This window comes from Dendropsophus ebraccatus, chromosome 11 (assembly GCF_027789765.1).
Source record: "Dendropsophus ebraccatus isolate aDenEbr1 chromosome 11, aDenEbr1.pat, whole genome shotgun sequence".
Classification (NCBI taxonomy): domain Eukaryota; kingdom Metazoa; phylum Chordata; class Amphibia; order Anura; family Hylidae; genus Dendropsophus; species Dendropsophus ebraccatus.
Window position 1 is genome coordinate 13,547,233 of NC_091464.1, and position 248,388 is coordinate 13,795,620.

The window sequence follows — 248,388 nt, forward strand, 5'->3', positions numbered from 1 at the left end:
AGGACATCACACACAGATCATTAGCAGCACACTATACATTACATAGGACATCACACACACAGATCATTAGCAGCACACTATACATACCATAGGACATCACACACACAGATCATTAGCAGCACACTATACATTACATAGGACATCACACACACAGATCATTAGCAGCACACTATACATACCATAGGACATCACACACACAGATCATTAGCAGCACACTATACATACCATAGGACATCACATACACAGATCATTAGCAGCACACTATACATTACATAGGACATCACACATACACAGATCATTAGCAGCACACTATACATTACATAGGACATCACACACACACAGATCATTAGCAGCACACTATACATTACATAGGACATCACACATACACAGATCATTAGCAGCACACTATACATTACATAGGACATCACACATACCTTTGCACATTGAACTCTTCACACACATAGTGGAATAACTTTTTGTAGCTGGGTGCAGTCTAGAAAGGGTTAAATCATCAGGCAGAGGTCCTATGCTAATAACCCCCCCCCCCCCCCACCCCCTCCTCCCGACTGAAGCTGCAGAGGCTCCTGAGCTAAGGTGGAAAGGATGAGAAAGTATAGACTGTGGGGAGTGAAGCTGCCATCACCCCCCACTTCACAATTACATACACCCCAACACTGTACTGCTGATCCCCCACAGTGACCCCCCTCTCCCCCTGCAGACAGCGGCAGCACTTAGAGGGCGGCTCTCTTCAGCTGTGTGCAGGCCGGGTCGGGGGAGGAGACGCCTCACACAGGAGCTGCTGCCTGTGCTGGATGCTCTGCAGAGCCGCAGGGGGATCGTTGGGGAGTCCCTGCTGCCTCCTCTATCCTCTTCAGTTTACTCCCAGGCCACAAAGGAGCCCCCAGGAGCCAGGTGCTGTGTGTGGGGGCGCATCAGAGCCTGCTGCCCTGTGCAGAACGTCACTGATGCTGTGTGTGGTGAGGGAGGGATGGCGCCCCCTAGCTGTCAGCGCCCCGTGCAGTAGCCCGGCCTGCACGGTGCTAGAAACGACCCTGCCCTCATATATTAGTTTGGCCCCTCTGTGCCTCCATATATTATATGAACTCTCTATGCCCTCATACAGTAGTTAGGTCCCCCTGTTCCCCAGTATAGTAGTTAGGTCCCTCTGTAACCCACAGAAAAGTTAGGCTCCTCTGTGCCGCCATTTTCACTGTGAATGCATGTGAGTCACTAACCTGCAGAGGAGATAGCACCAGAATGCATTCTGGGAAGAAAGCAGCTTGGCAGTGTAATGCTCCGGACAATGCTCTGCTGGGCCATTTGAAGAAGGGAAACTGATAGCATGGATATGCATATATCCGTGCCGTCAGTTTCCAGATGCCGATCATATCAGCAGTGTATACTTACCATCAGCCCTTCTATTTCTAGGAACACTGTTTGCCAATATTCAGCCTATGTAAAAGACTCTTAAAGAGGTATTGGAGATAAAAGTATCCACAGAATAGGGGACAAGTAAGAGATTGCAGAGTCGGATCTCCCACCAATTTACTTCTGTGGCACCTTTGTTTTGAATAGAGCGGCGGGTACTGTACATGACTCACACCTCTATTCATTCCTATGGAGCTGCTGGAAAGAACTGAGTGCTGTACTGTTGTGGCTGACTCACATATTTTAATCAAAAAGCATGCTAAGAATCTCAGATATGTAAGTATGTGATACAATACAAACTAGTTATAGTATTACATGAATTACATATGCACACACCTAAGCCTCTGTGCTGTTCTAGTTATCACAATAAGGCAACGATAGCACAATGTTAGAGGCTGAAGAATTGTGCACGCCAAGATTCATTGCTATTGAGAAAAAAATGGGAGAGTAAGTGTAGTGCCATGGAAAGCAGTGCCATTTAGAGGCCGCTTTGAGTAAGGAGCCCACCTATGATCGAGGATGAAGCAAGGGGAGGGATGGAGGCTTAGAGGGCTCACAGTGACTGCTTTGGAAGTAGATAGAATATCTTTGGGACTCTGCAAAAAGTATAGTTAAAAAAAACCCTTTAAGTCTCAGCCTTAAAGAAGACCAGTCAAAATTAATCTGCTAAAGGCAGGGGGCAGAGGAACATAATAAAGAATGTATACTTACCCATCCTCATGTTAGTGCTGCTACACTGCTCCTGCCACTTCAAAACATGGGCTCAGGAATGCCCGCTCAGACAGTCAGTGACTGAGGAGAGGCAACCACTGCAGTCACTGATTGGCTGAGCGGGTACTTTCACCCAGATTGTGACATACTAGGAAGCTGGGTGAAAGTGGAGCTGGTAATGCGGTGCTGTGGGGACACAGGGATGGGTAAGTATACACTCTTTATTATGTTCCTGTACCCCCCCCCCCCCCCCCTGCCTTTAGCAGAGTTCTCATTTTGGCCGTACTTCTTTAATCACTTTACAGCATAAGTCTCTGTTGCTTGTCATTTAAAGTAACATGAGGAGGGAAGTCATTAGGTTTGTCGTAATGTAACTGCTCGTTGGCACCAATGCCAGGAGCATACTCTTTCATTTGGCAGCCTAAGAATCACATTAGACACTTGGCTTCTAGTCCAATATTATCTAGCTCTACCGTCAGGAATAAAGGACTAGATTTTGTATTAATCTTACGCTGTTATTATTTATTATATCACAAATGTGAATGTGTTGTTTGATTTGCTCATTGCAGTGATATGTGATATGTTCAATGGGGTTATCCTGGGACTATTTTTTTTTCTATAAATGAGTACGGGTGGTGACCCACAAAACTTCATTAGGGCATCATAGGAAGCAAAAAAACAAATGCACCAGTGCTTGGTCAGGATGGCGGCAGTGGGGGACTGTGATGACCTGGCTTGCTGACTATGCACATGTTGCCTATTGTATCTTGCACTGGAACTGTCTGTTCTTTGGAGTGACTTGGAGCAACCTGATATCTTCTAGCCACAGAACTCCAGCTTCCGCATCCAGAAGTGGGATAAAGAGTGAAGACCTAAGAGAGTACTTAGACACTGGTCAATGCTGTGGCCCAAAGTCAAACCAGTTTGATGGCACAGCAGGTCCGTATCTGCTGCCCTTTAAAATGTCTGTCTGTCTGACCATCCCATGTGGTTTGTCACCATCTGGCTCGGTTCATTCCAGGACATCTCTGGTTTTGAAGATATTTACTAATGTTGTTTTCCTGGATCCTAGGTAAGAGGATTTTGTGCGGTTTAGTGTTGAGCAGCAATGGAAGTATAACACCATGTAGTGCAGATCTCTGTTAGCAGAAAGTCTTGTAGTTCTCACTTAACTATCAGGTTAAATGGGGATGGGCCAATCAAAAACAAGCAAATGTTAGTGGTGAGGGTGCTGAAGCCATGAGGACCCAAAACTTGTGGCTGGAAGATGTGATTATGGTGGTGTGGGCTAGATAAAGACAATAATGGAAATTAAATGTCTCCAGAGAAGACATCACCTAAAGTCACTGGATGTAACTGCACTGTAATCATTTATGGAGTTTGCTATCTACCACTGTATGATCAATGTGAGATGAAATGTTGGTCTCTATGTAGGGTGTTTTATTGAGAAACAGTATGGTGGACACAGTCTCTGTGCCAGTAAAGTGTAATCATGGTTTGGTGTTAATAGTTTTTTTTCTTTTCCCTCCTTGTGTATGTTCCTGACTGCAAGTGACAACTACACACATCTCCTAAGAAACAGAAAAAAAAACATCTAAAGAAGATGTAGCAATACAACTGAACCAGTCCAATTGTTGGGGCCAGCTGCTGTGGACATCCCAGTGAGTTGGCGGGTTTCCTCTCTCTATGTCTCTTGCCTGTGTCCTTCACTGTAAGACTCCCCGGATTTTTACAGTGGTACCACAGCCTCTCCCGTTCCTAGACCTTTGGCTTTTGTGTCACCTTCTGACCATTTCCCAGGTCCCTGCTTAGGTCTTCTTCTTTTCAATAGTTTTGAGGGAACCTATCAAAATGTTCGGGTTCGAAATTGAATGCTTAGCGTTTGATTTCCAGTGGCTGCAGAAGTTGTATCCTGTCGTAGGGAGTCCCGGAAAACGTGGATACAGCCTATGACCTATGGCTGCATCCATGTGTTCTTCAACTTCTGCAGCCATTGGGAATCAAACGCTGAGCATTCAGTTTCGGGTAATGTTGCCGAACCCGAACATTTTGATTCATCTAACACTACTCTTCAACTCTTTTTTAAGGTTACACAGTCATACAGAAGCAAGAGCTGCTGGGAACTGTAGTTCAATTGTGAGCCTCTGCTTGGCATTACAGGATAGGGGGAAAGTAAGATGTCCGACCTCTGTTCTCCGCTAATCTCCATATTGTTGGGCCCCGGCTTCTGTGTTATGAATAGAGCCGCGGGTCAGTCATGCAGGCCATGGCTCTATTTATTCCTATGGAGTGACGGAAAGAGACAAGTACGCCGGAAGAGTGCTGTACTCTACTTTCAGTGGGCTCCATACGAATTAATAGAGACGGGGGTTGCGTGGCGGACCTGCTGCACTATTCTTAACACAGCAGCCAGGGCCCATTTCGGAGATCAACAGGACAAATTCAATTTTCCACTATTCACATGATAGGGGAAAAGTAGGAGGTTGTGGGGGGATCCGACCTCCGTACCCCCTGTACAGAGGTCGGATCCCCCCACAACCTTCTACTTTTCCCCTATTATGTGAATAGTGGAAAAGTGGATTTTTCCTGGACATCCTCTTTAAGTAGTTAACCAGACTGTACCCGCCAAAATAAAATGACAAAGGCTGAACCTTTGCTTTTCAAAAATCGGAATATTCTAGCAAAAAGGTATCTAACTGCTATTTGTTAGGTACTGCTTAAAAAGTATATGAATATCATTGTGGTGAGCCGTGTAGTAGTTTTGCTGTATTCTGTGTCATTAGCGTGGTGTCCCACAACAGGTGTTTCTTGTCTTTACACCCCTCGCAAAAGTCTGTACTTTAAAGTAAAAGTGGTAATGAAGTTACATAGTTAATACGGTTGAAAAAAGACACATGTCCATCAAGTTCAACCAAGGAGGGGATGGATAAGTTGTATCTACGTTTTGCCACTAGATGTCACTAGTATGTATACTGTGTACCTAAGTATTGCACAGCTGTAGGTAACTAAAGGGTTATTGTTTGTAGAATCTGTGCACCAATGGGAGCTCTTTCTCTTATCTACCTATCTTTATCCTTCTCTTTCTCTTGCACTCTCTTTTCACCCACTCACAGCACATGATACAGACGCTGTAGGATGAAGTCCCATGGGGAGGGGAAGTGTAGCCACACCTTAGTGAGTCTTACTCTGGCTTTGGTATAGGACGGGAGCAAGTCAGAACGGGCCCTGCAGTAGCCAAGTAGGGCCCCAGGGCCCTTATGCCAGGTCCCCTGTGGAGTTTTTGGGTCGGTCTCTGTAGTGAATGGACGCACATGAGATACCTTAGCACTTTTTTCTTGACAGCAGCACTTCCACACACTATGCAGTGCTGAACGCACACTTAGAAAAGACAAGTCAGGAATCATCCCAACCCACGCCGAGAAGCAGTCTCAAAGTGCAGGACAGAAAGAGGAACTGATCTGGATAGAGCAAAGTTACTAGAAGCCTACATACTCTATCCCGCAGCGGGGGTGTCATCAGAGAACTCTGACCACTCTGCTCATCCTAGGTAACAAGGTCTGAGGCTTGTGTCACCCTCTAGGACAGGTTGTTTGACACTGGTGGGCAATCAGTGGTGCAAAGACTAAAGAGTCAAAACATGGGCACAAGTATTCTCTCAAGTATTCTACTTGTGTCTACTGGTGTCACAACAGCATAACATCTGGCTGAGCTATATTCCGACCAACCAACACAGGAGTGGCGTCACACGTTACCATCTAGCAAGTGACCGGTCGAGCATACACCACATTAACATCTAGTCCAACAGGTGTGTGTGTTGTTGTTTGTGTGTATACTACAGACTCTTGTCATTACAGTAACATTAGTCACATTATGTCATGTCACTGCACTTTTCCGTGATTTTTCGCCAGCTTTGTTCCTCTCTTCCCCCTTACTCTCCTCTTCCGCCATCCACAGGTGTTCCATGTAGGACCCTTACTGGTGGAGCTTGACTCTTTGCACTGATCCGGCTGACTCCAGTGCATGGGCCGCTATAGACAATGACATGCACAGGTGCAAAGCGGAGGGCTGAAGATCCATATGAGGATAATAAATGGTTCGCCTGCTGTCTGTCAATGTCATGCGTTCTAGAGATCTCGTATCATCTCTTACCCACAAATTATCACTTAGTTTCCTAGCAACCAGCCGGCACGGAGAGGTTGGGGTGAGGGGGATTAAGAGGGGATTCATATGATTGATGAAAAGGAATGTACTAATGAGATTCTAATCTACAGATTTACCTATCCGGGCTATAACATTTATACCGCTCTATGGCCTTTGCCATTCTTTTAAAATTTGATATGTAGATTACCTCGAAATAAAAAAAATCTGGTTTATTTATATGCGTATCACACCTTTTCCTCTATTTCGGATATGTATATATATAACGCGTCCATGTGATATAGAGAAAGATATAACAAGTTACATCCGTATCTTTACTGTATTGTCCAGAATCCCAGCCACAGGTTGGCATCAGATGCTTTATGTGCAGGGACAGTTATGCAGTGGTGAGCGCTTGCCACTGGTTGGCACTGCCCCCTACCTTTACCCTGCGTTTGTGTGTATGATTGCAAATCAGTGGGCTTGGAGATGGGAAGCGCCCCTCCTCCCATCCTGCTCCCCCCCCCTCCATCTCTGCTTCTGCATCCCACTCACATCTTCCAGCGAGGAGAGAGGGAGAATACAGTCTGCAGTGCCAAGGAAAAAGGGCAGTGTGGGTGTCACAGGAGGACTGGACTTGGCATCACCAGATAGAAGGTTGGATGGTGAAAAGCATTTACCCATCCACCCAGACACTGGACAGATCCTTCCTATGTGGAGAGCAAAGGCAAAGAGCGACCGCAGGAGGAAGAATCCTCAAGGTAAATATCCGAAATATTGAATAACTTCCCAATATAAATCTCCATTCATGTCCTATCTGTCAGTCCCCATTCCCTCCATTCCCCTGCTGTCATGCTGTACAGTATATCCTTCATGTGTCTGCGCTTCAATACAATGTCGGAAAGCAAAGTATTAGCCTCGATATACAAAAACTAGTTATCACTGAAGGGTTAATGGAGCCATGTTTTTTTTATTTTATTTTTTTATACTATTATTTAATTTCATTATTTTCTGACCTGGTCGGTGATGTTGCTGCCACTGATTTCCTATAGAAATTGTAATTCCTTATTCCGAGCAGCTGGAAGCTCCATCCGAAATGTGCATTAAACTGTAAATCGATGGATGGTCCCAGATTATAGCGTATAAAATTCTACCCTGACGGCAGCTATGGCTACTAATATCTCCATGAGTACCCTCGTAATATGGTTATTGTACTTAGACGTCCCTTGCTGTAGTCTCCGTTTTTCAGTTTTTACTGTAATAACGATTAAAGTCGGCGAATTCCATATTGGTATAACTGTGAAAGATGAATTCTTATGGAAATTTTCTTGCATTTTTCACGGTTATTTATTCCATCCAAACCTTTGCTCCTGCCTACGCGTGACTGTCAGTACTGTATGTATGTGACATGATGTGATGCCACATGTTGCAGGCCTCATTCATTCCTGACTCAGTAGTGCAGGGGGGCTGTAGGAATGGAGAAGCGCTCTGAGAATATTTCATAGGATTGCCCTATATATATATATATATATATATATATATATATATATATATATATATATACCATCATACAGAACTTCATATAAAGATGATGATCTGTATGATTGTATGTGCATCTAAAACATACAATTTCCTTCTTGAGCTGTAAATTTGGATTCTCGTCTTGTCGTGTTTTATCTGGACATTCCGTCCATGTGAAAGCTCATTCGGACCCAATTTCTGTATTGAATGAAACCCCTGTGTCCCTTTACAGGACGTGTCTCCATAGTCTGTGTATCCAACCCAAGGATATGTATGTTCCCACAGAGGTCTGGTGTGCTGGCTTTATGCCTCGGCAGGCCACATTTGATGCTTGTTTCTATGGAAACGGCACATTTTCTATCTTGGATTTGTGTGACAGGTCTGATGGCTTCTCGCTTCAGTGTGAGAAGCGTTCAGCACAAGATGGAGCCCGGCTCCTCTTACATTCTCCTGTGCCTTATCCTCCCATTAAGGTGTCTGTCTCCGCTCTTCATCTGCTTTTATTGCCTTTACCTCGGCTCTGGCTTATTCCATCCAGAACGCACATTATCTAAGGGGTCATTTTACAAACGTTAAGTGAAAAAACAACAGCACTAAAGAAAGCAATAGGAGGCACTGCAGCGGTGAATACAGGGAGCTATGGAGTCACTGTATACAATTATGACTGCAATGTGGCAGGTGGATTGCAGGGGGAAAAAACACACATTTTATTCTCTTTTTTTATTGAATTTTTTTTTAAATCCCTTGAAATAATTGGATACAAGCAACAAATGTCTGTTTGTGTGGGCTCTGACGGAAGTTGTGCACAGGGGGGCTGTGACTCATTCTACACAGTAAAGCATTCTCAGCAGATATAGGGGTCGGTATGGATGAAGCCTTTGCTTAGTATGGCAGTTGGTTTACCAACAGTAATCTAATATTTCTCTCTTTAACAAGGTAGTACTTGGCTTAAATCGTACTGGTCACGTAATTTTTACTGTATACTCGCTTTTTTAACGTTTTCTATGTTTAAATCAATGTTATATATATAAGGCCAACGGTGCTCCATCCCTCCGTGCTGATATTTGGTCTTTCCTCTGTTCAAAAATGGAGACCAAACACATGGAAGTCCCCGTCCTCTGTGCGATCACACATCGAAAGACACCTGTACATCATGCTGGTTGTACAGTATATTAGCTGAGGGCAATTACCTTATGCTAATTATATTATTAACCTATACTAATTCTATTATCAGCTCTGCAGCTTAACGGGAGACATTGTTCTCTGTTATGTAACAGTTCAGTCAGTGTAATGTCACTGTGTGGTTACAGAGGCTTTGGTGCTGTGTGACAGGAGAGCTGACCATACAATGCGAGCACATCCCAGGATTCTCTGCTACTTAATGTGGACATATAGCAGCTGTGCACATGCACAGTGAAGGGAGAAACCTAGTGGTCATATGTATAACCTTGATTTAAATATAAAAAACTTAAAAAAAAAAAAAAAAGAGCATATTGTAAAACTACTTGCAATCACAACCCTGTTGATTTATTTTTTTTTAAGTGACAGTGCCTCTTTAAAGCTGTAGATAATAGATATAAAGTGCACAGCATCATTTACAGCAGCATCCAGCCCACAAGCAGCCATTTTCATAAAAACAAAGTTTTGTTCACCTGTTCACACTTGCATGTGTTGCTCCACATTTGTCTGTATGGAGTAGACGCAGAATACACAGCCAATATTCTGCTATGGAGGTTCTCTCATGTAGAATGTATTGTATGAAGGTAGCAATGCCTGGAACACTTACATGAAATATGGCATCAACGATTTGGTGTGTAAAGGTTGTCCTTAAATATTAGGCCATCCAGCAATATAGAAGAACACTGGAGGGAAACCGATGCCAGAACCGATTGCACTGTAGTAGTATTAATATTTGTTCCTGTCATGTGTCATGTCGTTCTCATCCAGACACTGAATAGGAGAACATGTCTTCTGCCATTTTTCTATCCAGCTCTGAACTTTTAAAGGGGTACTCCGGCGAAAAACTTTTTCTTTCATATGAACTGGTGTCAGAAAGGTTTATAGATTTGTAATTTACTTCTATGTAAAAATCTCCAGTCTTCCAGTACTTACCAGCTTCTGTATGTCCTGCAGGAAGTGGTGTATTCTTTCCAGTCTGACATAGTGCTCTCTGCTGCCACCTCTGTCCATATCAGGAACTGTCCAGAGCAGTAACAAATCCCCATAGAAACCCTCGTTTTCTGTGGACAGTTCCTGACATGGACAGAGGTGGCAGCAGAGAGCACTGTGTGAGACTGGAAAAAACACACCACTTCCTGCAGGACATAAAGCAACTGATAAGTACTGGAAGACTGGAGATTTTTAAATAGAAGTAAATTACAAATGTATATAAATTTCTGAAACCAGTTGATTTGAAGGAAAAAGATTTTCCCAACTGCTGTGAAGCCCCGCCCAGGTGACAGTGTCCACCAATGAAATGAAGCGAGTGGGGGGGGCAGTATCACTTTAAATATATCTAAGGCTATATTCCCACAATGTAAAATGAAAGGGCAAATTGCATAATAACGGCCGTCATTTTGACAGTGTAAGAACATAGCTCAATGTATGACTATCGGTGCTTGTAATGAACAGGCTTAGACTATGTGCACACACCGTCTTCTTTCAGCCATTTGACAGCCATCCAGTAACGGAATCTAATAGGTCCTTTTTGGGCGGTAGCCCCGGGCCCTGAGCTCTTGGGGGGCCCATGGACACCCCCAAAAAATTATACTTTTAATGGTGTATTGCATACAGTTCTGCCATGATTTGCTAACAATTGCTGCTTTTTTACTGCAATTTTGCACAAATCAGGGCATCATGACAATAACTATCCTGTACTATATGCACAATGCTAGTGCTGCTATAGTCACAGCGGGGTGCAGGGGGCCCAGGTTTGGTGAACAGCAGGGGCCTATGGTAAAGGTAATCCGCCCCTGCAGCTTTAAGGATAGTCGACATTTCAAGGCCAAATAACGGCTGTCATTCATAATCAAATGGGGGAAAAAAGGAGTGTGAACATAGCCTAAGGCTATGACAAAACGACATTCGTTTTTATTGGATGGCCATCATGGTGCGTGAACATAGCCTTATGTATGCAATCTAAAAGGCATACAATGAGCACTGTCTTGCTAATGAAAAATTGTTAATTGTTGCATAAAAATGCGGATACAGGTGCAGGTACAGGACTCCAATAAACAGGTCCAGCTTTTCAGCTGGTGGAGTTTCCTAAACATTGCATGTTTTTATGCCTAAACACCACAGTACATATCATGGGGGCCCTAATATATATATATATATATATATATATATATATATATATATATACATACATACACATGGTGGTCCAAAAGTTGCCCCTAGCAACCAATCAGATTTCACCTTTCATTTTCAATAGAGCTTGTGAGGAATGAGAGGTGGAATCTGATTGGTTGCTAGGGGCAACTGAGCCAGTTTCACTTTACACCATGTTTGATAAATCTCCCCATTCAGCTTTGAAAGGGTTATCCAGCGCTACAAAAACATGGCCACTTTCCCCCCTCTCTTGTCTCCAGATTGGGTGGGGTTTCAAACTCAGTTCCATTGAAGTAAATGGAGCTTAATTGCAAACCACTCCTGACCTGGAGACAAGAGAGGGGGAAAGTGGCCATGTTTTTGTAGCACTGGATAACCCCTTTAATGTGACACTATGTCATTTCACTTCATCTATCCTTTGAGTCTATTAAAGCCATATGGTAAAAGTTGGTGCATATGGCCATGTGGTTTCTATACTTTTATTATCCATCCATAGGGGCCATAGGTCCATATGCTGGGCAGATTAGTGCTGATGTTTAGATGCAGAGTAATATCATTCATCCGTATCTGACATTTGCACATATGTCCCAGATGTCTTACATGACAATTCATTCAGCCCTCAATTTCCAAATATCTGAAGAATAAAAGATGCTTATAGCTGAATAAGACCTGTACCTCTAGTAACAGAATGATAACCAGTAGTTTTAGTCACGACGTACATTATGTGATTATCTAACAAATCATTATGTCCTTACAGCCTGTACTATAGTCCATCATTTATTCCTGAACGCACAGTTCTGTAGACTATTGGGCTTAAAGGGGTAGTGCCACCACCATTCCCCCACTCTACCCATCCTGGCTGGCCCCCATCCCCACACACTACCCATCCTGGCTGGCCCCATGCTCACAAACTACCCATCCTGGCTGCCCCTGATCCCAACACACTACCCATTATGGCTGGCCCCCATCCTTACACACTACCCATCCTGGCTGCCCCCATGCTCACAAATACCCATCCTGGCTTCCCCCCATCTCCATACACTACCCATTCTGGCTGCCCCCCATCCCCACACAATACCCATCCTGGCTGACCCCCATCCCCACACACTACCTATCCTGGCTGGCCCCCATCCTTACAAACTACCCATCCTGGCTGACCCCCATCCCCACACACTACCTATCCTGTCTGGCCCCCATCCTAACACACTACCCATCCTGGCTGCACACATCCCCACACACTACCCATTCTGGCTGCCCCCATCCCCACACACTACCCATCCTGGCTGCCCCCCATCCCCACACACTACCTATCCTGGCTGGCCCCCATCCTTACAAACTACCCATCCTGGCTGCCCCCCATCCCCACACACTACCCATGCTGGCTGTGCCCCATCCCCACACACTACCCATCCTGGCTGCCCCAACATCCCCACATACTACCCATCCTGGCTGACCCCCATCCCAACACATTACCCATCCTGGCTGCCCCCCCATACCAACACACTACCCATCCTGGCTGCCCCCCATCCCAACACACTACCCATTATGGCTGGCCCCCATCCTTACACACTACCCATCCTGGCTGCCCCCATGCTCACAAACTACCCATCCTGGCTGCCCCCCATCCCCATACACTACCCATCCTGGCTGCCTCCATCCCCACATACTACCCATTCTGGCTGCCCCCATCCCTACACACTACCCATCCTGGCTGGCCCCCATCCCCACATACTACCCATTCTGGCTGCCCCCATCCCCACACACTACCCATCCTGGCTGACCCCCATCCCAACACACTACACATCCTGGCTGCCCCCCCATACCAACACACTACCCATCCTGGCTGCCCCCCATCCCAACACACTACCCATTATGGCTGGCCCCCATCCTTACACACTACCCATCCTGGCTGCCCCCATGCTCACAAACTACCCATCCTGGCTGCCCCCCATACACTACCCATCCTGGCTGCCCCCCATCCCCATAAACTACCCATTCTGGCTGCCCCCCATGCCCACACACTACCCATCCTGGCTGCCCCCCATCCCCACACACTACCCACCTGCCCCCCATCCCCACAGACAGTATCCAACCTAACCCCCCAATGGTCCTCCAGGTCTTAAGGATACCCGATGCCACGAGCGCCAGGTGACGTCACTGGCACTTGCGTTCCGAGGCAGGGCAGGAGCGTGGCGGCACTGCTGCCATGGCTCACATATCCAATAGATGAGTGTGGTATGTGGCACGGGCTGCGGCTGCATGGATCTCAGCGTTGGTGGGCCGCGGGTGGCAGGACATCTGATCAGGCACCTGGTACTTGGGTGGATGGACAAAACATATCACCTATGCGGCGAGGCCCGGGGCAGTGAAGGGACCCACTAGGCGGAGGGTCAGAGTCCAAACCTGGAGGGCCCTTCTGCTGGTCTGGGCCCCTGTGCAGCTGAACTGGCTGCACATGTGATATGTCCACTACTGCTATTAAAGTTATATAAAGCTGGGTTCACACTGAGTTTTTGCAATCAGGTTTTCTCACCCATTTTATGCAAAAAACGGATGAAAAAAGGAATACATTTGCGTGCATCAGTTTTTCCTTTGACTTCCATTATAAAAAAAAATTGATCAAAATGCACCTGTTTTTTTTTTTTTTTACCTACACAAAATCGTGGTTGAATCATGATGCATTTTGATCTTTTTTTTATCCTTTTTTTTATCCTTTTTTTTAATAATGGAAGTCAATGGAAAAAAATGGATCGCTATGCTTGTACACAATAAAACAAATGCATTCTATTTTGTTTATAAATCAACTTTCAATGAGGGGTAGCAGTAAGGGGCCACACAGGGGGCCTGCAATAAAGACCCCACTGCTGTTCTTTATATACAACCAAGACCAGGCCCACTCTGTATACAGACCCCAGGGCAGAACCCAAATATATACAGACCTCTGTACACCCAGCAGCTGATGAAGACCAGAGGTTTGTTTTCACCCATGTAATAAGCCAGTATTCGCCCACCTCAGTATATAACGCTTGGGGGCATTCATACGTTCTTTAATTTTGGTCCATGTACATTTCTAATGGACTATGGAACTCCCAATACAGTTAAAATTTTTGTGCTACTGTACTGACACAGCAGTCCGTGCATGTATGATATGCTGGGAGCTTCAAAACTGTATATCTTTGCACTACTGTACTGAAACAGTGTCAGTACAATAGTACAAAGATTTTAACAGCTTTGGAGCTCCCATCATCATCATCATACGTGCATGGACGGAATGTGTGATAGCCCCTTAGTAAATGTTTAAACTAACTGGAATATCTCATAGTGACCCGAGTTAGAGGTCTAGAGATTCCTTCAGGCACATAGATACTCACCAGTGGCGTAGCTACCATAGAGGCAGGGTAGGCAGCTGCTATGGGGCTCGTGCAGGAGGGGGGTCCGGGGGGAGAAGGTAAGAGCATATGTCCTTCTGCTTAACCCCTTATGTACTGCAGTGTGTAAGTGACCCAATGTTTACTTTCATGCAACACAAAAAAAGGGTTACCAAGCAAAAGACAGAGATCTCTTCTTCACTGCACTGATAACTTCGGACCTCTGTTCTCCAGCTGCGCAATCAAGTAGGAAAATGTGCAGAGCTCCATGCAGAGGTCAGGGGTTATCAGCAATAAAGCAAAGATCTCTTTGTCTTCTGAACATTGGGTCACTTACACACTACAGTACATAAGGGGATAAGCAGAAGGTAGTCTGCTCCTGCACCTATGTATTTAACCATAAGGGCTCCTAATGGGCCCTTATAGGTAAAAACAGTGGACTGTCATAGCAAGCAGCCATTGGCTCTCTGCTCTGCAGTAACTCTTGTGGCTGATATATATATTTAGAGAGAGAGAGAGAGAGCAGGGCCCCTTAAATTTTTTTGCTGTGGGGCCCCGTGAATCCTAGCTACGCCCCTGATACTCACCACTCCTGGTACAGACTCATCTCCACCCCTGGCATAATAAATTATTGTAATGAACTCAATACACTTTTCTTAAAGGGAATGTATCGCCTATTTTTTTCTTTTACTTATTAGAGTTAGATACTGAAACATGTTCTTTTTTTCTGGAATCTGACCATAAAATTTTATACATTGTTATAGGGGCTGCCATCTTGCCCGAGCTGTTTTTACTGCATTTAGTGATATGCTTTACAGCCAGACTCATGGACATAGACAACAACAGACAGGACCTGTCCACATTTAATTAAAGGGGTACTCTGGTCATTTACATTTTTGATACAGTGCTGGAGCTGCATAGAAAAGAAACATCCTATTGTTACCCAACCACGCTGCCCTCCTGTGGTGTCTTTGGGTCCCCACTGAACGCACCAGCTATGTTGATGTAGAAAATAGTGGTTGGAGCATTCAGCAGGGGACCTGAAGATGCCGCAGTAGGACCCCGCGGGAGTGTGGGTGGGTAAGAATAGAATGTTTATTATTTTTTATGCAGCCCCAGTGTTATATAAAAAGAAAATAAATGGTCAAAACCCCTTTAATGTGAAACATTACCAAGCAAATTCTACCTTTGGACCTTTGGAGACGTCATTCCACAGGGAGCTGCTTGTATCACAGGTGTCACATGTTGCTGTAAAGCTATACAGATCACTTTCTGGCAGCCTCCTCTTATCACCATAGACAGAAAGGCTCAGCTTGGTTTTAGACCTAGTGGCGAAAATGAAAACTACAACATTTTATTTTTGCTTTTTACTCCTTGGGTTCTTGGGTTTTGTTTTTTTGCAGGATGAGCACTAGAGATGAGCGAACCGGGATCGGTTTCGAGTCGATCCGAACCCGAACTTTCAGCATTTGATTAGCTGGGGCTGCTGAACTTGGATAAAGCTCTATGGTTGTCTGGAAAACATGGATACAGCCAATGACTATATCCATGTTTTCTACATAGCCTTAGGGCTTTATCCAAGTTCAGCAGCCACCGCTAATCAAATGCCGAAAGTTCGGGTTCGGATCGACTCGAGCATGCTCCAGGTTCGCTCATCTCTTGTGAGTAACTGTCAGTCAACCCCCTTAATGCTGTTATTGCTTTTGACCACAGCATTTAGGGGGTTAAATGATCAACATCAACGAGAACACTTATGTCGTGATCAGCAGCGGTTGTCTGCTAGAGATAGCAGCCGCTGTGTGTGGAGCTGTCCAGCTCCTGAGTCCGCTCCATACCCCCCTTTTCCCCTGCCTGTCACGCTAATGTATGTGTGGCAGTGTGGAAGGGGTTAATCTTCTCCTTCCAGATGCAGCTGCTGATGGAAAATCAGGTAGCTGTGAAAACATCCTGAGCGTTGGCGAGTTCTGTGCACCATCTCTATTCTTCTCAATAGGACTTGTGCACGGATCTCGCCAACGCTTAGGATGAACTTCCGTCCGCAGCTGCATCTGCACAGGGAAGTTTAAAAGCTGTCACTTTGACAGGTACGCTTGCAGAGGCTGGGCTGGATTTTGTTGCCCATAAGCAGAAAATTACTTACCCATTAAATCCGCTGCTATTCCAGATTATCCACATCAGGTCCGGGCCTCAGTGTCTCATATCATACATGTAAGCACTGGTGCCTAGGTCAGTGACTGGCTATAGCGGGCACCTGAATGATATCTGTGACGCCATCAGTCAGTGGCAGATTAAATGTACCCTAGGCCCTGGACACTCCACCCAAAAACAATACACTTTACCTTGGCTATTGTAGACATTCACTATAGTACACTATTTTTCTTTTTTTTTGTTCTTCAAGGCTATGTTCACACTACGTTAAATAACGGCCGTTGTTTTCACCGGCCGGATTTTTTGCGTCCAAAACTACGGCCGTAGAATTACGATCGTACGGGATAGTCGTGAAACAACGGCCACTGTTTTATTTTGATTCCTAGCATGTTTATAAGCGGGATGAAACAGGTCATTTACTTTAAATACCACCCCCAGCCCGAGAAACCACTCAGAAATTTTTTTACATTAAAATCAAGTTTAATTCGGCAGATACGTTCGCGGCTGCATTGAAATCCACGGCCGTTGTTGCAGTATTACCGTCCGGAAATAATTGACATGTTCATTCGGGGATGTATAAACAACGGCCGTTATCTGATACGTAGTGTGCATTCAACGGCCGTAGTTACATTGCATAACGGCCGTTATTTTACGTAGTGTGAACATAGCGCAATACTGTTTAAACAGGGCCCCTCTATGGGAGTATCCCATTCTGTGTACTTCCAGCGTTAGCAGTCCTTAGATGTTCCCAGCCTAATCTACCTACAGTATCCATTACACGATACCGACATTGGTATCCCCAACTTGTTGAGGGGTGATAGGGGTCAAAGCCCAAGGGGCAAAAAGATGAGCAGCTCTACAGCTCTGATGTCTCTTCCCATCTCCTAAGGTTTTACAAGAGACGCTGGGCTCGTATTCTCTCCATTCTCTCTTTCTTTCTTTAACTATTTTTAAAAATCTACTTTGAGGCAATAAAAAGACAATGGGGGAGATTTATCAAACATGGTGTAAAGTGAAACTGGCTCAGTTGCCCCTAGCAACCAATCAGATTCCACCTTTCATCCCTCACAGACTCTTTGGAAAATGAAAGGTGGAATCTGATTGGTTGCTAGGGGCAACTGAGCCAGTTTCACTTTACACCATGTTTGATAAATCTCCTCCAATATGTATAAGGATCTGGTTTTAATTAATAAAATATATGTGATTAAAAAAAAATATTTTTTTTTGTATTTTATTTTACATGAACAAGTTCTTAGGGTCATTTTACACAGAAAGATTATCTGACAGATTATCTGCCAAAAATTTGAAGCCAAAGCCAAGAATGGATTGGAAAAGAGGAAAAATCTCAGGCTTTCCTTTATGACCTGTTCCCTGTTTATAGTCTGTTTCTGGCTTTGGCTTTAAATCTTTGGCAGATAATCTGTCAGATAATCTTTCTGTGTAAATGGACCCTAAGTGCGACTATTAGATCAAAGCGTAATTCCCACTGACAAACAGTTCTGTGATTCAAGTATCTAATTATAAAACCAAAGATACTTTTATCTGTTTAGTGAGTAAAGTTATTAGAACCAACAAAAACCAGCAGAACAGAAAAGCATAATACCAGGTAGCACCAGACATAATACTGGACAGATTCTTAGGGCCCTATTACACAGAGCTATAATCTTCCTAGTCAGGCCGTGTAATAAAGACAACGATCAGCCAGTGCTACTGTCTGCCCCCCGGAACCGTCCTGACTTCTGCCTGGTCCCGCAGCAGCTGTAAGTACTGCAGAGGAAGGTATCGGGGAGCAGACAGAAGCACCAGGGAGCATGGTCATGTAAAGTATGAACTTACTGGGCAAGAGCCACACTGACATTGCTAACTATGTCCATGTAACCCTTGCTGCACGATGGTCGAGCCGTGTAATAGGCTCAGTAAGCGAGCGCCGATCTCGCTGATCAGCACTCTAATACAGCCCTCTGTTTACATTATCCAAAAATGTAAGTGATAGAACAAAAAGTTCCATGATTGTTTTGTCTGCTCTGAGACCCTTCCTCCCCTTATCCCACTGTCCCCTTATACCGCTTCACTCAGAATTGTCACATATACAACAACAGATTCTACTGTAATGTGCAGGAAATAAAGCCATAAAAAACAGTAGAAATGTTCTGACTGAAAATGAGCGAATTTACAGTAGGAACGAATCAAAGTGCGTTTACAAAGGTCATTGCTTTCTGCACGAATAACTAAGGGTCCTATTAGACAAAGCGATTTTCAACAATTAACTGTAAGAAATCGCTAAAAAGATTGTTCACCATTAACCTGAAATCGATCGCCGTATTACACAGAGTGATAGTCGTTACTACGATCGTTTACTCCTCCTGATCCCAGCAAATGAAGGGATAATGTGGAATTACATTAAACAATTAGTGAACGAATGCGGAATTACAGCAAACGATTAGCAAACGATTAACAATGATTTTGGTGTCAGCACCAAACCAACAATGAACGATTTCTCGTTGGATGTTTGTTGCCTGCATTTACACAAAGCAATTATTATGTGTTTTGAGCGGTTTTGGTGCTTTTTGTGCAGGCTCACCCCCTCTGGATGCAGAAAATGAGCTAAACAGCGTTCACTCTGACACTGCCCCTTACTCCTGGCCCCCACCGTCTTCTCTTCAATGGGCTGGGTTAGCTATTATAGCCCTGCCTACTGAGGAGAGGGAGGGCACCTGACCCACTGACTTCAGCTTCAGTGTGCCTGCTTCCAATAACAGTGTGCACCCTTTGGCTGCACACAAACAAGAGCAGGGTAGTGATGTAAACCCAGGAATCATGTAGCTCACATTCCCCTCCATCTCCTGACCCCTTAGCCACCAGCCACTGCAGCAAACTGCTCCCCCCCCCCCCCGCCAGACATCATCCACCACCGCCCGCAGCACTCCCCCAACTAACTCACCCACCCCAGACATCATCCTCCGCCGCCAGCAGCATCCCCTGACTAGCCCTCCACCCGGACATCATCCATTGACTGCCCTCCTGGACATAATCCACTGCCGCCGGCAGCATCGCCTGACTGCCCCCCTCCCTGACATCATCCACCACCGCCTGCAGCATCCCCTGACACCCCCCCCCCTTCTGGACATCAACTCCCTGCTGCCTGCAGCATCCATTGACTGCGCCCCTTCCCAGACATCATCCACCGCCGCTCGCAGCATCCCCTGACTGCCCCCCCCATGGACATCATCCGCCACCGCCCGCAGCATCCCCTGACGCCTCCCCTTCCCAGACATCACACATTGCCACCTGCAGCATCCCCTGACTGCCCCCCACCCCCGCTGGGGCATCATCCACCTCTGCCCGCAGCATCCCCAGACTGCCCCCCCTCCTGGACATCATACACTGCCACCTGCAGCATCCCCTGACTGCCCACCCCTCCAGGACATCATCCACTGTTGCCCACAGCACTTTCCCGACTGACCCCCCCCTGCCTCACCCCTGCTATCTCACTACCTTACCTCTGCTGCTTCACTGACTCATCTCTGCTACTTCACTGACTTACTCCTGCTACCTCACTATCTCACCTCTATCACCTCAACTCTTCTGTATCATATGGGTATCAGCTCTGCTACATCATGGACCTATCAGGGAGAAGCACTGCATGATAGAAGTGTAGTTTCCCAACTGGCACCATCTTGGATATAGACCATCTTTTAGTAAAACTTGTAACTCAGGAACAGCGGCAGCTAGAAAGACAGGAGACAGCTCAAATACTCGGGGGGACTTGGTGAGTAAGACCAGCTAGGTTTGGAAACTTTTCATTTTTAGCTCTTCGGGGGAATACCCCTTTAATTAGACTAGAAAAAACAAAAACTGAGCCAAAAACTTTAAAGAAAGAAAAAGGGGGAACCTAAAACAATAAGTCAGGTCAGATATATCTTGAAAGTTACTTGGCCCTGATGATGCTGCACTTGTACATGAAATTACAGTCAACACGGCTGTGACCCAAACAAAAACCAGGAGATCTCAAGGCTTCCTCATTTTCTTTACAGCATGACCGGATGTATCTGTTGAGCCCAAATGATAAAGCTAATGAGACTCATCCGAGACAGGGAGCATCATGTGGATCTAGAACCACTTCTCATTTGGTGATTCTGGAACATCATTTACAATAGCAGAGCTGTGGTGACCATGTGGCTAGGACCCTGGTTGAAGGATAAAGATGGAGATCTGTGTCAAGAAAAAGGGAACCAAGAGGCTGCAGTTAAAGACAAAGGCTGACCGCTTGGGGCCAGCCACACTTCTGAACAAACTGGTGACTTAAAGGAGAAGTCTGTCGAAAATTTTTATTAAAGTATCACTTTAGGCTTCACTTCCTGAATAAAATGGTGATGTCACGACTTCCAGAGGGCTGTGGCTGCTGGAGAGGATGATGGCAGGGGGACACTGAGGGACACAGGGCACTGGAGGGACACTGAGCATCCCCCTGCCATCATCCTCTCCAGCAGCCACAGCCAGCACAGCTCTGGGAGTCGGGTCGTGACATCACCATGTTATCCAGGAAGTGACATCACCATGTTATCCAGGAAGTGACATCCCCATCTTATCCAGGAAGTGAAGCCTTGATGCAGTAGTAAGTACAGGGAAAAAAACACTTTATGAGCATTTTCTGTAATAAGTGTATATTAGTGATTTGTATAACTTTTGGGGGCAATACAATACTTTAATAAAAAAATTTCACCGGACGTCTCCTTAAAGGGGACTATAAGGTGGAGAACAAGTTGCAGTTCTCATGGTAACAATATAGGTTGTTGATCTGCTTGTCTGTGCTTCAGAGGAGATGGGCTGCTGAATGGTGATCAGTAGGGAAAGAAGGCAAATGGTGCCACAGGTGCCAAAACAGTGGGAGAGCAGCGATTCCCTCAAACTGTCGACAAGACAGCAGGGAAAGCAGCGACGGACCACCCGTGAGCACTGGCATCAGGAGGAGGAGGGATGGCTGAGTCGGGTGAGAAGGTTTGATGAACAGTCTGTCAACCTCCAGGCATCAAGGAAGACAGCAGGAGGTCGGCAAAAGGAAGAGACAAAGCGCAAACCAGCGAGAAAAGTCATTGCATTAGTATTTCATCTGTATCAGAAGTTAGGCTACTTTGTAAATACGTAGAAGATCATCATAATGCCTTGCCATTACCCAAGCGCTACCATCCCTCTAAGGTTACGTTCACACGTACCGGATCCGCAGCGGATCTCTCGCTGCGGATCCCTGCCCAGTAAACTCTATGGGCAGACAAACTCGCAGCAGGATGGACGAGGATGGACTCGCAGCGCGCCCTGTTAACCCCCCTGCCGCTGGAGCCTATACTTCACCTGGTCCCAGCTCTGGCTTGCTTCTGGGGTTCCCGACACACTAATTGGCTGAGCGGGACATGAAGACACCGGGAGCCCCGAAGCAAGCCGGACGAGGTTAAGTATAGGCTCCGGCGGTGGGGGGGTTAACGGGACGGGCTGTGGACAAACTCGCAGCGAGATGTCCATCCTGCTGCAAGCTTGTCTGCCCATAGAGTTTACTGGGCAGGGATCCGCAGAGTGAAATCCGCTGCGGATCCGGTATGTGTGTATGTACCCTAAACAAATAAAAGAAGAGCAAGGGAGGTAGGGTTGGATGGTTCTTCCTGGGAGTAGTTTCCAAGGACAGGATCCAGCTTTTCCCAAGACCTGGGGAGGAGCAGCACAGAGCAGCAGTCAGTTAGAAGGCAGCAGGCTCCTGAGCGGATTGCAGGGATAACAAATCAATTCACTTTACTACTGTAAATTCGCTTATCTGTAGTATTAAAGGGGTACTCCGGCAAAAAACTTTTTCTTTCAAATCATATCATATCAATATGAATTTGTAATTTGCTTCTATTTAAAAAAAATCTCCAGTCTTCCAGTACTTCCAGCTGCTGTGTGTCCTGCAGTAAGTGGTGTTTTCTCTCCAGTCTGACACAGTGCTCTCTGCTGCCACCTCTGTCCATGTCAGGAACTGTCTGGAGCAGGAGAGGTTTTCTGGTTCAATGTTTTTATTAGTTTTTTTAAGAACATATTACAAAAGAGAAAGTCTATAGGCACTGACTTTAGTGCCAACAGTATGGTTAACATGGTTTAGAAACAACAGTAATAACATTAGGTATATTACATAAATATAAAATTGTGGTAACATACATTCAGCATGGTAGAATTGCATTAGGTGTAGCACCTCCTAAGCAAATTAGTGTAAAGTATACTGGTTTGTTAGTAAAGATAATATACAAGGTAAAGAGAGAAAACAGTTCCTGACAGGGACAGAGGTGGCAGCAGAGAGCAGTTTGTCAGACTGGAAAGAATACACCACTTCCTGCAGGACATACAGCAGCTGATAAGCACTGGAAGAATTTTTTTTTAATAGAAGCAAATTACAAATATATAACTAGGTGATTTGGAAGGGAGTACCCCTTTAAGGTTATATTGCTATGCTGGTACTTTGCAATACATTGGAGGGTGTTGGGTTGCAGTTTGGACACTTAGGGGGAGATTTATCAAACATGGTGTAAAGTGAAACTGGCCCAGTTGTCCCTAGCAACCAATCAGATTCCACCTTTCATTTTCCAAAGAGTCTGTGAGGAATGAAAGGTGGAATCTGATTGGTTGCTAGGGGCGACTGAGCCAGTTTCACTTTACACCATGTTTGATAAATCTCCCCCATTATCTTCACACTAGCCGCTGTGTATTATAGGAACTAAGTTGTTGGTAACCTGGGAGCCATAAATATCATATAAATTTACCGTACAGCCTTTATAACACTACTGTAGTGAAAAGTCTTGGCACTGGCTGTAATGTATTGTTATAAATATCTAAAGCGCCCCGGCCGTGAGAATGATGCCCTACAGTGCTATCTACAATATGGTGATAAAAGTTCATTCTAAAAGTCACTCATCACAATTCAGTCGAGCAGAACAGGGAGCGAGGTAGTCAGGAACGCCATGCATCATATCACCGTTATGAGGAAATCTGACTAAAGCGAGGGCTCCGGCTGTACATCACAGCGGCCTGGCAAACCGAATCACCCAGCCTGGTCCTGTATATATCTGTATATAGCTGATGGGATGAGAACGAGAGAAAAATACTAATGGATCACTGTCTGAACACTGTTTCACTAATGTAGTGGTCCAGGATTTAGGGCCGTATTCCACGGAAAGATTATCGGCCGATATCGGCCGCTACGGACGATAATCGTCCCGTGGAATAGAGTGCAAGGATCAGCCGACATCGTTCATGTCGGCTGATCGTTGCAGTAGCTTGTTTTTCAACATGTTGAAAAACAAGCGACTGATATAGCAGCGATCTGCTGCCGTCGCTCCGTTGAATCGGAGCGTCGGCAGCAGACGCTGCTGTATCCTATGGGCTGCCTGGACGATCAGCGATCACCCGGGCAGCCCCCCGCAGCTCCCTGCCGCCCCTTCCGCACTCACCCGCTCGCTGCTGCCGCGTTGAATAGCGGCAGCAGAGAGCAGGGAAAGAGGAGCAAACGAGCGCTGAGAGCGCTTGTTTGCTCCTCTAGACGACCCGTGAAATAGGGCCATAAGGGCCCTATTCCACCGGACGATTATCGATCAGATTATCGTTAAATAGTTCAAATCTAAACGATAATCGTTCGGTTGAAATGCAGTTAACGATTAACGACCGAACGAGAAATATAAGACCTGGACCTATTTTTATCGTTGCTCATTCGACGTCGTTCTGTCGTTCGCAGTAGATACAAACCCAATAGCGAAGAAATAGCGAAGAAAAAACGATAGCAAATACGATCATAAGTAACAATTATCGTTCCATGGAAATGAGTGAACGTTTTCAGGTCTTTCGCAATAGCGGTCGTTTGAGATCCTTAATCGTTATTTATTTCCTTACCGCCAGCTCTATAGATGGTTTCTTCATCTCACCTGTCAATAACAATTATTGGCAATGCGTATAAAGGTATTATGGCATTGCTTCCCTATTCCTTATAGTCTGTTTCTCAGGTTATACAACTCTATCTAAATCACTATCAAAGTAACAGATATGGGGGACCTCAAGCCTCCAGCTGTTGCAAAACTACAATTCCCATCATACCTGGTCAGCCAAAGGCTGTCCAGGCATGAAAAGAGTTGTAGTTGTGCAACAGATAGAGGGCTAGGTCACCATCCCTGGTTGGTTTAAAAGAAAAAAGATGGGTAAAATAAAATCAAGCATTATCCACATGTTCCTTGATATCTGTCCTGGTCAACAATTTAAAATTAATTAATCGGGCAATGGGAGTCAAAGAAGCGATTGGAAGAGGGGAGAGGAAGAGGGGAGACATGGATTAGTCAGGCAGCAAAGTTGAGGATAAACTGGAGGGGAGCGAGAGTGTTAGATGGAAGACAAGAGAGGAGGATGTTACAGTAGGTCCAAGTGTGGTGAGGTACAGGTATAGGTGTTGTGTCAGCTCAGCCAAAGATGGTATTGTCATGGCGCCAGTGCTTGTCCAGCACACAGGTGTGATGTTAGTACCTGCTTTGTTAATGTGACCTGCCGGGTTGTAGTGGATGGGTCCCCTGGGCTCTTGTCACAGTAGTCCTGAGTGGCAATTGACCCACCCGGACTATCGGTACCGCCACCCACAGTCCAGGGAAAAATATGTATGGGTGCTGGTGCGTATGAATGATAACAGAGTCCCACAGATATACACAATAGTATCATACACTTTAGTAGAATAGACAAAGTTGAGAGTAGAGAAGAAGACTTGGTCGAAGGAGCCCCAACCCAGTGTGCTCTGCCGGAACTGTTGAAGAAAAACTTTGGAGTGAGAAGTTTACTTGTACCCGTGTATAGACTATGTCTGACCACCTTCTGCCCTACAGTGTCGAGCTACCTATCCTAATAGGATGATACAAGCCTAAGTCGTGGTTATCTGGGTGTAGCTAAGCTTCCAAGCCTTCCCAGTTACCAGCACTGCGAGATAGGATACATAGACCTTTCTTGGTAGCTTTTTCCTATCCAGGCTAGTTCATGTGTATCAGGATACTGCCCTGCTTCTTTTAAACTGGTTCACGGCGTGGGTTAGGGTGTTCCTGGACTCTTCTCCCTTTAGTGTTTAGCACTGCATAGTAGGTACAGTAGAAGTAGCAGTAAAAGAACTAATTGTCTCTAGCTGCATTTGTACACTACTGTGTCTCAGACTAGGCTACACCGGTCCCTGGCGAGGGTCCTGGCATAAGTCGGGGCCCTGGCTTTGCTTCAGCAGGGACTGTCTTGTTTGTGTCTGTCCTCTACAAGAATCTGACTAAGACTGAACTGAACTTCTTCCCACCAGTGTCTCCTCCTACAGGGGCCTAAAGAGATCTTCCCTGTGAGTGGTAGGGATAAATGTCTGCAAAAGAAAGAAGATAAGAGATTGGTTAGAAGTAGAGAGCACCTCATTTTGGTCCACAACAACACATGGTACATACAAAACACTAACCCATTACCTTCCTCAGCAATACACATAGACATATAAGAATTACTGTAGTGATAAAACTGTAAAGTACCCTTCATCACCACTTAACCAGCACATCCTGGAAATGCTTTTGAGGTGGCGTACACAGAGGCGTGTTCAGGGGCATATACAGAGGCATGTACGGAGGCATGTTCAGGGGCATATACAGAGGCGTGTTTAGGGGCACATACAGAGGCATGTACAGAAACGTGTACAGAGACGTGTACAGGGGTGTTCAAAGACGCATGTACCATGGTGTGCACAGAGGCATGTATAGGGGCATGTACAGAATAATTTAATGGAGCGTGCACAGAGGTGTGTACAGGGGTGTTCACAGACGCATGTACCATGGTGTGCACAGAGGCATGTACAGGGGCATGCACAGAGGTTTGTACAGGGGAGTGCACAGGGGCCATGAACCCACAAGATCATACAGATGTGGGTCGCAGAAGTGAGACTTACATTTTCAGGCTATGTTCACACTACGTAAAACTAGGGCCATAGTCCTCGCCGCAAAACAGACAACATATCAGACAACGGCTGCTGTTTATATGGCCCCGTGAAAAATGAACATTTCCGTCTGGTAATTCTCCAACAACGGCTGATTTCAATGCGGCCGCGCACAGAATACTTATTTCGGCCGAATTAAACTTGATTTTGAAATTAAAAATTTTCTGTGTGCTTTATTGGGCTGGGCGCAGAATTCCAAATGACCTGTTTCAGCCCGCTTAGAAACAGGCTAGGAAGCAAAATTAAACAACGGCCGTAGTTTCACGACTAGCCCATATGGCCATATTTCTACGGCCGTAGTTTCACGACTAGCCCATATGGCCATATTTCTACGGCCGTAGTTTCAGGTGCACACGTCCGGCTGGGTGAAAACAATGGCCGTTAATTTACGTAGTGTGAAGATAGCCTCAGACATTTATGGGATATCCTGTGAAAACTTCCCACTAGCACCCAGAGTTTCCCACAATGCTGAGAACCTCCCTGTCTGTGATGGCTATGTATAAGCCATTCATGGCACCAGCTACATTTTCACTAAGAGTTGTCACAGACCACCTGGCCATCAATACAGAATGTTTCTTCTGGTGCGGATTTAGCAGATGGAGCCTTTATGTGTACCGATAATTCATCTGAAAGCATTTAGCATCACTATAAAGACGTCCCATCAGGCAGAATATTTATAGCACCTCTTTCTGTATTTTCTGTATTTCTATTCTATAACTCCATCAGAAGGTCTGTATACTATATTGGAGGTACAGTACGGACCTCTATCCCAGCTCTGTACAGCTTAGTGTTTAATAGGCAGTTTTGCTATATATTCGCTTCACCTATGTTTCACGTTTTCTATGGTTAAATCAGCATTATGCATACGGCCGTCCTGTGCTCCATGCTCCCTGGTACTAATATTTGGTCTTTTCTTTGGTCAAAAAAGGGACCAAACACAGGAAGTCCCCGTACACTTACACAAGGAAAGACACCTGGGAGTGATAATTCGCCCGATCGTACGATTAACGATTTCGAAATAACGATTTGTTTTTGATAACGATCAGCGTTTAGACGGAACGATATATTGTATGGCAAAATCGTATTGCGCTCGTTTTGTGATCGCTTAAGCCTATCTCAAACAAAGGTTAAATCGGTGAAAGACTGTTTACACAAAACGATCTGCGAATTTTTTGCGAATGACCAACAACGATTTGAAAACATGTTCAAATATCAAAATGAACAATTTCTCGCTCGTCGCTTGATAGTTCGCTATGTTTACACGGAACGATTATCGCTCAAATGCGATCGTTATCGTGCAAGTTCCAACGACAATCGTTCCGTGTAAATGCAGCATAACTTTTGCTAATTGTATTCTCAGCTCTGCAGCTTACCAGGAGACAATGCTCTTTGTTATGTGACAATTCAGTCAGTATAATGTCACTGTGTGGGTTACAGAGGTTTTGGTGCTGTGTGACAGGAGAGCTGACCATACAATGTGAGCACCCCCAGTCTCTGCTACTGCATGTGGATGTGCAGCAGTTGTACACATGTGCAGTAAAGGGAGACACCTAGTGGCCATATGTATAACACTGATTTAAACAGAAAAAAAAAAGTTTATTGTAAAACTGCTTGTAATCACATATTCTGCTGATTTCTTAAAAATTAAAATAGAATTTTAACAGTGCCTGTTGACATGCTCCTTTAAAGGGAACCTGTCAGCCCCCGTATCGGGGCAGAGCCCCGTCGACCCCCCGCTAGAGACCCTTATACTTACCCCGGTGCACTAAGTCCCGATCCTGGAGCCCCTCCCGCCGCCAAGATATTACTGTCGGAAGCCCGGCGCTCACGCGTCAGAGATGAGTCTGATGCTCATAGAGAATGACGGCTCTATGGTGACAGGTTAAGGCCTTCAAGGTGACACGGAACAGGCCTCATTTTTGTGGGGTGGGGTTTGGATGGACTTGCTCATTAGAATATCAGAGACTGCAATGTTCAATCCATATATATTTGAGACCATAATATTGAATACATATATATTTGCCAAACAAAGAAATGTCTAAGGTGTCTTTATTATAGATTGTAGATTTCTTCAAAGAGCATCTATCAGCAAGTTAGACAAATCCAACCTGCTGATAGCGCCCTAGTGGGCACGGGGTGCTGAGGATGACGGTATGTCTCTTACCTTCCTCCTCAGCGCCGCTCCTGTGCTGTTAGTCGGCCTGGTAAGTTGTTAGCAGCACTAGGGGCATGGCTACCACCCCTTCAAGCACCAATCCGATCCGACCTGCCCCTATAGCCCCGCCCCTAATGATTATCAATAGATGGATCTAATGCTGGGGGGGGGATTGTAGCCACGCCCCCATTGCTCCCAGTGTCGTAATTATTGAGCGGCCGGGGGAATGGATGGCACTACCGCCACACTCTCTCCCCAGCTGGATCTTTGTATCACAGCAGGATCAGCTGCTGCAATCAATAACATTTGACGTGCCTGATAACATGTCAGACATTATATATGATGACAGGAACCCTTTAGGTAGCTGTGTACAGAATGTCGTGTTTCCACAATAGCTGTCGCACAGGAGACTACTAAGGGCTACATTACACGGCCTGACGCCGGACCAGAATCCCTAGACCAGTCCTCCTTTCCGTAGCGTATTACAGGGCTCAGTAGCCTCAGATCATTGGCGCTTTCGTTCTATCACTCGTGGCTGCACATCCATTATCACGCAGGGACATGTGCATCTGACCAGCAATGATTTTTTTGACAGGTTGAAATCAAGCGATCAGCCGAGGAACCGGCGGTTGCTCATTTATTAGCTGATCGCTAGGCCTGTTACACAGGGAGATTATCAGTCCCCAATCTACTAATATCCAATAAATCTTTCAGTTACTTAGCAATGGCGGATTACAGTATAATATCATCAGTATTGTCAATGGGTTGTGTTTAATATTGCAATAAAGCCTCATTTAACCATTCTGCTGTTTCTTCTTTATCCCTCTTAGAAATATAACATTACATTGACAACCGGCCAGGTTGCGGTTATGGTGCGTTTACACAGAGAGATTTATCTGACAGATTTTATAAGCCAAAGCCAGGAATAGATTTGAAAAGGGGACAAATCTCAGGCTTTCCTTTATGACCTGCACCCTGTTTATAGTCTGTCCCTGGCTTTGGCTTCAAAGATCTATCAGATAAATCTCTCTGTGTAAACGCCCCATTAGAGATGAGCGAATTTACATTGCTTTGTTAGCTCGGCAATCGGCTTATCACCCTTTGCTGCTTCGGGTGCCTGGAAAAGCTGGATCCAGTCATTGGACACTGGGCAGCTGATGAGGTGACCGCTGAACTAACGGAGCACTTTGCTTTGTTTGTACTGTAAATTCGTTCATCTCTAGTTGTGGCCCCTGCACAGTTTAACAATGGACAGCGTACAAAGAATGGTAATGTTTTTAACCCCTTCACGTCATCAATACGCAGATATACGTTCCTGCTTGTTCCTGACTTCAGGAACTTTTGATGTGTGCAGAACCTCTGCAGCGATCATGGCATTTAAGGTACTCAGTGACAGGACAAGCTCCTGTCACTGACTGATTAGACCCCCGCAGCCATGCTGTGGAGGTCCCAATCACTTGTTCAAACGGGCAGGGGTAAGCCTCTTACCTCTGTCATGTCGGATCGGCCATCTATGGATAGAGTCTGCTCTCAGCCAGGCTCTTTGCATAGATCGCCAATAACACTAATCTATGCTATGCTATGGCATAGCATAGATCAGTATATCCAATCTAATGATTGCATGTTTTAAAGTGTTTAAAAAAAAAATTAATAAAAGTTTTTAAAAGTATAAAAAAAAAACCTATAAACCCCCTCCCAATAAATGTTTAAAATACTCCCTTGCCCATAATAAAAATAAAAAAATTAAATAAATAAATAAATAAACATATTACATATCACATGTGAAATTGTCCGATCTATTAAAATAAACATTATTGTTCCCGCACGGTGAACGGCATAAACGGGGGGGGGGGGGGGGAAATCACCAGCATTGCAGATTTTTTAAAAGTTATATATCAGAAAAAAAATTAATAAAAAGCGATTAAAACTTTTGTGTTACATCAATATGGTATTAATAAAAACTATAGATCATGGCCCAAAATATCTGTGCATCAATAGGCTCAGTCTTGAAGGGGTTAATATCCAGAAATAAGAATCCAACAGAGAAGCGGCAACTCACTGTTCAAGTGCAACTTTATTTCAAGCAAACACCGTACAGCGGTTAACAGGCAAGGCGATCACATAGCAAGTGTGTCCTACTGAGGCTACGGCTGTTTCACGCTTCCGCGATTCAACCGGCCTCGTAATAACATACGGAAGTGTGAAACGGCCGAAGCCTCAGTGGGGCACACTTGCTATGTGATAGTCTTGCCTTGCTATGTGATAAAGTTGCATTTGGATGGTGAGGTGCCGCTTCTCCATTCTGGATCGTGAATAGTCTTTCTGGCGTTGCACCACATGTAGTGCTAAAAGTTGAAAACCTCGCACATGTGAAGACGGCTTGCCTGCAGCCCCTGCGGCTTCATGTGGAGAGACAGTGCCAAACTTCTCCTATGCTCTTTAGGAACCAGTTATTATTATATTCATACATTTCTAGGAGGGATTATAAAGCAATGACCCAACAAGAAGGGATGCCCCAGAACTGGTATCTTATGGGTAATGTAAGCATCTCCTAAAACAGATATGTTAGGAATAGTAAAGGGCATTTTACACGGACTGATTATCCTCAAGGAGTGTTGTTGCTAGAAACGCTCCTTTGGGTGATAACCGGTCCATGTAAAAGTGACAGCGATCAGCGCAGGAGCAGGAAAACACCTGATCCTCGGGTGATTGTATCTTTAGAGTAGGCTTCAAAATTTATTGTTGTAGACACACACATTCCTATGTAAACAGTGGATATGTAGCCAATAACCATAAAGGGAAACTGACAGCACAGATATACATATATTCATGCTATTAGTTTCCAGATCACACAGCAGTGCATACTTACCTAGTAGTGTCGTGCTGTAGAATCCTGTTCTCCCGTCCAGCCGCTGTATCTTCCGGCAGCCGCCTCCTTCAAAATGACAGCCCAATTAGGAGAGAACAAAGCGGATAGAGAAGGAGACACAGCGAATAGACGGGAGAGTGGGATCACAGCAGCAACCTAGGTAAGTATGTACTGCTGTGTGACCTGGAAACTGACAGCACGCATATATGTATATCTGTGCTGCCAATTTCCATGACTGCATGAACAATACAAGGGTCGTAAAGCCCGGACCCTCGATTTATTGTGCTGTGTACACTAGTGGCGTTCTCGATGATAGGCTCCCCATTGCGTCCTTGTGCTGCCCCATGTTCCTAACAGGTCCTCTCAGTTAGAAGTCATTGAAATCCACCAATTGAATCATGTATGTCTAGTAACAGCTAAATATTTCCTTTTTTTTTTGAGCTGCCCTATTAGTTGTATCATCATATAGCCCTTCCTTTTATATTTTAGTAGCTCAGTCTTCTTTGCATTTCGCTATGCTGAGACAATCTCATTTTCTTCGCGTAGGGTATGATTATTTTCTATGGCTTTTTCGTGAGGCTTTCTGCTCTGGTCTCACGTCTTCTGACTGTGATAGTCCTTCCCCCTCATTGCTGGGTATTAAGTGCTGATGCTGACACTGCAGGGGTTATAAATTACATCCGCTCTCTGCTCCAGTCTCGGGAAGGAGGTGGCTTCCCATGCAGATCCCGCTTTCTTCTTCCTACAAGACAATACAGTTGTAAGGGCTTCGACACCGGCTCGGAAACAGACCAGCCAGGCAGATTATACGGTCTGGACTGCGGTAGGCTTCGGAGGTGTTGCCCTTTACAGGAAATATACAAAGGATTAGCGGAGCCTTTGTTTTGCGTTCATGTACTGGTGTGTTATTTCATGATCTTTCACATATATAGTTGAGAAATTGTTAGCGAGAAAACGAAAATGCTTAAAATCATAGATTACTGCAATTTCCTGCCCACATTTTCTAAACCCACTGATCTACTTTGCCGGCCTCCTCCAAATTATTACCTGTTCACTAAACGAATTCATCCTCCTCTTCATCTGTAATTCCCGGTCTTTATAATACAATCCCCTGTTCTTCTCTTTGTCTGGCTCCACTATTAAGTATACACTTTGCATTTTTTATGTGATGGGACGAGCAAAGTTGTCAGTGCGGCTATGTGGAGCTGAGCTTTCCGGTAGTAGTTGCTGTATAGTCTAGAGCAGTGATGGGGAACCTTCTGCTCTCCAGCTGTTGCAAAACTACAATTCCCATCATGCCTGGACAGCCAAAGCTTCACTTTGGCTGTCCAGGCATGATGGGAATTGTAGTTTTGCAACAACTGGAGGGCCAAAGGTTCCCCATCCCTGCTCTAGAGGCTGAGGAACCGCTTCAGGTAGACGGTAAATCTTTATTGTGGGCAGGGGCGTAACTAGAAATGGCTGGGCCCCATAGCAAACTTTTTATTGCCCCCCCCCCCCCCCCCCCCGACTGACCACTAAACGGCCAAATGAAGTCATAACTACATAACTGCTAGCTCTGGTCAGGAGTGCTTGCAGTTAAAGGGACATTTGCAAAACCCAGGAGACCAGCAGGGCCACCCGGTGCTGCAAATGATGACGGCTCAGGGGGCCCAGTGTATTGCAGGAGCAGGCCATGGGGCCCCCTGATGCGGCGGGCCCCATAGCAGCCGCTATGGCTGCTATAGTGGTAGTAACGCCCCTGATTGTGGGGGAATATGGGCTATATGGCATTATAGGCTCATCCAGGGTAAGAAAAACATGTCCGCTTTCATCCAGAAACGGCACCACTCTTGTTTGCAGTTTGGGTGAGGAGTTTAAAGGGAATCTGTCAGCTGCAGTTCATGTTCCAAATTGCTGACACTGTAAGATGCTGTTGGGTCAAGGAGACACAAGGTACCTTTCCTATATCTGTCTGTGCTTCCAGAATGTAGAGAATTTATTTTATTCTCTAGTTCCAAGCTCCTGAATAGCTATAAGCTGGAATTCCTCCTCCCTGCTTGATTGACACCCGGAAGCTGAGTCCCAAGCACGGTCAGGTATGGGAGGGGGAGTGAGGGGGTGTTGCAGTTTGCTGCACTTAAGGAGCTTGGTTTGGCCTCTTATTATATAATAAAAGCATTTTTTTTATGTTCTGGAATCACAGACAGATATATGAGCGGTACCATGTGTCTCCCTGATCTAACAGCATCTAACAGTGTCAGCAGTTTGAAACATAAAGTGAAATTGACACATCCCAATTAAAGGAAAAGTCCGGCAGGGACAGTTTTTCTTTCAAACTTGTCAGGTAAGTGGTGGGTGAAAAAAATAATGTGCACTTACCTCCTCGGCTCCACCTCTGGTGCCTGCAGTCCGCCACTCCGGTCCATGGCTGTTTCCACATCCCAGGTCCTGTTTCTACACCAGGAAACGGCTAGGAACCAGGGACCAAGAAGGCAGGCACCAGCGATGGATTCAAGGAGGTAAGTTCACCCACCCCCTCTATGGCATGTTGGTTTTTTTATTTTTTTTCTTCAAACTCCTTTAATTTTCCTTCTCCTTTAACTGGAAAACAACACCCCAACTGGGGACAAGGGAGGTATTGTTTTTGAAAGAAAGCGGTCATGTTTTTCTAATCCTTGATAATCCCTTTAACCGCTGCATAAAGTTAATGTTCTCCCCTAATTAATCTAAGTAGGTTCAGAACGCTGTGCTGACTTATTTCTTAATACATCTCTATAGTGGTAGGCAGGGCCGTATTTACCACTAGGCACCCGTGGTCCGGTGCCTAGGGCAGCACCTTGCAGGGGGGCAGCACCAGAGAGCAGGGGGACAGAAAAAACTAATTTTTTTGTTTTTATTTTTTTAGTTTCCCTCCTCCCGTTCAGACTTGCCAGTAAATCTGTTGTCTTTTCCAGGGGGGTGGGGGGTATGGTGGTATTGGTCAGGTCTGGTATCGCCAATAGGTGCGTGAAGATGGGGCGTCCTCAGGTTTAGTGCCTAGGGCAGCAGCAGCTGCTAATACAGCCCTGGTGGTAGGAAAAATGTTTTTCTGATACACAGCTCCAAATCCCCTACATAAATGTAGATGTAAAGCATAGTGCTCTAGCTATCAACAGCAATGCCAACTAAGGTGTACTTCATACTGTTATATATGCAAAGGCTCCATAAACCTATATGCAATAAGCTCCCATACACTATCTAGTGATAAATGGATGTGTCCTAAAGCCTCATGTAGTATACCTGCCACATCAGGTAACTTTCAAGGATAAGCTGTTATGGGTACATCATGAGTTATTTCTGACCATTATATAACTTCTATATTGCATTTGGCATCAGCTTTCCCCTCTGAAGGGCCACAAGTCGAAGTTTTAATTGTCCCTAAAGTGGGTGGAGATTAGTAACATGACACAGACTGACAGAAGGGGATTCCACCCCACCATCTCTCTACGCTTAGTCGACTACGCTTTTGAGTCCTGCACAAAAGCAGTGTACGCCCGGCAAATGAGCAGAACGTAGTCACATAATGACTCCGTCCTGCTCATTTAAGTCAATGTGGCCGTCATGTGGCCGTCGACCGCACGCCGGACTGCACGTCAGCATCCTTTTTACACTGATTCCTGACGTGTGGCCCGACGTGCGGCTAAAAACAAGATGTGAACATACCCTTACATACCCCTAGAAGCAGAGGCAGCATGGAAGACATTGCAGAGTAGTACTGAGCAGTGTAAGCTGTGAATCAAACACTAGGATTTAGTCCCAAAGCTAAGAACACTTGAAGATGAACCATGGTAATACCAGGTGCAGTATAACCCAAAACAGCACCCCTATGCAGGTATAATAGCATCTACCCTGTACAGTGTAATATGATGTAGGTACAAGGCTAAGAAAAGAAAATCAACCAATTAAAGTGCATACAAAACTCGACAATAATCTCAGATGTGAGTATAAATGTGAAAAATAAATATCTATAATGGTGCCAGTAGTGCAATAAATAACTCAAATATGCAACTCAAAAAATGAAGAGCTATGGCGAAGAGTTAGCAGCATATCACCACTAGAGATGATGGAACAGCGCTAATGTTCAGGTTCGTACGAACTCAAACCATCGGTATTTGACTCCCGCAGTCTTCCCGTTCCGTGGGGAAGGTGGAGACAGCCCGAGTCCCGCCTGGAAAACAGGAATACAGCTTAGGTCATAGACTGTTTTCCTGTTTTCCAGGTGGAACGCGGGCTGTCTCCACCTTCCCCACAGAACGGGAAGACTGCGGGATTCAAATACCGATGGTTCGAGTTCGTACGAACCTGAACATTAGCGCTGTTCGATCATCTCTAATCACCATTATGAAGACATGACAGGGAAACGACGGGGTGCCGTCCACGCTATATCTGGATAGAGGTGTTGGGTTATACCACGCCTGGGATGACCATGGTTAATTTTTAAGTGTTTTTAGCTTTGGGACTATTAATTTAGGAATGTTTTTGTACCTGCTTTATTAAAGTACTTTTATTTCACTGATATTTTGGTGTGCCAGTCTGCCTATTTAGTATATTTGTTCTCTTTGGTGATCTTTATAGTTGTGGTTCTCCATAATGCTGCACATTACTAAAATAGCTTTTTAAAAGTTCTCCATGTCATCTTTTCATTAAAAAAAAAAATCCTTTTTTTAAATTGGTGAATAGTGTCAATGAGGCGGGTTTGTCAGCCAGTGAGTCCCCTCTCCCCGCCACAGTCCATGTCCCCTAGTGATGTCACCAGAGGAGGCTGCTCCAACAGCAGCGCTGCTGTTATGTTACATATCAGCCCGCGCTCACGCCTCCCTGCAGATGGGAGCGAGATTGGCGCTCGTTTGCAGTACCTTTACATGGCACAATTAATCAAGTGGTCGGGCTGCACAAACTTTTCTTAAAGGGGTAGTGCACCAAAAAAAAATTTCTTTCAAATCAACTGCTGCCATGAAGTGCCAGAGATTTGTAATTTACTTCTATTAAAAAATCTCAAGCCTTCCAGTACTTATCAGCTGCTGTATGCCCAGCAGGAAGTGGTATTATTTCCATTCTGGAGAGCAGGAGAGGTTTTCTATGGGGATTTGCTCCTTCTCTGGACAGTTCCTGACATGGACAGAGGAGGCAACAGAGAGCTATGTGTCAGACAGGAAAGAAAACACCACTTCCTGCTGGACACACAGCAGCTGATAAGTACTGGAAGGCTTGAGATTTTTTAATAGAAGTAAATTACAAATCTCTGGCACTTCATGGCAGCAGTTGATTTGAAAGAAAAAAAATTTGGGTGCACTACCCCTTTAAATCGTTCGTGCAGCCTTGGAAGCTGACAAAACAGATATGCATATATCTGTGCTGTCAGTTTCCAGATCACAGATGCAGTGTACACCTACTATCAGTGCTGCTGTGTGATCTGGCACTATGAGCTTCTGGCCGTCGCTGTAACTTGAGGCTGGGGCTTGAAGACGCAGCGGATGCCTGGGCGGGGGCCTGAAGACACAGCGGCTGTTGGGGCAAAGGGGCTGAAGACACAGCGGCTGGCGGGGCGGGGGCCTGAAGACACAGCGGCTGTTGGGGCAAAGGGGCTGAAGACACAGCGGCTGGCGGGGCGGGGGCCTGAAGACACAGCGGCTGGCGGGGCAGGGGCCTGAAGACACAGCGGCTGGCAGGGCGGGGGCCATAAGACACAGCGGCTGTCGGGGCAGGGGCATGAAGACACAGCGGCTGGCGGGGCGGGGGCCTGAAGACACATCGGCTATCGGGGCGGGGGCCATAAGACACAGCGGCTGTCGGGGCAGGGGCCTGAAGACACAGCGGCTGGCGGGCTGGGGGCCTGAAGACACAGTGGCTGTGGTTTAAAGAGGATGATGTGTGGCCAATAACCATAGATTTACGCTGCCGTTGGAGCAGCCCCTCCGGCAATGTCACTAGGGGACGTGGATTGCGGCACCAGACCGAGGCGGGGAGAGGGGACTTAACGGCCAAAAAGTCCATCCTCGGTGACACTGTCCACCAATGAAATATATCAGTAAAAAACACAAAAAGACAACATGGACAACTTTTATAAAGGTATTTTTGTAATGTTCAGCATACAATCTTGTCGATGGTGCGGAGAACCGAAACTATAGAGAAGGGGTTGTCAGTATCACTTTAAGTACATTTAGAACAGCTGCTAAAATCATTAAAACTCTCTCATAGCCATATTCAGATCTCACAGGCTCCTTCTCTATCCTTTTGAGGCCAGCTCGGTATCTGGCCAAACTGAACATGTCTAATACTTGGTGGTCCGTCACCATGGTGACAAGTGAGAGGCTCTCTGGAAAGAAAGGGCCGTGGAAGAAAAGGCTCAGCCTGTGGGGGCGATGCACAGGGAGGAGGAGATGGAGAATAGAAGAAAAAAAAACACTAGGGATGGAGGGAGATAGAAAAACAGAAGCGGCATAAAAGGAAAGAGGTGTGTGAAAGGGAGAGAGGCAGGTGGGGAAATAAAAAGTCATGATTGTGAAGAGAAGAGGGGGCCATAGAGGATGATGAGAACATTCAATGTGCTCAATCTGATTCCTGCAGTTTGAATTCTAACAATAATCCCTTGTCTCCACAGATCCTATCAAGTGTTGGAGGAGCTAGATGATGTGTTTGCTCTCAAGAGGAAGAGCCCGGCATCTTGGTGTGATGATGATAAAAGGGTGGTCGTAGCCGAAGCTCAAGTATCCCCGATGCATCTGCTGCCTCATTTTCTCTAAACACTTCTAATTTGTAAACTTGATCTATGTGGAAAATGAATTTTGATTATCCCTCTCCTGGCTGCAGGATGAGACTTCTTGTGGTCAAATTAACCCTCTTTTGGGCATCTTCAGCTCTAGCAGGCATCCCGGCTGTGCCTTGGAAGGTGCAATGTCCATCCGAGTGTGTCTGTCAGATATGTCCTTGGTACACTCCAAGGTCAGCCTACAGAGAGGCCAATACTGTGGACTGCAATGACCTTTTTGTCCCAGCTGTCCCAAATGCTTTACCAGCTGGAACTCATACACTCCTCCTCCAGAGCAACAACATTGCACGTCTAGAGCAAGAAGAATTAGGTTACCTGGAGAACCTGACAGAACTAGACTTGTCTCAGAACAGTTTCTCCCATATTAGAGACTTTAATGCCAGACACCTACCGAACCTTGTAAGCCTCCACCTCGAAGAGAATCAGTTAGAAAACTTGCCAGACCATAGCTTTTCTGGACTTGAGAGCCTCGAAGAATTGTACCTAAACCACAATCAGCTGAGTGACATATCTCCCCAAGCGTTCTCTGGTCTACGGCGTTTACTTCGTCTTCATCTCAACTCAAACTTACTGACAAGACTCAACAACCAGTGGTTTAAAGAGATGCCATCCCTTGAGGTTTTGATGGTTGGTGGCAATAAGGTCAGTTCAGTGCTAGACATGAACTTTAAAGCTCTTTCCAATTTACGGAGTCTTGTTCTGGCAGGCATGGGGCTGAAGGACATATCAGACTTTGCATTAGAAGGATTACTTAACTTGGAAAGTCTTTCTTTGTATGATAATAAACTAATCAGAGTACCTAAAGGTGCTCTGCAAAGGGTGCCAAGCCTGAAGTTTTTGGATTTGAACAAAAATCCACTTAGTAGAATCCAGCAAAAAGACTTTGAAAATATGGCCGAGTTGAAGGAACTTGGATTAAACAGCATGGAAGAGCTGGTATCTATTGATGAATTGGCATTAGTCAACCTGCCCGAACTGACCAAGTTAGAAGTCACCAACAATCCCAAACTTTCTTTTATCCATCCCAGGGCCTTCCAGAAACTTCCACGCATGGAAACACTTATGCTGAATAACAATGCTCTAAGCTCTTTACATAGAGAAACTGTAGAGTCACTGCCAAACTTGCAGGAAATTGCTATGCATGGAAATCCTCTGAGATGCGACTGTGTTATCCGTTGGGTCAATGCCACAGCCTCACATGTGCGCTTTATGGAACCTCAATCCACACTATGTGCTGAGCCACCAGAATTAAGACGCACACAGTTAAGACTGGTCCCTTTTCGTGAGATGAGTGACCGGTGTCTTCCCCTTATTCCAATACCAAGCTTCTCACCTCGTGTTCGGGCATCTACTGGACAAAGCATAACCTTGCACTGCCGAGCCCTTGCTGAGCCAGAGCCACAAATATACTGGGTCACCCCATCTGGAGAGAAGCTAGGAGTGTCAGCAAACTGGGGTGGTTACAAAGTACAACAGGAAGGGACACTAGAAATACAGGTGGTGTCATCAGCCCATGCTGGGGTATATACCTGTGTCGCACAAAATCTGGTAGGAGCAGATTACAAAAGTGTTCACCTAATGGTCAATCAACTATACCCAGCTAGAGATGATCCGGTCCAACTTCACGTAGGAGAAGTGGGTGAGCGTCATTTATTGCTATCTTGGGTTCCACCTCTTAATGCACTTGGATGCAGCCTTCGTTGGAGTTGCCTAACACCTGGTGCCAGTGTTGAACGTGCAAGGCTTCCTGTTGGTCTGAATTCATACAATGTCACAAGACTACTTCCAGGAGAGGAATGCAGAGTATGCCTACGAGTCTCCATTCTTGGGGGGAGAGTGCGAACGGCTTGTGCTAGTGCCAGGACTAGGGAGACTGGCACAGGTTACAAACATAGAGGACAAAAAGCACTAACTGCACTAGCTTTCTGCTCATTGCTGGTTGTGATTGGGTTACTTGCCCGTTATCGCCCAGGTGGCAGGTCAGACCCTTCATCACCATGGTCTCTCTCTGGCAGAGTAATCTACCCTCCAGTTATACACCAATGGAACCAGAACAAAAAAGAAGAGCATTTGTCAGGCATCAGTGTGCCAGCTACTCCTTTGTGCTAATGAACTTTTGCCTAAGTTGTTTCAGAGACTTTCCCAGATAGACTTTGGAGAGTAGTGCCTTGGAAGGGATCCAAAAGTGATAGAATGCCTTAAAGAACACAGGCAGACTGGCAAAGATACAAAGTCAACATGTGGGCACAGAGATTTTTGTAGAAACAAATGCAGACTAATACACGAGAACATTTAACGGAAGTCGGAAAACCCAGATGAAGGTAGAGTCCATGTACACCTGCAAAGAACAAAAAAAAATGAAAACACTGAAAACTAACGCAAACAGTTTACAAGCATGGAAGGACACGCTCAGTAGATACAAAGATCTCACTCTTACAGCTAAAACACACATCGCATTTTTGTAAAGAGAACAGAAGCCTAACGTCATGTTAAATCACAAAGTGATACAAAAGGTGTATAGTTATGTATATGCTACACAATGCTGTGAATCTATTGCTGTGCAGTTTCCTCCCCTTGAACTTCCAGCACATTTCTTGGACTCCTGAAGCATTAGGGTCACAATACACTGGGTTATCATTTTGCTAATTTTCTATGACTGGTTAGTACAATCTCAGTATAGCCCATGCAGAACTACTACTGAAAAGTGATCAAAGAAAACGACATTTAAAAAGCAAGGCAGTGTCCCACCCTTCGTCTCCGGCTCATTCCAAGAAATGCGGAAGGTTTGGGGTCTACTTGACTTTGACCGTCAATGGATCAGAAAGGAATCTTGGACTTTGTAGTAAAAGGCATCAAGACTTCTCTTTAAATCCTTTCCCAACTAATATGTACAATCGTGATTGTTATAATAAAGCTCTAAGCAGCAAAAATAACTGAAATGCTGGGTCTGACATGTCTGTGTGCTAAAAATCTATTGTGTAAAATTCAGTTTTGATGGAAAACTTTAACCAAGTACTTAGGTGCCCACTGATGAACCTTGTTTCCTGGAGACTACACTAAGCTCTGCAGTAGAGATGAGCGGAGGTGGAGTATGCTCGAATCCGATCGTGCAGCATTTGATTATCGGTGGATGAAGAAGTTGGATGCCACCCTAGGGAGACCGGGAAAACATCGATACAACCTATGGCCTATGGCTGTATCCATGGTTTCCCGAACTCTTTAGGGTTGTATCTAACGTCTTCAGCCACCGGTATGCAAATGCCGCACATTTGGATTTCATGCTCATCTCAACTCTGCAGGGTCCAATTTTCAGTTTTGAACCTGCTAAGCCACTATTTTATTATTCATGGAAGGAAGATGACCATTGTGAAATTCACAATAAAATAGTCCAAGGCAGAAGCAACAAAAAATAAGAAAGATCTTTATTCACATCACCCTGACACATATCGTAGCAAAATCTTTTTTACGCTTGTTTGAAAGTGCTTTCTTGGACTTTCTTTTTTGTGAATTTCTGAGGACTTTGGACCTACATTACGTTATTACTTTTGTGCACCTTCATTCTATGTATCAGGATCTCTGAAGTATGGAGTCCAAGACACACTGGCCTCTCTGCCTGTCAGTCATCCCTCTGAGCGCGCTGACAGGCAGAGAGCCGACGGGCTGCCCAGATGACTACCTGCCCGCCTCTGGCTGCCGCGTGTCTGGGGAATCGCTCAGCCCTTGCCAAACCCGAACATATTGTCAGTTCTGCACAACACTAATAAAAAGATTTCATACAAAGAAACCGCTGGTAATCTGAGATCACAGATTTAAAAGAAAAGTCCTGTGTAAAAGTTGTAAATGTCCTGTGTCATATGTAAATCCAACCTATGTAGGAATCACAGCAGTCCTCAGTAGCTAAGTAGTCCCGGCTAGCAGGGAACATACTGTGTAATCACACCTCGCTGGGAGCACGGCACATAGGAGCCAGTAGCGTCACAGAGGGGCCGTCCCTGAGCACCGACGCTCCCAGCGAGGTGCGATTACACGGGATGTTCCCCGCCATTCATGACCACTTCAGTGGCGTAACTAGAAATGGCTGGGCCCCATAGCAAACTTTTGATTGGGCCCCCTCCCGACTGACCACTAAGCTGTGAGGTGTAAAGAGACATTTGCAGATCCCGGGTGGCCTGCTTGGCTAACTCGTGCTGCAAATAACAGCAGCTCAGGGGGCCCAGTCTATTGCAGGAGCAGGCCACAGGGCCCCCGGATGCGGTGGGTTCCATAGCAGCTGCTATGGCTGCTACAGTGGTAGTTACACCTCTGGACCACTGAGGACTGCCCTGATGCCTACATACAGGGGCGTAGCTAATGTCTCTTGGGCCCTGGTGCAAGAGGTCAACTTGGGCCCCCCCCTTACCACATACTGACTAACACAACCGCTGCTACTGAATAAAATCCTCTGTACATAGACCAATATCACCTCATCCAGTCATATAGAGGTGGCCCCAGCTCTACACAGGCTCTATACACCATATACATTACAGTGCAAATATATCAGGTGACTCACAGGGGACGTCTTCTCTGATCGGAGTTCTTCCCTTTTCATCTTCTCCATCCGTCCTGGGCCATTATGAGAACTTTTTGGAGCCACGAATCCACAGAATCTGCCAGACAAACATATTAGGCTCCTCACACTGACACCATCCTCATCTCTCTACAAACTGCTCATCTGTATTGGCCCCTTTACACCCTCATTTAGTGGGTAGCCTGACTCTATGTGACTCCCTTATAGTACATATCCCCCTATTGTATACACCCCCTGTGTAGTCCACCTTATAGATGGCCCCCCAATGTTTCCCCCTTATAGATGGCCCCCTGTGTTGTCCCTATTATAGATGCCCCCCATGTTATCCCCCATATAGATTGCCCCCATGTTATCAACCATATAGATGCCCCCCATTTTATCCCCCTTACAGATGCCCCCCATGTTGCCCCTCCATCATCATACTACTACCCCTTTCATCCTCCTGCCCCTCCATCATCATACTACTACCCCTTTCATCCTCCTGCCCCTCCATCATCATACTACAACCACCTCCACCATAATACTACTACCCCTTCATCCTCCTGCCCTTTCATCATCATACCACTTCACCCCTCATCATCCTCTTGTTCCATCATCATCATACCACTACATCCTCATCATCCTCTTGTTCCTTCATCATCATACCACTACACCCCTCATCATCCTCTTGTTTCATCATCATCATACCACTACACCCCCCATCATCCTCTTGTTCCATCATCATCATACCACTACATCCTCATCATCTTCTTGTTCCATCATCATACCACTACACCCCTCATCATCCTCTTGTTCCTTCATAATCCTCTTGTTCCATCATCATACCACTACACCCCCCATCATCCTCTTGTTCCATCATCATCATACCACTACATCCTCATCACCCTCTTGTTCCTTCATCATACCACTACACCCCCCATCATCCTCTTGTTCCATCATCATCATACCACTACATCCTCATCATCCTCTTGTTCCTTCATCATCATACCACTACACCCCTCATCATCCTCTTGTTCCATCATCATGCCACTACATTCCCATTATCCTCTTGTTCCATCATCATCATCATACCACTACATCCTCATCATCTTCTTGTTCCATCATCATACCACTACACCCCTCATCATCCTCTTGTTCCATCATCATCATACCACTACACCCCCATCATCCTCTTGTTCCATCATCATCATCATACCACTACATCCTCATCATCTTCTTGTTCCATCATACCACTACACCCCTCATCATCCTCTTGTTCCATCATCATCATACCACTACACCCCCATCATCCTCTTGTTCCATCATCATCATCATACCACTACATCCTCATCATCTTCTTGTTCCATCATCATACCACTACACCCCTCATCATCTTCTTGTTCCATCATACCACTACACCCCTCATCATCCTCTTGTTCCATCATCATCATACCACTACACCCCCATCATCCTCTTGTTCCATCATCATACCACTACACCCCTCATCATCCTCTTGTTCCATCATCATCATACCACTACACCCCCATCATCCTCTTGTTCCATCATCATACCACTACACCCCTCATCATCCTCTTGTTCCATCATCATACCACTACACCCCCATCATCCTCTTGTTCCATCATCATCATGCCACTACACCCCTCATTATCCTCTTGTTCCTTCATCATCATCATCATCATACCACTACACCCCTCATCTTCCTCTTGTTCCATCATCATCATCATACTACTACACCCCCATCATCCTCTTGTTCCTTCATCATCATACCACTACACCCCTCATCATCCTCTTGTTCCATCATCATCATACCACTACACCCCCATCATCCTCTTGTTCCATCATCATACCACTACACCCCCATCATCCCCTTAAAAACAAAAAAATCTATACTCACCTGCATGATTTCTGTAGCCCCCAGGCCACACGCGCTGGCGGGCTTCCCCCGGCAGGAGGCGGGGCTTAGCGCGGAGGGGGCGGAGCTTCGCGGGACCTGTTTTTTTCTTAACGCGATGCTCCCTGCGCTGGAAGTACTTCCCCCCCCCCCCCCCCCCCCCCCCCGCCGCACACAGAGCTCCCTGGGGGCCGCAAGACAGCCGGGGGCCCCTGCCTCTTGTGATCGCAAGCAAAACATTGCTTGCGGTCACAAGAGGGAGTGGGAGGCGGGCAGTGGTAAGTGGGGGCCTCGCGGGCCCCCCCTTGGTAGCGGCCCGGTCGCGGCGGCGACCCCTGCGACCGCGGTCGCTACGCCACTGCCTACATAGGTATCATTTACATACAATGCAGGAGATTTACAAAGTGTGTTTTTGGGCCATATAAATAATGCTGATAAAGATTAGGTATATGGTTGGGAACAGTGCTGGGGGCCATATTGCGTTGTATTTTTAGCTGGAGGCACATTTTTCTAGTGATTGGTCTGCCTTACAGCAGCCACATTGGTGGTCACCATTGCTTGTTGTGAGTTATATATAGAGGTTACATTCCATGGCAGTCATGCCTGTGATAGTAATGAAGTGACACTTGGGAGGCGCCCCCTATAGAAAAGGACATGTAAGGTTGCTATGAGGCTCAGCAAGCGGGGACAATTTCAGGATCATTTATTGGTCACTTTCATGGATAGCTAATATCATATAATATTTATAAAGCACTTAAAGGAGTACTTCAGTAAAAAAAAAAAAAAAAACATTTTCTTTCAAATGAACTGGTTTCATAAAGTTCTAGTTATAGATTTGTAATTTACTTATATTTAAAAAAAATCTTGTCTTCAAGTACTTATCACCTGCTGTTTGTCCTGCAGGAAGTGGTGTTTTCTTTTCAGTCTAACACAGTGCTCTCTGCTGCCACCTCTGTCCATGTCAGGAACTGTCCAGAGCAGTAGCAAATTCTCATAGAAAACCTCTCCTGCTTTGAACAGTTCCTGATAGCAGCAGCTGATAAGTACTGGAAAACTGGAGATTTTTAAATAAAGGTACATTACAAATCTATATAACTTTCTGAAACCAGTTTATTTAAAAGAAAAAGATTTTTGCCGGAGTACCCCTTTAATTTACCAAAAATGACTCCTTACTAGAGATGAGTGCAGCTCGAGCATGCAGCATTGGGAGAAGTTGCATGCAGCCCTAAGGCAGCCTGGAAAACATGGTTTTGCTATGGCAGTGAAAATAATAAAGAAGCATACTCACCCAGCTTCTCCCCCGCTACAATTTTCCAAAATATCCAGTCTTCTGTTTTCCCTTTGCTCCTTTTTCCTTTGACTTTCCATGTGCACAGGAACCACTCCATCAGATTAATGGGCACGGCCTGTCACATAAGAAGAGAACTGGATGCTCTGGACAATGGCAGTGACAGGGGATCAGGCTGGGTAAAGGAATCGTGGGACAGGTAAGTATACATTACTGTCATGTACCCCGCAGCCCGGACAGCATGGCTAATAAATTTTTCCCGGACAATCACTTTAATACTGTCAGGAAGGCTGAACTCTATCTCACTGCTTCCGCTAGTATGTAAATAATTCATCCTGGTGCCATCTCCTCCCTAGGCTGCATATATACAACCAGCCGTTGCTGAAATGTAAAAATTAAACCTCAGACCAAGCCAGCTTCCTTCATTACTCCACAATACTGTTCTGATGCTGAAACGCCTATTGTAGGAACCCTCGTTGGCACATGCACACTGACCAGTCTATGCAGCAAGATGCCATGCACTGTACTGTACATGTCCTGACGCATTCCTATAACAGGTAGCATTAACATTTTCACAATTTTATACTATAGTGTAATGCACAGAATGAAAACAGCCGCATTGCTGCACCAGAATACGGAACATGAAGATATTACCAGGGAATGTGAAGCCTATTTCCTGCCATTTACAGTCATCCAATGCTGCTACTTTAGGGCTCACATGGAAAAAGATTTAGGCTAACAGTCGCAGTTTTGTGTTCTTAAAACCACAAAGTCTCACGGCCACGGCGGTCACATGATCTTTGTCTCCTGCAGGCGGGAGAGCACAGGCAGTGGGAGACAGAGTGGATTGCAGAGAGGAAAGTTTTATCCACTTCCTGGATGTCAATCAACAACCAGTGCGGCAGAACTGCACAGACACAGTAATACATTGTGTAGAGACCTCTGTATAGCTTTCAATTTATTTTTTGATAGAAATAATAATCTTCCCTATCTGGAGTTCCCCTTTAATGACTATTTTAGGTAAAAGTCCAGCTGGGCTCACACAATATTATTATTTTTTTTTACTAAATCCAGGAATGGAACGTTTCTAGTGAGAAACTATGATGAAATTATTTGCACCTTTTTCCATATAGTAAAAATAATACATACCAACCCAGTCTCACACTATCTATGTACCTACAGACAGTGGCGTAGCTATAGGGGTCGCAGGGGTCGCCATGGCGACCGGGCCCCTACGCCAGGGGGGCCCGCACGGCCCCCCTTGCCACTTCCTCCTGTGCTCCCCCAATCTGGCCCGGTCCCCCCCGTGCAGTTAAATGGCCGCGGCCGCCGGACCTCTTTAAGTTCAGTGAGCTTCCGGGATGCCGGCCCTGTCCGGAAGCTCACTGATACAGGACCGCGGCGCCCGGACTTCTCCTCGCTCCTCCTCGGCAGCTGACATGTGACGTCATCACGTCACATGGCAGCCGCCGTGCAGTAGAGAGGAGAAATCCGGGCGCCACGGTGCTGTATCAGTGAGCTTCCGGCCAGGGCCGGCATCCCGGAAGGTCACTGAAGAGAAGCTGCCAGGCCTGAGGGGGATCAAGGATCCAGGTGGTGAGTTTATTTTGTTTTTTTCATTTTTCACATAAATGTTGCAATGTGGGGGGCTGCACAAGGGGTCTATACTGGGGGGGGGGGGGGGGGCTGCACAAGGGGTTTTTACTGTGAGAGGGGGCTGCACAAGGGGTTTTTACTATGAGGGGGGCTGCACAAGGGGTTTTTACTATGAGGGGGGCTGCACAAGGGGGTTTTACTATGAGGGGGGCTGCACAAGGGGTTTTTACTATGAGGGGGGCTGCACAGGGGTCTATACAATGGGGGGGGCTGCACAGGGGGGTCTATACAATGGGGGGGTCTGCACAGGGGGTCTATACTGTCAGGGGGTTCTGCACAGGGGGTGTACACTATGAGGGGGGCTGCACAGGGGGTGTATACTATGAGGGGGGCTGCACAAGGGGTCTATACTATGGAAGGGGGCTACACAGGGGGTCTATACTATGAGAGGGTTACACAGGGGGTCTGTACTGTGGGGATCTACACAGGGGGTCTATACTGTGGGGGGCTACACAGGGGATCTATACTGTGGGGGGCTACACAGGGGGTCTATACTGTGGGGGGCTACACAGGGGATCTATACTGTGGGGGGCTACACAGGGGGTCTATACTGTGGGGGGGGCTACACAGGGGTCTATATCTACATTATCTGTACTCAGAGATATCCCTGTGTTATCAGTGGTGTTCCATAGGACTGCAGGTGACATCTACTTTATTATCTGTACTCAGAGATATCACTGTTATCTGTGGTGTTACATAGGACTGCAGGTGACTACTACATTATTTGTACTCAGAGATATCACTGTGTTATCTGTGGTGTTACATAGGACTGCAGGTGACATCTACTACATCGGTGATTTTCAACCAGTGTGCCGCGACACATGGTCGGGTGTGCCGCAGGGAAAGTTCCCCAAACTATGGTGCCCCTGTGAAACAGGAGAAAACAATGGGGGAGAGAAACCTGGGGATGGGGGAGAAACAGGGGAGAGAAGCAGGGGGGAGAGAAACATGGGGATGGGGGAGAGAAACAGCGGAGAGAAGCAGGGGGAGAGAAGTTTGGTGGAGAGAAGCAGGGGGGAGAGAAGTATGGTGGAGAGAAGCATGGGGGAGAGAAGCATGGGGGAGAAAAGCACAGGAGAGAAGCATGGGGAAGAGAAGCACAGGAGAGAAGCAGGGGGGAGAAGTATGGTGGAGAGAAGCACAGGAGAGAAGCACGGGGGAGAGAAGCACAGGAGAGAAGCATGGGGGAGAGAAGCACAGGAGAGAAGCATGGGGGAGAGAAGCACAGGAGAGAAGCAGGGGGGAAAAGTATGGTGGAGAGAAGCACAGGAGAGAAGTAGGAGGGAGAAGTATGGTGGAGAGAAGCACAGGAGAGAAGCACAGGGGGGAGAAGAAAACAGGCCCAGGTTTCACAGTGAGTGAGTATAAATACATTGAGAATCTATATTATTAACTATATGTATAATATGTACTGTTTTAGTGTCATTTTGTGCCATTTTGGTTGGTGGTGTGCCCCGGGATTTTTTAAGTATAAAAAGTGTGCCGCGGCTCAAAAAAGGTTGAAAATCACTGTACTACATTATGTGTACTCAGAGATATCACTGTGTTATCTGTGGTGTTACATAGGACTGCAGGTGACTACTACATTATGTGTACTCAGAGATACCACTGTGTTATCTGTGGTGTTACATAGGACTGCAGGTGACTACTACATTATCTGTACTCAGAGATATCACTGTGTTATCTGTGGTGTTACATAGGACTGCAGGTGACTACTACATTATCTGTACTCAGAGATATCACTGTGTTATCTGTGGTGTTACATAGGACTGCAGGGGACATCTACTACATTATCTGTACTCAGAGATATCACTGTGTTGTCTGTGGTGTTACATAGGACTGCAGGTGACATCAGGTGACTTCTCCAGGTTGCAGAAGTTCAAACTTCATCGTGCCCATCATATCCAACTGGCAGTTCATGATGAGAGTTGTAGTTATTCAGCTGGAGAGTCAAAGATTGGAATACAATGATTAGACAATGACACAGTACAGTCCATTAATTATAGGGGGCAGTAGTGCAGTACATGAGGTGGAGGCAGTGACAGGGCATTAGAACATGGTGGCACATTAGAGTAATTGGATATAACGTTAGATAGGACTTTGCCTGATCGGGTGAGATGGGGGGGGCCCCAAGCTAACATTTTGCACCAGGGCCCATCAGCCTTTAGCTACGCCCCTGGGTACAGAATCATACTCTCTTAGTGTAGCATATGTGGCCAGCCACGTTTACCTTGCACGTCGCTGCTGCTTGTGAAGAAGGTCATACAGTATTAATGTCTTTACAAACACAATGTACAATACAAGAAATAAATGCAAGAGATGTACAAGAGCACAGGAAGACTAGACTGTCATTCCGATTATTAGCGGATCCCTCCTAGTACACACAGTGATTCCAATAAGATCTTACATAACGGATATTTCTTGACGTTACACAACAACAGCACAAACTGTGCCTCATTTCATTCCAAGATCATTGGCATTTATAAGGTTTAGCAGCTAGAACAGAGCCCACTCTTGTGGCAAGGTTTAATTTGGATTTTAAAGAGGACCAGAGACTAAGGGCAACTGTAGCATGCTTGAGGCCGATCGTTCGGTGTTTGATTAGCAGTGGCTGAAGAAGTTGGATGCAGCCCTAGGGAGTCCTGGTGCAGCCTATGGTCTATGGTTGTATCCATGCTTTCCTGGACTCCCTAGGGCTGCATCCAACTTCTTCAGCCATTGCTAATCAAAGGCCGAACGATCGGCCTCAAGCATGCTGCAGTTGCCCTTAGTCTCTGGTCCTCTTTAAAATCCAAATTAAACCTTGCCACAAGAGTGGGCTGTGTTGCACTCGTCTCTAAAGAGGACCTGTCACTAGGTAAAAGTAACGTGGGGGTCTGATCTCAGGAATGGGGAGGGGGATTGCTAAGAGCATGAGGTGAGACTCTTGGTTCCAAAATAACACTGCTGGGGTAAGTGTAAGGCAAAAAAAAAAACAATACTTACCTACCCCCAGTTCCCCCTATCCCACAATGTTCCTGTCTTCTTTCTGTTTCCAAGACGAGATCTTGAAGCTTGGTCCTGCTTCAAATTATCTTCTTAGAAGTAGAAAGACAGGAGCATCAGGGGTTATCCAGGATTAGAAAAAGCACAGTTACTTTCTTGCAGAAACAGTGCCTCCCCTGTCCTCAGGTTGTAGGTGGTATTGCAATTTAGCTCCATTCTCTTCAATGGACCCGAGCTGCAAAACCACAAGAGTGGTGCTGTTTCTAGGAGAAGACGGACATGTTTTTTTTTAAACCTGGACAACCAACTTCATGTTGTAATGCAGTCTCATAACCTAAGACCTATACTTTCTATAGTACAAGTCAAACACAGGATGGACTGGAATATCACGCATGAACACCAAGGGTAGGTAAGTATAGCTTTCATCTATTATTTTTTCCAATTTTTATGTTTATATATATATATATATATATATATATATAGATATATACACAGTGTATATATACATACTTACATACATACATATATCCCCTCTACACCAAAAAAAGACATGCTGGATTAAAAAAACAAAAAAACAAAACAATGCTTTATTGACTATACCATAAATACATACATGAAGTTAATAATAGCTAGAGGATCAGCAATACAGACCCCGGAGGCCGGTGAGTAAATAAGTTGCAAATAAAAATGCTAAAAAATACCAGCGTAATCACATGTACACTGGGTAATGAAAATAAATACAAACAGTGATCCAGCCACAGTAGTCCTGGGAGGATCAGTAAGAGAGAAATCAGTATACAATATGTAAGATATATATATATATATATATATATATATATATATATATACACACATACATACATATATATATTTTTATAGTAGCCCTATATGACCCTATATACCCGACAGTTCTGCACTGTGTATGTAAATTGTAGCTTATGCACATTAGAAATAAACTAAAAGCTTCAAACATCCGTCCTGTATACAGTACCTGTAGCGTATAGTTGAGGGGGTCCTGTATACCTGTAGCGTATAGTTGAGGGGGTCCTGTATACCTGTAGTGTGTAGTTGTGGGGGTCTGTATACCTGTAGTGTATAGTGGAGGGGGTCCTGTATACCTGTAGTGTGTAGTTGAAGGGGCTGTATACCTGTAGTGTATAGTTGAGGGAGGTCCTGTATACCAGTAGTGTATAATTGGTGGGGGGGCTGTATAGCTGTATTGTATAGTTTGGGAATTACTGTATATCTGCAGTGTATAGCTGGTAGAGGTCCTGTATACCTGTACTGTATTAGTTGGGGGTTCTGTATACCTGTAATATATAGTTGGTGAAGGTGCTGTATACCTGTAATGTATAGTTGGTGGAGGACTTCTATACCTTTAGTTTATAGTTTGAGGGTCCTGGATACCTGTAATGTATAGTTGGTGGAGGTCTTGTATACCTGTAGTATATCATTCTGGGGTCCTGTATACATGTAGTGTATAGTTTGGGGGTCCTGTGTACCTGTAGTTTATAGTTGGTAGAGGTCTTGTATACTTGTAAAGTTTGGGGGTCCTGTATAGCTGTAGTATATACCTGAAGTATATAATTCGGGGGTCCTGTTTACCTATAGTGTATAGTTTTGGGGTCCTGTATACCTGTAGTGTATAATTTGGGGTCCTGTATACCTGTAGTATCTAGTTGATGGAGGTTCTGTATACCTGTAGTGTATACTTTTGGGGTCCTGTATACCTGTAGTGCATAGTTGGTGGAGATCCTGTATACCTGTAGTGTATAGTTTTGGGTCCTGTATACCTGTAGTATATAGTTGGTGCGGGTGCTGTATACCTGTAGTATATAGTTGGTGGAGGTCCTGTATACCTGTAGTGTATAGTTTGGGGTCCTGTATACCTGTAGTATATAGTCGGTGGAGGTCCTGTATACCTGTAGTATAGAGTTGGTGGAGGTCCTGTATACCTGTAGCGTATAGTTTGGGGTCCTGTATACTTGTAGTATATAGGTGGTGGAGGTCCTGTGCACCTGTAGTGTATAGTTTTGGGGTCTTGTATACCTGTAGTGTCCTGTATATCTGCAGGGTCGTATTTACCATTAGGCACTTGTGGTCTGCCTAAAGCAGCACCTTGCATGGAGGCAGCACCAGGGAGCAGGGGGAAGGAAACAACTTTTAATTTTTTTTTTATTTTTCTAGTCTTCCACCTCCTGTTCAGACTTGCCAGAAAATCTAGTGTCTTTTCGAAGGGGGGTATGGTAGTATTGGTCAGGTCTGGTGTGGTACTGTTATCCAGTCACGGTATGGTGGTATTGGTCAGGTCTGGTATGGTGGTGTTATCCAGTCACAGTGTGGTGGTATTGGTCAGGTCTGGTGTGGCAATGTTATTAAGTCACAGTATGGTGGTATTGGTCAGGTCTGGTATGACAGTGTTATCCAGCACAGGATGGCGGTATTGGTCAGGTCTGGTATGGCGGTGTTATCCAGTCACAGTGTAGCGGTATTGGTCAGGTCTGGTATGGCAGTGTTATCCAGTCACAGTGTGGTGGTATTGGTCAGGTCTGATATGATGGTGTTATCCAGTCACAGTATGGCGGTATTGGTCAGGTGTGGTTCGGCGGTGTTATCCAGTCACAGTGTGGTGGTATTGGTCAGGTGTGGTATGGCAGTGTTAGCCAGTCACAGTAGTGGTGGTTTTCTAGTCTTCCACCGCCTGTTCAGACTTGCCAGAAAATCTAGTGTCTTTTCGAAGGGGGGTATGGTAGTATTGGTCAGGTCTGGTGTGGTAGTGTTATCCAGTCACAGTATGGTGGTATTGGTCAGGTCTGGAGTGGCAGTGTTATCCAGTCACAGTATGGTAGTATTGGTCAGGTGTGGTATGGCAGTGTTATCCAGTCACAGTATGGTGGTATTGGTCAGGTCTGGTGGTGTTATCCAGTCACAGTATGGTGGTATTGGTCAGGTGTGGTATGGCAGTGTTATCCAGTCACAGTATGGTGGTATTGGTCAGGTCTGGCGGTGTTATCCAGTCACAGTGTAGCGGTATTGGTCAGGTCTGGTATGGCGGTGTTATCCAGTCACAGTATGGCAGTATTGGTCAGGTCTGGTATGGCTGTGTTATCCAGTCACAGTGTGGCGGTATTGGTCAGGTCTGATATGGCGGTGTTATCCAGTCACAGTATGGCGGTATTGGTCAGGTCTGATATGGTGGTGTTTAACCCCTTAAGGTCAAAGCCTATTTTTGTTTTTGCGCTTTTACTTATTCCATTTTAAGTTTAAAAGTCCATAGCGCTTGCATTTTTTCACCTAGAGACGTATATGAGCGCTTATGTTTTGCGAAACCAATTGTACTTTGCAATGACAGGCATTATTTTTCCATAACATATGCTGCGAAACCGGAACCGGATCATTTGCGGTCAAATTGAAAAAAAAAACTAATTTGTTTTGATTTCGGGGAGTTTTGCATTTACGCCGTCCGTCCTATGGTAAAACTGACTTGTTATGCATGTTCCTCAAGTCGTTACGATTACTATGATATATAATATGTATAACTTATATTGTATCGGATGGCCTGTAAAAAATTCAAACCATTGTTAACAAATATACGTTCCTTAAAATCGCTCCATTCCCAGGCTTATAGCGCTTTTATCCTTTGGTCTATGGGGCTGTGTGAGGTGTCAGTTTTTGCGCCATGATGTGATCTTTCTATCGGTACCTTGATTGCGCATATATGACTTTTTGATCGTTTTTTATTACATTTTTTCTGGATTTGATGCGACCAAAAATGCGCAATTTTGCACTTTGGAATTTTTTTGCGCTGACGCCGTTTACCGTGTGAGATCAGGAATGTGATTAATTAATAGTTCGGCCGATTACGCACGCGGCGATACTAAATATGTTTATTTATTTATTAATTTATATTTATAAAATGGGAAAAGGGGGGTGATTTGGACTTTTATTAGGGGAGGGGATTTTTTATTAATAAAAACACTTTTTTACTTTTTTTTTTACTGTAACTAGAAGCCCCCCTGGGGGACTTGTATATAGACAGCACTGATCTCTCATAGAGATCAATGCTGTGTATATACACAGCAAAGATCGATTAGATCGGTCATAGATTACTATGGCCTGCTGCAGGCCATAGCAATCTATTGCCGAGCCGGGATCAGCGTCATTCCGACGCTAAGGCCCGGCACGGGCAGAAGAACGGATCTCCCCCCCGCGATCGCATCGCGGGGGGGAGATCCGTCCCACTAGACACCAGGGCAGTGTGAACACAGCATCTAAGTGCAGCTGTCATGTTTGACAGCTGCACTTAGAGGCTTAATTAGCCGGCGCGGCAACGGGACCCGCGCCGGCTAATAGAGGCACTGCCCGGCTGCACGTGTCAGCCGGGACCAGCGCCGTTCAGAGCGGGGTCCCGGCGGGACCCCGCTCTGAACACCCCGAGCGGCACCATGACGTATCAGATACGTCATGGGTCGCTAAGGCTAGGTTCACACTGCGTTTTCAGCATCCGTTTAACGCATCCGTTTTTTGCAAAAAACGCATGAAAAACGGATTGCAAAAACGGATTCATTTGTGTGCATCCGTTTTTTCATTGACTTCCATTATAAAAAAAAACGGATCCGTTTTTTTTGGCGGACCAAAAAATGTTGCTGACCCTATTTTTCTGGACGTTAAAAAAAACGGATCCGTTAAACGGATGCTGAAAACGCAGTGTGAACCTAGCCTAAGGGGTTAAAAGGGGTCTACCAGTTATTACTGTGGATGTTGTGAGGCAGCTTCCCTAGCAACCACAACTCCCTGTGAAAATGAAAGCAGTAATCCTATTGGTTGCTAAGGCTCCAACTGCCTTGTCTGCTGGCAAGCTGCTGCAGCTAATCACCTGTGTTTGCAGTGAGATTTTCCCATTCATCTCTATGGGGCGGTCTTCCCCCTCCCCCACATCTGGCGGGGACAGGACCTTCGCTAAAACCTTCCCGGGCACCCATGTATCTGTGGGCCAATTTTGGGGTCAAACGGTTCAGGCGTTTGGAAGTCTATATGGGACAGACAGATTTTCATTTTTATGATATAGAATATATATATATATATATATATATATATATATATATATATATAATACTATATCAGGCCCAGAACAAGAGAGGTATCAGGCCCAGAACAAGAGAGGTTCCAAATATACCCAACACACATTTCATGTTGCCGCTTTGTTAAGGGTGATAAAAAGACTAACATGGTCTTATCTGAAATACTGCTAACCCCCTTATTCCTCCACAGGTGCTCACAATACTCCCTATTACTAAGCTACGATGAACAACCCCCCTCACCTAAACTTCTGCCGGAAGTGAGGTTCTGGTATGTGACCCCATAGATGATGTGATTGGTTAAGTCACAGATATACTTATTGGAATGGTTATATTAATGCAGCATCGTGAACCCATTACTATTAGTTAAATGTTACTGAATATGTTTGTGTAGAAAAATCATCCTACTGTCACCCCACCTTACTCTCACTTCATTACATGAGTGGACAGTGTCACCTGGGCGGAGCTTCACGAGTCCTGCACTCACTGACTGTAGACTTGCTTTTTCACTTTGTTAGTCTTCATACAGGGAGGAAAACAGGTGGAATAGGTGCAGGCGTGTGGCCTGGAGAAAGGCCGGATCAGGTCTGAACCCTTCTTCCGGCCAGGTCAACTTGCCGGAAGAAGGGTTCAGATCTGAAACAGGCTGTCACCAGGCTACACGCCTGCACCTATTCCCCTCTCTGTCCAATAAAGTGAAGCAGAAAGTCTACATCGTTGAGTGCAGGACTCGTTCCATTTTACTGAATTCTGTGTTTCTCTCCTTTGCACCACCGTAAATATCTGCTAGTATGCGGTCTCCTCATTCTACGTTTTCACATCCGTCGACGCATCTCGGACAATGTTAATTGGCTGTGTCTATTGTATTGTTGATTCCCGTTAATATACCTCTAGTGAGGAACATTTCACAGAATTCCCCTCCACTCAGGATTTTCCAATTCATACAAAAGATACAAAAAGCACTTCAACTTTGTAAAATACTTTATTTTTCAGAGCAATAAGAAAAAAACCCAAAACAAAACGTCATCACAGTCTTAAAGTGACTATATTTCACGGCTGTCAAATGCAGATTATTTGCTACCAAAGCATCACAGAGTGCAAACAGGTCTCGTTCTCACTCGCACGCATTAATAACAACAATTGAAAAGAATAAGGACTAGGTTTGTATGGAGAGAATCACAGGTTCGGGGTTAGAGCACATACCTTTTCGGGGGTCTTCTTAATTTGCTTACATCAGCACATTCAAATAATCTAACCAAAGTATGCTAAACGTCCAAGGCACAAAATAAAATGCAATAGTCAAGATATGCAGGTGAGCAAACCAGTGCTAACGCTTGTGGAATAAGACCATGGCGATCAGTCAAAGGGTTATAAAAGTGATAAGGTCGTGTTCACACTGTGCATCTCTCCTGAGGTTATAACATGCATCTTCTGTTAAGACTGGGTAACTCATTGAGAGGCATGAGAGTTCATCAATCAGAACAGAAAAACCTTTAGGCTATGCTCACACACACACGGTCAAAATGGTGTTTTAAAATAAGGGCCAATATTTGCTGTTAAATGCTGGCTGCTCAATAAAAAACGACCATCATTTTGATGGCGTGTGAACATCGCCTAAAAACGCGACAAGAATTGCGCAGTGTTTTTGCCTATCTACATGGCTGGGGTTGGTGTAAAAATTACAAGCTTTACTCAACCCACCCGCATTGACGTTCCCAGCCCTTCGCTGGTCACCACTTCTCCCTGGTTCCTTATAAAAGGATATGTCTGCACAATCCTCAGTCCAATATATTACAGACAAATTATACCAAATGCACTAAAACAATAAAGGATAGTGATCCGACCATCACCGCGCTCTGCAGTCAACCACTCATAGGCACAAGCCTAACCGTACCAGCGGGTATACTTGGTTGAAAAAGGTCCATTGACCAATATGTCCGTACTGGTCTCCAGGAACCATGTATCAATCTACGGATTCATTTACTTGTGAACCGATGACTGTATGAGCTTCATGACAAGATTTGGGAATAAGAGAAAACCTCTTGTATTAGGAAGCTGAACTAAAACAAACAGGATTTAGAAGCAACCTTTGAGTGTGGTTTATATCATTTGTGCGGCTGTGTCAGCACAGTAGCGCGAAGATTTGAACTGATTCAGAGCTCCCGGCGTTTTGAGGATGTGTGAACGGCCCCTAAGGTAGAACCCCTCTGCGATTACTGATTGGGTGTGCAGGGCTGTTACATAAGATAGGAATGAGTGGTGACCAGCACTGCGGAGGATCAGTGTAGTGGAGAATCATTTCCACACCATCCCCAGCCATGTATATATTTTTTATTCCCATATCACGCTCTAAAATATTATATATATATATATATATATATATAGACTATAGAACCCAGGCATAGAAAGCTGTGTTATGCCGCACACAGTCTGAAATAATTGAATGATTAAGGTTACATGTATATTGTGAGAAGCATAGAACTCCCTCCCCCATACCATTCATTTATAAATTACAATACTAGTAAGTGAATCAACTATAAGAAACTGTAAGATATAGGAGAGATTATGTATGAGTAAAAGGCTTCACCAGCTGTGGCCGTTTCAAGCCACAAGGCGAAGGCAAACTATCACTAACACAGTCCCTACAGGTACGTATAGAGTAAGGATGGGGAACCTTCAGCCCTCCAGCTGTTGCAAAACTACAATTCCCATCATGCCTGGACAGCCAAAGCGAAGCTGATGGGAATTGTAGTTTTGCAACAGCTGGAGGGCCGAAGGTTCCCCATCCCTGGTATAGAGTATTATAGTACAGATAACAGGTTTTTGCTGCACATCACTATTACCACCTATAGATGCAGTAAGGATCGGTCCACATGCGATGCAAAATGTTCAGTTGCGATGTCAATGCAGATATGCGATGAGCATGCGGACACTAGATTGAAGGTCTATAATGTAACATGTGGATGAGACTTATCTGCTCCTATAATCCATATTTTGGGAATATTCACCCACCTGTGGCCATGCTGGCAGAAGCAGCTAAAAGTGAAGTAACCCCTTTAAGTCTAGCAGAACTGTTCATATAACTTTGCTTCACTATTAAGATATAACTCAACTGAGTTAAAAGCAGAAAAGGCTTGAATTCAATTTTCAATAAAAAAAAAAAAAAAAAACGCACACACAAGATCTGGTACTCCTACCACCATACAGCACCTTCAAGGGTAAGGTCTGTCTATGGTTTCGGCACCCAAGTGCAGGTGTCATTAATAGATGTACTACACTAGCTTCATGGAGGTAGCCATTTGCAGAAGTGCACATGAAAATTAGGCTTACTTTGGGCTTTTTTGGTTATTTTCACTCTAAAGCCGCATGTAAGGGAAGGCTTTGGCAAGATGGACATCTATACAACTGAAAAACACTTAAAGAGTATTGCCCTCCGAGGACACGGGCCTGCCTAGGGGCAGGGGAAACTAAATGTTCTTAAAAAGTTCTTCATATTATGAAGGAGTCAAAGATAACTAAGATGATCACAAAAAAAAAAAAAAAAAAAGCGGAACCTTGGAAAATGTTGACTATAGTTGCACTGTGACAGACTGCTAGAATACTGGGCAGAAGGGGCTCGAACAAGGACTGCAGGCACATGGAACCAAGCCTGAAGCTCGGTTATAAATAGACATATTTCTTCCATATATATATATTCTTTTATAAATACTCTCTACAAAAGTCTTCCTTTCTGCTTCTGGTGGTGACTAAGCAGGGTTGTGCAAGGAGACAATACTTTAGTATATCATGGCAGTGATAAAGCATGGTCAGATGTGGAGAGTGGAGCGCGGCAAAGCACCCCACCGCTCCAGGTAAACAATACAATCTTTCACAAGGTTTCTACGCAGGTCTCCTTCAAACAAAAAAAGTGCTTAAGAGAGAAAACACGTGGCTGGAGGCCTACAGATCTGCGGTGCTCCTCCCATACTACGCCACGTAGGTTTTTACTACCATCTGTATTGGTTTCTGACACACTGGACATCCCTTTCGAGACTTCTTCAGATTGCATGCGCAGAGGAAACAGGTTACCAAGTGGGCCGTGCGCCCGTGGACTACGTTGCCGTTCCGTGGGCGTCTGTTGCACAGCTTGCAAGGTTCTAATAAGGGGCGACTGGAATCCAGCGAGGCTTCCTCCGAACCGAGAAGAGTGTCTGTGCTTTCGGAGAGACTTCTGAGGTTTGATGCCAAATCTAAGGGCTCTAAGAAAGGAACTTGCGATTTGTTATCATTGCTTCTCACTCGCACCATAGGGGCAGAGACTGTCCTGCGGCAGTCAGGGATGTCAATGCCTTTGTTCATTTCTAGAGGACTGGTTTTAACCGGCAGACTGGGCGTGGAAAGTGTATGGGTGAGAGGCGGACAGTCGGCATACCAGTCCTTGCGTAGCGCCCAGCAGCGGAAGCAGTAGCGTTTTGAAGGAGAATTATACTTATGGCAATTGTTGCACTGCCAGCAGTCCTGAAGAGAGACAGACAGGAGATGTCATAGAAATTCATTGAAGAGAGTAAAGGGGGGGGGGGGGGGGGGGATTTCCAGAGATGAATCATTAATTTTAATGTAAGCAAATATGCAGCGAACTAATGTAAATGTGCCGAACCTCAGAGGCGATGTCCGTGTCCGTATCACTCAGGCTTTGTGTGTCCTCTAAATCATCATAAATCGTCAGCTCGATCACCTGAGAAGAAAGCAGTACAGATTGGCTTTAACGTTAACCTATATAACAGTATATAACATTACACGGCTGTACTTGCCATGTTTTACACATTCCCTTTAAGGTGTTGTTGGCACTAGGTGAATCATCTCTATTTCTGGCCTACATGATATAAAAGTGGATTTTAATAAACTGGAACTTGTTATATAACATGTTGTCTAAATAGATACTTGTTGGACCTCATTAAAAACTTCTTGGACGGTCATAAAAAAAAACTCTGTATATTTCGACAGAGGCCTCAATATATCATGTATTTGAAAATTTATTTACAAAAATTGTGTTTAATTGGAAATAATAACGTTGGCCACTAGGTGTCACTGTTTCTGCTCCTTTGTCTGTTGTAAATAAATGTTTGTCTACCACAACAGTATTCAGTGCTCTGTGCTGTCAATCAATCAGAGTGCAGTCAGCCAAGCAGCAGATTAGGTGAACAGCTTTCAAAGACCACTGAAAAAGTCTTATTTATTTTTTAAATTTTTCTCCTGTAAGTAGCATGCCGCTTGGCTCACAGCACTGTTATCGACAGCACAGGAGAGCGCAGATCTCTGAATGGCCCGCCCTCACTACTTCTGTCCAAGTGCTGCAGTTGTCGTAGACAAGCATGTATTGACTACAGGCAGAGGAGCAGAAACAGCGACACCTAGTGGCCAATGGTATAACTTTCAATTACACACAGAAAAAAGTTTTTTTTAACAAAATTTTGAAACCATTCTGCATATTTTCATTTTGATAGAGGCATCAATCTAACATATCTGTTTTTGTTTTTGACAGTGACATTTTAAAGGAGGAGGGGGGAAATAATTTTTCTAGTATAAAAATGTAAGTGGTTCAAAGAAAAATCCTTGATTATAAATATAGAAGTAAAAAGGCTTACCTTCTTCCCTTCTCCGTCTCTCACATCTTCCCCCTCACTGTCTTGAGAGTCCAGACTTTCTACTTTCACCTCCACATTAATTTGATCTGACCGACTGTCATTTAAGAACCACAAGTCATCAGTGGTATCAGAAACGAGTGCTGTGTCTATGTCCTGCAATGTGGAAGAGAAGAGTCTGGACATAGAGAAACTTTCACAGTACAGTACAAAATTTGAACACAATTTTCTAGGAAATAAGAAGAAACATTGACGATTTAGAAAACTCCCTCCACAATAAGAGTTCCCTCTACTGAGGCTGCCTTATGTAACGCAGGACCGAGAAGAGAAGAGGATCCTCATCTGTGAATCCAAAAGATTTAAAAAAATAAAAAAAATTAACTAAACATAGCTGCTTTCTTACAAAAATGGATCTAATAGCTTCTATTTACTTCAATAGAAATGATTTACAATATCACACACAAGCTAAAGACTGCTTGGTACTGCTCCTGGGAGAAATCAGCCATGTTTATTTAAAATACTGGATAACCCCTTTAAGTCTCTTATTGGGGTTAAAACATACAGTCACTGCTAAGTCGTCTAAATGTTTGTGGGCAGACAAAGCTGCAGCTGAACATGGACGCTTACAAGACAGGTACACTATAAATGACAATGTATATCTACAGAGTACACGTACATACAGTAATCAACCAACATACCTGGTTAGAAGGGATGTCTGTGGATCCATTGCTAAGAGGATTATAGTTTGTCCTAAGATTCCCTAAAAACCACCAGGGTAGACCAGCACCATCCCATTCTTCGAAGGACAGGTCCAACCCATCTTGCTTTAGCATGGCTGAATTTTCACCATCTATAAAAGACAAATGAAAACGGAACTTTTAGGAACTAACTTACCACACCGATCCTGGTTATTTGTTAGCTTATCCTATGGGTATTCCTGTATAACTAACCGTGTGAGAGCAGCTGATGACTGGAGGAAGATGTAACCGCCCTGTCCGTCATCTCTTCTTTACCAAATTCATCGTAACGCTAAAAAAAGAATGGAGGGAAAGAAAAAGGCCACTGCATCAATACCAGTATAACACCCCAATTGTGGAGAGATGCGGCAACCTCATACCGGCCACCTACATAACACCGCTCTGGGTTTAAGGAGGAAGAAGAACTGTTCCTCACAACCATCTCTTCTATATATTTATGTATTTTATCTCCATCACAATATTGTTATATTTACCATACAACTAAATAAGTGACGAATAACGCTCAATTCTCATTACATGATTAGAAATCACATATTTTCTAGTTCTGGGGGTAGGTTACTTGATAGTATAAATAAGGGTCTATAATCTATAGCAGGGATGGGGAACCTTTGGCCCTCCAGCTGTGGCAAAACTACAATTCCCATCATGCCTGGACAGCCAAAGCTTCGCTTTGGCTGTCCAGGCATGATGGGAATTGTAGTTTTGCCACAGCTGGAGGGCCAAAGGTTCCCCATCCCTGGCCTATATAAATGCATCCCATCTCTGTGTAACTGAGCACACAGATTCTATCTAGAAGCAGCCGTTCCCCCGAGGTGGCCGGTAACAATTGCCGCATCTTTTCACAGCTCAGAATGAGAGACTGTGAGAGTAAAGGGAACAGAGAAGGGTAACTCTGTCCCTGCTCCGTGGACTCCAGATGAACCTGAGTGGTTTGTAAAAGCGGTCTGGAGATCCGACGCTGGCAGGTACAGAGAAGGGGGGCTCTGTACAAGGTCAACAAACACCGGGTTTTACCTTCTGCCGCTCCAAACCGCCCGTATCCTGCGTTTGGTCTCTTGAGGGACTTTGAGCAGCATCTGTAAATCGGATGAAAAAAGAAATCCCTTCCCCAGTAATATATGTGCTTTCAATCCAGGTTTTGTTAGTTTGGCTATGAGAAAGGCACACAGGGAGCCCCCAATAGGAAGATTATAGTCAGCGGGGCGTGTGTACTTTACCTAGGTGGCAAACAAGCTATATGAGATCCTGAGAGAGTCAGCTGTGCTGGAATAACAGCAAAAAGCGTAAAGAAATACATATAGGAATATCATAATGGTCCTAAAGGAAACAAATAGGAACTAGAATAATACCATCACAACAAATAAGTACAGCAAGCACCAAGGTATAAGTAGTCAATGGTAATGGCTCCCTGAAGGACCACTGACCCTTCACACTAGACTATTTCCAGCATGGCCTACCTATGTCCATAGAATGGGATCATTTCTAGCAGAAAACAATAGTACAAGCGATTATAAGAGACACTGTAGTAGTTGTTACTAGGCAAAAGAGCTTCCTTCTGTACCGACAAGGCTGTCCCCCCTCCTTATCTGTTGCAGAGAAGCAAAGTGAAGACAGGTTTGCTGTGTCCATTATAACACGTGGAGGGAGAAGGGGCTGAGGGTGATGACTGAGCTGGGATAGGAGAGAAGCAGCCTGTGCAGGAGCCAGTACAGCACAACATCCTGCAATATTACCTCACCAAGTTCCAAGACCAGCACTGAGCTGTTTGACCTGTGAATCCAGCATTTTCTGTGGCCAGACAGTCTCCAAACTGCAGGGCTAGTTCTCTTCTCTTGCTGTTCATTCATCTGCCTCTGCCCTTCCATAGGATATAATGGACACAGCAAACCTATTCTCAGCCTGCTTCTATGTAATGTAGACAACTTTGCCTGATAATGAGCAGATAAGCCTGTTTTTCTTCCCCCCCCCCCCCCCCCCCCAACGACTTAACAGTACAGAAGGAAGCTATTTTGCCTAATAAAACCTATTGAAGAGTTTCTCATAATCGCTTGTACTATTGATTTCTGCAAAGTTGTTTAAATGACAGTAACACTAAAGAGGCACTGTCACAAACACTTTTCTAAAGAAATCAACAGAGGTTGTGATCGCAAGCAGTTTTGTAATATACTGTTAATTTATTTTTTAAGTATTTTGTTTAAATTAACATTATACATACAGCCACTAGGTGTCTCCCTTCCTGCACTTCCTGTGCTCCATGCTCCCTCCGTGCTGATATTTGGTCTTTTCTCTGTTAAAAAAAAAAAAAAAAGAGACCAAACACAGGAAGTCCCGTCCTCTGTGCGTTCACATAAGGAAAGACACCTTTCCACCATGCAGGTTGTATATCAGCCGAGGACAATTACCTTAGGCTAATTGTATTATCAGCTCTACAGCTTACCAGGAGACAATGCTCTGTGTTATGTATCAATTCAGTCAGTATAATGTTACTGTGTGGTTACACGGGTTTTGGTGCTGTGTGACAGGAGAGCTGACCATACAATGCGAGCACATGCAGAATTCTCTGCTACTGAATGTTGACATGCAGCAGCTGTACAGATGCGCAGTGAAGAAAGACACCTAGTAGCTAAATGTAAAATTGATTTAAACATAGAAAACTTAAAATAAAAAAACAGTAAAAGCAAAACTGTTTGCTATCACAACCCCTGTTGATTTCTTTAAAAAAAAAAATTAATTGTATGGACTTAGTTACAGATGCTTATTCTCCAATTGTTCCATACAACATATACAGAGCACTAGATGTTCTCAAAATGCTTTTTTTTTTATAAATGTAACGTCTATCCATCATCCTTTATACATCAAGACAGTGTGAATAAGGTGCAAGTCCCTCTGCATCACAGACTTCCATTCTAGTTATTTCTCTGTATGATGCTGCTGGAATTAGAGGCGCAGGGTGCAGATCACGTCTCGCTGATCATGGGTGTTATGCCTAAACCAGGAATAAGAACCTTCTACCCTCCAGCTGCTGCAAAACTACAATTCCCATCATGCACGGACAGCCAAAGCTAAAGCTCTATACCAGGCATGATGGGACTTGTAGTTTTGCAACAGCTGGAGGGCGGACAGTTGCCCATCCCCTGGCCTTAATATTTATATGAAGCATTTTGAAAGCTTCGGTCTAGTGTATATGCCGTATGGAACTTGTCTGCTGTGGGGGAGGGGACCCAGAACATAAAGAACACTGTGCACTGTCATTTAGCAAATCTGGGGCTAGATATAAAATTTGCAGGTGCCAAAACACAGTTCTCTGTGGGATCTAAGACCATGGTGACACAAAGCTGACAAGACAAGCTTGCAGGTCTGACTGCTGTTAGTTTCCATGGCCGACCAGCAGAAGTTTGTGAGCAGTTACATATATATGTATGGAGGAAACAAGCAAAAGATCTCAAAACCAGTATAACAACAGTAAAGTATTTGCAAAGACTGTCTCTGTTTAGACTAGTAACATGGCTTGTTATTAAAGGGGTACTCTGGCGGAAATAAAGGGTTTTTAAACCAAATGGTTTCAGAAAGTTATATAGATATGTAATTTACCTTTTAATTTAAAATCTCCAGTCTTCCAGTACTTATCAGCTGCTAAATGTCCTGCACTGTGTCTCCAGTCTGACACAGTGCACTCTGCTGCCACCTCTGTCCATGTCAGGAACTGTTCAGTGAAGGAGTCGGTTTTTATGGGGATTTGTTACTGCTCTGGACAGTTCCTGACATGGACAGAGGTGGCAGCAGAGAGCACTGTGTCAGATTGGAAAGAATACACCACTCCCTGCAGGACATATAGCAGCTGATAAGTACTGGAGGACTGGAGAAATAAATTACAAATCTATATAACTTTCTGACACCAGTTGATCTGAAAACATTTTTTTTCCACACAGTTCCCCTTTAACAGAGCCATGAAAGCGTTCAATTTTCCATTTTGTTTTCCCCACAGAAAAGTCTACAAGATGGTTGCTATAAGAAGGCAACTTAGAAAACCTGACAGAACAGAACTTCATAGTATGAACAGAGGCTTGCTCTGCTTTTCTGGTAGATTTAGAGTGCGTTCCCACGTACGGGATCCGCAGGAGATTTGATGCTGTGTTATTTTGTTACATCGATATCAAATCTGCTGCAGATCCTGCACGTGTAAACGCACCCTTAAAATTCTTTTAGTGATGACCGTTTCATTGTTTGTTTTACCAACAAGTCATAATCTGTACTAAAGGTGTGGAGAACCAAGAGGACATTCTCAGAAAACTACAGCTGGCAGCGTCTCCAGTGCTACAAAAACATGTCTGCTTTTTTCCAGAGACAGCACTACTCTTGTCTCCAGGTCAGGTGTGGTTTGCAATTCAGCTCCATTCACTTCAATGGAATGGAAGTCATAGAACCTGCACCCAAACTGAAGACAAGAGCGGTGCTGTCTCTGGAAGAAAGTGGCCATGTTTTTGTAGTGCTGGAGAACCCCTTTAATGTCTGCTACTGCACAGAACAATCCAGTGCCCAATATGAAAATGAGCTTGTAGATGGGTGGTCTCTATTAGAGATGAGTGAACCAAGAGTGTGCCGCATTGGATTACCAGTGGTTGTGGAAGTTGGATGCAGCCCTATGACTGTATCCCTGTTTTCCAGGACTCCCTAGTGCCGCAACAAACTTTTGATTCACGGTTAATCAAATGCTGCACGCTGAGGTTCGGACAATCTCTATCGCTCATCTCTAGCCCCTATCCTCTCGCCCCTGGTGAACCACATTTAAAAGGGTTATCCAGGCTAAGAAAAACATGGCCAGAAACACGAGTAAAGTCTAAGGCAAGAGTGTTAAACTCGCAACCTGCCTGCTGTTGCAAAACTACAATTCCCATCATGCCTGGACAGCCAAACCCAAAGCTTTAGCTGTCCAGGCATGATGGGAATTGCAGTTTTGCAACAGCTGGAGGGCCACAGTTTTACACCTCTGGTCTAGAGGCCCTATAACACTGAGTGATAACCGTTTACCATCATAGAGACAATGATCATCGGCCAAATGTGTCTTTGGGTCAGAACCTAAAATCATCGTCGCTGACCGCACATGGGGTCCCATGGCTAACTATTGAATACACTGCTATACATCACCTCTCCACGCTCACGGTCTGCCCTCTGCTTGTTTCCCTGCACTGCGTGCTGTAGCATCAAAGCGGTCATCAAAGCCTGTCCGCCACGGCGGTCCCAGACAATGATTGGCTGAGTGGCTTGTCAGCTCAGAGACAGCTTTAAAGCTGCAGGGCGGTGCCAGGAAGCAAGCAGAGGGCAGGAGAAGACCGGGAGCATGGAGAGGTGATGTGTAACAGTATAGGGCAAGGGCTGCATGGACATCACTAACTATATATATATATATATATTATATATACATACACACACACACAAAGTCCTTGTTGAACGATCATCGAGCTGTGTAATAGGCTGTTTACATTATTGATCAGCTTCATCGTCCCGTCTAATAGGATCCTGAGCCTGAAGTGTATGAAGACCTTTAGACCATCAGGGACAGTGTTAAAGGGGTTATCCAGCGCTACAAAAACATGGCCACTTTTCCCCCTACTGTTGTCTCCAGTTCAGGTGCAGTTTGCAATTAAGCTCCATTTACTTCAATGGAACTGAGTTTCAAAACCCCACCCAAACTGGAGACAACAGTAGGGGGGAAGTGGCCATGTTTTTGTAGTGCTGGATAACCCCTTTAAGATTCACACCCAGTGGATGAATAAGAGGCGGTGAAAATCCCCTTGACAGTCTAATGCCTATAAACTGGTCATCGCTGCCCAATGGTCAGAGTCGTGTAGTGGTAGATGCTGCAAGCTGGAATCTTCAGAAGACATCACAAAAGATATCGTGCATGATACCTATTGTGGAGCAGGTGGAGTGATATGAATAGAAGCCTATAAAAGAAGTCCTTATAGCTGGCCACACACATATACAGGTACACATCTAATGCTACATACAGATTGCAGGGTTACCTGACATCAAGCAGAGAAAACAGTATTGTACACAGTGACCCTGATCTTAATGTAGTCCTTTCAACACACAAAGCAGACGTATTTACCTATGCAAGGAACTCGATGAAGATTCTTCTTTAACATCTCATACAACGGACTGCAGAGGGAGAGAACGGACACTGTTACTAGATTTCAGAACTGAGCATCCATGAGCTGGCAAAGGCAAGTATATAACATATACCATATAAGTCAGAGACATGGCAGGACAAAGCAGCGCTGCAATAAAGGGACTGAAACTCTGCAAATATGAGAAGGGGTCACGATGAGTACATGGAAAGCTCCTCACCTGGGGTCCTTCACAGAGAAGGTGCTGATGCCCAGTAATTTCCCCAGCTCATCCGTGCCGCAGTGAACAATGTGTTGTTGCTGCTTGTCATATAACTGCTTCACCATGATGTACTGTCCCAAGAAATGCATAACCTATGGAGGGACATAAATCAACATAAATATGGAAAACATACTGCATAGATATGCTTACTGCTACACATGCTTTCACAGGGTGACTGGAATAAACGTGGGGGGTGTTGGGGGTTATAGTCCTCAGGGCAGCAAGTGACAGATCAGTGACATAGAACTCACACTATATATCGTATATCAGTTACGGTAGCTTTTACATACAGGATAGCAGCGTCAGGCTTCATCACACAGAATAACCTACAGAATCTGCACACAGCGGATAGAGATAGTGAGTGTGATCAGGGGAGGTTTATAACTCTGCAGAACTCCCAGACTATTGCTGTTTCTTGGTCTCTTCAGCAGTATCCGGTGCTTGGGGAGACAATCAGGGGAACAGGGGGGATAGATGTGGGTGAGGAGTGGAAGGGATCGCAGCTGCCTGAAGAGACCTGACAGGTGACAATGTAATCATATAAGGGAACTATCAGACTAAGCGATTTTTACCGATTAACGAACGCAAACTAGAGCTTCCTGAAATCGTTCCCCATATTACACAGAGCGAAAGTCGTTACTACGATCGTTTACTCCATCAGATCCCAACAAATGAAGGAACGATGTGGAGTTACACTGAGAGTTCAATGAACGATTAACAATGATTTTAGGTTCAGCTCAAAAGATACGATCAATGACACACAAACGATTTTTCAGTCGTTGCCTCCATGTACACAAAACGATTATTGTTTAAATTTTAACAATACAAGGATTTTACGCACGATAATCATCCTGTGTAATAGAGCCCTTACTCACAAAGTCAGCAACACAGAACAAACCAGTGCATAAAATTTTTGAATTTTTGGTTGTTAGACTAGTGGTAATATGCATGGATGTAGGTGAGCTGGGATGAAACAGATGACACCTCAGGAATATTGGGGGTTAGCAGTATACCAGGAGTCAACTCCATTCTCAGGGTGGTTTAACCCCTTAGATGCAACAGTCACTGTTGACCAAGGCAGTTGAGAGACTTAAAGAGGAAGTCCCATAATAAAACTTAAAAATCAGTATACTTACCTGTTCCCGTGCCCCCCTTTGTGCCACTCTTTGGTGTCTCCGACAGCCCCCCAATGTTTTTTGTCAGGCATCCAGGTATGTCACGTACCAGTCTCCTGCTGCTGAAAAGTCACGGATTGAGCCAGTGAATGCAGTGGTGCCCCGCCCCAGTCACCGATTGGCTAAGCGGAAGTATGTGGCAAGAGCTGCTGAAGGCTGGTGGCTGGCAGAGATCACAGCCACGGGCAGCTGCAAACTAGCACCAATAAGCAAGGTTATCGCTAATTTGCAGAGCCTTTAGACAGCATGCGAAGTCAAGCGGCCGGGCTGCACAAACAATCCATGCATCATTGATGCAGTCATGAAAACAGCAAATATACATGAATCAGTGCCGTCTCTTTCCACATCACACAGCAGTGCATACTTACCGCTGCTGCTCTGATCCGGCATACTGTTCCTCTGATTCTCCCATCCTGCCACTGTTTCTTCAGGCCCCGCCTCCTTTAGAATGATTGACAACTAAAGGAGACGTGCCTTGAAGACACAGGGGCTGGATGGAAGAGCCAGAGAATAGGATGCTAGATTGCAACAGCGGAAAGGGCCCTATTCCATGGGACGCTTATCGTTCGGATAATCGTTAAATCGTTCAGAACAAAGCAATAATTGTTCAGTTGAATAGCCGCTAGCGATTAAATGACGAACGAGAAATCGTTGATCGCTTAAGACCCGGACCTATATTTATCGTTGCTGGTTCGCAAATCGTTTGCATGGAATAAGACGTTGTTCGATCGTTCGCAGTATCGACGAACGCAATAGCTGCTACGAGGCGACCGCAAGAACGATCATAAGTAACGATCATTGTTCCGTGTAAATGGGTGATTGATTTCAGGTCGTTCGCAATAGCGGTCGTTTGAGATCGTTTATCGTTAACGATTATACGAACATTAATCGTCTCGTGGAATAGGGCCCTAAGTATAGTATGCACTGCTCTCTGATATGGAAACTGACAGCACAGATATATACACATCTATGCTGACATTATAGTCATCGGTCTCATCCTGTTTACACAAGAAGATATGCGGCCAATGCCGATAAATTTTCAAGCAGGTTCTAAAAAGACGATCAGCCGAACATCGCAGGTTTTTCCCATTCTTAGCTGAACGCTGTCCCTGCGCAGGCCAATTCAGCCCAAACAAGCATTTCTTACAACGCTCCTGTCCCATAATTGACCCCCATAAACGTCCCTCTCAAAATGGTGGCAGTAAAAAATTTCCACTCTCCCGAAAACCCATAAACCCTGGTATAGCGCCATCAGTGGAGAAATAAATAAAAACATTATAGACCTTGGAATGCGAATGTGGCGACACAAAAGCAGTTTTTTTTTTTTAATGCAATGTATACCTCAACCAATGTGGTCCTAATAACCCAGAATATTGTGATCGGTTATGTGCTCCAGAACACGAGGCCAACACTTCCTATACCGCATTTATAAGCGATGAACGTGACTCCCGTCCGGCCAGGGGTTAGACATTGCTTTATGGCCCTTATTTCTCCCCGCCACCAATTGCAGCTAAATAAGTTATTAAAATGCATAAGTGTTTCCTATAAGTCACGGAGCTGCCGAAGGCGCTGACATACTGGTAATGAAGGCGCACTATATTTAAGACCTCGCTGACAGAACCGCTCTGTCCACAACCTTAACTTGCTTATTTATTCTTCTTTCTTTTAGATATTCTAACCATTTTTTTTTTTCATTTTAATCTTCCACAAACTTTGCATTAAGACCCCAGTCAGAGGCGTCCAGGATAAATCACGCAGATTAGTTGTCACCGCAATAAATCTGCCACTGTTTGCCTTCCCTGTCAAGGATTAGAATGGCTGATTGTATGGAGATTGCTTTTTCCATACAAAGTGCTAATCGAGTACGTCTCATCCAAAGGCATGTAAGGTCAAAGCCACTGGCGGAGCGGAGCGCCACTCCTAGTACCAGTCAGGAGAACTCCACCAATGTACCCTGATGTATGATCAATGCTGAACACAACCTGTGGCCTATTCCAACAACTTGCATCTGTCACCACTCATAGGGAGCCATTGCTCTACAGATTGGGTGAGGGCCCAGACAGTCAATTGGGCAGTGTTTAATCCACATTAGCTGCAGCTCCATTTATTTTCTACGACGCTGCCGGAGTCAAGCACAGCACTCGTCTCTCTCCGGCAGCTCCATAGAGAATAAATGGAGCTGCGGGTCACACGGCAACTTGCAGCTCCATTTCTAAAACAAAGGTGCTGTCACTTTCTGCAGAGACAGCACCGCTCTTATCTCCAGTTTGGGTGCAGGTTTTGCAACTCAGTTCCATTGAAGTGAATGGAGCTAAATTGGAAACCACACCTGACCTGGGGACAAAAGTTGAGTTGTCTCTGGAGGAAATTGGCCATGTTTTTCTAACTCTGAAAAACCCCTTTAAGGCTCCGTTCACACGGAGTAAAACTGGTCTGATGGCCAAAGAGAATGAATGGGGGCTGAAATCTCAGTCACCGGACCGGCTCAAGAAGCGGGACCCGGCGCGATCAGGTAAGTATAGGGGGCTCTAGCGGGGGGTCGGGAGCCTGTCACCCCTGCATGGGGGAGTTAACAGGTTCCCTTTAAATTTTGTTTCTCCATGCTGCAGAGTATGGACCCTGTTCAGACCTGCAGCCAGACCCCCCACCACTGAAAACTTTTGACAAGCCTGGAAGATCAAAACCTCTGTAACCACACAGTGACATTATACTGACTGAACTGTTACATAACAAAGAGCATTGTCTCCGGGTAAGCTGCAGAGCTGAGAATAGAATTAGCAAAGGTTACTAATATAATTATTCTAATGTAATCACCCTCAGCTGATATACAACCAGCATGATGGACAGGGGTCTCTCCTTGTGTGAGCGGCAGAGGACAGGGACTTCCTGTGTTTGGTCTCTTTTTATGAAAAGAAAAAAGACCAAATATCAGCACGGAGGAAGCATGGAGCACAGGAAGTGCAGGAAGGGAGACGCCTAGTGGCCGTATGTATAACATTGATTTAAACATGGGGGGGGGGGAAAAAAAAAAAAAAAAAAAAAGGTGAGTATATTATAAAACTGCTTGTGATCACAACTAGAGATGAGCGAATCTCTAAAAGTTTCCCATGACTGGATCCATCTTTTCCCAGCACCTGGGCAGGAGAGGCAGGGAGCAGTGCAGACTTCAAAGCCCGCAGCCGAATGAGCATTGTGTATAGGAACGAAGCGTTTCCCAGCAGCTTGTCAGTACACATACAGGCCAGAAGTGTCACAGGTGGCTGAGCAGAGCAAGAAACATGGTGTAAAGGCAGCAGGACACCTAAATATAAACACTATTATTATTTTCCCTACACAGTCATCAGCCGTCGACACGTAGTGATGAGCGGGTAGCGGACAATATTTTTTTTTAACGCTGATGTACGGCTCCTCAGCTGATCAATGTCTTTATTACACAGAGCGATAGTCTGCAGAACCATCCTGATTTGGCAGATTATCACTCCGTGTAACAGGGCCTTAGGCGTACGTGTTCTACTATGTACAATAAAAGCGGCAGGGTTGACAGGTTCTCAGCCATTTCTATTTACCGGAGGTGGAACTGGGCTGTTTTCTTCTCAGGAGAGAATGGAACGGGAGCAGGTCTTTATACGCACATGTGACAATCTGTTCAGAATAACCTCAGTTTATACAGGAATCAGTTTTCAAGGTTGTATCATCTGAACAGTTCAACTCAATTCACCCACTGGAATAGTTTTCATGGCATGTAAGGGAGGACAACACACTGTCCTTAAAGTGTTTTTCCACAGCAGCCTACGTACGCCTCCACATTTCAAAATATAAAATGAAACTTCTTTCAAAAGAAAAAAGAAAAACAGAGAGACTGTGCCATAGAGTGCAGTGACTGTCATACACGCTCCAAGTAAACCCAAATGGGGGGAATTTATCATGGGAGGTGTAAATGTGTGTATATGTGTACATTAGAGATGAGCGACCTGGGTTCGGGTTTGAGTCGATCCGAACCCGAACGTTCGGCCTTTGATTAGCTGGGGCTGCTGAACTTGGATAAAGCTCTAAGGTTGTCTGGAAAACATGGATACAGCCAATGACTATATCCATGTTTTCCACATAGCCTTAGGACTTTATCTAACTTCAGCAGCCACCGCTAATCAAATGCCGAAAGCTCGGGTTCGGATGGACTCGAGCATGCTCCAGGTTCGCTCATCTCTAGTGTACATGCATACCCTGCAACGGATTTAACAAAAAGGTGCATGGACCTTCATAAATTCAAAGGGAATGTGTCACCTAAATTTTCTTCGGTCAGATACTAAGAGTTGTTCTTTTACTCTAATCTGTTTCTATGTTCTGACTGTATTATTTCATTATTTTCACATTCTAATAGGGGGGGGCATCTTGCCTGTGCTGTTTTTAACAGCATTTAGTGACATGTTTTATAGCGAGTCTCATGGACATAGACGACAATAGACAGTCTGTCCCCTTGGTATGAATGTGAAACATTACTGAGCGCGCTCTGTGACCTGTGAAGAGGTCATTCCACAGGGAGCTGCTATTGTCTCCTCTATCTACTGGTGTCACATGTTAGAATGGAATAACGATTTTCTGCATGATAATCGTCTCGTGTAATAGGACCCTAATGGTGCGTTTAATTTTCGAGATAACGACTGCATTTGAACGATAATCATCTCGTGTAAACACAGCGAACGATCAAGCAACGAGCGAGAAATCGTTCATTTTGATCTTTTAACATGTTCTCAAATCGTCGTTGGTTGTTGGCTAAATATTCACAAATCGCTACATGTAAACGGTCTTTCACCGATTCACTCTGTGTGTGTGAAATAGACTTAAAAGGACAACTCCCACGGGACCCCCCCCAACAAAAAAAAAAAACAAAAAACACAGACACCATACTCACCATCCCTCCGGTGACGATCGCCACTCGATTGGCCCGCCGTCTGCCTCTCCGTCACCGCCGTCCAGCGATGTCTCTCACTTCCGGGTCCAGTGGATGGAAAAGGCTGCCAGTGTGCAATCAGGGCTGAGCAAGCTGGAAGCCATGCGATGCGCTCCTGTTCACTTTCCATGAAGACGCCGAGGAGACAGAAGACTCGGACCGTGGGGGGGTCCGAAAGTGGGGGAAGGGGGCCAGAACGGGTACTTAACCACATTACAAAGTTATATAACTATGTAATGTGTGTTAAATAAGCAAAAAAAAAATTTGGGGTGGCGTGGTGTGGTAGTGCGGCGGTAAAGAATTATTCCCAGAATAACACACATTACAAAGTTATACAACTTTGTAATGTATGTTATGTCTATGAATGGCCCCCTTCCCCGTGTCCCACCACCCCCCACCCATGTACCCGGAAGTGTGGTGCGCTATACATACCTGTCACGTGCCGACCCCTGTCTCCGATCTTCAGTCAGTGACGTCTTCTTCGGACGGCCGGCGAACAGCTCCGACTGTCCCGAATGCCGGCCACCCTCTGCAGCATCATCCGATGCTCAGCTGCGATTGGCTGAGCACAGTTATGCTCAGCCAATCGCGGCTGAGCACAGTTATTACGCGGCAGAGGGGGGCGGCGGCAGCGATTCAGCCGGCCGGCCGAAGATGACGTTTGGCACAAGATGGAGGACATGAGCGACATGGATCAGGTAATGTATAATGCACCAACACTTCCAGGTACACGGGTGGGGGGTGGTGGGACACGGGGAAGGGGGCGATTCACAGACATAACATACATTACAAAGTTGTATAACTTTGTAATGTGTTATTCTGTGAATAATTCTTTACCGCCGCACTACCCCTTTAACACAATCTGCAGTTGATAAAAGGACACTTTTTACTTGAACAAGCACCATGACGTATGATATGAAATAAGGTATGAAAAACGCTAAATTTACCCTTTACACCTGTGTAGAGATGTCAGAATGCACAAAGGGGGGTGACAGTTAACCTATTCTCTGCCAGCTGTTTTCCTATATACTTTGTACTCTTCCTACTTCATTCAGGTTATTTCCTGGTCTTTTTAGCTATATGCCAATATACATGTACAGTTTTCTTCCTTCTACTCTGTAGCTGTCTTTAATTGTCATAATCACGCTTTGCCTCTGCTATTTTTTATTTTTGCATTAGGCATTTTGAAAAATACAAAATTCACTGGTCAAAGTGTGCGCTTTACTTTATTTTACATATGACACGTGTGATCTGTGCAGTCTCGCCTTCCCTGTGCTGTGTTGTGTGTTCTGTGCTGTGGTATATGTATTTAAATAATGTTTCTTTTTTTATATAAAATTTATGAATTTTTTCTAAAAAATTACTTTGTGGCTCAAATGTTTTTTGTTTAGAATTTTGGAGTTTGTTAAAGGGGTAGTGCGGCGGTAAAATATTATTCACAGAATAACACACATTACAAAGTTATACAACTTTGTAATGTATGTTATGTCTGTGAATGGCCCCCTTCCCCGTGTCCCCCCCCCCCCACCCGTGTACCCGGAAGTGTAGTGCATTATACATACCTGATCCGAGCCGACACACGTCCGTCATCTTGTGCCAAACGTCATCTTCGGCAGGCCGGCCCGAACACCTCCGATCAGCCGCTGAGCCGCGATTGGCCGAGCACAGTTATGCTCAGCCAATCGCGGCTGAGCAGCTGATGACGCGGCAGAGGGCGGACGGCACTCGGGAAGATCGAAGGTGTTCGGGCCGGCCGGCCGAAGATGACGTTTGGCACAAGATGGCGGACGGGCGCGACACGGATCAGGTAATGTATAATGCACTACACTTCCGGGTACACATGCGGGGGTGGGACACGGGGAAGGGGGCCATTCCCAGACATAACATACATTACAAAGTTGTATAACTTTGTAATGTGTGTTATTCTGTGAATAATTTTTTACCGCCGCACTACCCCTTTAAGGAAGGAATGTAGACTCTTCTGGACATTTCATGATGAAAACATAAGCAGAAATATAAAATGTAAAGGCTCTGCAAACAAGCTCTGATCTTGTGTAAAAGGGTCCTGACAGAGCGTTCCTATTATAGCAGATATAGTGGAGGTGGAGGGAGAGATAGGCTCACCTGTTTTAATGTAAATGTGTCTCCCTTTGCCCCTGCTGTGTGTAAAAGCTTCAGTAGAGCTTGCTGTGGTCGTACCTAGAACACAGAGAAGTGGGGAGAGGAACACACAGGGTTACAGAACAAAACTTCCTAAAATAATCACTATATGTCGACACATAATAGAATATTAGATTTAAGTGAATAACCAGCATTTTTTTTTTAAAAACAATTTCACTAAAGGAGAGCAAGACCCCCCCCCCCTCCCCCCCAGCGTGACGATCTCCCTTCTGTGACGCAGCTCCATTAGAAGAGGGGGAGGGTTCATCACACTGGGGGCCGGCTTCCAGTGCTTTAGACCGGGCAGGCACCATGTGCAAAAACCAGCCATGTTTCAAGAAAGGACAGCACCACTGGCATCCCAGAGCTGGCGCAAGTCTATTCATGTAAAACCTGATGGTACATTCGCTTTAAGCAACATGTACCCACAGAGCATTCCTCTGAGCAGCTTGTTTTGGTAGTGGATAATAGTCCAGTGTAACTATAATATGCATGGTGTAATATCTAGCTAATATCCAGTGTAACCGCCATGTGCTGCCCAGACAGCAGCCTGACAGGCTGGGAGTGACAGGCTGTACCTGGAGCCATACTGACTGCAGTGCATTCCCCAGCTGCTAGAGCGTGCATGGTGGAGGATCCATAGAGGAACACAGAAACTGAGGTGGTCCCACAAATGCTCAATTATGTTCAAGTCAGTAAATAGTGGTCCAGGTTAATGCTGCATTTACACAGAACGATTATCTTTCGAATTTTCTCGATAACGATCGCATTTGAGCGATAATCGTTCCATGTAAACACAATGAACGATCAAGCGACGAACGAGAAATCGCTTATTATGATCTTTCAACATCTTTTCAAATCGTCATTCGTTGTTCGCTAAAAATTCGCAGATCGCTTTGTGTAAACAGTCTTTCAAAGATTCACCCTGAAATATGGGCTAACATAAAAACGATCGCAATAACGATTTCTTACAAACTTTCTAACCATTAATTTGTCAAATTGCTGATTGTTAGAAAAACCAAATCGTCGCTTCAAAATCGTTACACGAAATCTTGGCCATGTGCTTCCAATCCATGTCGGACCTTACAAGCCGTGTGACATGTCCCATCCCATCCACCCCAGGGAGGACAATCAGCATGTATGGGTCTACATGATCTGCAAGGATGGATTCATACCCATATTGGCTGAGAGTGCCTCCATACTGTTGAACAGGCCCAGAGAATCTTGGATCTAAAATGGCTTTTAGAAAAACATGTAACTCAGGATCGGCAGCAGCTAGAAAGATGGGAGATGGCTCAAAATACTCTGGGGGGCTTGGCGACTAAGGCCAGCTAGGTTTGGGAGCATTACATTCATTTTTTTTTAGCTCTTGGGGGTAAGCTGTTTAGGAACTGTAAATTTTTTTTTCATTATTAGATTTTTATTGTGAAAACAAAGTGGGTGGACAATAAAGAATAAGCCAGAGTACACAACACAGTCAAAAAAGATACAACGTTTGGTTACAGTATCTGGAATGTTGCGAAACAGTGAGATCAAAGTGTATAAAGGGAATGTCCACTAAACAGAAATAAACGGAACATCAGTAGTAGCGCATAACAAAGGATGGAACTGTAAATTTAACTTTATCTTGATATAGACTACGACTACTCCTACTGCATTTTCGTAAAACTGACAGACAATGGCAGGATAACCCTTTAAGACAGACAGTGATGCGATCTGTTGTGACCTACCGCGTTCCCCTCCTGGAGGCTGTGACTTGAGGGGTTTAGCCCCAGCAGCTGCTGCGAGGAGGTAGAGGATGACATTTTGGCAGTGTCAAAGCTGTCTGTGAAGGTGTTACCTACAGAGGGAAGAGAAAGAGAATAAAAAACAATAGAAAGCTCTGATTCTGGAACATCCCTGTAAATGTAGAATCCACAGGGACCACCAAACGGATGGCTTCATTCATTTACAGTGTTCTCATGTAATAAGAATAGAATTACATCCAGGGGTGTCTCTGGGAATGAACCACTGCGCTCTCTCTCTCTCATATATATATATATATATATATATATATATATATATATATATATATATATATATATATACACACACACAAACTGCTCTCTGAACCCCAATGCTCAGCAACAGATTCCCTATGGATACAGCCTATGGTTGTATCCATGTTCTCCAGTTCTCCCTAGGGCGGCATCCAACTTCTGCAGCTACAAGGAATCAAATGCCAAGTGTTGGGGTTCAGAGAGGGACCTGAACAGTTGACAGGTCTGCTCCACACTAGAGCTACATGGGGCTGTGTGGTTTGTGGACAGAGAGATCTCAGATGACTTAAAATTTATTTTTGAAATCAAGATTTACAGATTTGTCGGGTGATTTTTATTAGTGGTCAGGTGGGGACCAATTGAAGGAAGGGCAGACACCGCTAAGGCACACTATAGAGAATGTGCTCCAAATGATGCAGACCCAAAGTCAGAGCAGAAGACAGAGTATAAAGAAAAAAAAAAAGTGCTATGTATAACAGACCCAATAATAGTTAAAGGGGTTCTCTGGTGTTTGAAAAACATGGCCACTCTCTTCCAGAGACAGCACTGCTCTTGTCTACAGTTTGGGTGCAGGTTTTGTAAAACAGTTCCATTGAAGTGTATGGGGCTTAAAGTGACTGTACCACCAGCCCCAGGCTGAAGCACTGGAGGCGGCCGACCCACCCTTAGTGGGAGGAAACCCCGGCCCCTCTATGATAGGGTTCCATTGATTCTAATGGAGTCACGTCATGGAGGGGCTGGAGTTTCTTCCTACTAAGGGTGGGTCCGCCGCCTCCAGTGCTTCAGCCCGGGCCTGGTGGTACCGTCACTTTAATTGCAAACCACATCTGTACTGGAGACAAGAGTGGTGCTGTCTCTGGAAGAAAGCGGCCATGTTTTTCTCAGCCTGGAGATCCACTTTAAAACTTTCTGTTTTTATACTCAGTTCCCACGTAGACAATGTCTTGAGGGGTCTCTGTACCTGCACGTAGCCGCCCCCAAACCAGCAGGACTGAGTTGTAGACGCTGTGTCTCTTTTGCGGGTCAGCCTTGGTGACGGTATATTGAAGAAAAACTACATTCATTGCTACAGCACGGCGGGGAGTCAGTCTGGCATGGCCTATAGCGTAAGAGGCGCCGCGGGCCTGGGGCACGGACGCTCTAGGCCACACTAGGGTGACTGCCTGTCGTGCTGCAATAAAAGTAGTTATTCTTCAAAGCAGCGGGAGAAAGGCCGACCCAAAGAAGACACAGCGCGAGGACCTCTACAATGCAGCACTGTCAGTATGCCGCTACAGGGTCACTTTATACTGATCAGTGAGCCGGCAGGGGATCAGGGGAAGGAGAGGGTCCTTCCTTTTATATCTGTGGCCAAACGTGGATCCGTGCTGACGACTCCATAGAATGCAATGGGTCCTTTATCTGTTCCCAATTCAGGATCCTGAATTACAGACAAAACAAAACAAAAACCTAAATACAACTGCATTATAAGCATGTGGCGTAAGGGCTGGGACCAGCTGGGCTGCCGCTCTTCTCTCTGATCCCTCAATAGTGGGGGAGAGAAGAGCCAAGCCTGGCGGCAGCTTATCCCTCTGGGAACAAAGGGCCGGCAGCTGGAATCCCTCACACAGAGGAACATGTGACTCACTGGTCCCATAGCAACCAATGACATTGCGGCCGTCATTTAGATGACGAGTGAAAGCGATGACGTCATAGGTTGCTGTGGGCAACAACCAGTCAGGCAACACACACAGTACACAGCAGGAGCTGTGAGGACACGGGTGTCTGTGGCTCCAGGCCCGCCGGGGGAACATGTGACCACGTCCCCGCACCATGATGTATAATATTATAGTACCACGGCCGCTAATGACGAGTATTACAGTGATCGCTTATTGCACTACTTACACTATACTCGCCTTACGGCATCTCGTATCACCGGCATTCTGGCCTATCCCCGGCCACGACTAAGGACGGTTAGGCGCCATAACCCGGGAAATCCCCACTTCCGGTGTCGCCTTCCACTTCCGGCGGCATTATACAGGGACGTCCGGTATTGTTTCTCTTCACTGGACCGGACATGCGCAGTACAACAGCGTCGATTCCCCCCATGCTGTCTGTTCTGCGCATGCCCGGGCCTGTGAAGACGTCAGAGCCGCGTGACGCTACAGAAAAGACCGCCCAATGCCTCGCTAACGTATATTAGTATATAATAAGAGTATGCTCCCGGGGTTAGCGCGCCGTGGCAGACGCCTGTCGCATCTATACTGGGACGGATGACATCCAGCTTGATCAGGACACATAGTTTAATATGTAAAAATGTAGGTGGTTGAGCAACGAGCCCGGATAGCTCAGTCGGTAGAGCATCAGACTTTTAATCTGAGGGTCCAGGGTTCAAGTCCCTGTTCGGGCGGCTCGTTGAATTTTTTTTTTCCCGATCTTATAATGTATGTGGGTGATCCTGTGTGTGACTCATTTTATATCACAGTACACAGGATTGTGTGTGAGTCAGTGTATGTGTCAGAACTATGTTGTACACCGTGTATCAAGGTGGTATATACTGAGCTATGGTTCGCATAGTCATAGTAACATCAGAGATGGGGGAAAAAAAAAAGAGACAGAGTGCCGCCCGAACAGGGACTTGAACCCTGGACCCTCAGATTAAAAGTCTGATGCTCTACCGACTGAGCTATCCGGGCACTCATAGGAGCTAGTGAGGATTTTCCCAGGGTAGTGTGTGACAGGACTGGGGTATGGGTGCAGTGTGAGGCTTTATATGCGTCTCCATTCACTGCAGATAACGCTAAGCAGGGTGGGCTATTGCACCATGAACACCAACGAATCCCATTGATGTTAATGGGGTCCATCAGCTTTCTGGCTGGTTTCCATTCATGAAGCAGGATTTGAGCCGACAAAAAATACTTATCTTCAAAGAAAACAGCAATCGACATAATCTGTAACTGGATTATCACTGTGCTCGGCTTGGCACTGTATCAGTGATCGCAATTTACATCAACCTGATTCTTAATGGTGCTCTGTCCCCACATAAAGTCCCCTGGGTATATTCCACATAAAGATAATAAAGGAGGACCTCACCAACTCTTCTTAGAAGTACGGTCCTCTGCACAAAACCACCCACCACACCAGGCGGTCTACTGCACAAAACCACCTACCACACCAGGCGGTCCACTGCACAAAACCACCCACCACACCAGGCGGTCCACTGCACAAAACCACCCACCACACCAGGCGGTCCTCTGCACAAAACCACCCACCACACCAGGCGGTCCACTGCACAAAACCACCCTCCACACCAGGCGGTCCTCTGCACAAAACCACCCTCCACACCAGGCGGTCCACTGCACAAAACCATCCACCACACCAGGCGGTCCACTGAACAAAACCACCTACCACACCAGGCGGTCCACTGCACAAAACCATCCACCACACCAGGCGGTCCTCTGCACAAAACCATCCACCACACCAGGCGGTCCACTGAACAAAACCACCTACCACACCAGGCGGTCCACTGCACAAAACCATCCACCACACCAGGCGGTCCTCTGCACAAAACCACCCTCCACACCAGGCGGTCCACTGCTCAAAACCACCCACCACACCAGGCGGTCCTCTGCACAAAACCATCCACCACACCAGGCGGTCCTCTGCACAAAACCACCCTCCACACCAGGCGGTCCTCTGCACAAAACCATCCACCACACCAGGCGGTCCACTGAACAAAACCATCCACCACACCAGGCGGTCCACTGCACAAAACCACCTACCACACCAGGCGGTCCACTGCACACAACCATCCACCACACCAGGCGGTCCACTGAACAAAACCATCCACCACACCAGGCGGTCCACTGAACAAAACCACCTACCACACCAGGCGGTCCACTGCACAAAACCACCCACCACACCAGGCGGTCCACTGCTCAAAACCACCCACCACACCAGGCGGTCCTCTGCACAAAACCACCCTCCACACCAGGCGGTCCTCTGCACAAAACCATCCACCACACCAGGCGGTCCACTGAACAAAACCACCTACCACACCAGGCGGTCCACTGCACAAAACCACCCACCACACCAGGCGGTCCACTGCACAAAACCACCCACCACACCAGGCGGTCCACTGCACAAAACCACCCACCACACCAGGCGGTCCACTGCACAAAACCACCCTCCACACCAGGCGGTCCACTGCACAAAACCACCTGCCACACCAGGCGGTCCACTGCACAAAACCACCTACCACACCAGGCGGTCCACTGCACAAAACCACCTACCACACCAGGCGGTCCACTGCACAAAACCATCCACCACACCAGGCGGTCCACTGCACAAAACCACCCTCCACACCAGGCGGTCCTCTGCACAAAACCACCCACCACACCAGGCGGTCCACTACACAAAACAACCCGCCACACCAGGCGGTCCACTGCACAAAACCACCCGCCACACCAGGTGGTCCACTACACAAAACCACCCGCCACACCAGGCGGTCCACTGTACAAAACCACCCGCCACACCAGGCGGTCCACTACACCAAACGTCTCACTACACGAAACGGCTCACTAGAAGAAATGGTCCACTAAACTAAAGGGCCCACTGCACGAAACGTCTTAGTACACGAAATGGCCCACTACACGAAATGGCTGACTACACAAAACAAATACTGCCTGCAGCGTTTATATGTCCGCTCAGGCCCTGCTACCTAAAAGGCTTATCCAGAAAGCAGAAGGTCCTAGCTGTTCTGCTCTCTGGGTCTCTGCTTCCGTCCCCTGGAGATACCTGCAGAGAGGGGGATGGGTGCTTGCTGCGGGCCATGTTACCTTATGTTACCAATGTCACGGCAACATCAGTCAGCTATTGGACATTGCATGCGGGAAAAACAAACAAAATGCAAGATGCCAGAGGGGGAACTGGAGCGCCAGAGAGCAAAACAGGTATAACCAGAGTTACATAAACAACATAGCTCATGGGCTTCGTGTTTGCACAAATCCCATTAAAGTTAGTGGGAGCTCCGCAAATTGCACCAGATGCGGCTGTTTTTGGCTTGTCCACGACCTCCTGCATCTTTAGCCTTTCCTCAATAGCATAATTCACCCCGAGGTCCCACTCAATGTCCTGTCACTCATGGACTGTGCAATCCAGACAGGACCAGCAACCACACAAGCTCTCTAATGAGACAATCTGATTGACAAACAAAAAGCCAATGGCTCCTCCACCTGTCAATATCTCTTGTGGCCACAGGCAACGCTATGACCAGAGTCAGGCCTATTTTCCACTTTGCTCTTGCCCTTGAGTGAAGTCACTCAAGCACTTGCAAAGTAGAGAGTAAGAAGAGGTGCCAGAGGACTGCACAGGTGAGGATAGCTACATGGGGGAGGATAGCTACATGTGAGATACTATGTACTGGGGGTCTACCTGCACAGAGAGGCCTAAGCACAGCATAGGAACACAGAGGAACCTAACTAGTATATAGTGGCACAGAGAACCTAACTACTATATATTGGCATAGAGAGACCTAGATATTATATAGTGGCACAGAGGGGCCTAACTACAATATAGTGGCACAGAGAGACCTAGGTACTATATAGTGGCACAGAAGGGTCTAACTACTATACAGTGTCACAGAGGGACCTAACTACTATATAGTGGCACAAAGAAGCCTAGCTACTAAACAGTGGCACAGAGGGACCTAACTACTATATAGTGGCACAGAGGGATCTAACTACTATATAGTGGCACAGAGGGACCTAACTACTATATAGTGGCACAGAGAGACCAAGGTACTATATAGTGGCACAGAAGGGTCTAACTACTATACAGTGTCACAGAGGGACCTAACTACTATATAGTGGCACAAAGAGGCCTAGCTACTAAACAGTGGCACAGAGGGACCTAACTACTATATAGTGGCACAGAGGGATCTAACTACTATATAGTGGCACAGAGGGATCTAACTACTATACAGTGGCATAGAGGGACCTAACTACTGTATAGTGGTACAGAGGGACCTAACTACTATATAGTGGCACAGAGGGACCTAACTACTAAATAATGGTACAGAGGGACCTAACTAGTATATAGTGGCAAAGCGGGACATAACTACTATATAGTGGGACGTAGTGGCCTAACCACTATATAGTGGCACAGAGGGATATAACTACTATATAGTGGCACAGAGAGGCCTAACTACTATATAGTGGCACAGAGGGACCTAACTACTAAATAATGGTACAGAGGGACCTAACTAGTATTTAGTGGCAAAGAGGGACATAACTACTATATAGTGGGACGTAGTGGCCTAATTACTATATTGTGGCACAGAGGGATATAACTAATATATAGTGGCACAGAGAGGCCTAACTACTATATAGTGGGACGTAGTGGCCTAACTACTATATAGTGGCACAGAGGGATATAACTAATATATAGTGGCACAGAGAGGCCTAACTACTATATAGTGGCACAGGGGGACATAACTACTATATAGTGGCACAGAGGGACATAACTACTATATAGTGGGACGTAGTGGCCTAACTACTATATAGTGGCACAGAGGGATATAACTACTATATAGTGGCACAGAGAGGCCTAACTACTATATAGTGGCACAGAGGGACCTAACTACTAAATAATGGTACAGAGGGACCTAACTAGTATTTAGTGGCAAAGAGGGACATAACTACTATATAGTGGGACGTAGTGGCCTAATTACTATATTGTGGCACAGAGGGATATAACTAATATATAGTGGCACAGAGAGGCCTAACTACTATATAGTGGCATAGGGGGACATAACTACTATATAGTGGCACAGAGGGACATAACTACCATATAGTGGCACAAAGAGGCCTAGCTACTGTATAGTGGCACAAAGAGGCCTAGCTAGTGCATAGTGGCACAGAGGGATCTAACTACTATATAGTGTAGCAGTCGATCCAGGCCTTCAAACTTTCGGTTATTATACTCAGAACTTATTGAGGATTGCTCCCCAATGAGAATAGCCCTCTTTCCTCAGTAGCTAATTCATAGCACAACTTCCCCTTTTTTAAAGTATGAACAGTATTAGACAGAAGCTAACCATTAGTTGTGTCCCCCAGTCTGGGGTACTTGAATCTCGAATAACTCCAGGTAAGTGATAAAGCTCGAGACACTTGCACCCTGTAAGCCACTACTGACTATTGCTAGCTCTGTTTCGATGCTATCAGCTAACATGAGTGGAGCGATTTTGTATATGCTCACTATCTCTCCCTGGCCTCCTGTCTTGGCCGGCCTGTTCTGTGACCAATCGGTGCAGAGACCCCCAGACTTTCTTCTGTAAGTATTCTGTAGTGTCGTTATTATTATGCCCAGTAGGTGGCAGCATCACATAGTGCTGCTGATGCTGGTGATGCTGCTCCCTGCTAGAATAGCCAGGGAGCGGTGGTCACAAGGGGCTGCAACAGATGGTACAGTGCAATGCTAGCTGGGTGCAGTAGTGCGTAATATATGTCACAAGGTAGGTGGGTGATGCTGGTGTAGTATCCCTAGTAGGCTGTTTGAGTGATGCAAGGTGCAGGTGATGACCTCTAAAAAACAGGATTCAGTGAGAACACTGTAAACTTTACTGACCATGTTACAGTCTCATACAGCTCAGCGTAGATACAGCTTTTACACTTGAAAGTAAGAATATTTGGTCACTGTCCCTTTAAGGTCACTGCAAGTAGCAGGGTAACTGGAAACGTGGACTGGTACAGTACGATACTAGAGCTAGGTGGGCCGCTATGGGTTACCGATCTACTCGGAGGGAACTGCAGTTAGATCAGATAGATATGGAAAGGGATGGTGGTCTGATGTACAGCAGCAGCCATATGTGCACAGGAGGCTGCAGGGGTCCCAGCGGTAGCAGAGAACGTAGAAAAATGGTGGAAGATCCGGCGCACCAAGACCTGCATAAAAAGCTAAAACCAAACTTTTATTGCATTTCCAGGTGTAAAATCCTTGGGTGCAGAATATACATGAGCGAACCCCGAGTATGTTTGGGTCCTTCCAAACCCGCACTCTCGCCATTTGATTACCAATGGCTGAAGAAGTTAGATGCAGCCCTAGAGAGTCCTGGAAAACATGGATAGAGCCTATGGTAGCTTCCGTATAAGAATATATACAGTACATGGGGAGACCCTGCTCCTCACTGATGCCACTCAGCGGAAATTAAAGAGGTTGTCCAGGCAAAACTAACTAGTCTCCGCGCCACAGGATAGGGGGCAAGTAAGAGATTGTGGGTCGTCCGATCTCTGTACCCCAAGACGATCTCCATATCGGCCCCCAGCTCCTTTGTTATGAATACAGCCGGGGGTACTGCACGTGACCCGCAGCTCTATTCATTCCTATGGAGCCGCGGGAGAGAGGTGAGTACAGCGCTGGGCTCTTTTTGGCGGCTCCATAGAAATGAAGGTTGGAGGTCACGTGCTGTACCCCTGGCTGTATTCATAACACAGAAGGTGGGGGCTAATATGGAGATCGGCGGGGGAGTACAGAGGTCGGACACCCCACAATCTCTTACTTACACAGCAGTACATACTTACCTAGTGTGTTGCTGCTGTGATCCGGCATCCTGCTCTTTGGCTCTCCCGTCCAGGTCCTGTGTCTTCACATCCTGCTGGAGGTCTGAAGGAGGCGTAGCAATGCTAGGGAATGCTATTGGCTGTTCAGGCATGATGGGAATTGTAGTTTTGTAGATGAAGCGCCTCAGATTGACACTCATACTGTGTCTGATCACTGCCCAGTATAAAGTACAAATTACATTGTAAATACTGAAAGCTCTTATCTCCACCTAGTGGCCATAGCTGGAGCTACAGCTTATTATAGAGTTATTGTTTTGGGGGAGATTAAGCATCCATTTCCTTAAAAGAGTAGAGATTAGGAATACTGAATAATTCTTAATATCCACTTGTTTAGAGACTGAGAAGTAAGTACTGTAGTAGTGTCCTGTCCTGCACCCCATCACTACAATGGCTGTAGGCAGCTGCAGTACTGCACGCGTCCACTAGGTGGCGCCCGCCTCTTCAGTGTCCCATTGTCTGCCGTGTTAATCAGTGTGCTGCTCCCAGCCTGCTGCGCGTTCACACTCACACACACTCAGCCTCAGCTCACAAGGATTTCCTACGGATCTCCCCCCGATCTCTCCCGAGGATTGCACCAGGCTACTGGACGAGGAAGCAGGTGAGATGGGAGCGGAAAACGGAACCGGGGGCCGCCGTGCGATGCGGCTGTGTGGAGCCGGTGCGGGGTAACCCGTGCGCTGCCGGGGCTGCAGGGGTGCGGTGCGGTCAGCAGCTGCTGTGTAAGGTGCATGGCTGCAGGGGGGGGGGATGCTGCATCTATGGGTGGCTAGGGATACAGGGTGGTGTGGTGGATGTGACCCCTGCAGCCTCTGATACACTGTAACTACTGTATATACAACATGGCATCTCTGGGGTATGTGGTGTAAGAAGGGGGGTAGTAGCATATATTAGGATATATATGGGGGTAGTAGCATGTAGTAGGATATATATGGGGGTAGTAGCATGTAGTAGGATATATATGGGGGTAGTAGGATATATATGGGGGTAGTAGGATATATATGGGGGTAGTAGGATATATATGGGGGTAGTAGGATGTATTAGGATATATATGGGGGTAGTAGCATATATTAGGATATATATGGGGGGGTAGTAGGATATATATGGAGGTAGTAGGATATATATGGGGGTAGTAGCATATATTAGGATATATATGGGGGTAGTAGCATATATTAGGATATATATGGGGGTAGTAGCATATATTAGGATATATATGGGGGTAGTAGGATATATTAGGATATATATGGGGGGTAGTAGGATATATTAGGATATATATGGAGGTAGTAGCATATATTAGGATATATATGGAGGTAGTAGCATATATTAGGATATATATGGGGGGTAGTAGGATATATACAGCACAGTAGCTGCTCTGATTTACCCCAGTGCTGGTATCTGGGACCGTCCGCAGTGTCTGGGGACATAGCAACAGTGGACAACAGTGTGGAGCTCCCTGGGCATCTGGGGGGTTGGAGTCCTGACAAAGAAGCTGGGGATCTCTCTCCGGGCTGGAAGCGTGCAGCTGATCCGGATCGCAGGGTTTGCTATGGTAATAGATGAGTTTTAGGGTCTGTTCACACTGAGGAACTTCAAGCTGCATCCGCTCTTCATTTCATTCGTATTCCTCTTGAAATTCCGCCTGTAAAATATGTAAATTTCCTGCTGTGCTCTGTTGTTCACACATCGGAGTTTACATGTGGAAGGTTCTGCCGCGGATCCGCTTTCCACCCAAAGAACTGAAGCCTTAATTCTTTGGGCGGATTCCGCTAGAGAAATCCCATAGAAGTCATTGGGGCTTTGAATTTCGTCTTTCTCCTCGAATTCCGCGCCAATTCCGCCAGAGCTGATGAAGAGGAAATTTTAAGCAGAAAACTTTCCTCTTCTATCCCTCGCTATTCCTCAGTGTGAATGTTGTGCGCTAAAGCTGCCCGCCGTCATGCAGTGAGTACTCTGAATACATGGGGTCTAAGCCAAACACCAGGAGAAAAGCTTCAATGTGGGAGTATTAAAGCTGGATTAGCTAATAATAATAGTAATAATAACAATAAGGCGGGAGTAACTAATAGTAATAATAATAAGGCTGGAGTAACTAATAGTAATAATAATAAGGCTGGAGTAACTAATAGTAATAATAATAAGGCTGGAGTAACTAATAGTAATAATAATAAGGCTGGAGTAACTAATAGTAATAATAATAAGGCGGGAGTAACTAATAGTAATAATAATAAGGCGGGAGTAACTAATAGTAATAATATTAAGGCTGGAGTAACTAATAGTAATAATGATAAGGCTGGAGTAACTAATAGTAATAATAGTAATAATAATAAGGCTGGAGTAACTAATAGTAATAATAGTAATAATAATAAGGCTGGAGTAACTAATAGTAATAATAATAATAAGGCTGGAGTAACTAATAGTAATAATAATAATAAGGCTGGAGTAACTAATAGTAATAATAATAATAAGGCTGGAGTAACTAATAGTAATAATAATAATAATAATAATAAGGCTGGAGTAACTAATAGTAATAATAATAATAATAAGGCTGGAGTAACTAATAGTAATAATAATAGGGCTGGAGTAACTAATAGTATTAATAATAATAAGGCTGGAGTAACTAATAGTAATAATAATAATAATAAGGCTGGAGTAACTAATAGTAATAATAGTAATAAGGCTGGAGTAACTAATAGTAATAATAATAGGGCTGGAGTAACTAATAGTAAAAATAATAATAATAAGGCTGGAGTAACTAATAGTAATAATGATAAGGCTGGAGTAACTAATAGTAATAATAATAATAATAAGGCTGGAGTAACTAATAGTAATAATAATAATAATAAGGCTGGAGTAACTAATAGTAATAATGATAAGGCTGGAGTAACTAATAGTAATAATAATAATAATAAGGCTGGAGTAACTAATAGTAATAATAATAGGGCTGGAGTAACTAATAATAATAAGGCTGGAGTAACTAATAGTAATAATAATAAGGCTGGAGTAACTAATAGTAATAATGATAAGGCTGGAGTAACTAATAGTAATAATAATAAGGCTGGAGTAACTAATAGTAATAGTAATAATAATAAGGCTGGAGTAACTAATAGTAATAATAATAAGGCTGGAGTAACTAATAGTAATAGTAATAATAATAAGGCTGGAGTAACTAATAGTAATAATAATAAGGCTGGAGTAACTAATAGTAATAATAATAAGGCTGGAGTAACTAATAGTAATAATAATAATAAGGCTGGAGTAACTAATAGTAATAATAATAAGGCTGGAGTAACTAATAGTAATAGTAATAATAATAAGGCTGGAGTAACTAATAGTAATAATAATAAGGCTGGAGTAACTAATAGTAATAATAATAGTAACAAGGCTGGAGTAACTAATAGTAATAATAATAAGGCTGGAGTAACTAATAGTAATAATAATAAGGCTGGAGTAACTAATAGTAATAATGATAAGGCTGGAGTAACTAATAGTAATAATGACAAGGCTGGAGTAACTAATAGTAATAATAACAAGGCTGGAGTAACTAATAGTAATAATAATAAGGCTGGAGTAACTAATAGTAATAATAATAAGGCGGGAGTAACTAATAGTAATAGTAATAATAACAAGGCTGGAGTAACTAATAGTAATAATAATAAGGCTGGAGTAACTAATAGTAATAATAATAAGGCTGGAGTAACTAATAGTAATAATAATAATAGTAATAATAATAAGGCTGGTGTAACTAATAGTAATAATAATAATAGTAATAAGGCTGGAGTAACTAATAGTAATAATAATAATAAGGCTGGAGTAACTAATAGTAATAATAGTAATAAGGCTAGAGTAACTAATAATAATAAGGCTGGAGTAACTAATAGTAATAATAATAAGGCTGGAGTAACTAATAGTAATAATAATAAGGCTGGAGTAACTAATAGTAATAATAATAAGGCTGGAGTAACTAATAGTAATAATAATAGTAATAAGGCTGGAGTAACTAATAATAATAAGGCTGGAGTAACTAATAATAAGGCTGGAGTAACTAATAGTAAAAATAATAAGGCTGGAGTAACTAATAGTAATAATAGTAATAAGGCTGGAGTAACTAATAGTAATAATAAGGCTGGAGTAACTAATAGTAATAATAGTAATAAGGCTGGAGTAACTAATAGTAATAATAAGGCTGGAGTAACTAATAGTAATATTAATAAGGCTGGAGTAACTAATAGTAATAATAGTAATAAGGCTGGAGTAACTAATAGTAATAATGATAATAAGGCTGGAGTAACTAATAGTAATAATAAGGCTGGAGTAACTAGGCTGGAGTAACTAATAATAAGGCTGGAGTAACTAATAATAAGGCTGGAGTAACTAATAGTAATAATAGTAATAGTAATAAGGCTGGAGTAACTAATAGTAATAATAATAATAAGGCTGGAGTAACTAATAGTAATAATAATAAGGCTGGAGTAACTTGTGGCCTCACAGTATTAGACTATGTTCACACGTATGATTTGTATAAATCGCAATTTGCAACAACGGCCTTGATTTATGCGAAACATATGTCTAATTGAAATGAATAGAATCCCGGCCGGAGTGTATACATATATACATACACATAGTATGCTCCAGCCGGGATTCCATCCGGCCACACGAAAAACTAACATGTCAGTTTTCTGCGGCCATTATTCTCCGGCCGCACGCTCCATTGTGTGCAATGGTGAATTGGGATGCGGGTTCCCACGGGTGCGCTCGCATCCGAATTCACCAGAAGTGAAGATCATCCGGCCGACACTGCGCTACTGGTCGGGATAATCTTCAGTAACACTGACCAGTAACAGTTACTGCTGGTTTACCGTATTTTCCGGTGTATAAGACGACTTTATAACCCCGAAAAATCTTCTCAGAAGTCGGGGATCGTCTTATACGCTGCATATGGTCTCCCCATACGGTGGGGGGCCACGATGGTCATCGTATGGGGCGACCATTATTAAAACAAAAAAACCTTTTAACTCCCAGCCTCCCTACTGACGTACACTACCTGCGCCGGAGACGGAGATCGCTGAACCTCTCCTGGGCAGCCAAGCGTCTCATTGGAGAGGCTTGGAGATGCTCGGCTGCCGGCAGAGCTTTGGGAGAATGAGAGAGGCTTCGGGAACTTTCGGCGCCTCTCTCATTCTCTCGAAGCCGAGCATCTCTGAGCCTCTCAGATGAGACGCTTGGCTGCCGGGGAGAGGTTCGGCAATCTCCGGTGCACTGCTTGTGCCATGAACGGTACGGGAGGCCGGGAACAGGTCCTAGGTGAATTAAATGTTTTGTTCAGGCAGGGGTTCCGGCGTATAAGGCGAACCCCTGACAATCTTCTTAAAAGGCAGGGGTCGTCTTATACGCCCAGTCGCCTTACACGCCTGAAAATACGGTAGATGTCCCAGCAATACAAAACTGAACCTGTTCGGTTTTACCAAAGCCAAGCGTGCGCCATTTGATTCCGTGCGGCTGCAGAAGTTGGATGCAGACCCCAGGCACCCCTGGTAGCAGCAGTAAGTGGTGTGTCCTGTATGAGAAGTGTGTATGATGCCAGGATCACATGTGGCACCTAAGGTCTGTAGTATCTAGCTGCTCCTGCGAGGACCACTGGAAGCTGCGGAGGGCTCCAGCTCACAGATATGCTTCCTACTGTGTGGGATCCTAAAGGGGGTCTCCAGCGAAAATCTTTTTCTTTCAAATCAGGTTTCAGAAAGTTATATAGATTTGTTATAGATTGGTAATTTACTTCAATTTTAAAATCTCAAGTCTTCATGTACTTATCAGCTGCTGTATGTCCTGCAGGAAGTCTGACTCTCTGCTCTCTGCTGCCACCGCTGTCCATGTCAGGAACTGTCCAGAGCAGCAGCAAATCCCCATATAAATCCTCTCCTGCTCTGTGCAGTTCCTGACATGGACAGAGGTGGCAGCAGAGAGCACTGTGTCAGACTGGAAAGAATACACCACTTCCTGCAGCACATACAGCAGCTGATAAGTACTGGAAGACTGGAGACTTTAAGTAGAAGTAAATTACAAATCTATGTAACTTTCTGACACCAGTTGGTTGGAAAGAAATAGATTTTCACGGGAATTCCCCTCTAATATGCTGCCAGAAGACTTGTACACTGTAGGGTCTAATGCTGGCCATTGAGATAACCATTGGATGACATGACCCCATTGGATTCCGCAGACAGTCTTGTAACTCTTCCCCAATGGCAGATGTTGGGGGTATGGGAGGGATGTTGGCGAGAATATCTGGCAGCGGCTTATAATATACGAATATACATGCAGGTTTGGCAGCGCTCACACGTTCCCGGAGCAGCCAAGGGAAATAGCTGTTGGCTGAACAAGCATCATGCCGACAGCATCAAGTGTATGGACGGCCATAGTTGTGTCTTGTCATCTAGAGAGGGGGGGTCATCTCTGTAACATGGGATCTCAGTCATCTAGTCATCTTTATCTTGTGTCAGAAAGTTATACAGGTTTGTCATTTACTTCTGTTTAAAAATCTCCAGTCTTCCAGTACTTATCAGCTGCTGAATGTCCTGCAGGAAGTGGTGTATCCTTTCCAATTAGACACATTGCTCTCTGCTGCCTTTGGCTGTCCAGGCATGATGGGAGTTGTAGTTTTGCAACAGTTATAGAACCAAGGTTCCCTACCCCTGAGCTAGAGGGTCGCAGTTTGGCATCCCTGAAAAATTGCATTCTATGCACTGCATTGAACTCTATGGGGAACAACGGACGTTGTTCACACACTGTATTAAAGAACGGCCCTTGTTCCCCCTACGGCTGCACAAATAATTGACATGTCAATTATTTACAGCCGCTAATGCAGAAACAACAGCCGTTGTTCCCCCACTGTCCACACAGTGTGTGGCCGTTCTGATGGCAGTACATTGCATGGACTTCAATGGTTAAAGGGGTTGTTTACCAACATTTTTTTTTCTTTCAATTCAAGTGGTGTCAGAAAGTGCCAGAGATTTGTAATGTACTTCTTTTAAAAAATCTCCTGTCTTAAAAATTCCAGTACTTATTAGCTGCTGTATGTCCTGCAGGAAGTGATGTATTCTTTCCAGTCTTTCACGTCAGGAACTGTCCAGAGCAGGAGAGGTTTTCTATGGGGATTTGCTGCTGCTCTGGACAGTTCCTGAGATGGACAGAGGTGGCAGCAGAGGAGCACTGTGTCAGACTGGAAAGAATATACCACTTCCTGCAGAGCATACAGCAGCTGAATGTTTCCCATGTGTAATGTAGTATATGTCCGATATCCCTGGTGGATGTGACCATGATGCTCCGGCATCATCCAGCACCTCACATTGAGCTGTCATCTGGAATTAGCTGGTTGCTTAATATGGGAGTTGTTACTAAACACTCTTTCATTTCCTTAGTATAGATGACTGCAATAGGTGTATTGGGAGGGGAGAAGAGTATTGGGAGTACTTTTTTTTTACAAAGAGTTGATTGGCCATTTAAAGGGGAATAATCAGCAGGTTAGACGACTCCTGCTGGTAGCCCCCTATAGTGCACGGAGCACTGAGGAGTAAGATCTGTCTCTTACCTTCCTCCTCTGCGCGGTTCCCATGCTATTTGTAGTGTAATCCTGGTCTGATAAAGCTGTTTGGAGCACTGGGGGCGGGGCTACCATGTCCAGAGCTCCAATCTGGCCCGCTCCACTGATAATCATTAGAAGGGATGGCGGCCAGGGGTGAATCGGTGTGCTGGGTGTTTTAGCCCCGCCTCCAGTGCCCCAACCTTACCGGACATAGGATTACACTACAAAAAGCACGGGAATGGCACCGAGGATGAAGGTAGGAGACATATCCATCATATATCATCATTAGCGCCCTGTGCACTATAGGGACATATCAGCTGGTTAGTCGTCTAACCTGCTGATAGTTCCCTTTAAAGGGGTAGTGCGGCGCTAAACAATTGTTCACAAAATAACACACATTACAAAGTTATACAACTTTGTAATGTATGTTATGTAAGTGAATTGCCCCTTTCCCCGTGTTTCCCCCCCCCCCCCACGCTAGACCCGAAAGTGTGATGCAGTATACTCACTGCATCTCGTGTCGACCCCCGTCCGCCATCTTGTGACAATGACGTCATCTTTGGGAGGCCGGACGAACCGCTCCATCCGTCCCTCATGCCGCCCCCCCCTCTGCCGTGTCATCAGCAGCTCAGCCACGATTGGCTGAGCATAACTGAGCTCAGCCAATCAAGGCTGAGCACAGTTATGACGCGGCGGGGGGGGGGGGCGGATGGAGTGGTTCGGTCGGCCTCCCGAAGATGACGTTATTGTCCCCAAGATGGCGGACGGGGGTCGACACGAGATGCAATGAGTATAATGCACCACATTTCCGGCTCTGGCGTGGGTGGGGGGGAAACACGGGGAAGGGGGCCATTCACTAATATAACATACATTACAAAGTTGTTTAACTTTGTAATGTGTGTTATTTTGTGAATAATTGTTTAGCGCCGCACTACCCCTTTAAACTCTGTCTACGGTAACTGAGACCTGTAAGTTCTGTTGAGGATGTGAATGTCTTTTGCTTTCAATTAGCCAAAGTGCAGGCCACTAATGGTAGAGAGATGAGCCCTTCTCTAGTCCACTCATTCATGGCTGAAGAAGTTGGATGGAAAACATGGATACGGCTATGCTTTGTCTGTCCAGGCATGATGAGAGTTGTAGTTTTACAACAGCTGGAGGGCCGGAGGTTCCCCATCCCTGCTATAGACCTACATCAGCATTACATTACACGTCTGTGGACTGCAGATAAACCATGTACAGATGTCATGAAGGAACCAGCAGAATTCATAATTAAAATGTTGGTGTGAGTGTTAAAGAAAACAACATACAGCCTTAAAGGGTTACTCCAGCAGAAATGTATTTTTTTCAAATCAGCTGGTGTTAGGAAGTTATAAAGAATGATAATTTACTTCTTTTTAAAAATCTCAAGTCTTCCAGTACTGTATGTCCAGCAGGAAGTGGTCAGACTGCAAAGAATACACCACATACATCAGCTAGTAAGGACTGGAAGACTGGAGAATTTTAAGTAGAAGTGTATGTAACTTTCTGGTACAAGTTGATTTGTGTTTTTTTTCCCACCAGAGTACCCCTTTAAATTTGTGCACACAAGGGGAGATGCTTACTAAATTCACAAGGGAAGTCGTACACATGAAGTGGATGCTATAAATCTCATGGATTAGAGAAAGTGTCTCTTCTTTGGAGGGATTAGCAGAACACCTAGGCGTAGGAGTGCGGCCATGGTGGGGTTACTCCGGTGTGCAGCCTTCTGGCAGCCGGTGACAGCTGACGTGCTGGGTGTATCTAGTGCTGTAACCTATCATAAGCTGTCCTCATGAATCCGGCAATACCTGTTTACTTCCAGATCTATTTACCTAAGGTGAGTTTCTGGTTATGTCAGGTAGCTCTGGGGATATCTGTATATGGCAGATAGCAGCGGGCAGACACATAGGGGGAGATTTATCAAACATGGTGTAAAGTGAAACTGGCGCAGTTGCCCCTAGCAACCAATCAGATTCCACCTTTCATTTTCCAAAGAGTCTGTGAGGTATGAAAGATGGAATCTGATTGGTTGCTAGGGGCAACTGAGCCAGTTTCACTTTACACCATGTTTGATAAATCTCCCCCATTGATTGTTTTTAATTTACGATACCAACAAACTATACAAGAACAATGTTTCAGGGGCCCGTATCTACCTGCACAAACCCGAGACCCCTTGGTGGTTGGAGCATTGCACATGTATGAGAATAACGGCACCTCTCACATTCAGTTCTTGGATGTTCATTGGGATCTGTTGGCTGGAAACTTTTGTTAAACGGATACTCCAGATGATTTTTCTTCTTTTCTTTCAAATCAACTGGTGTCAGAAAGTTATACAAATTTGTAATTTACTTCTATTTGGAAATCTCCAGTCTGCCAGTACTTATCAGCTGCTGTATGTCCTGCAGGAAGTGATGTGTTCTTTCCGGTCTGACACAGTGCTCTCTGCTGCCACCTCAGGAACTGTCCAGAGCAGGAGAGGTTTTCTATAGGGATTTGCTATCCTTTGGACAGTTCCTGACATGGACAGAGGTGGCAGCAGAGAGCACTGTGTCAGACTGGAAAGAATACACTACTTCCTGCAGGACATACAGCAGCTGATAAATACTGGAAATTATTAAATAGATTTAAATTACAAATCTACACTATATAGCTTTCTGTCACCAATTGTTCAGGCATGATGGGAATTGTAGTTTTGCAACAGCTTGAGAGACAAAAATGTCCCTATCCCTGATGTAATACATGGAGGAAGGGGGTCTCATGTTGGGGAACCCCCTTTATTATATGGCATTCATATGCCTTTATAGAATATATGGATAACTCATTATGCTTATGATGCAAGGAACAGAAGTAGAGCATACTCAGGTCTGATCATTCGTAGTTTGATTACCGGTGGCTGAAGAAGATGGATACAGCCCTAGGGAGTCCTGGAGACCATGGATACAGCCATAGGCCTTAGGCTGTATCCATGTTTCTTGGACACCCTGGGGCTGCATCCATCTTCTTCAGCCACCGGTAATCAAACCCCGAATGATCGGACCTGAGTATGCTCCAGTTGTAAAACCTATTGAATTCCAGGTTATCATGTGTCCAAGGCAGGTGGGAAAATGAAATGCATATGACTGGCGGCCATGTATACAAAGCAGACTGTGAGAGTTCAGCGGTGGCTAATGAGATGCCTGGTCAAAGGTCACCCTTACTGATACGGAGGCTAGGTGTCATTTGCATGATCATTGATGGGAAAATTCATGTTACTTTTTATTAGGAGGAAGATCAAATAAAACCAATCTATTTCCTTCTCTTTCTGCTATATATCCCGGGCTGCATATTGTGTCGTGCTCTTTAGTTGACAGATATAGTGGGGCACAGTCCTAGCCTGAAAGGGGTTATCCAGCGCTACAAAAACATGGCCACTTTCCCCCTACTGTTGTCTCCAGTTCAGGTGCGGTTTGCAATTAAAGGAGTTATCCAGCGCTGGATAACCCTTTTAAGCTCCATTTACTTCAATGGAACTGAGTTTTGAAACCCCTCCCAAACTGGAGACAAGAGTAGGGGGAAAGTGGCCATGTTCTTGTAGTGCTGGATAACCCCTTTAAGCCCCTATTACACAGGGCAACTTAAGGAGCAAACGAGAACTGTCAGCACTCATTTGCTCCTTTTCCCCTGCGAGCTGCTGCTGCGGCAGCAAGCAGGTGAGTACAGGGGGGGGGGGGGGGGGGCGCTAGATCGTCCGGGTAGCCCATAGAGGATAGCGGCGCTCCTGTTACGCCGGTGAAAGGGGGCATAATGGAAACCTTTATATATGGTACAGGACTAAATCAGGTTCAAGAGGGAAGAAACTGAACTCTAGAACCAGAGGACAAAGTGAGGGGTTACTGGGGGGAAGATCAGAAGCAACACGAGTAACTATTACTGTACTGAGGTGGTTGGTAAATCTACAATAGCAGAATGTAAACCTGCCTGGTATATACATATATCTATCCTGAGATAATAAGAAGGGAAATACTAATAGGGCTGACTAGATGGAGCGGGGGGGGGGGGGGGTCATCTCTGCTGACAATCTTCTATGTTTCTATGTCTTTGGGGTCTTGTCCCGCAATAATGAGCAACAGTCTTGAGCAGCGACCCCTCCTCTATGATATACAGAGAATCCTCCATGCCGGGTGTTACCTGCGGCTATAGGTTGTGGTTTCCGGCTCGTGTGTCAGCCCTTCCCCCTCAGTTATTAGCTCTCCTATTCATATTAATGGCATCTTTTCCCAATGCAATGTCTGTTATATTATGCTGCTGCGGCTAATAATAGCTGTAATGTTGGTTTTATGTGTGGCTTTAAGCTAATGTGTCTATGAAGTATTAACCTAGATGATGGAGCTCGTGGCAAGTTGTCAGTAGAATTTCCTGTTAGCGGATCTCCCAGGGGGAATGAGGAGTGCGGTGTTTTATCTTATTTCGTACTACACAGTCATTTAGGTTTGTACTATATACATAGCCTTATTTGTAGATTTCTTTTTCTTTTTTTTTTTTTTTTTTTTAGTCTTCAGACCAGGTTCTTACTTTGCGGCAGCTGCATGCAAACATACTACACTCATATGCAAAGACCACTGGCCATACAATTTATTAAAGGGGTACTCTAGTGATTTTTCTTTTTCTTTTTAAATCTACTGGTGTCAGAAAGTTACATTAATGTGTAAATTACTTCTATATAACTATCTCCAGTCTTCCAGTACTTATCAGCTGCTGTATGTCCTGCAGGAAGTGGTGTATTTTTTCCAGTCTGACACAGTGCTCTCTGCTGCCCCCTTTGTCCATGTCAGGAACTGTCCAGAGCAGGAGAGGTTTTCTATGGGGATTTGCTGCTGCTCTGGACAGTTCCTGACATGGACAGAGGTGGCAGCAGAGAGCACTGTGTCAAACTGGAAAGAATACACCACTTTCTGCAGGACATACAACAGCTGATAAGTACTGGAAGACTGGAGATTTTTAAATAGAAGTTAATTACAAATCTATATAACTTTCTGACACCAGTTGATTTGAAAGAAATAGATTTTTGCTGGAGTACCCCTTTAATAATACCACAGTTTTGTCACTAAAGTCATGTGGTCATTGGCCACTGCATGTGGGTGTGGTTTTGTCTGCATGCATAAGCACAGATTTTTCCCTCATTATAGTAGCGGCACTCACCAACCTTCTGACTCTTTTATCTTTATTCCAACACAATTACAGATCCGGCAGATGAGGCAGAATACAGGCGGCAGGCACGTTCCTGGTTGCGGACTTTGATATTGTTTAGCTGAGCACTACCTGTCCTAAATCGCCTACACAAGCGTGTCCATCTATAACCATCTCTGCAGTGAGGGGTGCTGTACTGGCATCTACTGAGCTTGTAAAAGTGAATGTGTGTACAAAGCTTAAAGGGGTGTTAACCAAAAACATTTCTCTTTTAAATCAACTGGTACCAGAAAGTGCATGAGGTTTGTAATTTACTTCTATTAAAATATCTCCAGTCTTCCAGTACTTATCTGCTGCTGTATGTCCTGCAGGAAGTGGTGTATTCTTTCCAGTCTGACACAGTGCTCTCTGCTGCCACCTCTGTCCATGTCAGGAACTGTCCAAAACAGCAACAAATCCCCATAGAAATCCTCTCCAGGCTGGAAAGAATACACCTCCTTCTGCAGGGCATACAGCAACTGATAAGAACTGGAAGACTGGAGAATTTTTTATAATAGAAGTAAATTACAAATCTCTGACACCAGTTAATTTTCAATACTTTTTTGTGAACTACCCCTTTAAAGGTAGACTGTGGACTTCCCCAATACGCAAACAATGCTCCTACAAAGAAGGCCGACTCAGATCGATAAAAAAAACCAATAACTGTTTATTTTTATTAAGTTTCCTCAAACAATAAAACCATTGTCTATAAAAGACTCACAGCAGGATAAACCCTGTAGGATAAGCCACAATGACTACAAATCACAGAGTAGTAGTGTCCGGACACGAGCACAGATAGGGGGAGCAGAAGGGAAACAGGTAAATTGTAATTATTACAAGCAAAATAAGAGTAATAAATGGGGTGCATCAGCCGCCAGTATTCCCTACGCCTCTCCTGTACGGCATAGTCCCTCAGTTACCGCTCTATAAACAGTAGTTAAAGGAAAAGTCCCATCAAAGTGAAAATCTACGACAGGCAAAAAATGTACTTTTCCTTGTGGCCGTAACACCACAGTGACCTGCAGCTCTTCTACCTGCAGCATCACATACCGAGTAATTGCTCGCTCAGCCAATCAGTGACTGGGGCGGGACATCAGCAGCATGGCCCTGTCAGTAAGGCGTGGCGCATGTTCCTGCAGTTCCCCCACTCCCAGCAGTGTATCAGAGATGCTGCCCGTGTGGTGGTGGTGGGTTACAGGCCTTCCACGTCTGTGTTCCATGTGAATGCAGCCTAAGGGTCCTCTTACATGGACGGATGTGCAATTAATTGTCAAGTTCAGCGTTTGCTTACAGATAAGTGCTGCCCTTTTTTGGGGGGATTATTGGGTGAATGAGCGTTCCTAGGAAAGCTTGTTAGCCATACAGCTTGTGTAAAAGGGTCTTAGAGGGTTTCTCCAGGATAAGCTGGCAGCTGTGGCAGAGTGGGGCAGGGAAGTATATAGCACTGTTCTTCCTCCGCAGCTCCGGCAGCATCAGTGATTCTGATTTTATCCTGGATAACCCCTTTAAGTAGTCACTCCTGTCTCTGTTAGGCCTCGTCCACACAGCCACCATTAAGGGTGCCTTCACACGTACTGGATCCGCAGCGGATTTCAAGCTGCGAGTTTACTGCGAAATCTGCTGCGAATCCTGATAGCGTCACTTCAGTGGGGTTACATACCCGCAGCAGAGTTTTCATTCCGCTGACATTATGTAACCTGTTACCTTTAACCCCCCGCAGCATACATTACCTGTTCGGCGCAGCTTCTGCATGTGAGGCACCAGACTCCCGTCAGTCCCACTTAGGGCCCTATTCCACAGGACGATTAACGTTCAGAACGAATCGATAATCGTTTGAATAGCAGTTAACGATTAAACAACGAGTGAGAAATCGTTGATCGCTTAATAAGACCTGGACCTATTTTTATCGTTGGTCGCTTGCAAATCGTTCACATGGAATAAGACGTCGTTCAGTCGTTTGCAGTAGCGACGAACGCAATAGCGACGACAAAACAACCGCAAGAACGATCATAAGTATCGATCATCCTTCCGTGTAAATGGGTGAACGATTTCAGGATGTTCGCAATAGCGGTCATTTGAGATTGTTTATCGTTAACGATTATGCGAACGATAATCGTCCCGTGGAATAGGGCCCTTAGCCAATCGGTGCTGCCGCACACTGATGGGGACTGATGGGAGCCTTACATGCAGCCTCTGCGCAGGTAATGTATGCTGCGGGCTACGGGGGGTTAGAGGGGCTGGGCTTCATACTCGCAGCCAAATTCAAATTCCGCTGCAGGTATGTAATCCCTTGAACTCCACACTACCAGGATCCGCAGCAAATTATACTGCAAACTCGCAGCGTCAAATCCGCTGTGAATCCGGTACGTGTGAAGCTATCCTAAAGTAGTAGTCTGGGCAGAGCTCTTTTTTCTTTAGGGGCAGGCAGGGGAGGATAAATGAAATAACCTGCTCTCACCACTCCTGCTCCAGGACCTCGCTATGACCGCTGACTGGCCGAGCAGACCTGATGCTTTACGACCCGGGACCAGAAAACGTTGGGGGACCCAGAGACTGAACCGGCTGTATGCGGCCACAAGCGCTGGAGCCGGGGAGGTGGGAGCATGTTATTTCTTGTATCCTTCTCTTCCCCAATGAAAAAGAGGTCTGCCCGGACTTGTCCTTTAAAGGGGTACTCTCACTTAGTAAAGTTGTTATAAATCTTATATAACACAAAAGTAAGAAAGTTCGCAAATGCTTTTAATTAGCAAGATTGCTTCCTTTCACCCTGTGCCCTGTCCCTGTGGCTGACAGCTCCATGTCTGGGGTGATGTCCCCGGGGGCCGGGCCCTAGGGAAGCACGCGTCAGCTGGTCAGTATTCTCAGCCGGCTTCCACAGATCACAGACTGCTCCAGGGCTTGCGGGGGGAAATACGTCTAAGTACAGACTGTTGAGAGCACATTAAAGTCTATGGGCCAATGCACACTACTGGGAATGCCTTGGTCCGTGCATTTGCCCAGGCTCCATAGACTTTATCCCCTTCATCGGTGCACGGCCGGGCACTATGGGCTCGCACACTGATGTAACCATCAGCCAGTAGTCATCTGTGTAGCAGGACTGGGATTCTTCTCCCCATTGCGTGTGTCACATGAGATGTACTAGTCATTTGACAACTATCATGTGCTTCCAGTTTAAAAAACAAAGTCAGCTAAAATTATTGGTGAACTATTCAAGAAGCTCGGAGTCACTTATACACTGTGTATAAAAGTCTAAAGAGAGAGCCTTCTAGACGCCTTTTTATGCTTTGTTACTGCATTTATTTTGGTGTAAAAATATATTTTTCTGATAGGTCTTTATATATTTTTACCTATAATACAGGCCGCTCTATCCAGTTCAGAGTCACACCCTGTATAGATGGTGTCTAATGATTCAGTCTCCAGCCCTGCTCTCTCCTCTCCTGATCGATCTAGCTGCCATGTTTGGTGTTTAAGGGTCCTATTACATGTGCTGATCTGCTAGATCTGCCCTTGTTTACTGGGCCGGTTACATGGCCGGTAATCGTTTAGCAGGGGCTGCATGGACATTGTTAGTGATGTCTGAGCAGCCCTTGCCCAAACCGTTTTTACATTACCTATCCATGTTCCCGTGCTTCCTCCTGCTTCAGAGCAGCCTTCAGAGCTTACAGGCCGCTCAGCCAATTACTGTCCGGGACCACCGTGGACAGTGATTGGCTGAGCGGTCTGTCAGCTGAGACTGGCCGCTCTGAAGCTTCAGCGCGCAGGATCGGGGAGGAGGCATGCGGAGCGCAGGAGGAGACAGGAAGATGGATAGGTAATGTAAAAACTGGTTGTTGAATCGTCGGTCGCCGGCCGGGCGTCCCTATTACATGTAGCGATGCGCAATCAGCAGCTGAGGGTTTAAGGTCAGGGCCTTAAGAAACGATCAGCCGATGACTGTTTCATCGCCTGATCTTTGTCTCTATTACACGGCGTGTTAATCGGCCAATTCAGCCAATTATTGCTCAATGTAATAGGGCCCCTACTTGTACTTTCTGTAACTTACCCAGTATGATGTCTGATTGGTATGTTCATTGAATCTTTTTGGATTATATGTGGACTTTTGCTTTCCTATTGCTGTGTGTTATTGTGTGGCGGTGTGTATTTCTGTATATATGGCTCACTACTCTGTGGGACTGGGATGTGTGTTCTTGGTTTGCTGTGATATCTGGTTGTACTCTCTAATAAATACAATCTAGAATTCCTATCAGACATTACTGGAGTAATCGGTAACTCATTTCCAGCAGTGAGATCTCCTGGATATCATATACCTGGCTTCACATAAGATTAGGCTGGTAATGTTGTAACTTTACAAAACTTGACCAGAATGACCAGCAGTGAGATTGGCTCCTTGCATAATACCGTCAGAGATAGTACATGCTGCGATGTAGGTTTATGAGATGACATTTATCTTCTTTACGGAGTCATTATTTGGTACTTTTTGTTGGATTATCTTTCCAAAACAGAATAGCTAGGTGTGTGTGTGTGTGTGTGTGTATATATATATATATATATATATATATATATATATATATATATATTTATGCAGATGACATTAAATTGAACGTACCACTGGGTTTCTTACCTTAAAGGATCCTTTTTTTTTGAACCACCGCCCGGTTCTTTCTGGATTAATAATATTTACAGATAATCCTATGTATATGTGTGTATGTGAAAAATCTTACTGGTTTTTGTTCTGTTTACTTAAAGCGGCGCTCCGGCGAAAATAATTTTTGTTTAAATCAACTGGTTTCAGAAATATATATTTGTAATTTTCTTCTATTGAAAATCTATAGTCTTCCAGTACTCATCAGCTGCTGTATGTCCTGCAGGAAGTGGTGTATTCTTTCCAGTATGACACCGTGTTCTCTGCTGCCACCTCTGTCCATGTCAGGAACTGTCCAGAGTAGTATCAAATCCCCATAGAAAACCCCTCCTGCTCTAGACAGTTCCTGACATGGACAGAGGTGGCAGCAGAGAGCACTGCGTCAGACATTGTACATTATAAAAGTCGACATGTATTTTATACTACCATATTAGCGCTATATTATACAAGCAAACAATAAAATCCCAGATGAAATACAGATGCCACTTACACTGATGGCAGAAAGAAAGCCAATTTACTTGTATGGATGCTTCACTAATATACTAACACTTTCCATATGCAAACTGTGTGCGATGGTTCTAGGGAATGTTCTGTATTCTGTGTGAATGGGGAATATTCTAAATAACAAATGACTAGTGTTTCATGTAGGCTACAGTCACGCATTCAGTGGTTTTTCATGACCGTGTATGATTTCTGCCATCTTACTTCATAATGCATCTGTAATCCCTATTTCTTTGCAGATCAGCAAAAAGGGGAAGGTGATAGTTTTTTTCTTTCAAATCAACAGGTGCCATAAAGTGCCAGAGATTTGTAAATTGCTTCTATTAAAAAAATCTCCTGCCTTCCAGTACTTATCAGCTGCAGGAAGTGGGGTATTGTCTCCAGTCTGACACAGTGCTCTCTGCCGCCACCTCTGTCCATGTCAGGAATTGTCCGGAGCAGTAGCAAATCCCCATAGAAAACCTCTCCTGCTCTGAACAGTTCCTGACATGGACAGAGGTGGCGTCAGAGAGCACTGTGTCAGACTGGAGAGAATACACCACTTCCTGCAGGACATACAGCAGCTGATAAGTACTGGAAGACTGGAGATTTTTTTTTTAACAGAAGTAAAATACCAATCTAAATAACTTTTCTGGTACTGGTTGATTTGAAATCATTTTTAGTGAACAACCCCTTTAAATAAGTCGGAATGGTTTAAAATGCAGATTTTTTTTTTAATGGATTTGCCAACATTTCTTCCTTAAAAATTACAGAGCTGCAAAAACTGTGGACGTTTCTGTTGGGAGAATCCAGTGACACTCCACACTAGAGCTTGTTTGTAATTATCACGGATTATAAATCCGTAAACTGTGTACTACATGGACAGCCCAATTAAAATAAATGGTCTCTAAATTTGTCCGTACACAGGTTCATAGTCGGCACGATCACTTCTGTGCGGTTGCATCATAGCCCCAAACTATTACAGTAGGCCTTGATGGAACCTAGGACCACTGCTAGAGGGAGGAAGTAAGGCAGGTGGTGCTTCCATGTTCATCTGTCAGTGCTACCATGGCTGGGCCGCCACGTTCGCACACTCTCCTAGTACGGAGGAGAGCTGCTTATGGTGGGAAACTGCCTTCCAGAAGTAAACATTCCCCCAGACATTGTGATGAATTTTCCGCTTGATTCATCTGTAGATCAGGGGCAGCAGGTGCAGGACACAAGCCTCAGAGGGGGGGGGGGGGCGTTGTGATCATACAGTGTGTCCCCCTCCTCCCCGCCCTGACTTGTGCTTTTTTCTCTACAGATGGGTAACCCCCCTCCTCCTCCTCTTCCATTGCAGGTCATTAGGGAGATGCTGGGCGGTTCACAAGACGCTACCTTGGGAATAAGGGGGAAGGGATGCGATGAAATGCTGATAAACATTGCAGTTTTTGACATGTAGTGCGATATTCAAGGACGGGACGACAGCTGAGTTTTTGTAATAAACAGCAGGTGATAGTTCATCCGTAATCGTCAGTAATCATTTGTTATATGGTATATGTTTGATTTATTACGTGCATATAATAGACTTTTATGTCTTGTTTTATTGGCTTAAAGTGTACATGTCTTTATAACTTTCAAAATGTAAATCAGCAGAGGAAGTGAAATAGAGCAAGTTTACAATTTACTTTCATTATTTTTTTTATTTATTTTTAGTTCTCATGCTTTATAACAAAGTTATAGCTATTGTATCCAGGTCCAGTCTCCTGAAGGCAGCTATATAACAGCTATACTTACTGTATCCAGGTCCAGTCTCCTGAAGGCTGCTCTATAACAGCTATACTTACTGTATCCAGGTCCAGTCTCCTGAAGGCAGCTATATAACAGCTATACTTACTGTATCCAGGTCCAGTCTCCTGAAGGCAGCTATATAACAGCTATACTTACTGTATCCAGGTCCAGTCTCCTGAAGGCAGCTATATAACAGCTATACTTACTGTATCCAGGTCCAGTCTCCTGAAGGCTGCTCTATAACAGCTATACTTACTGTATCCAGGTCCAGTCTCCTGAAGGCAGCTATATACCAGCTATACTTACTGTATCCAGGTCCAGTCTCCTGAAGGCAGCTATATAACAGCTATACTTACTGTATCCAGGTCCAGTCTCCTGAAGGCAGCTATATAACAGCTATACTTACTGTATCCAGGTCCAGTCTCCTGAAGGCTTCTCTATAACAGCTATACTTACTGTATCCAGGTCCAGTCTCCTGAAGGCAGCTATATAACAGCTATACTTACTGTATCCAGGTCCAGTCTCCTGAAGGCAGCTATATAACAGCTATACTTACTGTATCCAGGTCCAGTCTCCTGAAGGCAGCTATATACCTGCTATACTTAGGGGCCTATTCCATGGAGCGATAATTGAGCCGCCTTCGCGGATTATCGTTCCATGGAATAGAGACAACTATCAGCTGATGATCGTGTCATTGGCTGATCATTTATTTAGGTTCAAACCTAAAATCATCGAACACTGACCATTCATCGCTACGTGGACTAGCGATGCCTGGCGGGCGACCGACGATTTAACAAGCACAATACTTTACCTAAACATGTTGCAGGTCTTCTCCTGCGCTGCTTCTTCCTCCCGGTCCTGCGCGCAGCAGCAGCTGCTGAGCGGTCTGTCACTTTAGACAGGCCGCACCGAAGCTGCTGCTGTGCAGGAGAAGATCTGCAACATGTTTAGGTAAAGCATTGTATTTAAACAAGAGCTGCAAGGACATTGTTAACGATGTCCATGCAGCCCTTGCTAAACGATTATCGGGCCGTGTAATAGGCTCAGTAAACTAGCGTCGATCTAGCAGAGCGGTGTTCATTTACATTATTGATCGGGCCCCATCGGCCCGTGGAATAGGACCCTTACTGTATCAAGGTCCAGTCTCCTGTAGGCAGCTATATCAGCTATACTTGCTTGTATCAAGGCCCAGTCTCCTGAAGGCAGCTATATAACCAAGCTATACTTAGTTGTATCCAGGTCCAGTCTCCTGAAGGCAGGTATATAACAGCTATAGCTTTTTAGTCTTGTGCTGGTTGAAAAAAACAGACTAAACACACAAAATCTGACCTGTATAGAGAGTCACTGTGTCCATCCATCACATGACTGCCTTCTCTGTAAGCGCAAATGACCAGGAAAACATGGCTCCTCCTGTGTTTAGACTATGAAAAAAAGAGTCAGAAAACAGGAAGTGCTGTGTTTTTCATGATACCTTAAAAAAATGTATGAATGTAAATTGCGAATTTGCTTTATATCACATCTACTGTTGATTTAGGTTTTAAAAGTTATAACAACAGGTACACTTTAAATCTGCAGGCAGGTAAATGGGTTAGGCCTTTATTATTAGACTGACTCTCAGTATTGTGAAGCTTTGACCTCATGTATTACTATATGAAGGGAGGTGAGGACATTATTACTATATGGTAGTACGGGGGTATTATTACTCTATGGGGCCCAGTGGCGGCATTAATGAGTAGGGGGCATCGTACTCTGCAGAGATTCAGAGTAGCAGTCACGTTTGGGAGAGGTCTTCATGAAGAAATGATTCAGAAAGAGAAGAAAAGGGAAAGAGAAGGCCTCTGATCATAGAAGACGTCACCTGTGAGTCACTATGTAACTGTAATCGCTTATATAGGCTACAGAGCTCCTATATATACTAGTATCTGTACAGGGGAGAATGTGGGTTCTATTGGTCTTAGCAGTGGATACAGTATCTGCGGTCCTGATTCCGGGGGACTCAGCCTGACATGGCCACTACTGTGCAAGCAGAGTCCTCTATGTCCATCGCTCCTGCCTGAGTGCAGCCTAGTGGAGGCTCCATATGGATAGGTTGTTCTATAGAAAACCGCTTGCGTACTGGAGTTCTGTGATGCATTAAGACTATGCTCAATTCCCAGACAGGTGATGTGGATTGTGGATATGTATACTTTGTCCACTGTGTCAGTGCAATTTGATAATAATCCCCTAAAATGTATTCTTTTACTAAACCCACCCTTCAGTGTCTCATGTCTATTTAAAGTGGTACTGTGGCGAGCTTTTTCTTTATTATTTTTAAATCGCCTGTAAGAAAGTTATATAGACAAATTACAAGTAAATTACAAATCTATATAACTTTCTGTTCCAGTTGATTTGAAAGATTTTTCTTTTTCACCGGAGTACCTCTTTAAGCCAAGTCTGAGAAGCCACTATATTCCTCATTGTTCCTTTACACCAATATTCTATTATTTTTCTCCTTTTTTCCTTGATTCTGTGTGTACATGCCAATCTGTATTTCTGTGGCTTTCCTTGTACTGTAGTGTGTGTTCAGCAGCCGTGTATTGTTGGTCTGAGTATTCCGCCTGTGGTGTCTTCTGGCATGAAGTAGTTACGGGGTCAGTCGGCGTCTTGCCGCAGAAACCTCTTGTGGCCTGTTTGTTGCATTGATGTTCTTATGAATGGATGTCTGTGGTCCTGGATATTATACAGATACTGATACATAAGCTGGAGGTCTGGATGGTGGTGAGTGCTGAGGACAGGAGCTTCTTCAGGGTGCTCTCTATATATACGTCATATACAATGGTGCCCAAAAAAGCAGCTCGTACTGGCACAATATATAGCTGTGTACTGTGGTACTTCATGAGGGAGCGCTAGGAAACATGGTGTAAAGTGAAACTGGCTCAGTTGCCCTCTAGCAACCAATGAGATTCCACCTTTCATTCCTCGCAGACTCTTTGGAAAATGAAAGGAGGAATCTGATTGGTTGCTAGCGGCAACTGAGCCAGTTTCACTTTACACCATGTTTGAGAAATGGACGGCAAAAGGCTGCAAGCTTTGTTTGGCTGTCCGGTGATCCCGCGCCCCAGTTGAAGCACTGCCTGCTTTGAATTGTCCCATTCAATCGAATGGGATCAGTTCAAAGATCCATTTCCCTCTGGCGCTTAGCAACTGCCTAGCCTAACCAATATGTGCTGATTTACAGGTTTATGTGAAGACTGTAGATCAAGGCAGCATGGGCAGTCAGTGCTATAGATGAGCAACACAAGCCTGGAGAACAGAAAGGTGCAGCCAGGCTTGTACTATAGATGAGCGAACCGGGCCAAGGTTTAGGTTCCTACGAACCTGTCTCCCTGACTCCTGACTCCCGCTGTCTTCCCGTTCCACGGAAAAGGTGGAGGCAGCCCGAGTCCCGCCTAGAAAACAGAGATACAGCCTATGACCTAGGCTTTCTCCACCTTCCCCATGAAACGGGAAGACAGCAGGCTTTAAATGCTCATGGTTCAGGTTCGTAGGAACCCAAACCTCGGCCCAGTTTGCTCATCTTTAGTAAATGCCCCTTGTGAGGGAATAAGTAGAATTAGTCGAGATGCTTGGGGCTGGTTTGAATATATAAGAGATGAGCAAACTTCAAGTTCGTCCAAACATTTGATTACTAATTGGATGCAGGCCTAGGGAGTCCTGGCAAACATGGATACCGCCTGTGGCCTATACCAGTGTCCATGTTTTCCAAGCCACCTTAGGGCGGCATCCAGCTTCTTCAGCCACCGGTATACATATGTCGGACACTCTGGTTTGGACGACCTTAAGGTTGGTTCATCTCTAGTCTATATGTTTTTGATCTTTCATTCTATGAAGATTTTCCAATTACCTTCACAGCTTATCTGTTTCCTCTGGTATCTGAGATTGATTGTGTTTAGACAGTGAGATTCGAGAGCCATGTTCCTTGTCAGCTATTTGGGTTAAGAATTCACTGAGAACAGTAAGAAGTCTTGGAGTTGCAGCTTAAACTTGTGATTCATTCTCTTTCAGGAATTTGTGGAACTCCTCTTTTTCCTCTCCATAAACGACATCTCCGCCATTTTCCTTCTGTAATACAGCTTATAGCTAATGATGATATTTTCACATGTCCTGCTGGTTGGTTATACATCTGTCGCCACTTACGAAGTAGCTTTCTGACTATAGCTCTCTGTACATTATGGTATAAATGTTGCATCGCCAATATTAGTCAATATTTTCTTTGGTGGTCAAATACTACGTGTGGTGTTACAATTCCGCTTCGTTCACTTACATGGAACCGACCTACACCCATGCATAATCCCCATCACCGTGCATGCTTCTGTGGTGTTGCGGTGTAAGTTCCTGGATTTCTCAGGGTGCCAGTTTGTGTAGGCCAGGGGTGTCTGTGATCGGCACAGAGCATCCCCGCTGCCTATGACGTGAATATCTTATGCAGACAATATGCTTAGTCATTCCATTATAGAATCCTCTTAAAGGAGTAGGCTGACCCAAGTGACCTCTCTTTGACTGCATCCAAATCAGGGTCGAGTAGATTCTTCTCCTCCTAATATATTCTTGATGACATCACTTTTTGCAAGGACACTTTGTCGTTGGAGTGATCACATGACTTTTCTCGCAGCATTGGCAAAAAGAGAGCATGCTCCTTGTCCTCGTAGACTTTTTTTTCTGTTATACATATAAAAATGTCTGGATTTTTTTTTTACAGAGCATGTGAGTGGGATATAGAATTCCACTTTAAATTGCACTGGACTCTCGAATGTTAGTAGTTTTGGTGAAGATTTATGTGCGGAAACATATGAATATACCGTTAAAGCGAATGTACCATCAGTTCTGCACATGGATAGAATGGCGCAGTTGCGGGGAAACCAGTGCCGCAGTCCTTTTTTTTTTTAACTGCGGCCCAGTTCCCGCATGGAAAGAAACCCCCGCCCCTCTATGATGCGGCTCCATTGATTACAAAGGGGCTGATCGGTGCTCACTTCCGCCCCTGCACAGCCCCATATTGGGCCAGGTAAAAGGACCCTCAGGTAAAGGTAGTGTACAATAGGGCTTCTTACCTAAATCAGAAAATGGAGGTTTTTCCTCAATCCGTCGCTGCAGCAATGAGAGATTAGCGTCAGAAGTTTTATGCAAACTAGATTCTAAAGCTCAGGGAGCGTTCCCATGGGATGCAAAAGCCCAGCATCATCTGGCCTGACAATGTAAGCAGAACCCCAAGACACAGGAGTTTTACTATTTGTTGAACTATCTGTTTTTTTCACCAAATAGTCAGATGGGTGGGAATTTTGGTGCAAAATGGGTATGAATTCTCTGCTCAGGGGATGTGATGAGGAGGTGAGGGGGCATGAACCATGTTCAGGGGGGCTGTGATTGAGGTTACTATTTACACTCCCTTAGCGTAGCATTCATTCTCCACTGTCTGATTATTCACTGAAAAGAACAGATAGTCAACCAATTAGAAAACTCTTACGTATCTGGAACGGAGGAAACACTGGTGGTATTGTGACACACAAGGCTATAAAATGATATAAAACACTCATTTCCTTGGACAGACCCCAGTTCCTCAGTATAATGGCTGGAATGTCTTAGAGTTCCAGGCCGTCAAGGGTTTGAGAAGAAAATACTGCTCTACCCTCCAGAGTATCATCCAAGAACACATGATTATAGCTAGAAGGTAAAAAGCGGTTATACTAGACAAATGTCGTAGAAGAAAATCACATGCCAGAACCTTCTTGAAGTAATAATGTGTAATAATTATGTATGTGAATGCCGACTTATGTTACTTCTCATCTAATAGTAGTTTTTATTGTCTTCCTTAAAGGTGAAGCATTATGCCTCATTCATCCATAAAGGACTTTTCTGGCCAGTAGCCGCCTTCTGTCTGCTTGTTGTGGTAATACAAAGATTTTCGTGATGTCCACTTCTGGTGGGAAGAAGGAGCAGTGGACAGGCCTGGAAGCACTAGGAATAAGTCGGAAAGAACTCGCTTTAGCAGAGGCCTTGCAAATGGAATATGATGCTCTCTCCAGACTCCGCCAGGATAACCGACAGACTTTGACTAACGAGAGTCCTCTCATATCCTGGGATGATGTTTCACACTCATCTTCAACAGTCCCATCACCTCCAAGAAACAAACCACCACCCTCTGGGGATTACCTGTATATATATGGTGATACCAACCACAGAAACGGTCAAGAGGAAGGAAGACGGTCCCCCAAAGGTTTCTCATCTCCGGTACCTTCCCATTCTGAGGTTATGAAATACTTTAAGGAGGTGTCCTCCTCTACAGATAATATTTCTCAATCTCGGGACGTGAACGTGTACACTGAAGATACGGGAGGCAAACTGCTTAGTCGGAGAATTTCAGAAGAGGAAGATGCCACCTTAATAAGTAGGGGAGAGGAGTGCTTGGATTTCGACTATGAGGACATTAATGACACGCTTACCCGACTTAATTTGGCACCTACCTACGATTCTGAACTTTTACGTCAGACTGAAGTACATTGGAAGGATGTAGGTTTAAAGAAGAAAGTGATCGGAAAACCAGTGGCACGAAGTAACACATTGCCTCCACAACTCCCACCACGCACCTATGCACAGAAGCCGCTCAGGAATCCAAGAGCATCCATTGGACCTGTAAGTTGGGAGTCTATCAGATAACATTACAGTTCATTATTTTTGGGTTATGAAAATAAGGTTGAGTTACAGATAAATAAAATTCCAGTAATTTCACAGAATTACTAACATTTGCCAACATATGACGACAAATGATTTTCTTGAAATTTTTTAACCCTGTCAAAATTATGGGTAAAATGTCATTTTATGAGAAAATTGGTCAAAACAATGAAAGCTGCAGATCAATGGTTCCAAATGTAAAATATTGCACTTGTGGAAGTGGGATCATATCAGCAGTTTTGTGTTGGCAAGGACTTCAGAAGAGAAGGATTTAGGGATAGTCGTTTAATGTTTATAATGGTATGCCAGGCTGTGTGTATATAATGGTATGCAGGCCTGTATATATATAATAGTATGCTGGGCTGTGTATATAATGGTATGGCAACTGTATATATAATATGCTGGGCTGTGTGTATATATATATATATATATATATATATATATAATGGTATGGCGGGCTGTATATATATATATATATATATATATATATATATATATATATATATATATAATGGTATGCCGGGATATATATATATATATATATATATATATATATATATATATATATATATATAATATGTATGCTGGGCTGTAATTATAATGGTATGCTGCTGGGCTCCAGAGGTATAACCAGTAGGAAGAGGGAGATTGTGATCCCGCTGTATAGACCTCTAGTGAGACCACATCTGGAACACTGTGTCCAGTTCTGGAGACCTCACCTACAGAAAGCATATTAATAAAATAGTTTCTATCGGTGGTTTCTCCAGCTGTATCCCAGCTACATTGCCTAGTGATGTGGAGTATATAGTCACAGATACGGTAACACTTTGAGTGGTACCTGCACAGGAGTGTTACACGGGTGAGAATAGAGCCACCGGGGAGTGAGAGCGGAAAGCAGGGAGGATGGAGGGGAAGGAAAGGGATATACACAGTATAACTGGGAGTCCCTGCTTCCTGCAGATTACTATTAAACCATGTTAGACCTGGATTATTACAGTAGTGTGGATTTACGCTATATTGGATGAATATGAAAGCTCGGCTACTTTATTTTCGGCCTGCATGCTCTCTCCGCCATATCTCACCTTATCACTGGTGTTTACGGTCAGCGACAAACAATCCTCAATGAGGCAGCCCAGGAGATAGAAGGAAATGTTTGTCAGGGTTGTTGTATGAACGGAAGAGGAAGACCTGGAATGTCTTAGTAATGTCACTGCTTCTTGTCCAGGACTCCATGCGGCCGTACCCCCAGCACAGCGGCTGGGAGCTGTTTGAGATGTCAGAGCAAAGGGACGAGGAGACGGCCGCCTTCTGCCACATGCTGGATGTGTGAGTATATATTGCCGCCTTAAGAGTCCCATGAGACAGGTTGTGGGTATATACTGTACGCAATAGGGCAGTCTACCGGCCAACATACTTTCATATATGAAAGATATCCTTTTGTATTGGCCGTCATGTCGGTGCCATTAGAAATGTCAAAGGTCGTGGGGTCCGAGCACAGAATCCCGACTGATTCCTAGAACAAAAGGGGCTATTGTGTTCTGCCAAGTGTCACGGAGCATGGCTGCAAAGAGCTCTGAAGCCCCCTCATTCTAGTGACCAGGAAGGTCCCAGTGACAGCGGACCACCCACACATGGCACAAATGCACCTTATAGTTACACAAACCTACTCACTCTTATTTATATAGAATGACTCTTTTGAAGCTTATTTTACAGTAGAACTGTATTTCCTGTTGTCGCTCTTGCATAGAGAGTCGCTGCTATAGAGAGCTGGAAATAGCTCGCATTTTATTTTATCAGGTGGAACATGAAGGGGTTTTCCAGAGCGGGGAAAAAAATCTAAAAGTAGTCAGACCGCCTTACATAGGTGGCGTCATTTAAAAAAACAACAAAAAAAAAACCTGTTAACATGTTGTAGAAACCTACAAGTCCATTTGATCAAATAGAGTGTACCACCTCACCATGTTTAGGTGACCTCAGAGGGATGGTCCTATCCTAACAATGGCCTAAATGGTTTAAAACACACACAGAAGATGGGTGGCGACAAGAGGGAGCCTCCCCCCCATATGTTACACAAAAAAGAAGGTGGGGGTGTGGTTGCCCTCCTTTTCGCTTGCAATTCATCCATCTTCTGTGTATGTTTTAAACAGAGTTTAGTTGGAGCCTTCATGCCCCGTCCGCTGTGCTCCCATATAATACTTAGGCCCTTCTATTCTCCCATATAATAGTTAGGTATTCCTGTACCCTGTATAGTAGTTAGGTCCCCTTTATGCCCCTATATAGTAGTTAGGCTCCTCTGTGACCCTATATACCAGTTAGACTCCCCACCCTATGCCACTATGTAGTAGTTAGGCACCTCTGTGTTCCCATATAGCAGTTAGGTTTTCTGTGTTCCCATATAGTAGTTATTTCCAATCTGTGCATCCATATAGTAGTTAGGCCTCTCTGTACAGGTAGGCCCCCAGTATATAGTATATGTAGGCATCTGTAGTAATTGTGCTCTCCCGCCCCACCATGTATATTATATAACATCTGATCATTGTTTTTACCCCTTTAGTCTTCGTTCTGGTCAAAATATGGCAGATCAAATAAATACTGGTATTGTTTGGAGTCCTGTCAACCTCAGTCCCGAGCACCTGGGTCCTGGCGTGAACTTGAAAATCACTGTGATCATTGACAACGTGAGAGATCCTCTGACTTTCACCTGTGATTGTAAGTGGCTCTTTATTTATTAGTCCACAAAGTTAGAATATTTCCGGAATTTAACTAACGGTGTAATGCACTCTATGGCATCAAGCAAAAATAGGGACCCTACTGGGACTGGCCTAAAAAAGACCACCTTTACCCACAGGCAGGATCCTGTTAATGTGTGTGGGTACAGCTGCTTAAAGGCTATACAGGAGCCAGACGCCATGATATGGTAGTGGTGCGGGATCTCCTGTGTAAGGTAATGGAGGCCACTGGCTCAGGGCAGCTGTGCTGGACAGGTTGTGGTCCCCACTCAAGGGGCCATGCCTGTTTAGGTGCAGGTAGAAGGTAACAATGTAGGATTTGTACAGGGTTTTAGTGGTTTCTAGAGCAGCAGCTGACAATGTGCACGTCTGATCTTCTCCGCTGTCAGGCTTCCCACTTGATGACCTTATTAGATTAGCTGGATATTAGTTTAGCTTGACTTTCAGTCTGAGTTAACGAGTATAATTGGGAACTCTGGCAAAAAATTTTTTTTTTTAACCCAGCTGGTACCAAAAAGTTAAATAGATTTGTAATTTACTTCTACTTAAATATCTCAATTCTTCCAGTACGTATCAGCTGCTGTATGTCCTGCAGAAAGTGGTGTACTCTTTTCAGTCTGACACAGTGCTCCCTGCTGCCACCTCTGTCCATGTCAGGAACTGTCCAGAGCAGGAGAGGTTTTCTATGGGGATTTCCTGCTGCTCTGGACAGTTCCTGACATGGACAGAGGTGGCAGCAGAGAGCACTGTGTCAGGCTGGAAAGAATACACCACTTCCTCTAGGACATACAGCAGCTGTTAAGTACTGGAAGACTGGAGATTTTTTAAATAGAAGTAATTTAGAAATCCTATATAACTTTCTGGTACCGGTTGTTTTTTGGGGGAAAAAATTGCCGGAATACCCTTTAACTCTTGAATCTTATAGATGAGGTAAGGGTAAGGTAGTTGCCCTTGAAAGTCATTTAGATTCCAACTCATTTTTCAGGGGCTTTTCTTTTTTTTAAATCAGTTTTAATACCATGCCGGGCATGCCCATAATCTTTTTTTCTGTAAAATAATATAGAATAGGAGACGGTAAAATAACATGTAAATGGGCAAATCCACAGCCTGAATTCATTCCAGCTAAGTTGAGCTGTTTGGTATAAGGTTGTGCAGTTTGCTTCTCTGATCTGCATACTAAATAGCCAGAGATTATATACTGTGTTGCCTTGGATTACGAGCATAATTCGTTCTAGGACCACGTTTGTAATCCAAATCTACTCTTAAACCAAAGCAAATTTTGCCATAAGTAATAATTGATATGTCGACAATTGGTTCCACACCCCAAATTAATGATTTTTTTTAATTCTGAATAATGGTTACTGTACAGTATAGCAATCAGCATGTGGTGTATAATGTATAGTAACTGTATAACCCTGATAACACAGCAGCAGTTTGTAGATACAGAATGGAGATTCAGAACCCCATAATGCAGTAGCGTAGTACAACAGGCTAGAAGAGAAGCAGGGCTGCTGTCAGAGGTCTGTGTGGTCACATGACAGCAATGGGAAAGGGGTGTGTGCTCAGCATGAAGTGGCTGAGTGTAAATCAAGGCACATTCTAGCAGCAGTGTGTATAGCTGAGTGTAAGTGCAGGCACATTATAGCAGCAGTGTGTATAGCTGAGTGTGAGTGCAGGCACATTATAGCAGGAATGAATAGGATATGAAACGCAAGGGCTGACAGAGACTGCAGGGAACATGAAGGAATGAGCAGGACAAATGTGATGTCCGGGGAGAGAGGGGTTACAGCTTTAAAGAGATTACCTCCACAGTCCTGTCCCCTGATGTAAGCCCCAGCCTGAGGTGGATCTGCTATGATTTGGAAGGTGAGGGAGACTTCCTGGGTCAGAGTACAGGGCTGTAGACCCCGCTATGCAGGCCATGCTAAACCAGATTCAGACCCTACAATCTGGTTTCAAGGGGTCCAACCTCTGTCCCGCCCCACAATATCCAGAATTGAATACCACTCTAACACTGTTTTCACGTCTGTGGGATAGCCAGTATTAGATGTTACTAGTTTTTTTGCTGCGCATCTTCTCTCCTTCACTATACCTTTTCTTCTCCTAGGTTCCTCTACTGTAGATCTCCTCCTATACCAGACTCTCTGCTACACCAATGATGAGCTGAATAATCTCAGTGTATCTGACTATGTGCTTAAACTGTGTGGCTTGGAGGAGTTCCTACAGAAGTAAGTGCTCCAAGTGTCCTGTGCTACAGTGTAAAGTATCTTGATATGTGTGCTCCTTATTATGTCTGTCCTTGCAAATCTGAGGCCGCTTTCAAACTTCTGTGAGGAAACACTGATCCTAAAGCTTTTCAGGAGGCTTCAGGAAACCATCAGTATTTCCTGATTGTACAAACGGAGGAGAAAAAAACCAAACATACTTACTTGCTGCAGTGGTGCTACTCTCCAGCTTCTCCTTCTATATTCCTGCTTTGTGGGCTAATGAGTGACCTCCCTCGTGTGCTGCAATGCTGGGGTGGGGTCTCTTGTGGCCAGAAGCATAAAGCTGCCTCCAGCCAGAAAAGTGTTTAAAAGCCAACAGCCGCACTTGCACGAGTACTGGTGCCGACCTGGGCTGCTGTCAGGAATTCTAGACAATTTCCGAAATTTCGGATTAGCATTCGGGGCATCTGTGACATGTCCTGTAATTTCCAGGCCTGTTTTCTGGCATGGACACCTTTCAGCAAAAATCCTGAAAGGTGTCCGTGCCCAATAGAACCTTGATAAAAAATCCGGCTAGTGTGACATGTGAAGAGAGGGCCTGAGATAAAACCTTTTACCCATTGCTCATGTGAAAAGAAAAAAAGGGTTGTGAAATAGCTGCGGTGTTGGCTGAGAGGCCACATCTGCCGCCTTGTGTCTAAATTTAAACAAGTTTCAGTTTTGAACCCTTGTGAGAATGACTCTACCCCTATATTATCAGAGCGGGTCGCCTCAGGATGCAGAAGGTGCCGTGATAAAGAACCCTGCCCAGTTCCTGCACTCAATTAACCTCCAAGTCTATTCTCTCACATACTCTGCTTCCTTTCTGGGACCCTTGACCTTTCCATTCTCATGCTGTGCCCATCTGACCATAGGAAACACTGGTGCTGCCCAATGCCACATGTTACATACCCACCCTACATTGGCAGATGGGCCACCCCTCTTTGTAGCTAACTATATTGACAAACAGTTAAAGAAAAAAAAGCTATTGTTCTTAAAACAGTCTACTATTATGTCACCAGACAAGAAAAACTAGAGACCAGCTTTTTCCATTTTCTTTCCTTGCCGCTGCTATGAATTACAGCTCTGACTGTCCTGGTGTTAACTCTGCCCTGACCCTGCGGAGTGGAAATCACCAGACAATAGAAACAAAGTGTAAAGTCTGTAGGTACATCGCTGTTTGGTTTTTTATATGAATAGACCGGGATGCCGGTGCCGTGGTCCTTTTCTTGAACCGCCGCCCGATTCCTGCACTCAGCTCTGGTCTATTCCCGAGAACCAAACCGGCACGAATCTCTGGTGGGGAACCCCCAAACCCCAGTGTGACAAAACCCCCTCTGTGATGCAGCTCCATTAGAATGAATAGAGCTGCGTCACAGAGGGGCGGGCCAATCGTCACACTTGGGGGCCCGCCTCCAGTGCTTCACCCACAGCTGTTAGGAATCTACGTATTTTTATATCAGATAGATCTGAGGATGTATTTACAGTAACCGTGCAGTCCGTGTACCGTATAACCCCATTGGTCGAATGGGCATTAACTGTGAGCTGCTGCTGGTTTTTGTAGTATTCTTTCCAGTGTGACACAGTGCTCTCTGCTGCCACCTCTGTCCATGTCAGGAACTGTCCAGAGCAGCAGCAAATCCCCATAGAAAACCTCTCCTGCTCCGGACAGTTCCTGACATGGACAGAGGTGGCAGCAGAGAGCACTGTGTCAGACTGGAAAGAATACACCACTTCCTGCAGGACATACAGCAGCTGATAACTACTGGAAGACTGGAGATTTTTAAATAGAAATAATTTACAAGTCTGTACAACTTTCTGAAACCAGTTGATTTCAAAGGAAAAAAAATTCGAAGTACCCTTTTAAAGGTAATAGTTGCTTACAAAGAGCATCTTTCAGGCTAGTGGACCCAGCATATTCATATAGGGCTAGTGTCATTTTCACAGATGTTCAATACTGAAACTTGTTCAAATTTAGACGGTTTAATTGTAAACGCCTGTTAGGCTGGGTTCACACTGCGTTTCTATTTTCCTTTACCATGTAAGTTAAGAAGGAGAAAACAAAAAAGTCTGCATTCACACGCAATCTTTCCGTGTACGGACGGTGTCCTGTGGAGTGGACCTCTGAGCTCCCAGCATCATGATTAACTATGATGTCAGGAGCTCCAAAACTGTCTGAAAGTTCGTGCTTACTGTACTGACACAGCCGTGCAGATGGTGTGAATGCCCCCATGCTACTGTACTGACACAGCCACGCAGATGGTGTGAATGCCCCCATGCTACTGTACTGACACAGCCGCGCAGATGGTGTGAATGCCCCCATGCTACTGTACTGACACAGCTGCGCAGATGGTGTGAATGCCCCCATGCTACTGTACTGACACAGACGCGCAGATGATGTAAATGCCCCCATGCTACTGTACTGACACAGCCGTGCAGATGATGTGAATGCCCCCATGCTACTGTACTGACACAGCCGCGCAGATGATGTGAATGCCCCCATGCTACTGTACTGACACAGCCGCGCAGATGGTGTGAATGCCCCTGTGCTACAGTACTGACACTGTTGCGGATAGTGTGAATGCCTCCTAAGTGTGTGATCCTTTTTGCCTTGCTGTATAGTGAGCAGCCGCTGGGAAGCCATGAATACATCCAGCAGTGCAGGAAGTTTGACACCGATGTCCGGCTGCAGCTGATGAAGAAAGAGCTGGTGCGAGGAGATCTTGCAAGAACAGTAAGAATTATATATAATTTTTTGCAACAGTCGTCATTGTTCTCTGCTCTCTCATTTGGGATACTTCTTTTTCGGTAAGCAAGCAATGACTTATAGTATATATGGCTTTTTTCTTCTTCCTATAGGCCAGTGACGTCCAGAGCCCATCTACTCTTAATCTTCATATCCACCTTCAGGAGAGACCTGTCAAACAGACCATCACTAGGTAGGAGATGAGAAGCAGATCTCGATAAATCACCACAAACCAGCCTGAGATGACAGATATTATAATAAGCAGACCTGAGATATTATTGTATTCACAGTTAGTTGTCTGTCACGCACTCGGTGGTGACGCCATGGTGTTGGGTGTTATAGCTGGGATCTGCTTATTGTTATTGTATGAGAAGCTCCAGGCTTCCAGGATGTCTATGGAATGCCGCTAACGCGTTTCTCCCTCTCAGACAGGCGCTGTCTCTGCTCTTCGACACATTTCAGAATGAGGTGGATGAATTTGTTGCAGCAGATGTAAGTGGCTTTATTTGTGGTTTCCATTATAATAAGTGTTGCTACAGCTTTGTGTTTAAGATCTTAAAGGAATATTCTGCTCAAACATAACTTTTGATATGTTGCTGCCCATGTTAAGACTAAGGGTAGCTTCATGCGTACCGGATTTGCAGCGAAATCCGCTGTGAAACCTTGTACAGTGAAGTTCAATGGGGTTACATACCCGCAGTGATCAGTGATCACTGATAGGGACTGATGGCAGCCGGGAGCCTCACATGCAACCGCGGCGCCGAGCAGGTATTGTATGCTTTGGAAGCGGGCTGTAGGGGGGTTAAAGGGGCAGGGTTACATACCCGCAGTGGAATTAAAATTCCGCTGTGGGTATATAACACCATTGAACTTCACTGTTCAAGGATTTGCAGCGGATTTCGCTGCAAACTCGCAGGGTAAAATCTGCTGTGAATCTGGTACGTGTGAAGGCACCCTATCAATTTATTCCATTCTCCTTCCCCCAGTTCTGAGATGCTGCTTTCTGCTGAAAACACAAAAAACTGGTTGTGAGCCTCTCTGCGTCTCCCCCAGCTCAGAGAAAGCTTTGTACACAGCTGCAGATAGGGACTTGTTTACATCAGCTGTCTTAGAAGGGAATGCTTTGGACCATTCCTGACATGGACTGAGGTGGCAGCAGAGAGCACTGTGTCAGACTGGAAAAAATTACACCACTTTCTGAAATCGATTTGATTTGAATGGAAAAAAAAATGCTGTAGTACCCCTTTAATATATTGTGCCAATTAAATATGTCAGCCTTAAAAACAATATAAATGGAATAAAAGTTGTATACTAATGTTGTAACATCTGGCCGCCCCCACAATTGACACTTATATAACGCCAGCTCTTTAGCTCTGTGACCTCAGCCGTCGTAGTTTCCATCTCTCATTTTCTCCTTTTGTACTTTACAGGCCGATCACCATTTACGAGCTGAAAGAGTAGTCCAGTCGGTGAAGGCTATCTGCAACGCCTTAGCCTCGGTGGAGACCGTGGAAATCAGCGACGCTCTCAACCAGCTTCCTCCCTGTTCATCCAGAGTCCAGATCAAATTCAATAAGGTACATGGTACCAGATCTGTAACACACCATGGTCCGTTATATGGACCCGGGATGGACCATGCTTACTTGGTTCACATTGCCCGTGCTGGTTTCACTTACTTCTGGGGTTATTACTGTATTAAGTATTCTGTATTCTGTATCTGTATCTTTTATATTGTTCCTTTTTTCCTTCTTTGCAGGACCCCAACTTTGTGACCAAAAGGGAGAACAGAGGTAGTATATCTACGCTATGTTATTCTTGTTGCTTTCGGCAGGCCCACTTGTTGTATCCCAAGAGGAAATAGTAATAATGCCTCCTAAAATCACTGCCTGACAAGCCTAATATGTAGCGTGCAGGTCCCATTTACATGAGCTGGTCTTTCAGTAGGCGGCTCCGGGACCCCCCCCCCATTTTCATTAGCTTAAAGGAGAAGTCAGGTAAAATTAAAATAAAAAAAAACTACAATGCAGGCAGGGGGTGGAGGGAACATAAGAAAGAATGTATACTTACCTGTCCCCGTTCCCCTGCTTCCAGACCCTCTGCTGGCATCCTCCTGCCCTCCCTCCTGCAACATCACGACCCGGCTGATGGATTACCGACTCAGCCAGTCACTGACTGTCCTGCTGTGGTTACTGACTGCCTGAGGAGGCAAGTCATTAGCCAAATCAGGTACTTTTTGTGATGTAGCTGGAAGCTGGGGGACAGTGAGTTTCCAGCGGCTGTCTGGGAGCCAGTGATGCGCTGCCAGGGCACAGGGATGGGTTAAGTATACATTCTTCATTATGTTCCCCCACCCACTGCCTGCACTGTAGCTTTTGATTTTGGCAGTCTTGGACTGTAATTTATATATATATTAATTACACACACACACATACTCTTCATTCAAGCGTGTCAGTGACATTGGCATTCACTTTTCCACTCATGGAATTGGGCATCGACCCCTCTTCACTCCCGTCTTGCTGAACAGTGCTTCCTGGTATTGGTCACGACACAAGGAAATGACTGCACAACTAATCCGTGGCTGAGACAGGTGGCTGCTGTAGACAGTCACTAGCTGAGTAGAGCACTTTCTGGCCTTAGCACAAGGACATGCCTGCTCAGTCAGTCATTGGTGGTTGGCTCAGAGGGTACTTCATTGTGTCAGGACCAAGAAGTGCTGTGCGGCAGAACTGGGCATTGGCATAACAACGGTGGGGGATCAGGGCCGATGAGTACACATTTATTGTTTTCACCCTAGTTTGGCCACATTTAACAGTAAAAAGAACATCCTGGACACCCCCTATAGGCCGAGCATGGCTTTAGGTAGGAAATCATGTATAAAGGAGGCCACTAGAGTTCTCAGTGTGGCTGTGATGTTATTGTTGGGCAATACTATGATTATTATTGTGCTGTTCTCAGTATTTCAGCTATTTCATACCAACCTTCTTGATGAAGAAATGCCTTAAACTATAATTATCAGTCATGAGAAATCTGGCTCGCACTGCAGACGCATTTTATATAACTTCACTTTACTGCTGTGCCAGTCTATAAAATGCTGAAAATCAGATTTGACTCTTCTTTTTATAGTGTTTTCTCACCAAGATTCTACCGATATTACGAGTCCCTATCCCGATCATTCGTATAACTTTTATCCATGTCTGTAGATGGGCGATTCTTCATACATTTCCGCCTGTGGATTTATTATCAGAATACAGACTGTATGGGAGATTTTCCATGTGAGTCCGGCTCACGTCTTCTATCACCACCCCTGGCATTTGTCTGTCCTGTTGGACTGAAAGCCACTAGATAGAGAGAACATGGGCCGGACGTACCTGGGAAAGGCATAATATCAAAAAGGCTTATATGTTGTGGAAGGAGGAGACTATTAAAGTAAAAAACTATGCCTGGAATTATGATGACTATCCATGTGCATATTTACACTCCTCTACGGCCGGGTCTGCCTTAAAGGAGTACTCTGGAGACCACTTTTTGCTTATACATTGTGATATACATGTTATATAACTGCACTATACACACAGTCCTGTTCCCCCTGTGTACTGTATATTCTTATATACAGTACGGGGGGGGGGGGGGTCTGCCTATCAGCACAGCGCGGCAACCTGAGTCCTGTCACTGCTCGCTCAGCTGGAGCCTCTGTCACAGCAGCACCTAATCAGAGGAGAGGATCGGGAGCTATATAACAGTCTCCGGAGTACCCCTTTAGGCGATGTTCCCACTTCAGGAACATATCGGGGGAATGCGGCTCATTAAATAGATGGAAGGTCATGTGATTTAACAAGACTGCCTCGTTCTCCCGATATGTTCCCAAAGTGGGAATATGGCTATTATGTCTAGGAGGAAAAGATGAGAGTTGGGCACTTGCATATGCCGTTACTAATAGTAGCAGGTAAGATGCGGGTGGATGAGACCAGAGTCTGCTCATCTGGATACAGGCGTGACATCTATATGTGTGTAGTATAAGTAGTAACTCATGGTGAGGAGCAGCTTCCACCTCCGATGATCCAATGCAGGCCTCAGGTAGAAGATACACATTGAGAATGAGAAGGGGGGGGGGTGCTTATTACCTGGCTCTGGTGTCCTCATGGAGAGCGAGGTGCTGATGTCTAAACAACACCAGAAGTATAGTTGAGAGACTTCATTAAAGGGATTATGTGTTTCAAAGACTTGGCCATATTTTTCCTCCTAGAGAGGATCTGAGGAAGAAGGTGGCGAAGCCTTTGAAACATGGTGGCAATGGCTGATTGTCTCACCGGACCTTTCCGCCAAGTGTGCTACCTGTATCTCTCAATGATAGTGATATGAATACTTAGACGATAATTTACAGTAATCTGTATTGTAGCATGTATACCCCCGGTATCTACTCTCCAACCTCCCACCACAAAGCCGTGTGCAGTTCTTCCTCCCGAGCACATTATTGCTGAATACTTCCCAATGTATTATGATTTTATGTTTTTCTCATGAATGATATAAAATTTGCTGTTTTACAGAAAAAGTAGTGGAAAGCCTTACAGCAGCCATCCTGGATCTGGTTCATCTGTATTGCAGCACTTTCAATGCTGACTTCCAGACAGCGCTTCATGCTGAACGCAAACTCAATCGGACCCAAGACTCTTCACTCCTTACAAGCCCACTAGCCTTTACTGTGTACGCAGCACATCGCATCCCCATTTCATGGGCAACCAGGTGAGATACCAGCAGCTGCTCTGCTCTTCATCACAAGTCATAGGAACATTTTAAGTGTCAATGAGCAAGCTACATATGGAGCATCCCGTCCTTATAGTGTGTGTCTCTGGGTGTACCGTGTCTCTGTGTGTATAGCATGCCTGTGTGTACCGTGTTGTGGTGGTGTCTGTATGTGCACTGTGTCTTTATGTCTGTCTGTGTGTCACTGTGAGTACCGTGTTTTTATGTCTGTGTCACTGTGTGTACTGTGTCTCTGTGTGTAGTGTGATTGTGTGTACTCTGTGTGTAGTGTCTGTATGTCTATGTATACTGTCTGTATGTCTGTCAGTGTATACTGTGTCTATATGTCTGTCTGTGTGTAGTGTCTCTGTGTGTGTAGCCTGCCTTTTGTGTACTGTTTCTCTGTGTGTACTGTCTGTGTGTGTGTGTAGCTTGCCTTTGTGTACTGTGTCTGTGTAGCGTGCCTCTGTGTACTGTGTCGTCTGGGTGTCTATGTCTTTATGTGTCTTTATGTCCGTCTGTTTGTCACTGTGTGTACCGTATTTCTGTGTGTAGTGTTTCTGTGTGTGTGTAGCGTGCCTGTGTGTACCGTTTCGTCTGGGTGTCTGTCAGTGTGCATTGTGTCTGTGTGTACCATATCTCTGTGTGTAGTGTGCCTGTGTGTACTGTGTCTCTGTGTGTGTCTGTATGTCTGTCTGTGTGTAGCATGCCTGAGTGTACTGTGTCTGTATGTCTGTGTGTGTGTAGCATGCCTGTGTGTACTGTGTCTCTGTGTGTGTAGCGTGCCTGTGTATACAGTGTTGTCTTGGTGTCTATGTCTGTGTGTGCACCGTGTCTTTATATCTGTCTGTGTGTCACTGTGAGTACCATGTCTGTGTGTCACTGTGTGTGTACCGTGTCTCTGGGTGTAGTGTGTCTCTGTACCTGTGTATACTGTCTGTATGTCTGTCTGTAGCTTGGCTGTATGTACTGTGTCTGTATGTCTGTCCGTGTGTAGCATGACTGTGTGTACTGTGTCTGTGTGTGTAGCATGGCTGTGTGTACTGTGTCTTTGTGTGTAGCATGCCTCTGTGTACTGTCTGTGTGTGTGTGTGTGTATCATGTCTCTGTGTGTATCATGTCTCTGTGTGTGTAGTGTGCCTGTGTTTCGTGTCTCTGTGTGTGTAGTGTGCCTGTGTTTCGTGTCTCTGTGTGTGTAGCGTGCCTGTGTGTACCGTTTCGTCTTGGTGTCTATGTCAGTTGGCACTGTCTGTGTGTACCATATCTCTGTGTGTACTGTGTGTGTATTATGTCTCTGTGTGTGTGTAGCGTGCCTGTGTGTAGCGTTTGATCTGGGTGTCTGTCAGTGTGCACTGTGTGTGTGTGTGTACCATATCTCTGTGTGTAGTGTGCCTGTACTGTGTCTGTGTGTGTATCGTGTCTGTGTGTGTGTGTAGCATGCCTGTGTGTACCGTTTCGTCTGGCAGTCTGTCAGTGTGCACTGTGTGTGTGTGTGTGTGTGTGTGTGTGTACACCATATCTCTGTGTGTAGTTTGCCTGTGTGTTCTGTGTCTGTGTGTGTAGCGTGCCTGTGTGTACCGTTTCGTCTGGGTGTCTGTGTGTGTGTGTACACCATATCTCTTTGTGTAGTGTGCCTGTGTGTGCTGTGTCTGTGTGTGTATCATGTCTCTGTGTGTACCGTGTCTCTGTGTGTAGCGGACCTGTGTGTACTGTTTCGTCTGGGTGTCTGTCAGTGTGTACCATATCTCTGTGTGTAGCATGCCTGTGTACCGTGTCTCTGTGTGTGTAGCGGGCCTGTGTGTTCCGTTTCGTCTGGGTGTCTATGTCAGTGTGCACTGTGTCTGTGTGTGTGTATCATGTCTCTGTGTGTAGTGTGCTTGTGTGTACTGTATCTTTGTGTGTATCATGTCTGTGTGTGTGGCGGGCCTGTGTGTGCCGTTTTGTCTGGGTGTCTGTCAGTGTGCACTGTGTCTGTGTGTACCATATCTCTGTGTGTAGTGTGTATGTATCATGTCTCTGTGTGTACTGTGTCTCTGTGTGTGTAGCGTGTCTGTGTGTACCGTTTCGTCTGGGTGTCTGTCAGTGTGCAGTGTCTGTGTGTACCATATCTCTGTGTGTAGTTTGCCTGTGTGTACTGTGTCAAAGAGAATTTTCTTTCTGTGGGTGAAAAGTATCTCCAGGTATAGGAGTGCAGGGGTTCTTCTAGGTGCTTGTGTGGACTAAACAGCCCTTTACCCCCATAAATGAGAGGTGATAGTAGACGGGGCCCTTGTCCATACTTCGTGGTTTCCAGCTCTGCGTCAGTCCTAGTTGCAAAAAAAAAAAGGAATGCGAATGAGCTGCCTGCATAGGGATCTGCCATTGTAAATGCAAACCCTGTAATGCATCATTTGACTTTGAGGCAGTGACCGCAGGGGGTTGATGAAGACACTAGAGGTTGCCAGTCCCTCCCCACATGCTCGGCCTTTCTGTCTCCTGATCCTGAGTGCCATGAGATGAATAGGGAGCAGTTCATTCAGCCGCTCCCCTCGGCCGCTCGCTCGCAGCTGTGCTGGAATTCTCTGCTCTCTTCCCCTCGCTTCCTCATTCTCCCAGCCTCTCCCTCCTCGCTGCTTCCCTCCCTCCCCCGTGCTCAGTGACAGATGGTCAGTTCCAGGCTTTGCTCCGCTTGTCCTAGGCTGCAACATCAGGGAGTTTGAGAAGTGGGTGGGGGGGATCCCCTTTGTTTAAGGTGCCTTTCATTCTCTCTATGGGAAGAGGAGGAGATTAGAGGAGGTGTAGAAATAGGGGAGAGCGTGACCTTTGGTATTTTTCTCTACACCCTTACCCCTCCCTTAATAAATCTGTTACAACTTGCCTCGTGAATGTCTTTGCAGAGGGTGGGGATGGAGGCTTGCAGCTGGGCACTGGCTCCCATGTTCATGTACCACGGCTCACGTGCCCCCCGCTCCCCCTCTAATCTGTTTATATTTATTCCCATGATCTCCTCCCCCGTGCCTCCATTATACCAGCTTCCTGACATCTTTCTCATAGTTTTTTTGTCTATTTTTATTTGCATACAGGCCTTCCTGTCTGTCTTGCTTGACTCCTTTTCTCCTCTCCGCTCTGTCTTCCCACACTTTCTACAAAAGCCTTAGGGTCTTAGAGGGTCCCACATGCTGGAAAGTCCAACGTAATAGAAAGTTATACACTGTATAATGTAACACTGACCCTTATAAGATGGAATAGGAAGCGGAATATTTTGGGGCTATTTACCCGTTGTGTTCATGGTCCAAAACGGGGGGGGGGGGGGGGCGGGGGGGGGTTAGGAGGCAGTTGCACATTTTTCTTGCGAGCCTCAAATTGCTTAAACATTTGTGACTTTTCTGTGCTTTCTGCCATTTGTTTTCTGGTGTAAGCAGAAATATTTACTGGTATTATTGCTTTTTTATTTATTTTTTGTTGCAAATACATCATGATCATGGGGTAAAAAAAAAAAAAAATGTTTTGTTTTTTTTTGTAGTCGTCCTTAACACATGGAGTAATTTTTGCAGGTTATTCTCTGAAAATTAGCAACAAAAATTACATTGAATGTTGATGGGAAGTCCCTTGAAAATTAAAAAAAAAACTTAAATCCTTCAACCGGCAGGGAGGAAATTGATTACAAGTACTAACTTACCTCTCCCCACGGCTGTGGTGAATGGCAAGACCGGCCTCAAGACCCCTGCCGCAAGATATTTTCCCCCGAGTTATCAATTTTCCCCCGCCGGCTGCCAGAATTTATAATCCGACGGTCTTCTCCTTTTACAAACAATGCATACTTACCAGTCCTTGTGCCTCTGTGGCGCTGCTCCCGAGTCCTGCTGATGGCTGCTGGATGTTATTTTCGGCTGAAATCCGGGTACATCAGGTACTCCGCTCTTCCAGCTGCAGTGTCACAGCCCGGCTGAGCGATTGCCCTCTCAGCCAATCAGTGACTGCAGTGGTGTCCTGCCTCAGTCACTGATTGGCTGAGCGGGCAATCACTCAGCCTGGTACGTGGCAGATGGAAGAACTGCAGGGGAACGGCAGCTGTCAGTTGGACCCGGGAGCGACCCTGGGAGGCTCAAGGATAGGTAAGTATACTTTGTTCCCGCACCTCCCTGTCTGTTGTTTTTTTTTTTTTTTTTTTTTAAATGTCATGGGACTCCTTTTTATGGGCATGTTGAAACCATGTTCTCGCCCAGCAGAATATGAGAATATTGGTGACTTATAGTGGAGCTTGATTGTGTATGTGCACTTATTATAAGCTGCAGGTTTACATGCCTTACTTAATTACGAATTTCAACAGACTGTGTGTGTGGGGGGGGGGGTTTGATGGGGCGCATGTGAGCACTGGGGTGTGGTGATGGGGCGATGTGGGCACTGGGGGGTGGTGATGGGGCGATGTGGGCACTGGGGGGTGGTGATGGGGCGATGTGGGCACCACTGGGGGGTGGTGATGGGGCGATGTGGGCACCACTGGGGGGTGGTGATGGGGCGATGTGGGCACCACTGGGGGGTGGTGATGGGGCGATGTGGGCACCACTGGGGGGTGGTGATGGGGCGATGTGGGCACCACTGGGGGGTGGTGATGGGGCGATGTGGGCACCACTGGGGGGTGGTGATGGGGCGATGTGGGCACCACTGGGGGGTGGTGATGGGGCGATGTGGGCACCACTGGGGGGTGGTGATGGGGCGATGTGGTGATGGGGTGCATGTGGGCACTGGGGGGGTGATGGGGCGCATGTGGGCACTAGTGTGTGTGTGTGTGGGGGGAGGGGGGGGAAGGGGGGCTGATGTAATGATGTGGGCACTGGGGGAGGCTACCATTTCAGGTTTCGCCTCAGGTAGCAGGAACTAGAATGGGCCTTGCTGTCTAGTTAAAGGTGACATCCATGGACAGAATGCAGGTAGTATGTACATGTAGCCTGGGTTTTTTGCGGGTATTTTTAGACTGTGGACAGACCTGTTAGGTAACATGTTTCTTGTCACACAAGGTTTTTTTTTTTGCTTTCCTCTGCATTAGCAAAGGTAAACACAGATTGTTAGGAGCCGTGATGATTGTGACCGTGTGCACCACCTGCAATATCACTACACAGCAATCTATCCAAGGCAAATGCACCCCAGCAATATTACTAAAGCACAACATCACCATAAACCAACTAACCCCTCGTGTCAGAAATAGAGATGAGCACAACTCCAGCATGCTCTAATCCGTGCGAACCCGAGCGTGCGCCATCTGATTCCATGGTTTGTAGGGCTGCATCCAACTTCTTCAGCCACCAGTAATCAAATACTGCACGATCGGGTTCGGACGGATCAGAGCGTGCTGGAGTTGCGCTCATCTCTTGTCATAAACATATTTTATTTCCCTGATATATTGTTTACACATCACACCATATATCGATGTATGTGGCCAAATAAAGCACAGAGACAATATGGCACATGTGCACGAAGATTCTAGTCCTTGTCCTTTTACTAGATTTGCGCTGTCATCTGACAGTAGATTAGCTGCTTATTCTGTAATATTTAAGTAATAAGTATAGCACATTGGGCAGCGGGGACAGGAAATCCTAATGTTTGTAACTCTTTGTCTCCTTCCAGTTTTGAGGATTTCCATGTATCCTGTTCCCTGAGTCATGGAGGGAAGGAGCTGTGCGGTCCCCTACAGACTCGCAAGATCCATGTGTACAAGTACCTGTTCCATCTCATTGTCTGGGACCAGATGTAAGTATTCATAATCTGCACAAATCCCTTTAAATTGCATATATTTGTTTTTGTGAAGGTGTCACCTTTGCCAGTGACAGTAGCCAGGGTCGGCTCCAGGTTTTTGCAGGCCTTTAGGCCACAGAGCCTCAGTCGCCCCTCATCCACACACAATGCTCAATCGCTTGAGGCACCACTAACAGACACCAGCACAACTGACACTGGCTGACTGACTGACTGACTGACACTGGCACACAGCACTTACAGCTAAGTCCAGGTCCTTCACCCTTCTCTCTCTCTGTCCAGGTCCTGCTCCCTCTCCTGTGTCTTCTGATGATCAGCCCCTCACCCTGTACTACAGTGAGCAGGCTGAACATTAGAACACCGGGCCCCTCTCTCTCTCTGTGACTGTTCAGATCACTCAGCTTCTCAACCTGATTCCCAGACTGTGTACATAGCACTTGTCACTGATCCCCATCATACAGCATGCTGATATAATGCAGTGGTCTCCTGTTTTGGGGCCCCATTATGGCTTATACTTAGAATAGTCGCTTGTCTTGCTGCTTCTTATTGCATTATTGGACTGTCGTCTGATAGCAGGGCCCGGGACTGTCCTCTCATAGCAGGGCCCGGGACTGTCCTCTCATAGCAGGGCCCGGGACTGTCCTCTGATAGCAGGGCCCGGGACTGTCCCCTCATAGCAGGGCCCGGGACTGTCCTCTCATAGCAGGGCCCGGGACTGTCCTCTCATAGCAGGGCCCGGGACTGTCCTCTGATAGCAGGGCCCGGGACTGTCCTCTGATAGCAGGGCCCGGGACTGTCCTCTGATAGCAGGGCCCGGGACTGTCCTCTGATAGCAGGGCCCGGGACTGTCCTCTCATAGCAGGGCCCGGGACTGTCCTCTGATAGCAGGGCCTGGGACTGTCCTCTGATAGCAGGGCCCGGGACTGTCCCCTCATAGCAGGGCCCGGGACTGTCCCCTCATAGCAGGGCCCGGGACTGTCCCCTCATAGCAGGGCCCGGGACTGTCCCCTCATAGCAGGGCCCGGGACTGTCCCCTGATAGCAGGGCCCGGGACTGTCCTCTGATAGCAGGGCCCGGGACTGTCCTCTGATAGCAGGGCCCGGGACTGTCCTCTGATAGCAGGGCCCGGGACTGTCCTCTGATAGCAGGGCCCGGGACTGTCCTCTGATAGCAGGGCCCGGGACTGTCCTCTGATAGCAGGGCCCGGGACTGTCCTCTGATAGCAGGGCCCGGGACTGTCCTCTGATAGCAGGGCCCGGGACTGTCCTCTGATAGCAGGGCCCGGGACTGTCCTCTGATAGCAGGGCCCGGGACTGTCCTCTGATAGCAGGGCCCGGGACTGTCCTCTGATAGCAGGGCCCGGGACTGTCCTCTGATAGCAGGGCCCGGGACTGTCCCCTGATAGCAGGGCCCGGGACTGTCCCCTGATAGCAGGGCCCGGGACTGTCCCCTGATAGCAGGGCCCGGGACTGTCGTCTCATAGCAGGGCCCGGGGACTGTCGTCTCATAGCAGGGCCCGGGGACTGTCGTCTCATAGCAGGGCCCGGGGACTGTCGTCTCATAGCAGGGCCCGGGGACTGTCGTCTCATAGCAGGGCCCGGGGACTGTCGTCTCATAGCAGGGCCCGGGGACTGTCGTCTCATAGCAGGGCCCGGGGACTGTCGTCTCATAGCAGGGCCCGGGGACTGTCGTCTCATAGCAGGGCCCGGGGACTGTCGTCTCATAGCAGGGCCCGGGGACTGTCGTCTCATAGCAGGGCCCGGGGACTGTCGTCTCATAGCAGGGCCCGGGGACTGTCGTCTCATAGCAGGGCCCGGGGACTGTCGTCTCATAGCAGGGCCCGGGGACTGTCGTCTCATAGCAGGGCCCAGGCAGGGTCCTGTCCTTTAGAAGTGCCGTTGTTTTCTGCACCCCACAGGGTCTTAAATCTCAGCTGTGCTCCCAAAATAGCCGTCATTGAACAGGCCCTGTTCCCTCCCTGCCCAACCATATGGAAAGCAGATAAAATTAGAACGTGCCTGACGGCCTTCTAGCAGCAACGAGGAAGACGGGGCAGGAAAAGTGGAGGAACAGGGATTAAAAGAAAAGAGTTGGACTTGTTACAACGGGCGAGAAAGGTGGAGATAGCCGCCATCCCTCTGGATCTGACAGCTGATGAGGTCTGGATCAGCGATCTCCTATATAGAGCGATATAAATACACTATGCTGCAGGGAGGGAGCCGAGCAGCTGACGCTCTGCAGGGCTGAGGGAAGCGGCCAGCTTCCACATAGTGCTGAACTTTTCTCAGTCTGAAACTTTTATGAGCAGAACCTCATGTAACCTCGGGATTGATTTAAAGGGATCGGAAGATATGGGAGTTCCCCGTGGTTCCCACAGCTTTTGGATCTGATTGCCACCAAGATTAACCCCACCAGGCCTGGCACGGGGAGGGCAGCCAGTCAGTAAGGTAATGCGGCATGTCGTAACTGAGCGGCTGGATTCAATTGGGAAATCCTGGAGAACGGGAAAGTCCATCGGTAATAGAATCCAGCGTGAATAGCGTGATTTATGATTTCCAATCCTGTACTTAATTATTGTTTATTACCCCTCCAGCTGAGGACTAAAATAACCGGCTCAGCTCTTCTGTTTGTCCAGTGGAGACATCCACCAGCTTGTCATGAAGAATACAGACAGAGCTGCAGTGTGTGTGTGTGTGTGTGTGTATATATATATATATATATATATATATATATATATACATCTCACATTTACACACACACACACACACACACAGTATGTATATGTATTGTCCCCACATACTCTATATCATTGAACATTTGCAGTGAAGGCTAGGCCGACCATTTCTGCAATGTCTTTGGGATGGACGCCATGGTTGTTCTAGGCATGGGTCTGTGTTGTATAATGTTGCTTGTGACGTTATTATTTATCCTGACACATGGGAGAGATTTATTAAACATGGTGTAAAGTAGAATTGATTCAGTTACCCCCAGCAACCAATCAGATTCCACCTTTTATCCCTCACAGACTCTTAGGAAAATGAAAGGCTGAATCTGATTGGTTGCTCGGGGCAACTAAGACAATTCTACTCTACACCATGTTTGACAAATCCATAGTGCTTTACTTTTTATTTATTTTATTATTAAAGGGGTACTCCGGGGAAAATCTTTTTTTCTTTCAAATCAACTGGTTTTAGAAAGTTATATATATTTGTAATGTACTTCTATTTATCTGAGGTATTCCCATACTATGTTTGGCAGGAAATGGTGCATTCTTACCAGTCTGACACAGTGCTCTCTGCTGCCACCTCTGTCCATGTGAGGAACTGTCCAGAGCAGCACCAAATCCCCATAGAAAACCTCTCCTGCTCTGGACAGTTCCTGTCATGGACAGAGGTGTCAGCAGAGATCATTGTGTCAGACTGGAAAAAATGCACTACTTCCTGTAGGACCTACAGCAGCTGATAAGTACTGGAAGACTGGAGACTTTTAAATAGAAGAGTAAATGACAAATCTATATAGCTTTCTGACACCAGTTGATTTGAAAGATTTTTGCCAGAGTACACCTTAGAAAAAAAGTGTCCTTCAAAAGGTGAAAAAAAAAAAACGTTTGAGGGGCTGCACATTTTCCTTATACTGGAGCTGCCATAGTAGTAGCCCCAGTTAGAGGGGAGCACAGCCTTGCCTGTTTCTGTGTTGGGTTTTTCTGCGATCACAGAAATAGCTGTTCCTCGTCCATGTCAGCCTGACTCCGTCAACCTCAACTCATAGTGCTCTAGAAAGTCACAGCCAGTGACCTCCATAAAAAATGCATTACGTTGAATATTATAGGGGACCTATCTGTAGATGGTGTCCGAACCTCGGGCAGCATGAAACACTGACAGATTTCCCTGTTGCTATGATTCACTCTTTAATGGCTTTCCCTTTGTGTATAGAGGGAGATCTGTTGGTCAGGGCTGGCGGAGCACCCTGATGATTCCGGACCTTGTTGGCTGTGATGTCTCTGTAAAGACAGAGATAATTAGAGGGAATAATAGATTGCTGCGATAGGAAACCTGTCAGTGTTTAATGACTGGTTCCCTTTGATGGGTTAATGTAGGATTTTCACCATCTACAGTGACACAGGAAAGTAAACCTAAAAAAACATAAAAATGCTTATCTAGCAGCTATCACTGGCCACCTATCCTGTTGACTCAATTTTATGGCCCAGTTCACACTGAGCAAAAGCAGCGGAATTCTCAGCCGCACTCAGTGTCCTGCTGTGAGGGAATGAGAGGGCGTGCGCGTCCACTCCCGACGCTCTCCGCTCAAAGAAGTGACATGCCACGTCTTTGGGAGAAGAGGGGAGGAAGCGTGCGCGCCCTCTCATTCACTCACAGCAGGACGCTGAACACGCTGGGATTCCGCCGTGGAATTCCGTCGCATTTGCTCAGTATGAACTAGGCCTTTGGACGGAAAGCAGATCTGCGGGAGAAAATTCTGCTCTTAAATTCTGCAGTGTGAACAACAGAGTGGAAATCCCATTGAACATAATAGGACATTGCTCTGTTCATGTTCTACAGTAGGAATTTCAAGCTGAAATAAGAGCGGATTCCTCTTCAATTCCTCACCTTTTCCTCATTGTGCACATACCCTAACAATCGATTTAGTTTTTTACTGCAATATTGCCAAAACATTTCCTAGAGGTGCTTTATTGCAGGACCTGTCAGCTACCCTGATAGTATACCCTGATAGTATAGCCTACCCTATAGCCTATATGACATGAAAGGAAGATCTTACTGGGCACGCTCTGTGACCCTTGATTCCATCCGTCACTGTGCCCCCTGAGCAGGTTCATTAAAAAAAAAAAGTAATTTTTTAAGTTGCACAACATGACAAAAACTATAGAAATTGGATATTGTTGTAATCATCCCAACCTGAGGAATACAGATAACATTATGTAAATTATACTGCATGGAGAGTGGCTTAAAGACGGCTTCTGGTTCAGGGTGGTGACAATAATAGGCAAACGTAAGCAGGGTCAGAGCCCACCGGGATAGAGCCTGGTAAGACCTGGTTACAGCTTCTCATCACTTGTCAGACTAGGAGTGAGGTGGACGGGTTTGCTGTGACCCAGCCCCATCGGGATTACAGTGGGTCCTGCTGCCCGTCTGCCGCTACAGATCATACTCTTCGGGCCTTATTACACGCAGCGATTATCGTACAAAAACCTGACAAGGTGATCGGAAATATCCATATAGTAGGGAAGGAGTCTAATGTTATTACATTCATTGACTGCTATTATGAACGATCATTTTTGCGGTTGTTATACGGTCTCTAATCGTTTGTGGTGAAAGAAAATGGTTATTTACTCCCCGAAGACTGAAAGATTTCTTATTACACAAATGGACTGGCAAATTATCAGTGAAAGACCAAGGACGATTTTACGACATGCTGAAAGACCGCGATCGGCGACAATCTAAGGATTTTGTGTACATTGTGCTCTCGCTTAACCCTATTACACCTAATGGGGGATCGATGGCGATTGATCGTTTTGACAGACTTTCGCATGATAATCATTCCGTGTATTAGAGCCTTATCCTGCGGATTATAAACCCGGCACCCGCAGGGGCAGGTGGGAAATACATTACAAGTACTAACATACTTCTCCCCATGCCTGCGGTGAGCGGCCATGGGACCCGACATCACGACCCTGCTGATGGACTGGCCGCTTAGCCAGTAAGTCCATCAGCCGTGACAGATCTTTTCCCCGTCATCACAACTCGGGGGGGAATGACTTCCGGCAGGGGTCCCGAGGCTGCTCCCGTCACTCACCACAGGCGCAGGGAGAGGTAAGTAAGTACTCGTAATCAATTTCCTGCCTACCCCTGCCGGATTGTATAAATCACTGGACTTCTCCTTTAATCCAGTTTGCAGATAATAAGCCATTTACAATGATCCCAGATATGTTGATTTTAGCAGGTATATATAACACAGGACATACTATATACCTGTATAATGTATGATATATGGCATCCATCATTCCGTCTTCTGTCTGCTGGGGTATTTATAGAGCTGTGTAATGATCAGTAACTATGACATTGATGGCTTCCATGTGTTTGTCCTCATCCTGGCTTCAATCATGTCCTCATGTCTCTGTTACTACATCGCGGCTACAAACTGAGCTGTGTACATAGAAGTGAAGCCCTATAAAACCTATGGGATAAAGCTGCTGTGTATTATAGGAGACAGCTGTGCTTTACCTGCCTGTTATTTCCCTCTGCAGGATCTGTTTTCCAGTGCAGATAAACCACCTGCCACGAGAGACTCTCCTGACGATCACCCTGTATGCGGTGCCCGTGCCCCCCCCTGGGAGCTCCTCTGAAGCCAGCAAGCAGCGACGCAACCCTCAGCCGCTGGGCTGGGTCACCACTCCCCTCTTCAACTCCAGGCAGTAAGTTGTTAACATTATCCATCATAAAACGCTCACTTTCATCCAATTCCTTTCATCTGGTTTCCCTGGGACATGTCCTCTGCTTCACCGGAATGATGAATATCAAAATGGCTTATTGTATGAAGAATGGCGGGGTCCAAGGGCCGTACTAGGCAGAGTGTCCATAGTACTATAAGTAGCGATCAACCAATAAATAATTTATTTGTTCATCGACCGATTCGCCAGGATTCTGTATACTTAAGCCATTGTTGATAGCACATCCCCTCCTCATCTGGGAAGGAAAGCAAGAGGGAGGTTCCTTAAAGGAGTACTCCGCTGAACATTTTTTTTTCAAATCCACCGGTGTCTGAAAGTTATTCAGATTTGTAATTTACTTCCATTTAAAAATCTCCAGTCTTCCAGTACTTATCAACTGCTGTATGTCCTGCAGGAAGTGGTCTATTCTTTCCAGTCTGACACGGTGCTCTCTGCTGCCACGTCTGTCCATGTCAGACACGGTGCTCTCTGCTGCCACCTCTGTCCATGTCAGAAACTGTCCAGAGCAGTAGCAAATCCCCATAGAAAATCTCTCCTGCTCTGGACAGTTCCTGACATGGACAGAGGTGGCAGCAGAGAGCACTGTGTCAGACTGGAAAGACTACATCACTTTCTGCAGGACATACAGCAGCTGATAAGTAATGGAAGTCGACCCAACTTGCGTATGGATCATGTATTGGTGGGGTTTATCAGGTTACTATAGTACATCATTGGGGAACTCTTTTCAAGCATTTCAGCTACTTGGTTCAGGCAATGAGAGTAACCATATTCTTATTTCATAACCTGCAGCCCTGTTGCTTCCTTCGATACAGTAATGTTTTGTGTTTCTTTTATTCTGAAGACTTTTAACCTGTGGCCGTCGTTTACTTGGTCTCTGGCCGACTACAAAACATGGCAGCACAAGTTTCAGTACACCCAATGTGAACCAGCCGGACAGCACCATCCTGCAGGTAAACCCTATAGAAACAATGTGCAGGCAGGAGCCTCATGTTTTTCTGCTCCGGTATTTGCTGTATCTTGTTTTCTTGTATTTGATGTTTTTTTTCCCGAGGGAAGCTGGTGATAATTCCAGAAATTGCAGAGGAAATAGACCGCCATTGCTTCAGAGACTAAAACCCTTAAGGGTGCGTTCACACCTACAGGATCCGTAGCAGATCCGCAGCAGATTTGATGGTGCAGATTTGATGCTGTGTTCAGTTATTTACATGAAACCTGCTGCAGAAAATCAGCTGTGGATCTGGTAAGTGTGAACGTACCCTAAAGGGGTATTCCAGAGAAAATTACCTTGTCCCCTAACCACAGGATTGGAGACAAGTAAGAGATCTGACCTCTGTACCTCCCCACCACCAATCTCCGTATCTGGCCCCTGGCTTCGGTATTATGAATACAGGCACAGGTACGATACGTGACCCCCTACTCTATTCATTCCTATGGAGCCGCCTGAAAGTACTTACTCGGCTATTTACAGTATCTCCATGGGAATGAGTCGCGGGTCACTTGTCGTAGCCCCGGCTGTATTCATAACAAAGAAGCCGGGGTGGGGGGAGATACGGAGATCAGTGGGGGGTACGGAGGTCTGGACCCCCTGCAATCTGCAATCTGGAGTCCCCTATCCTAACTCCAGGCAGGGTGATTTTTGGTAAAAGTGCCGGGGAGGGGGAGGCTGAAAGAAATAACATGCTCTTACCTCCCCGGCTCCAGTGCTGGTGGCTGCATACTGTTGCTCTGGTTCCCCAGGTCCCCGGCTGCTTCTTGGTTAAAGAAGATGAACCAGTCAGCAGCCGAGGCGGGACCCCATTACAACCGCTGACTGGCTGAGCAGCCCTGACACATGACAAACCGGATCTACATCCTGGGACCGTAGCGCAGCATCAGCACTGGAGCGGGGAAGGTAAGAGCATGTTATTTCTTTCAGCCTCCCCAGCACTTTTACAAAAAATTGTCCACTCAGAGTCGTCCTTTAATTTTCCCTGGACAACCTCTTAGACAACTATAAAATCAATCATCTTGTTTGTTAAAATATCATATTTTATAATAACTTGAGCTTTAAACCAAGGATGGGGAACCTGCAGTCCTCCAGCTGTTGCAGAACTGTTACTGCTATGGTAAATGGTAATTGACACCCCCAAAACCTGCCCCCTTATGCATGTTCACATTTCAGTGTTATATTCTTACAATGAAAGGCATAAAAAATTAAAAAATTTGGCAGCGGTCGTTAGATCGCTTCCCAATTTTTTTATTCCTTTCCATGTTGGACCGTTGACTTATACCCCTATTCCACGGGCCGTCTAGAGGAGCAAACGAGCGCTCTCAGCACTCGTTTGCTCCTCGTTCCCCGCTCACTGCCGCCGCTATTCAACGCAGCTGCAGCGAGCGGGTGAGTGCGGGAATGGCTGTGGGGAGCTGTGGGGGGGGGGGGGGGGGCTGCTCGGAGGATCGCTGATCGTCCGGGCAGCCCATAGGATACAGCAGCGTCTGCTGCCGATGCTCCTATTCAACGGAGCGCCGGCAGCAGATCGTTGCTGTATCAGTCGCTTGTTTTTCAACATGTTGAAAAACAAGCGACTGCAACGATCAGTCGACATAAAAGATGTCGGCTGATCGTTGCACTCTATTCCACGGGAGGATTAGCGTTCGTATCGGCCAGATACGAACGACATTCGTTCTGTGGAATAGGGCCTTTAGATCTTCCGGAGGGTGTACCTCTGTCCATGTCTGTCCAGAGCAGCAGCAAATCCCCATAGAAAACCTCTCCTGCTCTGGACAGTTCCTGACATGGACAGAGGTGGCAGCAGAGAGCACTGTGTCATACTGGAAAGAACACACCACTTCCTGCAGGACATACAGCAGCTGATAAGTATGGGAACACTGGAGATTTTTAAATAAAAGTAAATCTATATAACTTTCTGGTACCAGTTAATTTTTGCTGGAGTACCCCTTAAAGTAAAAATACTTGCTGCCATTAGTCCACACATCACCCTTTTTTGGGAAGGGAAAATTGATATAAATTTGTATAGGTTTACTAAATCCGTAGCTGAATTGTTGAAAGTTGGGAACCAAGTATCTAGAAATCACGCAGTGATACAACGGGGTAAGCCGGCTAGAAAAATAAAAATAAAAGCTGCCTCTACTGGTGGAATTCTGCATCCTAATAAATGTCTTTCTGGTCACCCTGATCTGTCATTGATGGGTGAATCACAGGCCTCTGTCTCTCATCTCTGCTGCTGCTGATGGCCGTTGTGTACTGTTGGGTTCTTTCCATGACTCTGTGTATTTTCCCAGAAACATGTCCTCACTTTTCTTTGTTTCCGTCAATCATTGTACTTGAGGAATTTGCAAACTGTACAAAATCTGCATTTGATTACTGATCTGCCAGAGCCCGTGCTCCATTACAAGGGTCTTCTGGGTTTTTGCTCTGTAGCCAGTGGTAACATCTAAGGACGTTAAACATTCTTCCTAAGGCTAGATTCACACAGGACAGATCCACAGTGGATCCCGAACTGTCATTTTCTATAAGGTTTCATACATTGGACAGTCCTTGACATGGACAGAGGTGGCAGCAGAGAGCACTGTGTCAGACTGGAAAGAATACACCTCTTCCTGCAGGACATACAGCAGCTGATAAGTACTGCAAGACTTGAGATTTTTATGTTTAGATGAGTCTCATGGTAACTCGCGTATGGATCATGTATTGGTGGGATTTATCAGGCTACTATAGTCCATCATTGGGGAATTGGCATCTGGAGTCATAAACTCTCTTGCAGCACTTCAGCTATATCTGTATATGTATAGGGGACTCAAAAAGCATTGCCCAGAGTGCTCAGCCGTAACCATTGTTCTATGAACACGTCTTTTCCCCTTTCCTTGTACTTAGAGTTAAAAAAGCGAACATGTAATTCAGCTTCCAGGTGGTCCGGGGATGGGCAGCCCAGCAGCTTCATCAGGAGCCCCCCTTCCCCCATCTAGGGTGGTCCTCAGACAGTCCCACATTAGAGTATGGTTCTCTATGACAGGCCATGGCCCTATAGACATTAGAACGGAACCACAGTCACCTAATGGAGCTACAAGTTGGGGTTAAAGAGCATTCGTGTGCCACGTCCTCCACTCTTGGTGTTTGGATTCGGAGTAGCAGTTCCCTGGATTAAGAAAAAGGGAAAAAGTAAGAATATAAAACAGCTGCAAATGGTTTTTTGCCAGGAAGCTGAGAGAGTAAAAGAACTTTTGAGTTCAATAATGGAGACTTTTTTTTTTTCCAATTGTAAAACCAGACTTTGAAACCAATCTTCCCTTCTTTAACCAGTGAATGACCGACGTAAGGAAGCAACTCTGTCAGGGTCACGTTTGCTGGCTTTATTCTCATTATGTTTTTAGGGTTCAGCCAGTGTTAAAATAAAAAATAAAAAGTTTTTGTTTCTTCTTTCAAATCAGTTGGTGTTTGATGCATATACAAAATTAAAGCGGTACTTGGGCAAAAATCTTTTTCTTTCAAATCAACTGGTGTCAGAAAGTTATATAGATTTGTAATTTACCTCTATTTACCTCTTTTTAAAAATCTCAAGTATTTCAGTACTTATCAGCTGCTGTATGTCCTGCAGGAAGTGTTGTATTTTTTCCAGTCTGCTGGTGCTCTCTGCTACCACCTGTCAGGAACTGTCCAGAGCAGGAGAGGTTTTCTATAGGATTTGCTGCTGCTCTGGGCAGTTCCTGACATGGACAGAGGTGGCAGCAGAGAGCACTGTGTCAAACAGGAAAGAATACACCACTTCCTGCAGGACATACAGCAGCTGATAAGTACTGGAAGACTGGATTAAATTACAAATCTATATAACTTTTTTGTTTTTGGATTTTTTGTTGTTGGAGTTTATCAGTCTAACTATATGATATCTTAGCTCTTTTATTTATATTGCAGATTGACTTTCCAACATCGGCTTTTGATGTTAAATTCACAAAACCAGAAAGTGAAGCTTTTAGCCCTAGATACGATATTTCCAGCTTGCTCGAGGAGGATAGAAGCAAGTTACGGGAGGCCATGCAGAAGGAGTCCTTATACTGGTAAGTTCCAGGATTCTAAAGCTAAAAGGGAACAATAAAAAAATGAGGTGCACTCATCGATCACCCACTGATTGATACCTTTCCAACTTGTCTACACTGCTCCTAGCCCCCATATTACTTCTATAAAAGATCCCAGTTTTACACTATGAAACTATATCTCCCATCATGCATTGCACCTCAGAGCCAACTGCCAGGTACCTGCCTCTGTCTTGTAGTATCTGCCCACCACTGGCTCCTTCTGTTTTGCACAGTATCTATCTATCTATCTATCTATCTATCTATCTATCTATCCATCTATCTGTTCATCTACATAGAAAGATTGGAGAGAGAGATGAAACAACAGTGTCTCCTTTCCCCTATACTACTCAGGAGAGGCTGTTGTTTCCCCATCCTTGGCCAAGTGATCACTCTGTGATGTCAGTGGTGGGTGGGGTTACAGATGAGGTGTTACAGTTTGCCTGGCAACAGAAGGAACAGGATCATGTGACCTGTGTCTCAGAAGGGAGGGGGAGGACAGAGGAGAGGAGACAGAGTGGAGCAGGCAGTGAGGATTTTCTGCAGCTTCAGGGCGCGAGTCAGGATGTGCTGCAGACAAAGCGACCAATTCATGTAATAAGAACCTATTACACACAAGCTTAGATTATAGATGGGGATTGAGCAGAGTTATTTAACTGGAGTTCTCCTTTAAATATCCATTGCGTCCTCTAGTGAAGGGCTTTCTCTCACAGCCATTCACATTTTGCTTTACTCAAGGAACATGTTGTATAATATTTTATATTTACTACCTCCCCCTTAGAAATGTCCTTCCTTACATACACTAAAGCTTATCTCTAAATAAGAATAATACTGCCTGAGCTATGGACAGTTATTACCTCCATATACTGGACAAGGAAATACAGGACTGATCATTAAACACTATAACAAATATTCTTTCAAATCAACTGGTGCCAGGAAGTTATATTGATTTGTAATTTACTTCTATTTAATAATCTCCAGGCTTACAGTACTTATCAGCTTCTGTATGTCCTGCAGAAAGTGGTGTATTCTCTCCAGTCTGACACAGTGCTCTCTGCTGCCACCTCTCTCCATGTCAGGAACTGTCCAGATCAGGAGAGGTTTTCTATGGGGATTTGCTGCTGCTCTGGACAGTTCCTGACATGGACAGAGGTGGCAGCAGAGAGCACTGTGTCAGACAGGGAATTGATATGTGCCCCCTGGTGGCCAGGCCTAGTAGTGCAATTCTTCAAAACCCTGCTGCAATCTACCCCTAAGGGCACTATAGTTACATTATACCTATGAAGCAAGTCCTGTTATTCATCAACCTTGAATTCTGAAATATTGATAACCTGCAAATGCTGCCATTCTCTATACTTTCTCTTTTCTGTATCCTTGTCCCCAAACTGCGGACTCCAGATGTCTGAGCCGTTCCGAACATGTGACGGGTGTGATCCATGTATTACACATACTCCCATGCATGTCGCAGCTGTCTGATGGTAACTCAACACCCAGAGCGGCCTGGGAATATAGCAAGAAAAAGGGGACTGTATCAGGGTTACACAAAGCCTCTGCCTGTATCCCCTGTCATCTGAGACCGCTCCGACACTGAGACTCACAAGTGGCAGCTCAGACCGCCCGTCTCCAAGGAGCTTTGGATCATGTTTATGTGCTTGTAGTTACTGGGGCTTTATATTATCATCAGGATTTCATCTATTGTCAGGCATTTTATTTACTGGTTAATGCATTTAGTTTCATAATATATAAATATAAAATATATACAGTGTGTATTTGTATAAATCTATTTTTTTTATTGTAAATGTTTGAAATGTGATTGAGGAAATTGACACTGAGTGAACATCATCTGGGAGATGAACCTGTCCATGTGGGAGTGCTGGTCAGGCCGAATGGTTGGTCTATGCTGCCCTCTAGTGGCTGATATAGGATCCACACTCGTATAAGTAGAGGGATTCACACAAACGGTATGCCAGCCATACACCTCTGTTATCGCTCTTCTGATAGGAAGGCAGTCAGGATATTTCAGGGCCCTTCGCACATTCGTGGCCATCTTTACAGTCAGGAAACACTGATCAAGAAGCCTTACCGGAGCCTTTAAGAAACCATCATTGTTTCCTGGCCGTTAAAATGGAGGGGAGGTGGGGTAAACACTTAATCACCTGCTGAAGGCTACTGTGGTGCTTCCCTCCAGCTTCTCCTTCACTCTTTTGGCGCTGCATGCACACCAGTGATGTCATTCATGAGCTGCAGGGCTAGGGGAGAGGTAGCAGCCTCTTATGGCTGAAAGTATATTGCTGCCTCCAGCCACATGAGTGATTGGCTCCCAGCTCTGTCAATGGCTCTCGGCCTGGTCAATCACAGTGCAGAATTGAACTATATGTGTCCTGATTAGGCGCATATACAGTTAAAAGGGCCAGCGTTTGCATCGAACGGCACTTGCTCAGGATGTCATGCAATGCATCCAGAATTCCGAACAGATAATGGATGTGCATTCAGAGCTGTCCGGAATTCTTAGTGCCCCCATTGGGTCCTATGGGGCATCTGTGCCATGCATGTCCTATGTTTTAAGGAGCTATTTTCTGTCTTGGACGCCGTTCACTAAAAGTTCTGAAGGGTGTCGGTGCCCAATAGAACCTAACCCAATCCGAACCTAAAATTTATTTGGATATTCTTACAGGAAATGCATATAATTTATTCAAATTGTCTGTTGTAAAGCAAAAAAAAAAAAAAAAAAAAAAAAAAAATATATATATATATATATATATATATATATATATTATGATATAATATAATATAGAGAGAGAGAGAGATAGATCAAAGACAACTTCAAAAGCTGAAAATGATTCATATTCTTCATTTATCAGTATCATTTGCTGTCATTGTTGCTCTATTCTTCTACATTAGAGCCTTTTTTTCTATCTGTTTCTTAGGTTGACGGATGCAGATAAGAAGAAGCTGTGGGAGATGCGTTATTACTGTCACTCGGAGGTTAGCTCCCTCCCGCTGCTCCTGGCCAGTGCACCTAGTTGGCAGTGGTCATGTCTTCCAGACATTTACGCTTTACTTAGTCAGTGGACTCACATGAAACACCAAGATGCTCTTGGTCTCCTTCATGCCACGTAAGTACTTTTATTGCTTTTCTTTTTATGCTTGTAGCATGTTACACATGACAGTCCTTGTCAGGGCTTACAAAATAGGTCAAAGGTTATCCCCTATCTGCATTGTATTGTGTGGATAAAGGATACATATAGATCATAGTCATACTCTGTGATGCTCTGTTTATGATAAGGGGGACATGCCAATTAGAATTTAGAGCTCTGTCCTTTGATTCTGATTACATAATAAGGAATTGTAGATGATGTTAATAACTTCATATTAATTAACTGGGTAAAAGGTTTAATATGACCGCACATGTAGATTGTAGAGAGTTGTAGTGGGTGTCCATAATATGGAGAGTTGTAGTGGGTGTCCATAATATGGAGAGTTGTAGTGGGCGTCCATAATATGGAGAGTTGTAGTGGGCGTCCATAATATGGAGAGTTGTAGTGGGCGTCCATAATATGGAGAGTTGTAGTGGGCGTCCATAATATGGAGAGTTGTAGTGGGCGTCCATAATATGGAGAGTTGTAGTGGGCGTCCATAATATGGAGAGTTGTAGTGGGCGTCCATAATATGGAGAGTTGTAGTGGGCGTCCATAATATGGAGAGTTGTAGTGGGCGTCCATAATACGGAGAGTTGTGGTGGGCGTCCATAATACGGAGAGTTGTGGTGGGCGTCCATAATATAGAACAAGCACCAGGTAGTCATCCCATTTGCTGTATAATATTACTTCTATGTGACCAGCTTCCCTGATCAGGAGGTAAGACGTACAGCGGTGCAGTGGATCGATACGATACCGGACGCCGAGCTCCTAGATTACCTGCCACAGCTTGTACAGGTGAGTGTCTGTTCTATTAAAGGAAATTATCCAGAGATTATCCGGAGATTGTTTTGTTGCTTTTCAATCATCTACCCTGTATCCTCCTGTCTTAGGCTTTGAAGTATGAATGCTATCTGGATAGTCCACTTGTCAGGTTCTTACTGAAGAGAGCCATCTGCGACTTAAGAATCACTCACTACTTCTTCTGGTAAGTATTTGATTATATATATATATATATATATATATATATATATTATTGGTTCAGAGGCTACTGTTTGTGTTGATAGTTGTGTATGTGGCTCTGAGCTATAGCACATGCTGTATCGAATGGAGAGTGCATGATATGTATGCACATTATGTATCTATCAAGCATCTTAAAGGGGAACTCCTGCATTATATAGTTATATAGATTTAGTTTTCTTAAAAAATCTCCAGTGTTCCAGTACTTATCAGCTGCTGTATGTCCTGCAGGAAGTGGTGTATTCTCTCCAGTCTGACTCTACTGCCACCTCTGTCCAGAGCAGTAGCAAATCCCTATAGAAAACCTCTCCTGCTCTGGACAGTTCCTGACATGCACAGAGGTAGCAGTCTGGAGAGAATACACCACTTCCTGCAGGACATACAGCAGCTGATATGCACAGGAACACTGGAGATTTATAAAAAGAAGTAATTTACAAATCTATATAGCTTTTTGGTACCAGTAGATCTAAAAAAAATGTAAAATATTTTTTAGTTCCACTTTATTTATGTGGACTAATTCCACGAACGAATGTGTTGAGAGTTGGGCCTATGCTTTAGTATTAGGCATATGCATGGATATTGTGCAGGTTATACATTACACTGTGTCTTATACAGGCTGCTGAAGGACTGTCTGAAGGATTCCCAGTTCAGTATCCGCTATCAGTACTTGCTCGCCGCTCTGCTCTGCTGTTGCGGGAAGGGTCTGCGAGAAGAGTTTGACCGGCAGTGTTGGCTGGTAAACACGTTAACGAAATTGGCGCAGAAGGTTCGGGAGGGAGCTCCGTCATCCAGACCTGTAAGTGCCATAGTTTCCTTGTTATGTGCACGTAAGCGGGATATCAAGTATTTCAGTCAAGTTACACAATGGGGGGGGGATATGGGGAAGGGGGGGTTGGGGGAGTCAGGGTTACAAACTGAGGCCTACCAGCTGTTGCCAAACTACAGTTCCCATCATACCTGCGTAGATAAAGGCTGTCCAGGCATGATGGGAATTGTAGTTTTGGAACAGCTGGAGGGCCGCAGGTTGTGCTTTGGAGTAATAATTCTATACTTGTTCCAGTATCCGACAACAAATAGACCTGGTTCTTCTCCATAGGAAATCCTGAAAAATGGCTTAGAAGATGTCAAGCAATTCTTCACTCTGAATGGATCGTGTCGACTCCCACTAAGCCCCAGCCTGCTTGTCAAAGGAATTGTGCCCCAGGTATGTTTCCGTATATTTAGCTATGTAGGTCAGAGAGCTTGTAGATGTAGAGCATGTCACATGAATTATGTTGGTTCATTGACTACAATGGCATTGTGTAGCCGTAGTCCTACATCCATCCCTAAGCTTCTTCACAGCACTCGGGAAGTACAAGCTCTTTGGTTAAGTTTAATCAGGTGGTTATAATGGAGGAAACCATTTATCTTGGCCTTAAAATGTAGGAGAAAAAAAAAAGTCATACTCACCTGCTGCACGGCTGCAGTGATGTCCTCCTCTGGCTTCTCGCTCTCGTGGCTGGAGATATCATGCTGCCTCTTGCCACAGAAGTGATTGACAGGATAGGGAGCCAATTGGCTCCTCGCCAGGTGAACCACAGTGCAACACTGGGAGGTGCAACACTGGGAGGTATAATGCTGCTTCTTGTGGCTGGAGGTATAATGCTGCCTCTTGTGGCTGGAGGTATAATGCTGCCCCTTGTGGCTGGAGGTATAATGCTGCCTCTTGTGGCTGGAGGTATAATGCTGCCTCTTGTGGCTGGAGGTATAATGCTGCCTCTTGTGGCTGGAGGTATAATGCTGCCCCTTGTGGCTGGAGGTATAATGCTGCCTCTTGTGGCTGGAGGTATAATGCTGCCTCTTGTGGCTGGAGGTATAATGCTGCCTCTTGTGGCTGGAGGTATAATGCTGCCTCTTGTGGCTGGAGGTATAATGCTGCCTCTTGTGGCTGGAGGTATAATGCTGCCTCTTGTGACTGGAGGTATAATGCTGCCTCTTGTGGCTGGAGGTATAATGCTGCCTCTGGCCACAAGAGTGATTGACAGGGTCGGAAGGAAATAGCTCCTGGCCCTGTCAATCACAGTGTTGCATTTTACTGTATAGGTACAGTTGAAGGGCCAGTGTCAGCACCCGGCAGTGCTGCCCTAGGCTGCCATGCAATGCATCCAGGATTCCGGATGTGCATCTGAAGCTATCCAGAATTCAGAACATCCATGCTAGAATTCCAGACAAATATAGGACGTGTTCTATATTTTCCAGGACTATTTTCCGGCATGGACACCTTTCAGGAAAAATCCTGGAGGGAATTGGTACCCAATAGAGCCCTATGGTTCTGGAAGTTTGCAGTATCTGGATTTCCTGATAAAAAAAATACGGATAAATTTACCACACGTGTGAAGGGGAGCTTAGACTAGACAAGTCTAAGCGTGCACCAGATTAAACCTCAGTGACTTAGAAGTCTATTTAGTTTTAGGCTAAAAATGTGCCCCAAAATTTGGCACACAGCTGTGTAATTAGGCCATGCCCTTTTTAAAACTAAGCCACACCTACTTTCAGCCAAGCCACGCCCCATTGACACCTGTGACACACATTTTCATTGTCTTTGACTAATATCTTATGCGCCATAATTCTGGCTCTCGCCGCCTTTGACCGTCACTATTACTGCTTCTTCTGGTTTTGAAGATTTGTAATAAGTTTATTACACCTGTTATTAACCAGACGCTGGATTTGTTTCACCAGGGCTGCTCACACTTTAACTCCAATGCTGTGCCGCTTAAACTCACTTTCCAGAATGTGGATCCTCTGGGAGAGAATATTCCGATTATATTTAAGGTATCTACTGTGCAGGGAGCATAAACCTGAAATAAAAGGTGTTTTTTACGTACGGTATTAGGAACAGTCTGTGCTGAAGACTTAAAGGGGTAGTTAAGCAAAAAATATAGTGCCAGAGATTTGTAGTACTTATCAGCTGCTATATGTCCTGCAGGAAGTGGTGTATTCTTTCCAGTCTGGAGTGCAGAAAAGGTTTTCTATGGGGATTTGCTGCTGCTCTGGGCAGTTCCTGACATGGACAGAGGTGGCAGCAGAGAGCAGTGTGTCACACTGGAAAGAATACACCACTTCCTGCAGGACACCCTGTTGGTGTATGCAACAAATTTGCCGCATCTGAATGTGGTCTTCACCTATAAGTGAACTTCTGAACTTGAAAAACCTGTCCTACAGGAAAATGCAACTCGTGCTCTTATTACCTTTCCAGGAACATAAAGAAGTGTCCTTGTCCCATCTGTAAATATGTTTATATGTTTGCAGTCATTGCTTCTCGGCACTACCTAGCTGGGATTTAATGTTCTCAGTTCCGTATTTGGGTCAGCAATGGTTGCCATGTTTCAGAGAATTATTGGGACTTCCTAATTTCTATACTGTTCTATTTGTCAATGCAGTTTACATGGCAAGAGGAGCCAACAATGCGATTTGCTGTATCCACAGGGTATTCAGATACAGGGTTAGGGCAGTAAACCCAATTGTTAACTTAAAATATGCTTTGTTCTGCCACCTATTGTGTTAAAGGGGAACTCTAAGCAAAAAATTCTTTCAAATCAATTGGTGTCAGAAAGTTATTCAGATTAGTAATTTACTTCTATTTAAAAATGTCCAGTCTTCCAGCTGTATGTCCTGCAGGAAATGGTGCATTCTTTACAGTCTGACACAGAGCTCTCTGCTGCCACCTCTGCTGTCCATGTCAGGAACTGTCCAGAGCAGGAGAGGTTTTCTGTTTCAATATATGTTAGGTTTTAACAAACTTTTCCAAATAAAAACAGTTGTACAACTTAAATTTGCTCCTGCTCTGGACAGTTCCTGACATGGACAGAGGTGGCAGCAGAGAGCACTGTGTCAGACTGGAAAGAATACACCACTTCCTGCAGGACATACAACAGCTGATAAATACTAGAAATTTACAAATCGATATAACTTTCTGACACCAGTTGATTTGAAAGAATTTATTTGGCGGACTTTACCTTTAAGGCACCTAATACCATGTAGAGTCAGTATTTTGATAGAGAGCTACAGGAGGACAATGACAGAAACCTTTCTATACAGCAGTGTGTATAGCTGAGTGTGAGTGAAGGAAGATTATACCAGCAGTGTGTATAGCTGAGTGTAAGTGCAGGCACATTATAGCAGGAATGGAGAGCATGGGAAACACAAAGGCGGACAGAGACTGCAGGGAGCATGAAGGAATGAGCAGGACACATGTGGGCACATACAAGCAGCACTCTCTGTCCGGGGAGAGAGGGGTTACAGCTATGCAGAGATTACCCCCACAGTCCTGTCCCCTGATGTAAGCCCCAGCCTGAGGTGGATCTGCTATGATTTGGAAGGTGAGGGAGACTTCCTGGGTCAGAGTACAGGGCTGTAGACCCCACTATGCAGACCATGCCCCTCCCCCACACTAAGTCACAATTTAAAAAATTGAACTCTTCTGGCAAAACACTCTTAATCCAAGTTACTCTTAACCCAAGGTGCCACTGTATAGGCAATGAACTGAAACATGCTGAAGTATGGCAACTTTAATTTGACTTCATCTTTATTAAAATACTTGTGTTCACCAGTGCGGAGATGACCTTCGACAGGACATGTTGACCTTGCAGATGATCCGCATCATGAATAAAATCTGGGTACAGGAGGGGTTGGACATGCGCATGGTGATCTTCCGCTGCTTCTCCACAGGCCGAGGGAGAGGTAGGATTATTTCAATGTTTAGTTTTGTCTCAGATGTCACATTTATTATTATTATTAGTACATAAAAGAAATGTATCTGTACCCGACCTGAGAACTACAGAAGCCCAGAGTAGTGATATGTATCATAGCCAGTAGCTGATCCCGCTATTACCTTCCATCAGTCCTAATTCTCCTCGGAATGGGTGGCCCAATTGTTTGGCCAGTTAGTAATTCAGAGGAGGGGATAGGCCTAAGTATCTCTATGGGCCCTATCAGGGGCGTAGCTAGGATTCACGGGGCCCCATAGCAAAATGTTTTAAGGGGCCCCCCTCCCCTAAGCACAACACAAAGCACTGTGTGTGTGTGTATCTATCTATCTATCTATATATATATATATATATATATATATAATATGGGTTAATGCTGGTGCACTGATAACCCCCACATTTCTACTTAATTGCCAGCTGGAGAACAGAGGTTATCAGAGCAGTGAAGCAGAGATCTGTCTTCTGCTTGTTAACCCTTTTTTGTGTTGTAGCAAGTAAGTAAACATTGGGTCAGACTGCAGTACACGCTCTTACCTTCTCACCCAGGCCCCCTCCTGCACGGGCCCCATAGCAACCGCCTACCCTGCCTCTATGGTAGCTACGCCACTGGGCCCTATTACTCAGGACGATTATGGTGTAAAAAATCATTATATTGTCCGAATGTAAACGATATTGGTTTTGTGTGAATGCAGGCAACGATGGAAAAATCGATTGTGTGTCAATGATCGCATCTTTTGAGCTAAAGCTAAAATCATTGTTAAAGGAGATGTCCGGCCATTTTTAAAATCCGGCATGGGGCAAGGGGGAATTTAATCAGGAGTATGTGGTGAGTGGCGGGACCGTCCCTGAGACCCCTGCCTGAAGGCATTTTCCCCCTGAGATGTGATGACATTGCTTTGTCTAAACCCTAAACGTCTATGAGTTTTGCAATATATATATATATATATATATATATATATATATATATATTGCAAAAAATATAAATAATAAGGGGTTAAAATACATATCCTAAAACAAATGTAATTGTAATGAATGCAAATAACAGACTGATAGAGGAGAAGTGGGTGCCCTGCCCATGGGGGCTGCTTCCATTCTACAAGGGGAGAGGAGGGAAACAATATGGGGAAGAAGACAGCGCTCATCTGTGGGCAGGTAATGCAGCAACTGTTCATAGTACAAGACAGTGAGGGTATTTTAGATTGTAGGGTTTCCGGAAGAGATGGGATATCAAGTCTTGATTGTGGCTATAAGAAGCGAATGTGTCCAGGTAGTGGGTTCCAGTGGATGGGGAAGCACAGGAGAAATCTAAGAGCCGTGTGAGGTGCGGATTTAAGGGAGGATACAAGCGGAGGTTACATGAAAGGCGGTATCGGGAGATCCAGTCACAGACGTCTGGAGGGGACAGGTTGTGGACGGCCATGTATGTCATGGGTAACAATGTAAACTGAATGTGTTAGGCAGGGAGCAAGGGAGGAGTGAGAGGAGACCTGGATTCAGGGAGGGGTCGAAACCCCTCCCAGAGCAGGAGGTTACAGTAGACCAAATGGGAGATGATTAGGACATGTACTAGTAGTTCAGATGAATCAAAGTTGAGAAAGAAGAGGATTGTAGAAATGGTGGAGCTGGCAGGAAGTGGTAAGATCCTGGAAATGTGGTTTGAAAGCATTAAAGGTGACCCCAAAGCTGCAGATTAAGGCCCATTAGACGGAGCGATAATCTGCTGAATCAGGCCGATTATCGCTCCATGTAATAGAGACAATGATCAGCTGATCGTGTCTTTAGGTCCCACACCAAAATGATTAGCTATGTGTAATAGTGATGCGAGCCCAACAGCTAATGATTTAATACACTGTTATACATCACCTCTTCACAATAGCTGATATAGATGATATAGCTGTCTTATCTGTTAGTTCTTTCAGTCTCATCTGGTACCATACAGGTTCATATACAGGATTCTCTTTGCTTAATGCAAAACTGAGTAGATGAGTTATATTGGGACAGTGGTGTTTACATACATATAAGTGCCTCATCAGCATATATATATATATATATATATATATATATATATATATATATATACTTGTTGTCCGTTATGCAGAGGAATGCCGATGGCTTTGGCTGTGTTGCAGTTGGCAGGCTGTACACAGTATTTATAGCTCTGTCATAACCCAGACCAGAGACATATAATCAGGAGAGCGGAACTGTCACCGACCTTCTATATTCAAGATTCTAATCTGACCGGGAAGACTATAAATAATGCATGCAGGCTGACAATGGCAGAGCCGAGAATGCTGGACTGCCGGCAATGTGCAGAATGTGACTTCTATAGTAATAATGGGACAGAACTGACACAGTTCTTGAGTGATCCTATCAAAGAATTGTCTATAAGACCATTCTAGAATTGACTACAGTGAGGCCTCCTTATTAGTCCCAACAAACCAGCAGCAATGTTGGATTAAAGCATGTGTTATAGTATAGCAATAATAAGCAGCTGATAGGGGATGTGCCAGCTCTTTGCACCACAGAGCAGTGACTGATGAACTGTCCTGTAGATAACTCATCAGTATGTTTTGCTTGGAAAATCCCTTTAACACTTAAATGAGAAGTCCAGCGAAAATTCTTGTTTAAGTATTGTATTTCCCCCCAAAAGTTATACAAATCCCCAATATATACTTATTACAGGAAATGCTTATAAAGTGCTTTTTTCCCTGCACTTACTGCTGCATCAAGGCTTCACTTCCTGGATAACATGGTGATGTCACTTCCTGGATAACATGGTGATGTCACTTCCTGGATAACATGGGGATGTCACTTCCTGGATAACATGGGGATGTCACTTCCTGGATAACATGGGGATGTCACTTCCTGGATAACATGGGGATGTCACTTCCTGGATAACATGGGGATGTCATGACCCGACTCCCAGAGCTGTGCGGGCTGTGGCTGCTGGAGAGGATGATTGCAGGGGGATGCTCAGTGTCCCTCCAGTGTCCTGTGTCCCTCAGTGTCCCCCTGCCATCATCCTCTCCAGCAGCCACAGCCCGCACAGCTCTGGGAGTTGGGTCATGACATCACCATGTTATCCAGGATGTGACATCACCATGTTATCCAGGATGTGACATCACCATGTTATCCAGGAAGCGACATCACCATGTTATCCAGAAAGTGACATGACCATGTTATCCAGGAAGTGACGTGACCGTGTATCCAGGAAGTGACGTGACCGTGTTATCCAGAAAGTGACATGACCGTGTTATCCAGGAAGTGACATGACCATGTTATCCAGGAAGTGACATGACCATGTTATCCAGGAAGTGACATGACCATGTTATCCAGGAAGTGACATGACCGTGTTATCCAGGAAGTGACATGACCGTGTTATCCAGGAAGTGACGTGACCGTGTTATCCAGGAAGTGACGTGACCGTGTTATCCAGGAAGTGACGTGACCGTGTTATCCAGGAAGTGACGTGACCATGTTATCCAGGAAGTGACGTGACCGTGTTATCCAGGAAGTGACGTGACCGTGTTATCCAGGAAGTGACGTGACCGTGTTATCCAGGAAGTGACGTGACCGTGTTATCCAGGAAGTGACGTGACCGTGTTATCCAGGAAGTGACGTGACCGTGTTATCCAGGAAGTGACGTGACCGTGTTATCCAGGAAGTGACGTGACCGTGTTATCCAGGAAGTGACGTGACCGTGTTATCCAGGAAGTGACGTGACCGTGTTATCCAGGAAGTGACGTGACCGTGTTATCCAGGAAGTGACGTGACCGTGTTATCCAGGAAGTGACATGACCGTGTTATCCAGGAAGTGACATGACCATGTTATCCAGGAAGTGACATGACAATGTTATCCAGGAAGTGACATGACCATGTTATCCAGGAAGTGACATGACCATGTTATCCAGGAAGTGACATGACCATGTTATCCAGGAAGTGACATGACCATGTTATCCAGGAAGTGACATGACCATGTTATCCAGGAAGTGACATGACCATGTTATCCAGGAAGTGACATGACCATGTTATCCAGGAAGTGACATGACCATGTTATCCAGGAAGTGACATGACCATGTTATCCAGGAAGTGACATGACCATGTTATCCAGGAAGTGACATCACCATGTAGCATAAGCATTTAGCATAATAAGTGTATATTGGTGATTTGTATAACTTTTGGGAGGCAATACAATAATTTAATAAAAATTTTCGCCAGACTTCTCCTTTAAATGGGTTATCAAAGCTTAGAAAAACTTGTCCGCTTTCTTCTAGATACAGACCTCTCTCATCCTCAGTTTGGGTCTTGTTTTGCAGCTCAGTTCTATTGAATTGAATAGAGCAAAGTTGTAATACCACACACAACCTGAGGACAGGTGTGGCACTGTTTTTGCAAGAAAGTGGTGGTGGCAGCAGAGATCACTCTATCCATTGGCTTTTTCTGGTTTACTACCAGCGGAGACCAGATCCTTTTAAAAGTACAAGTAGAGTTTCAGATGCCTCTGTCATGTCTCTAGGTGCAGACACATAGTTTGATCTCTTTTTCCAGGTATGGTTGAGATGATCCCATCTGCAGAAACTCTGAGAAAGATCCAGGTGGAGCACGGAGTCACTGGTTCATTTAAGGACCGACCACTTGCTGTCTGGTTGCAAAAACACAACCCTACAGATGATGAGTATGAAAAGGTAATGAGACCTATGTGGTGTGCCATACACCTTCAATAACTGACAGTGGAATGATCCTCTAGTCATCAGTTATCTCTCCCATCCTCACCATACGCAGAAACATTCAGCACGGACGAGCCTTCTTGTGTTTTCTATGGGGAGGGGAGGGTTTAGCCGCAGCAAGAGCCGAGTTCTGGCTGCTGCTCGTCTCTCCCAGAACAAAGAGGTCAGACAGTGATTTTCTATCTTGATCCCCTATCTCCACTGACATCATCTGATGGGAGAGCCCCCACACACCTTATACCGATGGCCAAACCAGCTACAAGCGGTGGGTACAGCTCACAAGAGCATTGAGGTATGGGGACTTAAAAGGAGTACTCCATGCAGGTAAAATATATGTTGAATCATCCTCCCTCCTGGAGACTAACAATTCTTTCCATACATGTCATTACCTTATCTGTCTCCTCCTCCCAGTTCTGAGCTTCTGCTTTTTGCTGAAGATACAGAAAATTGTGTGTGAGCTGCTCATTCAGTCTCCCCCTCCCTTCTAAGACAGCTGAAATAAACAGTGTCCCTGGCCACTGTGTCTGTTGTCTGTAATGCGGGAGGGTTAATCTAAGGTCAAGTTACTTGTGACCTCACTGTGCTTAACCCTCCCGGCATTACACAGTGCAGATACAGCCTGCCAGGGATACTGTTTAAATGAGCTGTCTTGGAAGGGGGTGGGGGAGACGGAAAAAACAGCTCTTATACTGTATTCTTTGTCTTGGAATGAACAATGAATTGTTAGTCTCCAGGAAGGAGGATGATTCAACATATATTTTACCTGAGTGGAATACCCCTGTAATTTTAAAACAACTGTTAGTAAGCTTACCTTAAGGGCTGTGCACCAAAATGTTGGCAAATTTTTGGCGCATTGAAATCACTCCCTTTTTTGTCAGGCCACGCCCATTTGTCATACTTGGTGGCAAAATGTCTAAAAAATTTTAGTTAATACACTACAATGCAAGTTGTGACAGTTTTCTTGGAGTAATATTCTAGCAGATTTGTAGTAAATCTGGGCCATTGTATCTGGGTAATTATTGGCAAGGTTTAGAGTGATTGGTAACCATGTTCATGTTTTATTGTACAGGCGGTGGAGAATTTCATCTACTCTTGTGCCGGCTGTTGTGTAGCCACCTATGTGCTCGGGATATGTGATCGGCACAATGACAACATCATGCTGAAGACAAGTGGTCACATGTTTCATATAGACTTTGGCCGCTTCTTGGGACACGCGCAAATGTTTGGCAATATTAAACGGTGGGTAAAATTCATGGCTCCATGTGCCTGGTACAAAGCTATTTGGCTAAAGTCTTATCAGTGTTTGTATCCGATTTGTTCCACTGCAGGGACCGCGCTCCATTCGTCTTCACATCAGATATGGCATATGTTATCAATGGAGGGGACAAGACCTCCAGCCGCTTCCATGACTTTGTGGACTTATGCTGCCAGGCATATAATCTCATCCGCAAACATACTCATCTATTTCTCAACCTGCTGGGATTGGTAATGAAATTTACTTATGTTCATATCAAGAACAGATGTAATGTGGATTTTCTGTTTGAGTTAGAGTTGTAGAGTATCTATAGCAATGTGTGGTTCCATTGGATCTCTGTATATTTCTATTTTAAGTATTTTCCTGCGTTTTTGCTGTCCATTTGTCTCATCTTTTTTATGCAAAAAAAGTTCCATTATAAAAATTAAATTCAAAAACGGATCAAAACACATGTTTTTTTTATGTACACACACTCTTTTATGTGTACGTTAAAAAAAAGGATGCGTTTTGATCCGCTTTTTTTTTTTTTTTTTTAATAATGGAAGTCAATGGGAAAACGGATCAAAGCGGTTGCACACAAATACACCTGTTTTTTGCATTAAAATAAAAACAGGCTGCAAAAACATAGTGTGAACCGAGCCTAATTCCAGAGGAAATAAATTGCATGTTCTGCAGAATTCTCCCCTCTTCCTCTTGGGAAAATACTGTATATGGATAGTGCATGGCAGCACCATAAGGTGGCGCTGTTTTCTATTCCTTCACATAGAACTGTACTGTTCCATGCTAGATACATAGCCCGCCTTTCCTAAGGTTTGCATCAATGCTCTTGTTTTATTAATTTTCCCATTTTTCCCGTCAGTACTATAGATGTTAGATAACTTTGCTATGGTGTTTTCTGCGGACAGTGACCTACAATTTCAGATTTATATAGTAAAATTGCCTCAGTGGATTGTCTTTGCCTATTAGACATTAGACCAGCTTCTGGCTTTGGTCATGTATGCATTGGTGGCTCTGTTTACGTAGACATCTTGTCAGACCCAACAGACCCCATTATACATCAGTGGGGTCTGTTAGGCAATGTAACCGATCTGTTACAGCATAGTGGCAGATGTGAACAGAGCCTTATTTTAAAAAATTATATGTACTATTTTGTGCATTTACTAATGGGATGATTTACTGTGGCCGTCGAAGTGACCGTCCATTACTAGTGTTGAGCGGAGTTGCCGAGACTATTTGGGTTCAGCAACATTCTCCGGTCCCAAACACACTCTGCATTCATCTCCTGGGGAAGTTGGATGCCGCCCCAGGGAGTCCTGGAGACTTTGATACATTTATAGGATATATCCATGTTTTCCTGACAGCCCTAGGGTGGCATCCAAGTTCTCCAGCTGCTGGGAATCAAGAGAATGTTGCCTAACCCGAACAGTACTGCAACTCCGCTCAGCTAAACGGACAAAAATCTAATGTGTTGTGTGGGCCTTCTACAGCAGTGGCAGATGTCAGGAGAGAAGCATTGGGGAATGTTTTATTTCTCAGGTACATTAGCTGCCACCATAGATGTCTGGAAGCGGCATTCCTCCATTTTCCATTTTCCAAGCATGGTCCATATATACAGAACTTCAGCAACTCCTGACATCATTCTTGATCATGCTGCGAACTCCGACACTGTTTATATCTTTGTTCCAATGCACTGACAGTTCTGATAGTACATTGTCTATATATATACAGACTGTGCACGATACGTGTGGATGACCCCTTGGAGGACTTGCCTACTCAGTCAGTTATATATATGTGGGTCAGAAAGATGATGGTTGGCCATGCTGGTGTGTCTTTAAAGAGACTCTGTCAGTAGGTTTATGCCGTCCTATCTCCGGGTAGGATAAACTAGAGACCGAGAAGCTGAACAGAATGATGTATCACTCACATTGTTCTGTGCAGCTGATCCAGAGATCTCCTCCTAAATAACAAGGACAATAAGTAGTCCTCTCCATTATGTGCATGAGCCCAGTAGTCCTGGATATTCATGAGAAGCAGAAAACTCCGCACACCAGCTGCTGATTGGCAGTTATCTATCCATGCTGTGTATAGGCAGTCACCTGTCACTCAGCAGCTGGAGGGTGGGGGGAGGGGCGTGGCAAGAATCCTATTCTACTGCATATTAGGAGAACAGCTGAACAAAATGATGTAAGTAATACACTGAACTGTTCAGCATTTTTGTCACTATTTTATGCTACCCTCATTTCATTTACCTAGTGACAGATTTCCTTTAAGTTAATAAGGACTTTTTGTGGTGACATTAAGTGAAACAATAGCAATGGAGCTACCTACATAACATATAGCCAGTGTTAATTTATCAAGGTGGAGTTTGACTTTAACACATAGGACGTGATTGTAAATCCACGTGGTCTGTACCTCTTCCTGCTTTGTGGTGTCGGCTTGAATCTAGGCCACCGCAAATAGCAGCAGATTATTTTTTCAAACTGTTCCAGAAATATTTGTAGTCTATAATTATGGAGATATTAGCACTTGGTTGGAAGCCTCACGCCCGTCTGTCTGCTTTAGATGCTGTCGTGTGGGATTCCGGAGCTGTCTGACCTGCAGGATTTGAAGTATGTCTATGATGCTTTGCGCCCACAAGACTCTGAAGCTGATGCCACCACCTATTTTACCCGGTAATCGGAGCAGAGCTGTTATTCGTACGTCGGCTTACCATACTAATACAAACTAAGTGCTATATACATGCCTGTTTCTCTTCTCCAGCCTTATAGAGTCAAGTCTGGCATCAATGGCAACAAAGTTGAATTTCTTCATTCACAATCTGGCCCAGCTGAAGTTCAGCGGCTCCGACGAGCGGTTAACACTGTCCTTTGCTCCAAGAACTCACACAATGAAAGCAGATGGGAGGATCCTTGATGTCTTCCTAACCCGCTATAAGAAGATATTCAATCCTAACAAAGGATATGTGAGTGTGAAGTCCTCTTCATACATGTTTGTTAGAGATGAATGAACTTTTCAACAGGTTCCACCTAACTTTAGCGTAAAGTTTGCGTTCAACCGAAACAGCTGGACCATTGCAGCCGTTTAGTGCAGCCGCCAAACCCCAGTGACTGAGACGGGACAGTGCTGCGGCCCGTAATTGGCTGAGCAGGTTGTAGAGAGTGACAGCTCACTCAGCCTATCACTGGCCATGGCGCTGTACTGTCTTAGGGGCCTATTCCGCGAGAGCGATAATTGGCCGAATCAGGCCGATTCAGTCGATTATCGCTCCGTGGAATAGAGAGATCGATCAGCCGATGATCGTGTCTTCGACTGATCGTTCATTTAGGTTCAAATTTAGGTTCGTTCATTGGTCGTTCATTTAGGTTCGTTCGCCACCCGCGCATCGCTACGGTGGAATAGTGGTGCGCGGCGGGCGACCGACGATTCAAGCACCATATATTACCTTGCAGGGCTTCTCCTCCGCTCCATCTTCCTCCCCGGGTCCCGCAGAACAGCATCAACTCCTGAGCGGTCTGACAGCTCACTCAGGCCACTCCGGAGTTGATGCTGCACCCCGCGGGACCCGGGGAGGAAGACGGAGCGGAGGAGAAGCCCTGCAAGGTAATGTATTCTGCTAGGACTGCAAGGACATCGGTAACGATGTCCCTGCAGCCCTTGTTTCACAATCATTGGGGCCGTGGAATAGGCCCAGTAAACGAGCGCCAATCTAGCAGATCGGTGCTCGTTTACATCGTTGCTCGGCCTGTGGAATAGGGCCCTTAGTCAACGATTGGCTAAACAGGCTGGAGGCAGCTTTTTTTTTTTTTTTTTTTTTTAAATGTGCAGCCACCATCTTACCGAACTTGTTTCGAACTTTGCAAAAAGTTTGGTTCAGTACCAAACCAAACTTTTTGCACAGTTCAGAACGAATTTCAGTTTGTGTAGTTTGGTTCGCTCATCTCTAATGTTTATTTGTAGCATTTGCATTGCTTTAAAGAGAATATCCAGCGGTACATCGCTTTTCTGTTATCACCATGAATAGACTGGCGCCAGCAAAGGAATGTGGTGCCACAGTCCTTTTTTTTTCTTTTTTTTTTATTATAATGGAGCTGCATCATAGAGGGAAGGGGGTTTCCTCTCACTGGGGGCAGGCCGGGCCCACCTCCAGTGCTTGAGGCTGGGGCGGTGCTTGGTAATAGACCGGTGTTGGTAAAAGGACTGTGGCACCGGCATCCCCATGCCAGCGCTGGTCTTTTTATGGTAAAAACAGAAAAGCAATGTACCGCTGGTACATTCACTTAAAATTACAATAGCTTTTGCACATATATGTAGTCCAGGAAACGATTTGGAAATGCCATTGCTGCATACTTTATTATATATGAACAAGGTTTGTCCTGATTTTTACAGGTCTATGTTATTAAGGTGGTACGGGAGACCTCAAATGACACCACTTTTATACAGAGATCCTTCGAGGAGTTCCAGGAGCTGCATAGCAAATTGAGGTTGCTTTTCCCATCATCACAACTTCCAAGGTAACATTGATTGTAAGATTTAATGTTAATGATCCCAGTGTGGTTTCACCCACTGAATCCACATGTTAGATGATTGGGAGGTTGAGTCTCTATTAACCTCTTAAGGACATATGACGTACCGGTACGTCATATGTCCGCACTTGCACTTCAAAGCGGGGCCGCGCGGCGGCCCCGCTTTGAAGTGCCGCGATCCCGGGTGCCGCGAGTAGCCCGGGACCGCTGCTATTAGCGGGCACGGTCTGATCGCCGTGCCCGCTAATTAGCTAATCGGAGGCAGCTGTCAAAGTTGACAGCTGCCTCCGATTACCGGAGGCAACGTTTCCCTGGGGTCTAGTGGGGGAGATCGCTCCTCCGGGACCTTGTCCCGGAGGAGCGATCTCAGTTACTGATGCCGGCCGGGGACGCGTCCAAGATGGCGCCGTCCTCGGCTCGGCACTCGTTCGTTTTCGGCTGCAGCAGCCGAAAGCAAACGAGTGCCGATCTCATGGATCTCTGCAGCATATCTATGCTGCAGAGATCTCAATGAGAGATCCAAGTGTATATACTAGAAGTCCCCCAGGGAGGCTTCTAGTATATGTGTAAAAAAATAAATAAAGTGTTGTTAATAGTAAAAAGCCCCCTCCCCTAATAAAAGTCTGAATCACCCCCCTTTTCCCAGGTTTTAAATAAAAGTAAACAAATAAATAAATAAACATGTTTGGTATCGCCGCGTGCGTAATCGCCCGAACTATTAATTAATCACATTCCTGATCTCGTACGGTAAACGGCGTCAGCGCAAAAAAATCCCAAAGTGCAAAATTGCGCATTTTTGGTCGCATCAAATCCAGTAAAAATGTAATAAAAAGCGATCAAAAAGACGTATATGGGCAATCAAGGTACCGATAGAAAGATCACATCATGGCGCAAAAAATGACACCTCGCACAGCCCCATAGACCAAAGGATAAAAGCGCTATAAGCCTGGGAATGGAGCGATTTTAAGGAACGTATATTGGTTAACAACGGTTTGAATTTTTTACAGGCCATCAGATACAATATAAGTTATACATGTTATATATCGTTTTAATCGTAACGACTTGAGGAACATAACATTGAGCATAACAAGTCAGTTTTACCCCAGGGCGAATGGCGTAAAAACACATTTCCCCCAAATAAAAGAAATGCGTTTTTTTTTTCAATTTCACCACACTTTGAATTTTTTTCTGGTTTCGCAGTGTACTTTATGCAAAAATTCAGCCTGTAATTGCAAAGTACAATTAGTGACGCAAAAAATAAGGGGTCATGTGGGTTTCTAGGTGGAAAAATGCAAGTGCTATGGCCTTTTATGCACAAGGAGGAAAAACCGAAAACGTAAAAACGAAAATGGGCCACGTCCTTAAAGGGTTAATTAACTTAATTGCTAAATGTTCTGTCCATGTAAAAGTGACAGCGATCAGCTGATCGTTGGCGGATTAGATATTTTGTGCGGCGGTAAAATTAATCATTATGGCCACACATCTCTCTGTGTAAAGAGGAGATGTGCGGCCGATAACAATGAATGTTAATGGCCGCTCAAACAATATGGTATATGGCTAGATTCACATGAATTCCCAGCGAAATCCACTGAGGATCCCTTGCCTGTCATTTTTGAGATAACATACTCTCAGCGGGATTGATATCCTGCTGTGTGTATGTAAGTGACAGCCCCCTTACCCCCCAATTGCCCCCCGCCCCTCATGCTGTACCAGTTCAGATGATGATTTTTTTTTCTCTCCTACATCATTGATAACGGACTTTGCTTTTTGCTTCCAGTTTCCCAAGTCGCTTTGTTATTGGTCGTTCCCGTGGAGAGGCGGCAGCAGAGCGTCGGAAGGATGACTTGAATGCATATATTTGGCACTTGATCCATGCCCCTCCTCAGGTGGCTGAGGTGAGATCAGGATTTATTGAAAAAGAGTTCATCTTACAAGATCTTTGTATTCTATGGCCATTGCAGTCTGAATGTAAAATTAATGAAGTGTACTATGGCCCTGACTTTGCACCAGAAGCCTCACCCACATCTTTCCTTGGCCGTACCAAAACACGCTCTTCGGTTTTCGCACGTCCCTGCTAGCGGTACCCTTAAGCGCTTGGCTTCTGTATTAGGAAGTGGAGATCCCCCCAGTCGTGCCCCTTAGGAATTCGTAGTTAAGTTGCTTTTACACTACTGCGGCCTGAGGGAAACACTTGCATCCTTCCCTAATTACAGGAGACATTGTCTCTCCTCCACTGCTCCCCCTCTACCATCTATGGCTTGATGATATCTGCCAAATGGCAAACTCTACCCCATTATCAAATGTGAACACATACCAATAACTTCGGGGGGTGTAACGTGTCTTACTTAGGAGTCTCTTCTCTCCCTGCCCAGTCACATGAAACTTTACCCCATTACTGTAGAGAGTGACTCCCTAACACACCCGAAGCCACCCTCCTTTTTATGCTCTGACCTTGGAGGAATGGTTGGTGACCCATACCCAACATATGGAGGACCTGCTACCAACTTCGCCCCCTGATATTTCCAAATACTCCTCCACCTGGTGCTCTTGGTTTCTTTCAGCCATCCCCCAGTCTTCCTTACGGTCTCCCTGCCCTCTCTTCCACTGTCCCGGACATTTCTGGTAATTTAAATAACCCGTTTTTGGGGTAAGGCGAGCCCCAGCCAATTTCCTGGACTAGGAATCCTTGATAAGAGGTTAAGCCTTCACCTTACCAGCCTTCTGGCTTAAAGGGAACCTGTCACCCCCAGTGCTGGGGTGACAGGCTCCCGACCCCCCGCTACAGGCCCCTATACTAACCTGATCCCGCCGGGTCCCGCTTCTGGATCCGGTCGGGTTACGGACATCTCAGCCGCTGCAGCCCGACGCGCGCGCTGAGAGATGAGTCCAACGCTCATAGAGAATGAAGGAGAGTCCAGCGCTCCGTCATTCTCTATGAGCGTTGGACTAATCTCTCAGCGCGCGCGCCGGGCTGCAGCGGCTGAGATCTCCGTAACCCGACCGGATCCAGAAGCGGGACCCGGCGGGATCAGGTGAGTATAGGGGGCTGTAGCGGGGGGTTGGTAGCCTGTCACCCCGACACGGGGGGTGACAGGTTCCCATTCAGCTGCACCTGTCACACAGTTGTACCTGCTGTAATACTACCTCTCTCAAAAGTCTTTCCATAGTCTTTTGTTAGTTCAAATGGTGCCCTTTGTTTCCCTTATGAGGGAGGATACAACGGATATAAGCCTATCTGGGAGGCACATAAGTTACTGTATTAAATACAAACCCAATGCATCATGATTCTGTGAAATCTGACATTAAACAGTATTGTTTCTGTTAATATGTTACTTTTAAGCTGCTTTGTCCTTTATAAATGAGTATTATATACTTTTCTAATCCACAGTATGTAAAACTGATCAGTGGGGGAATTTAACCTCTGGCACCATCACCGATCAGGAAAACAGAAGTCAGTTGTCTCCTGAAGGAATGGAGCGGCAGCGTGTATACCCCATGGTGTACCACTGCTCCATTCATTGTCTATGGGTCCTCTGAACAGTTCAGCAATGTTTGGAAGTCCTATAAAGAATGAGTGGAGCAGCGGTCAAACATGCATTAAACCCCATAATGGAGGAGATACAGTATATAGTGAAGAGGACCTGTGTGTCAGATTTTTGTATAATTTTGATATCTCTGGTGCCCAGAATAGAGCTTTTAATTTTGTTACAATGTGGCTGACTATTTTCACCTGAACAATCAGGTGAATGTGAATATAATTACAAAAGGCATGTGTATATCTGAATCGCCCCCTCAACTTCATAGCCACACCCCCTGAGCGTGATTCATGCCCCCAGCCTCATGTTCACACCCCCTGAGCGTGATTCATGCCCCCAGCCTCATGTTCACACCCCCTGAGCGTGATTCATGCCCCTCAGCCTCCTAGCCACACCCTGAGTGTTTCTCCCCCCCCCCAGCCTCATAGCCAGACCCCCTGAGCATGATTCATGCCCCCAGCCTCATAGCCACACCCCCTGAGCATGATTTATGCCCTCCAGCCTCATGTTCACACCCCCTGAGCGTGATTTATGCCCCCCAGCCTCATAGCCAGGGCCGCCATCAGGAATTTCGGGGCCCCATACAACCAAAGTGTCTGGGCCCCCCACATTAATAAAAAAAAAAATAGTGTGTTGGCCCCACGCCTTGCTGGGAGGTATAATTTGGTTCAGATCAATTCTAGAGAACTGGCTCATATACCCCATTTTTCCCAGTGGCTTAAAATGTAACCTCTGTTATACAGTTATAAAATTGTAGAAACTAAATGTGAACAAGGTGCAATTTTAATTGTCACCATACAGCCTCTTGTGCTCTGTATGCAGTGCATTATATTCACCCCTGCAACGTACAATTTATAGCGTGTCTACAAGCCCAGCGGGGCTCATTATGATGGAGACTAAAACTTATACAAGAGTGGGGTAGGGGTTCCCCTGTATTCAGAATGCTGTTGAGTACTAGGCAATGCCCCGTCTGGGGTTATTGAATTTCGAGGGTCTGGGGGGCTGTGTGATTTGTATATGTTCACCAATATCCCCCCCCGCCCCCCCCCCCCCCCCGGTATGCTCACATAGAATACTGTATGTTGATAAGGCTAATATAATGAGGCTGTTCCATGTTAGTGAGCATATACAAATCACCCCCCCCCCCAGGCAGACTAGTTTAGCTCACCCAAGACAGTGATAGCGAATACATGGCGGTGAGAACGCTTTCTAGGAGATCCTGTTTGTGCAGCAGAGGTGTCTTTATCCTGCTCTGCATAGACCCTCGAAATTCAATAATCCCAGATGGGGCATTGCCTAGCACTCAACAGCATTCTGAATACAGGGGAACCCCTACCCCACTCTTGTATAAGTTTTAGTCTCCATCATAATGAGCCCCGCTGGGCTTGTAGACATGCTATAAATTGTACGTTGCAAGGGTGAATATAATGCACTGCATACAGAGCACAAGAGACAGCTATACAAGTAAGTGTCTATTTGAATTGCACCTTGTTCACATTTAATTTCTACAATTTTATAACTGTATAACAGACGTTACATTTTAAGCCACTGGGGAAAATGGGATATATGAGCCAGTTCTCTAGAATTGATCTCACACACACCAGCACACATGTATACAGACACCAGCACACATGTATACAGACACCAGCACACATGTATACAGACACCAGCACACATGTATACAGACACCAGCACACATGTATACACATACAGACACCAGCACACATGTATACAGACATACAGACACCAGCACACCAGGGCACGATGAAGTTTGAACTTCTGCAACCTGGAGAAATCACCTGATATCACCTGCAGTCCTATGTAACACCACAGATAACACAGCGATATCTCTGAGTACAGATAATGTAGTAGTCACCTGCAGTCCTATGTAACACCACAGATAACACAGTGATATCTCTGAGTACAGATAATGTAGTAGCTGTCACCTCGGGGCACCCCTACTAAATGATGTTCTACAAAATAAGAAAAGTGTCATACAGGGACTCACAGGTGACGTCTTCTTTGATCTGAGGCGTCACTTTCCCTTTTCCTCTCCATCCGGCCCAGACCTCCATGATGATTTCTTCCAGCTACGTTTCATCTTTTCAGAACCTGCGAGACAAACAATTTAGGCTCCGCACATTTCTAGCAGCTTCCTTTCCTTTCTCCCTCCTGTCGGCTCCCATAGTAACTGCGCTGTTTGGTGTTATGTGCAGTAAAGCGAGTAGGAATGTGGGATGCCCCCTGTATGTAGGATCCCCTGCTGTGCCCCCTGTATGTAGGATTCCCTGCTGTGCCCCCATGAGCTAATAATGCCCCTAGAGGTGGCCCCCATGAACTAATAATGCCCCCAGAGGTACCCCCATGAGCTAATAATGTCTCCAGAGGTGGCCCCCATGAACTAATAATGCCCCCAGAGGTGGCCCCCATGAACTAATAATGCCCCCAGAGGTACCCCCATACACTAATAATGCCCCCAGAGATGCCCCCATGAGTTAATAATGCCCCCAGAGGTGCCCCCATGAACTAATAATGCCCCCAGAGGTGCCCCCATGAGCTAATAATGCCCCCAGAGGTGCCCCCATATACTAATAATGCCCCCAGAGGTGCCCCCATGAGCTAATAATGCCCCCAGAGGTGCCCCCATATACTAATAATGCCCCCAGAGGTGCCCCCATGAACTAATAATGCCCCCAGAGGTACCCCCATATACTAATAATGCCCCCAGAGGTGCCCCCATGAGCTAATAAAGCCCCCAGAGGTGCCCCCATATACTAATAATGCCCCCAGAGGTGCCCCCATGAACTAATAATGCCCCCAGAGGTGCCCCCATGAACTAATAATGCCCCCAGAGGTGCCCCCATGAACTAATAATGCCCCAGAGGTGCCCCCATGAACTAATAATGCCCCCAGAGGTGCCCCCATATACTAATAATGCCCCCAGAGGTGCCCCCATATACTAATAATGCCTCCAGAGGTGCCCCCATGAACTAATAATGCCCCCAGAGGTACCTCCATATACTAATAATGCCCCCAGAGGTGCTCCCATGAACTAATAATGCCCCCAGAGGTGCCCCCATATACTAATAATGCCCCCGGAGGTGCCCCCATGAACTAATAATGCCCCCGGAGGTGCCCCCATGAACTAATAATGCCCCCGGAGGTGCCCCCATATACTAATAATGCCCCCGGAGGTGCCCCCATACACTAATAATGCCCCCGGAGGTGCCCCCATACACTAATAATGCCCCCAGAGGTGCCCCCATACACTAATAATGCCCCCAGAGGTGCCCCCATACACTAATAATGCCCCCACAAACATCCTACTCACCTAATCCGCACTGTACAGGCAGCAGCTCTTCCTCCTCTTCGGGCTCCATCTTGCGAGCCGCAGGGACGGGACTTCCGGCAGACGTGATGACGTCACATCATCACGCCTGCCGGAGAGGTCACGTCCCGGCCTCCCATAGGCTGCTGGTATGAAGTGCCGGCAGCCTATGGGAGAGAATACAGGAGGAGGACGCTGACAGGTCCTAGTGGCAAGGGGGGCCGTGCGGGCCCCCCTAGCGTAGCGGACGGGGGGCGGCGGCCGGCGGGCCCCCCCCATGTCTCTTAGGGTCCGGGCCCCATACTGCAGTCCCAGTTGTACTGCCCTATCGGCGGCCCTGCTCATAGCCACACCCACTGAACCAATGTAGCTTTTATGAATGGTTTAATGAATGGTTTCTTGGCTTTTGTGTTCACATTTTGCTCTCCTTCTACAGTGTGACCTTGTTTATACCTTTTTTCACACTCTACCCCGTGATGAAAAGAATATGGGCAATACATTAGCACAGAGACCCTCAGGTAAATATATATTTTTTAATCTTATGTTTCTCAGTCAAGCTGATTCTTCTTCTATATCCCCTCATATTAACATCATGATACTGAATAATGCACATGTATGTGATTGGACGTCATGGGAGCTGTGTGTGTGTGCAATCACTGCAGGATATCAGTAGTCATTAAAGGGGTACTCTGAAGAGTAGCAATTTTTTTTAACTATATTGTTTTAAAAAAACTTACGTTACTTTGTAATATAACTTTAATAAAATAAATATATTTTTACATCATTTTACATTGAATTGCAGCAGTAAGGGGCGACAGGTGCTTCTAATGTTTGTTTCCAAGCCCTGTACCCGCTCCCCGGCTCTGATCCAACGCTGCTGATACAGGGCAGCAGATAACCTGATTCTGGTTGTTTAACCCCTTAGATACCATGGCTAATAGTAACTGTAACATCTGAATATCTAAGTTATGTAACAGAGGGAAGGGACCTTTTCCATAGGTGGTTTGTGATGGAATTGTGGAGTGTCAGTGGGTCACCATGGCAGCCAGAGGCCAGATAGATATATATATAGATATATATCTCAGTATGCCAAGAAATCCACAGCACAACCTTCTTGTGAAAAAAACTTCCAAGTGTTTTATTCCATATCAAGCAAAAAATACATGCAACGTTTCAATCTCATCGCGAGATCAAGCATGTTTGAGAAAGATCCTCACGATGAGATTGAAACGTTGCATGTATTTTCTGCTTGATATGGAATAAAACACTTGGAAGTTTTTTCACAAGAAGGTTGTGCTGCAGATTTCTTGGCTTATCTAGTGGGGAGACGTGGATTCGGTCTCCAGCCGCTGGCACCCGAACACCAGTCCTACAGAGTGCACTCCGTTGTGGAAATATATATCTATTAAAAAAACTCTAGGCCCCCAGTAGTAATTAGAGAATCTAGAATAGGTTTATGCTGCCATCAATAGCAGCAGCATGAACTAGTGACAGAAATGCTGAACAGATCTGTGTATTACTCATTTTGTTCAGCCGTTCTCCTAATATGCAGGAGAATAGGATCCTTGCCACATCCCTCCCCCTGCCCTCCAGCTGCTGATTGACAGTTAACTGCCTATATACAGCATGGATAGATAACTGGTCTTCCAGTATTTATCAGCTGCTGTATGTCTGGCAAGAAGTGGTGTATTCTTTCCAGTCTGACACAGTGCTCTCTGCTGCCCCCTCTGTCCATGTCAGGAACTGTCCAGAGCAGGAGAGGTTTTCTATGGGGATTTGCTACTGCTCTGCACAGTTCCTGACATGGACAGAGGTGGCAGCAGAGAACAAAATACACCACTTTCTGCAGGACATACAGCAGCTGATGAGTACTATAAGGCTTGAGTTTCTTAAATAGAAATAATTTACAAATCTGTGAAACTTTCTGGTTGAAAACCATTTTTTTCCCCAGAATACCCCTTTAATTACATCTGCATATCTATTTATCTGTTGCACAACTTTGTTTTTGCTGATTTCTATTTCGATGCCAGGCACATGGCCCAGTAGGTTGCCTTTCAAGATAACAATACTTTGCATTTCAAAACATTATGCAAGCAGTTAAGCAATCCCTGCTTCTACTTCCCCAGGAAAAAAGGGAGATAGTGTTTTTTTTTTAAATATTTTTAATAAAGGAAATGTCCAGCCTCTGTTTTTGTTTTTTTGTTGTTTTTTTTAAGGCAGGGGCATGGGGGAAAGTAACAAAGGGTAGGACCTCACCTCTCCTTGTGCTTCTTCAGCCCTGGATTGTCGCTCTGGGATCTGTGACGCTGCACACCTCATGACCCAGCTGATGGACTGGCCACTCAGCCAGTCAAGAGTCTGGGACGGGACGCCACTCCAGTCACTGATCGGCTGAGCGGGCTGTCCATCAGCCAGGACAGACATCTTCCCCTGAGTTGTGACGTTTAGATTCGACCTGTTATTGGTTTACTGAAAATGAGTAAAGATGCTTTCTTGCTTTAAAACGTTTACAGATATTTAATAAAATCGACCTCATTATTTGTGTTTCAGATGCAACGTGGGCCGTTCCAGTGGGTAAAGTTGGAGGGGAGGTCAAACTGTCAATTTCCTATAAAAATGACCAGCTCTTCATTATGGTGATGCATATCCGTAGCCTGGTAAATATGCACATTAATCACTATTGATCATATACGTGGTACCTTGTATTATGGGGTACTGCAGGCACTGTGTGTGTGAACATGGCCTGAACAGGCAATTTCTGTAAAAGCAGCACTCCTGCCGCCGCTACCAACAAGGTTTTGACTTTACCGCCTTTTCTGTACGGGGCATCTAGATTTGTTTCCTGATTTTGGGATACAAACCCTGCCATGGCAAAAAGCTTAGGTTTTAATGGTTTCTGAGAAAAACGTGTTCTTGCAATTTGTGTGGAAAAAATAGGTATAAAAAAAGGCAGCAGAATATGGTTTGCCTATAAACCTTTTCTATAACTGTGCCGTCCTATGTTTAACCATGCCCCCCCCCCTTATGCAGCAATTACTTGGTCAATGTGAAACCTGTCTGTGGTGTTGGCTCTCGTTTGTTGTGGAACAATAAGGTTTGCTTGATGAATTGGATGTGTCAGGCGTCTGGTCCCCTGTGGTTATGCTGCTGTTGCGCTGTAGTTGCACGGCCAGGTACATTACATCAGCTGCTTTGCTGTGTGTATTGCACAGTGATGACTTCATATAGTGGCAAGACGAAGCAACTCACAGGGGTGAGGCCGATAGCAGCCAGGCAGAATGTGGGAGCTTACGCTGCAACATTTACATTGTAATATCAAGTTCAAAATGACCGGTATCAGGGGAATGAAACCGAGCACCTGTATAAGAAATAACAATAACAAGTAGCCCGATACGACAACGGGAATGCAGGTAACAGGTGTTCAGCATTGTATTGTATTGTATCCATCCTTTCCTTTCTTTGACTCTGTTTAGAGGGATGTTCCAGTGAATACTTTCTTTTTGGTTACTTAAAAAAATAAGTAAATAAAGTTATTGCCCCTCTGCTGCCACCAATGGTGGCCTGGTCCTGCAACAAGTATATACTGAGCCTCCCATAGACATTACACTTGGGGAAGAAGTGTACGTCAGTGGAGATGCAGCCATGGTATCCTGTAGCACAGTTACCCCTGCTCACTCTGCTACACTGCGCTGCGGCTGCAGCTCTGCTGGCACAAACAATTTCATTACATAAAGTTAAAAAGTATACAGTATAAATTCTTATTTGCCAGAGTACCCCTTTAATGAAAATAGTACTTCCAGTAGCATCCGGAATTCCAGACTATTTCCTTCTGAGCATTATGGAATGGTCCAGAATTCTGGACTCTGCCATAGACTTCTATAATTTTCTGACCTATTTTCTGGAATGAACACCCTTCAGGAAAAATCTTTTAGGTGTCTGTGGGGGGGGGGGGGAGGGGGGTTGATGCAGTACTGCACTGTGTAAGGGCTACCCAATGCTGCATCCTTAAATTGGCAATTCTGGATGTGGCTGAACCCATTTCTTCCCATACAGGCGCACAGGATGCTAGGATTATCTGCAACGTTGTGTGGCTACTATTGGTTACTGCATTGCATGGGGGGGGCGTAGCTTTGGCCACATGCAGGAATACCAATATGGGAATGCGGTCTACAACCACGCCGGAACCCACGCCGCTCGACATCCGGCCTGTCTCACTCATGTGATGTCTTGCGCACCTCTGCTCAAAGAATTGACAAGTGAGTTCTTTCAGTGTAGGTGCCAAAGACATCACATTGAGACAGTGGGGCAGGCAGCTTATAGTTATAAAATAGTATATAATATGTATATTCCAAAGTAAACAAACATTGTTTTTAATCCTCTAAACAGCCCCTTCAGGATAACAATGAGCCGAATCCATATGTGAAGATCTACCTGTTACCAGATCCACAGAAGACGACAAAGAGGAAAACCAAAGTGGCAAAGAAAACCTGCAACCCAACATATAATGAAATGGTGAGTGTTTTCGCAGATGTGCTTGCCAGCTAAATGTCTTTCTTAAAGGGAGAGACTTAATTTTTTTTTAATACATTGCTTTAATAAAGTTATATTACTTTGTAAATAACTTCATTAAAATAAATGTAAAATAGTTTATTTATAGATCATTTTACGCTGAGTGGCAGTAGTAGGTGTCGGGAACTCCAGGGCTGTAAGCATAAAGTTACTAAGCATCAGCCGTGTTCTAAACTGTGGGTGGAAAACTATTTTTAGTATTGTAAGGACTTGTATGTTGAGTAAACAGTTATAATAATCACTGATATTATTTAGACATGTCGGTACTCATTTCTGGTGATCTAGTAGCTGGGACGCCCACCAGTGAATGAAAGGAGACCCTTTAAATGGGGACATCAGCGGCAGAAATAAACCGGTTCATTCTTTGGACGGACAACGGAATCAGTCCGTTTATAGAATGGAGACTATAGCATGGGCAGAGATGCGTGTGGCCGTGAGCGGGAACGAGAGATGAAATCCGCGGGATGAAACTCCCGTGTTTGATTCCTCAATCTGAACATATCCTGAAAGGGTTATTTGGAGAGGAGAAAAGGTCCTACCATTTCTACTCTCCGGCGCTCCTCTTCCTCTCTCTGTCAGTCTGTGCTGATTCTTGCCCAGATTGGGGGGGAAGGGGGAGTTTGGAGCAAGTTGTGGGCAACGATCAGTAGCTGCCTTATGTTGCTGCAACACCAGGAACATCAGGTAGCTATTGGACATTGACCAACCTCGGCCACATGCAGATCCCACCCTCTTTCATCTACGGAAGATGGGCAGACAGAGAAAGTGGAGCGCAGGAGAGCAGAAGGGTTAGGACCTTTTCTGCTCTCCAGAGTTTCCATTTAATCACTGAAGAGAGGCTCAGAGTCCTCCTACTATGTGGTTGTAATAGACAGACCGTCATAATGCATAGATGAACCTATAGCCTTGGTTCGTTCACAAACTTAATAAGTATGTCTGTTCTCTTACAGTTGGTGTATGATAAGATTCCTAAAGGAGACCTGCAGCAAAGGGAGATCTGGCTAACCGTACTCAGTGAAGAAGGATTTAGGGAAAATGTCCTTCTTGGAGAAGTCACCATTCGGCTTCGAGATATAGACCTCAGTCAGGAGAAGATTTGCTGGTTCAAGCTTGGTTCTGCTAGCCCAATGGCTAACTAGACATCAATAGCGTGTGTCACCTGTATGGTGGCTGCTCTCTACAATGCCTTGTGTTCTTTATAAGGTTGTTGTAACCAGACACGAGCTCAAGGAGTTTTTATTTTAACTGACAGCGGATATAAATATATATTATATTTTTTTCCAAGGGAATTCAAGAGACTGCGAATAATTACTGGCTTCCTTCTAAAGAAGGGTTTCAGAAAAAGACTGGAAAATTTACAGTATGTTTAATAAGTTTACCTTGTGTCAAGGGAAGCAGTCTAGTATCAAATTAGCCGAAATTTTTTTTTGTTTGTTTTATTTCTTCTTGGGGGTGGGGCTGGAGCATAGGTTCTAGTATTGTAAATGGATTTGTCCATGAAAGGAAGCTTGACTGTCCAGGAAGTTGCTCTGAAACTCTTACGGTCCCAATACACCTTTAGACTTATGTCGGCCGGACCTGCTGCTCGCAGGTGTATGGGTCATTCTAGGAAACTACTGACCGATGATGTCTGTGGTGATAAGGGTCGGCCCTGATGGATTATCACAGCTGACCCCTTTGATCAGAGAGATAAGCCTAAGGATATGTGCACACTACGGAATTTTTGCACGGATTCCGCAGGTCTCCACCACGCGCATCTACGCTGGTCACATAGGCCTCATTCTGTGGTTTGGCAGATTCTGCCGGAATTTGGCAAACCATAAAATGAAGCCTATGGGACCAGCAGAGATGCGGCGGGTGATCTGTTGGAATTTCGTAGTGTGCACATACCCTAAGCAAGAACGCTCTCACTGCGGCTTACCCCTTCCCATAGAGAACACTTGGCCGTGCCAAATGTTCCTGTATATGGGAAGACAGGAGAGAGAACTGACGGCCGGACTTATCGTTTAGCCGTCAGTTATTGAAGATGTATAAGGGCCTTTAGACATACCTGTTTATTCTGGAGAGTTTAGATGACATTACCAGTGCAGGTAGATATAAGCACCTTTTTTTAATGCCGCTGCATTGGAGTTGTATGTATCTTGTTTTACACTTCTTTTCTACATTTTGTTTTATTATTGTTGCCATTGTATTTATTTCATTTCTCCAGCTAGGTCTCCTACTGGTTCTTTCCCTGTAGAGTAGTGGTGTAAAACTTGTGGCCCTCAAGCTGTTGCACAACTACAATTCCCATTATGATTGAACAGCCATTGGTTGTCCTGGCTTGATGGGAATTGTGGTTCTGCCATAGCCGTAGGGCCGAAGGTTTGATACCTGTGCCAGTGTACAGCTATATTATTAACCTAACTAAAATACAATTGTGAAGAAAGTAAAAGCATAAGAGTTATATACAGATATTAACAAATAAGAGGACCAATGCCCACTGTACCTAGTATGGAATATATATTCCTGAGAATGTTTCTGTATAAGGGCTAGTAGTTCTGGTAAATTATTATTTAAGGCCTGAAGATTGTATAGTAGCCATAGGTCTCATTCATTATAACATCCAGGGAAACACTTGAATCCTGCATTGCTCTGATTTTAAGGTTCTCCTTCAGGAACCACATTGAACACGTCAATCACCCAGATGGACTGCTTTTGTTCTAGATGTATGAAGTAAAAATAACCTAATGTGTCGGTATATATATATTGTACATGTACAAATAATATTGTGTAGTTAGAGACAAGGGGACCATGTGAGGGATCTCCATAGTGGTTATGTCTTTGCTCAGGCCAGTGATTGCACTCATAGGATGCCAAGAAGAAAATCTTTGACTGTTAGATAATATTCTTACTAAAATTTTGTACTTGAAATAATTTTCAGAATATTTGGGACATATAACACAAATAGAAATGGTCTAAACTTTACCTTGCAGTAAAACTTCTGTAAACTACATATGTCTCTCCAAAATATGAAGATCCCGGTATCGCTGGAGTTGGTGCCTGTCATTCTCATAGGACGAGGATTTGGATTCGCAGACGCTGTGCACCTGTACAATTAACAATTTGCTTCCCAAGGAGAGCTGCGTTGAAGGCGGCGGTGGTTCATCTTCCTCTGCCTATTACTGACCACTAATGCAAGATAATGTGTATGCGCTGAATAAAAGAAGCTGTTCTGATTTCTAACAATTTGCTTCCCAAGGAGAGCTGCGTTGAAGGCGGCGGTGGTTCATCTTCCTCTGCCTATTACTGACCACTAATGCAAGATAATGTGTATGCGCTGAATAAAAGAAGCTGTTCTGATTTCCAACTGATTCCAGTCTAATTATTACTTTATTTTGACAATGTTAGGGTCAGTTCACACTGAGCAAAAGCTGCCATGCTCAGTGTCCTGCATGGTCTGAGTGGGAGGGCACATGTAATTTCTTTGAGCGGAGGGGAGGAAGCAGAGGCGCATGCACCCTCCCATTTAGACACTGCAGGGCACTGATCATGGCGGGAATTCTGCCGTTTTTGCTCAGTGTGAACGTAGTAGTAGTAGTCATGTAGTAGTCATAGTACATAGTAGTCGTAGTAGTCATGTAGAGTACTCTCTATGACATATAGTCATTGAAGGGGGGATTGTAAACTACTGCAGTTTTCTAGTACCACTATTGTTCATGGGCTCAATCTCTATTCTTGGAAAACCTCTTAATGCCAATCGCATTAACCCCTATGGAATCCCGGCCGGAGTGTATACACACTAAAAACTGCCATGTCTATTTTGTGCGGCCACACGACTGTGCACATAATGTAAAGTGCAGCTCCCGCCCGTGCTTTACATTGTCTGCTATGGCTAATTGGAGTGCGGGCACACCCGAATGTGCCCGCACTCCAATTAAGTTGAAGTTTACCGTGTCACGGAATGACCGCTGTTTTGCCATGTGTGAACATAGCCTTAAAGAGAATCTATCAGCAGCTTTATGCTGCCCTTTCTTTTTTTTTTGCCCCCAAACATATTTTTTTTTATTTACCAAAGACAGGTACAGAGAATACAGCAATATAATGCATCTGACAGTCGAGAACTCGTCCAAGGAAAATTATATATTCCCCACCCCCCCTTAACAAACCTCCCCTAGACTAATGGGTCATAGAAGGCATCTCCGGTACCAACCAACTGGCTAGTAGAGATCTTTTAGCCACTAGTAAGAGAACATGTACTAGGGAAGAGATTGTGGACTCGTCTGGAGGGATATGTAGGATCACCAGGTGAGGATCTAACGGTAGAGTCACCTTCAATTTGACTTTTATGAGATCTAACATAGCTTGCCAAGACAGCTGCACCTTCGAACAAGTAAAGAGCCCATGGTATAGGTCAGTCAAAGGATCACCACAGTTGGGACAAGCGGTAAGCCTCTCCGGATGGTCAGGTGTTCTGGGGAAGTTGAACCCTTATGTCGCATAGTGAATTATTTTAAAATGAGATTTCCTCCATTGCTCACATATTACTGCTGCTCGAACAGCTATCCAGCCTATTACTATTTGCTCACTCACATTGGTCAGAGGCAGTTTCCCATCCCAGTACTTAAATAGTGATGAGCCCAGTCCCTTTGTAATGACATTCCGCAAGGTGATGTTTAAAGAGGTCAGGGAGTGTATTGGGGTGGAGGTGGTGACAAATGTGGACAAGATATTAGATGTGAGTTCTCCCCTCAGATCCCGTAGTCTGGCCATCAGGGAGCTTTTGATCTGACCATAAGCCAGGAAGTGGTGAGGACTTAGTCCATAGGCCGTTTGGACTTCCTGGAAGGTCATGTATCTAGATTCCAGTTTATTAATCAGATCCGAAGCCACCCTTATCCCCACTCATTTCCATTGTTGGAAGTTGGGATGAGATTCTACATGATTGAATTCCGGATGGTTCCATAGATCTATGTTTAAGCTCATATACATTGGGAAGCCCAATAATTTGCGGGCATGTTGCCACCCTTTTACCTTATCTGTAAACGGTACGCTATTTTTAACATTGAAGGGCAATTTAGCAAATTTTGTGTGGAGAAGTCCATTTAGAGACCACGGTGCCACCATTTGGGATTCTAGATCATAATTGGAATAGGTGCTGGACCCATGTGACCAGTCTATCCCATGGCGAAGCAGGCACGGCAGTTATAGCACCTTATATCAGGTAGATTGAGCCCCCTTTCAGAATTGGGTCAGTTTTTTCCTTGTGATCCTGGGGCGTTTTCCGGCCCAGAAAAATTTAGTGAATGCTGAGGTAAGGGAGGACACATCAGTGTGCCTGAGTAGTACCGGTATAGTCTGGAGAGGGTACAGCAATTTCCCAAAGCCCATCATTTTCAATAAGGACACCCGTGCCAGCAGAGGAAGAGGAAGGGCGGACCATCTGGTGAGATCTGCCTGTAATTTTCTAAATGGGGGGACTTCAGAGAACAGCGAGTTGGCTGTTTTTCCTACCTTAATCCCTAAATAAGTGATATACTCAGAGGCTAGTTTAATTGGTAACGTGGTGGGGTTTCTCATGCCTGGGGAGCCGGGGAGTGAAAGCATCAGTAGTTAACTTTTGTCTTTATTTACCCTAAAGCCCGACTGTATCCCGAATGTTTCCAGATGTTGGAAAACTTCAGCTAAATCCTTATGGGGGTGTTCTAAAAAGATGAGTAAATCATCCGCTAAAAATATAGCTTTGAGTTCCGTATTCCCCACTTTTATTCCCTTGAAATCCCTTGCTTTTTGAAGGCTGCGGGAGAGGGGTTCTATGACCAAGTCAAAAAACAAGGGAGATAACGGGCACCCCTGACATGTCCCCTTATGGAGTGCAAATATCTTAGATAAAAATCCCGGGGTGTGTATTCGTGCATGCGGGGATGAGAACAGACCCTTTATGAAGGATAGGAAGGCGCCCCCAAACCCCATCGCTCCCAACACCCGGAACATCCATCCCCAGATCACGCTATCAAATGCTTTTTTGGCATCAATGGTTAGGAGAGCTGGGGACGGATGCCCAAGAGGCCTCATCTTGATCTCATCCAACACGGCCATTACTTTGCGGAAATTGGCTACTGCCGAACGTCCCTGGATAAATCCCACCTGAGCTGGGGATATAAGGGCAGGCATTAAACCAGCCAGCCTGTCTGCCATGATTTTAGAGATGATCTTTAAATCCAAATTCAATAAGGATATGGGCCTATATGAATTCGGATTCAGAGGATCCTTGCCAGGTTTCAGTAAGACCTTAATATAGGCCGTGTTGGATGAGGCCGGAACCACCCCTCCCTCCAAATAAGAGTTGTATAGTGATACCAGTGTAGGGGTAATATCTTTGCCAAGTATTTAAAAAAAATCCCCCGTGAGGCCATCTGGGCCTGGGGCCTTATGAGCATTAAAGGGAACTTGTCACCCCCCGTGCCGGGGTGACAGGCTCCCGACCCCCCGTTAGAGCCCCATATACTTACCTAATCCCGCCGGCTCCCGCTTCTGGAGGTGGTCGGGTGACGGAGATCTCAGCCGCTGCAGCCCGGCGCGCGCGCTGAGAGATGAGTCCAACGCTCATAGAGAATGACGGAGCGCTGGACTCTCCTGTCAGGGCTGGTCTGAGGTTTATGGGAGAATGGGAAGAATGCCACAAACTGGTTGAAAAGATTCCAAAAACTGTTACTGAACCCAAAAAAATGTGACAGGTAGTGGTGGGAATGTGTGCAAGAAAACCAGCTCACCACACCTCACATTTGTCTTCCTTGATTAACATCTGTCTGCTGACAAACAATGTATGTATACACACACACATATACACTCACCGGCCACTTTATTAGGTACACCTGTCCAACTGCACGTTACCACTTAATTTCTAATCAGCCAATAACATGGCGGCAACTCAGTGCATTTAGGCATGTAGACATGGTCAAGACAATCTCCTGCAGTTCAAACCGAGCATCAGTATGGGGAAGAAAGGTGATTTGAGTGCCTTTGAACGTGGCATGGTTGTTGGTGCCAGAAGGGCTGGTCTGAGTATTTCAGAAACTGCTGATCTACTGGGATTTTCACGCACAACCATCTCTAGGGTTTACAAAGAATGGTCCGAAAAAGAAAAAACATCCAGTGAGCGGCAGTTCTGTGGGCGGAAATGCCTTGTTGATGCCAGAGGTCAGAGGAGAATGGTTCGAGTGGCAGACTGGTTCGAGTGGATAGAAAGGCAACAGTGACTCAAATAGCCAACCGTTATAACCAAGGTAGGCAGAAGAGCATCTCTGACCGCACAGTACGTCCAACTTTGAGGCAGATGGGCTACAGCAGCAGAAGACCACACTGGGTGCCACTCCTTTCAGCTAAGAACAGGAAACTGAGGCTACAATTTGCACAAGCTCATCGAAATTGGACAGTAGAAGATTGGAAAAACGTTGCCTGGTCTGATGAGTCTCGATTTCTGCTGCGACATTCGGATGGTAGGGTCAGAATTTGGCGTCAACAACATGAAAGCATGGATCCATCCTGCCTTGTATCAACGGTTCAGGCTGGTGGTGGTGGTGTCATGGTGTGGGGAATATTTTCTTGGCACTCTTTGGGCCCCTTGGTACCAATTGAGCATCGTTGCAACGCCACAGCCTACCTGAGTATTGTTGCTGACCATGTCCATCCCTTTATGACCACAATGTACCCAACATCTGATGGCTACTTTCAGCAGGATAATGCGCCATGTCATAAAGCTAGAATCATCTCAGACTGGTTTCTTGAATATGACAATGAGTTCACTGTACTCAAATGGCCTCCACAGTCACCAGATCTCAATCCAATAGAGCATCTTTGGGATGTGGTGGAACGGGAGATTCGCATTATGGATGTGCAGCCGACAAATCTGCGGCAACTGTGTGATGCCATCATGTCAATATGGACCAAAATCTCTGAGGAATGCTTCCAGCACCTTGTTGAATCTATGCCACGAAGAATTGAGGCAGTTCTGAAGGCAAAAGGGGGTCCAACCCGTTACTAGCATGGTGTACCTAATAAAGTGGCCGGTGAGTGTATATAAATAAAATTGCCAATCTGTGGTCAGTAGGCAGAGGGAGCTGGTGCTCATGAATATCAAGAGAACTGCTGAGAAGACTCACATAAACAATGTAAGTGTCAGAGGTACTATGGATGTCCTCAGCACAATTGAATGTTTAAGGGCTCTATTCCACGGGCCGAACAACGATGTAAACGAGCGCCGATCTGCCTATTCCACAGCTTCGATGATCGTGAAACAAGGGCTGCAAGGACATCTTTACCGATGTCCTTGCAGCCATTGTTTCATACATTACCTGTCCGGGCTGCAGGTCTTCTTCTCCCGGCCCCACGCGGCAGCATGACCATCGGCTGATCGTTCTCTCTATTCCACGGAGCAAAAATCGGCCGATTATCGCTCCTGTGGAATAGGGCCCTTAATATGGAAAAGAAGAGGTGTATTTGTTATTCTGGACATTGATGCTCTATATTTCTGAATTGCTGATAATAAGAGCAAGTTCACACTGAGGAATCAGCTCTGAATCAGCAAGGAAAGTGTTCTGCCCAGAGTCACCTGTGGCGGAATTCCGTGTGAAAATGCCGGAGGAGACACAGACAAATAGCTGTATTTTAAAACATTTCTGAGCGGAAAACCACTGCTTAATTCATTTCGATCTGTGAGGGCGGCGGGTGTGGGGTCGGTGGTGGGGGCTGTCTGCTGAGGGGGGGGGGGCTTGGTGCTGGGGATCTCCCTGGCACCACTACTCCCATCATCTGTTCATACTATGAGCAGATGATGGGAGGAGTAGTAGTGCTTATCTGTCCCACTGCACCAAGCAGGGAGGGAGGAGGTTGTTAAATGCACCTACCTCCCTCCCTGCTCTGTGCCTTCCATTTGGGGAGCAAATGTCCTTGCTCCCCAAATTATCCCATAAACATAATGTACCAAGTGTAGATTACATTACATTACACATTACATCTACCATAGACTTCAATAAAGTCCATAGGCTTCTATTTATACTGCGCCCCCTGCTGGCCACTCCATAGGAATTACACCCTGATTCGTGACGTCACAGTATTTTAGAGAATTTGAAGTCTCCATGATCTACTAAATTAAGGGAAATAGCCCTATATGTGCATTTCCCATAATTAATGTACATTAGGAATTTGTCTAACTTTCCATAAGAAATAACATATTAAAAAATACTTTTGGCCGAACTTCTCCTTTAAAGGGCATTACCCTCTCAGTTAAATTAACTGCAAAGATCACTATGTAAATTCTACTGCTTAGTATGCCCTAATTATGGAGCATAGGAACCCTTCCTGACCACCACCCTAGGGCAAACAACACTAGAAAAACAAGACAGACCACTGAGTACTTGCCAAGTCCAGTAAGCTTACATTACATGTTTAGCCCACCCTAAACCTACTCGCAGGGAATCTATGCCCCAATCCCAAGCAAGAAGACTCTGTGAGAAACTGTAGAGAAAGGAGCCACAGAAAGTCTATGTAATTTCTACAAGCGTGTTCACAGCGTGCTCAACTGGTGGTGAGTGGAATAAACAGCCAGTAATAGCTAAGTGCTTTCCAAACACCTAAAAAAAATCCAGATCTCTGATGATTCCCTGGTGCACCATCACATTCATTATTAAATGCAAAGAACATGGTACCAGAACAAACCTGAGGGTGCCAACTAAAAGACCAAGCGAGGAGGGCATTAGCTTATCGCACTCCCACCATACATGTAACACAATACCCTGCTGGGTTCCATAACCCCAACAGGTCTCTGGAACACAGGGTAGAAGTGTTGTTTAGCTAATGTATGCCATTGTTATTTGAGTAACATTCTGTATGGTACTTATAACTTTGACTCTTAGTGGGGAGAACAGTGCCAATAGAGGGTATCACCATACAGCATAAGGCTGTGCATTTATATAGGTAACGGTGTTAGTAATAGTATTTCATAATTTATGCTTATTCCATTAAAAAAGAGGGTCTGCAGCATCTGAGCCATAATGATGTTTTGAGCAGCTGGGACACCAAATTATACAAGTAACACTGCAGTTTCTCTCTTATTACAGAGAGGAAGGCAATAAATGTTAGTGAATAACTGGTTAACAAATCAGCCAGCTGCCTTTTAACTCACTGCCGCTCCTCCCCGAGGTCCCGGGAAAAGCTGGATCCAGTCCTGGGAAACTGAGAGAAGTTTCCCTGGACTGGATCCAGCTTTTCCCAGCACCGGAGAGGTGCGGCACAGAGCGGCAGTGAGTTAAAAGGCAGCAGGCGGATAGGAGATATTGGTGAAAAGGAATTTTGCTTGTATTTTGATAGTAAAAGAATCAACAAAAAAAGAATATCAGGATTTGAGTTATTTTACAATTCTTTAGACACAACAGCAGATTCTTCACTTTCTCTGCATCGATCGCATTTGAGCGATTATCGGCTCGTGTAAACACAGCAAATGATCAAGCGATGAGCGAGAAATCGTTCATTGTGATCTTTCAACATGTTCTCAAAACGTTGTTGGTTGTTTGCTAAAAATTCGCAGATCACTTTGTGATTCCGATTCACCCTATGTGTAAGATGGGCTTAAGCAATCTAAAAACGATTGCAATAACTTTAATAATAATAACTTTAATAATTTTTCCAAACGATTTATCTTTCCGTCTTAACGCTGATCGTTATTGGCCGTTATTTACTATTATATGGCGGCCATCCACTCAATTTCAACATTGTGTGAACAGATCCTTTCTGTGTTTTTATTCCACTCCTGGTTTTGGTTGCAATATGAGGACCACAATACTGACTGAAATATACGTAGTGTGAACCCAGCCTTAAACAACATAATATAACTCCAAGTAATGCTGGGTTTACACAAAACGATAATTGGCCCGATCGTACGATTAACGATGTTGGAGTAACGATTTTTTTTTTCATAACGATCAGCGTTTAGACAGTACGATATATCGTACGGAAAAATCATTTTGCGATCGTTTTGCGTTTGAAATTCCCGGCTCCCCTCTTCAGCCAATCAATGCACGGCAGCACTGATTGGCCGAAGAGGAGCCGTTTGAAATTCCCGGCTCACCTCTTCAGCCAATCAATGCACTGAAGAGGGGAGACGGGGATTTCGAAGACCTGCTACGCTGAGCAGGTGACATATGCTCGTGGCGGTGGCGATCGGAGCAGCGGCGGCGTTTGGGGTGACGGGGATGGCGTTTGGGGTGACGGGGATGGCGATCGGAGCGGCGGGGGGGGGGGGGGAAATCGGGGCGGCGATCGAACCGGCGCAGGGGCTATGGATGAGCGGGGGGCCAGGCTGCGGGCGGCCGGACTTTCGCGTGACGACTGTTTACACGGAACGATTGGCGAATTTTCTGCGAACGACGATTTAAGAACAAGATAAAAGTTTAAAATGAACGATTTCTCGCTCGTCGTTCGCTGCGTTTACACGTACGATTATCGTTCGAATTCGATAGTTATTGTGCAAATTCGAACGATAATCGTTCCGTGTAAACCCAGCATAAATCAAACTGTCCACTTAGGAAGCAACACTGATTCATAATCAATTTCACATGCAATTAGCAAGACACACTCAATAAATGAGGGTTCTGCAGGTGGGGACCACAGACCACTTCTCAGTACCTATTCTTTCTGGCTGTTTCGGTCACTTTTGAATGTTGCTGGTGCTTTCACACTCATAGCATGAGATGGATTTTATGACCCACACAAGTGGCTCAGGTAGTGCAGCTCATCCAGGATTGCTTATCAATGCGAGCTGTGGCAAGAAGGATTGCGGTGTTTATCAGCGTAGTGTCCAGAAGCTGGAGGCACTACCAGGACAGACAGGCCAGCACACCAGGATACGTGTAGGAGGGCAACAACCCAGCAGCAGGACCGCTACCTTCGCATTTGTGCAAGGAGGAGCACTGCCAGAGCCCTGCAAAATGACCTCCAGCAGGCCACAAATGTGCATGTGTCTACACAAACGGTTTGAAACCGACTCCATGAGGATGGTATGAGGGCCCGACGGCCACAGATGGGGGTTGCGCTCACAGCTCAACACCATGCAGGACGCTTGCCATTTGCCAGAGAACACCAGGATTGGCAGATTCACCACTGGCGCCCTGGGCTCCTCACAGATGAAAGAAGGTTCACACTGAGCACATGTGGCAGACGTGACAGAGTCTGGAGACACCATGGAGAGCGATCTGCTGCCTGCAACATCCTTCAGTATGACCGGTTTGGCAATAGGTCAGTAATGGTGTGGGGTAGCATTTCTTTGGAGGGCCGCACAGCCCTCCATGTGCTCGCCAGAGATAATGAGATGAGATCCTTGGACCCCTTGTGAGACCATATGCTGGTGCGGTTGGCCCTGGATTCCTCCTAATGCAGGACAATGCTAGACCTTATGTGGCTCTAGTGTCAGAAATTCCTTCAGGATGAAGGCATTTAAGTTATGGACTGGCCGCCCATTCCCCAGACCTGAATCCAATTAAGCCCATCTTGGACATCATGTCTCGCTCCATCCACCAATGTCACATTGCACCAAAGACTGTCCAGGAGTTGGCGGATGCTTTAGTCGCGGTCTGGGAGGAGGTCCCTCAGGAGACCATCCGCCACCTCATCAGGAGCATGCCCAGGCGTTGTAGGGAGGTCATACAGGCACGTGGAGGCCACACACAATACTGAACCTCGTTCTGACTTGTTTTAAGGAAATTACACCAAGGTTGGATTAGCCTGTAGTGTGTTTTTCCACTTAAATTTTGAGTGTGACCACAAATCCAGGCCACCATTAGGTAATACATGCAATGTTGTCGGCAAATTCAACTTAGTACAGAACAAAGTATTCAATGAGAAGATTTAATTCATTCATTCAGATCTAGGATGTGTTATATGAGTGTTCCCTTTATTTATTTTTTTTGAGCGTTTTGGTTTAAGAGCTCACAGGTTTTCAAAATTGTGACTTGGTGTAAGAGCATTGCTTGGTGTAAGAGCTCCCTGTACTGAGTGGGGGAGGGGCATGGTCTGCATAGCGGGGTCTACAGCCCTGTACTCTGACCCAGGAAGTCTCCCTCACCTTCCAAATCATAGCAGATCCACTTCAGGCTGGGGCTTACATCAGGGGACAAGACTGTGGAGGTAATCTCTCCATATCTGTAAGCCCTCTCTCCCTGGACAGAGAGCGCTGCATGTATGTGCCCACATCTGCCCTGCTCATTCCTTCTTGCTCCCTGCAGTCTCTGTCAGCCCTTGTGTTTCCCATCCTCTCTATTACTGTACAGTAACTTATATCATCACATGTACAGCTGTTTCTGAACGTTTGTTTCATCTGTTTTACATGTTATTCAGAATAAATCATTATTTTTGGGGCATGGAACCAATTGTCTGCATTTCTATGATTTCTTATGGGAAAATTTGCTTTGGTTTAAGAGTGGATTTGGATTACAAGCACCATCCTGGAACGAATTATGCTTGTAGTCCAAAGCACCACTGTATTTCATTTCTATAGGTTTCCTTATGCTTTACATCATGAGGTATTATGATTTTTCGTTTCGCTATAGGGCAAAAGTCAAATTACAATGGGTGCGGGAGAGTTTTTAATGAAAATAACAAAAGAAACACCAGAAAACTAACATGTAGGTAAAAGTTCATCAAGCATGCAATGCAACATCAGGATAATTACAATTTTCAAAAAGGTTAAATGTCATCATGACCCGTGTGTGTGTGTGTATATATATATATATATATATATATATATATATATATATATATAATTGGTAAAAGGCTGTTTTATAGAGATGCACTTGCTACCAAGACAGAGTCCTCATATACTGTTTCCATGTTACAGAGCAGGTAATGCAGCATTTCTGCTGAGTAAATTAGTGGCTGTTATACCACACACATCCTGCCATCTTCCCTTTAAGCTTTTTCTGTAATAATGTCTTACACTTGTCCAAAGTTCTTCATGTACGGTTAGTAATGTTAATGTTAGTAATGTTAGTAACGGTTAGTACACACTCCAAAAATGTGAAGCACTATAAATATTATATTCAGCACTGACTCACATACCAGCAGCTACACCCTGATGACATAACGTATCACTGACATAGGTGTTTCATAATGTATGTGCCACAACCTTAGCACTGCTAGTAGTGGCAGGTGAATCATTGACTTATTTGCATGTCACGTCTCCCTGCAGCCTCCACATGGTACAGTAATCTGTGAACTTCAGCACACAGGCTGCACATGCGCACTCTCTACACAGCTGATGCAACATTTACAAAGCAAGGGAGGGAGAGGGTTACCGTAAATACACTAATATACTCGTGCGTAGAACTGATGAGTCCACGGACAAATGCTGCATGACTCCTGCGCTATTTTATAAGTTTATAGGCACAGATAGATGGATATTAGGGTCCATTTACACAGAAAGATTATCTGCCAAAGATTTGAAGCCAAAGCCAGGAATGGATTTGAAAAGAGAAGAAATCTCAGGCTTTCCTTTATGACCTGATCTCTGTTTATAGTCTATTCTGGGCTTTGGCATCTTTGGCAGATAATCTGTCAGATAATCTTTCTGTGTAAAAGGACCCTAACAGTCTCCAAAGCTTGTACATGGAACTTGTCTGGTGTGGGACACATGCATAGCTACCTGATCTTCTTGGATAGAACCATAGTGACAGGTAACAAAGTGGTTGCCTAGGCTTAGAAAAACATGGCCACTTTCTTCCAGAAACAACATCACTGTTGTTCTCTGCTTGGGTGCGGATTTTGCAGCTTAGTTCCATTATAGTGAATGGAGCAGACTTGTTATACCACACACAACCTGAGGCCAGGTTTGGCGCTGTTTTTGCAAGAAAGTAGCTATCCTTCCTGGAAACCCCCTTTAGGGTGCGTTCACATGTACCATATCCGCAGTGGATTTCATGCTGCAAGTTCGCAGCGAAATCCGCTGCAGATACCTTCCCTGTCAGTTTCAATGTGATTACATACATACAGCGGGAATGTCATCCTACTGCGAGTACATAAATGCCAGTTCCCATAAGGTGTTTTTTTAAGGGGTGGAAAAAAAAAACACAAAAAAACTGCCAGCAGTTTTTACTACTTTTTGGCAGTTTTTCTGATATTTTTTTTATCTATTTAATCTTTGATCATGTGATTAGGATTTCTATTGAAGAATTTGGGTGGAAGAAACACAGATATGCATAAAGGCATGGCCTTTGTTTGAACTTTTTCCCCCTATAGACGTCTATAAGCGAAATAAATAAATTTAAAAAAAGACAAAAGCAAAACATGCTGCAATTTTGCAAAACTGACACAAAAAAGCAATGAGGGTATGATGTTTCACACTTCCCTACTGACTTTTTTGCAAAGCCACCCAGTGTACTTCCACCCTTAGGGCCCTTGCACACTACGCTTGAAGCCAGGCGAATTCCGCTGTGACACGTCAATTCTTTGGGCAGGCAGCAGAATCCGCCAGAATGGAGCCTATGGGACTGCCAGATGTTCAAGCGGAAGCATGCACAGAATCTGCAGCAAGTTATCTGTGTGATTTCCGTAGTGTGCAAGGGCCCTTAGGGTATGTTCACACTGAGGAATAGGCAAGGAATTTCAAGAGGAATCCAATTTTACATGCATTCCATTTGAAATCCCACCTGTAAAATACGTACTGAGCAATGTCCCATTGTGTTCAATGGGATTTCCGCTCTGTTGTTCACATGGCAGAATAAAATTAAAATTTACTCACCGAGTCCGTAGGCAGCACAGGAAAAACAATTGGGTTACATGAGTTTCATCCTACTAGGCAGAAGAAACAAACAATTAAAGCTTGAACAGGTGACCTTACTTCCCTGATTACCGTGCTATAAGAGGGCTGCAGTAACCACACCACACAAGTTCATAATGCAGCAATAACAAAAATTTTAATAGGGCGGGATGCTGTGCTGCCTACGGACTCATAGAAAGAAGAAATTTCGGTGAGTAAATTTAAACGTTCTATTCGTCCTACGGCAGCACAGGAAAAACAACTGGGATTATAAAGCATTTCTGAGAGTGGGTAGGGTCAAGTATTAGCAGCTACTTCCAGCACTCTTTTGCTAAAGGACGCCTCCTTGTTGGTGATCACATCCAACTTGTAATGCTTAATGAAGGTGTTCGGCGTAGCCCATGATGCTGCTCTACAGATGTCGTCCAATGATATCTGTGCTAGATGAGCCCAGGAGGTGACTGTGGACCTGGTTGAGTGGGCTTTGAAGCCCTCAGGAGGTTGGAGATCCTGGGTGGAGTAGCAGAACGAGATGACATCCTTAACCCATCTAGCCTAAGACGCTTTTGGGGTGACTTTACCTCTATTCGGACCCTGGAATTGGACAAATAAGGATTCCGAAAGTCTGAATTGTTGGGTCTTCTGGAGATAGAACAAAACCATTCTTTTAACCATTCTTTTAACATCGAGGCGATGCAATCTTTCTTCCTCCGGATTTTGAGGATCCTCACATAAGGATGGTAAAAATACCTCTTGTGAGATATTAGCAGCAGACGGCACCTTAGGAATAAAATCTTCGACAGTTCTGAGGATAAGGCAATCTTGGCTGACTCTTAGATATGGAGGTTTGCAAGAAAAAGCTTGTATTTCTCCAATCCTTTTCGCAGTGGAGATGGCAACCAGAAACAAAGCTTTCCAAGAAAGAAGTTTGATGTTGGATTCTTCTATGGGTTCGAACGGGCTTAGGGTAAGTGCGTCCAGAACCAGGGAAAGATCCCAATCTGCAATAGGCTTCTTTACTACCGGACGTAAGTTCTTTACTGCCTTGAAGAATCTCTTTATCAAAGGTTGATTGGAAAATTGACCTTCAAACAAACAATTAATAGCTGAGAAGTGTACTTTTAAGGTGTTATACTTCAGGTCTCTTTTAAAGCCCTCTTGCAAGAACTTCAGGACATCTGGAACGAAGGGAGTTGTGATATTATTTTGAGAACACAAAGACAAGAAGATACCAGCAATCCTGTCGTACACCTTGATGGTGGAAGGTTTTCTGGAGGATAGTAGAATATTGACAACATCCTCTGCTAAACCCTTGTCTCTCAGGGTCTTCCTATCATCTCCCAGGCCGTGAGCCGTAAGGTTTCCAGAGCCGGATGTAGAAGGCCGTTCTGGCTGAGAAGGTCCCTGCGCATTGGAATCTCTTTGTATCTTCCTTTTGAGAGCTCCCACGCGCGCTGAAACCAAGCCCTCCTGGGCCAGAAGGGAAGGATTACTAATGCGTGGGCTTGATCCTCCTGAATCTTCCTCAGCACTGTTGATACCAGGGGAAGGGGAGGAAAGATGTACAAAAAGCGGTTGGTCCAGCTGAAGGAGAGACCGTCCAGAACATCTGGAGAATCCATCCTGTTGAGAGAGGCAAAGGCTGGTAATTTCTTGTTGTTCGCCGTTGCCATGACGTCCATCTCTGGACGACCAAAGTTCTCCACTATCCAGGTGAATGCATCTTGATGGAGACTCCACTCTGCTTGTTGAATTTGATGTCTGCTGAGCCAGTCTGCGGTGACATTGGATGATCCCTTGATATGGACCGCACAGATGTCCAACAGGTGATTCTCTGCCCAATACATCAGGTCTTGACACTCTTTCATGAGTAGAGGAGATCTCGTCCCTCCTTGCTTGTTTACATAGTAAACTGCAGCAAGATTGTCCGACTGAACCAAAACACTGTGGTTGGTCACAACATGAGACAGGCGGACTAGGGCTCTGTGGATCGCTCTCAGCTCTTAGGTTGAACGAACACCTGGACTCCTCTGTGGACCATTGTCCCTGAATCCAGACATCCGCAACATGAGCTCCCCAGCCTGACTTGGAAGCATCTGTGGTCAGTATCAGCTGGGAAACCCTGGACAGATTCTTCCCGCATGAGATTTTGTCTGCCCGCAACCACCATTCCAGATCTTTCCGAGTTGCTAAAGAAAGGAGAAAGGGGTTGTCCAGAGAAGACTGGAGACTATCCCACTGAGAGAGCAGGTCTTGCTGAAGGAGTCTCATGTGCGCCCTCGACCAGGATACTGCTTCCAGAGATGACGTCATAAGGCCTAAGGTTTTCATCCCCAAACGTATTGAGGGGTGATCCGTGGCGAGAAGATGATTGACACCAGTGAACAGGTTGTTCTCTCTTTCTGTAGACAGGAAGATCTTCATGTTCACTGAGTCCAGCCGAAATCCCAGAAACCTGCAAACTTTGGAAGGTTGAAGATTGGATTTCTGGAAGTTGAGGAGGAATCCATGATGTTGCAGGACTGAAATGGTCAGATTGATGTGCTGGCGAAGAAGATTTTCTGACTGGGCTTTAATAAGCCAGTCGTCTAGGTAGGGAACAAGAAATACTCCTTGAAGCCTCAGGTATGCAGCCAAAGTCACTACCACCTTGCTGAAAACCCTCGGAGCTGATGAGATGCCGAAGGAGAGGCATGTGAACTGAAAGTGATGGACTCTGTCCCCCTGCCAGATGGCAATTCTGAGATATTTGCGATGGGCCCTCAGGATCGGGATATGCAAATAGGCATCTTTTAAGTCCAATGTTGCTGCCCAATAGTTCTCTTGAAGGAAAGAAGTCACTGATTTGATTGTCTCCATCCTGAAGTGCTACGCCCGAATGTACCTGTTGAGAAAAGACAGGTCTATGACCAGGCGCCATGTTCCTTTTTTTTTGGGCACGGCAAAAATCTGAGTACACCCCTGAACGCTGCTGATGGAAAGGCACTCTTTCCAATGCTTTTTTGTCGATGAACTCCTGTACCAAACCTAGGATCAGGGGCTTCCCTAAGTTTGTGCAGTAATGGTTTGGAGGAAGGCTTGCAAAGTCTATGGAGTAGCCTCTGGAGACCACTGACTTTACCCAAACATCTGATGTGGTTTCCTCCCAGGCAGAGGCGAAGTGAAGCAGTCTTGCCCCTACCGGAATGTCGCTTCTGGTATCATTGCTCTTTTTCCTTATTCTGAAAGGGCTTTTTCTTCTGGAAGGAAGACTGATTTGAGTTTCGGTTACTGTACCTCGACTGCCTTCCCTGCTGGCGGTTTCTACGAATCTGAGGAGATCTTCCCTGCTGTTTCTGAAAAGGGCGAAATCCCTTCTTTTTCAGGGGACATGGAAAAGCAACCCCCTTGGATAAGCTCAGAGACTCTAAAATCTTCTCTAACTGAGACCCAAAAAGACTTGCAGGTTGAAAGGGGAGCGAGCAGAAATGACTTTTAGCTGGAACATCACCACCCCACTGTTTGAGCCACAAGGCCCGTCTAGCCACTGTAGAGGTTGACATGATCTTAGAGTTTAACCTGATGGAATCAACCGGAAAATCGGACAAAAAATCAGCTGCTCTCTTCATGTCGGGAAGAGACTTTTTTTTTTAATTTATATTTATTTATGAAAAATTTCATGATTATACCAGATACATAATAGCATTTCAGCAGCGAAGCTGCCTAATCAAACAACAATAGTTAATATCCCCTGCGCATAAACAATACTTTAATACTTAACCCCCCCTCCCCCCACCCCCCCTGGACTAGAAAAAAGAAAAGAAGAAAAAAAAAAAAAAATTTATTAAATATACTATCCCTCCTGAGCCCATTTTCCCCAAAAGCACTGGAATTTATAAATACCCTTTTTCTTCTTTAAATACCAAACTCTTTCGTAGGACATGATTTTGTTAACCACATTAACCCATTCTTGGGCAGAAGGAGGGGTTACTGATATCCAATTTCTTAAAATGACCAACCTAGCGTAAAACAGCGCCCTTATAATAAGCTTCTCATATTTCATGATACCACTAGAGTCCCCCAGGATTAGAGTAAGCGGGTCTCTGGGAATCTTATAGTGAAGCCTACTATCAAGTAAATCACAGGCGTCCCTCCAGTACTCCCCAATACTTTGACAAGACCAAAGCAGGTGCAAAATATCCGCATCTTCCAAATTACACTTGGGACATTGAGCTTTTTCTGAAATACCCATTCTACCCCATTGTCTGGGGGAATAATAAACACAATGTAACAATTTAAACTGGATAAATTTATGGGCTTCACTAAGGGATACCCTATTTAGATTCCCAAGGATTCGCTCACGCCCCTCCTCACCTATATCTCCCAAGAAGCTGCTCCACCTGGACCAACATTTGTCTGTAGCTTTGCAGGGAACCTCCATAATCAGGGTTTTATATATATATGAAAGGGACTTCTTGCATGCCGGATCAGCAACCAATCTATTAAACAAAACCGAACTACAGATTTTAAAACCCTGTGCCTCCCCCGAGTGAATTTTAGCAAATTCTAATTGTTTATAAAAAAAACAGTGAGAAGAATCCAAACCATATACCTCCTTAAGTACCTGAAACTTAATAAGTGATCCATTTTCAAATATCTGCCCAATCCGTGTAATGCCTTTCCCTATCCAAAATGCCAAACTAGGGATATTAGAAAAATAGTGCAAAAAAGAATTATTCCAAATAGGAGTGAGGTAAGTGCTCCCCACTATCCCACATATATCTTTAATGTATACCCAAACTTTATTAATAAGCAAACAAAACTGAATCCTTTTAAAAATTCCTTCCAACAAATTTCCAGACTCCAACAACTCAAACCAATTATCGTGTTTACTCAAGGACAATAATTGTGCAAACACCTCAAAATTAATCCCTCTAAGAATACGTGAAAAATGTGCAGCAACAAAGTAAAGTCGAAGATTCGGCATGCCGAAGCCACCCCTACTACTTGGAGCGGCAAAGGCCGAATACTTCAGCCTAACCCTCTTCCTGCCCCATATAAGACTCCCAAGCTTCACTTCGATCCGACGGATCCAGGCGTTGCTAATCCAAATTGGAGCAGCCCAGAAGAAGAACAACAGCTGAGGTAATACTACCAATTTTATAATTGCAGCTCTATCTACCATAGCGAGCGGAAGCCTGGTCCAGATTTTGATACGTTTGTCTAAATTCCGCTCAAAGGGGAACAAGTTGACAGGCCCATACTTCCCTGGATCTCTAGTGATAAGCACCCCTAGGTACTCCAGTGCATCAGATTTTTTAAGAATCCTGACTTTCCCTATAGGGTCTACTATTTCTTCATCTAATGGGAACAAGCAAGACTTCCCCCAATTTATCTCCAAGCCTGAAAAGCGTCCATACTCCTCTAGCGCGGAGACAAAACCCGGAAGAGCTCTCACCGGCTCTCTCATAAACAACAGAACGTCATCCGCATAAAGTATGATTTTACTCGACTCACCACAAAGGCCAAAGCCCTGGAATTCCGCATGTCGCCTTACCCATTCCGCCAGAGGCTCCATATAGACTGCAAATAATAAAGGGGAGAGAGGACACCCTTGACGGGTTCCTCTAAACAAACTGAAAGAACGGGAAAGAGAGCCATTAATAATCAGTCTAGCCGTGGGGTCGGAGTACAGCAACTTCACCCAGTCTAAAAAGGAACCGCTAACATCCATTTTTTCAAGAACTGCCCAGAGAAAACCCCACTCCACCCTGTCAAACGCCTTAGTAGCGTCAAGTGACAGGATGGAGCGGGGCCCGGGACCATCCGACTGAATGGCAGCAAATACCTTTAAGATGTTATCATGAACTGTTTTGTGCGGCATAAAGCCTCCCTGTTCTTCCCCAATAATGCTGGTAATAATGGAGTTTAACCTCCGGGCCAGAATTTTAGCTAATAATTTGACGTCAGTATTTAGGAGAGATATTGGGCGGTAAGATGATATCTCAACAGGATCCTTTCCCTTCTTTTTAATTAATACTATATGAGCTTCTCTCATAGACTGAGGTAGCCTCCCTCCCTTCAAGGATTCATTGAAAACGTCCAGGAGAATGGGCAAGACGACACCAGAAAAGTCCCTATAAAACTGTAGCGGCAGTCCATCCGAACCAGGGGAGGAATTGCCTACAAAAGAGCCGAGCGCATCACCGAGCTCTGCCAGGGTAATATCTCCGCACAGAGCCTCCTTCTGCTCCAAGGACAAAACTGGTAAATCCAGCCTGCTCAAAAATAATGATTGCTCCTCAATATTAGAGGAGGCCTCCGACTGGTAAAGTTTGGAAAAAAAGGAGACAATCTCATCCTCAATCTCCAAATCAGTATTTACCATTGCCCCTCCCTGCGTTTTCAGTGCTCGGATGGGGGTCTTCTCTAAATTACCCTTGAGAATATTTGCAAGGATCTTGTTGGGTTTACCCCCTGCAATGAAATTACTCTGGCCCTGAAATTTTTTTTTATGTTGGGCTTTTTCTCTCAAAAAGGTCTCATAATTCTTTTGGGCAGACTGTAAAGCCAACCAAGACTCCTGTGAGTCATTTTGTTCATACAGCAATTTTTTAGTCTCTACCTCCTCCAGCGCAACCTGTTCCTTTTTTCTAAAATCTCTTTTCTTAACCAGAATATCCCTAAAGAAAATACCTCTCATATATGCTTTCATCGCATCCCAGGCAATTATAACCGGAGTAGATGATTTATTGACAGACCAAAACCATGATATTTCACTACAGAACTCTTCATTCTTATTAAGAACATTAAACCAGTGTGGGTTCATCCGAAAAGGACTGCAAGCCCTTGGATTAGCACTAAGTTCAACCTCCAGCAAAATCGGAGAATGATCCGACACTGACCTAGGTTCCAATTTGATTTTCTTTATAAAAGGTACAGAGTTCTCCTCACAAATAACCAGGTCTATCCTGGAGGCCGCTTGATGGGAAGTACTGAAACAGGTAAAGCCCGTAACCACGGGGTACAGCCTGCGCCATGCGTCGACCCAACCCGCCTCGGAGCAAAATCTCCTGAGGGGTAGGGCCAAGGCCCCAACCGGTCGACCGCCCTCTGCGGTCCCTCTGAGAGTCCCAGACACAATTATAATCCCCCATTGAGTAGAGGGCCGTATATTCCTTGTTATTTGCAAACCCAACCAATGCTTCCAGTACCGCCGTTCTAAACGGAGGAGCGATATAAATAAAAGCCAGAATCACCGCCACCCCGTTTGGCTTGCCATAGAGAAAAATATAACGGCCCTCAGAGTCAATTTTCTTACAATTCAGCTCAAAATCAATCGTTTTGTGAACGTAGACTGAAACGCCAGAGGAAAAGGAGGACAGGGTGGAGTGAAATTCGTATTTAGCCCATCTTTTACTAATAACTTCCACATCCTTCGATACATGAGTCTCTATCAGGGGGACTATTGCTGGTAAATGCCTTGTAATTACTCCCCAAATTGCATACTTCTTTACCCTGTCAGCCATTCCCCTGATGTTCCATAGCAAAATTCTAACCGGAGCCATCTAAATACAAAGAGAGGAGAGAGAGAAGAAAAAAAAAAAAAAAAAAAACCCAAGACCATTCTGTCCAGGTCCCTCCCCCCCAAACCCCCCCGCTGTTGCCAACAGTAGCAGCAACTCATCCTACACCTATACCAACCCATCCATCCCCCCCTCCCCCCCCACATCCCCCTCCAATACATCACTTCAAAAACACATCAATATTAAATTAAATCCGGACCGGAGTTACCACGTAACCTAACACTCGATGCCCTCTGCCTCTATCCACCTATCCACCTCCACAGAGGAGGCGAAGAATTGAACAGAGTTCTTATACACCACCCGAAGCCGAGCTGGAAATAACAAAGAAAAAGGGAGACCAGCCTTAGATAGCCGTTTTTTAACCTCTCTAAAAGAGGCTCTCTTAACCTGCGTTCCCCTAGAAAAATCAGGATAGAAAGAAATTTTAGCATTGTTCCAAAAAATATCCCCTTTTGTTCTAGCCAGCTTCAGGAGAGCGTCTCTGTCCGATGAACAAAGGACCTTAATCAGCAAAGTTCGAGGGGGCGCCCCAGGGATAGGTTTTTTCCCAGGGATCCTGTGAGCTCGCTCTAAACCAAACAGGGGAGAGAAGGAATCTGCCCCAAATAAGTCCAACAGCCACTTGTGACAAAAAACCATCGGGGATTGACCCTCATCCCCCTCCGGCAGTCCAACAATACGTAGGTTGGACCTGCGAGAGCGGTCCTCCAAGTCGGTCAACTTGTCTTTCAACCCTGTATTATCTTTTTTTAACAAGTTCATCTCCTTTTGAACCAAAGCCATAGAGCTTTCAAGGGGTGAGATTTGTTTTTCCATTACTCCCATTTTATCACGGATGTTAGAGAGGTCCTGCCGGACCAGCATTATGTCAGATGAAACCGTCCCCACTTGAGTAGTTAGGAGAGATATAGCTTGACTGCATTTGGATATCTCTGATAAGATCTCTTTCAGAACTCCTGGATCGACCCCTCCTCCAAACCCCGTCTCTCCCCCGGGAATTTCGGAATGTACAACAGAAACTTCCCCGGCGGACGTATTAAGAGACGAGTCCAGCTTTTTAAACCCCGGGGATTTCAAATATTTCCCAATCTTGGGGGGTGAGATAGACTCTTTAGCCGCAGTCCCCTTGCCTGCTTTCTTACTCTGGGATTTGGTAGCCATGGGGAAGGAAGACCAGGAGTATTCAACTTATCAGCTCTCATATAGTTTTATATTTCCCAAATGTTCCAGGGGTGCCGGGAAGGAACCCCTCTGGCTTCAATCCTGGCCACGGATAAACTTGCCAGTTCCCCAGGAAGCAATTTATGGCAAAATGGGAGTCAAGATGCAGCCACAAGACAACGCTCCGTCCTCTCAGCAAAGGGCAACCTTAAGGCAAACCAAAGGGTAGCAAAGTCAAATCCCAGGAGCCATTATCATAGCAATATCAGGACACTATCCATTCATTCTGTGGCCCCCTTATCGCCCAGGATCCAGCCCCGAGCGCGTCCACGGCAACAGCAGACATAGGATAGATGGCACAGTACCTTAGTTGTAAACACAAGGGTCAGCAGGAGGCAAGGAAGCGAAGAGAGAGCTCCAGGAGCCGCACATACCACGGCAGATCCATCACCTTGCAGACGCAGGCAGAGCGTGCAGCCCATCCACCGCTCTCATAGGCTCCTGGGAGTCAGCTGACAGAATCCTTGGCCGCGTCACCACACGTGACCGCCGGCCGGCTCCGAAGTCACGAATGCCCCCGATAGGAGCCGAACCGGCGCCGGAGACATCCCTGGCCAGGCCCCGTCCAGAGAGGGCCATCCCGGAGCATGAACCCACCGCACCTAACTGGGGTCCGGGGCGCAGCTCCCGCGAGCCGGCCGCACGATCAAGGACGCATGGAGGGGAGAGGTAGGAGGCGGGGAGGAGGAGGAGCGATACGGCACCTACGTCATGCCGCCGGCGACTCCGTAACTAGGTAATGTGATCACCAATCTGCGGGAAGAGACTTTAATATATCTTCTCTAGGTACACCCTGAGACAGGTCTCTGGACAACTGGCTTAACCAAAGGCGTAAAGCCCTTGCAACCGGCACTGTGGCAATGGAAGCTTTGCAGAATGTAGCGGCTGATGCATAAACTCTTTTTAGTGCAGAATCTGCCTTCTTGTCCATTGCGTCGGTTAATAGGGAAGAGTCTTCAGCTGGATATACCGACTTTCTAGGCAATCAAGCCACCGGCTGGTCCACCACCGGCGGATTTTCCCATTCTTCCGATATCTTAGGATCTAACCTGTACATGGCTCTGAAATGTGAACCTGGATCCAATTTCTTATCTGGCCTCTTCCAGTCAGATTGCATATGATCTATGAGAAGAGAATGAACGGGAAACACAGTATCGTCTGTTTTAGGAAAACAGAATATTGCCTCATTTTTGGGTAACTTAGAGGAAGAAGGTTCCATCTCTACGGTGTCCTTGACACTATCAATGAAATGTGACGCTTTATCTTTATTAAAGAGGTACAGCTCCTCCGAGACTGCTCCATATGATTTCCCCTCATAGTAGTCTGATTCGTAATCAGAAGAATCTGAGTTAGAATATGGTTCCTCAGAAGAAGACAGATCCATAAAGACGTTTTTAGGTTTCTTAGATGGTTGTAAATTAGAGGGCACTTCAGCGAAGACCGAGGACAGTTGACCTTTGAACCAGCCAAAAAACTCTTTAGCTTCTTCCTGAAGTCCAGAACCTCTATGCGAGGAACAATAAGTGCACATATCACCATCGCAGTTGTCAGGCAGAGGTTGAGAGCATTTAGAACATAGCCTATGTCTCTCCTTTCTAGAGCGATTCTCATCCGCCATCTAAAAGAGAAGGAAGGGATAGTGAGAATACATAATGCAAGGCTCAAATCGTCTAGGAAGAGCCTTTATACCTTCTGTGATCACCGGAGGTGCTCCAGAGAGCTGCAACCTCCTTCAAGGTGGATCACAATTAAATGGACACCGGACAGGCAGAAACCAGTGCGCATGTGCCGGCGCATCGAATCTACTGCACCTGCGCTGCTGACGTCACAGATCCCGGAAGCGACAAGCCGTCTGCAGCCGGAGACACGCGGCACACTCTGCTGAGTAAGGAACCTACTGTGCTTGCGCTGCTGACCTTGCAGATCCCGGAAGCGACAAGCTACCTACAGTAGGAGACACGCGGCCGGCACATACAGCTAGAAGACGGGAACCGGCATCCAAGCAGCAATATGGCTCCGTTCCTCATGGTTGATGACATGATGGTTAGATGCATGAGAGCTCCGGGGGGATCGAAAAGGGGATATACTAGGGTTTAGTATAGAGCCACCTAAATGCATAAAAGATAGTCAGGACAAAACAAGACCAGAGCTTTTTCTCATAATAGAAGATGACCAGACTTCTCCTGGTCAGAGCTTCATATAACTAGCTATATACCGAAGAATATACAGCTATGTGTTTGGGTTGAGCATGACACACATGCTGAGAGCCCAAAAACCTAAAGAAAAAGGAGAAACAATTAAAAACAAAGTATGAAAACACAATTAATCCTTCTGCCCTGCAGAAGAAACAAAAAACTTGTGTGGTGTGGTTACTGCAGCCCTCTTATAGCATGGTAATCAGGGAAGTAAGGTCACCTGTTCAAGCTTTAATTGTTTGTTTCTTCTGCCTAGTAGGATGAAACTCATGTAACCCAATTGTTTTTCCTGTTCTGCCGTAGGACGAATAGAAATGCATATTCCGTTAGAGAAATCCCATAGAAGTCATTGAGGCTTTACATTTCTGCTCACATTCTGTGCCTTATTAACCCAGAACTGAAGAGGAGGAAATTTTAAATTAAAAACGTTCCTCTTCAATTTCTGGGTGTGAATATACCCTAAGGACCCGATCAACAATGTAAATGAGCGCCGATCTGCTAGATTCCACGGCCCAATAATTGCTTAGAGAGGACTTTAGGGACATTGTTACTGATGTCCTTGCAGCCCTTGTTTAAACATCATACTTCACCTATCCAGGCTGCAGGTCTTCTGCGCTTCTTCCGATCTTGCGTGCAGCAGCAGCTTCGGAGCGGCCTGTCTGAACTGACAGACCGCTCAGCAAATCACTGGCCGCGGCGGTCCTGGCCAGTGATTGGCTGAGCAGTCTGTAAGCTCAGACAAACCACTCCAAAGCTGCTGCTGCACGCAGGATCGGAAGATGGAGCGCATAGGATAGGTAATGTATGATGTTTATAAATCGTCGAACTCTATTTCACGTAGCGATGCGCAGGTGGTGACTGATGATTTTAGGTTTGAACCTAAATGAACAATCAGCTGATAACGCGATCATCGGCTGATCATTCTCTCTATTCCAGGGAGTGATAATCGGCCAAATCCGGCCGTTTATCGCTCTGTGGAATAGGCCCCTTAGGCTACATTCACACGTTCGATACTTTTGTCCGTAATGGCAGTCCGTAAATTCATAAAATATAAGGATGCATAATCATTTTTAACCATTCCCACTTATTTAACCATTACCTTTTCCTTTTTTTAAGATCCACAAAAAATACAGATTACAGATGCATCATGGACCAACTTAATGCAGATTAGGGCCAATTGCAGACATCATATACAGTCCTGAAAAATGACTGAACATGTGAATGTAGCCTTCACTGCTCTAAAGAACATTAGGGGAGATTTATCAAACATTGTGTAAAGTGAAACTAGTTCAGTTGCCCCTAGCAACCAATCAGATTCCACCTTTCATTTTCCAAAGAGTCTGTGAGAAATGAAAGGTGGAATCTGATTGGTTGCTAGGGGAAACTGAGCCTGTTTCACTTTACACCATGTTTGATAAATCTCCCTCCTTGTGCTCAGCAAAGAGTGGACACAGCTGAAGTATTCAAATGGTCCGTAATCACTATACTATCACCCCGCCATCCCCTAAGGAGCGCTCACTGTACTATCACCCCGCCATCCCCTCAGGAGCGCTCACTGTACTATCATCCCCCATCCCCTCAGGAGGGCTCACTGTACTATCACTCCGCCATCCCCTCAGGAGCGCTCACTGTACTATCACCCCGCCATCCCCTCAGGAGCGCTCACTGTACTATCACCCCTCCATCCCCTCAGGAGCGCTCACTGTACTATCACCCCGCCATCCCCTCAGGAGCACTCACTGTACTATCACCCCGCCATCCCCTCAGGAGCGCTTACTGTACTATCACCCCACCATCCCCTCAGGAGCACTCACTGTACTATCACCACGGCCTCCCCACAGGAGCGCTTACTGTACTATCACCCCGCCATTCCCTTACTGTACTATCACCCTGCCATCTCCTCAGGAGCCGTCACTGTACTATCACCCCGCCATCTCCTCAGGAGCGCTCACTGTACTATCACCCCGCCATCTCCTCAGGAGCACTCACTGTACTATCACCCCGTCATCTCCTCAGAAGCGCTCAATGTACTATCACCCCGCCATCCCCTCAGAGGCGCTCACTGTACTATCACCCCGCCATCACCTCAGGGGCGCTCACTGTACTATCACCCCACCATCCCCACAGGAGCCCTCACTGTATATGACCCCGCCATCACCTCAGGAGTGCTCACTGTACTATCACCCCGCCATCCCCTCAGGAACGCTCACTGTACTATCACCCCACCATCCCCTGAGGAGCGCTCACTGTACTCTCACTCCGCCATCCCCTCAGGAGCATTCACTGTACTATCACCCCGCCATCCCCTCAGGAGCCTTGACTGTACTATCACCCTGCCATCCCCTCAGGAGCCCTCACTGTATATGACCCCGCCATCCCCTCAGGATCCCTCACTGTACAATCACCCCGCCATCCCCTCAGGAGCCCTCACTGTACTATCACCCCGCCATCTCCTCAGGAGCGCTCACTGTACTATCACCCCGCCATCCCCTCAGAAGCCCCCACTGTATAAGACCCCGCCATCTCCTCAGGAGCGCTCACTGTACTATCACCCCGCCATCCCCTCACTGTACTATCACCCCGCCATCTCCTCAGGAGCCCTCACTATACTATTACTCCGCCATCCTCTCAGGAGCGCTCACTGTACTATCACCCCGCCATCTCCTCAGGAGCGCTCACTGTACTATCACCCCGCCATCCCCTCACTGTTCTATCACCCCGCCATCTCCTCAGGAGCGCTCACTATACTATTACTCCGCCATCCCCTCAGGAGCGCTCACTGTACTATCACCCCGCCATCTCCTCAGGAGCGCTCACTGTACTATCACCCCGCCATCTCCTCAGGAGCGCTCACTGTACTATCACCCCGCCATCTCCTCAGGAGCCCTCACTATACTATCACCCCGCCATCCCCTCAGGAGCGCTCACTATACTATCACCCCGCCATCTCCTCAGGAGCCCTCACTGTACTATCACCCCGCCATCTCCTCAGGAGCGCTCACTGTACTATCACCCCGCCATCTCCTCAGGAGCCCTCACTATACTATCACCCCCGACATCCCCTCAGGAGCGCTCACTATACTATCACCCCGCCATCTCCTCAGGAGCGCTCACTATACTATCACCCCGCCGTCTCCTCAGGAGCGCTCACTGTACTATCACCCCACCATCCCCTCAGGATCCCTCACTGTACTATCACCCCGCCATCTCCTCAGGAGGGCTCACTGTACTATCACCCCGCCATCTCCTCAGGAGCGCTCACTATACTATTACTCCGCCATCCCCTCAGGAGCGCTCACTATACGATCACCCCGCCATCTCCTCAGGAGCGCTCACTGTACTATCACCCCGCCATCTCCTCAGGAGCGCTCACTGTACTATCACCCCGCCATCTCCTCAGGAGCCCTCACTATACTATCACCCCCGACATCCCCTCAGGAGCGCTCACTATACTATCACCCCGCCATCCCCTCAGGAGCGCTCACTATACTATCACCCCGCCATCCCCTCACTGTACTATCACCCCGCCATCCCCTCAGGAGCGCTCACTATACTATCACCCCGCCATCTCCTCAGGAGCGCTCACTGTACTATCACCCCGCCATCTCCTCAGGAGCGCTCACTATACTATTACTCCGCCATCCCCTCAGGAGCGCTCACTGTACTATCACCCCGCCATCTCCTCAGGAGCGCTCACTGTACTATCACCCCGCCATCTCCTCAGGAGCGCTCACTGTACTATCACCCCGCCATCTCCTCAGGAGCCCTCACTATACTATCACCCCCGACATCCCCTCAGGAGCGCTCACTATACTATCACCCCGCCATCTCCTCAGGAGCGCTCACTGTACTATCACCCCGCCATCCCCTCAGGATCCCTCACTGTACTATCACCCCGCCATCTCCTCAGGAGCCCTCACTATACTATCACCCCCCGACATCCCCTCAGGAGCGCTCACTGTACTATCACCCCGCCATCCCCTCAGGAGCGCTCACTGTACTATCACCCCGCCATCTCCTCAGGAGCGCTCACTGTACTATCACCCGCCATCCCCTCACTGTACTATCACCCCGCCATCCCCTCAGGAGCGCTCACTGTACTATCACCCCGCCATCTCCTCAGGAGCGCTCACTATACTATCACCCCGCCATCCCCTCACTGTACTATCACCCCGCCATCCCCTCAGGAGCGCTCACTGTACTATCACCCCGCCATCTCCTCAGGATCCCTCACTGTACTATCACCCCGCCATCCCCTCAGGAGCGCTCACTGTACTATCACCCCGCCATCTCCTCAGGAGCACTCACTGTACTATCACCCAGTCATCTCCTCAGAAGCGCTCACTGTACTATCACCCCGCCATCCCCTCAGAGGCGCTCACTGTACTATCACCCCGCCATCACCTCAGGGGCGCTCACTGTACTATCACCCCACCATCCCCACAGGAGCCCTCACTGTACATGACCCCGCCATCACCTCAGGAGCGCTCACTGTACTATCACCCCGCCATCCCCTCAGGAACGCTCACTGTACTATCACCCCACCATCCCCTGAGGAGCGCTCACTGTACTCTCACTCCGCCATCCCCTCAGGAGCATTCACTGTACTATCACCCCGCCATCCCCTCAGGAGCCTTGACTGTACTATCACCCTGCCATTCCCTTAGGAGCCCTCACTGTATATGACCCCGCCATCCCCTCAGGATCCCTCACTGTACAATCACCCCGCCATCCCCTCAGGAGCCCTCACTGTACTATCACCCCGCCATCTCCTCAGGAGCGCTCACTGTACTATCACCCCGCCATCCCCTCAGGAGCCCCCACTGTATAAGACCCCGCCATCTCCTCAGGAGCGCTCACTGTACTATCACCCCGCCATCCCCTCACTGTACTATCACCCCGCCATCTCCTCAGGAGCCCTCACTATACTATTACTCCGCCATCCTCTCAGGAGCGCTCACTGTACTATCACCCCGCCATCTCCTCAGGAGCGCTCACTGTACTATCACCCCGCCATCCCCTCACTGTTCTATCACCCCGCCATCTCCTCAGGAGCGCTCACTATACTATTACTCCGCCATCCCCTCAGGAGCGCTCACTGTACTATCACCCCGCCATCTCCTCAGGAGCGCTCACTGTACTATCACCCCGCCATCTCCTCAGGAGCGCTCACTGTACTATCACCCCGCCATCTCCTCAGGAGCCCTCACTATACTATCACCCCGCCATCCCCTCAGGAGCGCTCACTATACTATCACCCCGCCATCTCCTCAGGAGCCCTCACTGTACTATCACCCCGCCATCTCCTCAGGAGCGCTCACTGTACTATCACCCCGCCATCTCCTCAGGAGCCCTCACTATACTATCACCCCCGACATCCCCTCAGGAGCGCTCACTATACTATCACCCCGCCATCTCCTCAGGAGCGCTCACTATACTATCACCCCGCCGTCTCCTCAGGAGCGCTCACTGTACTATCACCCCACCATCCCCTCAGGATCCCTCACTGTACTATCACCCCGCCATCTCCTCAGGAGGGCTCACTGTACTATCACCCCGCCATCTCCTCAGGAGCGCTCACTATACTATTACTCCGCCATCCCCTCAGGAGCGCTCACTGTACGATCACCCCGCCATCTCCTCAGGAGCGCTCACTGTACTATCACCCCCGCCATCTCCTCAGGAGCGCTCACTGTACTATCACCCCGCCATCTCCTCAGGAGCCCTCACTATACTATCACCCCCGACATCCCCTCAGGAGCGCTCACTATACTATCACCCCGCCATCCCCTCAGGAGCGCTCACTATACTATCACCCCGCCATCCCCTCACTGTACTATCACCCCGCCATCCCCTCAGGAGCGCTCACTATACTATCACCCCGCCATCTCCTCAGGAGCGCTCACTGTACTATCACCCCGCCATCTCCTCAGGAGCGCTCACTATACTATTACTCCGCCATCCCCTCAGGAGCGCTCACTGTACTATCACCCCGCCATCTCCTCAGGAGCGCTCACTGTACTATCACCCCGCCATCTCCTCAGGAGCGCTCACTGTACTATCACCCCGCCATCTCCTCAGGAGCCCTCACTATACTATCACCCCCGACATCCCCTCAGGAGCGCTCACTATACTATCACCCCGCCATCTCTTCAGGAGCGCTCACTGTACTATCACCCCGCCATCCCCTCAGGATCCCTCACTGTACTATCACCCCGCCATCTCCTCAGGAGCCCTCACTATACTATCACCCCCCGACATCCCCTCAGGAGCGCTCACTGTACTATCACCCCGCCATCCCCTCAGGAGCGCTCACTGTACTATCACCCCGCCATCTCCTCAGGAGCGCTCACTGTACTATCACCCCGCCATCCCCTCACTGTACTATCACCCCGCCATCCCCTCAGGAGCGCTCACTGTACTATCACCCCGCCATCTCCTCAGGAGCGCTCACTATACTATCACCCCGACATCCCCTCACTGTACTATCACCCCGCCATCCCCTCAGGAGCGCTCACTGTACTATCACCCCGCCATCTCCTCAGGATCCCTCACTGTACTATCACCCCGCCATCCCCTCAGGAGCGCTCACTGTACTATCACCCCGCCATCTCCTCAGGAGCACTCACTGTACTATCACCCCGTCATCTCCTCAGAAGCGCTCACTGTACTATCACCCCGCCATCCCCTCAGAGGCGCTCACTGTACTATCACCCCGCCATCACCTCAGGGGCGCTCACTGTACTATCACCCCACCATCCCCACAGGAGCCCTCACTGTACATGACCCCGCCATCACCTCAGGAGCGCTCACTGTACTATCACCCCGCCATCCCCTCAGGAACGCTCACTGTACTATCACCCCACCATCCCCTGAGGAGCGCTCACTGTACTCTCACTCCGCCATCCCCTCAGGAGCATTCACTGTACTATCACCCCGCCATCCCCTCAGGAGCCTTGACTGTACTATCACCCTGCCATCCCCTCAGGAGCCCTCACTGTATATGACCCCGCCATCCCCTCAGGATCCCTCACTGTACAATCACCCCGCCATCCCCTCAGGAGCCCTCACTGTACTATCACCCCGCCATCTCCTCAGGAGCGCTCACTGTACTATCACCCCACCATCCCCTCAGGATCCCTCACTGTACTATCACCCCGCCATCTCCTCAGGAGGGCTCACTGTACTATCACCCCGCCATCTCCTCAGGAGCGCTCACTATACTATTACTCCGCCATCCCCTCAGGAGCGCTCACTATACTATCACCCCGCCATCCCCTCACTGTACTATCACCCCGCCATCCCCTCAGGAGCGCTCACTATACTATCACCCCGCCATCTCCTCAGGAGCGCTCACTGTACTATCACCCCGCCATCCCCTCAGGAGCCCCCACTGTATAAGACCCCGCCATCTCCTCAGGAGCGCTCACTGTACTATCACCCCGCCATCCCCTCACTGTACTATCACCCCGCCATCTCCTCAGGAGCCCTCACTATACTATTACTCCGCCATCCTCTCAGGAGCGCTCACTGTACTATCACCCCGCCATCTCCTCAGGAGCGCTCACTGTACTATCACCCCGCCATCCCCTCACTGTTCTATCACCCCGCCATCTCCTCAGGAGCGCTCACTGTACTATCACCCCGCCATCTCCTCAGGAGCGCTCACTGTACTATCACCCCGCCATCTCCTCAGGAGCCCTCACTATACTATCACCCCGCCATCCCCTCAGGAGCGCTCACTATACTATCACCCCGCCATCTCCTCAGGAGCCCTCACTGTACTATCACCCCGCCATCTCCTCAGGAGCGCTCACTGTACTATCACCCCGCCATCTCCTCAGGAGCCCTCACTATACTATCACCCCCGACATCCCCTCAGGAGCGCTCACTATACTATCACCCCGCCATCTCCTCAGGAGCGCTCACTGTACTATCACCCCGCCATCCCCTCAGGATCCCTCACTGTACTATCACCCCGCCATCTCCTCAGGAGGGCTCACTGTACTATCACCCCGCCATCTCCTCAGGAGCGCTCACTATACTATTACTCCGCCATCCCCTCAGGAGCGCTCACTGTACGATCACCCCGCCATCTCCTCAGGAGCGCTCACTGTACTATCACCCCGCCATCTCCTCAGGAGCGCTCACTGTACTATCACCCCGCCATCTCCTCAGGAGCCCTCACTATACTATCACCCCCGACATCCCCTCAGGAGCGCTCACTATACTATCACCCCGCCATCCCCTCAGGAGCGCTCACTATACTATCACCCCGCCATCCCCTCACTGTACTATCACCCCGCCATCCCCTCAGGAGCGCTCACTATACTATCACCCCGCCATCTCCTCAGGAGCGCTCACTGTACTATCACCCCGCCATCTCCTCAGGAGCGCTCACTATACTATCACCCCGCCATCCCCTCACTGTACTATCACCCCGCCATCCCCTCAGGAGCGCTCACTGTACTATCACCCCGCCATCTCCTCAGGATCCCTCACTGTACTATCACCCCGCCATCCCCTCAGGAGCGCTCACTGTACTATCACCCCGCCATCTCCTCAGGAGCACTCACTGTACTATCACCCCGTCATCTCCTCAGAAGCGCTCACTGTACTATCACCCCGCCATCCCCTCAGAGGCGCTCACTGTACTATCACCCCGCCATCACCTCAGGGGCGCTCACTGTACTATCACCCCACCATCCCCACAGGAGCCCTCACTGTACATGACCCCGCCATCACCTCAGGAGCGCTCACTGTACTATCACCCCGCCATCCCCTCAGGAACGCTCACTGTACTATCACCCCACCATCCCCTGAGGAGCGCTCACTGTACTCTCACTCCGCCATCCCCTCAGGAGCATTCACTGTACTATCACCCCGCCATCCCCTCAGGAGCCTTGACTGTACTATCACCCTGCCATCCCCTCAGGAGCCCTCACTGTATATGACCCCGCCATCCCCTCAGGATCCCTCACTGTACAATCACCCCGCCATCCCCTCAGGAGCCCTCACTGTACTATCACCCCGCCATCTCCTCAGGAGCGCTCACTGTACTATCACCCCGCCATCCCCTCAGGAGCCCCCACTGTATAAGACCCCGCCATCTCCTCAGGAGCGCTCACTGTACTATCACCCCGCCATCGCCTCACTGTACTATCACCCCGCCATCTCCTCAGGAGCCCTCACTATACTATTACTCCGCCATCCTCTCAGGAGCGCTCACTGTACTATCACCCCGCCATCTCCTCAGGAGCGCTCACTGTACTATCACCCCGCCATCCCCTCACTGTTCTATCACCCCGCCATCTCCTCAGGAGCGCTCACTATACTATTACTCCGCCATCCCCTCAGGAGCGCTCACTGTACTATCACCCCGCCATCTCCTCAGGAGCGCTCACTGTACTATCACCCCGCCATCTCCTCAGGAGCCCTCACTATACTATCACCCCGCCATCCCCTCAGGAGCGCTCACTATACTATCACCCCGCCATCTCCTCAGGAGCCCTCACTGTACTATCACCCCGCCATCTCCTCAGGAGCGCTCACTGTACTATCACCCCGCCATCTCCTCAGGAGCCCTCACTATACTATCACCCCCGACATCCCCTCAGGAGCGCTCACTATACTATCACCCCGCCATCTCCTCAGGAGCGCTCACTGTACTATCACCCCGCCATCCCCTCAGGATCCCTCACTGTACTATCACCCCGCCATCTCCTCAGGAGGGCTCACTGTACTATCACCCCGCCATCTCCTCAGGAGCGCTCACTATACTATTACTCCGCCATCCCCTCAGGAGCGCTCACTGTACGATCACCCCGCCATCTCCTCAGGAGCGCTCACTGTACTATCACCCCGCCATCTCCTCAGGAGCGCTCACTGTACTATCACCCCGCCATCTCCTCAGGAGCCCTCACTATACTATCACCCCCGACATCCCCTCAGGAGCGCTCACTATACTATCACCCCGCCATCCCCTCAGGAGCGCTCACTATACTATCACCCCGCCATCCCCTCACTGTACTATCACCCCGCCATCCCCTCAGGAGCGCTCACTATACTATCACCCCGCCATCTCCTCAGGAGCGCTCACTGTACTATCACCCCGCCATCTCCTCAGGAGCGCTCACTATACTATCACCCCGCCATCTCCTCAGGAGCGCTCACTGTACTATCACCCCGCCATCCCCTCAGGATCCCTCACTGTACTATCACCCCGCCATCTCCTCAGGAGCCCTCACTATACTATCACCCCGCCATCTCCTCAGGAGCGCTCACTGTACTATCACCCCGCCATCACCTCACTGTACTATCACCCCGCCATCCCCTCAGGAGCGCTCACTGTACTATCACCCCGCCATCTCCTCAGGATCCCTCACTGTACTATCACCCCGCCATCCCCTCAGGAGCGCTCACTGTACTATCACCCCGCCATCCCCTCAGGATCCCTCACTGTACTATCACCCCGCCATCTCCTCAGGAGCGCTCACTGTACTATCACCCCGCCATCCCCTCACTGTACTATCACTCCGCCATCCCCTCAGGAGCGCTCACTATACTATCACCCCGCCATCCCCTCACTGTACTATCACCCCGCCATCCCCTCAGGAGCGCTCACTGTACTATCACCCCGCCATCTCCTCAGGATCCCTCACTGTACTATCACCCCGCCATCCCCTCAGGAGCGCTCACTGTACTATCACCCCGCCATCCCCTCAGGATCCCTCACTGTACTATCACCCCACCATCCCCTCACTGTACTATCACCCCGCCATCTCCTCAGGAGCGCTCACTGTACTATCACCCCGCCATCCCCTCACTGTACTATCACCCCGCCATCTCCTCAGGAGCGCTCACTGTACTATCACCCCGCCATCTCCTCAGGAGCGCTCACTGTACTATCACCCCGCCATCCCCTCAGGAGCGCTCACTGTACTATCACCCCCCGACATCCCCTCAGGAGCGCTCACTGTACTATCACCCCGCCATCTCCTCAGGAGCGCTCACTGTACTATCACCCCGTCATCCCCTCAGGAGCCCTCACTGTACTATCACCCCACCATCCCCTCACTGTACTATCACCCCGCCATCTCCTCAGGATCCCTCACTATACTATTACTCCGCCAAACACTTTTCAAACCCGGCGTCCACTAGTCAGTCGGCGCATGCGCCCCCGCCCCCCTTCCTCGCGCTCCAGCCCCCGCCCGTATAGACGTCACAGCCGGCTAGGTTGCGTCACACGCCCCGCCCCCTCCTCTCTCTCTCTCTCCTTCGCAGCTCCTCCAGCTGTCAGACAGACGCCGGTGTCTGACCTCGGGCCGGTGTCGTGGCCGCTATCGCTACCGCAGAGCCTAATGGCGGCGCTTTTCTGTTTCACGACACCTCGGGAGTGCACTCGTGAGGCCTGATGTGTGCGGACCGGGACTCCTCCCCGGGAATCCGGGCCCTGCTCGGCCGTTTCCTGCACGGCCTGCTCCAGTCCCGCGTCTTCCAGCTGCTGGGGGCCGCCTGGTCTTACCTGATGGGGCTGTCCGGGGCTTCGCTCTTCTCCTTCCTGCCCTCGGCCTGGGTGGTGCACAGGTCGGTCGGGCCTGACGAGCTGCCTGAGATGCTTGAGGCCCTGGGGCTGCGCTCCGGGCCCTGGGAGGAGCTGGGGGACTGCCTGGACGAGCTGGGGCCCTGGAAGGAGCTTCTCTCTCCCACCATGAAGGCAGATCTGGACATCATGGGGCCATGGGCAGGGTATGTGCCCTCCAGTAAGGAGCCGGAGAGCTGGGAGGAGCTGGGCACCTGGCACAGCAAGATGCAGGCACTGTGGGAGCCCCGGCTGGGCACCGGGAAGGAGGACCCCGACCAAGAAGAACAAGATGAGTGCCATAGTAAGTCCTCCGCCAACAACGCCTCGCAGACTGGACTGAGCGATGTAGACGATGAGAAGAACGCTGCCCGCCTGCACTCCACTCCTCTCGGGATGGTCTCCTGTATCTTTAACCCCGGCTCAGGCGGAGTGTTCACTTGGCTCGATCTAGGGAACGAGCATGGCGGCCAGGGCAAGGACATTCTGGATGAAACCTCTCAGTCCAAAGTGGAGATTGAACATATCCGTAACAAGAGGCTCTGGTTCCTGCAGCAGAACCAGGGCCATGATGTCCCCATCACCACCGAACATGTGAAGGAACCTGCTGAGAACCTTAGTGACCCCGCTTCTCCTGTACAGTTAGATGGACCAGTACCCGGCTGGCATGAAGGACATAATAAGAATGTGTCCCAAGATAACCAGCTGTTGTCAGACTATGACCTGGACCTGTGCAATGTCACCGGCCTCCCTGGCCCTCACCCTGATCCCAAACCCTGTCACCCTCTTTCTCTACTGGTTCAGAAACCATACGCTTCAGGCAACACACAAACTACTAGTCCACCCAGCCCAGATCAAGACCAGGGGTATCACAGCTTGGAGGACTGGCAGTGCTTGAACATTAAACAAAACCTCCAGGCGGGGGGTCTGTCACCCCCCGATGTGTGGGATAGTCGTAGAGCTCATGTGCCTACAGAACTTTTACATCCAGCTATAGAGGATGAACAGGACAGTGATGACATGGACTCTGATCTGGAGGAGGCGATCGATGCCGCCGCTGCTCCTGTTTGCACCAATAAACACATTGGCTATATTTTGGGTACTGTGGTGAGCGATGATGAAGAGGAAGATTCCAATTCCTCTTGTGATGATGATTGGGATGAGGATGATGATGGGTTTGACAGTGAAGGATCAGTATCTGCCCCAGAAAGCGAGACTCCTGTCCCCCAGGAAGTAGTGCTGTGGAACTCTTTTTGTAATGCCGATCCTTACAACCCACAGAACTTCACGGCCAGTTTACAAACTGGTCCCATTGCTGAGGTGAACACCCCCTTGGAAGAGCAGGAAGCTGCCATTTCTGATGATGAAGAGTCCTGGTGTGACAGCGACGCAGCGTCAGACAGTGACAGCGAGGACGAATTTAGTGCAGATGAACAGGAAAACTTAAAACTGTGGAATGGGTTCCTCAAATCTGAAGATCCCTACAACCCCCTGTTCTTTAAAGCCTCAGTACAAACCTCTCAACCGAACAGACAGAACAGTGACTCTGCCAGCAAACACTCGCAGCTTGTTTGTACGAGCGGCTCGAGTTGTGAATTGACTGTTCTCACTCACCCCGCAGATCCTCAGCACTTACGGTTGAGAAAGAAGCACAGTGTGTCCATGGAGGAAAGTGCCAATGGTGGTCAGAAAAAGGTAGATCTCATTTGGCTACTAACTTATGCTAAGTCAGGTGCTTTGGTAATCCTTACCCTGTAGTTAGTACCGTAGTCCTCCATTATTAAAGGGGGCAACCAAGGTGGCAGAACATGTTTGGGATGCTTCAAAAGTTTCCTGCCTTAGTTCCGCCTGTCCCATTGACTCAGTAGGATGTTCACGCACACTCCACCATCCGCCCAAAGTATTCATATGTCAATTCTTTGGGCGAATGGCGGAGTTCACGTGAGACATCCTATTGAATTAACAGGACAGGCAGAACTTCAAGCAGAGTCCGCAGAGTGGACGCCGCTTAAAATTCTGTGCTGATTCCGTAGTGTGACTGTACCCTTATGTGGCCTATCCTCTAAATATATCTGCAGGAGTTGTGTCTTGGCTGTTAGTAAGTTGGCAGCTGTTTCCTTAGACCTACTTGGCAGACGTGGGTCTGAGTGTTGGGTATACTGTCTATTTTGAGCCTTCTAGTGGTTCTTAGTTTACAAAACTGACTCAGAGCTGTATCCTGATGGCAAGATCCTTAGGCCTAGAGTACTTGCATAACTTTAGATGTGTCAGAACTTTGCTTAATGTGCACATGACAAATACAAAGAGAATATTAAACACGGGTTCTTGCTTCCTTACTCTTTAAGAGGATGGAATTGTTACCTGTTGTGTCACTAGGTGCTCACATTGTGTACGTTGTTATATGGAAAATTGACGCTGATAAGTTTTGTTCTTCGCCAGAAGTGCTGAAGGCCATGGGATCAGTCCACATGCTTCGGAATTGTCTGGCAAGGGCACATTTTCTTTGTAGGTAGCTTGGATGTTTGTTTTTTTTTTTGTATTGTTTTTTTTATTTATTTTTTTTGGCTTTGCACTTGGTTGTGTAAGTAGTGTATGTATTTTTTAACCCTTAGCCATTACTAAGAATCATGCATGTGACTAGAATTACAAGTGGAAACTTCACTTGAGAACAGTACTTTCATTGTGGATAGGTGGCTGTCCTATTATTCGTATGACTTTTGGCTTAACATCTGAATGCCATACTCTCTTGGGAATAATTAACATTTTCTTGTGTAAATTACTGCTTTAACCTAGGAGCTATTTACAGGTCCATGAGTATTGTAAAACCACTACATATACATAGTTTTAGTGGTGCAGCTGGTTTTGTTTTGTCTTTTTATCTTATGTAACCCCCATCAATGGAGACCTACTAGAAAATTTTAGAACAAACCCTTTAGTATACAATTTATTATACAATTGCTTGATGCTACAGGCCCAAAGCCTGTGGCTGCACTGTTGACATACATCCTCTTCCCATATACATGTAAACGTATGCATCTGAAACCAAGTCCTCTTGCGTTCTCTGATGCTGATAATCCTGGAGACATTGTACGGCTATTGGAGAACACAAGGGGGCATGACATTGACTGAACAGGCTCTTATGATGGGTCACATACTGTGTGGAGACATCTTGTGGGTTGATATTGTGCATATTGGCTATTGGATCCCACAGAATGTCTTGATAATAGCACCTTATGGGACAGATGGCCAAAGGGGTATGACGCCAGACTCTGAGGGTGTGTGCACACTACGGATTGCAAGCGGAGAACTTCAAGCAGATACCGCCGCTTGAAGTTCTGCGCGTCTTATAGGCTCCATTCTATGCTCACGCAGAATCCTCCATCTGCCCAAAAAAATGACATGGCAATACTTTGGGCGGATTCCGCTAGAGAAATCCTATAGAAGTCATTGGGGCTTGAATTCTGCTCAAATTCCGCTTGAAGGGTGCGTTCACACTATGGAACCCACAAGGATAACCTTCAGTGGATACCGTGTGCGCTCCCACTTGAAGATCTGCCCATCCGATAGACTTCATTTTATGCTCAGGCAGATTCCACCGTCTGCCAAAAGAATTGGCATGTCAATTCTTTTTTGGGTGGTGGGCGGAATCTGCCTGAATAGAATGGAGTCTATGGGATCAGTAGATTTTCGAGCAGGGGAATCCGCTGGAAGTTCTCTGTGCACATTCTGTAGTGTGAATGTACCCGACTTCTCCTATTCTGCCAGAGCTGAATAGGCGAGGACTTTCTAGCAGAAAACTTTCCTCTTCAATTCCTCGCCTATTCCTCAGTGTGCACATACCCTTAGGCCTATATCCTGGTGCATGGAGTTGAACCTGCTGATGGGAACAACGATATGCAGAACCTTGTAGTCCATTAAAGGGATACTCCAGCTGGGACCCCTTTTTTCCACAATCCCTGGGGAGTGGGTGAAAACAATTACATCCACTTACCTTCCCGGCTCCAGCACTACCGCGACATTGTCACTTTTATCCCATTATTCAAAGGGTACAAAATTTTCTAGTAATTGAAACCTTAGTGCAATGGACTATGACAGCTCTGCTGTGACCTTATTGTAACTACTGTTCTAGTATGTGCTGTCAGTCTTGGCCTAGCAGTGAATGGTTTTCTCATGACTAATGGTTATTGCTTTAAAACTCTGTTGTGTTGTTAATGCAACATCTATTCGGAATTATACCAAGTAAAATATTCATAGTGCTTGTTAGTATTAGTCGTAAATGGTGTCATGCCTTCGATTCTAATTGTGGTTTATACCATTCTGATTGTGTGTCTGTTAATAACTTGCCTTGGTTGGCCAATGACCCAAACTGAAACCAGGATCCTCTTAGGGCCCATTCACACTACAGAATTGGGGCAGAAATTCTGCTCAGAACCCCGGCCCGCGGACTCCGTGCTGAATTACGCCTGCTATCTCTTTCAATGGGAGACCTAGTGCGCCTTCACTCTACGCTCAAAGAATCAACATGTCAATTCTTTGAGTGGAGGCGCGCGAGGCCTCCCATTGAAAGAGATAGCAGGTGGCATTCGATGCGGGAGTTCCGAGCGGAATCTCCCTTCCGATTTCTTAGGGTGAAATGACCCTTAGGATTCTATTAGACATAAGTGATTTTTCGTTTTCTTCGATCAATGATCGCTTACTAGCTCTTTTGCGAATGACCTGGAATCGTTCACCATAATATTTGGAACAACAGTCGTTAGTTACGATTGTTATTCCGATCAGTCGTATACCCTAGTATGTGAGTGATCGAACAATCGTAATGATGGATGAACTATATGCACATACAACGAAAGATTTGTGAACGATTAGCAATGATTTTATGGTCAGCTCAAAGATGCGATCAGCGACACATGAACAAATTTTTGTTAGTCGTTTGATTGTTTCCTATACACACACCAAAAGATTATCGCTTAAATTGGAATGACATAACAATTTTTTCTTGATAATCTTTCCATGTATTAGGGCCCCTACTCAGGCAGCTCCTATTTTCAGCCACTGGCAGTAGATTTCCTTGTTTGCCCTCCGTAGGTTAGGTATAGTTATTATTGTATCTTTAAGAGCCATATCGTAGCATCCCTGGTAATGGTTTCCCAAGAGATAAGCCGCAGACTGATGCAAAGGACTGAAACTCAAAACCCGCGTCGGGATAAGGCTGATGTAACTGTAGGACAGACCTGGTATTCCACAGGGAGGCAACACGTAGCATAATAGGCGCATATGCAATCAAGAGAAAAAATAAAATCATACGTTTAACTTAATCGGAAATACTACACCAAAGCCAAACCTTATGGGATCGGAAAGATCAGGTTTTGTTTAAAAAAAACAAAAAAAAACAAAACACTCCTGTGGATTTTCTCAACTCTTAGAATTAGGGGACTCATTTTATCCTCAGTATAATTCCAGTTAAGGCTGTATATACCATAGATTGCCACTCATTCCCCTTCCCCCAACTGATTTGAACCCACCTATTTTTTATCAGGCCTGAGGGTCTAGCACTAAGGGTCCTATTAGACCAAGTGATTTTTCGTTTTCTCCAAAAAACTAGAACTTTTGCGAACAGCCCGAAGTCGTTAGCTATGATCGTAGTTACAATCGTAATTACGATAGTTCATATATTCTAGTATGTGAATGATTGTAATAACCAACAAACTTTGTGTACATACACCGGAAGAATTGTGAACTATTAAACAATGATTTTATGGTCAGCTCTAAAGATGCGATCAACGACATTCAAACTAATTTTCGTAGGTCGTTTTGATTGTTGCCTACATACACATGGAAGGATTATCGCTTAAGTTTGAATGATATAACTATTTGTTTGCACAATAATCTTTCTGTGCAATAGGGCCCTAAGTACTAGTCAACCAGTAAAATTAGGTGAAAAAAAGAGGGTTAAATTGAGCTAAAAGTCCTCCCAACTATTAGTCAGCGTTTGTGTCACACAGATAGAAGTCGTATATGGGTTAGCGTGACTCTGCACTTATACACCCACTGGTTGCTCCGTGAACAGATAAGATTTTTTTTTTTTTTCACATTGGGTTTGAGAATACGATAAGACTTCTGTAAAGTCTCTAGGGAAAAATAGATGTTTCACGTAGGAACCAACAGGATACTTAGGGATGGTTTTCAATTAAGTGGAAAAATTGAAGGGCTACTTCTCTACTTTTGTTTGTGTGAACTTTGCTAAGCTGAGCCCAGTGCAGTAACAAATGAATGGTTCTCTCCTTAATCGAATGTCCTAGGCCCTCTGCACATGTCCTTCATTACTGTCTGCAATTAGATGGTATAGGACTAGTGATGAACAACCTTACCAAACCTTTGGGTTCCACCAAACACTCAGCATTTGACTCCTGGTGGCTGAAGAAATTGGATGCAGCCAGAAAAAATATGGATGCAGCCATAGGGCTATGGCTGTATCCATGTTTCCCAGGACCTCTATTAAAAAATCTTAGGTCTTGCAGTACTAATCAGATGCTGAATGTCCTGCAGGAAGTGATGTATTCTTTCCAGTCTAGAGAGCAGGAGAGGTTTTCTGTGGGGATTTGCTACGGCTCTGGACAGTTCCTTTTCAAATGATATTGATATGTTTAGTTTGTAGGCACATTGGATACAATATTGGTTGCTTGTTAATAAACTGGTGTACGTGTTTGTTTTTTTGCCTTCTATCATGAATCTCATTGTATTTTTTTCCCCCTCAGGTAACCTTCTATGACAAAGTCACCATATACTATGTTTGTAATGAGGAAGAGCGCAAAGGTCACTGGGAGGAGTTTGCTCGGGACCGCTGCCGATTCCAAAGGCGCATACAGGAGACGGAGTGTGTGATTGGACATTGTTTCACCCGTGACCACAGGCAAAGGGTGTGGAACAGAATGCAAGAAATCTGGGGCAGCTAGCCCCTCCCCATCTTAAAGCGACAGACTCTTTGCAGAAGTTTTTATCACAGTTACAGTTCTATATTATCTACTTTTTTATCCTACAGGAAGGAGGATAGTGAAACCCAAGAAATGAACCCTAACGTCTAATACGTGACAAAACTAACAGCCCACGGCCCCTTCTGATCCCTTATATACTTGCTTAGCTTCAAGCAGCCAGAATGACATAATCATGATGATGCCAATGCCACCATTACCAGACTCCTATGCATATACCGTGCACACTCAGTTTATGGACGATGATCCCAATTACCTTATTTATACTTGTGGATTCTCAATGAACTGAACATATCAATTATTTTACAGAACATATTGCCGCTTCCGCTTTAGCTGTCGGGTTTTATTGCGTTGGTTTCATTTGGTTAAATCTATATCCCTGTAGAAATGTGTCCATCAGAGTCTCCTCCTTTCCCGCTATTATGGTCCAATACTTGGCAGGAATCTTAGGTTTGAACAGTCATGTATTTCCTGTTGGCGTCTTTGCATGATGCTTCCTGTTATATGATGAGAAACTGGTTGCTGCGTCCAGACCTGACCGCGAATAGAGAACAAACTTGCTTTTATATGTTTGCAATGCAAATGTCAGTAGGATCTGTGACTAAAAGCAAGCAAGCCACCATATTAGTAAGATTGCCCTAATTATGTGTTAGGAAAATGTTACCCACATCACACTTTATTTTTGCCCCAATCGGTGTATATATATATATATATATATATATATATATATATATATATATATATATATGGTGTAGGTGTGCTATAAAATTGTCACATTGTTTCAAAAGGACATCAAACAATGAGGGGCGGCTCTCAAGACCCAGTCGGGAAATAGTGAAATAGTTTTAAAGGCCAGAATATAGGCTACGTACTCTGTACATAACAATGAGGTTCCATTCATGTGCTTCTGCACATCTTATTAAAGGAGAAGTCTGATGGATTGTGATGATGTCACCACTTGGGGGGACCTATCCCGGATAATGGACTGGCCACTCAGCCGATCAGTGACAGTGACTGGAGCGGCATCCCACCCCACTGGCTGGATGAGTGGCCAGTGCATCATCTGGTTGTGACATGTCAACTCCGGAGATCCTGGAGCCTGGCCGGGGTCCCGTGGCCAGTCCCGCTAGTCACCATGGGCACGGGAGAGGTAAGTCAGTACTTACAATTTCCCCCTGCCGGCTGCAGGATTTTATAATCCGCCTGACCTTTCCTTTAATGCATTTATATGGAGTTCTGCTTAGATCCTTAAGGCCCCCCCATACACTTTAGACTATTGTTGGCCAGCAGTCTAGCACATATGTAGCTTGTGGCAGAATCGGCCATCAGTCTAGTGTGTATAGGGCTGCCTTGAACAACCGCCGATAGATGATATTGGCGGAGATAGGGGTCTGGCGTGATGGAAAATTTACAGCTAACTCCTTTGTTCAGAATATTGTTCAGAGATAAGCCACTGCTGTGTATGGGAAAAACGGGTGGAAGATATAACTCACGTTTCAGCATCAGTTATTGAAGGTGTATGGGGGCCTTAAGTAGTCTATGAGCTGTTAACAAGCCCACCCACTTGGCCCTTTCCCATCTAGTGAGTTCAGGCCCAGATGTGCACTTTATTTTGTTGCATATTTTCAGTGATAATTTCTTTTTTATGTGAACTGCAATAAAACCAGTTCTGGGAACATATCGTGAAACTGCCTTTTTATGTCTGGTTTTCCTCAGCAGTTTCACAGATGGCCTCAGAGTGGCCATACAGGCGAAACTTACATGCCCTTGGCAATAGTTAAGTAGGTTGTAAGGGCCTACAGGTTTTTTTTACACACATATTGCAGATGGTTTATAAAGACAATTTTAGTAATATTCCTTAGAACAGTTTCCCGAGATCGCAACAACTTTCCTTCCACGACCAAGGTGGTTATTGTTCAGGACTTGTAGACTGCATGTTGTACCATGGCCTATGGAGCCATCAGCTAGTCAAAGCTCTTTTCCTTCTTCCTGTCCAAGAAGTCAAGTTTAGCTTTAAGAGGCATTTACACTTTCAGCAATAAAGGTCCCTGCACAGACCGGAATTCGGAACTCACGGCAACAAGCTCTGAAACAATTGAAATCTTCGCGCTACTGTACTGAACAAATGTTTCGAAGCGCCCGGATTCATCATGAATGATGTTGGGAGTTCCAAAGTCTATTCTGTAACACGTGACCCCATAAAGTTTTTGTTCAGGATTGAATAAACATGGCTGCTTTATTGTGGAAGCTGTGCCGCACCTGTGCATGGGTTTTGTCTGCTAGATGCAATACCACATCCAACCCAAGGACAGCTGGTTTTTTTTTGTGTTTTTTTTTTTTTTTTCTTGGGAACAAAGTAACCATGGTTTTCTAATCCAGGACAAACTCTGCAAGGCCTTATTTATATGTGGAGGTAATAAAGACCCCACTGCATTCAGTCCGCAGCATTTTCTGTTACTCCTTTAGAAAAAAGTTCCCAGATGTAATACCTGGATGTTTTCACGTATATATTGCTATGATTTCTAAGGGGATTCAGATTACACAAATTGAGTATCAATAAATATAATTTTTGATCCCCAAAGATGGCTACCTATAACCATACACACAAATTCTGCCATTGGTCATAAACCTGTCCCGTATAAAAAGGCTAAATATTAAATTTTATTTTTATATTAACTGAGGTTAATCACAAGTGAGAGTGAATATGTATTTAATTTAAAAAAATCTATTTCTTTGTATAAAAATCTAAAAAACCAATCTGTCCATTTTAATAAACATCTGCAAGAGTTTACCCATGTTGTCTGCACATTTTTTGTTCTATGAGTTGAACAATTGAATTCACTTGCAAAAGTGAAGATTGTTGGTAGAAAAAGCCTCCCTGGTCCATCTAGTCGGCCCTGTTAGTATTTCCTTTCTTAATATGTTATAGGATAGATATATGTATATACCAGGCAGGTTTACATTCAGTTACTGTAGACTTACTAACCACATCTGCTGAAAGATTGTTCCAAGCATCTACTACTCTTGCAGAAAAGTAATGGTCCGTTTACACGGAACGATTATCGTGAGAATTTTTCATGATTGAGTGATAATCTGCTCGTGAAAACACAGTGAATGATCAAGCGACGAGCGAGAAATCTTTCTTCGTGATCTTTCAACATGTTCTCATTTGCAGATCGCTTCATGTAAACGTTCTTTCAGGTCCTTAGTTTACTTAAGTGCTCGTTTAGTGAACGGCAAGCTTTTTATCATGAAATTATAAATTGCTCTGAAAAGTTACAATAGTTGCCCTTTAAAACTAAAAGCAGATTAGACGAATCTCACCTGCTGATAGCCCCCTATTGCACAGGAGAAGCCGGGAATGAAGCTATGTCTCTTACCTTCCTTAATGAACATTGCTCCTTGCTCTTGATCCAACACAACGTATACGGTATTATAAAACCATATATAGGTGATCAAGCTCAAGACGCATATACATGTGATGTTTCCCACTACAACTCAACACCATCCTGATCTCCATGCTGTCATAGAGCAGCTGCAGTCTGGCCGTAACTAACTGTTGTAAACTCTATTAGAAGGCGTTCACACTGCCCACTGCTGGGAAATTGAGTTCAAGATATAGCAGGCACAGTAATATCTGTGGGCAGGAAAAAAACCTTGAGCCGTTCACCTTAAAGGGGATTGTAACTAAGGGTCCTATTTCACGGGCCGAGCAGGGCCCCATCAACGACGTAAACGTGCGTCGATCTCCTAGATCTGCGCTCGTTTACTGGGCCGATTCCACGGCCCGACAATCACTAGCAAGGGCTGCAGGGACATCAGTACTGATGTCCTCGCAGCATACATTACCTAGCAGGGCTTTCCTTCGCTCAGTCTTCCTCCCCCCGTCCCGCAGCACGGCATCAGCTCCGGAGCGGCCTGACTGAGCTGTCAGACCGCTCAGCCAATCAATGGCCGTCTGACAGCTCAGTCAGGCCGCACTGAAGCTGATGCTGCGCCGCGGCACCCGGGGAGGAAGAGTGAGCGGAGGAGAAGCCCTGCTAGGTAATGTATGCTGCTTCTCAAATAATCTGTCGCCAGCTGCGCACCGCTATTCCTCGGAGCAATGCACGGTGGGTGACCGATGATTTTAGGTTTGGGCCTAAATAAACGTTTATCGGCTGATTGTTTTCTCTATTCCGAATTGGGGCGATTATCGCTCCGTGGTATAGGCCCCTAGGAGGCAGGCTTTCTGAGTTGGCAGACATTAGACCCTGGATCCTGAAAGTTCTGACAAAACTTTTAAAGTGACTCTGTACCCCCTCCTAACCGCTTGTACCATTGGATAGCTGCTTTTATTCCAAGATCTTTCCTGGGATCCGTTCGGCTGGTGATATAGTTATTGTCCTAAAAAAACACTTTTAAACTTGCAGCCCTGTATCAAATTGGCGTGGCCTAGAGTATCCATGCCCTAGGATTGCGACACCCCTCCGTCCCTCCTGATCACTAGGAACGCCCACAGGCAGGATTTTTCCTATTCATCACTTGTCTGAACACTGCATATGGGCCTTAACAATCCAGCTCATGTGCAGTGGTCACACAAGTGAGGAAAAGGAGAAGTTGTTCTAGGGCCATTGCTAATGATGAAGAGGGCAGGGAGGAGGGATGGAGGGGTGTCGCAATCCTAGGACATGGGTACTCTAGGCCACGCCAATTTGACACAGGACTGCAAGTCTAAAAGTAGTTTTTTAGGAGAATAATTGCATCACCTGCCGAACAGCCCCCGGGACAGATCTTGGAGTAAAAGCAGCTATCCGAAGGTACAAGTGGTTTGGGGGGGACAGATTGTGGGTACAGAGTCACTTGACTCAAGATTGTACCCTAACACTGGTTGTTTCTCAATAACCCAAGAAAGTGTGGTTTTCTCTCCTTAGGAACTCTGAAAGACGCAATCTAGATCCTTCCTTGTTCAGACCTGTTGACTCCAGTTTAAAATCCTGGTGTTAAAAAGCTGAATTTATCTGCCTAAAAAAGGACGTTCTCAGCCACAGTAATTAACACCCTTGTACCCAGTTGCTAGGGTTAAGTGCCTTGCTAGTCATAATAAATTACTGGAGCAGTGATTTCCTATGGCCATCGGACTCATCTCCGCTCATTGCGTATTGAGTGCGCACATGAGCCGACTGCCACATCTCTGCGACGGGACCGGCACCAGGACACGCATGTATGTGGGGGGCTACCCGGGGTGACAGGTTCCCTTTAAGACCGTATTACACGCCCCAATGAGATAGGTGCTCACTTTCCAAGCCAATTACCCGATTGAAAATTGGTAGTGATCTTCATTCAGCTCTTTGCTTTAAAGGGGTTATCCAGTGCTACAAAAACATGGCCACTTTCCCCCTACTGTTGTCTCCGGTTTGGGTGGGGTTTTGAAAGTCAGTTCCATTGAAGTAAATGGAGCTTAATTGCAAACCGCATCTGAACTGGAGACAACAGTAGGGGTAGCGCTGGATAACCCCTTTAATTGTCCGCCAGCTGGGCATGATGTGATGACATGATGTGATGTGTGGGATGACCAACAGCTCAGCGTCTGGGCTTCTAACTGGCATTCTCAGCAAGAAATTATTCACCCACACATAGTAAGGCTCCGTTCACACGGATGAAAACTGGTTGAATTCTGCCAGCCTCCGTGTCATACTAAAAGTCTATGGGAGACTTGCACGCCTCCTCTCTCTGCGCTAAAGAATTGACATGTTCATTCTTAAGCGCAGAGAGAGGAGACGCGTGAGTGTCCTATAGACTTCTAGTATGAGACGGAGGCTGGTGGGATTACGTGGCGGAGAAATTCCGCCTGTTTTACTCCGTGTGAACGGAGCCTAACGGTTTCTGAGGAATGCATACCTCCCAACCGTCCCGGATTCCGCGGGACAGCCCCGTTTTTGGGAGGCTGTCCCGCGGTCCCGGAACGCCCCCCGTGTCCCGCATTAAATGTGGCCCCAGCTAAAAAAAAACAATAAACCAGTAATTCACCTGTCCGCCGGTCCCAGCAGCTCCTCTCCCGGCAGAGTGCGCACTCCTGTCATCCTCAGGGGCGGGCAGCGGGGAATACAGACACTGACTGTGCGGGAAGTGACCTGCAGCCTCCATCATGAATCACTTCCGGCACAGTCAGTGTCTCTGTACCCCGCTGCCCGCCCCGGAGGATGACTGGAGTGCGCACTCTGCCGGGAGAGGAGCTGCTGGGACTGGCGGACAGGTGAGTTACTGGTTTATTGTTTTTTTTAGCTGGGGCCACACTAACGGGGGGGGGGGGGGATTGGCTACTCTGTTGGGCACTATATGGGGGATTGGCTACTATGTGGGGCATATATGGGGGATTGGATACTATGTGGGGCACTATATAGGGGCATTGGCTACTATGTGGGGCACTATATGGGGCATTGGCTACTATGTGGGGCATATATGGGGGCATTGGCTACTATGTGGGGCACTATATGGGGGCATTGGCTACTATGTGGGGCACTATAATGGGGTATTGGCTCCTATGGGGGGCATTGGCTACTATGTGGGGCACTATATGGGGATTGGCTACTATGTGGGGCACTATATGGGGATTGGCTACTATGTGGGGAACTATATGGGGGCATTGGCTACTATGTGGGGCACTATATGGGGGCATTGGCTACTATGTGGGGCATATTTAGGGGCATTGGCTACTATGTGGGCACTCTGGGGGATTGGCTACTATGTGGGGCACTCTATGGGGGATTGGCTACTATGTGGGGCACTATATGGAGGGATTGGCTACTATGTGGGGCATCATATGGGGATTGGCTACTATGTGGGGCACTATATAGGGGGATTGGCTACTATGTGGGGTACTATATGGGGATCGGCTACTATGTGGGGCACTATATGGGGATTGGCTACTATGTGGGGCACTATACGGGGGCATTGGCTACTATGTGGGGCACTATATGGGGGATTGGCTACTATGTGGGGCACTCTATGGGGGATTGGCTACTATGTGGGGCATCATATGGGGATTGGCTTCTATGTGGGGCACTATGTGGGGGATTGGATACTATGTGGGGCACTATATGGGGGACTGGCTACTATGTGGGGGATTGGATACTATGTGGGTCACTATAATGGGGGATTGGATACTATATAGGGCATTTTTGGGGGAATTGGATACTGTATAGGGCACTATTCAGTCAGCAGCATGTGGTGACTGTAGGGGAGTGGCTATGGAGGGTTGCTATGGGGGCGTGGCTATGGAGGGCCGCTATGGGGGCGTGGCTATGGGGACCGCGGCGCACATGTCCCTCTTTGCTCTTTGCAAAAGTTGGCAGGTATGGGAATGTATCCACCAGACTGCAGCACTTCCCTGTCCTGCCCAGGGGCCACATCTATTACCATCTGAGCAGATACAGTATGTAGCACCAGCGTCAGCAACCTCTGATTGTGCAGGGTTTACAGGCCCAGCTGCAACATCTGTGAGAAGAGACGCCACATGATGCCATATAAAACTTGCATGTCTCCACGCCCAACCGCATCCCATCTCTCATTAATTTTTTCAGCTCAACCGGTGTCAGAAAGTTGTATAAGTTTATAAGTTACTTCTATTTAAAAATCTCCAGACTTTCGATACTTATCAGCTGCTGTATGTCCTGCAGGAAGTGGTGTAATCTCTCCAGTCTGACACAGTGCTCTCTGCTGCCACCTCTGTCCATATCAGGAACTGTCCAGAGCAGCAGCAAATCTCCATAGAAAACCTGCAGAGAGCGCTGTGTCAGACTGGAAAGAACTCACCACTTCCTGTAGGACATACAGCAGCTGATATGTACTAGAAGACAGGAGATTTTTTAAATAGAAGTAAATTACTAATCTGTATAACTTTCTTGTGCCAGTTGATTTGAAAAGTTGCACAGTTTCCCCCAATAAATGTATTTTTTCATCCTAACATTGTAATCCCTTACAGATATCATTATAACATTTATATAATGTGGTTAATCTGATACAGAGGACTATTGTGTGGGCTTAAGGAGTGGTCTGAAACGCGGCAGCATGGGAAGCAGTTACATTACCCTCACACAGCGGTACTGCTCTTGATCAATGATCTTCATTGCTGCTGAATTTGGATGCGGGCGCATCCATTTGCACCCGCATCTGAATGGAGTGTGCAACCGGAGCTGCACTCTCCATTGTGTGCACTGACATGTCAGTTTTTCTTGCGGCGCCACTAGGGATCCTGGCCAGAGTGTATACTATGTGTATACACTCCGGACGGGATTCCATAGACGCTAGCACTACGTAAATTCTGTAGTAATCGCGGCCGTTGTTGCCGATTTGCAACACCGGCCGTGATTACTACGGAACTTACTTAGTGTGAACATAGCCTAAGCCAGGAACATATTATCCCATCTATGCAGGTCTAGATCAAGAGTCTAGCCTGGTAGTTATAAGTAATTCATAATTATATTACCAGTCCTGTGATTCCCTTCCATCACCTTGCAATTCCTTTCTTGAAATCAGCCTAGAAAAGGTTCTAGGTGTGATAATATATTCCTGAAATACAGATTCTAATTGGACATGAGCGCAGCCCCAGCATGCTCCGGTCTGTCTGAACCCAAGTGGGCGGCATTTGATTAGCAGCGGCTGCAGAAGTCGGATGCAGCTCTAAGGCTGCCTGGAAATCAAGGATACAAGGATAGGCCATAGGTTGTATATATCTATGTTTTCCAGGACTCCCCTGGGCTGCATCCAACTTCTGCAGCCACCGCTAATTAAATGCCGCCCATTTGGGTTCAGACAGACCGGAGCATGCTGGGGTTGCGCTAATCTCTAATGCTAATATAAATAAAACATTTTAGATTTGCCAAGAACCATATTGGTTTGCACTTTGCTTTGTTAGATAAATTCTGTGCTCATACATCACACTATAATTCATACAGCTATTAAAACTGTTGTCATATAGTATTTTTACACTAGAGGGCAGCAAAGGAATAAACTTTTACACTGGCTATTGCAACTCTCTATCCTTTTATTTGCGTAAGGTGCGCCCCCATGTGGCTGAAAGGCTGAGAAGCATTTCCACAGTGACAATACCACACTGACTTGTGCTGGTTTTGGTGTGGATTTACTACTGTGTACTGCAGCAGGGACACCTGTAATGTAGAGAGCTGTGCATGCAGTACTGTACCCACATCTGTAAGATGGATTATACCACTAATCACTACAACAAACTATAGGTGAGTGTTGTGGCAGCACAGATACATGTATACAATATATAACCTGTAGGCCAGTGTGAGCAGCACCAGACAGAGTCAGTGCGAGGCATCGGGGAACATGCCATGTATACATTGTCAGCAAGCGCAGTACCAGGGACGAGACAGGAAACGTAGTCAGGTGAAGTATTAGGGCAGGCAGCTTCAGAGGCAGATTAGACAGCCCTAGTCAGCAACAAGAGAGGACCATGGTGCTGGTAAGGGTCAGGCAATAACCGTAATCGGAAGAGATCCACAAAGAGTCAGCAGAATAGCAGACAGACAACTTAGCTCGAAATGCAAAAATCCAACAACACTCAGGAAGGGAGGGGCAAGTGGCTGTGAATTGGCAATAGTAGATGGAGACAAGCTGCCTCTATAAATGTAGAACCGTTAGCCCCCTGCACACCCTAGTGGCCAGAGGTGTCACTGCAGCAGAAGGTGGGAGAATATGCTGGAAAACATGATATATCTATATCATAAAAATGAAAGTATTTCTGTCTGTCTGTCCCATATAGAATTCCAAACGCCTAAACCGTTTGACCCCAAATTTGGCCCACAGATATATTGGGTGCCCGGGAAGGTTTTAGCGAAGGTCCCGTTCCCGCCAGATGTTCAGGAGAGGAGGGGGAGGGGGAAGAGCGGCGCCCCATAGAGATGAATTGGAAAATCTCCTCACTGCACACACAGGAGATATAATTAGCTGCAGCTGTCCAGAGAAGACGGCAGTTGGAGCCTTAGCAACCAATAGGATTACTGCTTTCATTTTCACAGGGAGTTGTAGTTGCTAGGGAAGCTGCCTCACAACATCCACAGTAATAACCTGTAGACCCCCTACTCCATCTATACAGTACATGTATACAGGACCCCCTACTCCATCTATACAGTACATGTATATACAGGACCCCCTACTCCATCTATACAGTACATGTATACAGGACCCCATACTCCATCTATACAGTACATGTATACAGGAGCCCCTACTCCATCTATACAGTACATGTATACAGGGACCCTACTCCATCTATACAGTACATGTATACAGGACCACCTACTCCATCTATACAGTACATGTATACAGGACCCCCTACTCCATCTATACAGTACATGTATACAGGGCCCCCTACTCCATCTATACAGTACAGGTATATACAGGGCACTACAGGTATACAGGGCCCCCTACTCCATCTATACAGTAAATGTATAAAGGACTCCCTACTCCATCTATACAGTACATGTATACAGGACCCCCTACTCCATCTATACAGTACATGTATACAGGACCCCCTACTCCATCTATACAGTACATGTATAAAGGACCCCCTACTCAATCTATACAGTACATGTATACAGGACCCCCTACTCCATCTATACAGTACATGTATACAGGACCCCCTACTCCATCTATACAGTACATGTATACAGGGCCCCCTACTCCATCTATACAGTACAGGTATATACAGGGCACTACAGGTATACAGGGCCCCCTACTCCATCTATACAGTAAATGTATAAAGGACTCCCTACTCCATTTATACAGTACATGTATACAGGACCCCCTACTCCATCTATACAGTACATGTATACAGGACCCCCTACTCCATCTATACAGTACATGTATAAAGGACCCCCTACTCAATCTATACAGTACATGTATACAGGACCCCCTACTCCATCTATACAGTACATGTATACAGGGCCCCCTACTCCATCTATACAGTACAGGTATATACAGGGCACTACAGGTATACAGGGCCCCCTACTCCATCTATACAGTAAATGTATAAAGGACTCCCTACTCCATCTATACAGTACATGTATACAGGACCCCCTACTCAATCTATACAGTACATGTATACAGGACCCCCTACTCCATCTATACAGTACATGTATACAGGACCCCCTACTCCATCTATACAGTACATGTATACAGGACCCCCTACTCCATCTATACAGTACATGTATACAGGGCCCCCTACTCCATCTATACAGTACAGGTATATACAGGGCACTACAGGTATACAGGGCCCCCTACTCCATCTATACAGTAAATGTATAAAGGACTCCCTACTCCATCTATACAGTACATGTATACAGGACCCCCTACTCCATCTATACAGTACATGTATACAGGACCCCCTACTCCATCTATACAGTACATGTATAAAGGACCCCCTACTCAATCTATACAGTACATGTATACAGGACCCCCTACTCAATCTATACAGTATATGTATACAGGACTCCCTGCTCCATCTATACAGTACATGTATACAGGTCCCCCTACTCCATCTATACAGTACATGTATACAGGACCTCCTACTCCATCTATACAGGGCAGTATTACCAGCTGCTGCTGCCCTAAGCACTAAACCTAAAGGTGCCCCATCCTCACTCACCAATTAGCATCAGGTAGGTAATAGCTCCACACGTCACATTTAACACCGCCACACCAGACCTGACCAATACCGCCATACTGTAACTGGATAACACCACCACACCAGAGCTGACCAATACCGCCATACTGTGACTGGATAACACTGCCACACCAGACCTGACCAATACCGCCACACTGTGACTGGATAACACCGCCATACCAGACCTGACCAATACCGCCATACTGTGACTGGATAACAACTCCAGACCTGACCAATACCACCACACTGTGACTGGATAACACCGCCACACCAGACCTGACCAATACCACCATACTGTGACTGGATAACACTGCCATACCAGACCTGACCAATACTGCCATACTGTGACTGGATAACACTGTCATACCAGACCTGACCAATACCACCATACTGTGACTGGATAACACTGCCATACCAGACCTGACCAATACTGCCATACTGTGACTGGATAACACTGTCATACCATACCAAATAAGACCGCCACACCAGACCTGACCAATACCGCCACATTGTGACTGGATAACACTGCCATACCAGACCTGACCAATACCGCCATACTGTGAATGGATAACACCGCCATAGCAGACCTGACCAATACAGCTATACTGTAAATGGATAACCGCCATACCAGACCTGACCAATACCGCCATTCTGTGACTGGATAACTCTGCCATACCAGACCTGACCAATACCGCCATACTGTGACTGGATAACACTGCCATACCAGACCTGACCAATACGGCCACACTGTGACTGGATAACTCTTCCATACCAGACCTGACCAATACGGCCACACTGTGACTGGATAACACTTTCCCCCCCCTTCCCCCCCCCCCCATTTCCATGCTGATTCAGCGCGTAATTTCCGCTTGTATTACGCGCTGAATACACGCGTATTCCACACTGAAACAGAAAATCAGAGCCCCATTGATTTGTATAGGCTTCCGCTAGCGGAAAGCGGATTAGTTCAGTGCGGAAATTCCACAGTGTGAACTGCAGAGCAGAATTTCCATTCAACACAATGGAAATTAGCTCTGCACCTATTTTATCGGCTGAAATTTCAGCGCTGATTCCGCGCAGAAATTCAGCTGCTTTTGCTCTGTGTGAACGAGCCCTTAGAATGAATACTGTAGGTAAAACAGCACATTGTAATAAGGTATGATCATTGATCACCAATGACCCATAACATTTTAACCAATATTGTATCAATCCCCCTTGTGCAGCCAAAACAGTCCTGACCTGCTGCGCCACAGACTCTACGCAACCTTTGTAGGTGTCCTGTAGTATCTGGCCACAATACAAGAGCAGTGAATCCCTGTAAGGTACAAGGTTGGTTTCCATGGATCAGCCTTGTTTTTCCAGCTTAGATACTACATTGGATTGAGTTCTTTGGAATCTGGAGGCAACACTTTAAACTCTTTGGGGGACATGTACTATTGAGTCTAAAATCTGCAAATTTTCTACTAAATATTTCTCTCTTTTTTTACCCAGACAAATGGGACTTATTTTACAAACTTTTCATAAATCTGTGAATAGAATATTCTCATAATAGTCACAAAAGAATTGCACAAACATATTCACCTGGTTCTGACCAGACATCGGCCTGCACCAGTTTGTGCGACAATTTAAAAAGCAAATGATAATTTTGATGCAAGTCCCGGATTATGCAATTTTTTGGGTGAATACTGAAACCAGGCAGATTAAAAAAAGTTGGATCCAAAAAATATTTGCCTGTGGAATACTGGTTCATAAATAAAACTTAGGGCCCTATTACACGGGACAATTATTGTGTAGAAAATTGTTATATCGCTCGAATTTAAAAAAATAAGTGTCACGTATAATTGCGGGCAGTGATCGAAAAATCGTTCATGTGTCGTTGATCGTTGATTTAATGCTGACCCTAGAATCATTGGTAATCGTTCGTTAATCATTCGCTGTAATTCTACATTTGTTCGCTAACCGGTCAGTTTAATATCAAAATGTTCCTTCTTTTGCTGGGATAAGATGGAGTAAACGATCGTAGTAATGATTGTTGTAACTATTGTTCTGTGTAATATGCTGAACGATAAACAATCTAGTTTGCAATTGTTTATCGTTAATCGTTAAAAATAGCGAAAAAAAGTGTTAAAAATGGGCAAAAAATTCAATTATTCACCTAAAAATAGATGCAAAGCCCTTGATAAATTTCCCCCCTTTGTCTTGTTACTCTAACAATTCCTGGACATTAGCGAATGCAGTTGCCATGAAGGGTGTTCCCAGCAGAACATTGCCCAGAATATTAAGGGTGTGTTGCTCAAAAAGCTCCTTTGGCCGATAATCAGCCCGTGTAATGGTGCGCTTCACAGACAGATTTATCTGACAGATTTTTGAAGCCAAAACCAGGAACAGACTATAAAAAGGAAAGACCTGAGTTTTTTTTCCTCTTTTCACATCCATTTCTGGCTTTGGCTTCCAAAATCTGCCAGATAAATCTGTCTGTGTAAACGCACCGTAAAAGTGACAGATTAGCCGAGGAGCGGGAAAGTGCTGGAGGAAACATTTATCGCTATCAGCCGCACATCTCCCTGTGTAGACCGACAGCCATACATTTATATGGCCGCACAAATGATACAGTGACCGTTTATGCGGACTGGCAGCGTCACAGAGGAGGGTGTCTAAAAGATAAGTGCACACTCAGATAGGATAAGTGCACACTGTATACTTGTCCACTAGATGGCGCTCACACTCAAATAAAGGTCTTATTAGTAATGAACGCTACCTGAACATTAGGATAAGTGGTACTAGATGAATGATATACTGCATAAGTATATGTATGGACCGGGTCACTAGTAGTGTGTGTGGGTGGAGGGGGTGGGGGGATTAGCTGTGGTCTATCCCCACCTAAGGTCTCAATTTACTCAGTAACCAGTTTTGCTCCTATCAGGAGCATCTTCAGGCTACAAACATACAGACCATCTCAGAGCGGGAGGAGGAAGGGGCTTATGTAATATTATGAACCACGCCATTACACATAGAAACATAGAAGACAGAAAAAGACCACCTTGTCCATCTAGTCAGCCCTTTTAGTATTTCCCTTCTTATTATCTTAGGATAGACATATGTGGCACTCGGCCAGTAGTTGAGAAAGCTTGTGACGCCAATTCTGTGGTGTACGGCTAGTGATGTTAGTTGTCGTGACGCTAGTGCTAGTCCAGCACACAGGTGTGATGTTGGTACCTGTTTGTGTATGGCCGGCTTATATTCCCCAAAATGGTCGGTAACCTTCCAGGTTTGTTGTGGGTCCCTTGGGCTCTTGTCACAGCAACTGACCCACCTGGATTGTCAGTACTGCCACCCACAGAAGGGGAAAAAATAACTCAAGGTGTGCAGTGGTGTGTGTATAGGTGTAGGTGCGAGCAGAGATAGACAGAGTCCCATGCGTTTATATAAAAATAGAACAACTTTACTGTGGAGCTTTGTAGTTTAACAGTACATGTTTCACAGACATGTACACATAAACTTGAGTGCTTGACTTAGTGCTTGAGGTAGGGGCTTGAGAAGAGTAGAAGAAGTAGTTGTAGTAGTGCTTTGTAGGAAGTAGAGAGTAGAGGAGAGTAGTTTACCAGAGGAGCCCCAACCCAATGTAGCCTTGTAATCTACCGGAACCTTGGTAGATATCTTTAGTAAAGGGAAGTAATACTCATACTCACATTTAGGCTATGTTCACACTACGTATATGTCCGGCCGTAGTTCGTACGCGGCCGGACATGTGCGGCTGAAACTACGGCCGTGGGAAAAATAGACATGCGGCCGGATTGCGAACATGCGGGCGAACCGCAAACATACGCCCGTAGTAGAGTTATGCTTCCTAGCTTGTTTCAAAGCGATCTGAAACAGGTCATTTACTTGGAAATCTTCGCCCAGCCCAATAAAACATACAGAACCTTTTGGATCCAAAAATCAAGTTCAATTTGGCTGAAGTAAGTACTTCGTACGGGACCGCATTGAAATCCACGGCCGTGAGTTGGAACAGTTCCGGGCACAAACAATTGTCTTGTTCTTTTTTCACGGCGCCGTATACGATCCGGCCGTAGGCTCATACATAGTGTGCATTGTGCGGCCGGAAATCGTATACTTTCAAGTGTACGCATCAACCTCAAAACTACGGGCGTATATTTGCAGTTCGCACTACGGCACTACGTGAACATAGCCCTAGACTGTGTCTGACTGCCTTCTGCCCTACAGTTGCGAGCTACTTGTCCTGCCAGGGTAGTATGAGCCCCAGCCGTGGTTATCTGGGTGTAGCTACGTGTACACGGTGTCCTAGTTACCTGCACTGCACAGTAGGAGATGTAGACCTTTCCTTTACGGTTGCTTTGTCCCACTGAGAGCAGATGCTCTCGTATCAGGAGTCTGTCCTGCACTTTTTTGATGTGTTCCTGGTGTGGGCTAGGGTATTCCTTGGTGGCTACTGTCTCTTTTTTGTGCTTAACATGGCATAATGTAAGTAATAGTTGCTTTAGAAGAAGTCTTTCTCTCTAGCTGCATCTGTTCACACCAAAGACTAGTCTCAACTGACTTAGTGTCCCTGACAGGGGTCCTGGCCTAAGCCAGGCCCTGGCTTAGCTTCTGCAGGAACATTTTTGTGTATGCTCTCCATTACTGAGAATCTAGATAAGACTGAACAGCACTTCCTTCACCAGTAACTCCTCCTACACGGGCCTTTGCGTGCCTGCCAGTGAGTGGTGGGGATGAGTGTGTGCAGAAGAAAGGATAAAGAAGATAGGTAGAAAAGAAAGAGCACCTCCTATTGGGCAGCACGTAACACATGGTAAAAACAACCTTAAAGCGGCACTATCAGCAAGTTCGGGCTTGCTGATATGCGCCTGCCACTCTTTACCTCAGGATCTCCGGGCTGTCTTTTTTATTCCTCTGCAGTCCGGTAACCCATTGTCTTCGGCTAATTACTGATATGGTAATTAGCGTGCTCAGGGCATTTGGGGCATTCCCCATGCTCCTGGAGCACCCGCTTGTCCCACCTAGCCTGCCTCCTCCCGGCCCACCCCACTATGCATATTCATATATGCATAGCTAGGCTGGTTGTTGCGGCCCATTTGCAGGGAGCAGCCTGTAACAACCTGCCTAGCTATGCATATATGAATATGAATAGTAGGGCGGGCCGGAAAGGGGGCAGGCTAGGTGGAAAGAGCGGGTGCTCCGGGAGCATGGGGAACGCCCCAAATGCTCCGAGCACGCTAATTACCATATCAGTAATTAGCCAAAAACAACGGGTTACTGGACCGCAGAAGAATAAAGAAGACAGCCCTGAGATCCTGAGGTAAAGAGCGGCAGGCGCATATCAGCAGGTTCACTAGCCCGAACCTGCTGATAGTGCCGCTTTAACCCTTTGCTTCCTTCAGCTGTGCATAGAAAGACATATATAACAAACACTGACATCTAGTGGGGAAACTGTAAAATACCTCATCCACCACTTAACCTGAGAACTTTTTGACAGGTGCATAAAAGAAGAGAAACCACCAGTGGTAGGATACCACATAACTACTCTTTCAGTAAAGTAATATTTTCTTATATTGCTTCTGATCTTTCCCCCAACTAACCTCTCACTGTGTCCTCTTGTTCTTGAGTTCAGTTTCTTTTCTCCTGAACCTTATTTAGTCCTGTAACATATATAAAGGTTTTGGTCATGTCCCTTCTTTCCCTTCTTTCCTCCAGACTGTATAGATTTAGATACTTAAAGGGAACCTGTCACCCCCCTGTGCCGGGGTGACAGGCCCCCGACCCCCCGCTACAGCTGCCGGGTCGCGCTTCTGGATCCGGTCGGGTCACGGAGATCTCAGCCGCTGCAGCCCGGCACGCGCGCTGAGAGATGAGTCCAACACTCATAGAGAATGACGGAGAGTCCAGCGCTCCATCATTCTCTATGAGTGTTGGACTCATTTCTCAGCGCGCGCACCGGGCTGCAGCGGCTGAGATCTCCGTGACCCGACCGGATCCAGAAGCGGGACCCAGCGGGATCAGGTGAGTATAGGGGGGTCGGGAGCCTGTCACCCCGGCACGGGGGGTGACAGGTTCCCTTTAAGTCTTTCCTGATATGTTTTATGCCTCACAACCTTCACCATTTTTGTAGCCCCTATTTGGACCAATTAGGTTAAAGTGCGTCTGCAGTGACAGGCCAATGGTAGAAGGTCTACCAAAAATCACTACTAACCCCAGAGTACGAACCCCAGAGGATGGATTGGTGCTCTGGGGGTGGTAGTCCCATTCCCAGTGCTCTAAACCACCTGATTTACCTCAGGGTATAACTACTAAATACACAGAATCTGCGCTGAGGATGAAGGTAAGAGACATTCATCCTCAGCATAACCGAGCAGACATAGTACAATTGAAGACCTTTCATAACCTTAGGCAAGAAATCTTATTCTAAAAATAAGAAAACATGGGTATGGTGGCTCCTGACTATTTGAAGGGCTTTGGAAGAGACCATGTATTTTATCCATAAGAAAATTTAATACACATTGCTCCTCTAATGGTATCATAACTTCTTCATAAACTTAGTTTGGGTATACAGTACCAGTGATACCTGCTTCACATATAGTGGGACTCTTTTTATCCACCGAGTCTTTGGCCCTGATATTTCCCTGGATCCACATTTGTTTATTATTTTCTCCACATCATTAGATGTAAGACTACTTTTACATATTGTATCTGCTACACAGGATAGATTTCTACATACGCATTTAAGACCTCAAAGCATTTGTTTCAAATTTTACTGGGTTCACACTACGTATATTTCAGTCAGTATTGTGGTCCTCATATTGCAACCAAAACCAGGAGTGGATTAAAAACACAGAAAGGATCTGTTCACACAATGTTGAAATTGAGTGGATGGCAGCCATATAACAGTAAATAACGGCCATTATTTCAATATAACAGCCGTTGTTCTAAAATAACAGCAAATATTTGCCATTAAATGGTGGCCATCCACTCAATTACAACATTATGTGAACAGATCCTTTCTGTGTTTTTAATCCACTCCTGGTTTTGGTTGCGATACTGACTGAAATATACTGACTGAAATATACGTAGTGTGAACCCAGCCTTAATTTGTAACCTAGTATTTTTATGCTGAATTTAGCTAAGTTTATATTTGTTCCATTTTATGTGAAATCCAATACGGCAGAGTGGGGCGGGGACAAGTGAGAAATGGAGTACTTTAGGAAAGTGTCACCCATAACCCAAGTGTGACCCGAGCGGTGTTTATCTGCAAGTGTCAGGTACAGGGTGGAGAGAATATTAGTAAAGAGAGGAGATAATTGTCTGTAATTACCAGGATTGGCGTGTCCAAGGGAGGTGACAACTATATCAGTCAGATAGCCCAAACTCCTAGGCTGGCTGAGGGCACAATCCTATTTAGTGTCAGATGTCATTTACCGCAGACAATCAAGGATATAGGGATCACCAGGTCATCCATCATGTATCACAGTAGAGGAGATGCAAGGGTGTGCGACATGATAGGTTTATCGATGGTGTACAATACCCCGCCATGATCCCAGACAGGTAATGCTGCTCTTACACAATCAGGGTGGAGTCTGAGTCTTGAATTGGAAATATTGCTGTTGTAAAATCTAATTTTCCATTCAAATGAAGAGATGTGAATCCTGATTACAATGTATTATGTTATTATCTGGCACTAACAGCTGATCATTCATCACTTCTGTATGAGCATGGAGGATATGTTAGCTAGAGATGAGCGAACCTGCTGGATTTCTGGTTCATACGAACCAGAAATCTCGGCATCTGACTCCCGCTGTCTGCCGGCTCCGTGCAGCGGGTGGATACAGCGTAAGGAACGCCTAGAAAACTGGCATACAGCCTATGACAAACGGACAGCCCACCCCCAGGATTTTTTCAGACTTGTGCCCTTTGTCTAATAGGACCCTTAGGCCTGGAATGATTTTAAATACACAAATACACAATTTCCTTTAAAGAATATTTCCAATAAAAGTTAGATTTTAGTCACTGGGAAAAGCGAGACATTCCTTGAGGATTTAACCCCTAAGATGAAGCATTTTTCTATGTTATAGAAGCACAGATGGATATATGAAAGGTACCATGTGTCTCCTTGACCTAACAGCATCTAAAAGTGTCAGCAGTTTGCAGTGTGTATTGCAGCTGACAGATTTCCTTTAAGGATTTGCATCTGTATAGTCTGGAGGAAAGAAGAGAAAGGGGAGACACACAGGCTTGGACTGTCTCACAGGGGATCAGGGGACTTCCCCGGTGGGCCATATACCTTGGTGGGCCTCCCTGTTTTGCAGCTCGATGACAACATATGACCCCCCAGCACTGCTACACATGCCTGTCACCCTGTCGTTCACTGTCTCTATATACTAAACGGGGATTTCATCTTATTATGTAAAGGAGGGGAGTGACCAGGGTGATAGGCAGCAGCATGTATGCTGAATGTATGAAGAATGAGCATAGCCCTACCCCCTCTTCTGTCCCCTGGGACCCTCCCCCACATCCTCCTCTAAGGCTTCCTCCATTTTAATTGGCACGCTATGCTGTTCGCTGTTCGCTATAGTAATGTTTGGCACTGGTTACATCTGGTGTATGTAGGGTGGGCCCCTAGAATCAAATTCCCTGGTGGGCCCAAGATACCCCAGTCTGAGGGTCCTATTCCACGGGCCGAGGAGGGCCCGATCAATGATGAAAACGAGCGGCGATCTGCTAGATCGCCGCTCGTTTACTGGGCCTATTCCACGGCCCGATGATCGTTGAGCGAGGGCTGCAAGGACATCATACATCATCATACATCATCATACATCATACATCATCATACAGCATCATACATCATCCATGATATCCAATCTGATTTACTAGTAATTATGTTCTTCCTTTATGTAACTAGCATGCCAATACAAACAGGATACGTAAGCAGCGGTGGGAATGTTGTTCTACCTGACTATTAAAGTATAATTCTATGGAAGTTGGCAATTCTGTCATACAAGTACAAGCTACACCCACGGTCACATTGTCTGCTTCATTGTTAGAATCACAGGGTATTTTCGGCATCTTTACGTTGGGTGTGCTGCATCTTATCTTCCTGTTTTGTCACTAAAGAGCTTTAAAGATCATCTCCTTTTAGTAATAAGTTGTTTTCTGTATAGCTATAATAAGCTATTGTATTGGATGGTTCCTCTACCAATGTATGAAGGCTAGTCACTGGCAGGCAATGTTGTAGAATCCTGCAGTAATTTCCATCTACTTCTTGTCCTTCATTCCGCACAGATCTAATGGCTTCATTGATAACTTAAAGGGATGGTTTTAATACTTTTATTTATATACACCAATTGATTTCACCGCAGCACCTTATATAGTTTGTCAGCTTTGGTCCCGGTCCCCAATAGGGCTCACAATCTTAGGGCCTTTGCACACTACGGAAATCACGTGGATAGCTTGCCGTGGATTCTGTGCACACTACCGATTGAAGTTCCACCTGTCCCATAGCGTTCTATGCTCGGGCAGATTCTGTCGTCTGCCTTAAAAATTGACATGTCACTTCTTTAGGCGGAGTCCGCCTGAGCCTAGAATGAAGCCTATGGGACGACCAGATGTTCAAGCGGGAGTGTGCACAGAATCCACGGCAAGCTAAAGAGAGAGAACATACAAACTCTGTGCAGATGCTTGCATTCTCACTGTATGCTGAAAAATAACTTAAAGCCTTAGATACCATTAGAGCTCTGGTGGTGGGCCCGCCACCCCCCAGTGTGACGTTCTCCCCTTTGTGACGCTGCTCTATGTATTCTAATAGAACCATGTCACAGAGAGGAGGGGGTTTTGTCACACTGGGGGGCCGACAGGCCCACCCCCAGAGCTTCATGCCGGGCCGGTGCCTGAAAATAGACTAGCACCGTGCGCAGGAACTGGGCCATAGTTTAAAAAAAGGATCACGGCATCGGCATCCCCGTGCCAGCATTGGTCCATTCATGAAAAAAAAAAAAACACAAAGCGATGTACCTAGTGGTGCATTTGCTTCAAATGTGTTTGGATTCAGATATAAAATCTTATATAATTTGACATGAATGTGAACTTAAACAAATCAGCCTGGGAGACCCTGGAGGTTCCCGATGCTCCTTAGATACAGATTCCCAATGCTCCTTTGTTCTTCCTGGCTGGAAGAATTGCCATTGCTCACTACTAATTTGGACCTAGTGAAACTAAAACTTTCTTGGATTATGATACATTTAATTTTTTTTATCTACCTTGCAGGACCATGTACAGTTCTTGAGAAAACTTGGACCTTATGGCAGCAATACCCTCTTGCTCACCCACAAGGCTCTCCACAGTGCTGCACCTCCCTACATCTCCTCCCTCATCTCTGTCTACCGCCCTACCCGTGCCTTACCCTCCGCTCACGACTTACCACTAACATCCACCTTGATCCGCACCTCTCACTCCCGTCTCCAGTTCTATGGAATTCATTACCCAAGACCTCCAATACCCAAAGCTTGAAATGTGCCCTCAAAACACATCTGTTCAAACAGGCTTACCAGGTTCCCTAAATTGACCCCCCCCCCTTCCCCAATACATACGCCAGGCACTTAAAGAGGTACTCCAGCGGGGGGGCACTTTTTCGCTGGGACCGGGGACGAGGTGGCTGAGGGAAAAGACGTCCACTCACCTCCCCTCCTTATGACTGAAGAAGGCCCAAGACGTGACGTCTCAGGTCCGCTCAGCCAGTCAGTGAAGGAGGCGGGATCCGTTTCAAGTCACGTCACGTCTCGGGCCTGTGTCAGACACCAGGAAGCTTTGGGAAACGGGCACCGGAGCGCCCCGACCCGCGCGTCCCAGCGAAAAAGTGCCCCCCCCCCCCGCTGGAGTACCCCTTTAAGCACTTAGACCTGTAGCAGGCAGGCATTGGTTGGCAACTGGTTTACCCACCTTTAACTGCACTGCCTTATTTATAAAGATGGCCGGACCATGCTAAAAAGGAAGGACTTTGCCCCTCTGCCATTTTGTCTCGCACCCCCTCCTAATAGTCTGTAAGCTGATGCATGCGAGCAGGGCCCTCACTCCTCATGTATGGATAATTATATGTAGATCTCTGTAATGTCTGATTTATGTCTATGTATGTACCCCCAGAATTGTAAAGTGCTGCGGAATCTGTTGGCGCTATATAAATAAAAATTATTATTATTATTATTATGTTAAAACTCTAGTTTTATTATGAAGGGTGACGTTTGTGGGCAACAGGATCTTAAAGGAGTATTCCACTCAAACATAACTTTTGATATGTTGCTGCCCGTGGTGAGACTAACAATTCCTTCCATACTTGTTATCATCTATTCAGTCTACTTCCCCCAGTTCTGAGCTGCTGCTTTCTGCTGAAGATTCAAAAAACATTGTGTGAGCTTTTCTCTCCGTCTCCCCCTTTTCCCCCCTCCCTGCTGAGACAGCTGATGTAAACAAGTCCCTGGCAGGCTTTATCTGCAACTTTGTAGCAACTATATAATGCCAGGAGGGTAAATCACAGCTAGTTCATCAGCAACTTGACCTCAGGTTAACACTCCCAGCATTACAAAGAAGCTACAAAGTTGCACATACAGCCTTCCAGGAACTTGTTTACATCAGCTGTCTCAGAAGGGAGGGGGGAGGAGGGGGATACAGAGAGAAAAGCTCACAGTTTTTTGTGAGCTGCTGAAAGCAGCAGCTCAGAACTGGGGGAAGCATAGTGAATAGATACACGAACTGGAGAGAGTGGAACGGCTGCACATCCCATCTATGGCTGATACTAATGCCGCTAGGCCTATATTAAAAATCAACACCAGAGTGTCTGTATATGAATTGATCAAGCCATATTGCCCCGTGTACCACCGCGCAGGTCCTCTGGTCCACACGGGTCCCTACGCTAACTCCACACCGTGTCGGTCAGCGACCGCCAACCCCGCAAAGCGTGCACATGCAGGGAAGGGAGGCCATGGAACGGCCCTGCAACCCCAATGTCACAGGACCAGACCCAAAAAGCCCCACCAAAACCCAGCCAGCACCACCGGCTGGCTGGGGTGTCATTATTTGCGTCATGATCTCTAGTTTTTTATTGGTATTAATTTTTTTCATTGCTTTTAATGAAAAAAATTTCTATAAATAAAAAACAACAACCCTTGTTTGTTTTTTTCCTCTTTTTGTTTACGTCATTCATGCTGTGGTACAATATTGTAAAATTTCCATCCGTTCGTTCGTCGTCGACGTAGCACATGCGCAGTTGAGCGTCGTAGCGCACGTATCCCACGCAGGCGCAATGATGATTCACACTGGCCGGAGAAGGCCTGCGCAGGATACGTGCGCCACGACGCTCAACTGCGCATGCGCTACGTCGACGATAAACAAACGGACGGAAAGAGCGTAAGCCGGGGGCGTGCTGGCCACAGACTGACATGGGAGCCGGGCCAGGAACAACGGGAGGCCGATGACAAACACATTGGAGGCGGGCCACACAAAAGCGTGTCGCCAACACAGGGCGTGGACGACGCTCAGCGTGACCCGCAACGAGGCGGCGATGACCCCTGACGTCACGGCAATGGCGCCAGGGGGTTAGAAGCTCAGCGCAGGCGCTACAGCAACTTCTCTTGTGAAGGCGGACAGAGGGCGGAACCAGAGGAGGAGGAGACGCACACCGGGACCACACAGGCGGCGCTTCACCTGGGCACGAAGGCTCTGGGACCCGCCTCTTAGACACGGCATTTCCACAAGTAAACTTCTTATTTCACATGAAAGAAATCTCTCCCAGCGTCCACAAAACGAACACATGAATAGACTTCACATGAGCAACAAACAGGTATAAGTAGTTGGGGGGGGAGTGGGTACAGAGTTGCTTTAATGGGGTTTATTTTATAAGGGTTTAAAAAATATATATATATATATTTTTTTAAATTTTCTTTTACCCTTTTTTTTTACAGTTAAAGATCATTAGATTGCATATACTGATCAATTATATGCTATAGCATAGCACTGATCAGTACTGTTGGCGATCTGTGCGCAGAGCCTGTCTGAGAGAAGGTTGCGGATCCAACAGGATGGAGGTGAGTTTTTTATCCCCGCCTGTCAATGTAAGTGCTTGGTACCCCCGCAGCCATGCTACAGGGGTCCTGATCAGTCAGTGACAGGTGCTTATCCTAGCAATGATTTCCTCAAACGCTGCGATCGCTATGCAAGGCGGCGTTAGGGGTAATGACAGGCAGCAGTGTGACCGCGGCTGCCTGTCCGGCTCTGGGGACACTTATGTGGGCAGGACCAATTGCATTGAAACGGCCCTGCACACATTACAACCCCTTCACATTCAGGAATGTTTATATATGTTCATGCTGCATGTGGCATCGGCAGCAGGAACCTATATAGCTGTATGTGAAGTGGTTAAAAGGTAAAGATGAAGTTCTTTATTTGATGATATAAATGATTGACACATGCAGCAATGGTTACATATACCACCTGGTATTGTGCAAAAATCTGTGCTTTTTCCGCCAACGTATTCCATTGCTGCCTGATAGGTGGGTGGTGAGTGGGACAAGGCAATGAGAAGACGTGGCCTTCTCCCGCACTTCACTTAACTTCACTTATTAGGAGTTAGGCCTGCTAGCAGTGTGGTGTGGGCTCAACCGGTCACTTGCTAGATGGTACCGTGTGACGCTACTTCTGTGGTGGTTGGTCGGAATATAGCTCAGCCAGATGGTAATTTGTCGTGACGCCAGTGCCAGGGTACACCGGTATGGTGGCACACCTGCTTTTAGTGTAAGGGAGATGGCTATACCCTTTCCTCTGTGGTCGGTGACCTGCCAGGCTGTAAGGGGGTCCCTTGGGTACTTATCACGGTGGTCCGGAGTGGAGTTGTGACCCACCCAAACTATCAGTACTGCCACCCACAGAAAAGGGAAATGACCCAAGGATGGAGTAGTGACTGTGTAGGTGCCAGAACAATGATTACTGAGTCCTGTTATCATAAATAAAATCTTCTTTATTGTGAGAATGCTTTGTACAATAGCTGATTGTTGACTGCAGACATGACGGAACAAAATCTGTGCTAAGAGCCTTTGGAGTAGAAGAGCTGAACTGACTTGGTTACGCGCTGAAAAGTAGATTGAGCTGAGAACAGTATAGAGGAGTTTGTGCTGCATGTTCACAGTAGTGGGGAGGAGTTTGTGATGAGAGTTCCAACCCAGGGTAGAAGTGTGCTCTGCCGGAACTTTAGAAGAAGAAGAAGTAGAATACTGAAGAATACTCGAAAGCAGAAAGATACTTGTGCCCGTGTTTCGACCTTTGTTGTCGTGATACCACCTGTTGCCCTACAGTGTCGGTTGACCTGTCCTATTAGGGTGACAGAAGCCCCAGACCTTGTTACCTGAGTTGAGCAAGGTGGACAAGTTTACCTGGTTACACCTGCGCTGCGAAATAGAGTACGTAGGCTTCTAGCAACTTTGCTCTATCCGGATAAGTTCCTCTTGTTTCAGGATACTGTCCTGCTCTTTTAGAAATGTTCACTGTGTGGGTTGAGTTGTTCTCTGACTTGTCCTCTCCTGAGTAGCTTAGCAATGCATACTAGGAGTAGGTGTAGCTTTTGAAGAAAAAGTCTCTGTGTTTCCCATGTGCATCTATCCACTACCACACACAAGACTACACTGCACTGGAGGGGGGACCTGCAGGGACAGTTTTGTCTTGAGTCCTCTCTCCACCAAAACTTGGGTAAGACTCTCTAAGTGTGGGCATGCACTTCCTCTCCCTATGTGACAACTTCCTACAGGATGTGTAATGTCCCCTGTGAGTGGTGGAGAAGAAAGTGTAAAGAGAAAAGGAGCATAGAGATAGGTGAAGAAGAGAAGAGGGCTCTCATTGGTGCGCAGATCATAACAAACAATAACCCCTTGTTCACTACAGCTGTGCAATACATAAGTGCATATACAGATATAGCGACATCTTGTGGTAAAACTTAGGTACTACTTCATTACTACGTTTACTTGAAGTACAGACTTTTGCGAGGGGTGTAAAAACTAATAACACCTGTGGTGGGACACCACAGCAGCCATAAATCATGTCAAAGATCTACACCTGCTCAGGTATAGGTTTCTATTAGAGATGAGCAAACCGGGTTCGGGTTCGTGTCCATCCGAACCCGAAGGTTCGGCATTTGATTAGTGGTCGCTGCTGAACTTGGATAAAGCTCTTAGGTTGTCTGGAAAACATGGATACAGCCAATGACTATATCCATGTTTTCCACATAGCCTTAGGACTTTATCCAACTTCAGCAGCCACCGCTAATCAAATGCCGAAAGTTCCCAGAACCCGGTTCGCTCATCTCTAATTTCTATCTGCCATGTAGCAGCCATAGATCCGCTGGGATTAAATTCTTCACCTTAACAAACAAGAGATTTGTTGGTTAAATTTAATTTCCAAGCAGATGTAACCTGTCAGATACAAAAGGAGTCCGTGGGGCCTCATTTTGGAGTCTCTAAACATGGGACTAACCAGATATCCCTCCAGGGAAAGACCTAGCCAAGGGGTGGCTCCTGGAAGGAGACCACTAAAACCACCATATTAGGTGGCCCTTTCAGTCAATGTCCAACTTAATGTATGTATTTAAGGATATGACAGAGGTAATAGTCACTGGCACAGGTAGTGCCCAGGATACGCTGCCTCCTGCTCTTGTATAGCAGATAATTGCAGGTTTCACTAAATTATAACGTTACTCAACTAGACATGTAGTGTGACACATTGTAAATTTCCGGCTGACATCTATTTGGAGTCCGTAGAACCTGGCAAGTTTTTTTTTGGCTTGTAAAAAACATCACAAGGAGATAAAGAAAAGTGTGTGCCCTGAAGTTTCTGGCCTCACTTGTGCGGGCACACATTTTTAGATACTTTTTCAATGGTTCTATACTGCAGTTACCTCATTTGGCATGACATGGGGAAAACTGATCTCCCTGCTGTAGCCCTGACCCTCCTAACTCACGCATGAAAGAACCCCCCGCCCTCCAATCAACCCCTCCCTCAATGAAGCACGTTACACCTGTTTCTTTGGAAAATATATGGCCACAGCAGCCAATGTTTATTAACATAAATAACATAAAAACATGAACAATCAATCCAACATAATATATCAACATAAATAGCCATAAATATGCTATCTAACTAATCATCCCAAAACAGGAAGAAGGGGGTCCTTGAGGCTAAGAATCCTACGTGTACGAACCGACCATCCTCCTCTTCTTATGTTCTCCGCCCCCAGCCGGTTACCTCAGGCTCAAGGGCCCTCCGTTCCTCAATCACCACTGGCCGATTCCTTACCAACTCCACCAACTACTCCCCGGGACACCACCCAGACAGGAGCCCATACCCCTCACCATTATCCGTGAGCCACCTGTTAAAGTGGGGGTGCATTTCTTATTATGTGCTCCCCCCATAATAGTAACCAACCCCAAGGACCCCCTACCCCGCCAATCTAGCTGCTATGACAAACAACCCTTCCCAACCCCCGAATGCAACCGTAAACCCCAAACAACCTTAGGGAGGGAGGGTGGGACTCTTTGGCTGCCACTCCACCTGTGGCTGCACGTGTTGAACAGAGGAGGGGTTTTATACCCCCTCCCCTGTTCAACTGCCCCCACTCCCCCTCCCTCTTCCTCCCTCCTGCCCCCTTACTTTTTAACCCCTTCCCGACAGTTTCCCTGTCATGCCGGCCTCCCTCCAACTCCGTCTTCGTCCGGCCTCTCTTGACATGGGGAAAACTGATCTCCCTGCTGTAGCCCTGACCCTCCTAACTCACGC

General features: G+C 45.8%; 4 protein-coding genes and 2 non-coding genes across 8 annotated transcripts; 4 read left to right on the forward strand and 2 right to left on the reverse strand.

Annotated features, from left to right (window-relative positions):
* Positions 1 to 6,857: 6,857 nt before the first annotated feature.
* LRRN2 (leucine rich repeat neuronal 2) lies at positions 6,858 to 41,341 on the forward strand. Of its 2 annotated transcripts, none has more exons than XM_069944678.1 (2): positions 6,858 to 7,037; positions 38,290 to 41,341. In XM_069944678.1, exon 2 carries the CDS (start codon positions 38,458 to 38,460, stop codon positions 40,564 to 40,566), a length of 2,109 nt encoding a protein of 702 aa, XP_069800779.1. In that variant the 5' UTR covers positions 6,858 to 7,037; positions 38,290 to 38,457; the 3' UTR covers positions 40,567 to 41,341. The 2 variants fall into 2 exon arrangements, with proteins under 2 accessions (XP_069800779.1, XP_069800778.1); XM_069944677.1 differs by lacking the exon at positions 6,858 to 7,037 and adding an exon at positions 38,007 to 38,142.
* Positions 41,342 to 56,885: 15,544 nt separating this feature from the next.
* On the reverse strand, positions 56,886 to 81,066 carry MDM4 (MDM4 regulator of p53). 2 transcript variants are annotated; one of them, XM_069944373.1, is made up of 11 exons: positions 80,909 to 81,066; positions 78,705 to 78,814; positions 76,939 to 77,013; positions 68,650 to 68,783; positions 68,411 to 68,460; positions 63,316 to 63,377; positions 62,494 to 62,572; positions 62,242 to 62,393; positions 61,547 to 61,699; positions 60,559 to 60,636; positions 56,886 to 60,419 (listed from the first exon to the last, which is right to left on the reverse strand). In XM_069944373.1, exons 2-11 carry the CDS (start codon positions 78,777 to 78,779, stop codon positions 59,889 to 59,891), a joined length of 1,389 nt encoding a protein of 462 aa, XP_069800474.1. In that variant the 5' UTR covers positions 78,780 to 78,814; positions 80,909 to 81,066; the 3' UTR covers positions 56,886 to 59,888. The 2 variants fall into 2 exon arrangements, with proteins under 2 accessions (XP_069800474.1, XP_069800473.1); XM_069944372.1 differs by having other exon boundaries at positions 80,898 to 81,066.
* A 263-nt stretch (positions 81,067 to 81,329) lies between these two features.
* TRNAK-UUU (transfer RNA lysine (anticodon UUU)) lies at positions 81,330 to 81,402 on the forward strand. The gene has a single exon. It is a non-coding gene; the product is annotated as a tRNA-Lys (tRNA).
* A 213-nt stretch (positions 81,403 to 81,615) lies between these two features.
* TRNAK-UUU (transfer RNA lysine (anticodon UUU)) lies at positions 81,616 to 81,688 on the reverse strand. Its single transcript has one exon. It is a non-coding gene; the product is annotated as a tRNA-Lys (tRNA).
* A 6,431-nt stretch (positions 81,689 to 88,119) lies between these two features.
* PIK3C2B (phosphatidylinositol-4-phosphate 3-kinase catalytic subunit type 2 beta) lies at positions 88,120 to 177,801 on the forward strand. Its single transcript, XM_069944655.1, has 33 exons — positions 88,120 to 88,208; positions 113,156 to 113,970; positions 115,235 to 115,335; positions 116,564 to 116,718; positions 118,846 to 118,966; positions 121,607 to 121,718; positions 121,844 to 121,923; positions 122,159 to 122,222; positions 123,161 to 123,307; positions 123,487 to 123,520; positions 126,275 to 126,470; positions 132,075 to 132,197; positions 138,463 to 138,630; positions 139,508 to 139,616; positions 143,576 to 143,718; positions 146,661 to 146,849; positions 147,575 to 147,668; positions 147,764 to 147,858; positions 148,506 to 148,686; positions 148,987 to 149,094; positions 150,609 to 150,701; positions 152,480 to 152,609; positions 157,184 to 157,320; positions 158,432 to 158,601; positions 158,691 to 158,847; positions 161,180 to 161,289; positions 161,378 to 161,579; positions 163,004 to 163,128; positions 164,918 to 165,035; positions 170,441 to 170,522; positions 172,555 to 172,661; positions 174,391 to 174,516; positions 175,524 to 177,801. Exons 2-33 carry the CDS (start codon positions 113,248 to 113,250, stop codon positions 175,710 to 175,712), a joined length of 4,689 nt encoding a protein of 1,562 aa, XP_069800756.1. The 5' UTR covers positions 88,120 to 88,208; positions 113,156 to 113,247; the 3' UTR covers positions 175,713 to 177,801.
* A 34,805-nt stretch (positions 177,802 to 212,606) lies between these two features.
* On the forward strand, positions 212,607 to 220,603 carry PPP1R15B (protein phosphatase 1 regulatory subunit 15B). Its single transcript, XM_069944628.1, has 2 exons — positions 212,607 to 214,614; positions 219,675 to 220,603. The coding sequence occupies exons 1-2, from the start codon at positions 212,752 to 212,754 to the stop codon at positions 219,870 to 219,872; spliced, it is 2,061 nt and encodes a 686-aa protein (XP_069800729.1). The 5' UTR covers positions 212,607 to 212,751; the 3' UTR covers positions 219,873 to 220,603.
* Positions 220,604 to 248,388: the final 27,785 nt, after the last annotated feature.

Excerpts from the sequence above, each read along its gene's own strand:
- LRRN2 (XM_069944678.1), top strand. The coding sequence starts at position 38,458 with ATGTGGAAAATGAATTTTGATTATCCCTCTCCTGGCTGCAGGATGAGA.
- MDM4 (XM_069944373.1), bottom strand. The coding sequence starts at position 78,779 with ATGTCATCCTCTACCTCCTCGCAGCAGCTGCTGGGGCTAAACCCCTCA. Across the intron at positions 68,461-68,649 it reads TTCTCTGTGAAGGACCCCAG|TCCGTTGTATGAGATGTTAA; the intron begins GTGAGGAGCTTT and ends CTCCCTCTGCAG. Across the intron at positions 60,420-60,558 it reads ACACGGACATCGCCTCTGAG|GACTGCTGGCAGTGCAACAA; the intron begins GTTCGGCACATT and ends GTCTCTCTTCAG.
- PIK3C2B (XM_069944655.1), top strand. The coding sequence starts at position 113,248 with ATGTCCACTTCTGGTGGGAAGAAGGAGCAGTGGACAGGCCTGGAAGCA. Across the intron at positions 132,198-138,462 it reads CTCATTGTCTGGGACCAGAT|GATCTGTTTTCCAGTGCAGA; the intron begins GTAAGTATTCAT and ends TTCCCTCTGCAG. Across the intron at positions 165,036-170,440 it reads CCCCTCCTCAGGTGGCTGAG|TGTGACCTTGTTTATACCTT; the intron begins GTGAGATCAGGA and ends CTCCTTCTACAG.
- PPP1R15B (XM_069944628.1), top strand. The coding sequence starts at position 212,752 with ATGTGTGCGGACCGGGACTCCTCCCCGGGAATCCGGGCCCTGCTCGGC. Across the intron at positions 214,615-219,674 it reads CCAATGGTGGTCAGAAAAAG|GTAACCTTCTATGACAAAGT; the intron begins GTAGATCTCATT and ends TTTCCCCCTCAG.